The 255,951-nt window shown below is 41.5% G+C and overlaps 7 protein-coding genes and 1 non-coding gene across 9 annotated transcripts; 2 read left to right on the forward strand and 6 right to left on the reverse strand.

Moving 5' to 3' along the window:
- Positions 1-56,261: 56,261 nt before the first annotated feature.
- On the reverse strand, positions 56,262-56,963 carry LOC131934976 (galectin-3-like). Its single transcript, XM_059291252.1, has 2 exons — positions 56,937-56,963; positions 56,262-56,684 (listed from the first exon to the last, which is right to left on the reverse strand). The coding sequence occupies exons 1-2, from the start codon at positions 56,961-56,963 to the stop codon at positions 56,262-56,264; spliced, it is 450 nt and encodes a 149-aa protein (XP_059147235.1).
- Positions 56,964-76,018: 19,055 nt separating this feature from the next.
- Positions 76,019-80,540, reverse strand: LOC131934974 (soma ferritin). Its single transcript, XM_059291249.1, has 4 exons — positions 80,356-80,540; positions 78,883-79,029; positions 78,082-78,207; positions 76,019-76,494 (listed from the first exon to the last, which is right to left on the reverse strand). Exons 1-4 carry the CDS (start codon positions 80,458-80,460, stop codon positions 76,357-76,359), a joined length of 516 nt encoding a protein of 171 aa, XP_059147232.1. The 5' UTR covers positions 80,461-80,540; the 3' UTR covers positions 76,019-76,356.
- An 8,543-nt stretch (positions 80,541-89,083) lies between these two features.
- LOC131934977 (metabotropic glutamate receptor) lies at positions 89,084-173,079 on the forward strand. Its single transcript, XM_059291253.1, has 12 exons — positions 89,084-89,176; positions 123,667-123,837; positions 136,618-136,620; positions 136,753-136,897; positions 139,097-139,239; positions 142,444-142,563; positions 142,718-142,885; positions 143,106-143,211; positions 146,690-146,829; positions 150,303-150,463; positions 151,556-152,508; positions 172,916-173,079. Exons 1-12 carry the CDS (start codon positions 89,084-89,086, stop codon positions 173,077-173,079), a joined length of 2,367 nt encoding a protein of 788 aa, XP_059147236.1.
- Positions 173,080-180,073: 6,994 nt separating this feature from the next.
- On the reverse strand, positions 180,074-187,522 carry LOC131934973 (DNA ligase 1). Its single transcript, XM_059291248.1, has 7 exons — positions 187,392-187,522; positions 185,041-185,554; positions 184,372-184,491; positions 183,565-183,767; positions 182,481-182,628; positions 180,474-180,636; positions 180,074-180,226 (listed from the first exon to the last, which is right to left on the reverse strand). Exons 2-6 carry the CDS (start codon positions 185,542-185,544, stop codon positions 180,475-180,477), a joined length of 1,137 nt encoding a protein of 378 aa, XP_059147231.1. The 5' UTR covers positions 185,545-185,554; positions 187,392-187,522; the 3' UTR covers positions 180,074-180,226; position 180,474.
- A 4,281-nt stretch (positions 187,523-191,803) lies between these two features.
- On the reverse strand, positions 191,804-198,292 carry LOC131934971 (uncharacterized). Of its 2 annotated transcripts, none has more exons than XM_059291244.1 (7): positions 198,102-198,292; positions 195,563-196,746; positions 194,919-195,050; positions 194,390-194,592; positions 193,635-193,836; positions 192,857-193,028; positions 191,804-192,313 (listed from the first exon to the last, which is right to left on the reverse strand). In XM_059291244.1, the coding sequence occupies exons 2-6, from the start codon at positions 196,736-196,738 to the stop codon at positions 192,864-192,866; spliced, it is 1,878 nt and encodes a 625-aa protein (XP_059147227.1). In that variant the 5' UTR covers positions 196,739-196,746; positions 198,102-198,292; the 3' UTR covers positions 191,804-192,313; positions 192,857-192,863. The 2 variants fall into 2 exon arrangements, with proteins under 2 accessions (XP_059147227.1, XP_059147228.1); XM_059291245.1 differs by lacking the exon at positions 198,102-198,292 and adding an exon at positions 197,058-197,213.
- Positions 198,293-206,279: 7,987 nt separating this feature from the next.
- Positions 206,280-211,077, reverse strand: LOC131934972 (sarcoplasmic reticulum histidine-rich calcium-binding protein-like). Its single transcript, XM_059291247.1, has 7 exons — positions 210,866-211,077; positions 208,850-209,976; positions 208,534-208,665; positions 208,025-208,227; positions 207,482-207,674; positions 206,949-207,120; positions 206,280-206,730 (listed from the first exon to the last, which is right to left on the reverse strand). Exons 2-6 carry the CDS (start codon positions 209,966-209,968, stop codon positions 206,956-206,958), a joined length of 1,812 nt encoding a protein of 603 aa, XP_059147230.1. The 5' UTR covers positions 209,969-209,976; positions 210,866-211,077; the 3' UTR covers positions 206,280-206,730; positions 206,949-206,955.
- A 13,478-nt stretch (positions 211,078-224,555) lies between these two features.
- On the forward strand, positions 224,556-224,629 carry Trnai-aau (transfer RNA isoleucine (anticodon AAU)). Its single transcript has one exon. It is a non-coding gene; the product is annotated as a tRNA-Ile (tRNA).
- A 3,491-nt stretch (positions 224,630-228,120) lies between these two features.
- LOC131934970 (uncharacterized) lies at positions 228,121-229,760 on the reverse strand. The gene is made up of 5 exons (XM_059291243.1): positions 229,636-229,760; positions 229,106-229,302; positions 228,746-229,000; positions 228,484-228,646; positions 228,121-228,314 (listed from the first exon to the last, which is right to left on the reverse strand). Exons 3-5 carry the CDS (start codon positions 228,971-228,973, stop codon positions 228,289-228,291), a joined length of 417 nt encoding a protein of 138 aa, XP_059147226.1. The 5' UTR covers positions 228,974-229,000; positions 229,106-229,302; positions 229,636-229,760; the 3' UTR covers positions 228,121-228,288.
- Positions 229,761-255,951: the final 26,191 nt, after the last annotated feature.

Below are 255,951 nucleotides of genomic sequence, written 5' to 3' on the forward strand. Positions count from 1 at the left end.
GGGGTGAAAATGTCTTAGCATATAACAGCTGTGCGTGCCTGAATGACTCACACGGGGCCGAATACATGACGAGCAGATGTATCACCTATTTGTGGTGATGTTGTATTAACATTCTGTGGTGATGATGTACCAATATTTTGTGATGCTACTGTACCAACAGCAGTTCGATATGTTCTAAACCCCAGCTAATATCCCACCCCACCTGACAATGTACAATCATGATTTCTTGTTGTGTTTTTAAATTAGTTTAAAAGTGTGAAGTTCGATCTCCCAGCGTTCGATAAATCGATGTTCCCTCCTAGACGCCCAGCAGACGACGGAAGCCATTAGCAGACAATGAAAAACTGCCGTGTCCTTTCATCTAGAACCTGTCGTATGTGGCATGCACCTTTTAATTACTTAATTATGCAAAATCTTAACTAAATGCACATCTAAATTCGGTATCATACACTTCATGGTTAGTGAACAAATTTTAAAAAAATCGTTCAGTAAAAAGACATGTTTTAAAAAAACATGTAAAAGTGGAATATAATTAGATTTTGACAAAGGTAATTAGAAAAACAGGAAGGCGAACCCCGAACATTGATTTGTTTTTTCAAGGACTTTTCGTGAACTTACCGCCCTTGATGTCAAGAAATTCTACTCACACTCGCGACCACAGCCATAAAATGATTTTGTAAAGATCGTTGGTCCACTTACTGGAGACACGCTGACCTTGACCTAGTTCTACGAATCTTAAAGCTGCTCTACTTCTAAGCTCAGGAACCTGACAACAAGTTAAAAATTATCCAGGACTTCACCACGAATGCTAAACATTTAATCATATATTTTACTTTTTTTTTGTCGTCTTGGAACCCGATTCGATCGTGTAATGGGGGATAATGGCGCTATCGTTAACAACCTGCCGATCCATTTTACCGAACTTTTTTTCCGAATTTGTTCCAGTGTTGCACGTGAACTGAGAAGATGACGCCCCCTGGTGATTAAAATGTCGATTTGTTTTAATGACGTATTGCCTCAGTGCAGCACTGAGATGAATAATTAATGCAGAGATAGATATTCAAATCTTCAAGGCGCGGACACTACTAGGGAATCAAATTGAAACATCGGAGCTTTACATTACATTAAAATCTTCAAGGGCAACTAGATCTAGTGAATCAACATCGTAACTTTACTGTACATTAGAATTTTCTAGGGCAACTAGCTCTAGTCAACCAAAGCTTCACCTGACACACTGAACCAAAAATGACGCCAGCGACAAACTATTTTTAAACCTATTTTTTTGTACAATACACCTGCAGGAAGAAAATGAAAAGCTCAATAATCTGATAGACGATTGGATAACAATAATCTGATAGACGATTGGATAATTGCGGCTTGGAAATCAGGGCGTCAGACCCAGGCAGCAAGTGGAGAGGAGCCAGATGTCGCCTATGTATGAGAGCGCCCCCCACCCCACGCCTCCACACACACCCCCCCCCCCCTTCACACACACAAGCACACCCCACCCCTCAACACACACACACACACACCCCACCCTCGCCTCTTCACATAACTGATGGACACAGAAGAGAGGCAGTAAATGTCCACCCTCCATATGTTGTCAAAAAATTCACGAAAAAAAAACGTTTTAATAATAAGCTTTCATGTAATAATGCACACACAAAAATAGAAAATAAATTTTGTTTAAATATACAATAATACACTTCTATTTAAATAACTATAAAGAAAAGCGCGAGTCACTATATTATCTATTGGAAAATTGTACTAACATTTTGGAAGATGTTTGTTCCACCAATGCCTGCATCTACTGGAGATCACCACAACAGATAACCTCTCTGAAAAAAAAGATAGTTGTTGGTTTTCTGGGAAGGTTATCTACTCCTGTGAATCGGAAACGGAAGTTGACATTCTCCGAAGCAACTAATCTCTTGTGGGATATTTCTCCCTCCGGTCCTTGATTGTCATTATGGCTGCGAGCTTTGACGAGGATTTCCCAAGTTGTTAATTACCACTCGAGAGGCGAGCTGTGGGGGAATACCTACAACGTGCGGTATTTAGTCACGTGGGTAGACGTCATCACATTCACATTTTGGTATTTAACGACTGTCCTTCACAAATTCACACTTTGATATTTAACGACCGCCCTCCACAAATTCACACTTTTATATTTAGCTACTGCCATCTACAAATTCACACTTTGATACACACTTTGATCACACAGACACAAACATCCACACAGACCCAAACATTCCCACAGACACAAACATTCCCACAGACACAAACATTCCCACAGATATTCACATAGACCCAAACATTCCCACAGACACAAACATTCCCACAGATATTCACATAGACCCAAACATTCACACAGACCAAAACATTCCCACAGACACAAACATTCCCACAGATATTCACACAGACCCAAACATTGCCACTGAGCACGAGAGGCTGTTAATGAAGTTGCCACTCCAGTAAGAAGCTTAATTCACGGATCTGATCACATCTTGTGTCTGCAGCCCACAGGTAAGTAGTTTGTGCATATCGATCTCTGGGACAAGGTGTACAAACATGTGTGTGCATATCGATCTCTGGGACAAGGTGTACAGACATGAGCAGCAGACTCGACGCTCGCTGGTTCAATGGAGAGATAGTCTCATGTTGGATGGAGAGATAGTATTGTCTGATGTTGGATGGAGAGAGAGAAATGTCTGATGTTGGATGGAGAGAGAGAAATGTGTGAGTCTGAAGTTGTTAGAAGAGAAAGGAAAAGTCTGAACAATGGAGCGAGATATAGCGCCTGGTGAAACAGTGATTCTCAAATTTAAAAAGCAGCGGCGTATAACCCTACCCGGAGCAAAGCCGTAACGTAACCTGATTGGTTGTTCCAGATAATGACTGTACATATTCAGAAACCTGGTGTAAGATACTTCCACAAACCTTGCAGTAGAGAATGTGTAGACGTGATTTGACTCAATAAACCTGTTGTATATTTCACTAATTGGAGAACCAACTGGTTGATATATAAATGAGATGTTAGAAAAGTTGAGATGGAAGACGTAAAAAATAAAACAGGACAACACATTTGATGAACCCACACATTTGATGAACCCACACATTTGATGAACCCACACATTTGATGAACCCACACATTTGATGAACCCACACATTTGATGAACCCACACATTTTATAAACCGACACATTTTACGAACCCACACATTTGATGAACCCACACATTTGATGAACCCACACATTTGATGAACCCACACATTTGATGAACCCACACTTTTTATGAAACCACCCAGCAAGATTGTAACAATGAGCAAGAAACCACTGTGGGGACATGCGAGATAAAGCCGTGGGGATAAGGGTGGTTATTGTGTGGTGCTTGTGTGGTCATTGTGTAATCATTGTGTGGTCATTGCGTGGTCATTGCGTGGTCATTGTGTGGTCATTGTGTGGTCATTGTGTGGTCATTGTGTGGTCATGGTGTGGTTATTGTGTGGTTAGTGTGTGGTCATTGTGTGGTCATTGTGTGGTCATTGCGTGGTCATTGTGTGGTCATTGTGTGGTCATTGTGTGGTCATTGTGTGGTCATTGTGTGGTCATTGCGTGGTCATTGTGTCGTCATTGTGTGGTCATTGTGTCGTCATTGTGTGGTCATTGCGTGGTCATTGTGTCGTCATTGTGTGGTCATTGTGTCGTCATTGTGTGGTCATTGTGTGGTCATTGTGTGGTCATTGTGTGGTCATTGTGTGGTCATTGTGTGGTCATGGTGTGGTCATGGTGTGGTCATGGTGTGGTCATGGTGTGGTTATTGTGTGGTTATTGTGTGGTTAGTGTGTGGTCATGGTGCGGTCATGGTGTGGTTATTGTGTGGTTATTGTGGGGTTATTGTGTGGTTATTGTGTGGTCATGGTGTGGTCATGGTGTGGTTATTGTGTGGTTATTGTGTGGTTATTGTGTGGTTATTGTGTGGTTATTGTGTGGTCATGGTGCGGTTATTGTGTGGTCATTGTGTGGTCATTGTGTGGTTATTGTGTGGTATTTGGGTGGTGATTGTGTGGCCACAGATAAAGCTGTGGGGAAACACGTGGTCATTGTGTAGTCACAAGACTCCTCTAATACTACTGACTAGCCTGCAGCCGCCTATTGATCCTCCACATTGATTTCTCTCCCCTATTGTCTGACTACAGCTCTGGTGTTTGAAGATACCAGCGTCAGTACCAGACTGGCGGAGTCACGGTTTGGTGACTCTGACTTGAGGCAGCTTTTCAAGATTATTTAATTAACGTTGATAGTGAGCGCATTTCCGGTACGTTGATCAGGTCGATGTGTTTGTAAGCAAGGGAAACATAAAGCGATCCAAAAATATAACTGTTTTTTCTTCTAATGTTTAAATAAACCTCTGTGTACTGTGAGAGTAGATGGCGTTGGTTATGTATGTAGTTCTGTGTGGTTGTGACTTATTAGAAAAGTCAAAGAATAAAAAGGGAAGTTAAGTCAATGATGTTGTAGTACGTTGTCAGTAAGTCAATGATGTTGTAGTACGTTGTCAGTAAGTCAGTGATGTTGTAGTGCGTTGTCAGTAAGTCAGTGATGGTGTAGTGCGTTGTCAGTTAGTCAAAGATGTTGTAGTGCGTTTTCAGTAAGTCAGTGATGGTGTAGTACGTTGTCAGTAAGTCAGTGATGTTGTAGTGCGTTGTCAGTAAGTCAATGATGTTGTAGTGCGTTGTCAGTAAGTCAATGATGTTGTAGTACGTTGTCAGTAAGTCAGTGATGTTGTAGTGTGTTGTCAGTAAGTCAGTGATGGTGTAGTGCGTTGTCAGTAAGTCAAAGATGTTGTAGTGCGTTGTCAGTAAGTCAGTGATGGTGTAGTACGTTGTCAGTAAGTCAGTGATGTTGTAGTGCGTTGTCAGTAAGTCAATGATGTTGTAGTACGTTGTCAGTAAGTCAATGATGTGATAGTAGAGGAAAAGTCGACACCGTCGTTGATCGATCAAAAATGTATCCCTAGGACTTATGCCTGCTATACACCAGGACATTGTCCTGTCATCCACTACGACATATGTCTGCCGTTCCACCAACAAGTAGACTTGTCCTCTCACTAGGACATAGTCCTGTCATTTATAACGACACAGTCCTATATTTCCAGTAGGACATAGTCCTGCCACCCGACTAACCCATCTTTCTTTTATCGCTCTCAGGGGGGCGTCTATAAGATTTTCTAAACCTCAGAAGGTTCTAGAATCTAGATGAAACACTAGTGGACGGCTGGTTAGCGGGCGTGGTCAACCCGTCGTATTTTCATACATAAAATGTACTTGACCAATGTTGTGTAGTGTTTGTTTGATGAGCATTCCTGGTTTGTAGGTCAGCGATGTGTGTGACAAATGTCTATTTTTACAACAGTGTCTACTTCTAAGTCGATTTCGTGAACATCTAAGGGATAAGACGGGCATTGGCGTATGACTAAACATAGTTGATAGTATTTACATAAAACAGAATACAAATAATGCCACCTTACACACACATAAACATACATATATACGTATATATACGTATATGTATAAAAATTTATCAGTATATACATAAGTATGTTAGTGTGTACTTTGAAAACAATTAATATAAAGATGAGACCAAACTAAACAGAAAACAGCCTTCAATGATGACACTGTCATGGCCGACCATGAAGACGCTCATCCAATAGGTGGACGGACACATTGAAGCGTGTTTATAACGGCGCGCACGTGCGGAGCGTGAGTACTTCCTGCACATGAGCGATCTAACGGCTAATGCTGTAAGTAATCCGACTCACGCCTGGTCGATAGATTCGTCTTCTTGATGTCATATGTCAGTCAGTCAAACACATGCCATCTGTCAGTCAGTCAAACACATGTCATATGTCATTCAGTCAAACACTTTCTTAATTCATACAACACATGCCACATGTCAAATAAACACTTTCTACATATATATATATATATAATATATATATATATATATATATATATATATATATATATATATATATATATATATATATATATATAATATATATATGTTACCGAGTCTATTTACTTGTAGTGCCAAATGTTACCGATTTCACTGCTGACAGCGCCAAATGTTACCGAGTGTATTTACTCGTGCTACCTTTGACCAGCACACAACATCGACCACAATATAGATACTCAGAAATGCAGGTTTACATTGATCTCTTTATTACATGAATCAATAGAAATGCTCCACATAACAATGCATCAATGTTCCACAAGAATACAATGAACCAACTGACCCCCACTGTCCTCACTAGTCCTAACATAACAGAATGCACGTGTCCATCGTTCCTATTCTCACGAATCACACACGTCTACACCGTTCAGTAACCAACTGGGTTCTGCCTCTCTCTACCAGTCGCCTTCCCATCATCCCCTCGTATACGTAATAATTACCATTTGTTGCATCAGAACTATTAACTGCGCAGCGGCCTGGTGTTCGTTATCAGTCCTGCAACTGTTGCATCAGACTGTAATACGTTCTTACAATAGTATGGTAACTACCCTAGTTACATCCACCCCCGCCTTTTTTTGTGTGTTTTCAACCACAAACAACGCTTGGCAGGTGCACTCCTTCAATATCAAACGCAACACCGTAAAAAAAATTTAACTGTTCCACTCATTGTCAATGTCGTCACATTCGTATAAGATTGACAGTTATCCCTATTTCAACATATCAAATGTGTCTACATCATATTCCTCAGACACAAAGCAGTTCTAGAATTCACATCCTATTCCTCAGAAACAAAGCAGTTCTAGAATTCACATCCACCTTTTTTCGTTTGGTGTCTTCACCAGTTCAATTTTATAGCTTTTGAACAGTCTGTTCTCATCCCAGCGCGACCATGAAAGAATTGATGGTTGCTGACGAAAAATTTCGTATTCTTTCTGTTTCTCAAACTTCTCCGCGGACCACTTATCTGATGGTCTACTGTCTCTCTGCTTCTGGGAGGATCGGGATCCTCATTGTTGCCGTTATCCTCCACTTGTGTATCGCTGTTGTGCTGTTGATGGTGACATGGTTCCGGGATGGGTATGAGAATTTCCGTTGTAGTTTCCGGTTCCCTAATTGTCTTAGGTTTCTTTGTGTGTAAACGCTCTTCTTGACTATGCCAATATTTCTTTAATTGAGCAATATTCGCCCACCGATCCGGTTTGGTGTGATTGGTGGGTCTTATTTTAAAGGGGCCACCTGCTACTTTAGGCATCTCCACGACTTGCCATATCTCCTGTCCCCAGAGGTCGTGGATTTTGTTTCTGCCTAATGGGTGGCTACGCAGTAATACTTTGTCGTTTAGTTGGAGTGGCGGGTCTTTTGTCTGTACCGGCGGTTCTCTTCGCCGTGCTTCATGTTCTAGTCTTCCTTGTACCACCCTGTACATTTCTCTTATTCGTCTCATATGTTCATTCACATATTCCAGTGCGGTGTATGAGCCAGTCATACTTTCCTTTTTTCCTAGGAACAAGTCAAGAGGGAGTCGAGCCTCCCGTCCGAACAGTAACATGTGTGGCGAAAAGCCGGTTGTGGCATGGGGGGTGCAGTTGTATAGATATACCAACTCTGGGAGAAAATCAGGCCAACGTTTTTTCTGTTCAGGTTCTAGAGTACGCAGCAAATCATGCATGCTGCGGTTGAACCGCTCGCACTGTCCGTTTCCTTTAGGATTATATGTGGTTGTTCTAGATTTGTTGATCCCGTAGTGGCTGCACAGTTGGTTAATTACTTCTGACTCGAAGGCCCTTCCTTGGTCAGAGTGTAATTGTATTGGTATGCCATATTTGGTGAACCAGTGTTCTATTAAGACCTTTGCCACTGTTTCAGCCGTCTGATCTCGTGTGGGCACCGCGACAGTCCATTTGGTGAATACGTCAGTCATCACCAACACATGTTCCGTCCCATCCGATGATTGCTCCAACGACGTAAAGTCCATAGCCACAATATCTAGTGGTTTTGTCGCCAGTAGGTGTGCTGATGGCTGTCTCATTTTGACAACTGGCATTTTCGCATGCTGACACCTAACATAAGCCTCACAATGGCGTTTGACCTCCATCTCCATATTGGGCCAGTAGCACCGCCGTCGTAATATTTTGTGCGTCCTGTCCTGACCCTGGTGTCCCGCCCTGTCATGTGCCAACTTTAGCACTTCTTCTCGTAACTGTCCAGGCACCACCACCTGGTGTATTGTCCCGTCTATTTGGTCATGAATTCTCCGCATGAGAACACCATCCTTTATACTGAGACGGTCCCACTGACTCAGTAGTTTCTTTGTTTCCCGACCAAACTGTTCTCTTTCCCTTCTTCTTGGGAATTTTTGTTCCTGGACGTATTTCAACAGCGGCTGTAAGCCACTATCCGTTCTCTGGGCATCTCTTATCTCTTTGTGATTAAGGCAATTAAAATCACTGATGTCCATATGTCGGGGCTCTGTGGATATGTGTTCCACCCCGGTCTGCCCGTTCTGCATCACTTGCACCCCGTGAGGGATATCTGTTGACGCTCTGACCTCACATATTCCTGTCAGCGTTTCTTCCTCATCGCCCGGTCTCTCGTAAGGATTCCTTGATAAAGCGTCCGCATTGCCATTGGACCGCCCCGGGCGATATTTTATCTCCAGGTCAAAGAGTGCCAATTCTGCTGCCCATCGCTGTTCGATGGATCCCAACTTTGCTGTCTGTAGGTGACTCAGAGGGTTATTGTCAGTGTATACCACACATTTAGCACTTAATAGATAGTCCCTGAATTTTTCAATCACAGCCCATTTCAATGTCAAAAGTTCTAGTTTCATGGCGCTGTAATTTGTCATGTTCTTCTCTGATTCCTTCAGAGCTCGACTGGCATACGCAATAACCCTGAAACCTTGCTCCTGTTGTTGTGATAGTACAGCTCCCAGACCTTTAGAGCTGGCGTCAATTTCTAGCAGAAATGGTTTGTCAAGGTCTGCGTATCCTTATATCGGCGCCTCTGTCAAAGCCTTTTTCAGTAGCTTAAACGAGTTCAGGCATTCCTCAGTCCATAATTCACCTATCAGATGTGTTTTACCTTTCTTTTCTCCTTACTGTGTTTCTTTGTCATTTTGTTTACTAAGTCATGCAACGGTGCGGCAATTTTTGCAAAACCAGGTACAAATTTTCTATTTTCTTCTTCAGATAACAGACACTCTAAAGATGAACATTTCTCCCGTGCTTTTAATTTGCATGAACTTTCCCTATCCAGTTTCATGGTTAACCTTGAGATCTCATTATTAAGTCTACCAATTTCTTCCTTATCATCATTTTTCTCAGCCAACAAATTGTTCACTTGAAACTTTTCAACATTCAAGTTCATTTCACAGTTCATTTTTTCTATTATTAACAAGTCTTTTGAATTCTTAAGTTCTTCCACCAAGGCTATAGTATCTGTTAGCTTAGTTTCACAATTCTGAAGTTCAGAAAGCTTCAAATCTAATTTTTCTTGTGTAATTTGAAGTTCTTTTTCAATATCTGATAATTTCTCTTCAAGTCTTGTTTGAGACTCCTTCATTGTTTGTTTCTTAAGCCATAACCTCGCCCCTCTGTAGCCTTGACCTGCCTTACAGAGTGCGATCGTTTCACCGGACAGTACCGTGCCATATGTCCGGGTTGTGAGCAGGACAGGCAGATTGGTCGACCGTCAGCCGTCCACCGGAGCGATGGACCGGCAGGCCGCGGCTGTCTAACCTGTTTATGTTTTGTCCCGTTTTTGCCCTGATTCTCTGCTGTTGACCTGCTTTCTAACCTCTCCAATCGTTGGTCAACCTTATCCAGGTGGGCCAACAGTTGAGCCATCATGGTTTCCATCGTGCCGGTCCCTGTGGGTGGGCATTGTTTCTGTTCCGGCACAGAGACTTTGTCTACCGAACAGTTCGATTGGTCCTCATCCTCGGACCTGCGGATCGCTGAGTATCTGACCTGAAGGAAGGTCAACTGTGGGTCTTTGTAGACCTCTTTCCTCAAGTCTCTCCTTAAGATAGGGGTTGCTAGCCCCTCGATGAAATGGTCCCTCAGCAGGCGCACATCAATGTCGGGTATTTTGCCTTTTACGGCGTCAAAGGCCCTGTTCATTCGGTGTGAATATTCCATCACACTCTCCGCCATTCTCTGCTTTAAGCCTACGAAACCCGATAGCAGTTGCGATCCCGACCGTCTCTCCCCAAAGGTCTCCATAATTAGATCTAGCACCTTATCTGGATCTGTTTGGAGGGCTTTATCGTGGCATTTGACCTCTGCCCTAACCGTCTCTCCTATACTGCCCATCAACAATCTTAATCTTTCCTCTGGTGACATATATCTCGAGGCCCAGGCAGCCCTGACCTCTTCACTGAACCTGTTGGTTAAGGTTGGATCACCGTCCCCGTAAAATTTGTTGATGTGGGACTCTCTGGGCAGGACCACAATATGGGTCTGCTTTTCGTCCAGATTAGACATTCTAATTTTAATTCTTTGAGTAAAAAAAAAAGACCTTTCCTACCGTGTATGTAAGAATACTTTTCCCTGTTCCTGAATGTCCGAATTCACACACACGAAACACAGTTATTAACTAGGTTGATAATGGGTGCCTAAAGCGGCTGGTCTAGTTGAATTCTTCTGCTCGACGACGCCAAATGTTACCGAGTCTATTTACTTGTAGTGCCAAATGTTACCGATTTCACTGCTGACAGCGCCAAATGTTACCGAGTGTATTTACTCGTGCTACCTTTGACCAGCACACAACATCGACCACAATATAGATACTCGGAAATGCAGGTTTACATTGATCTCTTTATTACATGAATCAATAGAAATGCTCCACATAACAATGCACCAATGTTCCACAAGAATACAATGAACCAACTGACCCCCACTGTCCTCACTAGTCCTAACATAACAGAATGCACGTGTCCATCGTTCCTATTCTCACGAATCGCACACGTCTACACCGTTCAGTAACCAACTGGGTTCTGCCTCTCTCTACCAGTCGCCTTCCCATCATCCCCTCGTATACGTAATAATTACCATTTGTTGCATCAGAACTATTAACTGCGCAGCGGCCTGGTGTTCGTTATCAGTCCTGCAACTGTTGCATCATACTGTAATACGTTCTTACAATAGTATGGTAACTACCCTAGTTACATATATATATATATATATATATATATATATATATATATATATATATATATATATATATATATATATAAATGTGTATTTCATAATGTATATAACGATACATATGTACACTTAAATACGCACATTTCAAAGTCTTACCTACTTATCGAACTGTAGCTTTTATTAAATGTATCTTCCTATTGATCAGAGTTGTTGACGGTAAAATACCGGATACCGTCCCATACTCAGACAGACGGCAATCGTTCCCCCACCCTCGTCATGTCTTACGGCGATAAATGGACAGTTCCCATCATTCAAATCTTTGAAAAATGGCCGCCCGGGTCACGTGGGTCTGTACTGTTGTATCGTTTGACAGATTTACCGACGCTGGCTGAGTTAACTGTTGGTTTGTTTGTCTGTTGGTCCTTCTGTTGTTTATATCGAGGCTCTACCCACATTTTCCTTAACTGCCTCTTGAGATTTTAGAAGTTCCTTAGGTGAAGCTAGGGAAAATGTCTCATATACTTAATTAATGCTGAGAGCCAACGCATGAATTGTGAAGTGCTATTACTTATTATCTGTGTGGTTGCAGCCCTTTGCTCCCCAGGGGCCACAAATTAATGATAATGATGATTACTTATTTCACAAAATCTGGATTATAAATTTTTTTGTCACTGTGCTTAACCTGTGCAACACCATTTTCAAACAGTCACATCCTTAGATAATCAAACACATGTATCTAAACATATCACATTATATATGAGTGTATATACATATACATAATACATTTTATATATATATATATATATATATATATATATATATATATATATATATATATATATATATAGTATATAAATAGTATTTATATAGTATATATATAGTATATATATATGTATATATATATATATATATATATATATAACATTTTGTAGTCTGGTTCTGATGTTTTGACGGTGACCAGAAATGCACATCGGGGAAAAAGCGCAAACAGTAAAAAGCGCATCAATTGAAATTTGTGTACACAGAAAAATGAGCAAACAGAAAATTGCGCAAATTTATGTTTGCGCTTTTTCCCGTTGCGCATATTTTTGTGCGCATTTTTTCTGTTGCGCTTTTCATCGCGTTGCGCATCTTTCTGATCACCGTTCTGGCATGTACTTCAAGGACCAATCGTGTATTTAGCCATTTCTAGCCGGAAAGGTCGACTCAGCCATTGAAGTTGTATTCCGGAAGTAAGTCGTTATACCGGAAGTCCAGCAGTCTGGCATGAGACCGTCTGTTGACTGGCCACCTTCACTTGATGGACGAATGGACAATGTGCACTTAGAGTCGACCGTTTAATGGGGTGTGGTGTGATGGGGGAGGGACGGGCATTACATGGGTGTGGAGGTGTCAGCAGAGTTTCTTCCAGTCATCTCTCCCCCCCCCCCCCCCGAACGAAATGGAGTTAATATAGAAAATATATACTTTGAACAGTGTCCGCCCCCCCCCCCCTCCCTGAAATTTTTAATGACGTTTTGATACAGTTGGTCTAGACTTGCTACAACTCACTAGCTACACGAGAAGGTAACATTTGATGTACGCTGGACCCGAGGGCGGATGGAAACAAGGTGTGTGTTGTCACATGATAGATGTTTGTAGGTTCAAACTTTAGGGGAATAAGAACAAAGGAAAAAAAAATTTTATTCTGGGCCACAGCATCTCGTTCTGATGTCTCGCGTGCACAGAACAATTTTCCCAGTGAATTAAATTTTAGGTTTATTAAATATCTAATCTGTTGAGCTTTGATTCTTTATGCCACTCGCCCCTCCCTACACACCCCTACTCCGGCCCACCTACATAGAATGTGTGTCCCCCACCCCCGCCATACTTAGTTACTTTGTTTTACTTCCTTGACATAAATGTAGTGTTCCGCCACATTGCTAACAACAAAATAACAAACCAATCAATTAATTCACGATTACATCCAACACTCTAAAACAAATTCATCATCAGATCTATGTCCAACTAATGAATTTCTAAATACTTCAAGCACGATAAATCCGCTCTAGAAACGTTTCAAGTTTATTGTTATAGCGTCCATTGTATACGTTTATAGCATCTATTATATACGTTTATTGTTATAACATCCATTATATAGGTTTAATCACACAGCAGCTTAAATATCTGACAAGCTTGCAAATATATCATGTACTGTTCGTGAGAGATTTGTTGTTAAAAATGGACGGTTGAGAAGTGGATGCTGTTTACTGATACAACTGGAGGTTTATCTACCCTAGCTACCCTAGTCTCATGGGAGGTGGGGGGGGGAGCTGAGTTTATTCAGTGTAGCTAACAGACGGGGGTTTTACATCGGACCCCGGGGGTGCGACGAGGGTTTGGGTAAGGGAGGCTCCCCATTATGTGTCTATACGCACTGTCAAGGCAGAAATGTCCATTTTATTTCACTTTGTCTGATGACATCATCGATGTTTGAATGTTTTATAAGCCACTAGTGAACTAAGTTTTTTTATAAGCCACTAGTGAACTAAGTTTTTTATAAGCCACTAGTGAACTAAGTTTTTCTATAAGCCACTAGTGAACTAAGTTTTTCTATAAGCCACTAGTGAACTAAGTTTTTTCTATAAGCCACTAGTGAACTAAGTTTTTTATAAGCCACTAGTGAACTAAGTTTTTTTATAAGCCACTAGTGAGCTAAGTTTTTCTATAAGCCACTAGTGAACTAAGTTTTTTATAAGCCACTAGTGAACTAAGTTTTTTTATAAGCCACTAGTGAACTAAGTTTTTTTATAAGCCACTAGTGAACAAAGTTTTTTTATAAGCCACTAGTGAGCTAAGTTTTTTTATAAGCCACTAGTGAACTAAGTTTACAACTCATACATTTCAACTCCCTACCCGGAATAAGACAGGAGTTATTTATTTGTGAAGCGAGGAGTATGGTTGGGGTATAGTTTTAATAGATGTGGGGGGAGGGGAGAGTGGGTGGACTGAGGATATAAGATACATTTTTTAAAAATATAATAGTAGCCACACAGTTTTAAATATTACCAAAACTAATATTTTGAAAATAATTTTTTAAAATATACTTTCAGTAACTCGTAAATTAAAGTATTAAATTGTCCTATGCGTGATATTACAATTTTATTCTGAAAATTTTAGCCGTTTTAAAAAAAAACTGCTCTTCTCCACTCGGTTGGTAAGATGTGGTCTATACCGAGTACAGTGACACTCCCCAGCTCAGTGGTACTGACAACTTTAGTTAACATTTGTTAACAAGATCCTGGCTGTTATTAACATTAGAGATATTTGAAACACACGATGACATTATGATTTTACAAGCTTATTTAGCTTACTTCATCTGTTGTATTGTATCCTTCATGGATCAAAACTGGTGAGCACTTTTTTAAAACTTGGCACGTGGGCAAAATCATCCGATAACAATGCAATTTGACATAGAATTTGACTTAATTGTATGCATAATTATTTTTTAAAGAATTAATTAGTTTTCCATGAAATGTACTATCTTCGGCGATGTTATTCGCACATTTTTACTTTCTCGTATATACGAAGTAGGCTATAGAGAAAGTCTTGTAATCGTGCAAAAAAAAAAAAATCGAGATTTTTACAAATCTCGACGTTTTACACTTCACTGATACGGAAAAACATAATTTTGCAATCTTATCCGTATGTCTGTGTGTCTGTCTGTCTGTCTGTCTGTCTGTCCGTGTGTAAACACGATAACTTGAGTACCGTTACAGCTAGGTTGATGAAATTTCATATATAAGTATTTTATCAAAATCGTAGATCCGTATGAACTTTTGAGCGATTTCCGATAACCGGAAGTGGTACTTTTCCTACTTTGAATTTTTCAAAAGCCTTTAACTTGAGTACTATTTCAGATAGATAAATGAAATTTCACATGTAAGTAAAATATCTAATTCTCTACCTTCTGTTAAATTTTGAGTAATTTCCGTTGACCGGAAGTAGTAATTTACGCTACTTCCGATTTCTCAAAAAACTAATGTAAATTTTAAAAGTACTAATAATATTGCTCACTATTATGCGCTTTTTTTTATTTGGCGTTCACTTGGTGTGCAATTAATTTGTCTACGAGATTTTATTCTATTTTTAAAACTTTAAGTATTTAAAATGGATTAAAAATCATGTCTATAGCCCGAGTTCCCATCCCCTGTTATTTTATATAAGAATATGCGAGAAAGTTTAGGGGAGATCACTCCCGGTTTATTATGTTCAATAGTAATGCATTGCTTTAGTGATGCAAAAATCTAATGCATTTTAATTTTTGAAGGACTGAAAAATTTGTATAAAAAACACATTAATAATAAGTTTTTATATACTTATGCACTAAAAAGAAAAAATAAATGATGTTCTTTAAATATATAATAATGCAATATTATTAACTAACTACAAAGAAAAGCTATGGTCACACTATATTATCTACCGGTACAAAATTTAGGGAGCAACCCACGCTTTTATTTAGAGTTATTTAAATAGTAGTGCATAATTATACATGTAAAAAAAACATTTTTTGTCAGTTATATTTCCCTACTGTAAAGATGTTTTTCTGTGTCCGTGAAAGTGATGGATGATATTTAACGAGCTCTCTAATGACTAGAGAGTTAAGAGAATCACGTTAATTTCTTGCTAGAGGCTTTCTTTATTATAGGGCGGGGGTGGAGCCTAATGACGTCATTATTCAATGCCATAAAACTAAATTTTTGACATACGTTATAAGGGATAATTTATTAAGTTAACAGACTTTTTTTTAAAATGGGTCTAGAGAATCTAGAAGATGTAACATTTAGGGCATTTACGGAGAATACAGAATGTTAAAGCGGGGGGGGGGGGGGGGGGCCGCACGAGACAGGGCATATAGTGGGGAGGGGGCAGAGAGACAAGGCAGAGATAGAGACCATTTGATGAGACGTCTGTGATTAATTAAGTCGCCAATAGCGCTAATATGCGTGTAGAAGTAATTAAACTGTGTTTTATCTTGCCATCGCTAGCCTGGGTCCCTCTGTATGAGTCTTTAAACTCTGTCAATAATGTTAGCCTCTGCTATCTATGAATGTAAAATGGGTTGGCTCAATGAATGTCCCCATGGGTTGGCTCAATGTGTGTTTGTCAGCGTTTGCTTGCCGTGTGTGTGAGTATATGTGTTTGTATTTGTGTGTTTGTCAGCGTGTGTATGAGTATGTGTGTTGAAATAAATGACGAGAAGCTCTCGAGCACTGAAGTGGCACACCGTGTAACTGATGTGACGTGAGAAACACACGTGACACTGTATAACGTGACACTCTATAACGTGACACTATAACGTGACACTCTATGACGTGACACTATAACGTGACACTCTATGACGTGACACTATAACGTGACACTCTATGACGTGACACTATAACGTGACACTCTATGACGTGACACTATAACGTGACACTCTATGACGTGACTCTATAACGTGACACTATAACGTGACACTCTAATACCACAGTGACCCCATCTGTACTGAAGATCCCCCAAGCTGTGAAGAAAATGAAATTGTTCCGGGTTTATGGCCGTCCATTACAACTTCAGGGACACATTGCCGTCCATTACATCTGCGGGGGTAAATAGCCGACCGTTATTTCAGCGGGTGGGGGGGGGGAGGGTCTGATGAAAATTTCCGTCTACCGGACACACATGGTCATTTACCCGTTGGGTAGTAGCTTCATTTTCTCAGGGTAGATGGACACAAGTCTAGAGCTCAGGGTAGATGGACACAAGTCTAGAGCTCAGGGTAGATGGACACAAGTCTAGAGCTCAGGGTAGATGGACACAAGTCTAGAGCTCAGGGTAGATGGACACAAGTCTAGAGCTCAGGGTAGATGGACACAAGTCTAGACCTCAGGGTAGATTGTCACAAGTCTAGAGCTCACCGCTTTAAAGTAACCGTTGTTGTTTGTTGTCTACAAGATTGGCAGTCGACTAAAGACAACTGAAGGCAGACGACACTCGGTTGAGGACAACATGTCGGTACAGACGACACATAACTGGTTAAAACCTGATCAGTGGCGTGGCCAGAGAATATATATATATATATATATATATATATATATATATATATATATATATATATACATACATATATACATATATACACACATATATATATGTATATAATTTTATTTTATTTTTTATTTTATTTTTTATGACACTCAAAATGTTGAATGGAGTATTTTTGCTCCCCCCCCCCCCCTCCCAACCATTACTACAACTATTGCCTCCGCAACTAAAAACCGATGATGTCATTTGGCATATGAGTCTGTCTTCCAAACAAGATAGCCACACCCCATCCAAATACCAACCAACCTCATCCTATAATTTAACTCATCAGTTCAATGTAAGTAGTTCATCTTAAATTGTACACGGTACCAATCCCTGTTTGACCTTTGTGACTGACCCCTGTGTCTGACCCCTGTGTCTGACCCCTGTGTCTGTAGGGTCCTTAATGACGTGATCTGTTATTTTTTAACCACTGTTCTACACTCCAGTTATTAACACGTGACTAAAATAATGATGGCCTTAGCTGACCACCCGATTTAATATCCGCACATTATTCAAATTCACAGACATTGTTCTGTCACGACTGACGTAATACACGAATTTGTGAATTATCAAATAATTGCAGGCTTGTGTACGTAACTTGTACGTAATGGCCTCTGTGTTACTATGGGCCTCAGATATTGGTGTAAGGAAGGTTTACATTTATATACGCACACAGATACATTGGTCTTGATTGTCCGCGTACAAATAGGCCTCTGATGTTTGTGTACATGTCGGCCTATGGTGTACTTGTCGGCCTCTGGTTTATGTGTACATGTCTGCCTCTGGTTTCTGTGTACATGTCGGCCTTTGGTTTCTGTATACATGTCGGCCTCTGGTGTACATGTCGGCCTCTGGTGTACATGTCGGCCTCTGGTGTACATGTCGGCCTATGGTTTATGTGTACGGAATAATCTCGGCCTTTGATGCAATTCTCTCAAGTGAACAGCATTTTAAAAATATCCGACATTTGTGTCCCTTTGATCTATTTTAATGTAACCGGTTATTTTAGTTAGCCTTTTTTAAACTCCGGGTCCTAGATAATGGAAAAAAACATGAGTTTCTGACCTTGGGTGCGGAGATGCGGAATGAACTTGGAAAAAATGAAGATATGCAAATTTGAATGATGTATTATTTAAATTTTATAATTGCGTTATTTTTATTTTACTTTTAAAAAATGTCGCATATTTAATCCTTTGAGATATTTCCCGATTTATAGTTTGTGTGTCAATAGGTCAGGTCTAGTTAAGTTTATCTGTTAATGTAGTAACGTCAAGTTTTATTTAGAGCTGACGGGCTCAGTGATGACAGGAGAATGTCAGGTACCATTTAGAGCTGACGGGCTCAGTGATGACAGGTGAATGTCAGGTACCATTTAGAGCTGACGGGCTCAGTGATGACAGGAGAATGTCAGGTACCATTTAGAGCTGACGTGCTCAGTGATGTCAGGTACCATTTAGAGCTGAGTGGCTCAGTGATGTCAGGTACCATTTAGAGCTGACGGGCTCAGTGATGTCAGGTACCATTTAGAGCTGAGTGGCTCAGTGATGTCAGGTACCATTTAGAGCTGAGTGGCTAAAGTATGACCTCGGATACCCACTATCCCCAATTGTCTCAATTGTTATTCATTTGTTTTTAAAACTGAAGGCTAATCCAGTTCCTGTTGCTAGCTCCTGCTGCTAGGTCCTGTTGCTAGGTCCTGTTGCTAGGTCCTGTTGCTAGGTCCTGTTGCTAGGTCCTGTTGCTAGGTCCTGTTGCTAGGTCCTGTTGCTAGGTCCTGTTGCTAGGTCCTGTTCATAGGTCCTGTTCATAGGTCCTGTTGCTAGGTCCTGTTGCTAGGTCCTGTTGCTAGGTCCTGTTCATAGGTCCTGTTGCTAGGTCCTGTTGCTAGGTCCTGTTGCTAGGTCCTGTTCATAGGTCCTGTTGCTAGGTCCTGTTGCTAGGTCCTGTTGCTAGGTCCTGTTCATAGGTCCTGTTGCTAGGTCCTGTTGCTAGGTCAAGTTGCTAGGTCCTGTTGTTAGGTCCTGTTGTTAGGTCCTGTCGAGCTGAAACCTGGGCTAATTTCGCCCCTGCTGTAAGACAAAGATTTGATGACTGGCTTAAAAATGTGATCTCATTAATTAAATGTTACTCATTAACGCGTCCACCCTGACATATCCAATCTGGTTCATCTCAGCCAATCAAATTATCCCATTTGAAATACAATAATTTCATTCCAAACTTTTAGCGCAGGACTTCATTAACCGGATGTGGCCTTTGGCTTGGGGAATGTATTTTTAGAACAGCCCTGACGTCACGTGCCTGCATTAATGAAGTGTATGGTTAGGTTTTAATTTTTGGTTGTTTTTCTCCGGCTTAGCATGACAACTTAATGTATTCATATGAAAGCACCACCTATGTAAACCGTAAATGACTTTTAACCTAGACCGCTCTGATGTCACGTTTAGGCTACTACTTCTGGTACACTCTGGAATGTGATTGGTTTCTAAGTGTCTATGGATACAGCATGTCTGAATGTCACGTGATACCCGTATGGCCATGATACATACCACAGCTAGTCTAATGACGTTTGCCCAAAAAATGCCCGAATGTACGTTTATCCCAGCATACTGTCGCGCTAACAATAAAAACCCGTAATAAATAATACACCACAAAGCTTGGCTAATTATTTGAAACGAGAAAAATGGCCCGTTGAGGAAGGATACACCGGGCGCTAGCTTGATAGTGCTGTCTCTTTTCTCTAAACTAAAACCAACCCACCCCCCCCCCCACACACACACCACCCCCACCCCACCCCCACACACCACCCCCCCACCCCCACCCCCCACCCCCCACACACACCGCCCCCTCCACACACCGCCCCCCCCACACACACCACCCCCCCCCACCCCTCCACCCCCCCCCCCCCCCCCAAAAAAAAACATGCTTACCGTCCCATTCAACGAAATATAATTATATACTTTTTCCAGTGTCCGCCCCTTCCCCGAAAATTCTACCCCCGCCCCCGAAAATTTCAAGTACCCCCACCCCTCTCTGGGGAGGAAAAAGTCTAAACTAAAACCACCCCACCCCCCACACACACCACCCCCCACCCCCCCCACACACCACACCCCCCACCCCCCCCCCCCCCACCCCCACCCCCCACCCCCCCCCCCCAAAAAAAAACATGTCTACCGTCCCATTCAACGAAATATAATTATATACTTTTTCCAGTGTCCGCCCCCTCCCCGAGGGGGGGGGGGGTCTCAGACATTCTTACGCGGGGGGTGGGGCTTCGCCCCTACCCGAAGAATTGTATGCAAGAAACTCTTCACGCAAACCATTAAGATTAGACAACATTTCCTTTTTATTCAATGTTAACGCGAAAATCAATGACGTCATATAACTTTGAGCACTCTCTGGGTTTGAGATTATTTTCTACTCTGTGCGCTAAATGTGTCGACGTCATACTTCGTTTTTCGAATTACTGTGCATGTTTTTATTTTCCTTGTGTTTTCTCTAGAGCGTTCTTGTCAGATAGATAGATAGACAGACAGCGAAACTATTAGTATTAATGTGTTCAAGGTATCAAGTAGAATAGTTGGATCTATTTTTGTTAGCACAGAATGTTGGATGTTGTAGAATTACAAGCATGGAATGTTGGATGTTGTAGAATTACAAGCATGGAATGTTGGATGTTGTAGAATTACAAGCATGGAATGTTGGATGTTGTAGAGTTACAAGCAAGCATGGAATGTTGGATGTTGTAGAGTTACAAGCAAGCATGGAATGTTGGATGTTGTAGAATTTAAAGCATGAAATGTTGGATGTTGTAGAACTACAAGCATGGAATGTTGGATGTTGTAGAATTACAAGCAAGCATGGAATGTTGGATGTTGTAGAATTACAAGCATGGAATGTTGGATGTTGTAGAATTTCAAGCAAGCATTGAATGTTGGATGTTGTAGAATTACAAGCATGGAATGTTGGATGTTGTAGAATTACAAGCATGGAATGTTGGATGTTGTAGAGTTACAAGCAAGCATGGAATGTTGGATGTTGTAGAGTTACAAGCAAGCATGGAATGTTGGATGTTGTAGAATTTAAAGCATGAAATGTTGGATGTTGTAGAACTACAAGCATGGAATGTTGGATGTTGTAGAATTACAAGCAAGCATGGAATGTTGGATGTTGTAGAATTACAAGCATGGAATGTTGGATGTTGTAGAATTTCAAGCAGGCATTGAATGTTGGATGTTGTAGAATTACAAGCATGGAATGTTGGATGTTGTAGAATTACAAGCATGGAATGTTGGATGTTGTAGAGTTACAAGCAAGCATGGAATGTTGGATGTTGTAGAGTTACAAGCAAGCATTGAATGTTGGATGTTGTAGAATTACAAGCATGGAATGTTGGATGTTGTAGAGTTACAAGCAAGCATGGAATGTTGGATGTTGTAGAGTTACAAGCAAGCATGAAATGTTGGATGTTGTAGAGTTACAAGCAAGCATTGAATGTTGGATGTTGTAGAATTACAAGCATGGAATGTTGGATGTTGTAGGATTACAAACATGGAATGTTGGATGTTGTAGAGTTACAAGCAAGCATGGAATGTTGGATGTTGTAGAGTTACAAGCAAGCATGGAATGTTGGATGTTGTAGAGTTACAAGCAAGCATGGAATGTTGGATGTTGTAGAGTTACAAGCAAGCATGGAATGTTGGATGTTGTAGAATTACAAGCATGGAATGTTGGATGTTGTAGGATTACAAGCATGGAATGTTGGATGTTGTAGAATTACAAGCATGGAATGTTGGATGTTGTAGAATTACAAGCATGGAATGTTGGATGTTGTAGAATTACAAGCATGGAATGTTGGATGTTGTAGGATTACAAACATGGAATGTTGGAATGTGTGGAATCACGAAAGATCCGACAGAGACTAATTAACGTTGATGACTAATTACATACATTATGGAGCCAATTTGTCGTTTATCTGGATCATTATTCTAGTCGCCAAGGTTACGTTTTAAAGCAATTATAATGGAAACATCTTGCTTTTGTTTCGGAATTTGGCCAAAATCGATATTCTAGTACTGATTTTTTTTTCTGTGGAAGTGGGAGGGGTGGGGGGGGGGGTGACAATCAGTAGACAATGGCCGGCAGACAAGTGGCCGCAGTCTCTGGTCAAAGATTTGGTGTTTGTTTAGTGAGGTCTGGACGGTGCCCAGCTTGGGAGGGGCGGTCATTTCCTGTGGTCTGACCACCGAAAGGAAATAGTGTCTTTAACGCCACCTAGGAAAGGGGGGTAATGATGGTAAGTAGATATCAGGTTATTGTCGGTCCTAGGGCGGGGAATTCAATCTAATTTCGATGGCCCGTGTTGTTTTTGTCTGTCGCATCTATACATATTATATAAAAGATGATTCACATTACATTTATTTATACGTCGATATTTTTGCAGACAGTGAATTTGATATTAGCCATAAACACTAAATTAATTTAATATTTCTTTCTCTTCTAATTTTTTTTTCTTTCATCGAGAAGCATTCATATTTTTATCATTTCCTCCTAAAGCCTTTAGGCGGCTGGGATGGTTACTTGTAGGATTTTATAGGAGTTACCTTAATTATGTTTTGTTCGACTTATTGATCCGTCTTTCAGACTTGGTTGGGTTCCTTTGGGTTTTAAGGGGAAAAAGTTGGGGAATGAAAAATAGTCCTTGAATTAATAAAAGTTCTATTGGACTGGGGTGAAACTTGTACAAACCACGGGCTGAAACGTATCGCTGATGGAGAATTGTCATGTTGCTGTTTTGGTACACAGCGGGTGTATTGGCTTTTTTCTCTAAGGGATGCCGTGCCACAAATGGTGGGTTCCATGTGACATAAAACTGTAAGGAAGTCACATGACACGTAATACATACCCACCTCGTCATCTCCATATCAATAGGACATCATCGCATGCTAATGTCCCCAATCATATCAATAGGACATCATAGCCTGTTAATGTACGTCAAGGTACCAACATGGCGTCATAGCATGCTAAAGCACGTCAAGGTACCAACATGGCGTCATAGCATGCTAAAGCACGTCATGGTACCAACAGGACTATTCTCAAATCACCACCAATCAACCTAACTCTTCATGGACTAATTTTCATTGAAAATATTTCTTCCTTTTAGTATATTTCTCGTCAAAAAACTATCCATGAATTATTTACATTAAGGAAGATTAAACCCGGCAGTAAATTTGAAGGCAAAAAGCCCCAGCGTGAAAGATTAATGTCGGTAATGGAGCAGGATATATTTTCACGTCATTAAAGTTTTCTAGCTGAGCACTGAGGATTTAAAACGTATCCCAGTATTTCCCATCCCCTCCCCCCCTCCCCCTCCCCCTCCCTCGGGGACAGAACAGTTGACGTTTGGGTTGTCAAGTGCGTGTTGCAACTAAAACCGACTTGGCTAACTGACTTGAAGCCGCAATAAATTAGGGTTTCAAGTTTCAATTGTTTGGAGACCACATGGCCTAATTAAATATTAAACCTATAAAATATCTTAGCTCTAATAACGTCAGCGTTAAGTGAGGCAGGCGGGTATTCGTTTAACGTCTGCTGTAGTTAGTATGTAACGTTAACCTATCTATCAGCCAAATAGAAGGAGAACGTCCCCGGATTCTTTTTTCGGGGTCATATGCAAATGCCTTACGGCCTAAGTGGATGAACACTTAACACAACGCACCACTAGGGCTCGAATTTAATGTCTAGGGAAGCTAGTGATACTATTGTAATTAACACTCATCCAATCTACATACGACCTTTTAATCAGCGAACTCAGAAGTGGCAGAACACAAGGTTGAACTAAATAAAATATTTAATGTATAAAATATCAAAAACCAACTTACACAATGTAGGAAAAAACACTATCACAGATTTCTACACTGTCTAAAGAACAGCTACAGGCCACACAACACTGCTGTAGTTTCTAGAATTACTGAGCGACAAGTAATATTAAACTAGAAGACTAAACCACTTTAAGAAAGCAAGGCACACACAGGTCTTAAGTACTCTCACGTTCAAATGGTCAGAGTCTATAGCCGGACAATATGGACGGCTGCCTGACTAAGGTAAAACTGCCTCGTAGACTGCCAGGTCAAGATAAACTGCCTCGTGTTGCGAGTGTGCGGGGCAATTAAAGACTCCTGTGACAGGGGAGGTTATCCTCAACTCATGTCGCCATTGGTTGGGATAATCATCTGATCAGAATCATTCAATCAGATTTTAATGGAAAATTTCTATGTCTCAAACACCTTAATAAGTCAGTGGAAAAACCCCAGGTGTTACACCATCATTCCATATAAGGAATTATACAATGTCAAAATAAAAATGACTCGACCTAAGTAGGTCACATCCCCTCCCTTTTTGGAAGTGACAGATAGGTTCCACAAAAACATACATAGGGAACCAATCTGGCAATGAAATAACAAAAATGTTTTACAAATGTAGGCAATCAAAATCATAATACCAGATGAAAATATCCCTGAACATAAAAGGGAAGTAACTCCAACTTTTACAATTGGTGAAAGGGGAGTAACCCTTCAAAAGTAATTATACATCAAAATCCCTCAAAAAAGGGTATTACAATATTTCCATGTGGATATTAAAAGTGGTAAACCCGCCAGGGTAAGACCTTTATTTCAATGACTAGCTACAATATCAATAGAGTCATATGAGACATATTATTATAAAAGATTACATATAATCAAAAACCACCTTTAATTAAGGTTCACCTGAAAATAAACAAAATATTCAACAGGATTGGAATTTTGAAAAAATCAAAAATCATACCACTCATCTTCATGTTAAAACACAACACTTGTGTATGGTCTTAATGAACCACAAAACATGTCACATGATCAATGTGTACAATAAGATTCTACATCCTTGACAAACAATCAGCCACAACATTATCACTACCCTTAATGTGTGAAATTTCCAGATTAAAATTTTGGAAATATAAGCACCATCTCAATATTCTTTGATTTGTCTGCCCTAACTTAGAGGTAAATTTCAGGGGATCATGGTCAGAAAACACTCTGACTGGATTGGTTGAAGAAGAGACATAGACTTCAAAATGTTGTAATGATAAAACCAAAGCTAAAGCTTCTTTTTCAATAGTAGAATAATTCTTTTGGTTTTCATTTAACTTCCTGGAAAAAAAGGCAATGGGATGGTCAATTCCCATGTTGTCTTCTTGAAATAGGACTGAGCCAATGGCTAAGTTGCTAGCATCAATGGCAAGTTTAAAGGGCTTGCTAAAATTTGGTGCAGCCATAACAGGAGCATTTGATAAAAATGACTTAATGGTTAAAAAAGCTTCTTGACATTTATTGGACCATTCAAATTCAACACCCTTTCTCAATAATGCAGTAAGAGGTTCAGCAATAGCTGAAAAGTTTTGACAGAACCGCCTATAGTAACCAGCCATCCCAAGGAACTTTTTGATCTCTTTACAATTTTTGGGAGGTGGTAACCTTACAATAGCATCTACTTTAGCTTCAATGGGCCGAACTTGGTTCGTTCCCACTTGATAACCCAAATAGGTAATTGAAGCTTTACAGAAATCACTTTTATGTAAGTTTACAGTAAAATTCACTTCAGACAATTTCCTAAAAAGGTTAGTCAATTGAACAATATGTTCTTCAAAAGTATTAGAAAATACAACTATATCATCTATGTAGGCCTCACATTGGTCTATGTCAGCAATGACAGAGTTAATGACCCTCTGGAAAGTTTGACCAGCATTTCGCATACCAAAGGGCATACGTTTGTATCTATAAAAACCATTAGGGGTTACAAAAGCAGATATTTCTTTTGCACGGTCAGATAATGGGATTTGCCAGTATCCTGAAAGTAAATCAATTTTGGAAATTATCTTAGCCTGCCCAACTTTATCAATAACGTCTTCTATCCGAGGTAAGGGATAGGAATCAGCTTTGGTGAGCGCATTCACCTTCCTAAAGTCGGTCACAAACCTGAAAGATCCACCGTCTTTCGGGACTAGGAGACATGGGGAACTCCAGTTGCTGAAACTGGGCTCAATGATATCATTCTTGAGCATATAATCAATTTCATCTTTTATCAAAGCAGCTTTTTCCGGGTTAACTCTATAGGGGTGTTGTTTAATGGGTTTTGCGTCACCAACGTCTACATCATGAGGTGGTACTTTCGCTTCTTTGGGGACATCCCCAAAAATAGAGGGAAATGTCTCAAACAACTGAGACAACCTATGGCTTTCCTCTGTGGACAAATGCATAAGGTGGACATTCAAATTATCTAAAAAGGAAGAATTTACCAATTTTGGGGGTTTCAATTTATCATGTATCACATCATCAGAAACATTAGAACATACAGGTAAATTAATTTTAGCTGTGGATTGAAAATTGTTACAATTATCATAATACTTTTTCAGTGAGTTGACATGATACACTGTCTGTTTCTTTCTTCTGTCGGGCGTATTGACAACATAGTTCAAATCACTTAATTTTGAATGCACAGTGAAGGGTCCACAATATCTCAAGGATAACGCATTGTTCAGATTAGGCACTAGCACAAGAACTTTGTCGCCTGGATTGAATGTTCGTTTACAAGAACTCTTATCATACAGTCCTTTCATTCTCACTTGGGCCTTTCTTAAGTTCTTGTGAGCCATTTCGCACACGGCTTTCAGTCGAACGTGAAAATCGTCGAAGTTTTCCACTGGATGATCACTGGTACCTGTCCAACGTTCGTGTATCAGCTTCAGGGGACCACGGACAGAATGTCCAAACACAAGTTGAAAAGGCGAGTAGCCTAAAGAGTCCTGGACACAGTCCCTCGCGGCGAAAATAATCCAAGGAACAGACTCATCCCATTGGGTGTTACTGTTAGCGAATGTCCTTAGCATGGTTTTGAGGGTTTGGTGGAACCTCTCAAGTACGCCTTGAGACTGAGGGTGGTAGGCTGAGCTGGTGATGTGGGTAACGCCTAGCTTGGCTAGCGCTTCCTGAAAATGGTGACTGGTGAAGTTGCTGCCTTGATCTGTTTGCACGATTCTAGGTAATCCAAAGGTAGTGAAGAACCGGGTCATGGCTCTGACTACAGTCTTTGCCTTAATGTTCCGTAAGGGAATCGCCTCGGGAAAACGGGTACTTGAACACATAAAGGTAAGTAGGTACTCGTTGCCCGCCTTGGTTTTAGGCAAGGGACCTACACAGTCCATGACGATTTTAGAAAAAGGTTCTTCTAATACAGGAATCGGACTCAAAGGGGCCTTAGGAATTGTCTGGTTTGGCTTTCCGGCCAACTGACAGTTCGTGCAACTTCTACAGTAACGCGACACATCTTTTCTCATTTTGGGCCAAAAGAACAGTTCTTTGATCTTCGCCGTCGTTTTAGTGACACCTGGGTGCGCTGACATTGGATGGTCATGTGCCAGCTTAAGTATTTCATGCCGATAAGGTGGAGGGATCCACAGCTGGTTGTTACCCAACCATGGTTCGGCTGGTGAGGCAATCACTGGTATAGCGCGACGAAAGAAGAGGCCGTTCTCGGAGAAATATTCTCCATCGTCAGATGATAGAGATTTTTCGACCGTCGCTTTGAGTTCCGCGTCGACTTGTTGAGCTTTAATGATGTCTTCCTGAGATATCCTCAGGGGTAAGCCCAGGCTTGTGTTTTCTGGAAGCATAGACTCCAGTTTGGGAGTCGAATTTCTTGACGATGATGGTAGATGTGGTTCAGACGTTGTGTCAGCCAATTGTTTGGTCTGGCTTCTTGTCACCGCACATGCAGGATACAGTTCATAATCATTATCTGGAACTGTTGACAAAGGGTCTGAAACCGTACAGGGGTATACTTTGCTTCCCGCAAGGTCATTCCCTAGAAGTAGGTGTACTCCTGGGACAGGAATACTATCTATCACACCTAAAATGACCTCACCTTCGACGAGATGATGTTTCAGGGCAAACTTGTGTAGAGGGACGACAGTAGATTTTGTCCCCACTCCCTGGATAATGGAAATCCTTCCGGTGTTCGTCTCTGGTGTAATGTCCATTGAACTTTTCAAAAGGAGTGATTGTGACGCTCCTGTGTCTCTTAGAACGGTGATATTCTTCTGAGACAACGGATCACCTGGTTTGCTAATGATGGCTTCGGCAATAAAAGATGAAAAGTCAACTTTTCTCGATCTCTCGAGATCGGTAGACTCGGAAGAAACTGGATGGTGGCGAGAACAGTCAAAATGTGACTGCACATAATGTGTGGAGACTTGACTACCTTCTTGCGGACACTTAGGGTTAGAGTCCTTTTGAATTCTAGAGTTCATAGTTGAACTGGCTGTTTGAGGGGATAGAGCATAGTGCGCGGAAGTACGCACCACCTCTCTGTTATTCTGAAGACGTTTGTAACAGTCCTTGACAAGATGCCCAGGCCTTTTGCAGAACTGGCATACTGCTCGATGATTGAGAGTTGATCTTGGTTTCTCTCTGGACTGTGATGCCTTCAAATGTTGGCCAACAGGATGATTGCTGCCAAAAAGGGGAAGCACGGGGTTGAGGCGGTTTCCTGACACTGGTGGTTTCTTATGCACCAACATATATGTGTCAGCCGACTCAGCAGCCTTCTGGATGTCAGTTATCTTGTTATCCAGTATGTGTAGTCGTATCTCTTCAGGCAGGGACGATAGGAATTCTTCCCTTAGGATAAGTGACCTGAGTTTCTCAAACTCAGAAACTTCCTCAGAGTGTAGCCACCTTGAGAATATTTTCTCCTTTTCAAAGAGAAATTCCACATATGATTGTGTGGGTAACTTGCGGAGTGTTCGGAATTTTGTCCGATAGGCCTCGGGCGTCAGTGCGTAGGCCTTTAAAATGGCAGTCTTGACCAAACTATAGTTATTTTGAACGTCGTGAGAGAGTGCCTGGTATGTTTTTGCAGCTTTCCCAGTAAGAACAGAGCTCAATAAAGCAGTAATGGAAGATTCGGGCCATTCACATGTCTTCGCTAAACTCTCAAACGAGTTAAAGAAAACGACCAAATCTGTTTCATCAAATTTAGGAACTAATTTCCCAAATTTGGCAATCACTTGCCCCACCGACAACTTTTTTGGATCTACCAGAGAAGTAACATCACTAACTTGACCAAATTCTGATTCCAACCTCCTCCTATCTAAAGCAATTTTAACTTCCAACTCCTGTTCTTTTAATGCCTTCTCTAAAGCAACTTTCTCCTCACGAAGTAACACACCAGCCAACAAACTTTCATCAAATACCCCTTCATTAATGAAATGAACAACAATTTTATCTCTCAACACCTCTGACTTCTGCGTAACAGAATAATCCAATTTCAATTCCTTAACAACACTAACCAAAACTTTTCTACTCAACTTTTCTACATCTTCAACAGTAGGATTAGCCAAAAAAGACTCCATAACACTAACTTGAAAATCACAACAAGCCTAGATTCTTTAAATTAATACACAGCGTTGGGCCGTGTACTTGACCTCTAAATGTAGGACGTGACACGTCTGCTTATTTGACCTAGATACTCTAGCCTGAGCGCGCGTTGTAAGAACACTGCGCTACTGGATATAAAAACAACTAAATCCAACTAACCTTAGTATTCAACTGATATAACCAACAACTGGAACGACAGATTAAATCCCGGACGGGCCCCCACTTTGTAACGTTAACCTATCTATCAGCCAAATAGAAGGAGAACGTCCCCGGATTCTTTTTTCGGGGTCATATGCAAATGCCTTACGGCCTAAGTGGATGAACACTTAACACAACGCACCACTAGGGCTCGAATTTAATGTCTAGGGAAGCTAGTGATACTATTGTAATTAACACTCATCCAATCTACATACGACCTTTTAATCAGCGAACTCAGAAGTGGCAGAACACAAGGTTGAACTAAATAAAATATTTAATGTATAAAATATCAAAAACCAACTTACACAATGTAGGAAAAAACACTATCACAGATTTCTACACTGTCTAAAGAACAGCTACAGGCCACACAACACTGCTGTAGTTTCTAGAATTACTGAGCGACAAGTAATATTAAACTAGAAGACTAAACCACTTTAAGAAAGCAAGGCACACACAGGTCTTAAGTACTCTCACGTTCAAATGGTCAGAGTCTATAGCCGGACAATATGGACGGCTGCCTGACTAAGGTAAAACTGCCTCGTAGACTGCCAGGTCAAGATAAACTGCCTCGTGTTGCGAGTGTGCGGGGCAATTAAAGACTCCTGTGACAGGGGAGGTTATCCTCAACTCATGTCGCCATTGGTTGGGATAATCATCTGATCAGAATCATTCAATCAGATTTTAATGGAAAATTTCTATGTCTCAAACACCTTAATAAGTCAGTGGAAAAACCCCAGGTGTTACACCATCATTCCATATAAGGAATTATACAATGTCAAAATAAAAATGACTCGACCTAAGTAGGTCACAAGTACATCACGTGATATTGGTGATGTTTGGGGATTAATGTAGACGAGCCGACCCGCAGCGTATCATACGCCGCTATTTAGTTGTTTTATTTTCTACTTTTCAGTAATTCATAATTTGTAAATTCGACAGTACGAATGCTGCCACTGAAAATATTTGCTTTAAAACACTAACCCCCCCCCCCCCCTTTCCCCTAACCCCGATACTACACCCCCCCCCCCCCGTGAAAGCAGCCTCCTCTTAGTTATTTCTTAGTTACCTACTGTAAGTTTAAAATCGAACTCAATTATCTGCCCCTAATAGAAACCCGGCTCTACGGCTCTACGATTTGTAAACATTTAGCTTTGTAAACATTTAGAGTGAACACCGCTCACCAGACAATGTTGGGGTGGGGTGGGGGGTGGTAGTGATAGTGATAGAGAGAAAGAGAGGGGACTGCAAGGAGGCGCTTGCAGCTTGTTTTCTAACTGATCCCAGAAGAGAGTTATATATATAGATGCTTGTATTGTGATGGCGATATACTTAATTACGAGTCTAGTATTGTACTAGCATCGTGTGGTTTTCATGTGAAGGTGAAACTTTAAACTTAGACAAAAAATAAGTTTGTTACAAATTCGGATTGAATAGAATGTTCTAGCAAAAGTGCTATCCATTCCAAGGCAAATAAAAGTGTGATTGAACTATTTTTATCTATGACATAAACAGAAAACCTGACACCAAACCCCAGTGCGGGGACACGATTACCTCAAACACTGACTAGCACGTCAGAACTTAATTTCCTTGTGTTTCTAATTATCGTCTGGTCGCCAGCTAATTAAAACAAAACCGTTGGGCGTTTTATCACGGCCGGGTGGTGCACATCAATGATGACGTATTAGGCAGAGATCAATGCCCCCTGCAGCCGCCCCTGGTCAGGTGGTTTTACTGCCAACTTGGCTCTCTGATGTTGCTCGCTAGTTATGACTTTGCCAATAAGTCATAAAACACCTGTCTAGTTATGACTTTGCCAATAAGCATAAAACAGCTCTCTAATACTTTCTGGTGCTCGAAATAGACCTGCCCACTCGTAGTTTATAATGTGCGCTAGCAAGTGTTATAGTGGGGTAATGTATAAAATATAACACGTTATGATGGGTTATGTATAAAATATAACATGTTATAATGAGGTTATGTATAAAAAAATAACATGTTATAATAGGGTTGGAGGTGGTCACGGTGAGAATGTGGTCATGTGACCTAGTGTAACTAAGATAAAAGTTGGCGAAGTTTGTCTGTCTGAAACTCGTTATGACTAGGCTAGTAAGATACATAATAAGGTTTTCAATTTTACCAATAATAATTAATTTGGATGAATACTTAATTTATTTTGTTATTCCATGTTCCCCTGAAATTTTATCCTTCGGAGCTGACAAAGACGGAGTTCTAGTAAAATGTGTTATTCCTTTTTATGTTATGCCTCTCGTCCGATACATTTTGTAACTATTCGTAGACCGCTTCAAATTTGAAGGATAGACGGTAACAACTCTACACCACTTCTAACACCAGTGTAACACGTCATTGGTGTTGTGAAAACTAGTTTTGTTGTGAGTTCTTCTTTCTTTAAAGACAGAAAATAAACTGCTGGTTCATTTCACAACATTATTTACAACAGTTCATCTACAATGAATACAGTTAATTCAGTAATCAAACATCCACCGTTTGATATAACACTTAAACTTAAATTGCATGAATACACAAGGTAAGAATCACATGCATAATCACATTTAAAGTTCTAATAGTCAAAACACATAGCTTCCCCTTGCATTCATCTAGGTAGCCTCTCGAACATCTCATTTTCCCCGATTATATAGCCCTACATTCACTCCCTTAAGTCTGTGAGTGATCTCCAAAAAGCATTCAAAATACAGTGATAGATTGTTCAAGCAGTCAATTCCGTTGGCCAGGTATTCAACTCTCACACACGTTTCAGTCCAAATATAATTCACCATAATACAGTATGCTACACGTATTATATATATATATATATATATATATATATATATATATATATATATATATAATTTTATCTAAGGACATTAGAACTGGCATTATATAACCTGAGAACAAAAGAGTTAGCAGCAACTTTATCACGTGTGAATTATTTTTAATTTTTCCCGCCACAGATCATGTGACCTGAGTTATTTTAGATCTGCCCGGGGGTATCAGATGAGCAGGATCGTCAGCTAAACGTCTGATACGGTGTAGAGATTAAATGTTTTGAAAGAGCCGGGTCTCGGGCTAAAAAATTACGGATGAATGCAAGTATGACATAATTCTTTGACCGATCCGGTTTGAAGGGAGATAACAGCGTCTCCCACTCCACAGGAACTCGATATGATCCCAGAATTCAAAGGGTGGCTTCGTGGATCCCGGCTCTGGGCGGATAGAGCCCCTCCCCGGGGAAGCCAGAGTCCAAGAGATTTGACATGAACAGAAAATTTCGTGGAATCAGGGCTGGTCCTGTCGTACCCTAATACCCGACCGATTTTATAAAATCTTTCTTAAATATTTTCTCTCTTTTTGTGTCATTCGTATATATATATATATATATATATATATATATATATATATATATATATATATATATATATATATATATATATATATATATATATATATATATATATATATATATATATATATATTCTATTGTGTAATTGACGTCCCTATTTATTATAAATGCCGAATTTTTTATGTTTAAAAATTGCCGAAGTTTACATTTTCTTTAATCCGGACAAGTTAAATATATCTCCGTTTGATGGGGTGCAAAGTGTTCAGTAAAACGGAAATTTGGCTAATTTTATCTGTACTGATCGAGAAGTTTAGCATTGATAAGTCGGTTAGATCTATGGTCTCTACTACCTCAAGTTACCGTCGCCTTATTTTTTAAACAAATTACTTGTTTAACTACCTTTCACACACTTTCTAAAAAATATGAGACTTGTGATTTTCATTTCAGTTTGAGCATCATCAATTCCACCTGCCTCGCACTCCATGTTACTGCCTTATTCCAATAAAAAATACCCCCTTCCCACACACCAACTCCCCCCACACAAGCCCCCCCCCCCAACACACATACACTGCTCCCCCCTCCCACACACACATACACACACATGTCCATAATGTGACCAAAAACTGCTGGCCAAACGAAGCGCATATTTGTGAGTGTAAAAACGGAGCTTCCGTTTCGTTTCCTAGCTATCATTTACGTAGGCAACTATCATTACCGTTTGTTTTTGCACACCGGGTATTGTCAAGTAGTTTTTGGTGGTTGATGAACAAGCCGAGATCGTTAATTTTTAAGTAAACAATAGATGAGCGATGGAAATGAGCGGGATGAATTATGGACGTCTAAAAAAGATGGGTTTATGTCATGTTTTATATAAAAATAAGATTGCATTTCCTTATTTAGGTATTATCTTTTCACTAAAAATATTATCTTAAAATCTATTTTAACAAAAAAATTGGAAATTTCAAGACAGAATGTATTATTGAACATGCGCAACGACATGTAGGACTGACAAGATGGGACATATTTATACCTGCTCGTGGGGGGGGGGGTCTGGTGACGTCATGGATGTTCATTCGGTGAGGAAATGACGCAACAGTGGACACGATTTGATCGAACACGTTGAGGCAGAAGATACAACGTATTTAGACATGAGAAGAAAGTCAATTGTATAGGTGGACATACAGCCCCCCTCCCACACACACCTGCAATGTTGGACATACACCCCCCCACACACACACACCTGCAATGTTGGACATACAGCCCCCCTCCCACACACACCTGCAATGTTGGACATACACCCCCCCCCCCCACACACACACCTGCAATGTTGGACATACAGCCCCCCTCCCACACACACCTGCAATGTTGGACATACACCCCCCCCACACACACACCTGCATTGTTAGACATACAACCCCCCCCCACACACACACACACACCTGCAATGTTGGACATACAGCCCCCCCACACACACACCTGCAATGTTGGACATACACCCCCCCACACACACACCTGCATTGTTAGACATACAACCCCCCCCCCCCCCACACACACACACCTGCAATGTTGGACATACAGTCCCCCCACCACACACACACACCTGCAATGTTGGACATACAGCCCCCCCACACACACACACACCTGCAATGTTGGACATACAGCCCCCCCCCCCACACACACACACCTGCAATGTTGGAAATACAGCCCCCCCCCACACACACCTGCAATGTTGGACATACAGCCCCCCCCCCCCACACACACACACCTGCAATGTTGGAAATACAGCCCCCCACACACACACACCTGCAATGTTGGACATACAGCCCCCCCCCACACACACACCTGCAATGTTGGAAATACAGCCCCCCCCACACACACACCTGCAATGTTGGAAATACAGTCCCCCCACCACACACCCACCTGCAATGTTGGACATACAGCCCCCCCCCCACACACACACACCTGCAATGTTGGACATACAGCCCCCCCCACACACACACACACCTGCAATGTTGGACATACAGCCCCCCCACACACACACACACACCTGCAATGTTGGAAATACAGTCCCCCCACCACACACCCACCTGCAATGTTGGAAAAACAGTCCCCCCCCCCACCACACACCCACCTGCAATGTTGGACATACAGCCCCCCCCCCACCACACACACACCTGCAATGTTGGAAATACAGTCCCCCCCACCACACACCCACCTGCAATGTTGGACATACAGCCCCCCCCCCACACACACACACCTGCAATGTTGGACATACAGTCCCCCCACCACACACCCACCTGCAATGTTGGACATACAGCCCCCCCACACACACACCTGCAATGTTGGCTATACAGTCCCCCCACCACACACCCACCTGCAATGTTGGACATACAGCCCCCCCACACACACACCTGCAATGTTGGATATACAACACCCACACCTGCAAGATAACCATAACATGTTGCCACCAGCCGTATAAAACAGCTACTTGCAAGCTATATAATTCTGTGGCCCACCAGCTATATAATTCTGGGGCCCACCAGCCATATAATTCTGTAGCCCACCAGCCATATAATTCTGAAGCCCACCATCCATATAATTCTGTAGCCCACAGCTATATAATTCTGTAGCCCACCAGCTATATAATTCTGTAGCCCACCAGCCATATAATTCTGTAGCCCACCAGCTATATAATTCTGTAGCCCACCAGCTATATAATTCTGTAGCCCACCAGCCATATAATTCTGTAGCCCACCAGCTATATAATTCTGTAGCCCACCAGCCATATAATTCTGTAGCCCACCAGCCATATAATTCTATAGCCCACCAGCTATATAATTCTGTGGCCTACCAGCTATATAATTCTGTGGCCTACCAGCCATATAATTCTGTAGCCCACCAGCTATATAATTCTGTAGCCCACCAGCCATATAATTCTGTAGCCCACCAGCCATATAATTCTGTAGCCCACCAGCCATATAATTCTATAGCCCACCAGCTATATAATTCTGTGGCCTACCAGCTATATAATTCTGTGGCCTACCAACCATATAATTCTGTAGCCCACCAGCTATATAATTCTGTGGCCTACCAGCTATATAATTCTGTAGCCCACCAGCTATATAATTCTGTAGCCCACCAGCCATATAATTATGTAGCCCACCAGCCATATAATTCTGTGGCCCACCAGCCATATAATTCTGTAGCCCACCAGCCATATAATTCTGTGGCCCACCAGCTATATAATTCTGTAGCCCACCAGCCATATAATTGTGTAGCCCACCAGCCATGTAATTCTGTAGCCCACCAGCCATATAATTCTGTGGCCCACCAGCCATATAATTCTGTGGCCCACCAGCTATATAATTCTGTGGCCCACCAGCCATATAATTCTGTGGCCCACAGGTCCGATCAAACTGCCGTTGACTAGAAATAGTTGCGTGCCCGTTGACGTGGTCCCTTAGCTAACAATGCCAGTGAAGGGTGGCGTTTAGGGGAGATAACCCACAAGTAACAGCACAGTTAAAAGCCGGCTTTCAAATATGTCAACCGTCTCCATACAAAATGCAGCTTTACAGATCAAACCTGATTGGTTTTTAATTAAAAATAACCGCTGATAAATAACACAAGGATTCAACCCCTGCACGTAAAGGGCAGGAGCTGACACTTCTAAATTTAAAATCTAGCCACCACAGAAGAACAAATGTTTATGGAAAATAAAAACTTCGTTGTCTTTAATGTAGCAATTTTTTCAAATTAATGGAAACCAAATTCGACGTTTTTCATAAAAAATATTTTCGTCACATGGATTAGCCCTAGCGTAAAACAAAAATGGTTTAATATTCCCTTATCAATGCGGCGTCTAAAAGATGAACATGTCATTGACAGGAACCCTGAGCATAATTTTGGCGGTTTTTATGTAAGCTTCAACAAACGTGAGCATATTTGGTCGTCTGCTTTATGCTGGGGACATGAAACGCTCGAGGAAACGTCTAGACTTTTAGTATATTATTGTCAGTCACATGATGGGGACGGGGGGGGGGGGGGGGGAGGGGCGATACGCACCGGGTGACACCATTTCGAGGGTAAAATCAAATCTAAAGAACGTAAAATGTGCTGTCAAAAACAATGTTATACGCAGGTACAGTTACATGATAGGGTGGGAAAGGGTGACACCAAACAAAATACAAAATTGTTGATGACGGGTGGGGTGACACCCCCAGATTCCGCACCTAGTGACACCTGCACTAGTAACGCCACTGTCTCCAGTCATAAGTCATCTAGACAAAGAAAAGTGTCACGTGACAAATCTCCAGTCATAAGTCATTCGGACACAGCTCCATTAAAGTTGAAGACAACTCTACCCCATTGATCAACTAAAGAAATCGTTTAAGGCTAGGGTATTGACGAAATTTTGTTTTAATTTGCTATCCCAGACAGCTAGACAGGAAATAAACCGATGGAAATATCACGTGGTTATATCTCGGCTCCACCCCCACCTCTCGCCCCGCCCCCACTTCAAACCCTCAAACAAACACTCATAGACATGCTTTTTTCACATCATCATCTGTGCTAAAGGAGTGAGGGAGGGGTGGTGAGGGGTATGCTTTGTTTATCTAGAGAGATAGCCACTGCTCTGCTCCTCTCTAGCATGAAAAGTAATTTTTAAAAATTATTTTTTTTTTAAATTACGATTTTTGTAATATTGCTGCCGTTAAAATATGTGGGAAAGATTCAGTTGATGCAACATGAATTAGTTGCTTGAGTTAAAGAAATTCATTCACTCCAAAAGAGCGTGTAGTTTAATTTAATCTAATTTAATTAAAGAATTATAAGATTGCATTTTAGCTAACACTTTAATTATTGATCTCAATCCTAAAAGTAACAATTTTATTCTGGAAATTTTGAAGTTTTGTTTTCAATTTGCTAAGAGAATGGCATTAAAGGAGCCACAAATTGTATCGCACTCACAAATAGTATCTCACTCACAAATTGTATCTCACTGTCACCTCAAGTCGTGTCTACATCACGTGACTTACACCCTACTTGTCCGCACGTCAAACCTTTCCGTGCCCCACCACACGTCTCCACACGTCACCACACGTCACCACACGTCTCCACACGTTACCACACGTCACCACACGTCACCACACGTCTCCACACGTCACCACACGTCTCCACACGTTACCACACGTCACCACACGTCACCACACGTCACCACACGTCACCACACGTCACCACACGTCACGTCACCACACGTCACGTCACCACACGTCACCACACAACCCTGACACCATTGTCACAATATGTTGTCAGAAAGTCTAATGGCGTAGTGTGACGTCACCGTGTACTCTGAGGAGAAAGCCTCGAGCACCAACACCGACTAATGATTGTCTTGTCCTACTGTCCTACTGTCCATTGTCTTGTCCTACTGTCCATTGTCTTGTCCTACTGTCCATTGTCTTGTCCTACTGTCTTTTGTCTTGTCCTACTGCCCTACTGTCCATTGTCTTGTCCTACTGTCCCTTGTCTTGTCCTACTGTCCATTGTCTTGCCCTACTGTCCCTTGTCTTGTCCTACTGTCCTACTGTCCCTTGTCTTGTCCTACTGTCCTACTGTCCCTTGTCTTGTCCTACTGTCTTTTGTCTTGTCCTACTGTCTTTTGTCTTGTCCTACTGTCTTTTGTCTTGTCTTACTGTCCATTGTCTTGTCCTACTGTCCCTTGTCTTGTCCTACTGTCCACCGTCTTGTCCTACTGTCTTTTGTCTTGTCTTACTGTCCATTGTCTTGTCCTACTGTCCCTTGTCTTGTCCTACTGTCCATTGTCTTGTCCTACTGTCCCTTGTCTTGTCCTACTGTCCATTGTCTTGTCCTACTGTCCTACTGTCCCTTGTCTTGTCCTACTGTCCCTTGTCTTGTCCTACTGTCCCTTGTCTTGTCCTACTGTCCCTTGTCTTGTCCTACTGCTCTACTGTCCATTGTCTTGTCCTACTGTCCATTGTCTTGTCCTACTGTCCCTTGTCTTGTCCTACTGTCCCTTGTCTTGTCCTACTGTCTTTTGTCTTGTCCTACTGTCTTTTGTCTTGTCCTACTGTCCCTTGTCTTGTCCTACTGTCTTTTGTCTTGTCCTACTGTCTTTTGTCTTGTCCTACTGTCTTTTGTCTTGTCTTACTGTCCATTGTCTTGTCCTACTGTCCCTTGTCTTGTCCTACTGTCCCTTGTCTTGTCCTACTGTCCTACTGTCCCTTGTCTTGTCCTACTGTCCTACTGTCCCTTGTCTTGTCCTACTGTCTTTTGTCTTGTCCTACTGTCTTTTGTCTTGTCTTACTGTCCATTGTCTTGTCCTACTGTCCCTTGTCTTGTCCTACTGTCCACCGTCTTGTCCTACTGTCCTACTGCTCTACTGTCTTGTCCTAATGTCCTACTGTCCATTGTCTTGTCCTACTGTCCTACTGTCCCTTGTCTTGTCCTACTGTCCTACTGTCCCTTGTCTTGTCCTACTGTCCTACTGTCCATTGTCTTGTCCTACTGTCCATTGTCTTGTCCTACTGTCCATTGTCTTGTCCTACTGTCCATTGTCTTGTCCTACTGTCCTACTGTCCATTGTCTTGTCCTACTGTACACCGTATTGTCCTACTGTCCATTGTCTTGTCCTACTGTCCCTTGTCTTGTCCTACTGTACACCGTATTGTCCTACTGTCCCTTGTCTTGTCCTACTGTCCATTGTCTTGTCCTACTGTCCATTGTCTTGTCCTACTGTCCTACTGTCCATTGTCTTGTCCTACTGTCCTACTGTCCATTGTCTTGTCCTACTGTCCTACTGTCCATTGTCTTGTCCTACTGTCCTACTGTCCATTGTCTTGTCCTACTGTCCTACTGTCCATTGTCTTGTCCTACTGTCCTACTGTCCATTGTCTTGTCCTACTGTCCCTTGTCTTGTCCTACTGTCCATTGTCTTGTCCTACTGTCCCTTGTCTTGTCCTACTGTCCATTGTCTTGTCCTACTGTCTTTTGTCTTGTCCTACTGTCCTACTGTCCATTGTCTTGTCCTACTGTCCCTTGTCTTGTCCTACTGTCCATTGTCTTGTCCTACTGTCCATTGTCTTGTCCTACTGTCTTTTGTCTTGTCCTACTGTCCTACTGTCCATTGTCTTGTCCTACTGTCCATTGTCTTGTCCTACTGTACACCGTATTGTCCTACTGTCCCTTGTCTTGTCCTACTGTCCATTGTCTTGTCCTACTGTCTTTTGTCTTGTCCTACTGTCCTACTGTCCATTGTCTTGTCCTACTGTCTTTTGTCTTGTCCTACTGTCCTACTGTCCATTGTCTTGTCCTACTGTCCTACTGTCCATTGTCTTGTCCTACTGTCCATTGTCTTGTCCTACTGTCCTACTGTCCATTGTCTTGTCCTACTGTACACCGTATTGTCCTACTGTCCCTTGTCTTGTCCTACTGTCCCTTGTCTTGTCCTACTGTCCACCGTCATGTCCTACTGACCACGCCTCCAATGTATAACCCAGGCAGTGATGTACCTCGCCACGTGATGTACCTCACCACGTGATGTACCTCACCACGTGATGTACCTCACCACGTGATGTACCTCGCCACGTGATGTACCTCGCCACGTTATAATTGCTTGTCCCACCAGTGTGGGCTTCACGGCCTGGTGGAAGAAGGGCCCATTAATGTAAATATAAATTAAGGCCCGGCCGTTCATCAAGGTGCGGTCAACGTTTTATTGACGAGTTTGACAGCCCGGCTGATGCAGGCAGGCTTTACGGCCAAACATCGTTTCCGCTCCAGAAACTCCCGCGCCTGAAGACCATCTCCGGCCGGCTCCGGTGCGGGAGATTTTATTTTTCCCGGGGAAGTGTTTTGTTTGTCAAGTGCCCACATATTTTATTATGTTCCTGCGCAGCCTACAATTCGATAAATTATCGTCTGTTTGGGTAAAAATATTTTCTACTCCCATAAATTGTTTGTGCTGCAATATATTTGGGCTTTTTATTTACTAAATAAACTTTGTATTCATGCGTGCACGGGACACGGGCGAGCCAGGCTAGGGTGGGACGAAGTTTCAGGTAATTGAATGTTTTGGAGCTGGGAGATATTTATTTGCTAAAGGTTGGTACAATAACCCTGGGAGGGGGTGGGGGAGGGGGTGAGTTCGCCAGTAGGGATCTTTCTGAAAGGTTCTCCATTAAGCTCGGTTTTTGAAACTACGAAGTTGGGATCTATAGTGGAGATTGCTTTTGTTAAAAGGTATTTAAGTTAAGCTGTTGTAGAGCACTCGGTTTTGTAGAAAGGTATTTACAGGGAAAATAGCATTCCTCTATTTTGTTGTGTTGTTTGGTTGTATGATTTCAGTAATTTATAATTTGTTTTCAGATGGCTGATCTAAAACTTGTATTTACCCAGTAGACTAACTGAAATCGCTGCTAAATATTCAAACAAATATTTGATAGCTCTCCTTTTGTGAACTTATGGACGAAAAAATGTTTAGTAGACTCGATTGATTAGATAAGATTCTCTACGCTCACATCTAATAGATTGTAATTATCTTTGCTTCAAACAGGCTTAATATAAAACTTTAATAACGGGAATTTAAAAAGAAATTATTCAAATATTAACGGTCAACAGGAAATGGAAGGTTTTTTTTTAAAGTTGGGAATTCTCCATCTTTTAGATGCCATTAAAACCTTAGCCCTACATTTCTTAACTTAAAAAAAAGTTTTTGATAAAGTGCAAATTAAGATCGAGAGAAGGGGGAGATACGGTGATATTCTGTCACATCTCAGAAAGCTAGAGTAATTCTTTACTGAAAGCCTTGACGGCGCACTTTAAGATTCAACAGTTTAAAAATCTGACTAGAAGTTAGCCTGGGTTAGGGAGGGGAGGGGTGTATTCAAACATTGACAGACGACCAATTGCCATGGAGCTCTGTAAAGTCTCTCTATTGAAGGACAGCTGTACTATGGAGATCTGTAAAGTCTCTCTATTGAAGGACAGCTATACTATGGAGATCTGTTAAGTCTCTCTATTGAAGGACAGCTATACTATGGAGATCTGTTAAGTCTCTCTATTGAAGGACAGCTATACTATGGAGCTCTGTAAAGTCTCTCTATTGAAGGACAGCTATACTATGGAGATCTGTAAAGTCTCTCTATTGAAGGACAGCTATACTATGGAGATCTGTAAAGTCTCTCTATTAAAGGACAGCTATACTATAGAGATCTGTAAAGTCTCTCTATTGAAGGACAGCTATACTATGGAGATTTGTAAAGTCTCTCTATTGAAGGACAGCTGTACTATGGAGATCTGTTAAGTCTCTCTATTGAAGGACAGCTATACTATGGACCTCTGTAAAGTCTCTCTATTGAAGGACAGCTATACTATGGAGATCTGTTAAGTCTCTCTATTGAAGGACAGCTATACTATGGAGATCTGTAAAGTCTCTCTATTGAAGGACAGCTATACTATGGAGATCTGTTAAGTCTCTCTATTGAAGGACAGCTATACTATGGAGATCTGTAAAGTCTCTCTATTGAAGGACAGCTATACTATGGAGATCTGTTAAGTCTCTCTATTGAAGGACAGCTATACTATGGAGATCTGTAAAGTCTCTCTATTGAAGGACAGCTATACTATGGAGATCTGTAAAGTCTCTCTATTGAAGGACAGCTATACTATGGAGATCTGTAAAGTCTCTCTATTGAAGGACAGCTATACTATGGAGATCTGTAAAGTCTCTCTATTGAAGGACAGCTATACTATGGAGATCTGTTAAGTCTCTCTATTGAAGGACAGCTATACTATGGAGATCTGTAAAGTCTCTCTATTGAAGGACAGCTATACTATGGAGATCTGTTAAGTCTCTCTATTGAAGGACAGCTATACTATGGAGATCTGTAAAGTCTCTCTATTGAAGGACAGCTATACTATGGAGATCTGTAAAGTCTCTCTATTGAAGGACAGCTATACTATGGAGATCTGTAAAGTCTCTCTATTGAAGGACAGCTATACTATGGAGATCTGTAAAGTCTCTCTATTGAAGGACAGCTATACTATGGAGATCTGTAAAGTCTCTCTATTGAAGGACAGCTATACTATGGAGCTCTGTAAAGTCTCTCTATTGAAGGACAGCTATACTATGGAGATCTGTAAAGTCTCTCTATTGAAGGACAGCTATACTATGGAGATCTGTAAAGTCTCTCTATTGAAGGACAGCTATACTATGGAGATCTGTAAAGTCTCTCTATTGAAGGACAGCTATACTATGGAGATCTGTTAAGTCTCTCTATTGAAGGACAGCTATACTATGGAGATCTGTAAAGTCTCTCTATTGAAGGACAGCTATACTATGGAGATCTGTTAAGTCTCTCTATTGAAGGACAGCTATACTATGGAGATCTGTAAAGTCTCTCTATTGAAGGACAGCTATACTATGGAGATCTGTTAAGTCTCTCTATTGAAGGACAGCTATACTATGGAGATCTGTAAAGTCTCTCTATTGAAGGACAGCTATACTATGGAGATCTGTAAAGTCTCTCTATTGAAGGACAGCTATACTATGGAGATCTGTTAAGTCTCTCTATTGAAGGACAGCTATACTATGGAGATCTGTAAAGTCTCTCTATTGAAGGACAGCTATACTATGGAGATCTGTTAAGTCTCTCTATTGAAGGACAGCTATACTATGGAGATCTGTAAAGTCTCTCTATTGAAGGACAGCTATACTATGGAGATCTGTTAAGTCTCTCTATTGAAGGACAGCTATACTATGGAGATCTGTAAAGTCTCTCTATTGAAGGACAGCTATACTATGGAGATCTGTAAAGTCTCTCTATTGAAGGACAGCTATACTATGGAGATCTGTTAAGTCTCTCTATTGAAGGACAGCTATACTATGGAGATCTGTAAAGTCTCTCTATTGAAGGACAGCTATACTATGGAGATCTGTAAAGTCTCTCTATTGAAGGACAGCTATACTATGGAGATCTGTTAAGTCTCTCTATTGAAGGACAGCTATACTATGGAGATCTGTAAAGTCTCTCTATTGAAGGACAGCTATACTATGGAGATCTGTTAAGTCTCTCTATTGAAGGACAGCTATACTATGGAGATCTGTAAAGTCTCTCTATTGAAGGACAGCTATACTATGGAGATCTGTTAAGTCTCTCTATTGAAGGACAGCTATACTATGGAGATCTGTAAAGTCTCTCTATTGAAGGACAGCTATACTATGGAGATCTGTTAAGTCTCTCTATTGAAGGACAGCTATACTATGGAGATCTGTAAAGTCTCTCTATTGAAGGACAGCTATACTATGGAGATCTGTAAAGTCTCTCTATTGAAGGACAGCTATACTATGGAGATCTGTTAAGTCTCTCTATTGAAGGACAGCTATACTATGGAGATCTGTTAAGTCTCTCTATTGAAGGACAGCTATACTATGGAGATCTGTAAAGTCTCTCTATTGAAGGACAGCTATACTATGGAGATCTGTTAAGTCTCTCTATTGAAGGACAGCTATACTATGGAGATCTGTAAAGTCTCTCTATTGAAGGACAGCTATACTATGGAGATCTGTAAAGTCTCTCTATTGAAGGACAGCTATACTATGGAGATCTGTTAAGTCTCTCTATTGAAGGACAGCTATACTATGGAGATCTGTAAAGTCTCTCTATTGAAGGACAGCTATACTATGGAGATCTGTTAAGTCTCTCTATTGAAGGACAGCTATACTATGGAGATCTGTAAAGTCTCTCTATTGAAGGACAGCTATACTATGGAGATCTGTAAAGTCTCTCTATTGAAGGACAGCTATACTATGGAGATCTGTAAAGTCTCTCTATTGAAGGACAGCTATACTATGGAGATCTGTTAAGTCTCTCTATTGAAGGACAGCTATACTATGGAGATCTGTAAAGTCTCTCTATTGAAGGACAGCTATACTATGGAGATCTGTAAAGTCTCTCTATTGAAGGACAGCTATACTATGGAGATCTGTTAAGTCTCTCTATTGAAGGACAGCTATACTATGGAGATCTGTAAAGTCTCTCTATTGAAGGACAGCTATACTATGGAGATCTGTTAAGTCTCTCTATTGAAGGACAGCTATACTATGGAGATCTGTAAAGTCTCTCTATTGAAGGACAGCTATACTATGGAGATCTGTAAAGTCTCTCTATTGAAGGACAGCTATACTATGGAGATCTGTAAAGTCTCTCTATTGAAGGACAGCTATACTATGGAGATCTGTAAAGTCTCTCTATTGAAGGACAGCTATACTATGGAGATCTGTTAAGTCTCTCTATTGAAGGACAGATATACTATGGAGATCTGTTAAGTCTCTCTATTGAAGGACAGCTATACGGCAAGAGGATTTCACTCAAGGAAATGAATCACCATTAAGCTGGTCGTTCTTAGACGTGTTTGGTTTAACAAATCTGATAGTACCGTACTTTGATCACCATCTAGCAGGTGTTTGGTTTAACAAATCTGATAGTACCGTACTTTGATCACCATCATGCAGATGTTAAGTTGTAAAAAATCTGATGGCAGCGTACTTTGATTCTTTTTCACAAGCTTTTATTTAACTCCGCGACATATGACGTTCATTTTGCTCCTTGCTTACAGCTTCGTCATTGGTTGAAATTTTTTAGAGCATGTATAGATCTAATGGCTTGTTATTATAATTGTTTTTCTTGAAACAATAATTTTTTTAATGTTCAAAATAAACTCATATCTATAAGAGCGCTAGACCACTAAATCGAAAGCATCGAGTTCGAATCCGGGTTCAAATCGCAGATCGTCCCTGAGTCCACCCAGCTCCGATGGGTACCTAGCTCAGGTTAGGGAAAGTAAATTCGGCTGGCATAGTGCTGGACTTAATATACCGATTCACAGAAACAGGTGAACTCTACTTCACTTGCAACCGTAGGTTTGAAAAGGGATTTTTACTTTTATCATGAGTTATCTGTTGCCCTAAGGTAGGCCTACGCATGGCTTTCGAATAAGAGCAGAGAATTTCTAAAAACACCTAAAATAGTTTTTTTATGGAAGGGAATTGATGGGTAAACCTGACATTACGCTGAATTATGATGTAATAATTCTAGGAATGTGTGTCAAGTTGAGTAGTGTGACCTTCACTGACTGTGACCTTCAGGTCGTGGTGGAGGTTGGAAAAAAAACCGTCGTAAAGCATCGGAACTGTCTAAAGCCTTCACCCGAAACCCCGAATCAGAACCATTACTAAAGTCAAGTACACATTATTCCAGTCTCGCTACCACGGCTCACATTTTCAAACTTCCTGTTTTAAATTTCCGGTTGCTATTTCTAAATTTATGTTTCCGGCGGTCATTTCTTGTCGTGATTCTGGATTTATCTTTCCTGTTTCATCGCATAAGGTCTGTTTAAAAATAAATGGTGCTCTCTCGCCTCCGCTTCTCGAGAAAGCTATTTTTAGATCTAGTTTAAATAGCTATTTTTATTCTGTGAATCTCTCCACAAATACGACGGCTTTTATTTTAGATACTCCGCGAAAAACCCATAGAAAAACACATCGACTCCGTGAAGACATCTAAAAGGCATAGATAAGCTCAGGGCAACGCAAATATCCGTTTGATGAGAGTGATTGTAGGGCTATCTGTACAAGGTGTCCAGTGGAAGGCTATCTGTGTCAGGTGTCCAGTGGAAGGCTATCTGTGTCAGGTGTCCAGTGGAAGGCTATCTGTGTCAGGTGTCCAGTGGAAGGCTATCTGTGTCAGGTGTCCAGTGGAAGGCTATCTGTGTCAGGTGTCCATTGGAAGGCTATCTGTGTCAGGTGTCCAGTGGAAGGCTATCTGTGTCAGGTGTCCAGTGGAAGGCTATCTGTGTGTCCAGTGGAAGGCTATCTGTGTGTCCAGTGGAAGGCTATCTGTGTCAGGTGTCCAGTGGAAGGCTATCTGTGTGTCCAGTGGAAGGCTATCTGTGTCAGGTGTCCAGTGGAAGGCTATCTGTGTGTCCAGTGGAAGGCTATCTGTGTCAGGTGTCCAGTGGAAGGCTATCTGTGTGTCCAGTGGAAGGCTATCTGTGTGAGGTGTCCAGTGGAAGGCTATCTGTGTCAGGTGTCCAGTGGAAGGCTATCTGTGTCAGGTGTCCAGTGGAAGGCTATCTGTGTCAGGTGTCCAGTGGAAGGCTATCTGTGTGAGGTGTCCAGTGGAAGGCTATCTGTCCGAGGTGTCCAGTGGAAGGCTATCTGTGTCAGGTGTCCAGTGGAAGGCTATCTGTGTCAGGTGTCCAGTGGAAGGCTATCTGTGTCAGGTGTCCAGTGGAAGGCTATCTGTGTCAGGTGTCCAGTTGAAGGCTATCTGTGTGAGGTGTCCAGTGGAAGGCTATCTGTGTCAGGTGTGTAGTGGAAGGCTATCTGTGTGTCCAGTTGAAGGCTATCTGTGTGAGGTGTCCAGTGGAAGGCTATCTGTGTCAGGTGTCCAGTGGAAGGCTATCTGTGTGTCCAGTTGAAGGCTATCTGTGTGAGGTGTCCAGTGGAAGGCTATCTGTGTCAGGTGTCCAGTGGAAGGCTATCTGTCCGAGGTGTCCAGTGGAAGGCTATCTGTGTCAGGTGTCCAGTGGAAGGCTATCTGTGTGAGGTGTCCAGTGGAAGGCTATCTGTCCGAGGTGTCCAGTGGAAGGCTATCTGTCCGAGGTGTCCAGTGGAAGGCTATCTGTCCGAGGTGTCCAGTGGAAGGCTATCTGTGTGTCCAGTGGAAGACTATCTGTGTGAGGTGTCCAGTGGAAGGCTATCTGTGTCAGGTGTCCAGTGGAAGGCTATCTGTGTGAGGTGTCCAGTGGAAGGCTATCTGTGTGAGGTGTCCAGTGGAAGGCTATCTGTGTCAGGTGTCCAGTGGAAGGCTATCTGTGTCAGGTGTCCAGTGGAAGGCTATCTGTGTCAGGTGTCCAGTGGAAGGCTATCTGTGTGTCCAGTGGAAGGCTATCTGTGTCAGGTGTCCAGTGGAAGGCTATCTGTGTCAGGTGTCCAGTGGAAGGCTATCTGTGTCAGGTGTCCAGTGGAAGGCTATCTGTGTGTCCAGTGGAAGGCTATCTGTGTCAGGTGTCCAGTGGAAGGCTATCTGTGTCAGGTGTCCAGTGGAAGGCTATCTGTGTGAGGTGTCCAGTGGAAGGCTATCTGTCCGAGGTGTCCAGTGGAAGGCTATCTGTCCGAGGTGTCCAGTGGAAGGCTATCTGTGTGAGGTGTCCAGTGGAAGGCTATCTGTGTGAGGTGTCCAGTGGAAGACTATCTGTGTGTCCAGTGGAAGGCTATCTGTCCGAGGTGTCCAGTGGAAGGCTATCTGTGTGAGGTGTCCAGTGGAAGGCTATCTGTCCGAGGTGTCCAGTGGAAGGCTATCTGTCCGAGGTGTCCAGTGGAAGGCTATCTGTGTGAGGTGTCCAGTGGAAGGCTATCTGTCCGAGGTGTCCAGTGGAAGGCTATCTGTGTCAGGTGTCCAGTGGAAGGCTATCTGTCCGAGGTGTCCAGTGGAAGACTATCTGTGTGAGGTGTCCAGTGGAAGGCTATCTGTGTCAGGTGTCCAGTGGAAGGCTATCTGTGTGAGGTGTCCAGTGGAAGGCTATCTGTCCGAGGTGTCCAGTGGAAGGCTATCTGTGTCAGGTGTCCAGTGGAAGGCTATCTGTGTCAGGTGTCCAGTGGAAGGCTATCTGTGTGTCCAGTGGAAGGCTATCTGTGTCAGGTGTCCAGTGGAAGGCTATCTGTGTCAGGTGTCCAGTGGAAGGCTATCTGTTTGAGGTGTCCAGTGGAAGGCTATCTGTGTCAGGTGTCCAGTGGAAGGCTATCTGTGTGAGGTGTCCAGTGGAAGGCTATCTGTGTCAGGTGTCCAGTGGAAGGCTATCTGTGTCAGGTGTCCAGTGGAAGGCTATCTGTGTCAGGTGTCCAGTTGAAGGCTATCTGTGTGAGGTGTCCAGTGGAAGGCTATCTGTGTCAGGTGTCCAGTGGAAGGCTATCTGTGTCAGGTGTCCAGTGGAAGGCTATCTGTGTCAGGTGTCCAGTTGAAGGCTATCTGTGTGAGGTGTCCAGTGGAAGGCTATCTGTGTCAGGTGTGTAGTGGAAGGCTATCTGTGTGTCCAGTTGAAGGCTATCTGTGTCAGGTGTCCAGTGGAAGGCTATCTGTGTCAGGTGTGTAGTGGAAGGCTATCTGTGTGTCCAGTGGAAGGCTATCTGTGTCAGGTGTGTAGTGGAAGGCTATCTGTGTCAGGTGTCCAGTGGAAGGCTATCTGTTTGAGGTGTCCAGTGGAAGGCTATCTGTGTGTCCAGTGGAAGGCTATCTGTTTGAGGTGTCCAGTGGAAGGCTATCTGTGTCAGGTGTCCAGTGGAAGGCTATCTGTGTCAGGTGTGTAGTGGAAGGCTATCTGTGTCAGGTGTGTAGTGGAAGGCTATCTGTGTGTCCAGTGGAAGGCTATCTGTGTCAGGTGTCCAGTGGAAGGCTATCTGTGTCAGGTGTGTAGTGGAAGGCTATCTGTGTGTCCAGTGGAAGGCTATCTGTGTCAGGTGTCCAGTGGAAGGCTATCTGTGTCAGGTGTCCAGTGGAAGGCTATCTGTGTCAGGTGTCCAGTGGAAGGCTATCTGTGTCAGGTGTCCAGTGGAAGGCTATCTGTGTCAGGTGTGTAGTGGAAGGCTATCTGTGTCAGGTGTGTAGTGGAAGGCTATCTGTGTGTCCAGTGGAAGGCTATCTGTGTCAGGTGTCCAGTGGAAGGCTATCTGTGTCAGGTGTCCAGTGGAAGGCTATCTGTGTCAGGTGTCCAGTGGAAGGCTATCTGTGTCAGGTGTCCAGTGGAAGGCTATCTGTGTCAGGTGTGTAGTGGAAGGCTATCTGTGTCAGGTGTGTAGTGGAAGGCTATCTGTGTGTCCAGTGGAAGGCTATCTGTGTCAGGTGTCCAGTGGAAGGCTATCTGTGTCAGGTGTCCAGTGGAAGGCTATCTGTGTCAGGTGTCCAGTGGAAGGCTATCTGTGTCAGGTGTGTAGTGGAAGGCTATCTGTGTGTCCAGTGGAAGGCTATCTGTGTCAGGTGTCCAGTGGAAGGCTATCTGTTTGAGGTGTCCAGTGGAAGGCTATCTGTGTCAGGTGTCCAGTGGAAGGCTATCTGTGTGTCCAGTGGAAGGCTATCTGTGTCAGGTGTCCAGTGGAAGGCTATCTGTGTCAGGTGTCCAGTGGAAGGCTATCTGTGTCAGGTGTCCAGTGGAAGGCTATCTGTGTCAGGTGTGTAGTGGAAGGATATCTGTGTGTCCAGTGGAAGGCTATCTGTGTCAGGTGTCCAGTGGAAGGCTATCTGTGTCAGGTGTGTAGTGGAAGGCTATCTGTGTGTCCAGTGGAAGGCTATCTGTGTCAGGTGTCCAGTGGAAGGCTATCTGTTTGAGGTGTCCAGTGGAAGGCTATCTGTGTCAGGTGTCCAGTGGAAGGCTATCTGTGTCAGGTGTCCAGTTGAAGGCTATCTGTGTGAGGTGTCCAGTGGAAGGCTATCTGTGTCAGGTGTCCAGTGGAAGGCTATCTGTGTCAGGTGTGTAGTGGAAGGCTATCTGTGTGTCCAGTGGAAGGCTATCTGTGTCAGGTGTGTAGTGGAAGGCTATCTGTGTCAGGTGTCCAGTGGAAGGCTATCTGTTTGAGGTGTCCAGTGGAAGGCTATCTGTGTCAGGTGTCCAGTGGAAGGCTATCTGTGTCAGGTGTCCAGTGGAAGGCTATCTGTTTGAGGTGTCCAGTGGAAGGCTATCTGTGTCAGGTGTCCAGTGATTGGAAGGCTATCTGTGTCAGGTGTCCAGTGGAAGGCTATCTGTGTCAGGTGTCCAGTGGAAGGCTATCTGTGTGAGGTGTCCAGTGGAAGGCTATCTGTGTCAGGTGTCCAGTGGAAGGCTATCTGTGTCAGGTGTCCAGTGGAAGGCTATCTGTCCGAGGTGTCCAGTGGAAGGCTATCTGTGTCAGGTGTCCAGTGGAAGGCTATCTGTGTCAGGTGTGTAGTGGAAGGCTATCTGTGTCAGGTGTGTAGTGGAAGGCTATCTGTGTGTCCAGTGGAAGGCTATCTGTGTCAGGTGTCCAGTGGAAGGCTATCTGTGTCAGGTGTGTAGTGGAAGGCTATCTGTGTGTCCAGTGGAAGGCTATCTGTGTCAGGTGTCCAGTGGAAGGCTATCTGTGTCAGGTGTGTAGTGGAAGGCTATCTGTGTCAGGTGTGTAGTGGAAGGCTATCTGTGTGTCCAGTGGAAGGCTATCTGTGTCAGGTGTCCAGTGGAAGGCTATCTGTGTCAGGTGTGTAGTGGAAGGCTATCTGTGTGTCCAGTGGAAGGCTATCTGTGTCAGGTGTCCAGTGGAAGGCTATCTGTGTCAGGTGTCCAGTGGAAGGCTATCTGTGTCAGGTGTCCAGTGGAAGGCTATCTGTGTCAGGTGTCCAGTGGAAGGCTATCTGTGTCAGGTGTGTAGTGGAAGGCTATCTGTGTCAGGTGTGTAGTGGAAGGCTATCTGTGTGTCCAGTGGAAGGCTATCTGTGTCAGGTGTCCAGTGGAAGGCTATCTGTGTCAGGTGTCCAGTGGAAGGCTATCTGTGTCAGGTGTCCAGTGGAAGGCTATCTGTCCGAGGTGTCCAGTGGAAGGCTATCTGTGTCAGGTGTCCAGTGGAAGGCTATCTGTGTCAGGTGTCCAGTGGAAGGCTATCTGTGTCAGGTGTCCAGTGGAAGGCTATCTGTGTCAGGTGTCCAGTGGAAGGCTATCTGTGTCAGGTGTCCAGTGGAAGGCTATCTGTGTGAGGTGTCCAGTGGAAGGCTATCTGTCCGAGGTGTCCAGTGGAAGGCTATCTGTGTCAGGTGTCCAGTGGAAGGCTATCTGTGTGAGGTGTCCAGTGGAAGGCTATCTGTGTCAGGTGTCCAGTGGAAGGCTATCTGTGTCAGGTGTCCAGTTGAAGGCTATCTGTGTGAGGTGTCCAGTGGAAGGCTATCTGTGTCAGGTGTCCAGTGGAAGGCTATCTGTGTCAGGTGTCCAGTGGAAGGCTATCTGTATCAGGTGTCCAGTTGAAGGCTATCTGTGTGAGGTGTCCAGTGGAAGGCTATCTGTGTCAGGTGTGTAGTGGAAGGCTATCTGTGTGTCCAGTTGAAGGCTATCTGTGTCAGGTGTCCAGTGGAAGGCTATCTGTGTCAGGTGTGTAGTGGAAGGCTATCTGTGTGTCCAGTGGAAGGCTATCTGTGTCAGGTGTGTAGTGGAAGGCTATCTGTGTCAGGTGTCCAGTGGAAGGCTATCTGTTTGAGGTGTCCAGTGGAAGGCTATCTGTGTCAGGTGTCCAGTGGAAGGCTATCTGTGTCAGGTGTCCAGTGGAAGGCTATCTGTGTGTCCAGTGGAAGGCTATCTGTTTGAGGTGTCCAGTGGAAGGCTATCTGTGTCAGGTGTCCAGTGGAAGGCTATCTGTGTCAGGTGTGTAGTGGAAGGCTATCTGTGTCAGGTGTGTAGTGGAAGGCTATCTGTGTGTCCAGTGGAAGGCTATCTGTGTCAGGTGTCCAGTGGAAGGCTATCTGTGTCAGGTGTGTAGTGGAAGGCTATCTGTGTGTCCAGTGGAAGGCTATCTGTGTCAGGTGTCCAGTGGAAGGCTATCTGTGTCAGGTGTCCAGTGGAAGGCTATCTGTGTCAGGTGTCCAGTGGAAGGCTATCTGTGTCAGGTGTCCAGTGGAAGGCTATCTGTGTCAGGTGTGTAGTGGAAGGCTATCTGTGTCAGGTGTGTAGTGGAAGGCTATCTGTGTGTCCAGTGGAAGGCTATCTGTGTCAGGTGTCCAGTGGAAGGCTATCTGTGTCAGGTGTCCAGTGGAAGGCTATCTGTGTCAGGTGTCCAGTGGAAGGCTATCTGTGTCAGGTGTGTAGTGGAAGGCTATCTGTGTGTCCAGTGGAAGGCTATCTGTGTCAGGTGTCCAGTGGAAGGCTATCTGTTTGAGGTGTCCAGTGGAAGGCTATCTGTGTCAGGTGTCCAGTGGAAGGCTATCTGTGTCAGGTGTCCAGTGGAAGGCTATCTGTGTCAGGTGTCCAGTGGAAGGCTATCTGTTTGAGGTGTCCAGTGGAAGGCTATCTGTGTCAGGTGTCCAGTGGAAGGCTATCTGTGTCAGGTGTCCAGTGGAAGGCTATCTGTGTCAGGTGTGTAGTGGAAGGCTATCTGTGTGTCCAGTGGAAGGCTATCTGTGTCAGGTGTGTAGTGGAAGGCTATCTGTGTCAGGTGTCCAGTGGAAGGCTATCTGTTTGAGGTGTCCAGTGGAAGGCTATCTGTGTCAGGTGTCCAGTGGAAGGCTATCTGTGTCAGGTGTCCAGTGGAAGGCTATCTGTTTGAGGTGTCCAGTGGAAGGCTATCTGTGTCAGGTGTCCAGTGATTGGAAGGCTATCTGTGTCAGGTGTCCAGTGGAAGGCTATCTGTGTCAGGTGTCCAGTGGAAGGCTATCTGTGTGAGGTGTCCAGTGGAAGGCTATCTGTGTCAGGTGTCCAGTGGAAGGCTATCTGTGTCAGGTGTCCAGTGGAAGGCTATCTGTCCGAGGTGTCCAGTGGAAGGCTATCTGTGTCAGGTGTCCAGTGGAAGGCTATCTGTGTCAGGTGTCCAGTGGAAGGCTATCTGTTTGAGGTGTCCAGTGGAAGGCTATCTGTGTCAGGTGTCCAGTGGAGGGCTATCTGTGTCAGGTGTCCAGTGGAAGGCTATCTGTGTGAGGTGTCCAGTGGAAGGCTATCTGTCCGAGGTGTCCAGTGGAAGGCTATCTGTGTCAGGTGTCCAGTGGAAGGCTATCTGTGTCAGGTGTCCAGTGGAAGGCTATCTGTGTCAGGTGTCCAGTGGAAGGCTATCTGTGTCAGGTGTCCAGTGGAAGGCTATCTGTCCGAGGTGTCCAGTGGAAGGCTATCTGTGTCAGGTGTCCAGTGGAAGGCTATCTGTGTCAGGTGTCCAGTGGAAGGCTATCTGTGTCAGGTGTCCAGTGGAAGGCTATCTGTGTCAGGTGTCCAGTGGAAGGCTATCTGTGTCAGGTGTCCAGTGGAAGGCTATCTGTGTCAGGTGTCCAGTGGAAGGCTATCTGTGTCAGGTGTCCAGTGGAAGGCTATCTGTGTCAGGTGTCCAGTGGAAGGCTATCTGTGCCAGGTGTCCAGTGGAAGACTATCTGTAGGAGGTGGTGTCCAGTGATTAGAGCACGGGTTCCCAACCTGGGGGTCGCGACCCCCCTGGGGGTCGCGAAGGTCTTTCTGGGGGGTCGCCAACTGGTATACTGAACCTTAGTAATTTGAAACAAAACATAAATATTTAAAAGAATTTTTGAAATTCGGCTTCATTAACATCACTTGAAATGTAATAGAGAAGAAACAAAGCGCACTGTACAAAGTTGTTCTCAGTCACGAATCTATGAAATCTTCAAAACTAAAACGTCATTTGAGACGAGTCATTCGGAGCACACCAAAAAATATATGGAGTTCTTTCGTCGGTAAGAAGCTTGTTGCAAACGTCAGAGACTTGATCGAACAGGAAGTTTTCACCAGCATTAGTGCAAGCATCAAATGAAGTCGCGATAGAAAATGCCAAGCAAAAAAAAAACAATAGGAGAAAATCTCATCAAACGCTGCATGTACGTAAATGTTAAATAACACATTTTTATTGAAATTAAGCTTTCACCATTGTTTGCTTTTCAAGTTGATAAATCAACAGACGTGAGTTCGTGTTCGCAGTTGCTGGTCTGTGTATATATTCATGCGGATGATAGTAAAGAAGAGTTGCTCTTTTTGTGAAGATAGCACGGAGAAAATAAATACCTTTTTTGAAACTGGATGATTAAAATGGGTTAGAACGGCTGTGGGGGTTTGTACCGATGGTGCGCCATCTATTTTTAGCTCAAAATCGGGCTTTCAGAAAAGATTTAGCTGCCTAACCACTGCCCTAACCAATCGACATCAAGAGTCCATTGCTAGTATAAGTCGTAAATTATATAAAATCTGGAGCCTTCAAAGAACTGAGCAAAAACATTAATATAGATCACGAGGTTCTGCTCTTCTACACTTCAGTACGCTGGCTGTCAAACGAAATGTTGTAAATTGTGTTTTTGAATTGAAATCAGAAATCCAATTGTTCTTGGAAGTGCATAGGAAACAAGATTTGTTGGTATACTTAAAACGACATAGAGTGGTTGGAGAGAGTATCATACCTAGCAGATGTATTCGAACATCAAGATAAGCTTAACATGAAACTTCAGAGAAAATGAACGAATATTATAACTTTCCATGATAATCTCGGGGCATTTTTATCAAAGCTGCAAAATCAGTAAAGAAAATAAATCTTGGAAATATTGTAAATTTGAGAAACTCTGCGGTGTGGTAGATGAATCTGATTGTGAGATAATTACAATTTTGAAAGAAGCGATTTCTGGGCATCTTGAATCTCTTGAAAACGAACTGCATCGCTATTTCTCTGAGCTGATAAAAGAAGAATCTGCATTGACGCATTACCCATTCTCTTCTTCCCTTGATGTCGCCAGCATTCCCGATGAATTACAAGATGAATTTTTTGATTTGCAGAATGATTCCGAGTAAGCTGAAAAACTGCAGACACAATTTTGGTGTGGTATTCACCATTCATACCCAAACGTAAAATTGATTGACTTTTCGAGAATATATTTTCAACACTATTCTTCGATTAAATACAAAATTAAGATAATTATAATGACATAGGTTGGCGTTAACAAAATTTTTTAAAAATTAAAAACTTAACCACGAATAGTATGCAATTTTACTCATGCTATTAAAACAGTTATCAAGAGTAGTTCATATTGAAAGTCTACTAGAAAATCTTATTTTATTGCTTATTAATTTCCATACTAATTTCGGGTTTTTAATTCTATGGGGGTCGCGGGTCACTTACTTTTTATAAAAGGGGGTCGCCACTCGAAAAAGGTTGGGAACCACTGGATTAGAGGGTAGCCTCCAAACTACTTGTGTAGCCTCTAGCTTACTTGGGTAGCCTCCAATTTACTGGCTACTTGAGTAGCCTCCAGCCTCCAGCCTACTTGGGTAGCCTCCAGCCTCCAGCCTACTTGGGTAGCCTCCAGCCTCCAGCCTACTTGGGTAGCCTCCAGCCTCCAGCCTACTTGGGTAGCCTCCAGCCTCCAGCCTACTTGGGTAGCCTCCAGCCTACTTGGGTAGCCTCCAGCCTCCAGCCTACTTGGGTAGCCTCCAGCCTCCAGCCTACTTGGGTAGCCTCCAGCCTCCAGCCTACTTGGGTAGCCTCCAGCCTCCAGCCTACTTGGGTAGCCTCCAGCCTCCAGCCTACTTGGGTAGCCTCCAGCCTCCAGCCTACTTGGGTAGCCTCCAGCCTCCAGCCTACTTGGGTAGCCTCCAGCCTCCAGCCTACTTGGGTAGCCTCCAGCCTACTTGGGTAGCCTCCAGCCTCCAGCCTACTTGGGTAGCCTCCAGCCTCCAGCCTACTTGGGTAGCCTCCAGCCTCCAGCCTACTTGGGTAGCCTCCAGCCTCCAGCCTACTTGGGTAGCCTCCAGCCTACTTGGGTAGTCACCAGCCTACTTGGGTAGTCACCAGCCTACTTGGGTAGCCACCAGCCTACTTGGGTAGCCACCAGCCTACTTGGGTAGCCTCCAGCCTACTTGGGTAGCCACCAGCCTACTTGGGTAGCCACCAGCCTCCTCGCCATCTAAATGCTAATTTAAATATCCCTTTCTCCGGCTTCAATTGACCGGATTTAATCGAGCGTGTAAGGCAGCGGTCGGTTCAAGGTCAAAGTTCACCGCCACTTCTCAGGCGTGTCACGTCATCGCGTTACCCCATCTTACACGCCTCGACATAATGTCGTCATAGCCCGGTCATAATGTCGTCATAATCGAGTCCACAAAAACCTTGTCATCGTAACGTCGTCATAATGTCGTCGTAACTTCCTCCAAGTGTCGTCATAATGTCCTCATAATGATGTCAGAACGTTCTCATAATGTAATAAAATCGTGGAGAATTAAATGAAAGCCATCTATTTCTTTAGCCAATGCTTAAGCTCTCATAAACTGGGCTAAGAATCAACTATCAAAGACGTTTTTGTTTTCTTGTTTCTTTCATCTCTATAAAAGTCGAAGGCCTACAATTTTGTTTAAGATTTCTATGTATTAAATGGGATTTTTCCGTTCTACATGTGTAAAATAAACGGTACTTTTTTTTTTATTCACGTGCATTTAATGGTATCATGTTGTACATTTCTATTTACAAAATTTATTTTTTATATGCCTCTGACGTGTCTTATAAAAAGTATCCTTTTCATTGGCTAGCTCAGGGTTTTCCGAACCCTTCCAGTAAAAAGTAATGTAAAGGTCAAGGTCGTGCTTCAAACATCCAACTAAAATATTCACCACTTTAAGCATTATTCCATCTACTGTCTAGCCATTTTAAAAACTTGATATGAACCAGATTTTTTGTGTGTGCATACAATGTTTAAATATCTCATTTAGTGCCGTTTCAATAAAGCGATCACAATTCCAATCGCTTTTGTCAGAATTCCTTTGAGACGAATGTCCCTACAACAATGTGAATGTTGGTCTCCTAAAGTCTACTAGCGAAAGTTGTATTCGTTGTGCCAACACATCCCCGAGTGAAGTTTGTTTGAAAAGAAAGATGGAGTAAAGGGCAATAACTCCGTCGATAAGCTGTTCATATTACATGTGGGGCGTATCAAATTGCCCTTTCATCTTGCACAGGCTTTCATCCGCTGCTTATCGTAAAAAGGTTGGGGTATGGTTAAGCCATTCAGTGATCGGATGCTTGTTCGTTTGAATGTGTTTGATTTCACATAAAGACGTGTTGGATTGATTGTTTGGCTTACACTTTGCAGGAGATTCTTTTAACCGTGGGCCGTTTGAGTGCTGTTGTCCGGCATTGTCCGGCATTGTCCGGTTTGTTTGACTGATGTAGTCCGGCATTGTCCGGTTTGTTTGAGTGATGTTGTCCGCATTGTCCGGTCTGTTTGAGTGATGTTGTCCGGCATTGTCCGGTTTGTTTGAGTGATGTAGTCCGGCATTGTCCGGTTTGTTTGAGTGATGTTGTCCAGCATTGTCCGACATTGTCCGGCATTGTCCGGTTTGTTTGAGTGATGTTGTCCGGCATTTTCCGTTTTGTTTGAGTGATGTTGTCCAGCATTGTCCGACATTGTCCGGCATTGTCCGGTTTGTTTGAGTGATGTTGTCCGGCATTTTCCGTTTTGTTTGAGTGATGTTGTCCAGCATTGTCCGACATTGTCCGGCATTGTCCGGTTTGTTTGAGTGATGTTGTCCGGCATTGTCCGGTTTGTTTGAGTGATGTAGTCCGGCATTGTCCGGTTTGTTTGAGTGATGTTGTCCAGCATTGTCCGACATTGTCCGGCATTGTCCGGTTTGTTTGAGTGATGTAGTCCGGCATTGTCCGGTTTGTTTGAGTGATGTAGTCCGGCATTGTCCGGTTTGTTTGAGTGATGTTGTCCGGCATTTTCCGTTTTGTTTGAGTGATGTTGTCCAGCATTGTCCGACATTGTCCGGCATTGTCCGGTTTGTTTGAGTGATGTAGTCCGGCATTGTCCGGTTTGTTTGAGTGATGTTGTCCAGCATTGTCCGACATTGTCCGGCATTGTCCGGTTTGTTTGAGTGATGTTGTCCGGCATTGTCCGGCATTGTCCGGTTTGTTTGAGTGATGTAGTCCGGCATTGTCCGGTTTGTTTGAGTGATGTTGTCCAGCATTGTCCGACATTGTCCGGCATTGTCCGGTTTGTTTGAGTGATGTAGTCCGGCATTGTCCGGTTTGTTTGAGTGATGTAGTCCGGCATTGTCCGGTTTGTTTGAGTGATGTAGTCCGGCATTGTCCGGTTTGTTTGAGTGATGTTGTCCGGCATTGTACGGTTTATTTGAGTGATGTTGTCTGGCATTGTCCGGTTTGTTTGAGTGATGTTGTCCGGCATTGTCCGGCGTTGTTTGAGTGATGTTGTCCGGCATTGTCCGGCGTTGTTTGAGTGATGTTGTCCGGCATTGTCCGGTTTGTTTGAGTGATGTTGTCCGGCATTGTCCGGCGTTGTTTGAGTGATGTTGTCCGGCATTGTCCGGTTTGTTTGAGTGATGTTGTCCAGCATTGTCCGACATTGTCCGGTTTGTTTGAGTGATGTTGTCCGGCATTGTCCGGCATTGTCCGGTTTGTTTGAGTGATGTTGTCCAGCATTGTCCGGCATTGTCCGGTTTGTTTGAGTGATGTTGTCCGGCATTGTCCGGCATTGTCCGGTTTGTTTGAGTGATGTTGTCCGGCATTGTCCGGTTTGTTTGAGTGATGTTGTCCGGCATTGTCCGGTTTGTTTGAGTGATGTTGTCCGACTTTGCCCGGTCTGTTTGAGTGATGTTGTCCGACATTGTCCGGTTTGTTTGAGTGATGTTGTCCGACATTGTCCGGTTTGTTTGAGTGATGTTGTCCAGCATTGTCCGACATTGTCCGGCATTGTCCGACGTTGTTTGAGTGATGTAGTCCGGCATTGTCCGGTTTGTTTGAGTGATGTTGTCCGACATTGTCCGGTTTGTTTGAGTGATGTTGTCCGGCATTGTCCGGTTGTTTGAGTGATGTTGTCCGGCATTGTCCGGTTTGTTTGAGTGATGTTGTCCGGCATTGTCCGGTTTGTTTGAGTGATGTAGTCCGGCATTGTCCGGTTTGTTTGAGTGATGTAGTCCGGCATTGTCCGGTTTGTTTGAGTGATGTTGTCCGCATTGTCCGGTTTGTTTGCGTGATGTTGTCCGGCATTGTCCGGTTTGTTTGAGTGATGTTGTCCGGCATTGTCCGGTTTGTTTGAGTGATGTTGTCCGACATTGTCCGATTTGTTTGAGTGATGTTGTCCGGCATTGTCCGGTTTGTTTGAGTGATGTTGTCTGGCATTTTCCGTTTTGTTTGAGTGATGTTGTCCGGCATTGTCCGGTTTGTTTGAGTGATGTTGTCTGACGTTGTCCGGTTTGTTTGAGTGATGAAGTTCAGCATTGTCCGGTTTGTTTGAGTGATGTTGTCCGGAATTGTCCGGTTTGTTTGAGTGATGTAGTCCGGCTTTGCCCGGTCTGTTTGAGTGATGTTGTCCGACATTGTCCGGTTTGTTTGAGTGATGTTGTCTGGCATTGTCCGTTTTGTTTGAGTGATGTAGTCCGGCTTTGCCCGGTCTGTTTGAGTGATGTTGTCCGACATTGTCCGGTTTGTTTGAGTGATGTTGTCCGACATTGTCCGGTCTGTTTGAGTGATGTTGTCCGACATTGTCCGATTTGTTTGAGTGATGTTGTCCGGCATTGTCCGGTTTGTTTGAGTGATGTTGTCCGACATTGTCCGGTCTGTTTGAGTGATGTTGTCCGACATTGTCCGATTTGTTTGAGTGATGTTGTCCGGCATTGTCCGGTTTGTTTGAGTGATGTTGTCTGGCATTTTCCGTTTTGTTTGAGTGATGTTGTCCGGCATTGTCCGGTTGTTTGAGTGATGTTGTCCGGCATTTTCCGGCATTGTCCGGTTTGTTTGAGTGATGTTGTCCGGCATTGTCCGGTTGTTTGAGTGATGTTGTCCGGCATTGTCCGGCATTGTCCGGTTTGTTTGAGTGATGTTGTCTGGCATTTTCCGTTTTGTTTGAGTGATGTTGTCCGGCATTGTCCGGTTTGTTTGAGTGATGTTGTCCAGCATTGTCCGGCATTGTCCGGTTTGTTTGAGTGATGTTGTCCGGCATTGTCCGGCATTGTCCGGTTTGTTTGAGTGATGTTGTCCAGCATTGTCCGACATTGTCCGGCATTGCCCGACGTTGTTTGAGTGATGTAGTCCGGCATTGTCCGGTTTGTTTGAGTGATGTTGTCCGACATTGTCCGGTTTGTTTGAGTGATGTTGTCCGGCATTGTCCGGTTGTTTGAGTGATGTTGTCCGGCATTGTCCGGTTTGTTTGAGTGATGTTGTCTGGCATTTTCCGGTTTGTTTGAGTGATGTAGTCCGGCATTGTCCGGTTTGTTTGAGTGATGTAGTCCGGCATTGTCCGGTTTGTTTGAGTGATGTAGTCCGGCATTGTCCGGTTTGTTTGAGTGATGTTGTCCGCATTGTCCGGTTTGTTTGCGTGATGTTGTCCGGCATTGTCCGGTTTGTTTGAGTGATGTTGTCCGGCATTGTCCGGTTTGTTTGCGTGATGTTGTCCGGCATTGTCCGGTTTGTTTGAGTGCTGTTGTCCAGCATTGTCCGACATTGTCCGGCATTGTCCGGTTTGTTTGAGTGATGTTGTCCAGCATTGTCCGGCATTGTCCGGTTTGTTTGAGTGATGTAGTCCAGCATTGTCCGGTTTGTTTGAGTGATGTTGTCCGGCATTGTCCGGTTTGTTTGAGTGATGTTGTCCGACATTGTCCGATTTGTTTGAGTGATGTTGTCCGGCATTGTCCGGTTTGTTTGAGTGATGTTGTCTGGCATTTTCCGTTTTGTTTGAGTGATGTAGTCCGGCTTTGCCCGGTCTGTTTGAGTGATGTTGTCCGACATTGTCCGGTTTGTTTGAGTGATGTTGTCCGACATTGTCCGGTCTGTTTGAGTGATGTTGTCTGGCATTTTCCGTTTTGTTTGAGTGATGTAGTCCGGCTTTGCCCGGTCTGTTTGAGTGATGTTGTCCGGTATTGTCCGGTTTGTTTGAGTGATGTTGTCCGACATTGTCCGGTTTGTTTGAGTGATGTTGTCCGTTAAAATAGTGGCACCCTCTATGAGGCCCATCGACTCTTAGCAATGATAATTGTATCTGTACCCACTAACCTTTTCCCACAACATCCTGCCCTATGGCCAGACTGGTCAGACCCCCCCACACACACACCACAACACTCTGTCCTATGAACAGACACCCCCCCCCCCCACACACACACACACACACTTTAGCCTCTTAATGCGGGCCTAACTGTTAGTTTGAATTTTAAATTTTTGCCTTAGACAGTTTAAACGATTATCTCTTTGCTGCAGGGATAGAGGTGCGCAAAAAACATTTTAGAGAGATCTTCACGATAATCCCTCCTGGTCCAAATATTTTAAGAACTAAAAATAGACGTCTTAAATGTCGCATGAATTGACCCAACGGCTAGAAAACTTTCTGTATTGTTTTTGTAGTAACAAAACCAAATGACCCGAAGGTCGTCGACCATTGACCCCACTGTAGCAGCAACAGTTACATACAAATACACGATCACCATCTTGTATTCCCTGTCCCACCCCCCGGTACAGACAGGTGAAGCAGAGTAGACGAGTTGATTCGACTCTACCTCTGCGGGGCAGACAACCACATGACAACCAACCCAACTCAGCACCGCAACAATCTTTAGGACACAGCCACACTGCAGCTACGTCTATTTTTGGAAAGCACTTAAATTCCATCAATATTCTCCCAATTTTTAAGGCATCACGGGGCTATTTCTCTAGACCAAATTTTTTACGCACTAGAAAAAAAAATTGTTTCAGAATTCACAGGAACAGCAACTCGGAAACTCGCTGTTGATGAAATACGTTTGTTATTCTTAGGGACGTGCATCAATATCTATCCTGTCTAAATGACAACTTATATGAATGACATTTAATGTAAATGACATTAAACCTAAACGACATGTTACCTAAATGACATCTAACGTAATGGCATCTAACATAATAACATATAATCTAAATGAATTATTATCTAAATGCCATCTCACCTAAATGACATCTTACCTAAATGTCATCTCATCTAAATGACATCTTACCTAAATGTCATCTCATCTAAATGACATTCTCCCCAGGTTCCATCTCCAACATTGACGGCCCGACCTTCAAGTGCTCGGACGGGTCAGTACCAGCAAACGAGGTCAAGGTCATTGCTGGAGTTCTGGGAGCGCCGTCCAGCCAGACGTCGATCCAGGTGGCCAACCTGCTCAAGCTGTTCCGTATACCACAGGTGAGTGGAACTCGTGGCTCTCACTGCTCACCTGTCTCACTATATACACCTGTCTCACTACTCACTTGTCTCACTACACACCTGTCTCACTACACACCTGTCTCTCTACACACCTGTCCCACTATACACTTGTCTCACTACACACCTGTCTCACTACACACCTGTCTCACTACTCACCTGTCTCACTACTCACCTGTCTCACTACACACCTGTCTCACTACACACATGTCTCACTACTCACCTGTCTCACTGTACACCTGTCTCACTATACACACCTGTTTCACTACACACCTGTCTCTATAAACACCTGTCTCACTGTACACCTGTCTCACTACACACCTGTCTCACTACACACCTGTTTCACTACACACCTGTCTCACTATACACACTTGTCTCACTTTACGTACCTTTTTACAATATCACTTGACCCTATCGCCCTTAACACCATCTCTAAAAATAGAACCGGAAACTGCTTTCATTACTTCCAAGCTACCTTGAACCGAACGTAAAAGTTTGTTGTTTTCATCACTCCAGCTACTGTCCAACTTGAAAACCTAAGCTATTTGTGACGTCGTTTATTATCCAACCCACTTGCCTTTAGGGTGTAGAACTGAAGATCGGGATTTCCCGACACTCAAGTTTCACTTGTTTGTTTTTAACGGGATTCCCCGTGGAAGTCTTAGAGTAATGGTATAAAAATCTCGTCTCGACTAACCCATCATGGGTCATCCGGTGCTTCGTTGTTGCTGCTGGTGGTGCTGAGGTTAACTGTGTTGGCCATTTAACTGGACAACAGCAGACAACAGACAACAGACACTTTTATATGTACACCTAATAACATTCGTACATTTTCTCGATTTTTGTCTTATCAAAATTAAATAAGTCAACATCTTATTAGTCAAAATGACTAAGTGAAAATTGAAATCACTGAAACATTGATTGATTTCCTGGTTATTGAATGTACTTAAAAAATAAGCGAATGTTAAACAAGCTTTTTTTTCTACTATGTTGTTGCTGTTGACTGATTTCTTCAATATAGATGAGACGGCTAACAGACCCTAGGTCTAGGTGAGACTGACCTACCAGATCCTAGGTGTAGGTGAGACTGACCTAACAGACCCTAGGTCTAGGTGAGACTGACCTAACAGACTTGCTTGTAGAGTCCTAGGTCTACCACCTAAAACTATGGTCGTCAAATCTTTTTTCCATTCAGATTTTGCAGGAGACGAATGAAATACCCGGAGGGAGACACTGGTATGTTAATAGGGGGAGGGGAGAGGGGGGGGGGGGAGGGAGAGGTGGGCTCACCCCCACGACCCCGGGGACGCTTTCATTTCCTCCCAACATTTGGGTGTTTTCTCTCTTTAATCCTTTGATCGCTTCTACGATTTCCATCCTCTTGTTTAACACACTCGATACCCCACGCACACTCCGAACACACACACACCACACCCCTACACACACACCGACACACACCAACACCACACACACACACACACACACAGTAGGTTCGCACGTTATTCTAGAAAATGTATAGAGCAAAGAGAAATTTAAATATGACATTTCTAGATGACAGTTCCAAATGACATTTCTAGATGACATTTCTACATATTTCTACATGCCATTTCAATAGGACATTTCCAAATGACATATTTTGATGATATTAAAGATTACATTTCTTGATGACTTTTCTGCAAGACAATTTTAGATGACATTTCTACATGGCATTTCTAGATGACATTTCTACACTCCAGACGGACAAGATCCACAAGTTTAATCAACAGTAGTAGAGGCCTCGTCTTCCACATTCTAAAATAAGTTGGTAGTGGCTTATCCATTACGTGAAAGTTGTGGCACATATCCATTATGTGAAAGTGGTTGTGGCACTTATCCATTATGTGAAAGTTGTTGTGGCACATATCCATTATGTGAATGTGGTTGTGGCACTTATCCATTATGTGAAAGTTGTTGTGGCACATATCCATTATGTGAATGTGGTTGTGGCACTTATCCATTATGTGAAAGTTGTTGTGGCACATATCCATTATGTGAAAGTTGTTGTGGCACTTATCCATTATGTGAAAGTTGTTGTGGCACATATCCATTATGTGAAAGTTGTTGTGGCACATATCCATTATGTGAATGTTGAGATAGTGGCTTACATCCATCTGGTGAGGCACTTGTGGCATGCCACATCTAGTGGGAGTTGGTGAGGCACTTGTGGCATTCCACATCTAGTGGGAGTTGGTGTGGCACTTGTGGCATTCCACATCTAATGGGAGTTGGTGTGGCACTTGTGGCATGGCATTCCACATCTAGTGTGGGTTGGTGTGGAACTTGTGGCATGCCACTTCTAGTGGAAGTCAGGTTTGGTTACATAAAACAACTTTAAACTCTTTTTTTCGCAAGCCTCGACGGTTTCCATTTGCCGGTTATTTCCGGCCAGGTCCGGCCACTAAAACACCCAACTAGTCCTTAGATGACGCGTCACTCGCCCAACTCAGATAGGCGAGCCGGACTCGATCAGGCGTGCTATTGGTGATCGATCTTCGTCGTCAAGTGATTGGTTGGTGTGTTCACGTGTGTGTTTGTGTGTGTTTGTGTGTGGGGATGTGTGGGTGTGAAAGGGTGTAGAGATATGTTTGAAAGTGTAACAAATTGTCAAGTTAAAATGTGTGAAACTATGTGGACATCCAACACGGTTGTTTTTTTTTATATCAGAAAAGTGTTTTAGTCAAAATAATACTTTGACTACATCATGCAAGTATAACGAACAGCATTTATTACCAACTCGTTTTGTCCAAACACTCTTTAAAAACCTGTGAAGAGTGTCATGTCTTGTCCACTTTGAAAGCACACCGTCTTGTTTTAGATACTGACCTCACCCCCCCCCCTCTCCCCACATACATCAGCAATGCCTAGCCGTCTCAATTAGAGTAATTAAATTAAGAGCAAAAATAATGTAATATTAATTAAGTTATTACGGAGAACCCTTAAACCAAACTTCTTCAGCTGGATGCTACATTTAATAAATGAACATAATAATAAATAAAAAACAAATGAACGAATCTGTAGAAAGATGCATTGGGTAAAAAATAGATTGCATATTTAATGGCGGAACCGTTTCTTTCCTCGAATTGATTCGCTGATTACATGTGTATTGAGCAACATGCAAGAATTAGAGTTTATCTTTTTATTTCGTCCACTGCCTAAAGGGTGATGTTTGGACGGAACATTTTTCTCAGAATCTTTATAAATTAATTAGACCGAGATAGGAATCTGTGCATGTGGCCACCGACAGGATGGCCGAGGTAGGAGTGGATGCATGTGGCCATTAGAGTTTCTTCCAGGCATCTCTTTGGGGAGGGGGGGGGGGCAGAGCCCCCCCCCCCCCCCCCCCGAAGAAAGTCTACCGCCCCCCGAACAAAATTGAATTTTTATAGAAATTATATACTTTTAAGAGTGTCCGCCAGACCCCCCCCCCCCCGCCGAAAATTTCAAGTGCGCCCCCCCCCCCCCCGGAGAAGTTAGATTTTGTTTCTACTTTGCAGGTATCGCATTGTCACTCCCGCCCCAGCCCAAAACACAAAAACAAACAAACACACATACACACACACACAACTCACATACAAAGAATGACGTCAAAAATCATCCTACCCAAAATATCGATTTATTAACGATTTGCCTTTTTTTTACTATTTACAAATATTTTTAAAATGTGAAATAGTTGTTGAAACAAGTTTAAAAAAAAAGAAAAACGTTCAATCCACCATCAGTTTAAGTTAGTGTTAAGTGATGTTACAGTCATGATAAAGTCATGATAAAGTCATGTTAAAGTCACAACACTACCATTTATCACTGACACAATCACAGACAATCACTGGTACAATCCCCGATACACACTTTTAAAGGGTGAAATGTATAAACGGACACCCTGAAGCTACATCCCTGCTCCCCGCCTGCCCCCGCTCCCTCTTACCCCCCCCCCCCCCCCCCCCCCCACCTTCCAGTGATGATGAGACGAATCCTAGGATCGAGCTAATCCAATTGTAGAAAATGTCTTTCCTCTCTAGAACTCACTCGTGTGCGCTGGCAACTCGATAATCCGACTCAGCTTTAGGGTGAGTAAATACCGCACACGCAGGGGCGTAGAGAGGTTCAGTGTTCTCTTCATTGTCAGGGGCGTAGAGAGGTTCAGTGTTCATTGTCAGGGGCGTAGAGAGGTTCAGTGTTCTCTACATTGTCCCACACATCCCAAAATATGATGGCGTTCAGTAAAATACGTCTAGGGTCGGGCTGTAACTGATTGAAACTCTACCAGGTCGATACAGGCATACAGAAGTATCAGATCGATATATACTTACATTATACTTACAGAATGGCTAGAAACGGAATTTAAATATATCGCATGTATACATGTCCATAAATATCAGTTTAGAGTGGGTAGAATCTTATTTAAAATGCATTCAATCGATACAGGCGTACAAAAAAATATTAGCTTTTTCTTGATGATATTTTAAGACAATGATACTTTTCTAAGACAATGATGCTATTCTAAAAAAGATATTGATGCTATTCTAAGCCATAATCAGACACTGTTGGGGGAAGTGGAAAATGGGGGGGGGGGGGAATGTCATGCTTCAGTTAAAGGAGTTTACAGTGGGAAAATACATGTTATTTACATCAGCAAGCGAGGTTTTTAGGCAAGTGTCGACGGCATGCGGCACAGTTTAGGCAAGTGGCGAGGGCTGTCTGCAAGATTTTGTGTTGAGGGCTCATCTTGCAGATTTAAGAAAAACTTTTCGAGCGGAACAAAACAATACACGCACACATGAAAAGAGGTTTTTGTTGTATTGATTTGCTTCACATTTCTTTTCACATTCTTGGCCATCACAAACATCGCTGTCTCCTGGTAATAAAAACAGATTCATTAAACTAATTGTAGGCATGTGTATATATATATATATATATATATATATATATATATACGTGCGGCGTCAATTCGGCCAATGACGAAACGGCCCCGTCAAAACGACCCCGACAAAACGACCCCGTCAAAACGACCCCGTCAAATCGGCCCCCGTCAAAAGGGCCAGCGACATATGGACCCCGTCATATAGGCTCCCGACAAATAGACTCCCGTCATTTAGACTACCGACAAATAGGCTCCCGTTATATAGGCTCCCGACAAAAGGGCTCCGGTCAATAAGGCTCCTGACAAATAGGCTCCCGTCATTTTGGCTCCCGACATATAGTCTCCCGTCATTTAGTTTTTTCCACAAAACGGCCCCCGTCATTACGACTCCCGACAAATAGGCTCCCGCCATTTAGTTTCTCCACAAAACGGCCCCCGTCATTACGACTCCCGACAAATAGGCTAGCGTCATTTTGGCTCCCGACAAAAAGGCTCCTGTCAATTTGGCTCCAGACAAAAGGACCACTGGCACAGTGGCGTAGCTACCGTAAAGCTAGCGTAAGCAAAGCATGGGGGCCCAAGGCACATAGCGGCCCTTTTCCCTCATAAAAAATTAAAACTTTTACAATGGAATTTTAATATTTGTTACATATAAATAATTTTAAAAAAGAAAAAGGTTAAAAGTTCCAAAAAGCCCCCCCCCCCCCCCGCACCGTTTCGGCAGTGGGATTCAGTGTTTGTGGGTCAAACAGAGCCCAATCGTTATAATAACACTACAGGCTATATCACTTTGTCGTGCAAGACATTGAGAGAATCAGCCTATAAATAAACTTTCTAGCAGTAGTAGGCAAGCATAATAATATAGTATAAATACAAAATCAGGACATATAGGGCCTACAATACAAAATGTTGCCTTCAGAATATTTATATATTAAAAAATATCCATCGTAAGTAGAAGTTGATCTCTTCGTTTAACTCCTCTGTAGCCTAACGCAGAGGCGTAGCGAAGGCGAGGCGGGGGGTGCGGACCGCAACGGGTGACACCATTTAGGGGGGGGGGGGGTGACACCAAAGGCAAAAAATTGTAACATTTATAGAATGAAATGCCATTTTCCAGATCCATTAGTTAAAGTTAAATAGTCTTCTAAGTACAAATCGAAAATTATATCAAGAGGGGGGGGGGGGGGTGTGACACCACGACGTAAACGTAAACTATAAAGAAAACAATGCTACATCCAACTGTATTATAAACAGACTGTAGATAAACATCGTTACTATTAAGTCAGCAGTGATTAAAGCTTAAACACGTACGTGTACCAGTATGTGGCATATATATAAATTTTAGGCCTATGTAGGCCGACACACACACACACATATATATATATATATATATATATATATATATATATATATATATATATATATATATATATATATATATATATATATATATATATATATATGTATATATATATATATATATATATATATATATATATATATATATATATATATATATATATATATATATATATATATATATATATATATATATATATATATATATATATGCTTTGTTTCCTGGGAGGGGGGTGACAATACGAAGTGCCGCACCGGGTGAGACCCGACCTAGCGACGCCACTGGCCTAACGGCTGACGAAGGGGCCCACTGATAATTTTTGCATAGGGGCCCAAAAATCCTAGCTACGCCACTGCACTGACAAAACCGTTTCTGTAGAGACTAAGTCTCCCGGCAAAGCGGTCTCATTGAATATGACATCTGCCAGTGGGACCCCTTCATCAATATTCTTTAGAGTTAGCTTATCCGACACTCTTATGTAATACAACGTATGCATCTCTTGTTCGGCAGGCCTTATTTTTATATTAGTTTATCTATTATAAAATATAGTATGTTTTAATTTAAGGATCATCTATCTATGACATCCATAATTGAGTCGGTTATAGGCTGTTCCAACTCATTGTGTGGGGAGAAGGGTCCCCGCTGTACCTTCCTAACTGCAATATGCTTGTACAGGGGCGTAGCGAGGGGAGGGGCGGGGGGTGCGGACCGCACCGGGTGACACCATTGAGGGGGGTGACACAAAGGCAAAAAATAGCAAAATATATAGAGAAAAAGTTGAGGGGGTGGGGGTGCAAATCGAAAGTTTGGGGGGGGGGGTTGCAAATCGAAAACTTGAAAGTTTGTCCCCGGGAAGGGTCGCAACGCCTCTGGGGGGGGGGGGGGGGTGACACCATTAAGTGCCGCACCGGGTGACACCCGACCTCGCTACGCCACTGTGCTTGTAGGTTATCAAAACAAAATGCTGTTATCATGTTAACATCATGTATATCATACATTTACACTTCTGTGCTCGCTTTTAAGCAACAGATCTTTTCTGTTGTAAATTAAACATTATCAAAACTTTAGAATTGGTGGAATTTAGCTGTTAAGGGCTCGATTTGTTTGTGAATTAATGTTGGTTCATGAAAAAATAATTTCATTCGGGCATTAAAAAGAGGTTATGGTGGTATTGGAGGTAGGACACAATGGTTACTTTTATGCCAATAGTGGTCATATCATTCATTTTTCTGGAGCCAATATGTCGGGAGTCATTTTGTCAAAAGCCAATATGTCGGGAGCCCAATTGCCGGGAGCCAATATGTCGGGAGCCCATTTGTCGGTAGCCAAAATGTCGTGAGCCCATTTGCCGGGAGCCCATTTGTCTTGAGCCCTTATGTCGGGAGCCAATATGTCGGGAGCCGCTTTGTCGGGAGCCAATATGTCCTGAGCCTATTTGTCAGGGGTTAATATGTCGGGAGTCCATTTGTCGGGAGCCTATATGTCGCAAGTCAATATGACGGGAGCCCATTTGACGGGAGCCAATAAGTCGGGGCCCTTTTGACGGGGCTATTTTGACGGGATCGGTTTGTCGGGAGTCGATTTGACGGGGTCGTATTAACGGGGCCGTTTTGACGGGGCCGATTTGTCCCGGGCCGTTTTGACAGGGCACCATATATATATATATATATATATATATATATATATATATATATATATATATATATATATATATATATATATATATAATATATATATATATATATATATATATATATATATATATATATATATATATATATATATATATATATATATATATATATATATATATATATATATATATATATATATATATATATATATATATATATATATATATATATATATATATATATATATATATAATGTAATGTCAAACATAAAAACAGTAAAGCTGTACTATATCGAGTGGCTACAGGACATTACCCCCCTGGATATTTCCCCCCCCCCCCCCGGACATTCCCCCCCCCCGTATTTACCCCCCCCCCCCCCCCGGAGCAATTACCCCCTGTCAATTACCCCCTGTCAATTACCCCCCCCCCCCCCCCCGGGGAATTACCCCCCCTCTCAAGTTAAAATCCTAACTCTAACTAGAATTGTATACCTATATACTACTTTAATCCAAACCTTAAGAAAAAGACCAAAACCTAAGCATCCACCTTAGCCTAAAACTTCACACAAAACCAAAACCAAAGCTAGACACAACCCTAACCCTAACACTAGCTCTAACCCTAACCCTAATCTTAACCCTAACCCTAACCCTAACCCTAACCCTAACCCTAGCCCTAGCCCTAACCCATCCACAACTCTGTTGTACCTAACAAATTTACAACTCTCGCTTAAGTTCAATGACAAAGTGGTCAATGACAAAAACTGATTGCGTAAATTCATGACGTCACGTGACAAGTAACTTCCGGTAAAAAAAAATTGACCACAGAGATAGTTCTCATTTGTGAGCAGCCGAGTGGAACGCTGGTCACTGATTGGAACGTGAACTCACGTGATTGGGTGGCCGGCTGGTCGGTGTCAACAGGGGGGGGGTGACCGCTACTACACCGGGGGGGGGGGGGGGTAACTGATGTACGAGGCAGGGGCGGTAACTTGTATGTGTGACAAGGGAAGTAACTAACATAAGGGAAGTAACTAACATGTGTGACAAGGGAAGTAACTAACATGTGTGACAGGGGAAGTAACTAACATGTGTGACAAGGGAAGTAACTGACACAAGGGAAGTAACTAACGTATGTGACAAGGGAAGTAACTAAGATGTGTGACAAGGGAAGTAACTAACGTATGTGACAAGGGAAGTAACTAACATGTGTGACAAGGGAAGTAACTGACATGTGTGACAGGACACAAGGTTGACCGAGCAAGACGATTTCGCAGATTACCCACCTGAAACTGTATTGCCCTCTTACATCCAGCACTTATAGCCATAGATCCGCTCCTTTAAAAAACGGACAACTTTCAACGTGAAGCAAAAAACAAAATTCGTTTTCTCGGCGAAATTTAACTCCCCTCCAATCGTGGGTTTTTTGTCCCGACGAATCTGATTGGCCAAATTGATTTCCACGGCTGCCTGGGTTTGACCGGATTGGTCGTTAGAGGCTACTATTTTTAGACATTCAGCGACTCTGCTTAATTTGGCAGATACCAAGACCCGTCCAAATCCACTTGTGTTGGCCAATTGTTGCTTGTATTTGTTCCTAATGGCTTTCTCTGTGTGGCTGTGGATTTTTTGTCATGGGGGGGGGGGGGGGGGTGGATCGCTGGGAGGGGAGCGTGCAAACCTGCAATAGAATATGTTGAGCTACAATCGAGCAAGCTGGCCTACAGCTAGTTGGCCTAACGTAGAGCAAGTTTGCTGACAGCAGGAAAATACTGTAGGTAAAAGAACAGCGGTGTCTGTCAACTGTTTTATACTGCTCTAAACAGACACAGAGGATTAAAAGTTTATTACGTGAGGACACATACACTAAGTTTAGACCAAGGTCCTTTAGATTTGGTCTTGTTTTCATCCTAAGGAGAAAATAAATTGTTTCAGAGTTGTAGCTAAGGTTTTACAGTCTGGGTTGTATCGACTGGGGTTGTATCGCAGGGGTTATATTTTCTGGTGTTGTAAGGGCTGGGGTTGTTGACGCGGGTGTTGTTGACGTGGGTACTAATGTTCCATACTTGACAACCCACATGTTCATTACTTCACAACCACCGTTCCTTACTTGATAACCCATTGTTCCTTACTTGACAACCCTTTGTTCCCTACTTGACAACCCATTGTTCCTTACTTGACAACCCATTGTTCCCTACTTGACAACCCCATGTTCCCTACTTGACAACCCACATTCCTTACTTGACAAACCCATATTCCCTACTTGACAACCCCTTGTTCCCTACTTGACAACCCCTTGTTCCCTACTTGACAACCCCATATTCCCTACTTGACAACCCCATATTCCCTACTTGACAACCCCATATTCCCTACTTGACAACCCCTTGTTCCCTACTTGACAACCCCTTGTTCCCTACTTGACAACCCCATATTCCCTACTTGACAACCCCATATTCCCTACTTGACAACCCCATATTCCCTGCTTGACAACCCCATATTCCCTACTTAACAACCCCTTGTTCCCTACTTGACAACCCCATATTCCCTACTTGACAACCCCATATTCCCTACTTGACAACCCCTTGTTAAATTGTCCTGAGCACATACAAACTAGACTTATTGCACTGGTCCCTGACAGCTCATGTAAACACTGACTCAGCTTTAATTCGTTTCTGGCATTACGTGTGATGAGATCTAAGTAAACTCAATCACCCGATTTGAGATGTCCCTTTAAGTCAGGGGTTTCCAAACTTTTCAGTCCGAGGGCCGCATTAACTATCAAATTTCACTTCGGGGGCCAGTTTCTTCCAGGCATGTCTTTGACTTTTTCTGCGCAAAGTTCTTCAGTCATCACCAACAAACGATTTTTCCTTAGACAAAAAGATCTCTGCGGGCCGGATTAGAGGACTTCGCGGACCGCATTCGGCCCGCGGGCCGTAGTTTGGAGACCCCTGCTTTAAGTGATGGTATGTGTGTGTAGGTGTGTGTGTGTTTGTGTGTGTGTGTGTGTTGATAATTTGTATTTGTGATGTGTGTTGATGTCCTGGTATGTGTGTGTTGATACCTTGTATTTGTGACGTACCTTCAAGTATTGGTATGTGTGTGTGTTGATAATTTGTATACGAGCTATGTGTCGATGTGCTTATATATGTTGAAACGTTGTATTTGAGATATGTGTTGTTGATGTCCTGGTATATGTATGTTGATACGTTGTATTTGAGATATGTGTTGATGTCCTGGTGTGTGTGTGTTGATACGTTGTATCTGAGATGTGTGTTGATGTCCTGGTGTGTGTGTGTGTTGATACGTTATATTTGATACGTGTGTTGATACCTTGTCCAGTTATTCCTGAATGCCCCAGCAGTTGGCAGTGACTGATGACACAAACCTCTGGTATTTAGCCGAGCCGGTCATTGAGGCGCCATTACTGGACCAGGTAGTCAACTCTGCCATTGTTGGGGGATAGACCCAATCAGGTGTGAGCCGGACTATTTTAGGGCTTTTGTCAGGGTGTTAGGAAATTGTGTGGCGTGTGTGGGTGGCTAGTGGTGTGGGGTGTGTGGGGTGTGAGCCGGACTATTTTAGGGCTTTTGTCAGGGTGTTAGGAAATTGTGTGGCGTGTGTGGGTGGCTAGTGGTGTGGGGTGTGTGGGGTGTGAGCCGGACTATTTTAGGGCTTTTGTCCGGGTGTTAGGAAATTGTGTGGCGTGTGTGGATGGCTAGTGGTGTGGGGTGTGTGGACGGGGTAAACCTACGTCTCATACAATAAGTGGAAGATTACCAAGTCACGTGGGACGTCTTGTGTGGGTGACAGCTGGGAGAAGATGAGCTGTGAGGTTATTGAGGTTATTTTTTTTTCTGCCGTGTTCGCTGTGTGCCCTGTGGCAGTGTGGTTGTTGTAGCCGTGTGGCAGTGTGGTTGTTGTTGCCGTGTGGCAGTGTGGTTGTTGTAGCCGTGTGACAGTGTGGTTGTTGTAGCCGTGTGGTTGTTGTAGCCGTGTGGCAGTGTGGTTGTTGTAGCCGTGTGGTTGTTGTAGCCTTGTGGCAGTGTGGTTGTTGTAGCTGTGTGGCAGTGTGGTTGTTGTAGCCGTGTGGCAGTGTGGTTTTTGTAGCCGTGTGGCAGTGTGGTTGTTGTAGCCGTGTGGCAGTGTGGTTGTTGTAGCCGTGTGGCAGTGTGGTTGTTGTAGCCGTGTGTGGCAGTGTGGTTGTTGTAGCCGTGTGTGGCAGTGTGGTTGTTGTAGCCGTGTGGCAGTGTGGTTGTTATAGCCGTGTGGCTTACTTCAGTTGACTATCTAGATTCGCGTTTATGTGGACACATTCCTCGACCTCTCTTTCGTCCACCCAACCCTCTGTCCTCCCCACCCCCGACCCCCGTCTTTCCCCGACCCCCCCCCCCCCCCCCACCTTCCTACAACCGACATCTCAACATCGCCCCTGTATACCGGATTTACCGGCATCTGACTTTGATGAGACGACCGTTGATAGACCCGACAAACGTCACGTCCCCGGGGAGGGTCGGGGAGAGGGGAGGGGTGGGTCAGCTCACCAAGTGCCAGACAATTAGAGACGACGTTTGGGAGATTAAACCCAATCAACGCTAACAGTCGAGAATGTTCTGAGAAGAACCTAATTAAACCGCACAGAAACTTGAACTAGTTAGTTAGTTCTGGAACCTACACACTTTTACAACAGTTGTGTAGTTCTGTCTGTCTTGCTCATCACCGAGTCCTAACTTGAACCTTGCTAACTCCTTAAGGCCTTACGATTTCAGTTGATAGCTCTAAAACATAGTGACTGCTTTACATACATAAGACTAACTCGATTGTTTTTTTTAGAGCTACGCCTTGGCCACTAAACTAACAACAAGTTGTGGAAAAAGAAAGTTGCAAAACAAACAAAAGTTTTAATAATTTTATTAACACTTTGACCCTTGTTACAATAACAACATATAAATAGAAACAACAACGTTGTAAAAAATATAAATATATACAGCGTTTTTATACAACTATATTTTGGAATATTGAAAAATGCGGCTTTAAAATCCGTGGAATATTAAAACTACGTTGAATGGGTGTAAGTTCTAGGCCACTGGTCTTGCAGGTAATTTCAGGTCACGTGACTAGTGTGGCAGGTGAAACGATTTTGTTTTGTCCGTTATTTCACTAGAGAGAACATGGAACAATGTCTAGCTACAGGCACAGGTCAAGGGTCAATAGGTCAAGGCTGACGACGGCCTTAGCTGAGCGATTCCTTGTCGAACATGTACTCGCCAAGACCCGACCCCACGCGCTTCAGGTTGGTGATGTGGTCACTCAGCTCCTTGATGGACTCGACCTGCTCGCCCAGGTATTCGGACTCCAGGAAGTCGGCCATCTGTCATACAGCAAACATATGTCAGATTTCATACAACAAACATATGTCAGATGTCATACAGCAAACATATGTCAGATGTCATACAGCAAACATATGTCAGATGTCATACAACAAACATATGTCAGATGTCATACAGCAAACATATGTCAGATGTGGCATCTGTCATACATCAGTTATATGTGTCACAAAATTCTAATACTAGCACAACGTTAGTTAATTTAGATATCCTTTAATCATAACCTTAGACTTTACAAACCGTAATTATAAACATCTGGGCGTTAGCTTTTCAAAGTATCGATACCCGTGTTAGCCAACTGTTAATGTCAACTATCAAAGTTACGATACCTGTAGTAGCTAATTGTCGCATTAACCGAGAAAAACGACGACAATATTTCCAATAACCTGGGACCCCCGAGTACATCCTTGAACTTAATTAAACTTAATTAAAATGTGTCCTCTTGATCTGAGCCCAATGGATCGTCTGCCCCAGTCACCGTCTTGACGACAAACATCAGACCTTAAGTCTGGGGTCGTCAGGTAAATTGGCGCGTTCACTGCTGCCGTTTAACTACTCGAGAAAAATCAATGGGCTGTTATAGTCCCGCACTGCCACGGTAAACTAATTGAGCAGATCTTGGAGACAAGATAATCGGTGATGTTGTGTTTTCATGTTTAGATCGATACGTCAAATTTAAGTGAGATTAGACACGTGAGATTCACACAGGTGGGATTTAGACAGGTGGAATAGGGACAGGGGGCATTTGGACGGGGGCATTTGGACGGGGGCATTTGGACAGGGGGCATTTTAACAGGGCATTTGGACATAAGGCATTTGGATATGGGGCATTTGAACAGGATGGCATTTGAACAAGGGGCATTTGGACAAAGGGTTATTTGGACAGGGGCCATTTGGACAGGGGGGCATTTCCGACAGGGGGCATTTGGACAGGGGCATTTGGACAGGGGGGGGGGCATTTCCGACAGGGGCATTTGGACAGGGGGACATTTTCGAACGGGAGCATTTGGACAGTTGAAAACTGGAGAACCAAACCCAGACAGGTGAAGCAGGGACCAATTTAAAACAGATAAACTTCAGGCTGGGAAAAATATTTTAACCTAAACTTTGGACTTTTGATATATGGACACGACCGTGCTGAACACACCCACCTGGGCGTCCCCGTGTCAACAAACCCACCTGGGCGTCCCCGTGTCAACAAACCCACCTGGGCGTCCCCGTGTCAACAAACCCACCTGAGCGTCCCCGTGTCAACAAACCCACCTGGGCGTCCCCGTGTCAACAAACCCACCTGGGCGTCCCCGTGTCAACAAACCCACCTGGGCGTCCCCGTGTCAACAAACCCACCTGGGCGTCCCCGTGTCAACAAACCCACCTGGGCGTCCCCGTGTCAACAAACCCACCTGGGCGTCCCCGTGTCAACAAGCCCACCTGGGCGTCCCCGTGTCAACAAACCCACCTGGGCGTCCCCGTGTCAACAAACCCACCTGGGCGTCCCCGTGTCAACAAACCCACCTGGGCGTCCCCGTGTCAACAAACCCACCTGGGCGTCCCCGTGTCAACAAACCCACCTGGGCGTCCCCATGTCCGAGACAAATCTTGTGCAGGTCCAGCAGGGATTGGTTCACGCTCTTCTCCAGCTGTAGGGCGACATGCATGGCTTCTAGACCACTTCCCCACTCGTCACGCTCCGGTTTCTGGAAGCAAAGTCAATTTTAATGGGTACCTACCCCACCATTTTAGTGGGTACCTACCCCAAAAATTTTAGTGGGTACCTACCCCATCATTTTAGTTGGTGCCTACCCCATCATTTTAGTGGGTGCCTACCCCATCATTTTAGTGGGTGCCTACCCCATCATTTTAGTGGGTACCTACCCCATAATTTTAGTGGGTACCCACCCCATAATTTTAGTGGGTACCTACCCCATCATTTTTGTTGGTACCTACCCCATCATTTTAGTGGGTAACTACCCCATCATTTTAGTGGGTAACTACGCCATACTTTTAGTGGGTACCTACCCCAAAAAAATTTGGAACCTACGCCATACCAGATTTTAGTGGGTACCTACGCCATAATTTTGGTGGGTACCTACCTCATTATTTTAGTGGGTACCTACTCCTTAATTTTAGTTGGTACCTACCCCATCATTTTATTTGGTACCTACCCCATAATTTTAGTGGGTCATTAATTCGTCATGGTCTGGCTTATACTATTAGGTTGTTAGCCCTTTGATTTGGACTGCTATGTTTACTTAGCTTTTCATGAGCGAGTGACCTGCCCTTTGAATGAGTTACATCCCATTAGATGGCTGAACCATGAACGGTTATCTGTCGTTTGTTACACAAGGGAACTAATTTCATGAACTGGTTACCTTGATGTCCTGCAGGACAATTCGTCCTCCCCGCTTCACCTGGTAGGACATGAACTTCTGCGCATGCTCTCTCTCCTCTCCCGAGAGTTTCTTGAAGTACTTGGCGAACCCTGGCAGCGCCACGTCGTCACGATCAAAGTACGAACCCTGTTAGACACGATCAAAGTACGAACCCTGTTAGACACGATCAAAGTACAAACCCTGTTAATGTACGAACCCTGTTGATATATATATATATATATATATATATATATATATATATATATATATATATATATATATATATATATATATATATAATTCTCTTCTGGGAGAAGCTAGAAAACAAGCTGTAAACGCGCTCCCTACCACCCCAAACCCCTACATGGTCTGGTGAGCTGTGGTTCACGCTTAATGTTTACAAGCAGAGCCGGGTTTAGTGACGACTATTAGGGGCATATAATTTAGTATGAAACGATTTTAAACGTAGGTGGGAGGGGGGGGGGAACTAAATGGAGTTTACTTTAACTGAGGGGGGGAAGGGGGGGGGGTTATCGTCCTTAACGAGCTACTTATAGTGTTTTAAAGAAATATTTTCAGTGGTAGCGTTGGTACTGTCGAATTCACAAATTATGAATTACTGAAAAGTAGAAAAAACAACAACTATATAGCGGCGTATGTTATGCCGCGGGCCGGCTCGTATATATATATATATATATATATATATATATATATATATATATATATATATATATATATATATATATATATATATATATAATGCTTAATACGCTAATAAATTTATAATCAATAACAATGTTGATCTGCAACAAAGATAATGGGCCAGAAAAAATCTTTGACAGATTGTAAACACGCAGTGAATGCGACCATGACCTAACGACGCATGTAGGTCATCACTCGCTGCTCAACAGACCTTTGCGCATGTCCGTCCGGACGTTTATAGTTTATAAATAGCACACCGGTATGATCGAAATGTAAACAAAGTCACGTGAGCGATCAACGGGAAAACCCTAAAGCTTGTTTTCGTTTTGATCAGATTTAGTTGCGGAGTTATATGAGTAGTGTTCTCTTTGTTTACAGCTTCAGCCCCCCCCCCCCCCCCAAGTTTGTAGCGTGTCTAGATCTACATCTCATCTTATTTAACGACATTAAAGGACAAGTGAGATGAGGGGGTATAGCGTTGCTTGTATAACAGGTTTCGATTTAGCCTTTAGTATGTGTGGGGCTGGTTTTTTTAATAAATGCGTAGTGTTCAAACTAACAAGTAGTAGCCTACTATAACTAACGCGTGCTCTAACTAACGAGTGCTCTGACTAACGAGTGCTCTAACTAACGAGTGCTCTAACTAACGAGTGCTCTAACCAACGGGTGCTCTAACTAACGGGTGCTCTAACTAACGGGTGCTCTAACTAACGGGTGCTCTAATTAACGGGTGCTCTAATTAACGAGTGCTCTAATTAAAGGGTGACTTACCATGGACATGTAGCAGTAGCTGGCGTAGAGTTCCATGTTGATCTGGCGGTTGATGCCAGCCTCGTTGTCTTGGTGGAAGTTCTGGCGGCACTGGCTGACAGACATGTTGCTAGTTGGATGCTGTTGTCGGACGTTAGACACGGATGTTGGATGCTGGATACGGTTGTCGGACGTTAGACAAAAATGTTGGATGCTGGATGCTGGTGTTGGATGATTGCCTGTACGTACCCTGACGCAGCGAGACAATAGATTGAAGCGCAGTTGTCTTTCCCTTGTTTTTATACTCTGCCCCGGCCGGTCATTGGAAACTAGGTCACGCGAGGGTCACGTGATTCGGGCGCGCACAGGGGAGATAACTTTGTTGACAAGTAGGCAACAAGCACATCTAATCACGTGACGATGCTATGGAATGTTTTCCTTTTCCTATCATCTCTCTCAAGCCCACATTTACTCAGACACACACACACACAAACACACACAACTCACATAGAAACACATACACGCACTTAAATACAAGTCATATTCACAGTTACTCTCAGATACATACATATAAACGTACATATATACATTAACATACTGAAGCTACTAAAATAAACACTCATAGAAACGAATATACATGTACGCACATACACACGTACTCGTATACCCTGATACACCATAAAAAATTGAGTAAATAGTGTCACGAAAATTTCCATTAGCTACCTATGTGAAATACCTTGTATATGTATCAACACCCCCTCATCCCCACCACCAGCTAGGTTGAAAATCAAAAGCTGTGAGCTAGCTGGTCAGCTGATATTTCTGCTGGCTAACACTTTATCATCAAGGGGAGTTAGCTCCCTGTAATAACACGACGGCATAGATTGGAGTTAGCTCCCCGTCATAACACGACACTATAGAGGGGAGCTAACTCCTGTCTAAGGTATAGAACCACTGAATGAGCCTGTCATGTTGTTGTCTTATCCCCTTTCTTGGTGGTCGATTTCGTTCGATCTGTTGATGTAGGTCACGGTGGGTGGGGTTTCTGGTGTCACATAAAGGGTTCACGTGACGTCTTGTGTTTTCCTAAGTTTTTTTTTATGACGTGATGTTGTTACGGTTTCATATTGGTTTTTTTTAAAGGGGTGGTTACCATGTCATAATTAAGCATAGCTTTTTTTAAACCTTATAAAAGCTGGTCAAAATACAAACTCAATGAATCAGCTCAGCATAAACACGTACCCATCATAGATTGTTGAATTAACTCTAAGAGTTTGTAAACCAATTGTTTCACATAGTTCAGATAACTAAATTATGCACAAATTAAGTCTATGACGCATCCCTTAATGCTCTCCCCCCCCCCCCCACTCACACACTATCAAATGAATCACATGCTGATTAAATTGACATCCATCCTTACACCCCCCCCCCAACCCCCTTGTTAAACCTGTTTACGATCCGCGACATCACCAGGTAAACAAACACACAACGGTTGATGGACAAATCAAACGTTAATTGCTGGCCGCTCATTAGTTCACCTGTAATTAATATCTTGTCTCAATGCTCAACTAGTTTAAATCTAGTTTACAACAATACCGGTTGCATGTCAGCTGTATGCCGGCATTATACCGGCAATGAACCGGTTGTATCCCGGCTATGGACCGGCTGAGTACCGACAATGAACCGGCTGTATCTCGGCTATGGACCGGCTAAGTGCCACGCCTACGGTAGACGCCTACCACGACACCTAACACCCTGTCTCTGTGAACGGGTAGATGAAAAAAAACAGCCAAAGGATGAAATTTTAAACTACGGATCATGTGACCAGCTGATTTTGCTGTCACTTGTGAAAACGACGCGAGTGTTGAGAGGCTGTGTTTATGGCATGACGTCATGCAGCCCACTAAAGTACAAATACAACATGGAACTTTCTAGAACCAGAGATCAATTGATTACTTAGTAAAAAAAAACTTGTTGAAAACCTTTTAGAATTTGTCGTCATTATAGAATTGAAAGTTTTAATTGTAATTATTATTCATTGTGGCTTAATCATTTTGACATATTAGGTGGGCGTCATGAGTTCTATAAATTAAATTAATTTAACGAATCTTTCCTCCCCGTCCCTCTGATTGTTGGACGTAACACCACCCCCAACACCACCCCAACACCACACCATAACACCAGCCAGCATCACACCCCAACACTACCCCATAACACCACCTCAACACCACCCCATAACACCAGCCAGCATCACACCATAACACCACACCATAACACCACCTGCAAATTGTGTACAAAACAGTACCAAAATGTTAACGTGTGTACAATCCAGTAGGCTACCACTCAAGTTTAGAGAATGTGTTCCATTCAATCACCGGGTTACTTCCAGTCACCTTTGACCTTCCCGTGACTGACCTGGGGTCAATGTTTGTTGACGTTGAAACTGCTGTATCACGCTGATGATCACGAGCTTTGTGTTTAGGTCAAAGGTCAGATGTGTCACCCATGTAAACAAAACTTGTATTAAGGTGGACAGATCAGTTAAAAACAAAAATAATAATCTCCTAATGGTCTAGAATTAGATTTAGATCAGAAATCAAAGTAGCTTTGAACTGTGCTTATTAGTGGTCATTTTTTGGGTCTTGTGTTTAGTTGCCAATGTGACACCTTTTGGTTTGGTGTTTGGTGGCCAATGTGACACCATTTGGGCCATTAGTTTAGTGGTCAGTTAGCGTGAACACTCACGGCAAGATGAAATTATGCAGAAAACACATAGGAACAATTTTTTTCTCGGGATTTTTCTATTCAGTTACGTTTGTCCTTAAAAGACGGAACGTGTAGCACATGTAACTTCTCAAATTTTCAGTTTGTAACAATTAAAATGCAAGCACTTGCTTGTACTACCAGTTACAAACCCACGCATGTTAAAAAAAAGTTTTAATTAAGTTCCCATTGATAAAACCAATTAAGTTCCCATTGATAAAGCCACGAAAACGAATTCCAGGTTGTCAGTTTTCTTTAGCAAGACGAAAGCAAAAACTATCTGTGATGACGTCATATAGTATTTGCTTTTGGCCAGCTAAACAAGACGGTCCTATCTGACACTCGGCCATCCTGGACTGGGTCGACCAATCAGGAACGGCGCACACAGTCGACCAATCGGGACAGGGTGTGTACAAGTGTGCAGGAATCTCCTCCCGTCTACCGACATCTTGTATACAGCCCGGGTGTCCAGACAACAGACGTGGCAGTGTCCGAGTGGAACCCTCCACCCTCCGATTCCTCGTGTTAATCCAGATGTTGTCTATCTGGACTTATGCACCGTGTACATGGGCCGACTCAATGACATTCCGGTTGCACGATATGAATGTGTCGCATTCGATTATTTGGACGCCTCCAATAGTTTTCGGGACCGACTCCAAAGCGGGCCGCGCCAAAGACTTCTTGAGCCGCATCAACGTTCCCCTTGGTTCTTGTTTTAAGTCCTCTGAGTTCTCATGTAGCCCGCGGCCCGGAGAGCGGTGATGTCCAAATAACGCACGCAGAGAGCGGAGAAAATGCTAATTAGTGACTCAAGAAACCCCTAATGAAACATTGTCACGGACCGCATACGTCATTTTTAAAGCGAGTTAATTACCGAGCTAACCTTGACCTGGATTCAACAACCTGGCAGTGTGACATCTGCGCATGTGGCCAGGTCAAACTGTGGCGATTGACATGCCACGCAGGAGACGTGAGAATTTTTTTTTTAAGTTTGGTCTTAGTTTTTGGCGGCAAATAATGTACAGGCTTTTAAATCAGTGGCAGAAACAGCTCAGTGTCGTCTGACACAATCAATACAAGACGCTCTAGAGCCCGTTTTGTTTTCAAAGTTTTCTGTCAAGTTTTCCCCTTGAGAATTGATGTCCATTGTAGGTTGTTTCTTGTGACAAATTTGGTGTTTCTGCCAGGATTGAGTCAATTAACTATACCGGAAGTGTCGTGTTTGTTTTCTAAAAGAAATTTTAAAATGTATTATGTTTTTAACCCCCCCCCCAAACCCTTACCCCAAACCCTTATCCAAACCCCTACCCCCACCTCTCCCCCCCACCCACCCCCCCCCCCTCCCCCACCTCCTCAAATTCTGAGAGAGAAAAAAATTGTATTGTCTGCCGCAAGACGTGAAGCCCGAGATCCGAACAGGTGTGCTCTACCGTCCAACGAAGGCCGTCAAGTTATGGACTGAATGTACATAATATTCTCCTCACTACTTCACATTTTGACAGTTGCCTACCGACACATTAAACAGTTCTGCTAGACACAGATCGTGTATTAAATATCCCACATACAACCCATAATGTATCCAATGAGCACTGCTTGTCATACCGTTCACGTATGACATTCACGTGATGCTTGTCACTGTTCACGTGACATTCACGGGATTCGTGTGACTCTGATGTCATATGATTGGTGCTTGTTTCATTTAACCACTAATTAGTGCAACACAATTCATTATTTTCTAATTACCATTGAGGTACAATTTGTACCCTCATTAAGGAACAAAAGACTGACATAAAAAGCGAAGACAATTTTCCTTCGTTGTTTGAAAAACCCTCAAGTCGAATTGATGGTGGTCTTCATAGCCGAGTCGGTGGAAAAACTCGGGCGGATTAGTTCTCATGCACGATATTTTTACTCACACAAAAATGGCGGGGTAATTAACTCGGCACTGTCCTTCACGTGAGCTCATGGTAAGGGAGGGGTGTGGGTGGTGGTAGGAATGGTTGGGGTAGAGGGAGGGGTTTGTTGCACGTAAACAGGGTGGCTTGTATCCATTTAGTGCCTCTCCCCCTCCCTCCGTGCCCCCCACATATGTGATGTGTAGGTTGTAGCAGATAAAACATCAAGACAAAAACAAGGATGATGTTCCTGTAACCACACCTGAGCAGAACTCAGCAAGTTTTGTCTGGAATTATCTTCTATGTCGGTAAATTTGTGGGCGCTTGTTTGTTTACACCAAATATCTCTCACGTGTCTTACCTTCCCTCCCTGCGATCACGCCCATCTCGGAAGTTCAATGATATTCATATCATGGCGCCAATTCAATGTTGTTTTTTATATAAATACTAGCGTACCCGACCCCCGCGCGTTGCCGCGGGGATAGAAGAAAGTTTGACGAAATATATTAGAATTTCACCAACGCGTGATTAATTATAATTATATGTTCTTCGACGCGTGACCTTCTTTTCTAAAAATGAGTTATTTAAATGTAAACAATGCCTGTTCTTATATCATAAATATCAGGACACGGGTTTACCTACACTACCGCATGAAAACCTTGAGTGTACATTAATCACTCACCGAAATAATATGGTAGAACACACTTCGGTGACCGCCTCTGTGTCAGAGAGAGTGGCGCTCTCGGGCCCCCACCCCCCGATTACACTACCGCATAGGCGCGGCGTACGACCCCTGGCTCCTTAAAACTAACAGGCGCCATCGGCCAAATAGCATCATGTTAATAATGATGCAGATTTCGTCATTCGCTAAAGTGACACAAATGAACAGGATTTTTTTCTTTAACATGAGTAGTATATTAGGTCACTTTTGGAGCGTATTTGGGTGGCGCAAAGGTTATATAGCAAAATACTCGGATCGGGATGGACAATGAGATATAGTAAAATACTCCCTAGGGTGGCGCAAAGACATATAGCAAAATACTCGCAGGGTGAAGGGTGAGGCGCAGGGTGAACAGGGTGGCGCAGGGTGGCGCAGCAGCCTGGGACAATGAGATATAGTAAAATACGCGCAGGGTGAAGGGTGAGTGGCGCAGGGTGAACAGGGTGGCGCAGGGTGGCGCACCCTGGATGGACAATGAGATATAGTAAAATACTCACCCACCCTAGGGTGGGTGAGCAGGTGGGGGAGTAGGTCAGTAGGTCACCACCGGTGACCTTGTGACGTAATCAGTGACCTAGTGACGTAATCAGGGACAATATGACGTAATCATTGACCTAGTTACGTAATTTTAATGAGTTTTTAATTAGTTTGAATTTAATTTTTAAATTTTAATTAGTTTTTAATTAGTTACGTAATTTAATTACTTTGATTGTATTTTTATTTTGTTTAATTTGTTTGTTTACTTGTTGTTTAATTTAATTACTTTGTTTATATTGTGTAATTTTTATTAACGAGTTACGTAATTTGATTATTTGTTTACTTTTTAATTATTTTTATTTTGTTTATTTTTAATTTTATTTTATAATTAGTTTGAATTCAATTTAATTACTTTGTTTATATTGTGTAATTTTTTATTGACTAGTTACGTAATTGGATTTTAATTTTTTAAATTTTTAAATTTAAATTTTAAATTTTAATTGATTTTAATTACTTTGTATTTTGTTTGTTTATTTTGTTTGTTTACTTGTTATTTAATTTGATTACTTTGTTTATATTGTGTAATTTTTATTAACGAGTTACGTAATTTGATTATTTGTTTACTTTTTAATTATTTTTATTTTGTTTATTTTTAATTTTATTTTATTTTATAATTAGTAATTATTTTAATTTGATTATTAGTTTGAATTTAATTTTATTTCTTTGATTTTACATTTTTTAAATTTGTTTATTTCTTTTCTTTGTTGTTTAATTTGTTGGTTTGTTTATTTACTTGTATGTATGTTTAATAGTAAACGGATAGGGGTGTTGGTGGATGAGAGGGGGAGTAATGATGGGGTTTGAGGGTAGGGGTGCGTTAGCGTGTACTTTGTGAATAACATACATTAACAACACCTGTTACTCGCTAATGGCACCCGGCACGTATCGATTCACCAGCAAAGTTTTTCTTTTTGTGAGGGACCGTACACTGTCCGAGTTAATTTTGGTCACACCCACTGGACCATCATCAACTTGATAGCCCACCTAATTAAATTTTTTGACACCCGTCATTGATTTATGTGGGTTCGCGAAGCGATCCCACCGGGAGGTATGGTAATTAACGCGAAGCCAGCGTTAAGTGTGGGAACATCTGTTACCACGTTAATCGATTTTACCGAACGCTTTGTTAGCTCCGGGAAGTACATAGGTCATTATGCAACAGCTGTTGTGCGACAGCTGGTGGTGTAATTAGGTTGAGCAACCGGACATTACCTTGTTGGTTTTCTAGTACGCGTATGCTACACACACACACACACACACACACACACACACACACACACACACACACACACACACTAAATTAGAACAAAAGTCTTCTTATATTTTATTTGTTTATTAACGTTTTTCCAATTCATCAAAGGCTTTTAAAATTTCATCCTGTAAACTCAACAGGCGCTCAAAGCAGACGCGACTCATACTAACACCAGAATTTGTAGGAAAATTAAGATCGGTCCCATCTATAAGCTCTCTAAGATTTAAAGTGTTTTTGTTCATGAATTGACTAACAATCGCCCCGTGTGTTCACCCGCAAAGACGGTTTGACAAGACATCACGACTCTGTTCACCGCCGACAAGGACATCTCTGTACAACATGCGGGAATCTATTTACACGACTTGACAATTTAACAAGACATTGTAAAACAACACACACCAACCAAACATCACCGACCGACACCCCATCAGCAACCGATAGACAAACTCCACAACCACTATACGTGACCGACAGACAAACCATGCAACCCCTAGCAGCGATCCAAACAACTCGTACCATGACCAACACTATTCCATTAAAGCGACATACGATGTATGACGACATAGCAAACAACAAACGCGTAAAGACTATCAACGACAGTAACGTTAATTCACACACCACTATTTTTCCTGTAGACGACCTACCCATGATACGTTATACATGTGACATATGTGAGCATGCATTCACCTGCAAACATGGTTTGAAACGACATCACGATACGGCACACAGACGACGAAGACATACATGTAGAGAATGTTTGCAAGAATTTACAAGAAAATATAATTTAACGAACCACTATAAAATACCACACAACATCAAAACATTACCAGATGACACATCAGCGACCGACACGAATATCCCATAGGATGACTTCTCACACACATCTCCTTACACCCAACACAGAAACTCACTTTCTTACTTTTATATTAAAAGACAAGTAGACACAATGTGACATCTCCCCTAGACTGTAGACCGATGGGGTTGTTTTTATTCAATAAAAATTTATTATATATGGCCTTTTGTGATTTTTTAATGTGTTATTGTTTTGTTACTTGTCCCTGAAAGTTATGTAACTCGGTATCCTGTATAAGAGGTATGACTGGAATCAAAATCACGGGAGAGAACGTGACGTACATCGCGATATTTGAAAACAGGGCGATGTTTAACCTCAACCAAAAAAGACAATGAACCTAGAAGGAAGACGAATATATATCTTAGTCTTGCAGCAGATTACCTTCCCATGTTCACTTTAGTATTACAGTTTTCATCAAACTTCTTTTTGACTTGAACTTCGTTAATTTTTAAGAAAGTTTACCTAGGGTGGGTGAGTATTTTACTATATCTCATTGTCCATCCAGGGTGCGCCACCCTGCGCCACCCTGTTCACCCTGCGCCTCACCCTTCACCCTGCGAGTATTTTACTATATCTCATTGTCCATCCAGGGTGCGCCACCCTGCGCCACCCTGTTCACCCTGCGCCTCACCCTTCACCCTGCGAGTATTTTACTATATCTCATTGTCCCAGGCTGCTGCGCCACCCTGCGCCACTCACCCTTCACCCTGCGCTACTCACCCTTCACCATGCGAGTATTTTACTATATCTCATTGTCCATCCAGGGTGCGCCACCCTGCGCCACCCTGTTCACCCTGCGCCACTCACCCTTCACCCTGCGAGTATTTTACTATATCTCATTGTCCCAGGCTGCTGCGCCACCCTGCGCCACCCTGTTCACCCTGCGCCTCACCCTTCACCCTGCGAGTATTTTGCTATATGTCTTTGCGCCACCCTAGGGAGTATTTTACTATATCTCATTGTCCATCCCGATCCGAGTATTTTGCTATATAACCTTTGCGCCACCCAAATACGCTCCAAAAGTGACCTAATATACTACTAACATGTAAAAAAATTATTTGACGTGTTTTAAATATCAGTGGGACTGATGCTATATGCTAGCGTTACTAATGGTCTATTATTAGATGCTTGATCTCAATTTCTGACTGGATTGTCTAATAATAGATGCTTATTGCATCATTCGCAAAGTGACGAAACTCTACAGTAGGCTCCTCATATTCAAAAAGTTATTTTTTCATCTTTGGCAAGGTGACGAAACTGTACAGAAGGATTTCCTCTCGTTACAAAGTTATTTTAAGAAGCCTGTTTTAGTTTTACCGCTGAATATAGTAGTACCCCTTACTCGCTATGCAGGACGCTCGATTAACGGTGCCAAGTGCCAACATCGTCGCTCTAAAACTCTGGGCGCCAAACCGTGTATTGACGAAAGTTGTACCCTGTATGGCGCTGCCCATAAGAAACTTTAGTTTTCTTTTTCGCAGGAATATTCTCGAGAGTGTTCTCATCTACTCCCTAAAGTTTCATGTCACTCGGATGAACCGCATCCGAGTTTTTTTTTTATTATAGAGAAAAAAAATCGCCCCCCCCCCCCCCGCGGGCGCCGCCCTTGCAATATTAAACAATATTTTTTTTTTGCAGAACCCTACCATTGAGTGATATAATCATCTCAACAAAGTTTCATGGTACACGGATGAACGATGTGAAACCGAAATAGACTTTTATTTTTATAAACCGTATAAAGAGAAAAATCGCAGCCTCCCGTGGCGCCGCCCTTGCGAAATGAAAAAAGGATTTTTTTTTTACAGAACCCTTCCCTGTATTGTTCTAATCAACTCCCCCGAAGTCTTATGGCTATCGGATAACGGTGTCACACCAAAATCGACTTTTATTTTTATATACCGTATATAGAGAAAAATCGCACCCTCCCGTGGCGCCGCCCTTGCGAAATTAAAAGTTATTTTTTTACAGAACCCTTTCCTAGAGTGGTATAATGAACTCCCCAAAGTCTCATGGCTAACGGATGAACGATGCCAAACCAAAATCGACTTTTATTTTTATATACCGTATATAAAAAAAAACAAATCGCGCCCCGTCGGGGCGCCACCCCTGCGAATTTGAAATTTTTTTTTTCGCAGAAACCTCCCCAGGAATATTTTCAACAACTTCCCAAAGTTTCACGGCGATGTGATGAGAGGTGTAGTAATGCATAAAGGACACACAGACACACACACAGACATACATTGCTTTTTATATATATAGATGGGCAGTTTTTTGGAAAGATAACTTCTCTAAAAGTCCGTATATTTTGAACTAGATGGTGTAAAATTGTGTGAGGTTTAGGGGTGGATAGAAATGCCCGGATGCAAGGGTGGGCAGAAATGACAGGGCATTGTCCAGGGCACACAATGCCACTAGCAGCTGCCTCATCTGCCCGATTCATCACCAGGGTACTCACGCTGGGAAAAAAATCAGGGGCTATTCAGCTGTGCCAGGCAAAAAGAAATTAAATTAATTTGGAGTTGGCCTTGACCTTTGTTGGCTCACACTTGTCGCGTGTACTCCTCATCACGTGATCTCTGGCCGCGAGCATTGTGTTCACGTGACACTGTGACGTGGCGTGTAGGGTGGCAACACGGGCAGGGCTGGGGGCGGTGGTCTGAACAGTACTGGAACCTGGAGCCTCTAGGCTGACATATCATGGGATGTTGACACCTGATGCTCTGGTGCATCTACAGATACCAGGTACATATAAAGGTACCAGGTACATCTAAAGATACCAGGTGCATCTAAAGATACCAGGTACATCTAAATATACCAGGTGCATCTAAAGATATACCAGGTACATCTAAAGATACCAGGTACATCAAAAGATACCAGGTGCATCAAAGTATAACAGGTACATCTAAAGATACCAGGTACATCTAAACATACCAGGTACATCTAAACATACCAGGTACATCTAAACATACCAGGTACATCTAAAGGTGTACAGGTACATGTAACGACATCAAGATAGAACAGTGTCGCCCATCCCTATGACTTATTTCACTTAGACCCCGACCCCCCACGCAGTCATGTGCCACCATTGATCACGACTTCTGATTTGTTGATAGATTTTGTTTGCTCAGTAAAGCAGCTCAGTGCACAAGACCACATTTTCGCTTGACAAATTATTCCATTCATACATCGTAATGACGTCTCTTTACACGGACTGAAAACACAGGATTGCACAAAATTCTTCCATTTCATGTGATTTTGACGTCAGCTGTAAATTTTTCATCAATCGCTTTGTTTATTAAATGTCAAAGTGAATACTCAACACAGGTCGATATTTGCTTTGAACTTTACGACCTGTGAGTTCCTTCTGTCATACGCTAGTATCTGACGATCAGAGATTGTTATGTGTTTCAAACGATAGCTTCTATTACGTCCGGTCCGTTGTTTGTTGCCGCAGTTAGGCGCGACTCATGTCAATAAAAGTTCTGGTCAATCAGTGTCAAGTCAACAAATGTTCTAGTCAATGAATGTCCGTTGGCGAAGTTAGAGAAGAAATCGAACATTTTACCATTAGAGTTTTACGTATGTTGACTGATAGTTGTGATGATTGGTGTGTGCAGAGGCGTAGCGAGGGGGGGGGAGAACCGCACCGGGTGACACCATTTAGGGGGGGGGGGTGCATTAAAAAGTCAGAGAAGCAAGGATGGTCTCAACAATGGTGTTTAAAAGAAATTGGCAAGTTGACAAAAATATCCGCGCATAATTAGCATAATTAGCACTGCCTGTGGCGGTTGTCGACAGCAAACACAATTAATGAGGAGGGTAAAAAGATTGTGTTGTTTTCAAACTAGAATAGAGGAACTGCCCGTCAACTCTATAATAGAGGGACGGACAGTCAACTTAACAGTAGAAAATATGATGACGACATTTATTATCTGTCCGATAAACAGCTTTCCAATGTGAATTGTCGCTGACATACATCTACCTCACATTAAAAACCTGAAACCAATCTTCTAAACCTTCTCACCTCCTCACAACGGCCACAAATTGTGCCCCTACCCGACTAACGGCCACGATTTGTACCCCCACCCAACCCAATGGCCATGAATTGTAAGTTTAGGTTTAGGGTAACTCCCCCCCCCCCCCGCCGTCAGTGGCCACGAACTATGCCCCCCCCACCCAAAGGCCACAAATGGTGCCGCATCCCCCCCTCCCCCCCCTCCCCGACTCAATGTGAACGAATTGTGTCTCCCCCCCCCCCCCCTACGGCCCTAGGACCACAAATTGTGCCTCCCCCCGCCCACCCAAGGGCCACAAATTGTGCCACCCCCCCCCCCACCCACCCCCACCCCTCCTGGGCCAAGGGCCACAAATTATGCCCCTAATGTTAAGAGCGTGACACGTGTCATATGGCCAGGATTTTCTGGGGCCGGCAACATGGCGATCATCCAATGGCCATACAGCTAATCCGTTCAACTCAAATTTGATCGAAATTCATTTTTTTAGCTCACCCCTAGCTTGCTTCATCCCAGGCAAAAAAAAAGGACTTGGGATAATTATTAGATGGGATAATTACTGGCTAATGACCTCTGTCAGGTATTTGGCTACTTCCTAATTACAACGTTAGCAACGCATAGTCACTCCATCTAGCCAATTGAAACTGTTTGCAATTAGCTAATTACTTATCTCGATAAATACACAATACAAACTGACAGTCAAAAAGTTGCCAACCATTCGTCGTCTGCTACTGTTAACACCGTTTCCCTTTCTTCAACCAATTCCCAGCAAGTCCAGATTATAGCTGCAGCAATATAGTAGGTGGCCGTTTAACGGAATTGTGTCGAAACCTCCAAAGGCTGTGTATGTGGCAATAGACGAAAGTCTATCCGGGTCCTTAACCCTTCCAACGCCGCTGTGAAATGGAGAGTAATTTGGCTAATTTGTTCAACTCAGGGGACACTACTAGCGTGGACACTAACTAGGTACTCGTGGTGGGAACCTACTTGAAACAGGTCCGTCCAGTTCTGCTAGTTCTTTCAGGTCGAAGGTCATCATTTTAAATTGTATGTCAGTCTGGCTAAGTATATAGTAAAAAAAAAAGTTTAATTACGCTTCAAAACTCTTTCTAATCATTTTTATTTTCTTAAAGATTTCAGGGTTTGAAGTGTTTTGGAATGGACATTTTTAAAATGTAATTAATGAAACAAGGGCAGGATATTTGGAATATTTGGGCCAATTTTAATGTATAAAAATGTTCAGTTTAGTTCTCAAGTGGTAAATGGGCATGATGTTTTATGATCTCATGGACGGTGTAATAGCCACATCTATCCCAAGCAGGCGGTCACGTGATGTGAAACGTTTGAAGATGTATAACTTCCTGGACACATCGGTGGCGACAAAGTAACAGTTTTGGTGTATGCGTGCGGGACGCCAACACATCGGTGGCGACAAAGTAACAGTTTTGGTGTATGCGTGCGCACGCGTTGCTTGCATTTATCCTAGACTTTAGTGTCAATCACAGGGCTTACACCCCCCTCTCCCAAGTCAGGCTTCCTGTGGCTCCACCCCCACCCCGTCAGCCTTCCTTCAGATCCATCCCCCCTCCCCCCCCCCCCCACATCACCACCCCAGGCACTCAAACAATGGCTAGAGTGTAGAACCCAATTGATTTTTTTTGCAAAAAATAAATTCGTGTTTGGGGTAAAGATTGTTTGTGAACACAGTAACAATAAAAGCAGAAACAAATATCGTTCGTGTTTGATGTTAGAGAATAATTATCGATTCAAATGTAAACTGTATTGGACAAATACATGAAGGCTAAATAGACTGATGTTGCTAGTGGGGGTGTTATGTTGATCAAGCTTGACTCGAGTTAACAGGAATTCTAAATTACTAATTGCGAACATCGTTGTACGTGTTTGGATGTTCATGGCTGACTTCGCTGTTCTAGAGTCACACGATAGTCGTTTGACAGCTGTCGACAGTTTGACGTCAGGCGATGGTGTGGTCTCGTGTCACGTGACAGTTTTATGGAGTTTACGTCACATCGTTTTCACGCTGGTGTTAGTTACGTCACATCACTGTCACGCTGGTGCTAGATACGTCACATCCTTGTCACGCTGGTGTTAGTTACGTCACATCCTTGTCACGCTGGTCTTAGAAAAACAAATAACACATGATTGTGTCCATGACATTAATTTACAGGCCAATTTTCAAATCCTAACCTATTAAATTTCTTCAAATCAAAGAAAATCTCCAACAAAAATTCATTCATAGACAAAATGACAACACAAACAACAAACGCTTTAAACAATCAAATTCTACAAATGAGAAAATTAACATCAATGGGACATTCAAACATTTGAATCACAAGCCAAGAAAATCACATAATTTTGTGACACAATTGCAGGAAATCTTTACAAATTAATGCAAACAATAAGGAATACCACCAATGAGAAAATTCCACCACTACCAAAACCCCACCTATGAGAAAATTCCACCATTACTGAAATCCCACCTATGAGAAAATTCCACCACTACCAAAACCCCCCATATGAGAAAATTCCACCATTACCGAAATCCCAGCAATGCCGCCCGATTAAAACCGCTGTGGTCAAGATGTTTCCAAGGTGTTTGTTTACCTTAAGGTCAATGACCTGATGTGTCCACACGTCATCGCTCGGACATTGGCTGGACCAGACCAAAAGCTAATCGGGTTGAAAGGTCATCAGGGTGGACAATACAAGCTCGTCTGACCAGTAGTGGTCGCTGGTCAATGTGCCGTGGGGTCACTTCCGGTTGTTTGACCACAAATATTGGTCAAGGGGGGATGGTGATGGTGAGATAGGTAGATGGTGATGGGTAGATGATGCTGGGGGATGGTGATAGGGAGCAGGTGATGGGGAGATGGTGATGGGGGGATGGTGATTTGTAGACGGATAAAGGAGTAGATTACATGTGTTTACATGTTTCAAGTCACAGAGATGACAGCTAAGGCTGACGGTGTTGGTGTAGTGGTCTACGTCTAAGATATACACCCAACTCTATTCCGCTACATACAAAATAAAAGTTCCGCCTCTGGACCTAACGATCATTAAGGTAGATGAAGTAGAGTTCATCTGTTTCTTGACTACGGCATACGGAGGGATGTTGTGCTCATCACATAATCAGTCGTTCTTTAACTTGAGTCAGGTATTACGATCACTATTCTGACAGCCGCAGATCTAGCGAACGCCCCGGGTTCGTTTTGATGTAGTTATGACAGAGGTCTACTAAAGAGGGTGAGAACACAACAAATTTCAACGTGGGCTGGTTAATAAGATCTAGGGGTATAAACACGCTAAACTCATGTGACTCACAACTAGGAGAAACTGTCAAAAACCGTTTAATTTGTGTACAGGAATTAAAATGGCACTTGGTCTATACCAAAATAATATAAAAACTAAGAGTAAATAATAATGCAACAGAAAACTGACAGCCAACTTACAGTTAATGAAATAAATCACTAGACTAGATTACAAATATCACAGGTGTGTCATTGGTGAGAGAATACAACTTAAGGAAAAATATTGGAAACACTGAATGGCACGAGAAACACCTATAATAGGAGAAAAACTGCCGCTACAAACTATGTAACACAAAATGGCGTCACACACACATGACACTCTCTCTCAAGATGTCTCATAAAAGGCTGGCACGAGCCTCTGCGTTAAGGGTTTTTAAATCCTTGAGAAACCAGGGGAGGTCACTCCAATGTCGTAAGACCAATGGTTGGAATTTTACTAAAGTTCAAAATAACCATTTAAAACTTCATCACATGACGTGATGGAAAAGTACTAGTGATTGTACAACTCTCCCAAAGGTCGATTACACGAACCAAAACTAAATTATAAAAAAAAAAAAATAAGACCTAAGTAGGTCACACAGGTATAAGTCAGGTATTCATCGGAGTTGATCATGTTCCGCTTCAAAATCCTAAATCTTTCAAAGATTTAATTCGCGAACAACCCTTTTACTAAGCAAAAGTGTTTTATTTTGTTTTATTACTTTAAGCTATTATTATTATAAAGATATGTTGTAGTTATAGTAATAAATAAACCGGGAGTGATCTCCCCTAAACTTTCTCGAATATTCTTATATAAAATAACAGGGGATGGGAACTCGGGCTATAGACATGATTTTTAATCTATTTTAAATACTTAAAGTTTTAAAAATAAAATAAAATCTCGTAGACAAATTAATTGCACACCAAGTGAACGCCAAATAAAAAAGCGCATAATGGTGCGCAATATTATTAGTACTTTTAAAATTTACATTAGTTTTTTGAGAAATCGGAAGTAGCGTAAAGTACTACTTCCAGTCAACGGAAATTACTCAAAATTTAACAGAAGGTAGAGAATTAGATCTTTTACTTACATGTGAAATTTCATTTATCTATCTGAAATAGTACTCAAGTTATAGGCTTTTGAAAAATTCAAAGTAGGAAAAGTAACACTTCCGGTTATCGGAAATCGCTCAAAAGTTGATACGGATCTACGATTTTGATTAAATACTTATATATGAAATTTCATCAACCTAGCTGTAACGGTACTCAAGTTATCGTGTTTACACACGGACAGACACACACACAGACACACACACACACAGACATACGGACAGAATTGCAAAGCCCAATTTTTCAGACTGGATTACGCATAAAACCTCTTAATTTTGATAAATCTGGATTGATAATTTTTGCCCGATTAAAATAAGTCCTCTTTACTTCGGATGTGATGAAGGACTGAGGTGTAATACGGTGAAAATTGTTAAAATTTCAATTGATTTTTGTGCACGATTACAATCCTAATAAATAAAAAGCCATGTGCGCTCTTCTCTCTCTCTCTCTCTCTCTGTCTGTCCGCAAAATATTTTCGCCGGACATCACGTCAGAATCGGCAGTGATATATGGATACCTTTATACGGACTTTTGTTGAAAATAATATGTTAGATGTTTTAAATGTATAACCACAATTTTAGTTAAAGAAGAAAAATAAAAAATAAAGGCGTATTCGAATGTAGAGAAACAGTATTATTTATGCAACCGGAAAAGCATTAATAAATGTGAAAAAGAACGCATATAACTGTGACGTCACTATTGCTTATACATTAACTAATGACGTCATCTGCCGTGTTTTGAATAAAAAGAAATGAACTATTTCATTCAAATCTGATTTAGATCTACGTACACTATGAAATGTATACAATACAATTTTTCCGGCCTAAACTCATAAAATTTATTTTATGTATTTGGATTCTAGATCTAGAGATTCTAGATCTAGACTAAATCTAATTCTAAATCTACGCAATAACTAGATCTAGACGTAGACGCTAAGATCTAGATTTAGACTCTAACTTCTCTAAAATCAATTCCAAAAATAAATTTCTATATTAGGACTAAACTATTTCAAGACTTATTTATTTTATACAAAATCTTTGTTTGGAACTGGCTAATTAGGGATAAAAAATTTAATTTGAAAGAATATGCATATTCGCGTAAGTTAAGATTTTAAAATACGTGTTTCATTCTCCGTATTTTATAAGGTGCCTAAATAGCGGAGATGTTAGTGTACTATAAACCACGCAGGTGGTGCGGGTTCGAGACACACCAAGTCAACTTGGTTAAGGTATTTTTTTTTATTATGCTCGGGCATAACTTAAAAAAAAAATTCTTTTAGGAATCTAGATCTAGATTGTCGGGTGTCCGATAGGGCACTTCCCGGCGCCGCAGGCGCTTCAAATTTGGCAGGATCTTGCCTTGGGGCGACAGAACACGGGGGCCGGTTGGCCGAAAAGTCTACGATGAGGGGGTCAAAACTGACCTCGACTGACCGGTACCTTATATGAGCTATAAATCGAAAAAAAATGTCCACGGAGGAACCTCTTCATAACTCTTGAGGTCGTAGACCGACCCTCGGGCGAATTAATTAAGCATGCAAATTCTCAATGTTTTCGAAAGCCTAAGCGAAGCTGGGCAGCATGCCTAGTACTTTCTCTATACTTCGTATATACGAGAAAGTAAAAATTAAACAATAAAATACTGAATCAATATTTTAGATATTAAAACAGTGTTTACTTACAATTGTTAGAAGAGCCGCGTTCACTAAATCAGACATACAATGGTTTTTAGAGCTGCCTAGTAACATCAGTGAGTAGCACTCCCCCCCCCCCCCCTCTGACCTCCACAATGTGAAATGGTTTTGTCACTTTGGGTGGTATTTCAAGAAGTATTTCAACTAGTACATATGCATTAAGCAGAAATATTTTAGGTTTGTTCTACCTATTTGTAGCAAAACCATAAAATAGTAGGCAAACATCTGACACCAGTTTATAACTCTACTTCCGCTTTAGTTGCCCAGCATCCTGGTTGAGACATGCGCAGAACGATTGCTTTGATTCGCCCTCCTATAGCCCCGGGTTGAAATACAAAATTTAATTTACTTTTTTTTTTTCAATTTACCCCTCACCCACCCACATCATCCTGCCCCCCCCCCCCCCTCAATTTAAAAGTGTATATGAGACGTGTTTCTCGACTCACCCCCCCCCCCCTCACCCCCTCCCAAAACAGACCCAAACAGATTTCCTGTTACTGAGGGAGACCCGGCAGTATAACGGCGACATGGTAGTAATGGTACTGGTAGTGGGGTGGGGTGGGGTAGAATTGGATGGAGGGTGGGGTGGAGGGTTGTTTGTACTGGATAAACTGTCCAACGATCTCAGGCTGTTTGTAAGCATGTTTGTAGACATGTTTGTAGACATGTTTGTAGACATGTTTGTAGACATGTTTGTAGACATGTTTGTAGACTTGTTTGTCTGTAGGAAATTTTGTGATTTCAAAAAGTTTAGTAACGTCAATATCTCTGAATTTGAAAGTTAAGTCCAAAGTTTATTCACATGCGAGCTTCTATCAGTTGTGTAGGTGGGTCTATCAACCGATTAGCTGACAATCACCCGACACAACTAATTAGCGAATCAGCACAACATAACTATTAGCCTAGAAATGTAAAATTTGCTAGTAATGATACTAATTTATATTGATAAGTTCACAGAAACTGATTAAGTCTACTTCATCAGCCGCTATAAAATGTCATGTTTGAAATAGTCCTTCACTTTTTCAAGTTAAAAAAAATGTATTATACCTCCAAGTCTAATCAACGTGTGCGATATCGACAAATCTATACATACATGATTTCAAGTGTTCAACTCCACAATTTAATTTCATTTCTCCGTCCCCTGCCACTTTTCACAGAGGAAATTCAAAATCCACTCAGCGGTGGAGGGCTATCGATTATTTTATTGTGACTTTAATTAATCAAACTAAAAATTCAACTTGGAACAAATCTGCCCCTTGCCTATTGACTTTGTTGGCCGTCTTCAATTGAAACAAACCATCAGTAGAATGGGACGGTGGAGGGCCTATAATGGGACGGTGGGGGGCCGGGGAGGACGGTGGGGGGCCAGGGGAGGAGGATGGAGGGCCAGGGGAGGGACAGGGAGGACGGGAAATGGGCCACTTGCCATGTCAATCAGTTCTGCCCTCCTTACTTCCGGTTTTGTTTAATCTTTCTTGACGTGGTAATTGTTGACTCGTTTCTAGACGCCATTGTCCACGTGACGTCTTGGTTGTATCGGCCTAACCCTCGACTTCCGGGTTGGTCCGCCATTTTTTAGCTAGGCCCACCTTACATCTACCCCCCCCCCCCCCCAGCAGGTGAGTAAAGTTGTGTCATCCATCAGTTGGTCTTGATTTAGGGCAGGGTCGAGGGTGTGGTTTGTGTCGCATGGCCCGACATCTCTAATGTGGCTACGTGTGGCCGGGTCAGTCTTTCGAGAATCTTCTACACCACGTGATCATCTCTAGTGTTGTCTGGTGGAGGGGGGGGGGTGGAACCATGGCAACACGAGAACCGGGGAAGAGAAAATCGTCAAGAAATATTTTTTGTGTGCCCCATTGGTACACATGTACCCCTCCATGGCTGAACCAATTTAGACTCACCCCTACACACACACCCACACACACACACACACACACACACACACACACACACACACACACACACTTACACCCACAGGCACACACACACACACCGTACATCCAATTTTCTTCAAGCTCCCTTAAATAACCGTCCCAGGCAGATTTAAAATATACGTAGAAAAAAAATGGCGGAATTGGGGAATGAAATTTTCTCGCGCGCAGATTAAAATTGGCGCGCATCCTGTCGTCTGCGTGATGGATGGGTGCCCGGACAGCAGTGGCACTCAATTAGGCGGGCATCATGTTCCCGCCACGTCAGCCCAGGTGTGGCTCACGTCTGCTGGACGCTGATCAAATCACGTGACGACACGTCACACCCGGCATAAGCCGCCATGACAGCAGATGACGATAAATCCCAGAGTTCATTGCGGTGCGTCCGTTGACAAAATGTGCAGTGAAATCTGCGCTGATTAAAGTTGTTTTTTTTTCGCATTACCCGTTTAATGGCTTGATTCTGTTAATTTATCACTTATTTTACATCAGTCAATTATTCTATAACTTTTAAAAACATATTTAGTTAGCAAGCTTTAGTTTAACATTATTAAATATATTTTCCATTAATTTTGCTCATTATCTCGAATTTGTTTTACCATTTTGCCTTTAACAAAAGCTAAATTTTCAAACTTCAAACATTTCGAAAATAAATTTTAAAATAAAACTATGAATTATAAAATGTATTTCTGTATTTTTATCGATGCTGCAAATCGATGATCTAAATCGTCGAAATGTAAGATTACATCATTTTCTGATCGTGTCTATTTATAATCTGCCAAAAAAAATGTGTTAGATGGTTTCTGTCAATACGGAAGCTGAGCCCAACATTGGCATACAAAAAATTTCAATTCTATTCAGATTGTTCCTTCAGAAAAGCAAATGGATTGATTTTTTTTTCTCAGAATAGATTTTAAACTGCGTATTCCGCCTAGTTCAAATTTATTTTAATTTTCTTATCAAATTGTGTCTGTTGTTAGCGTGTTTTATAAACTTGGGTGATTTACGGTTATTAGTGTGTTTTATAAAGTTGGGCAATTTACGGTTGTTGGCGTGTTTTATAAAGTTGGGCAATTTACGGTTGTTGGCGTGTTTTATAAAGTTGGGCAATTTACGGTTGTTAGCGTGTTTTATAAAGTTGGGCAATTTACGGTTGTTGGCGTGTTTCATAAAGTTGGTTAATTTACGGTTATTAGCGCGTTTTATAAAGTTGGATAATTTACGGTTGTTGGCGTGTTTTATAAAGTTGGGTTATTTACTATTGTTGTTGTGTTTTATAAAGTTAGGTAATTTACGATTGTTGGTGTGTTTTATAAAGTTAGGTGATTTACGGTTATTAGCGTGAACCAAACGATACAAATGTACAGCAAAACCAAATGTTAATCTGGTTGTAGAGTGAATAAATAAAATGTTTGGTGTGTGCCTAAAAACTAATGCTAATTAGAAGAAAGATGTTGGTTTTCTATTCCGTCCTTTCAGCTGACAGAATAGAACAATTTTGTTGTGTGGTGAAGTGTTCCATTAAATTTACCTGCCCTTATAGGGCGACGTTGTCTGCAATTTGTCTGCAATATACCTGGGTTTCATGATCTCTAAATAAAAATGTCCTCTTGAGCATGACATCGAAATTAATGGAGTCTTTAAAGTATGACCTAAATGTATGTATTGCCGTTAAATTTAATTATCTTTAAAAATTTGGCCTCTAATATGACCTCTAATTGACTGTGACTCTACCAGTATGACCTCTAAATGAATCAGTCCCATTTGTCGTGAGCTCTGAGTCCACCTGTGGCCAGAGTTCATGTGGCCAGGTACTAGTTGTGAGGACCAGGTTATCATATGCCAGCCGACCTGTAGGTTGTCCACCTGTCATGGTGTTAGGTTGTCAGCGGTCAGCGGTCACCAGACATCCCTCACCTTGACTCTAAAGTTAACGAGTTTTTGGTTTGGTCAGGCTGACCTTGGTTCATCACGACCTTGACCTGGTTACGTTTTCTCTAGCATTGATCTGATTGGTTGGTGTGAATAACCTGGCAAACCCATGGCTGGTCCGGCTTTTCTCTGACGGTTTTTGACGTGATGTTCCGGCTTTATCTGCAGTTTTGTAGGGTTAAATATGAGTGCACGAAGGGCAGAGAAAGGGCATAAAAACCCGCACAAAAATAAACAACACAAACAACATCATTCGATACAATTAACATTTTACAGGGGGAATTATCTTCTCAACAACAAAACAAAAAGCCCTTGTTAAATGACGCCAGATTGTAAAAATAAAGTCTAAGCCTCTTTTAAAAAGAGGGTTTGATCAGAACACTGAAATTATGGGATGTATTGATGAAGCTGTTGTATTTGTTTGACGTTCTGTATCAAAGCTCAGGCCGTGTTATAAAATACAGCTCAGATATTCGTAAAATTTTAGTTTTCCCACAATCATACACACACATATATAGTATTATATATATATATATATATATATATATATATATATATATATATATATATATATATATATATATATATATATATATATGTGTGTGTGTGTGTGTCAGAGTGTGTGTGCGTATGTAGGTCTGTGTGTTTTACATTTTATTTGTTACAAGAATGGAAATATGAAAATAGCCTGCCAATACTTCCTGTTTGCTAAAGCGCAGACGCCAGCATATCGCCAGCTTTCCATTACCTCCTCTGGGCTAGAAAATAGCCCAGTTATGACGTCATTCGAGCAGACAGGCCAATAACACCCGACGTTTCAGTTTCCGCTCGTGTAGCCAAACATAAACAAATGCAAGATGGGCGGGAAAAAATCTGGCATCGATAGTTGTGACAACGGCTCGCTGATGTGACGTCACGATATTTGTGACAGGCTCTCTGATGTGACGTCACTATATTTGTGACAACGGTTCCATGATGTGACGTCACGATATTGTGACAGGCTTGCTACTGTGACGTCACTATATTTGAGACAGGCTCGCTAATCCGATGTAAGCTTTGTCGTACAATAAAGCACATAAAAACAGAATCACGGTGGTGGCCCCTCATGGCGGGCTGGGTGTGAGGTTTCCTTCATTATCAGCTGACACGGCTAGCAGCAGACAAAGGAAGATCACCCAGCATTATATGGCATCGTTTCTGTAGACCTATTAGGCTAATTGTTGGACCCGTATGACAGCACCCATGTCAGTTGTCAGTAATGATCATGGGCCACTGACAACTGACAAGAACCATTCTAAAAAGAAAATTTAGAGTCTGCGGTACAGTGCAAGGAAATTAGATGTTCTAAAAGATGAGAGGGGATTTTCTGACGTTGTTTGATTGGATGAGTTTGTCACGTGGTTTGATTGGATGAGTTTGTGTCAATTGGTTTGATTGGATGAGTTTGTGACGTTGTTTGATTGGATGAGTTTGTGTCACGTGGTTTGATTGGATGAGTTTGTGTCACGTGGTTTGATTGGATGAGTTTGTGTCACGTGGTTTGATTGGATAAATTTTTCACGTGGTTTAATTGGATGAGTTTGTGTGACTTGGTTTGATTGCATGTTCCAGAAAAATCTACCCCGAGGTGCCGACACTAATTAGGGCTGATGATGAGATGTGATTGTGTTTAATGAGGCGTGAAGTTTAGCCGTCTGCACCTGGGTTTAACGTTCAGCTCTGATAAATTTAATTACGGTCTAAACTTTGACCTCACTCGCTGTACACCTACTGACGTCATAGCTGATTTACCCTCGTTGTTAACTTAATTGCGTCACATTTTGTCAACTTTCTGGCGTCACATGCTGTTCCTGACGTCACATGTTTTAAGCCTGCTGACGTCACTGAAGCTACCCTGACATTGGCGATGCACTGTTGTCGGCAGAAAGTTTCTGGTCGCTTTTTTTTTGGGGGGGGGGGGGGGGGGGGGAAGGGGGGGAATCAGGTCGCGGTGACCTGCCAATATTTGCACCTGAGGCTTGGCCGTAGGGTCGGGTCAGACAGGGCGAGGCTAATTAAAGCTAATCAGACCTGAAGACAATGAATCAAATCCCTTCAATGTAGGAGGAGGGAGGGGAAGGAGTGGGGAGCCAGGGTGGGGGGGGGGGGGTTCAGTGATAGGGTTAAAGAGAGAGAAGATTAGCCAGTAGCCGAGATGTCTTAAAGAAACGATTGAGGAGACTTTGGCTTCTACACAAACTGTTGTGGGGTGGGGTGAGGGATGGGCGATGGAGGACTTTTGACACAGTTTTAAAGAGGGGGGGGTGGTGATACACTCACGTCGTCCCACACACACTCCCACCCCTGGTCTAATTCATGCATTTCTAAGTATCAGAAACATCCAGAGTTCAAGTTATGTTTGACCAATAGCTATGACGTTTTGTTAAACCCCCAACAGATGTGTTTATTGTACATGATAGTCATATTCACCCCCCCCCCCCCCACCTGATCCGTCCGCTGACGTCACACAAAACCTGCACGTTCATAAACTGAGCTACACTTAGATCTAATAACGTTGCTGAAGTCACAGTTAAATTGGATTGTGTTGGCGTCGTGTGTTGCTGCTGTATAAGGAATGTAATCTTACTTATAATCAAAAGATGAGTACCGCATGAAACACTTTCCGTCAGGTTTAATCTTTGATACCTCAATCGTTTACCTGTAAGTTGCAGACGTTAAACGTACGTTACCTATCAACTCACGTGATCACCGTACGGCACCTATCAACTCACGTGATCACCGTACGGCACCTATCAACTTACGTGATCACCGTACGTCACCTATCAACTCACGTGATCACCGTACGTCAACAATGATCGTAATAAAAAGTATGTCAGTAATAGCCTCAGGGACTGATGCTAGAAATATTTAATTATAGTAGTCAACCGTATAATTAAAATGTCAATTATTAATGTCGATAAGTAATGCGTTTTTAGCACTCGAATAAAACAAACTAAAGCTATACAGCTACCATTAATATTTTGTTTACCTTTTTAGAGTAATTTAAAATATATATGTTTTCTAGTCAATTTATTTCAATTTCTACTCCGAACAAAATCGAAACATCATGAGGTTTTCATGTTCTCATTTTTTATACGTCGTGGTTCTAAAACTTGCTAGATGTCAACTATTTATGGTTCTAAAACTTGCTAGATGTCAACTATTTGTGGTTCTAAAACTTGCTAGATGTCAACTATTTGTGGTTCTAAAACTTGCTAGATGTCAACTATTTATGGTTCTAAAACTTGCTAGATGTCAACTATTTGTGGTTCTAAAACTTGCTAGATGTCAACTAGTTGTGGTTCTAAAACTTGCTAGATGTCAAATAGTTGTGGTCCTAAAACTTGCTAGATGTCAACTATTTGTGGTTCTAAAACTTGCTAGATGTCAACTATTTGTGGTTCTAAAACTTGCTAGATGTCAACTATTTGGGGTTCTAAACATTGCTATAAGTCAACTATTCGTGGTTCTAAAACTTGCTAGATGTCAACTATTTGGGGTTCTAAAACTTTCTAGATGTCAACTATTTGTGGTTCTAAAAAATGTTAGATGTCAACTATTTGTGGTTCTAAAACTGTTACGTCGGTTAGAAATTTTAAAACTCCCATCGTTTTCATATCCAAGTTCTCAATACGTGCTGAGTGATCCCTAGCTCGCTAAGCGAAATGTCACGTGATTGTGCTAGTCGTCCCTGGTTTGGTACAGTCAGGTGTTGTGTGTCTAGAGACAGACGCCTTGTCTAGTGTCGGTAGGTGTAGGTCTAGAAGCTTCCATACCTTGTAGCCTATAAGTCTAGAAGCTTCCATACCTTGTAGCCTATAAGTCTAGAAGCTTCCATACCTTGTGCCCTATAAGTCTAGAAGCTTCCATACCTTGTAGCCTATAAGTCTAGAAGCTTCCATACCTTGTAGCCTATAAGTCTAGAAGCGTCCATACCTTGTGCCCTATAAGTCTAGAAGCTTCCATACCTTGTAGCCTATAAGTCTAGAAGCTTCCATACCTTGTAGCCTATAAGTCTAGAAGCTTCCATACCTTGTAGCCTATAAGTCTAGAAGCTTCCATACCTTGTAGCCTATAAGTCTAGAAGCTTCCATACCTTGTAGCCTATAAGTCTAGAAGCTTCCATACCTTGTGCCCTAAACTTTGTGTTCGGGCCTTGCAGTGTTTCTTCCAGACTTTTTTCTCCGGGGGGGGGGGGGGCACTTGAAATTTTCGGGGGGGGGGGGGCGGTAGACTTTCTTCGGGGGGGCGGACACTGTTAAAAGTATATATTTTCTATATAAATTATATAAATTTCATTTCGTTCGGGGGGGGGGGGCGGTAAAAAATTTTCGGGGGGGGGGGGGGGGGCTTTGCCCCCCCCCCCCCCCCCCCCCGAAGAGATGCCTGGAAGAAACTCTGGGGCCTTGAAGATTGATGCTGACGGATATATTCCTACTCCATTAAGTAGATACACTTTGACAGAACACTTTGACAGAACACTTTGACAGAACATTGGTCCTTGTAGTGGGTGCTAAAACCATTCAGCGTTTAAAATAGAGGCGGGTTTGGCGGCACTATTTTACCCAGATATAAAAGGTGATACTGGTGGCAAGCTTAAGTGTTAACAGTCGGGTAGGACAGAGGTCTCTGTTAACAGTCGGGTAGGACAGAGGTCTCTGTTAACAGTCGGGTAGGACAGAGGTCTCTGTTAACAGTCGGGTAGGGCAGAGGTCTCTGTTAACAGTCGGGTAGGACAGAGGTCTCTGTTAACAGTCGGGTAGGACAGAGGTCTCTGAAAGTGTTAACAGTCGGGTAGGACAGAGGTCTCTGTTAACAGTCGGGTAGGACAGAGGTCTCTGTTAACAGTCGGGTAGGGCAGAGGTCTCTGACATCTTGGTTCACTCACCTGAACAAACACAAAACATTTTGATTAGCTCATCTCCCCCATTCCCCCCACCCCCACCCTCTCCCTAAAGATTGACAAAAACAGCTACTTTTGACGAACGACAAAAATAGACGCTCCAGTTCTTGGAGCTAACAAGTTGTGAGCTTTTCAAAGTTGGTGGTCTGCTAAAGGTGGTCTGCTACTGGTGGTCTGCTATTGGTGGTCTGCTACTGGTGGTCTGCTATTGGTGGTCTGCTACTGGTGGTCTGCTATTGGTGGTCTGCTATTGGTGGTCTGCTATAGGTGGTCTGCTACTGGTGGTCTGCTACTGGTGGTCTGCTATTGGTGGTCTTGGCGGACTTCTATGTGGTCTGTTGTGGGATGTCTTAAAACAAGGCTGGCTGGGTGTTTTATAGACAGAAACGTTTTATTACAAGACAGGAACGTTTTATAACGAGACATTAACGTTTTATAACGAGGCAGGAACGTTTTATAACGAGACATGACCGTTTTATAACGAGGCAGGAACGTTTTATAACGAGACAGGAATGTTTTATAACGAGACAGGAATGTTTTATAACGAGACAGGAACGTTTTATAACGAGACAGGAACGTTTTATAACGAGGCAGGCTAAATGTATTATGACGAGGCAGGCTGAATGTTTTATAACGAGACAGGAACGTTTTATAACGAGATAGGAACGTTTTATAACGAGATAGGAACGTTTTATAACGAGACAGGAACGTTTTATAACGAGGCAGTAACGTTTTATAACGAGACAGAAACGTTTTATAACGAGGCAGGCTAAATGTATTATGACGAGGCAGGCTGAACGTTTTATAACGAGACAGGAACGTTTTATAACGAGGCAGGAATGTTTTATAACGAGACAGGAACGTTTTATAACTAGACAGGAACGTTTTATAACGAGGCAGGCTAAATGTATTATGACGAGGCAGGCTGAATGTTTTATAACGAGACAGGAACGTTTTATAACGAGATAGGAACGTTTTATAACGAGACAGGAACGTTTTATAACGAGGCAGGCTAAATGTATTATGACGAGGCAGGCTGAATGTTTTATAACGAGACAGGAACGTTTTATAACGAGATAGGAACGTTTTATAGCGAGATAGGAACGTTTTATAACGAGACAGGAACGTTTTATAACGAGGCAGGCTAAATGTATTATGACGAGGCAGGCTGAACGTTTTATAACGAGACAGGAACGTTTTATAACGAGACAGTAACGTTTTATAACGAGACAGGAACGTTTTATAACGAGGCGGGCTAAATGTTTTATAACAAGACAGGAATGTTTTATAACGAGACAGGAACGTTTTATAACAAGACAGGAGTGTTTTATAACGAGACAGGAACGTTTTATAACGATACAGGAAAGTTTTATAACGAGGCAGCTATAATTTCCAATCAGCCAACTTTCCCCTGGTCTCTTGTTACTGAGCAGCGATAGATGAGAGAATGCAGCCAAATCTGGAGCGCTAAAATCAACAATTTAGCAAAAAATTAGCAATACTATTGATTGGAAATCAGAAACACGAAACGGCCATCTTTATAAATTTTATTACATAAATGCTTTATTTTACTGTGGACTGACTTGATTTATGTTACAAAATTTAATTTTAGCTTTAAAATATCTACTCATGGATTTAAGGATTACATTTTTTTCAAAGTGATTTAAAACTATTTTAATTATTAAATGCAGTTGTTTTTTAAGCATAAACCTCTTAGTAAAAACGGCAAAACATTTTCACATTAATTACAGTCTTCTGTATCTTCATCCAATGTCTTAAAGCACTTTTGATGTAGTAAAATAAAAATGTTTTCCTTTTTCTCGTGACGGTCCTGTTCTCGTGTTGGATGCGGCTGTTCTATAGCAGGACCGCGGTTAAGCGAGTGTGGATAATATCATCAAAGACGCGCGATTCTCCAGAACTTTCCACGGTTCTTTAATTATGATTATCACTACTCTCGGTAAATTAGCTGTATGACCCCACCCCCCGGGCCCCACCCCCGGGCCTTGTGACTTGAAGGAACAAATCCCAACATCGTCCCCTACTTGAGAAATTAAAGAGCTCGTGTCGACAATATCTAAGGTTCGATCATTTCTTGAAACCACGCCCCCATTTTTTGTGATCGCACTTTTGCTCCATCATCTGGTGACGTCAGGTTGTAATACCGGTCGTCACGTGCACGAATCTGATTGGCTAGTTTAGTCAGGGTATCCAGATCACAAGCACATTGTGAGATTTGTTCTTGAACAGTGTCCTACTTGAATAGGCGTCATCATGACATGATCTAGGACAGTCCTACTGATCAGATCTTCTAAATGACAGGATCACATGTGTACCCACACAGTGGTCAGTAAGTAGTGTTACCCCCTCCCCCCATCCACACACACACACTCACACACAACATGGTCAGCAGCCCACCATACATGACATAACATTCTCCTTATATTTTGACTTCTGTATCCTATGTTGTTTTCACACCATAAGGTCAACTCTACTCCAACTACCCCTACTGTTGGTCCATTTCTCGAGGTAGCCTATGATAAACTTTACCCCTTTACGTCATAGTTAAAATATTTTAAATTGATTTAAATACCATCCAAGTCCTGCTGCATGAATTACACCCAACCAACTTATAATCTGTCAAGAACACTTTCATCTTCGCCCACATCTGTATGTACATCAGCTTTAGAGAATGATATAAATATTATCGTGTGACACAGAAATAATCTAATGAGGACAGTTTTGAGAAATTCCACTGTAGGCGTCACCTAAGCCCATTACGAGATTAAAGTAGTTTTCTTGTGCCCCGTGGGCGGGCAGGGGAGTCGGTGGGTGCTGGGGAGGGGAGGGGATGAAGAGATCTGTCGTTGATACTGGCAACATGTCTCTGCCATCTACCGCTGATGACGACAGGGATACTAGTGACACCAATGGTTGATCTACAGGACATAAGAAGAAGGTCTGTTTGATCTACACTAGAGGACATAAGAAGAATGTCCAAGGTTTAGGTCAGCAAACGTCTGCTCTCTACCCCACGTACCTCAGGTAATCTCCTGGCCGAGCAGACATACTGCTCGTGTTGCCAACGTCTGGGTTCGAATCTGAGAGAACTTTGAGAAGAACAAGTTGCTAAAGTCGCTGTACCCACACCAGTTATCACCGATACACGCACGCAGTCATTTAGGGGTGGGAGGAGAAGGAGGATGATGATGATTAATGAAAACCAATAAACCAACAACTGATCGTACCGTCCCAAATACCGTTCACCCCTCCTCCCCCCCCCCCCCCCCACCTTCCCGTTATTGATGAGTCTTGTAACAAAACGTTTCTCCTAACCTCTTCAAACTTACTGGAACTTCCAACCAGCCACTTCCGGTTGATCGAGCCGGCAGATTATAACCGGTTGAGACCAAAGGAAGGTCAGGGGTCAAGTAGCCGGTTATTCCAATACACCGTCCTATCTAGTCTGGCAGTGTATCGATGTCTTGAAACCCAGGGCAGCGGTTCTCAACCCGCAGGTATTGGCCCGACCCCAGGATTTTAGTCGATGGTTCTAGAAGTTTGGGTCTGGTCTGAGCCTCTTCAAACCCTTCAGACAGAAACAGTTAGTCCCTGACCTGACCTGACGTACTCAGCCGTCTGTGTGAGACTAGGGACACATCAAAGACATCTTCCAATGGTCTATTACTCCCCCAATATATCTGTGATAGCTGATTAAGCCTGACGGCTAGACCAGGGTTCGAATCCCGACAAGACAGGTCTAGTCTTGGTGGTCATCGAACAAGGCACGTTTAGTCACGTGATACAAACCAAGGTCACATCTCTATCACCCCGGGTTGGAGTGGAGGGTAGGGGGGATAGGGGTTGTATGTATCTCTGCACCCAATGACAAATTCAGAACAAGTAAGATGATCGATACAAGGTGTGTAGATAGTGTGTAGCGGGTGTGTAGATGGTTTGTGGCTGATAAATAGATGGTGTGTACATGGTGTGTAGATGGTGTGTAGATGGTGTGTAGATGGTGTGTAGATGGTGTGTAGTTGGTGTGACGCAACACCCAGACTGATGTGTACTTTATGACTAGACACACGATACCACACAAAGTTGCTTATAATTCTCCACAGGGATCCGAAATAATCAAACAGCCTCAGTTAGTTCCAGATCAAATAGAAAAGTATTCACCCCAACCCAACCCTCCGACCCCACCCCTATCCAAACCCCCCGACCCCCTCGACCACATCTCATATAATGTTCACTCTCCGCTCTGGTAATAGAAAACCGCCCTAGTTGTTTTTTTTTTCAGGCTTGTATTTAGTTCACAATGTTTGTGTGTGGGTTGGTGGCAAATCTTCAACTCAATTTTCTCCCACCTTCTAATGCAGCTTTTTCGTTATGACTTTACAGATACGTTTGTCTTTGACGACAATGCACGAATATCTATTTTTAATCTAATTAGATAGATAATTAGTCATTAAAATTTAATGTTGTAAAGCGTTTACCCAATCAGCCAGTTGACAACGGTGAACTGTTTGGTCACGGTTGGCTGATTTCTTACATCTCCGTCAACCACGAACAACGGAGGGGCAGATAACTGTTTTTTTAAAGATCTAAGGTTACTGGTCAGGTTACAGCTAATATTTTTAGTTGTAGCATGTTACTGTCCACCTCATTTAGAACCTATAAACACAAAGTGGAAAATGAAACAAATATTTAAAAACCTTCATAACAACAGGCTTTTAAATGAACTGAAATGCACATAAAACTGATTTATTTTCTATAATAAAAGGATTCGTTTGTAAAATATATAAGAACTATCTTCAGCGATGAATAATTTTATTAAAGAGAGCAAATTAGTTGAGTTTTCTCATTTTAGTGCATTTAAAAGCTTATCATACATTTTTTAATATTTGTTTTATTGTGTCGTGTCAACGATAACAAACTGACTAAACGACAGAAACCTTGACCGTTACATAGTTTCATATGACTGCTTCCTACTTGACATACCAAACCCACATTTTGATCTTAGACTTGACACACCACGCCCACATTTTGATCTTAGACTTGACACACCACGCCCACATTTTGATCTTAGACTTGACACACCACGCCCACATTTTGATCTTAGACTTAACACACCACGCCCACATTTTGATCTTAGACTTGACACACCACGCCCACATTTTGATCTTAGACTTGACACACCACGCCCACATTTTGATCTTAGACTTGACACACCACGCCCACATTTTGATCTTAGACTTGACACACCACGCCCACATTTTGATCTTAGACTTGACATACCACGCCCACATTTTGATCTTAGACTTGACACACCACGCCCACATTTTGATCTTAGACTTGACACACCACGCCCACATTTTGATCTTAGACTTGACACACCACGCCTATCTGTCTCTGTCAGCACACACCACGCCCATCTCTCTGTCAGTGCCATGACCTAGATTCACGTAACAGTTACCCGTATGTTGGCTCACGAAATGAACTTCCGTTATTTACTGAGACAACGCAGACCGGATATCCGCACACAGCCCTATTGGGACTAAACTCGAGGTAAGCAATTTGAGATCAGTTCCAGAGTGGAGTTTGTGTTTAGTCTACAAATGTGACGGTTCTCAAACTGTCAACACGGTCCTCAAACAGTGTCCTCAAACTGTCAAACGGTCACCACGGCTTGTTCCTCCAGTCAAATAGTTGGTCATTACGATTCTAGAACAAACTCGACCTTGTTCTTTCTTTTTGTACTCTTCTTGGGAAAGTTATGTCCTCCTTGGTAGGTAGATTTTGTATGTTGATAGTTGATTTTCGTTCAGTGTATGTTGGTGTTGGTATGTTGATATTTGTTCCATATATGTTGGGGTTGATGATCGTTCTGTGTATGTTGGTGGTGGTATGTTGATATTTTTCTCATGTATGTTGGTGTTGGTATGTTGATATTTGTTTCATGTATGTTGGGGTTGGTATGTTGATATTTTTCTCATGTATGTTGGGGTTGGTATGTTGATATTTGTCTCATGTATGTTGGTGTTGGTATGTTGATATTTGTTTCATGTATGTTGGGGTTGGTATGTTGATATTTGTCTCATGTATGTTGGGGTTGGTATGTTGATATTCGTCTCATGTATGTTGAGGTTGATGATCGTACTGTGTATGTTGGTGTTGATATGTTGAAATTTGTCTCATGTATGTTGGGGTTGGTATGTTGATATTCGTCTCATGTATGTTGAGGTTAATGATCGTACTGTGTATGTTGGTGTTGGTATGTTGATATTTGTCTCACGTATGTTGGTGTTGGTATGTTGATATTCGTCTCATGTATGTTGAGGTTGGTATGTTGATATTCGTCTCATGTATGTTGAGGTTGATGATCGTACTGTGTATGTTGGGGTTGGTATGTTGAAATTTGTCTCATGTATGTTGGGGTTGGTATGTTGATATTCGTCTCATGTATGTTGAGGTTGATGATCGTTCTGTGTATGTTGATATTTGTTTAATGTAAGTTGGTGTTGGTATGTTGATATTTGTTTCGTGTATGTTGGTGTTGGTATGTTGATATTTGTTTCGTGTATGTTGGTGTTGATATGTTGATATTTGTCCTATGTATGTTCGAGATGATGATCGTTCTGTTAAATTTTCTTGGGATTACTTAAACCCACGTCATCGTTTTAAATTTTTAGATTTTTTTTTTCATATCGCTAATAAATAAAAACCGCCATCAAATTTCACAAGTTTAAAAATGTCATCCAAAACCGGGATGTATTGAAGTAAAAAAAAAAAATACCGCTTTTTGGCAGCCTTCCCCCAACCCTCTTTACCATCCCCTCAAACGTTTCTATAATTGAGCGCCAAATTTCTTATAAAATCCCCCAACGGCGATTCTGTTTTCAACTCAGTCATCTGCCTCCCATCATTGAGAAATATACGACACTTTTTCAGTTCAGCCTCGAAAATTTGTTTTTTACATTTCATAAAGTGCTCAGGTTGGCGAGGGTTTAAAAACTGCTACCGCGAGAGTTTGCTTTTACTTCCGGCCGCCTGCTAAATTTAACCCAAGTCTCCCCGAATCTTAGGGGAGTGCCCCAAGTTCCCGGACAAATTGGAAGTTACTCAAAACTACCGCGCTGCTAATCCAGCGTTGGAAAAACTGGAATTGAAGTTTTTTTTATTATTTAAAAAAACCAATCTCATTTAAAAGGAAATAAAACTAAACCAAATTTAAACAAGGATGAATTATATTTCAGAAATTTATTTTTAAAAAATGTATTTCAGTTTGATGGGTAGGAGAGCATCAAATATGTATAAAACTTGACACGTCTACAATCGTATAGACGATTAAAGGCGTAGCGGGTGGTAAAATTGGTGGACTCATGTAAATAACGTGTGGTGGATTGAAGATAAGAGACCATCTCTATAGTTAATTAGGTCATTAAACTAATTAAGTTATTTCCACATCAGATAAATTTTAATATTTGAAACAGACTGCTGGCTTTTGATAAATAGGTGTCTTGTTACTTTGGTTGTTACTGGGGTGTAGGGGGGGTTTGTTGGATTAACCTTAGAGCCGTCATTGAGTCTGGTGATTTTAGAATTCTAGAACTATCCTCAAATCACACGGGCGAGTGGAATAAATTGTTAACAAAGTTGTAGTCCCTCTATTCTAAAGGCTTAACTTTCGACAAAATCTATTTATAGATCGTATCTGCAGTTACCAGAGTACAATTTGGATGTGTCCATTAAAGGACAACGTTCTGATAGAAATTACTCCAGTGTGGGACTCATTCTTTATTGCAGTCAGTTTCGCCATTATCTTTTTTTATGTTGGTGTTGGACGGTTGGGGGTGGTGGGGGAGGGTGGTGGGGGGAGTACTTGTAAAATGTTTTCATCTAATTGTGGCCAGTGACGTCACGAAGAGGTTTATAATTACCGATCTTTGTCCGATCTTTGTCCGTGTCGCCACGTAAGACCGGATGAAGAGAAACCCCAGGGGCATGAGGGGAGAAAATTGAAACACAACATCCGGGGAGTTTCCAGTCGGTTCACTCCCCCTACTCGGTACAGTTGGCTCAAAGTATGCCGGGTAATGAGTTATTTTTAGCTTCTTATTACCCCGACCGCGAGTCGACTTTATTTCCTGTAATTAAAACTTTTTGTTATTTGGCACCACCGAAATGGTGGGGAAGATTTGCACTGTCTCCTGAAGTCGAAACATTTTTGGTGCAGTTGAGCATCATTTTGGTGGAGGAGAATGTGCACTTGTTTACCCCACCCTTACCACCTCATAGAGACAGCTACTTCAAGACGGGCGGAATTATTCCCCTGTTGTAAATGTATTGCTACCAGAGTTTCTTCCAGGTATCTAAGAAAGTCTACCCCCCTCCCGAACGAGATGGAATTTATATAGTAAAAATATACTTTTACTAGGTCCGCCCCCCCCCCCCCCGAGAAAAAAGTCTGGAAGAAACACTGATTGCTACTACCGAGCATATATATATATATATATATATATATATATATATATATATATATATATATATATATATATATATATATATATATATATATATATATATATGGACATGAGCTGTACATCTGACCACTTCAGATAACCCATAAGCACAGACGACTGAAGATGGACACAGCGGCCATTGATCGGCCTTAGGACGTAACCTAATCATACTCGGATTGACCTTTCCTCATAATCTATCATAGAGATCGATGTCTCGTAATTCATTCATAGCGATAGACCGGACATGATCAAACGCTAAGCTCCAGATTAGCTCCGTCTGTTAGCTCTTTATTTTTGCCTGCGATATTTGTACGACCCGAACCTGTTGACTTGTGGTGATGTGGCGATGTGGTGGTGTGGTGATGCTGTATTTGGTAAGAGTCCCACGAGTTTCAATGCCGAACTTTTCATCTGAGCAGATAATCATCAGCTAATTTTACTTCTTTCGACACTGAAATAGCCGAAAATCTTGGTGCACACGGGTAGGTATTTTATCACAAGAAAAAAGGAAATAAATTCAGAAAAAAAGTCACCGGAATTAAAGTCAGAAAATAGCTATCGAAACAAAGCCAATACAAAAAAAACATAAATATAATCTAGAGTAGCGGATAAACTAGCCATTTTTCGTATGTCCGAAGATTCTAGATCTAGTATCTAGATTCTAGATCTGGAATCTAGACAAATAATGAGTTTCTTTACTAAACTATTTCAGGCCTTAATCTATCTATCTATCTATATATATAAAAAGCAATGTATGTCTGTGTGTTTGTGTGTCCTTTATGCATTACTACACCTCTCATCACATCGCCGTGAAACTTTGGGAAGTTGTTGTGAATATTCCTGGGGAGGTTTCTGTGAAAAAAAAAATTCAAATTCGCAAGGGCGGCGCCACGGGTGGGTGCGACATTTCTCTATATACGGTATATAAAAATAATAAAAAGGAACTGCAGTGACACCATTCTCACGATCGCCATGAAACTTTGGTAAGATGTTGAGAATACTCCTGTGGAGGTTTTTGCGCAAAAACATACATTTTCAAATTCGTAGGGGTGGCGCCCCGGTAGGGCGCGATTTTTTTTTCTCTATATACCGTATATAAAAATAAAAGTCGATTTTGTTTTGGCATCGTTCATCCGATAGCCATGAGACTTTGGGGAGTTCATTATACCACTCTAGGAAAGAGTTCTGTAAAATAAATGTTAATTTCGCAAGGGCGGCGCAACGGGAGGGTCCGATTTTTCTCTATTTACGGTTTATAAAAATAATAAAAGTTAAGTGCAGTGACACCGTTTATCCGATAGGCATGAAACTTTGGGGAGTTCATTATAAAACTCTAGGGAAGGGTTCTGTAAAAAAAACATTTTTAATTTCGCAAGGGCGGCGCCACGGGAAGGTGCGATTTTTCTTTATATACGGTTTATAAAAATAAGTCGATTTTGGTGTGACACCGTTATCCGATAGCCAAGAAACTTCGGGGGAGTTGATTAGAACAATTCAGGGAAGGGTTATGTAAAAAAAAACTTTTTTTTTAATTTCGCAAGGGCGGCGCCACGGGCGGCTGCGATTTTTCTTTATATACGGTTTATAAAATTTCGGTTTCACACCGTTCATCCGTGTACCATGAAACTTTTGGGAGATGATTAGATCACTCAATGGTAGGGTTCTGCAAAAAATATTGTTTAATATTGCAAGGGCGGCGCCCCCCGGGGGGAGCGATTTTTTTTCTCTATACACGGTATATAAAAAATAAAAACTCGGATGCGGTTCATCCGAGTGCCATGAAACTTTAGGGAGTAGATGAGAATACCCCCGAGAATATTTCTGCGAAAAAGAAAACTAAGTTTCTTACGGGCGGCACCATATAGGGTACAACTTTCGTCAATACATAGTTTGGCGCCCAGAGTTTTAGAGCAACTAAGTTGGCACTTGGCATCCGTTAATCGAGCGTCCTGCATAGCGAGTAAGGGGTACTACTATATTCAGCGGTAAAACTACAACAGGCTTCTAAAAATAACTTTGTAACGCGAGGAAATCCTTCTGTACAGTTTCGTCACCTTGCGAAAGATGAAAAAATTTACTTTTTGAATATGAGGAGCTTACTGTAGAGTTTCGTCAAATTGCGAATGATGCAATAAGCATCTATTATTAGACAATTCTGTCAGAAATTGAGATCGAGCATCTAATAATAGACCATTAAAAAACGCCAGCATATTGCATCAGTCACACTGATATTTAAAACACGTCAAATAATTTTTTAAGTGTTAAAGAAAAAAATCCTGTTCATTTGTGTCACTTTAGCGAATGACGAAATCTGCATCATTGTTAACAGGATGCTATTCGGCACGATGGCGCCTGTTAGTTTTACGGAACCAGAGGTCGTACGCCGCGCCTATGCGGTAGTGTAATCGGGGGGTGGGGGCCGTGAGAGCGCCCCTCTACGTCTCTGACACAGACGCGGTCACCGAAGTGTGTTCTACAATATTATTTCGGTGAGTGATTAATGTACACTCAATGTTTTCATGCGGTAGTGTAGGTAAACCCGTGTCCTGATATTTATGATCCAAGAACAGGCATCGTTTACATTTAAATAACTCATTTTTAGAAAAGAATGTCACGCGTCTAAGAACATTAATTATAATTGATAACGCGTTGGTGAAATCCTAATATATTTTGTCAGACTTTCTTCTATCCCCGCGGCAACGCGCGGGGGTCGGGTACGCTAGTATATATATAAAAAGCAATGTGTGTTTGTTTGTCCTTTATGCATTACTTCGACTCTCATCACAGCGCCGTGAAACTTTGGGAAGTTGTTGTGAATATTCCTGGGGAGGTTTCTGCGAAAAAAATAATTTCAAATTCGCACGGGTGGCACCCCGGCAGGGCGCGATTTGTTTTTCTCTATATACAGTATATAAAAATAAAAGTCGATTTTTTATTTTGACACCATTCAATAAAAGTCGATTTCGGTTTCACACCGTTCATTCGTGTACAATGAAACTTCGGGGAGATGATTAGATCACTCAATGGTTCTGCAAAAAAAAAAAAAATTAATATTGCAAGGGCGGTGCCTCCGGTGGGAACGATTTTTTTCTCTATACACGGTATATAAAAAATAAAACTCGGATGCGGTTCATCGGAAGGCCATGAAACTTTAAGGAGTAGATGAGAATAATCCCGAGAATATTTCTGCGAAAAAGAAAACTAAAGTTTCTTATGGGCGGCGCCATGTAGGGTACAATTTTCGTCAATACACGGTTTGGCGCCCAGAGTTTTAGAGCGCCTATGTTGGCACTTGGCATCCGTAAATCGAGCGTCCTGCATAGCGAGTAAGGGGTACTACTATATTCAGCGGTAAAACAACAACAGGCTTCTAAAAATAACTTTGTAACGCGAGGAAATCCTGTACAGTTTCGTCACCTTGCGAAAGATGAATAATAATCATTAAAAAAGTTTTAAAAAACCCACGTTTTCTGATTGAACTAAAAAGTAGAAAATAAATACTATACATCACAATAATGCAAGCGATCACTCTACTATAAGCGATGAAAAACGTGGGGCGCCGAAGTAAAAGTTATATTACTATTGATTAGATAATACTATTGACTTTTATTAGGGAGCTTGTAGAGAGTCAACAGTATTAGAAACTGTAAGAAAATCACGGCGCCCCACGTTTTTCATCGCTTATAGTAGAGTGATCGCTTGCATTATTGTGATGTATAGTATTTATTTTCTACTTTTTAGTTCAATCAGAAAACGTGGGTTTTTTAAAACTTTTTTAATGATTATTATTTTCTACTTTTTAGTCTTTGTCTGTTTGTTTGCATTGAAATCTTGCTATCGATTTTATCTTTTCACTTTTTTTTTGGTAAACGAAGACAACTCGTAAAAAGACAACTCGTAAAAAACGAGAGACCCTTTCTTCTTCGGTCTCAATCGCAAGTGAATGATTGTCAGAGGTTAGTTGATAGCGGTTAGGACGAGGGCTGGTTACTGACTAGAACACATAGATTTGAACCCGTGTCGAGTGGGATAGCAATCGTGTGCCCAACCACTCGACCATATCGTCTCCCCCAAACTGGCCACCAGTGGTAATAGTTACCTCCTGTAAGTTTAAAGTCGGTTCAAACTAAATTATCTGCCCCTAAGCCTGTCGCGACGTGGGATCGTTCGCTTCACTGCGCGCGGCAAGAGAGAGGCGAGCTACGCGTCGCTCGTTTTTTTTCTAATGGCACGCAGAGGAGAATTATATATATAGATTATATAGCGGTCTAAAATGCTCAATAAAATGTTTCCATTGATCAATTTAGTAATAAAAACAATTGAATATTCTATGGTCATCCAAAAGAAAGCTTCCCTGAAAATTTCAGCGCGCTAGCTAACTGGGAAGTGCCAGAAATTTCGATCGCAAGATTTGATTGGAAAAACAAACAGAGAAAGCAAGTTAAAGAAAACGTGGGAAAAAATAACTTTTTGAATATGAGTAGCTTACTGTAGAGTTTCGTCACCTTGCGAATGATGCAATAAGCATCTATTATTAGACGATCCAGTCAGAAATTGAGATCGAGCGTCTAATAATAGACCATTAGTAACGCTAGCATATTGCATCAGTCACACTGATGTTTAAAACTCGTCAAATAATTTTTTTACGATTTAAGAAAAAATCCTGTTCATTTGTGTCACTTTAGCGAATGACGAAATCTGCATCATTATTAACAGGATGCTATCTGGCATGCTGAGTTATCCTATGAGCACGATGGCGCCTGTTAGTTTTAAGGAGCCAGGGCCGAACGCTGCGCCTATGCGGTAGTGTAATCGGGGGGGGGGGGGGGTGGGGGGCTCCTGAGAGCGCCCCTCTACGTCCCTGACACATGGGCGGTCACCGAAGTGTGTTCTACCTCATAATTTCGGTGAGTAATTAATGTACACTCAATGTTTTCATGCGGTAGTGTAGGTAAACCCGTGTCCCGATAATTATTATCCAAGCGCAAGTATTGCTTACATTTATATAACACAGTTTTAGAAAACAAGGTGACGCGTCTAAGAACATATGATTGGTAATGCATTGGTGATATCCTTCTAATATATTTGGTCAGACTTCCTTCTATCCCCGCGGCAACGCGCGAGGGGCGGGTACGCTAGTTATTTTATAAAAATCTTTGTTTAGCAATGGAATTCGCTATAGGATATAATTTAACTTAAAATAATATTCGCGTAATTTAACTTTCTTATGCCAGCTCCAAGTGCGAAAGTGCGCAGTGCGAAATCGCAAAACACATGATTGGTTCTAATTTATTATTATTAGTTTGACATTAGTTTTAATAATTTATTCATTTATTATTTAAATGAGGTTCGATCTCAGAAAATATTATAGAAAGAAATAGATGTTTTTAATAGACAGAAACATGTAACTATTATAAACAATAAAGTTACTTTTCGGGATGAAGAGGAACACTGGGCAGATGAAGTAGAGTTAACCAGTTTTGTGACCCCAGCATATGGAGGGATAGTGCGGTCAGACCCATGCGCAGCCGAAATCAGTGTTTTAAAAAACAAAAACAATTTAAGGCGTGACGTATTTTTAAATATGTGGTCTGGCATTTTTTAAGATGTGCTACAGTGGCGAGGGGAAAGATAAAAATCGTCAAACAAACGTGATGTCATTTATGAATGATCCCCCAACCCCTTTCGAAAACCAGGGTTATCCAATGATAACGGGAAGGCTAGTATTATTTATTTCCGCCTGCCGTTTGCGGTCTGCTGCATATAAATTAACCCCACTTAAAATATTGCATAATTAATGAAGCTAGTGTTTATGTCACATCCGTCTTGACTCGCTCTGTTAAAAGTTTGAACATTTACAACAAAGGTCTGTCTCATCTGGGAGTTTGGTACAGTTATGGGTTATGGGAGTTTGGTACAGTTATGGTTTATGGAAGTTTGGTACAGTTATGGGAGTTTGGTACAGTTATGGGTTATGGGAGTTTGGTACAGTTATGGGAGTTTGGTACAGTTATGGGTTATGGGAGTTTGGTACAGTTATGGATTATGGGAGTTTGGTACAGTTATGGGTTATGGGAGTTTAGTACAGTTATGGGTTATGGGAGTTTGGTACAGTTATGAGTTATGGGAGTTTGGTACAGTTATGAGTTATGGGAGTTTGGTACAGTTATGGGTTATGGGATTTTAGTACAGTTATGGGTTATGGGAGTTTGGTACAGTTACGAGTTATGGGAGTTTGGTACAGTTATGAGTTATGGGAGTTTGGTACAGTTATGGGTTATGGGAGTACGCTACTGCTGATAGCTAAAACTGCTTGTTATCTTATAATATAGCATCGCTCGTTACATTTTAATCAAGGGGTGACTAATTAAACCTAATTACGTTCCAAATCACATGATTTTCTTTCAATCTAAATATGTTGCTTTTAATTTTTTGTTAACTTTAAGACTTTTCTTGGAAAAGTTCAAAATCTTTACGTTTATTAAGGGTTTTTTTTTTTCTTATTGCTTCTGCTGGTGAACGTACGTGTTTATACTTATAGAACTGAAACCTTAAAGGTTTGTTGCTGAAAACCTTAACACGATTTGTTCTGTTGACTCTAAACCTCAGAGGTTGGTATCTGACAGTCTCCGCGCCTTAATATTAAGGGTAAACAAAATCGTTTTCGTACACTTACACAACTTACACCTACATGATTTGTCTCTAAACCTACACGATTCGCCACAAAACCTACATCAGTTTTCACTAAACCTACATGATTTGTCATAAAACCTACAAGATGTGACCTTAAAAACTACATGATGTGCCCCTAAACCTCCACGACTTACCACTAAACCTCCATGACTTACCATTAAACCTCCATGATTTACCACTAAACCTCCCTGACTTACAACTAAACCTCCATGACTTACCATGAAACCTCCCTGACTTACCACTAAACCTCCCTGACTTACCACTAAACCTCCATGACTTACCACTAAACCTCCATGACTTACCACTAAACCTCCATGACTTACCACTAAACCTCCATGATTTACCACTAAACCTCCAGATTTGTCCCTAAACCTCAACGACTTACCACAAAACCTCCCTGACTTACCACTAAACCTCCATGATTTGACCCTAAACCTCATGACTTACCACTAAACCTCCCTGACTTACCACTAAACCTCCCTGACTTACCACTAAACCTCCATTACTTACCACTAAACCTCCAGATTTGTCCCTAAACCTCAACGACTTACCACAAAACCTCCCTGACTTACCACTAAACCTCCATGATTTGACCCTAAACCTCCATGACTTACCACTAAACCTCCCTGACTTACCACTAAACCTCCATGATTTGACCCTAAACCTCCATGACTTACCACTAAACCTCCATGACTTACCACTAAACCTCCATGACTTACCACTAAACCTCCATGACTTACCACTAAACCTCCCTGACTTACCACTAAACCTCCCTGACTTACCACTAAACCTCCATGATTTACCACTAAACCTCCCTGACTTACCACTAAACCACCATGACTTACCACTAAACCTCCATGACTTACCACTAAACCTCCATGCTAAACCTCCATGACTTACTACTAAACCTCCCTGATTTACCACCAAACCTCCATGACTTACCACTAAACCTCCCTGACTTACCACTAAACCTCCATGACTTACCACCAAACCTGCCTGACTTACCACAAAACCTACATGATTTGCCCCTAAACCTCCAGGTTTGTGCCTAAACCTCCACGACTTACAACGAAACCTCCCTGACTTACCACTAACCCTCCATGACTTATCACTAAACCTCCATGACTGACCACTAAACCTCCAGGTTTGTGCCTTCCCCAGATCAGCTTCTTCTCAACGAGCCCCGTGTTGAGCAACAGAGAGAGGTTCCCGTATTTCTTCCGGACCATCCCTAGTGACGTGTACCAGGCGGAGGCCATCGTCTCGCTGGTCAAGCACTTCCAGTGGAAGTACGTCAGCATTGTGTATGAGGAGTCCAGCTACGGCATGTTGGTAAGTGGACCGGTGTCTGACCCCTGTTTCACCAATGTTTGACCACAGTCTGACCCCTGTTTGACCCCTGTCTGACCCCTGTTTGACCCCTGTTTGACCCCTATTTGACCCCTGTTTAACCCCTGTTTGACCACAATCTGACCACAGTCTGACCCCTGTCTGACCCCTGTTTGACCCCTGTTAGTCCAATGTCTTATCACTGTCTGATACCCTCTCTACCCGCTATCTTACACCTGTCTCATCCCTGTTATACCGTGTTACATCTTTGTCTGACCATTGTCCAGTTATGGGACGCTGTATGTGCCCCCTGTTTGTAATACCAAGTTAGGCACATTGTTAAATACATTAAAATCCACACCAAGACTCAGAAAGTCATAGACATCGATTCTACTTGTTACAGCTACACCATCAAAATATTTATTAAACATACAGTGTTTTTAATTAATGATTCTCCAACTTGAGAAGTTCAAGAAACTGTATGTGTTAGAATGTTGGCAGCCATTGCTCCAGGATTTCTAAGACTGTGAATGTCAGAGTTTCTGGAACCGTTAAAAGACATCACGTGGTCTTTAGACTGACAGCAATAATACTGGTCACGTCTGGTGGGGAGAGGGGGGTGGGAGGGTGGAGTTTTGTGACCCAGTGATCTCCCGTATCCCCCCCCCTCCTCACCCTCTTGTCTGTCTTGAGCGGAAGTTGTCAGCAGAGTGCTAGAAAAACTCAAGGTCGTGTCAAAGGTCATGTTTGATTTTACTACATTCACACAGAACAGGATCAGTGCGTTGATCTGTGGGTCCCGCTAATGAGCAGGTGGGTACCCCAGACATTATATGGGTCCCGCTAGTTAGCTAGTGGGTACCCCAGACATTGTATGGGTCCCGCTAGTTAGCTAGTGGGTACCCTAGACATTGTATGGGCCCCGCTAGTTAGCTAGTGGGTACCACAGACATTGTATGGGTCCCGTTAGTTAGCTAGTGGGTACCCCATACATTGTATGGGCCCCGCTAGTTATCTAGTGGGTACCACAGACATTGTATGGGTCCCGTTAGTTAGCTAGTGGGTACCCCATACATTGTATGGGCCCCGCTAGTTATCTAGTGGGTACCACAGACATTGTATGGGTCCCGTTAGTTAGCTAGTGGGTACCCCATACATTGTGTGGATACCGCTAGTTAGCTAGTGGGTACCACAGACATTATATGGGTCCCGCTAGTAAGCACTGAATCAACTGTGATCTAGCAATGCGATATCTGATCTTTTCAATGATAAAATTATTTTTATATTTTAGTCTTATGTTTTCATAAAGTATTTATACATTCTAGATGTATTGCCCTACATGCATGATCAAACTTTCAAAGGTTTGAAAAACGTGTATTTTGTGAAATATAAAATGTGCTCTACAAAAAAAAATATTAATTGTTTTTTTCTTTAAGTCGTTTGATTTAGAAGTGTTACAGCGTATCAAAATAAATGTTACTTTAATGCATATATCCACTTAGAACACTAACGTCACATCAAACATAGAGATATAACAAAAGATTTTAAAAATATTAGTTTCGGTCGCGAATAGTTGAAGGGGGTCAATGGGGGTAAATGTTGTTTGTACTCTGTACCTGTCCCTGTTCAATCTTCGCAGAGGCGTAGCGAGGGGGGGGGGGCGGATCGCACCGGGTGACACCATTTAGGGGGTGTCACCAAAGCAAAAATAGCAAAATATATAGATAAAAATGATGATTCGGCTTATTTAAGTGATTAATTCGAGTGTAAAATAGTGTTTTAAGAGGTGCAAATCGAAAGTTTGAGGGGGGGGGGGGGTTGGGGGGTGCAAATTGAAAGATTGAGGGGGGTGCAAATCTAAAATTGAAAGTTTGTCCCCGTTAAGGCCCGCTACGCCTCTGGGGGTGACACCATTAATTGCCGTACCGGGTGACACACGCCCTCGCTACGCCACTGAATCTTCGTGTGGTGAGTTGTACCATTCGGGTTGGTCCCTGTGTTCTGTACGGGTATATAAGGTGTGTGAGAGCGTGTATGATTGCCTCAGTCCTGTACGTTACGACTACAAGCAGTGTTTCTTCCAGACTTTTTTCCCGGGGGGGGGGGGGGCACTTGAAATTTTCGGGGGGTGGCGGTAGACTTTCTTCGGGGGGGGGGAGGCGGACACTGTTAAAAGTATATATTTTCTATTTAAATTATATAAATTTCATTTCGTTCGGGGGGGGGGGGTGGTAAAAAAATTTCGGAGAGATGCCTGGAAGAAACTCTGACTACATGGTTAGCGTAGGTTAGTGTAGGTTAGTGTGGGTGAGTACTTTAGCTTGTGAACTAGTTTGTGGTAGTATTTAGAATAGCCTGTTTTTGTGTAGATAGTATTAAACTCTTTTTAGTTTTTTTTTAGACTTTGTTTTATATAAAAAAATTTCAACACTTCGCGATGGGGTGGCAGATTGTCACGTGATTAAAGCTAGCAGATGTAGAAAAACAAGAAGTAACTGGTCAATCCGATGGACAGACTGCAGACGATTGGTGGTAGACTGCAGACTATTGGTGGTAGACTGCAGACTATTGGTGGTAGATTGCAGACTATTGGTGGTAGATTGCAGACTATTGGTGGTAGATTGCAGACGTTTGGTGGTAGATTGCAGACGTTTGGTGGTAGATTGCAGACGTTTGGTGGTAGATTGCAGACGATCGCTGACTTCCGGCCAGACGACCCAGACGCCCCTCTACACGCTAACCTGTGGCCCCCGCGTCAGGCGCCCCACTGTGGGTCACCCAGTCTGGGCCGGCGCCCGTTTTAATATTTAATGCGCTTGTTTGGTCTTTCGCGTGGCGTTTTTCTACAGGAGCAGAAAATGTTAAGAGCGGTTATTGAACGAGGTCGTTAGTCGCCGGGTCAGTAGAAGGTCATCTTAGGTCATGTCGTGACCTTACTGAGTACACGACATAGCTGTCTGCGACTGTCTTCCCAACCTGTCTCACGTAGTGTCTTTATCATAGACAGACTATATCGTTGTCTTTTTACATGTCTTCAGTGTGTGATCTAAGAACAAAAATTGTGCTATCATTTTAACTGGTAAAATATTTAAAAAATCATCCTCTATTCGGCAATGATTCCAAAAATCTATTCCTTGATCAAATTCTTCTTCTTCGTTCTTAATTTTAATGTTGGAAGGGATCCCCTCCAACACAGTGTACGTGTCAACTGGTTATGCGCCATTAAGGCCATTGACATAAGCGCCACGTGTACTGGTGTCTGATGTTAAAAGTCTCTATCGGTAGATCTACCAACCCGGAAGTAGGGCTATTCATCTTCTGTAAGATGACCGGAAGTAGGGCTAGTCATCGCCTGTGAGATGGTGTCAAAGTCTTCTGCTTCAGGATCCGCTGAGAATAATGCTTGTATATGACTGGTGGTGCAGTTGATGTGGGGTATACTTGGGGTATCTGCATCAGGTTGCAAGACTGTGTGTGTGTGTGTGTGTGTAGTGTAGTGTGTGTGTCAGACGATGATGGATGCACGTCACTTCCGCTCGTCTGGTGCATGCTGGAGCACGCCATTCCCCCACCCCCAACCCCAAGTGGTTTTAGGGGCGATGACTTGGGGTACAAATAGAGGATAAAAGCGATTCGATGATTGGCTCTGCTTCTCTCAATGAGTGCGCATGTCAGAGCAAGAGAAATGAGCCGGTGTCGCCTACATCGTTTGCTAGTTATTTTCGGGGATTTAAAAGAACAAAATGGCTTCGGTTGACGCATATATTTATTGTTTCATTTTTTAACGAGTGGCATGGCGTCTTCCTTTGTTGGGAGACCGGGGGTGGGGGTGATGGGGGAATGGGGCCGGGGAGGAAAGACATCTACAGAAATGGGCCATTTGTAGAAATCGCATCCCAAAGGTTCGCGCGGATGAATACGAAGAATCGATTACAAACTATTACTTGATTACCCCGTAGCTGGTGTGGAAACATTGGGCGGCTGGTGCTGGCTCCAAATGTGTTCCATTCAATTCACAGCCGTGAAGTACTTGACAAATGTGTTCCATTCAATTCACAGCCGTGAAGTATTTAAGTACCTGGCTCCAAATGTGTTCAATTCACAGCTGTGAAGTACTTGAGTACGTGGCTCCAACACCGAGAAAAACGAATGAACTGAATCACCAACAACGTATTAAAGAAACAACTCGAGTTACAACTGACTCCCACAAGTAGCCCCCCCCCCCCCCACTAGACAACTCCGGATTGGCTAATACACTTAAGCAGACCCCCCCCCCCCCACGTCCCAGTCTGTACCACCCCACACCCAAGTCTGTACCGCCCCACACCCAAGTCTACACCCCCCACACCCCAGTCTACACCACCCCACACCCCAGTCTACACCCCCCACACCCAAGTCTACACCCCCCACACCCAAGTCTACACCCCCCACACCCCAGTCTGTACCGCCCCACACCCAAGTCTACACCCCCCACACCCCAGTCTACACCACCCCACACCCCAGTCTACACCCCCCACACCCAAGTCTACCCCCCCACACCCCAGTCTGTACCGCCCCACACCCAAGTCTACACCCCCCCACACCCAAGTCTACACCCCCCACACCCCAGTCTGTACCGCCCCACACCCAAGTCTGTACCACCCCACACCCAAGTCTACACCCCCCACACCCCAGTCTGTACCGCCCCACACCCAAGTCTGTACCGCCCCACACCCAAGTCTACACCCCCCACACCCCAGTCTGTACCGCCCCACCCCACACCCCAGTCTGTAGGTGCCAACCAGCTAAACGAGTTACTCCCAGAACAACCAAATCCCGCAAATCCTCCCCGCTTCTCTTCTCATTCCGTTGAGCTGACTCAGTCATTCCAGTTTCTGGAAACTTCAGACAAGAACCACAGGATGATCCCACGGCTTAAAGAGCTGCAACTGCTTCATGACCAGACGACAACACACCTTCGGTGAGGTTTTCTCGTACTCTCGCTTCAAGTAACAGTAGAAAAACAAACTTACAATCAAACTTAGTTCAGCTGTTTTTATGTTTTCATAACCTAGCATTCGAGACAACTAAAAAATGACGTATCATTGTATATAACAATTTGATGTCTTCATCTTCGCCCTTGCCCTCAAACTAAACCACGCCTTCTGCCTTGTCCTTTAACTAAACCACGCCTTCTGCCTTGTCTTTTAACTAAACCACGCCCTGTTTATTGTCCGTTAACTAAACCACGCCCTGCTCGCTGTCCGACAGAAAAATCTAATTTTAATTAAACTGGTCTGACTCTCAAATATAATTATTTACTCAAGGGGGACGATGAACTTTAACCTAATTAAAATCGATTCTTGTACTTGACCTTAATTAAATGTTTACATTGATTAAAGTACATCGTCGATACAGCGGCGGACGGGTACAATTAATTAATTAAACCCCAATCTTGATTTTGTCATACAACTGTTTTAATCAACCCCTGCATCGCGATCCCTTCCCAACGACCCCTTCCCAACGACCCCTTCCCAACGACCCCTTCCCAACGACCCCTCCCCAACGACCCCTTCCTAACAACCCCTCCCCAACGCCCCCTTCCTAACGACCCCTCCCCAACGACCCCTTCCCAACGACCCCTCCCCAACGACCCCTCCCCAACGACCCCTCCATCTCTGATATCAATCAGCAGGTTGGATCCACCGGCTTCAGTAACCGGAAGTGGAAACAATATAGACACTCGGGATCTCAAACAGAGCTAGTGTTTGACAGGGTCCAAATTGGTCCGAACTTGGTCCATTTCTGGTCGACTACACGGCGGCTATTAGCGCTTTAGACTTGCTTCAAAATGTTCTTAGCTTGGTGTAATCAGGGTTTGTCGTGAACCAATTGTACAACGTTTGAACATCCAAACGCCCCAACAATATTGTACCAGTGTATGTAACCCCTTAACGTCCATCCATTGGGTACCAGCTTATTTAACCCCTTAACACCCAACCATTGGGTACCAGCTTATTTAACCCCTTAACGCCCAACCATTGGGTACCAGCTTATTTAACCCCTTAACGCCCGACCATTGGGTACCAGCTTATTTAACCCCTTAACGCCCAACCATTGGGTACCAGCTTATTTAACCCCTTAACGCCCAACCATTAGGTACCAGCTTATTTAACCCCTTAACGCCCAACCATTGGGTACCAGCTTATTTAACCCCTTAACGCCCGACCTTTGGGTACCAGCTTATTTAACCCCTTAACGCCCAACCATTGGGTACCAGCTTATTTAACCCCTTAACGCCCGATTATTGGGTACCAGCTTATTTAACCCCTTAACGCCCAACCATTGGGTACCAACTTATTTAACCCCTTAACGCCCAACCATTGGGTACCAGCTTATTTAACCCCTTAACGCCCGACCTTTGGGTACCAGCTTATTTAACCCCTTAACGCCCGACCTTTGGGTACCAGCTTATTTAACCCCTTAACGCCCAACCATTGGGTACCAGCTTATTTAACCCCTTAACGCCCGATTATTGGGTACCAGCTTATTTAACCCCTTAACGCCCAACCATTGGGTACCAGCTTATTTAACCCCTTAACGCCCAACCATTGGGTACCAGCTTATTTAACCCCTTAACGCCCAACCATTAGGTACCAGCTTATTTAACCCCTTAACGCCCAACCATTGGGTACCAGCTTATTTAACCCCTTAACACCCAACCATTGGGTACCAGCTTATTTAACCCCTTAACCATTGGGTACCAGCTTATTTAACCCCTTAACGCCCGACCATTGGGTACCAGCTTATTTAACCCCTTAACGCCCGACCATTGGGTACCAGCTTATTTAACCCCTTAACGCCCATGCTCAGCTAAGACGTAAATAAAATGCTGACAAAAATCAGGACCGATAACCCGTGGCGAGAAGTCCGGCAGACGACACGACTTTTCGATAAACCTCGGTTGTCGTAGTTACCTACCCTGAGTTGATGAATGAGCGGGTGTAGTAGGCTATAAATAGAACAGAGACGCTATCAGTATCATACATCTCGCTCGTGACCGGCTCTTCCTTTTCCCTCCTCCGTATTTTGTTATCTATTTTTTATCTCATGTGTTGGTTAAATATTTTCTGCTCCTTGGTTGATTTATTGCAAGTCAATATGTTGTTAGATAAATGTATAGATCGATCGATACACACACACACACATATATGCATATATATATATATATATATATATATATATATATATATATATATATATATATATATATATATATATTTATATATTTATTTATTTATTTATATTTATGTGTGTGTGTGTGTGTGTGCGTGTGTGCGTGTGAGTGTGTGGCCTTTAAAGTCAAATATATAAAATAAAGGTAGTTGTGTTAGCGTACCTACACAGACAGTATAAGATTGGTTGGCCTGGGGAAATACGTTACATTTGAATATTTCAATTGTTTTGGTGGGATTGCTAAGATGTAAATAAAACTTGAAAAGTTTTTATGTGTCATAATACTGAAGACGCCATTTGTTTAGATGGCCTAATACCGAAGAGGCCATTGTTTAGATGGCCAAAGACCGAAGATGCCATATGTTTAGATGGCCTTATACTGAAGACAATATTTGTTTAGATGGCCTACTACTGAAGACAATATTTGTTTAGATGGCCTAATGCAGAAGACGCCATTTGTTTAAATGGCCTAATACCAAAGATGCCATTTATTTAGATGGCCTAATACTGAAGACGATATTTGTTTAGATGGCCTAATACAGAAGACGCCATTTGTTTATACGGATGTATCAACGTCTCTCCTTGTCCCATTCATCCCAAAACCCAGACTGAAAGTAAACAAAAGATTTGAATCTTGGTTTGATACACAGATGAAAGTAAACAAAAGATTTGAATCTTGGTTTGATACACAGATGAAAGTAAACAAAAGATTTGAATCTTGGTTTGATACACAGATGAAAGTAAACAAAAGATTTGAATCTTGGTTTGATACACAGATGAAACTCCCCTAAAAATGTTGGGCTGTGTTGCCCTCCAGCTTTAGTCAGCTTACTTTTTCTTGGGGCAGTTCCCGAAATGTTAGCTGGGCGTGTCTTGGTGTGTCTTGGTCCTGATTGGTCAGGTGTCTTGGTGTGTCTTGGTCCTGATTGGTCAGGTGTCTTGGTGTGTCTTGGTCCTGATTGGTCAGGAAGCCACAACAGTAAGATACCATACAACCTAATCGTTGTTTAGCCAGTTGTACATTCGGTGCTTCGGTCTTTCGTGAAGTCCACAGAGGTCGTGTATTGTTCACAAACGTCATCAACGTCCAGTCCAATGACCGCTACATTAAGGTGATGGTCATCGCTCTCAGAGCCGTCTGAGGGGGTGTTTTAAATCACTTTCTTTTTACTCTGAAACAGGGGTCTCCAAACTTTTCAGCCCGAGGGCCGCATTAACTATCAAATATAAGTTCGGGGGCCAGAGTTTCTTCCAGGCATCTCTTCGGGGTGGCGGAGCCCCCCCCCCCCTAACGGAATTTAATTTATATATATATATATATATATATATATATATATATATATATATATATATATATATATATATATATATATATATATATATATAGTTTGGAGACCCCTGCTCTAAAACGATGAAATGTGATAACAAAGCATTGGATGACAATTTTTATAAATGTGATACGACTTTCATCCTCCGTAGTATTTTGCCCATCCTCCCCTACACACCACCTCTGTCCACCTCAACTGCCCACCACCACTGCCCACCACCACTGCCCACCCTCCCCTGACTCCTCCCACCAGTACTCCCCCATGGTCAGCGATGACGTGATATATTCACCAGTGTTGACCCCCTATCTTTATGACTTGTGTTCAACTGACTGGGGTCAGGACTGACGAATGCTGGGGTCGGCGACCCCTGTCACTGCCGTTTTATCACTTTACACTCCCGCTGGGGTCTGATCTATGCGCGGCCCGGGGCTACTAGCACTCTGCAGCAGTCATTTTATGACTTGGCCTCCAGTCATTAAAACCTTCTACGAAGTCTGTACTTTCAGTCACCAGTACTTGACTGGGTCAAGAGTGAACGGGAAGACACGGGCTGACCTACAGCTGTACTTTAAGTCCATCTTTTCTAACGCATTCCACTGGACATCGTTTCGATACGAGATAGCTAGCGTGCAGGTGCAGTAGAGTTGAGCTGTTAACTTTGGTGAGAAAGACGAAATGATTGAGTGACAGTAACATTTATACGAGATAATTTAACTCCATAGCGTGAATGTGAGGTCCACTTTATGATGTGTGGTTTAGACAGTGCGGTACGCATGGTGTGTGTTTGAAACCACATTACTGTTAAGCACACATAATTGAGTGAGAATGATTGAGTGAGAATGATTGAGTGGCTACCAATGCTAACGACTGTCACCTGTTGCTCTAGTAAAACCTCTGCCAGCTAAAAATGAGCCAACTCAACCCTTTTGACGTCTGATCATGAAATCTCAACGGGTCTTATTTCACGTGATGAGATTTTATTTCAGGAATTCATTAGGCTGATGAAATTGTTCCAGCAGGCCGTTAGGACTTTTATCTTAATGGTGACCTCTATTAGATGTACAACACCAACATCACATCAGTCAACACCGACCAAACACACTACACATAGACTAAACACACAACACACCGACCAAACTCACAACGCAAACACCGACTTAACACTACGCAAATACCTACCTAAACACACTACACACCGACCAAACACCGATCAATCATACAACACAACACACCGACTAAACACACTACACAACACCGAGAAATCATACTACACAAACACCTACCTAATACATTGCAACATAAAAATTGGAAATATCAATACCAACACAAATATGTGACGTATTCAAGTATTGTTAACATAAAAACTGGAAATATCACTAACAACACAAACATGTGAATTATTCAAGTATTTTTAACTGAAAAACGATAAGGGGAAATAATTTTTAAGGCATTTTATTTTGAAGGATGACCTCGCTTGAATGCTATTTTTAGTATTTGAAAAAAAGCAATATCTATAAAGTGCACTTTAATTTATCCAAATTTTGAAAACCTGTTTTACGATTAATCATAAAAGATATTGTTGTAATCAATCGTAACATTTGCGGTTAAAGCTAGGTGGCTAGGTGATAGGTTTAAGGTTAACCAAAAGTGTTGCGGTGCTCAGTCAAGTGTCGGTAATAAATCAGCACGCTTTAAAATGTATTTCTCACTGGATGAAATGTACTGGACAGCAAACTATACAGAGAACACTCCACACAAAAGACACACATAAACCAAACACACAACAAGGAAACAACCCGCACAACAGACAAACAACACAACGAACAACACAACAAACAACACACACAACAGACAAACAACCCACACAACAGACACAATCCGCACAAACCCGCACAACATCCCCACAGACTACACATCTTGATCAAATACACACAGGCACCAAGCACACCACACATACGACCCCAACCCCACCCACCTTAGCTTATCACACACACACACACACACACACACATACATACAGTCACCTACTAAAACGGACACACCACACCAACCTAACAAACGATTACATTTTACATTATTAATATTTGACCTCGCCATTTTTATCTAAATAGAGTTGTTGCCCAGACCAAAAAAGTCCTCGCTTTATTTCAAACACCACGTGATGTTTTTACTGTACACTCTCCATTTAATCTGCCCCACAAAATGCCCACTTCTCTTACACTTAGCTACAACTCTAATGCCCTGCATATTTGCGTGTGGAACACCTCCCAACCCCTCCACTCCACACCCCCCCCCCCCCACTTTAAAAAAAATTACATCAGGCTTTCAGTAGTTTTATTTTTTTCACGGAAATCATTGAAACTTTTTTTTATCTCACCTATTTTTATCGAATCCATTTTAAACTCGAAACCCTTTTCCCAACCTTCCGAGCAAAAACTAGCGCCCCAAAACTGAATCAGCTAGATAAAAGATTCCAATAGCATTTGACGAATGACAATCAGGGGCAACAAGCGAGGAGGAAACTGGCTTTTATGTCACTAGACAAGAAATTTGTTCAGGGCGTTTCAAGGACGTCACACTACAATACATGGTGTCATGGTTTTAAATGTCACCCGTAAAATACATGGTGTCATGGTTTTAAATGTCACCCGTAAAATACATGGTGTCATGGTTTTAAATGTCACCCGTAAAATACATGGTGTCATGGTTTTAAATGTCACCCGTAAAATACATGGTGTCATGGTTTTAAATGTCACCCGTAAAATACATGGTGTCATGGTTTTAAATGTCACCCGTAAAATACATGGTGTCATGGTTTTAAATGTCACCCTACAATACATGGTGTCATAGTTTTAAATGTCACCCTACAATACATGGTGTCATGGTTTTAAATGTCACCCGTACAATACATGGTGTCATGGTTTTAAATGTCACCCGTAAAATACATGGTGTCATGGTTTTAAATGTCACCCTATAATACATCGTGTCATGGTTTTAAATGTCACATCACAATATATGGTGTCATGGTTTTAAATGTCACCCTATAATACATCGTGTCATGGTTTTAAATGTCACCCGTACAATACATGGTGTCGTTGTTTTAAATGTCACCCTACATACATGGTGTCATGGTTTTAAATGCCACCCTATAATACATGGTGTCATGGTTTTAAATGTCACCCTACAATACATGGTGTCATGGTTTTAAATGCCACCCTATAATACATGGTGTCATGGTTTTAAATGTCACCCTACAATACATGGTGTCATGGTTTTAAATGTCACCCGTACATTACATTGTGTCGTTGTTTTAAATGTCACACTACAATACATGGTGTCGTTGTTTGAAATGTCACCCTATAATACATCTTGTCATGGTTTTAAATGTCACCCGTGCAATACATGGTGTCATGATTTTAAATGTCACCCCACAATACATCGTGTCATCGTTTTAAATGTCACCCGTACAATACATGGTGTCATGGTTTTAAATGCCACCCTATAATACATGGTGTCATGGTTTTAAATGTCACCCCACAATACATGGTGTCGTTGTTTTAAATGTCACCCTATAATACATGGTGTCATGGTTTTAAATGCCACCCTATAATACATGGTGTCATGGTTTTAAATGTCACCCCACAATACATGGTGTCGTTGTTTTAAATGTCACCCTATAATACATGGTGTCATGGTTTTAAATGTCACCCTACAATACATGGTGTCATGGTTTTAAATGTCACCCTACAATACATGGTGTTCTGTTTCAAAAACACCATAACAATACATGGTGCCCTTATTTCTACAAAAAACACCATAACAAATACATGGTGCCCTTATTTCTACAAAAAACACCATAACAAATACATGGTGTCCTTATTTCTACAAAAAACACCATAACAAATACACGGTGTCCTTGTTTCTACAAAAAAAACACCCTTATTAAACACTGTTTCCTGGTCTAAAAAAAACAAAACGGGAAGGGATTTCATTGCCCTCTGGTTGTAAACCACGTCAATAATTTTTTAATAGAGCAATAATTATTTTAATAGCACGAGCCCGAAAAACAAATATTGTACGAATATTAAAAATTATTTTTAAAAACTGTTAAAATAAATATTAGAAAAGATTTTTTTTTTAAAATTGATGGATGTAATCTTACAAAAGTGCAGCTGGGATATATTTTTTTAAATCATTGGTTTAATAAAACCTATTTGGTTTTTGTTTCGTTTTGTTCAAGGATGTAAGTTCATTCAGAAAGGTTTTAACAATATATATATATATATATATATATATATATATATATATATATATATATATATATATATATGACTTGGATTGACTTTGATGGTCTGTGATTGACTGTGTCCATCAGGGATTTAACGAAGTTGACCAGCAACTGAACAGGCACGGGATCTGTATCGCCCTCAGAGAGCAGCTACTCAAAGACTCGGGAGTGCCTAAAGACGAGGACTACGACAAGATCGTTCAACGTCTGCTGGAGAAAAAGTTGGCTCGAGGTGGGTCTTTCATGGGTCTGGTGTCTTAAGTCATGGGTCTGGTGTCTTAACCCATGGGTCTTAAGTCATGTGTCTGGTGTCTTAAGTCATGTGTCTTAAGTCATTTGTCTGGTGTCTTAAGTCATGGGTCTGGTGTCTTAAGTCATGTGTCTTAAGTCATGTATCTGGTGTCTTAAGTCATGTGTCTTAAGTCATTTGTCTGGTGTCTTAAGTCATGGGTCTGGTGTCTTAAGCCATGGGTCTAATGTTTTAAGTCATGTGTTTATTTTCTTGTCAACTAATCTGGTTAAGTCATGTGAATGCCTGCTGTCGTGCGTCTAAATGTAACAACTACCTGCATGATATCCATACGTGTTTAATCCGGCCAGGGAATGAAATCGGTAGGTGTGTAAGAGAATGTTCTGGCAACTTCTAGACTAGCCAGTCCAGTAGATTCGGGCTGGATGAAACTCTATCCTTACAGCTCGTATGTCCAGATCATAGGTCAACTGCCCTAAGAACTTTACATTTCAATGGTCAACTGCACTCACAGCACCAAGACAGATCAGCCTACAACACTCGCTGTCGTGTCACATTAATAAAAAAAATATTGATCTGGGATCAAACCGTAACATATCAGTTGAACAAAGAATTCTTACATCTGACCTTTTGGTATCACGTGACCAAGTGAAAAATAAATTGTTTTAGAGAAATGCGGTGTAGAGCAGTCTTTGTCAAATACCAACGGTCATTGTTGATCCGGTTAGCTTAGCACCAGAGTCTAGAGGTGACCTGTTAATCTCTCGTGGATAAAGGGAAATAATACCAAGTTCCAGAAAAGTCTGGTTCTACACAGGTGTTATAAAAATAATGTGTATCCCCCATTTTTTAAATGTCATTTTGTATGTCATAAATGTCATTTTTTATCAGAATCCCTAAGACAAGCGATGCTGTTACTGACATTTGAGATTGAAATGCGAGTCATAAATAAGCCTGACATAACGATACTGTCTCGCATAGCGCCAATAAAGCCTTCATTTGTTTATGTTTTAGTTTCATGTTTTCTGGGGATGTATGTAGAACACTCGTATAGATCTCTACATACAGGTTTGATAGGTTAGCTCTAGCAGGTCGGTCGTGGGATACATATGAATGTGATGTGTCTTTGATTAAACTAGGGTAGTAGGTTAGGTCAGGGGCCTGCAACCTTTTGAGACGGAAGAGCCAATAGTTACAATCTACAAAATTTCCCAATGTTTTAAGAGCCACAACATATTTTTGTGCACTTCGCTTAGTGGAAAGCAAGGAACTATTGCCACGGGGCTGGGGAAGCACAGCTGTGGGGCTGGGACTAATACCCAGCGGCTCTCAGCTCTCTATATACGCTCTACTCCACCTATAATCATTGATTTTTATTTTTTTTCAAGTTGTTTTTGTTTTTATAGTATAATATTTTTTGAGTTTTGAAAATAAAATAAACCGGTAGTGATCTCCCCTAAACTTTCTCGAATATTCTTATATAAAACAACAGGGGATGGTAACTGGGGATATAGTTATGATCGTTAATCCATTTTAAATACTGAAACTTTTAAAAATAGAATAGAATCTCAGTAAAAAACAATTGCGCACCAAGCGAACGCCTAATAAAGGTGTGTATAATAGTGCGCAATAGTATTAGTACTTTATAAATTTACATTAGTTTTTTGAGAAATCGGAAGTAGCGTAAAGTACTACTTCCGGTCAACGGAAATTACTCAAAATTTAACAGAAGGTAGAGAATTAGATCTTTTACTTACATGTGAAATTTCATTTATCTATCTGAAATAGTACTCAAGTTATAGGCTTTTGAAAAATTCAAAGTAGAAAAAGTACCACTTCCGGTTATCCGAAATCGCTCAAAAGTTGATACGGATCTACGATTTTGATATAATACTTGTATATGAAATTTCATCAACCTAGCTGTAACGGTACTCAAGTTATCGTGTTTACACACGGACACACAGACACACAGACACACACACAGACATACGGACAAGATTACAAAATTATGTTTTTCCGTATCAGTGAGATGTAAAACGTCGAGATTTGCAAAAATCTCGATTTTTTTTTTTTGCACGATTACAAGACTTTCTCTATACTTCGTATATACGAGAAAGTAATAATATAATTATTATGGAACTGGAGAGCCTAAACAGGTGCTATTTTTCCCCACCTCCCCAGGTGTGATTATATTCGGCTCCGACCAGGAGGTTGCTGGGCTCATGAGGGCCGTCAGAAGGGCCGGGGAGACGGGGACGTTTGCCTGGATTGGCTCTGACGGCTGGGGAGGCAGAGGTCTGGCTTACATGGGCAATGAGGAGGAGGTGAGTTTACCTGTAGGGGGAGGTGAGTGTTTACCTGTAGGAGTTGTTTACCTGTCGGAGGTGTATACCTGTAGGGGGAGGTGTTTACCTGTAGGAGGAGGTGAGTGTTCACCTGTTGGAGGTGAGTTTACCTGTAGGGGGAGGTGAGTTTACGTGTAGGAGGTGAGTGATTACCTGTAGGGGGAGGTGAGTGTTTACCTGTTGGAGGTGTTTACCTGTAGGAGGGGAGTGTTTACCTGTAGGAGGTGAGTGTTTACCTGTAGGAGGTGAGTGATTACCTGTAGGAGGTGGTGAGTGATTACCTGTAGGAGGTGGTGAGTGATTACCTGTAGGAGGTGAGTGTTTACCTGTAGGAGGTGAGTGTTTACCTGTAGGAGGTGAGTGATTACCTGTAGGAGGTGGTGAGTGATTACCTGTAGGAGGTGAGTGTTTACCTGTAGGAGGTGAGTGTTTACCTGTAGGAGGTGGTGAGTGATTACCTGTAGGAGGTGAGTGTTCACCTGTTGGAGGTGAGTGTTCACCTGTTGGAGGTGAGTGTTTACCTGTAGGAGGTGATTATTTACCTGTAGGAGGTGAGTGTTCACCTGTTGGAGGTGAGTGTTTACCTGTAGGAGGTGAGTTTACCTGTAGGAGGAGGTGAGTGTTTACCTGTAGGAGGTGAGTGTTTACCTGTAGGAGGTGAGTGTTTACCTGTAGGAGGTGAGTTTACCTGTAGGAGGTGAGTGTTTACCTGTAGGAGGTGAGTGTTTACCTGTAGGAGGTGAGTGTTTACCTGTAGGAGGTGAGTGTTTACCTGTAGGAGGTGAGTTTACCTGTAGGAGGTGAGTGTTTACCTGTAGGAGGTGAGTGTTTACCTGTAGGAGGTGAGTGTTTACCTGTAGGAGGTGAGTGTTTACCTGTAGGAGGTGAGTGTTTACCTGTAGGAGGTGAGTGATTACCTGTAGGAGGTGGTGAGTGATTACCTGTAGGAGGTGGTGAGTGATTACCTGTGGGAGGTGAGTGTTCACCTGTTGGAGGTGAGTGTTTACCTGTTGGAGGTGAGTGTTTACCTGTAGGAGGAGGTGAGTGTTTACCTGTAGGAGGTGAGTGTTTACCTGTAGGAGGTGAGTGTTTACCTGTAGGAGGTGAGTGTTTACCTGTAGGAGGTGAGTGTTTACCTGTAGGAGGTGAGTGTTTACCTGTAGGAGGAGGTGAGTGTTTACCTGTAGGAGGTGAGTTTACCTGTAGGAGGTGAGTGTTTACCTGTAGGAGGTGAGTGATTACCTGTAGGAGGTGGTGAGTGTTTACCTGTAGGAGGTGAGTGTTTACCTGTAGGAGGTGAGTGTTTACCTGTAGGAGGTGAGTGTTTACCTGTAGGAGGTGAGTGTTCACCTGTTGGAGGTGAGTGTTCACCTGTTGGAGGTGAGTGTTTACCTGTAGGAGGTGATTATTTACCTGTAGGAGGTGAGTGTTCACCTGTTGGAGGTGAGTGTTTACCTGTAGGAGGTGAGTTTACCTGTAGGAGGAGGTGAGTGTTTACCTGTAGGAGGTGAGTGTTTACCTGTAGGAGGTGAGTTTACCTGTAGGAGGTGAGTGTTTACCTGTAGGAGGTGAGTGTTTACCTGTAGGAGGTGAGTGTTTACCTGTAGGAGGTGAGTTTACCTGTAGGAGGTGAGTGTTTACCTGTAGGAGGTGAGTGTTTACCTGTAGGAGGTGAGTGTTTACCTGTAGGAGGTGAGTGTTTACCTGTAGGAGGTGAGTGTTTACCTGTAGGAGGTGAGTGATTACCTGTAGGAGGTGGTGAGTGATTACCTGTAGGAGGTGGTGAGTGATTACCTGTGGGAGGTGAGTGTTCACCTGTTGGAGGTGAGTGTTTACCTGTTGGAGGTGAGTGTTTACCTGTAGGAGGAGGTGAGTGTTTACCTGTAGGAGGTGAGTGTTTACCTGTAGGAGGTGAGTGTTTACCTGTAGGAGGTGAGTGTTTACCTGTAGGAGGTGAGTGTTTACCTGTAGGAGGTGAGTGTTTACCTGTAGGAGGAGGTGAGTGTTTACCTGTAGGAGGTGAGTTTACCTGTAGGAGGTGAGTGTTTACCTGTAGGAGGTGAGTGATTACCTGTAGGAGGTGGTGAGTGTTTACCTGTAGGAGGTGAGTGTTTACCTGTAGGAGGTGAGTGTTTACCTGTAGGAGGTGAGTGTTTACCTGTAGGAGGTGAGTGTTCACCTGTTGGAGGTGAGTGTTCACCTGTTGGAGGTGAGTGTTTACCTGTAGGAGGTGATTATTTACCTGTAGGAGGTGAGTGTTCACCTGTTGGAGGTGAGTGTTTACCTGTAGGAGGTGAGTTTACCTGTAGGAGGAGGTGAGTGTTTACCTGTAGGAGGTGAGTGTTTACCTGTAGGAGGTGAGTGTTTACCTGTAGGAGGTGAGTGTTTACCTGTAGGAGGTGAGTGATTACCTGTAGGAGGTGAGTTTACCTGTAGGAGGTGAGTGTTTACCTGTAGGAGGTGAGTGTTTACCTGTAGGAGGAGGTGAGTGTTTACCTGTAGGAGGTGAGTGTTTACCTGTAGGAGGTGAGTGTTTACCTGTAGGAGGTGAGTGTTTACCTGTAGGAGGAGGTGAGTGTTCACCTGTAGGAGGTGATTATTTACCTGTTGGATGTGAGTGTTTATATATTCTAGGATGGGGTAAATGGATACCGCAGTATTTGGATCAAAGATTACAATGGACAAAAGCCCTTTAAAAGGCAACAGATAATTTTTGTCTGTAGGTCTCCTCTGTTAAATATTTAACAGAGAGTTGACCGATGGGGTCAAGAGGTCAACGACCTGACGTTGATTGGGTTATCACCTGCATGTAAGACGTCAGACTGATCTAAGATCCATTGATCATGTTACATTTTTTTACCCCTGACCTGGAAACATGCTGCCAGGTTTACTACTGACGTAATCAGTGACGCAATGCTGCACGTGATAGTAGAGGTTAATTGTGACAGAGTTGATTAATTAATGGTCGGTTAATGTTGTCCAGAGCTTACAATAATTAACCTTCCATTAAATAGAACTGACCATGGAAATTGTCTCAACATAGCCACTATACGTCTGGCTCTTTTTCATATCCACCCATGTGCTCAACGTTTGGTGTTTAGACTGTCAGAATGTCACCAAATGTCACCACTGTGTTTAGATTGTACAAATCTCACTAAATGCTAACTCCCCGTGCCCACAAAGGTCGAGGGTGCCGTGACCGTCCAGCCACTGGCAGAAGAGGTCCAAGGATTTAAAGACTATTTCCTGAAGCTTCGACCGTCGTCCAACACACGGAACCCCTGGTTCCCCGAGTACTGGGAGGTAATCAAGCTCGTCATGCTAATTAGGATAATTGTGCTAATTCATCTTATCATATAAACTATAAGTACACAACTTATATTTATTTCAAAGAAATGTGAAATAAGGATTTGTATTTCTTCCAACCCCCCCCCCCTAACCCCCCCCCCCCCCACAGGACGTGTTCCAGTGCCGCCATGAAAAAGCCCCCCGCACCCCAAATAACAAATATTACAACAGGACATGCCAGGAGGACATGAGCATCGAGGAGGACCACCCCTTCATGATGGAGGCCCAGCTACAGTTCGTGTCAGACTCCGTCATGGCCTTCGCTTACGCCTTCAAGGTAACTCATAAGTCATCTCACGGCGACTTAAGGTCAAAGTCATATGCCATCTCAAGTCATCATGTTCGTACAGTCATGATCATAGGCCAAATAAAGTCATAGCGTTCTTTTAAGTCCTGATCATAACTTCATCATTTCTCTTGCGTATCTCCAATTTCATATCATTTGGTCAAAGATTTGATTCCATGTCTTCTCCCCCCCCCCACCCCCCGCACCCCAGGAGATCCACGGCAACTTCTGTCTCGGGGTCCCAGGTGTATGTGAGGCCATGAAAAAGGTACCGGGGGAGGTCATCAAAGACGCTCTCCAAAAAGTCAAGTTTACAGGTAGGTGGTCAAGTGGGTTGTCACATGTTTACAGGTAGAGGGTCATGTGGGTTGTCACATGTTTACAGGTAGAGGGTCGTGTGGGTTGTCACATGTTTACAGGTAGAGGGTCATGTGGGTTGTCACATGTTTACAGGTAGAGGGTCATGTGGGTTGTCACATGTTTACAGGTAGAGGGTCATGTGGGTTGTCACATTTTACAGGTAGAGGGTCATGTGGGTTGTCACATGTTTACAGGTAGGTGGTCAAGTGGGTTGTCACATGTTCACAGGTGGGTTGGTAAATTCTGGGTTGTCCCATGTGTAAACTACACACGTACTTAGAAACATGGCGCTCACTGTCCAATACAAAACGTTGGACCAGCTCCATCCTAGAATCTCATACTACGTCATAGACCGGTCGTTGAATGAACTCTTCACTATAAGGGTTTACATTTCTTGATAGCCGGGTAGGTTTGATCTCTGGTCACAGGCAGAGGTCGTCGGTCTTGTCGCACTGAACACTTTGATATATTACTCTGTTTTTCGTCAATAGCTGGCATCCCATTAAACATCTCTAGTGACGTCACATTAGGCACCTGACCTCACAATTGACGTCACATTAGGCATCTGACCTCACAATTTACGTCACAATAGACACCTTAAAACTTCACTTAACACCCGGATCTCCTAGAACTGTGTCATCGTGACCCAAAAATCTTGACCCAATAATCTTCTCACTAGGAATCCCATTAGAAACGAACAACACTTTATTCAAATCTTGAAGGTCGAACAACACTTTATTCAAATCTTAAAGGTCGAACAACACTTTATTCAAATCTTAAAGGTCGAACAACACTTTATTCAAATCTTAAAGGTCGAACAACACTTTATTCAAATCTTAAAGGTCGAACAGTTCGATTAGATTGACAGTGGTAGAACCACATTGATATCTACATCATTCAATATTTAAACTTTTATAAACCGTGATCAGTTTTTATTCAATCAAACCTTGCACGTAATTAAGTTAGCAATAAATCTATAACAATGCAACATTTTTTACCATTTGCACTTCTGTACTCCTCCCATCCCTTCCTCCCTCCCCCCTCCCCCTCCCCCTCCCCAACTGCCATCCTCGGCAAGTAAGAATTTTTTTTTTAACACAGCCAGCCAAAAAATGGAATTTTTAAAAACGTAATGGAATAAAAGTTGTGAAAAACTTTTTGTTTGAATGTGTTGATTTAATTTAATTGTACACATCAGTGATTGTGTATTTCAACAAACTGTGTTCAACTTATGTGGGGGTCAGTGATCTGGCTATATGGGGGTCAGTGATCTGGCTATGTGGGGGTCAGTGGTCTGGCTTTGGTATCTTTTAATTAGGACAGGACGTGATACGTTACCTGGGGCTTTATTCACTTGGCTACCCTCACACACATATATACCCTCACACAAATATAGTTAACCTCACACACATATAGCTAATCTCCCATACATATAGCTACCCTCACACACATATAGCTACCCTCACACACATATAGCTACCCTCATACACATATGGCTACCTTCACACATATATGGCTACTCTCACACATATGGCTACCCTCCCACATATAGCTGCCCTCCCACACATATAGCTACCCTCCCACATATAGCTACTTTCACACACATATAGCTACCCTCACACTCATATAGCTACCCTCACACATATAACTACCCTCACAAACATATAGCTACCACGGTGTGTCACATACTGCCCCGACCTGTCACATAATGTTACAATATGTCACATACCCTGACATCCTACAGACACAAACCCACCCCAGGCTTAACCTCACCCTCCCCTACACATACATCACCCCCATAACCCCTCAAACACACACACACACACACACAACCAAGTGAATAATTAATGAGCCTATCAAATTTCAAGTGCTTATCCCGGAGAGTTTGTGTCTGAGAGCCGTCTGCTCTGACATAGAACGTCTTTGTTGGCATAAAACCTCCTCATCCAACTTTGATCAGATCCCCCTATACCTAGGGCGGCTGGTACTCGTTTATTAAAGGCCGACAACAAAGCCTGGATAGGACAATGATTGACTTTTTTTAGAGCAGGGTTTTCTTGTTTTAATACCTCGGGCTTCTAGTTTGTGTGTTTTAATTTAAAGGTAGTTGATGTAGTTTGCGGGTTGTATGAAGAAAGCTGGTTCAAGTTTGTGTTTGACCGGGTTTAAAGCTAGGTAAAAATGTGGAGCTGGATTCGTGGCTACCGGAAGTCATTATGAGCCCGGAATGTTGGGATACCACAAGCACGCTGTAGATGACAAGGTGAAGGCTCAAGGTTTACTCTACTTCACCTTCACAAATTAGAAGTAATAACATCTTTCAGGGTGTAACGAACTACGCGTAGATTACTTCTGTTCCAAAACCTGTAGCTGTCGTAGTGGAAGACGATCTGGGTTCTAGACGCTTCTGCTGATACGGACGTGGGGTCAGGGTTGGTGCTAGCCATCGTCTGCTCCACTACCACCAAATACAACTAGCAGTTCTCAACTTTAAACATATTTAACATATATTTTTAAAATATGACCGAAATTATTATTTATAGCTGTTCTATCCATATATGTCCTCTGTACATCAAAGAGCTTCGGCCAAAGTCCCACATGAAAAATTCTAAGTCTCATCTCTCTAGCACTGAAACACAACACACAAAAGTGCAACTCCTAAAACTCCAAAATTCCAGTTCTCTCCTACAAGTCCACAAAGATCACAAAGTCCGCCCCACCCCCCATCACCCCACCTCCCAGCGGTCCAGCCTTCATTAGCGGTGATTAGGTTAACAAGCTATCTCCCTCATGTTTAACAGTCCTCCTATGTTTAAGTTCGTCACGTGACCCATGACGTCATGTGACTGTCTGACCTCTCATGACAGAACGACGGGCGAGATTTCAGTCCTAAAATGTATAGCTACTCTTTGGTTAAACGTACCCTTATAATGGGTTAGGTGTTTGTGTGTGACACGATAAGTCAGTTCCCGTGTGTTGATTGGTCCAACTCAATGTAGAAAAGATAAATATTGAAAAATCTCAGGTTTTCGGTTTCAGTGACTTCAAATTCTTCCACGGTCACCTCGTAACACACCCCCTAGCCCACCCCCACACCTCTCAACATCCCACACATCCCACACATCACACAATTCACACACATCTGCACCTCCCGTTAGCTCCTTACATCCCACATCCTCCTTACATCCCACATCCCACTACCTCCCTCAAGTGTCTACCCCCCACACCCCATAACATCCCTCCCACCTCTAAACCCCACACCCCATAACATCCCTCCTACCTCTAAACCCCACACCCCATAACATTCCTCCCACCTCTAAACCCCACACCCCATAACATCCCTCCCACCTCTACACCCCTCTACCCCCATACCCCCTGTTGGGGAGTACCCCCTTTACCACCGTGAGCTAATGAATGATGTTAATGTATCCCCAGGTCTATCTGGCCAAGAGTTCGAGTTCCTGTCCAATGGGGACGGGCCATCTCGGTACAGGATCCTCAACTTTAGGAAGACGGAGTCAGGGGGCTACGAGTGGGCGACGGTTGGATTTTATAAGAACAGCACGTTAAATATCGTGAGTTGATGGCACACTGTGTGGGGGACTGTGTCACGGTGTGGGGGTGGGGGTGGGGGACTGTGTGTCACGTTGTGGGGGTTGGGGACTGTGTGTCACGGTGTGGGGGTGGGGGAGGGGGACTGTGTGTCACGTTGTGGGGGTGGGGGACTGTTTCACGGTGTGGGGGTGGGGGACTTTGTGTCACGGTGTGGGGGTGGGGGACTGTGTGTCATGTTGTGGGGTTGGGGGACTGTGTGTCATGTTATGGGGTTGGGGGACTGTGTGTCATGTTGTTGGGGGGGGGGACTGTCACGTTTTGTAAAGGGGGTGAACTGTGTCACGTCTAGTGGGGTGGAGGTGACGAATGATTCATTTTGTGTGAGGTAAGTCACGTTTTCACATAGCATGTGTGTGGAAGTGGGTGTCATTTTGTGTGGGGATTGTGTGTGTCTGGAGTGTGGGTTGGCTGACATGTATCTTAAATATTAGCATGCCACGAGAGTCTAGTTCAAGAAGCATGGGATAGTTTTTGTGTTAACTAAATGAATGTCTCTTAGAGTCCTAGTTGTAAGACCTATGTTGATAATGTTAGAGCGCCAGTCACTTGATACAAAGAATGTTTTGGTTAGCTGAAATAGTCATACGTTGGTTCAGTTTTACTGACCAGTCTAAACTGACCAGTCTAAACTAAGTTAGAGATCATCTTAAGATGTCCATGGTCAATCTAGCAGTGGCACTGTCGTCGGCTGGTGCTACTGTCGTCTTCTGGTGCTACTGTCGTCTGCTACTGTCGTCTGCTACTGTCGTCTGCTGGTGCTACTGTCGTCTGTTACTGTCGTCTGCTACTGTCGTCTGCTACTGTCGTCTGCTACTGTCGTCTGCTGGTGCTACTGTCGTCTGCTGGTGCTACTGTCGTCTGCTACTGTCGTCTGCTGGTGCTACTGTCGTCTGCTGGTGCTACTGTCGTCTGCTGGTGCTACTGTCGTCTGCTGGTGCTACTGTCGTCTGCTACTGTCGTCTGGTGGTGCTACTGTCGTCTGCTGGTGCTACTGTCGTCTGCTGGTGCTACTGTCGTCTGCTGGTGCTACTGTCGTCTGCTGGTGCTACTGTCGTCTGCTGGTGCTACTGTTATAAACACGTCAATACAAGCGTCTTCAAAACAAGCAGGACACGTGACCTCCCCCCCCCCCCCCCCCACAAGATGGGGTCAGGACGGCTAGGGTCAGACACATAATTGCCCAACTTGAAGAAAGCCGGCTCACGGTCAGCCGGAAACGGAACTCTTCCATGCATAAGTTATTGTTAAATAACCGGAAGTAACACGTGTTTCAACAAATCGAAGGCATTCTTTGTCGTCTGCTGGTCTGTTTCGTTTGCACGCTACGTCTGCTGAGGACACGATGGATGGGGAGGTGGTGGTGGGGCTAGGGGTTGGAGTGGGTAATATGGGTTGTGGGATATTGGGTGGGGGATATATATTGCAGGGGTAATAAAGGGTTTTGGGGTGGAAGTGGTGGTGGGTGTGGTTGGGGGTGGAAGTAGTGGAGGGTGTGGTTGGAGGTGGGGTTGATGCGAGGACGAAACAAACACAACTATTAAAAATAATGACGCCAATAAAAGGGTGATAAATACAATAATATTAATAGAAATTATCATTATTATTTAGAAGAATGAGAAAGGAAATTTAGCAGTTCACAAAATTGAAAATTCTCCCAATCCACATAACAGGAAATGCAGGCTTTTAAAATAATTTTTGGCCCGAAAATTAAAGTTTTTACCATCTTTTGTCTTGATCTCATTTTTGTATTCAATTCTCAGAAGAATTTCCTGAAAGTTTATGGGAGGAATTTTTAGGATTTATCCCAAAAGTACCCAGGGATAAGCCGAGGATACAACAGATCTCGCGGCTTTGCTTAATTGCTGTGACATTTTTTGTGGATGGGGGGTGGAGGGGACTCAGAACAAAAGTAAATAGTTCTACACTTTACCGCCAAAATAATTGGGTCAAGATTTGTGGGTCTGAGCTCATTTGTTCGAGTTAAGCTCAGATGATGAGCTAAATCATACAGAGATGACTTTAGGAGGAAGCGAAGAATGACGGTGAAATAAGTTCTTCAGGGGACGTCAAACACGAGGTCATGTGGCTGTGTTGTAGCAGTTAATTAAGTCGGGGGAGAAAGGGGAAAACAATGTGTTTTAGGTATAATCTAGATTTTGGTTTAGGTTAGGTTGCGTTCGGTTGGGTTAGGTTAGGTGGTGTTTGGATTGTGCTTTAAGTACTACGAAAGACACCAAGAATGTTCGCTATGAAGATGAAAACCATAAAGTTGAACACCATAAAACATTATTTTAAATTATAATGATTATACAAATGACAAGTATTTTTATCTTTATTTTGTTTTGTTGTCTCCCCGTCCATTCAATCCACGCTCACCCCTGCCTGTAATGCAGGTAAACAATTATTGGGACTTTTTTCTGTCATTTTAAATACAATTCCTCATCAAGTAGACGATGTTTCTTTGTCAAGAATTATTTGGCTTGAACATGTACACAATTTAATGAATGATAAAGTCTTTAACAGAAAATAACAAAATAAAATAGAAACATGTTGCAGACTGAGAATATGTTCCATACAGGATATATGGTTAGTTCTAGTCTTCACATAATCTCAACAGTCTTTTAGACAATAACAAACTTGTCTGCCCAAACTGAACAGTCTAAGGCTGTCTATAAAAAACTGGACATTGATTTGTTGTAACCAGTTTTTGATAGAGGTAGCGAAATTTGAGAAAATACTTGATAACGAGGCCAACGACACAACGTAAAAAAACAGAAGAAAGGATGGAAAAAATCGAAATATTTTCAAAGTTGGCGGAATAAGGAAAAAAATTGTGAGCGGAAGTTGTGCGAGGAAAGGGGAGAGGGGGTTCTATCAGGAAGTGTGGGGGGGGGGGGGAGAAAAAACAATACCAGAACATTTCAGACCTAAATGTTGACTAGAACTTTCTCAACTTGACTCAGACTTGACGTACTTCCCCCACCCATCTCTCATACATTGTTTTCGTTACCTCGTCTCTCTACTTCTCTTTCTCGACCTCTTGTATTGTGTTTTTGTATTGTGTTTTTGTATTTTGTTTTTGTAATTTGTTTTTGTATTGTGTTTATGTATTGTGTTTTTGTATTGCGATTTTGTATTGCGATTTTGTATTGTGATTTTGTTTTCATTGTACGTTTTTGTGATCTTTGTGTATTTTTTATGATTGTGTATTTATGGGGTATGTGTGCTTTTTGTATATGTGGTTTAGTGATGTGTGTGTTCATGTTATGTGTGTTTTTTTGTACGTGGGACTTGATAGTATGGGGCGTGGCGGGGGGGGATTATGTTTCTAACAACGTAACACGGATATCTTACCTTTCTGTGACAGTGTTTCAAAAAACAAAATTGACCTTGACCCTGCAGTGATTGCGACGTAATACACCTCTCATTGCAGACGGACCCGATCATCTTCCGGACGACAGAGCCGGACCACCCCCCGTCCGTGTGCAGCTCCAAGTGTAGCCGTGTCCAGTACATGGAGCCTATCCCCGGGGACCCGTGCTGTTGGTACTGTAAGGACTGTCTCACATACCAGTACCGTCCTGATGAGACCAAGTGAGGGCAGGGGTCATGTGACTCGTTCTAAATGTTGTAGATCTATGCAGGGGTCATGTGACTCGTTCTAAATGTTGTAGATCTAGGCAGGGGTCATGTGACTCGTTCAACTCTTGTAGATCTAGGCAGGGGTCATGTGACTCGTTCTAAATGTTGTAGATCTAGGCAGGGGTCATGTGACTCGTTCTAAATGTTGTAGATCTAGGCAGGGGTCATGTGACTCGTTCTAAATGTTGTAGATCTAGGCAGGGGTCTTGTGACTCGTTCTAAATTAAATGTTGTAGATCTAGGCAGGGGTCATGTGACTCGTTCTAAATGTTGTAGATCTAGGCAGGGGTCATGTGACTCGTTCTAAATGTTGTAGATCTAGGCAACACTCATGTCACTCATTCAACTCTAGATCTAGGCAACACTCATGTCAGTTGTTGAACTCTTGTAGATCTAGGCAACACTCGTGTATTTTGTTGAACTCAATCTAGTACAGATCGTGTAATATGTGTGCAGTTATTATCTTAAAATTCTATTCAATATTGTAGTTTCTTGAAGTATGTTATAACTACATAAATAGGTGAATGTATTTAAGACCATGTAAATACGTCAAACACACTTAACAAAAAATGTTTAAAAAGACGTCTTCCAACATGTGATCTACGTGGCTTATGAAGCAGTGTTTTTTGGCCTTTTCTAAACTCATGCGGCTAAAATGTTTCCATCCAAATAAACACATCATCTAGAAGTACAGAAATTTTTCTAATTAAAATGAAAATAGATTTCCGTGATTCTAGATTTTATTTTTAACAAATTATTCGCACCTTTTCACCCATCAGCTTATTAAAAAAAATTGATTGAACGGAAACAATCAGGTGAGGAAGGCAGACAGACAGGAAGTTGAGATCAAATTATTCATGAAAATCAATTTTTTAAAACTGTTTCATGTTCGAAAATAATTGTAAGGCATTTAACTAAATCTTAATTAAAATTTAATTAAAAATAAATTAAAACTTAATTAAAACTAAATTAAAACTTAATTAAAATTTAATTAAAACTTGATTAAAACTTGCTTCCAATTTGAGACTTTAACTATTCCTGCAGGTGTGTTGAGTGTCCTGACGGCACCCTCCCCAGCTACAACATGACGTCATGTATCGAGATCCCACCCATCTACCTCCGCTACACCGACGCCATCGCCCTCGCCGCCATGGCCGTGGCCACCCTCGGCATCCTGGCCACCCTAGTCACCGCCGCCATCTTCCTGAAGCACAACAACACGCCCGTGGTCAAGGCCTCGGGCCGAGAGCTCAGCTTCGTCTTGCTGCTGGGCATATTCCTGTGTTACACCATGACCTTCCTGCTCGTCTCCAAACCAACCAAGTACGTCTGCGGCGCTCAGACCATCGGCATCGGCTTCTGCTTCTCCGTCTGCTACTCCGCCATCTTGACCAAAACAAACCGGATATCCCGGATATTTAGAGCCGGAAAACGAACCGTAAAACGTCCGAAATTCATAAGTCCTGAGTCGCAGCTGGTGATCTGCGCGAGCCTGGTGGCGTGTCAGATCATCGTCAGCCTGATCTGGCTACTGACCAGCCCGCCCAACGCCCGGTCGTTCTACGCCCGGCGGGACGACCACCAACTGGTATGCGAGGCGGCCATCGGGTTCGCCTACATGATAGGGTTCTCGTACCCCATCTTCCTGGTGCTAGTCTGCACGGTGTACGCCGTCATCACGCGGAAGATTCCAGAAGCTTTCAACGAATCCAAGTACATCGGATTTACCATGTACACGACGTGTATAATATGGGCGGCGTTTGTCGTGATCTATTTGAGCACCTCCCACAACATACAGATCCGTATAGCGACAATGTGTTTCTCCATCAGCCTGAGCGCCACTGTGGCGCTTATCTGCATGTTCACGCCAAAGTTGTACATCATCATCATGCGGCCAGAGAGGAACGTGCGTCAGAGCATGATGGCTAAAAATATGCACGTCAAGCTCAACAATAGCTCGCCCGGGGGTCGGGTCGACTCGGGTACCCAGAGTGACGGTAGGTTATGTCTTTTTTTATGTGAAGTATGTCTTGTTTTACAAGTGGTGACCACAGTATGTCTTGTTTTTATATATGTCAGGGGCATCAGCACATACACACGTACACATGGCCACACGTACATACACACACTTGCACATACACACACATGTAACAAACACTCTCGTGCACATATACACGTGCACATACACATACACACACACACGTTTACCTGTACACGTACACATAACACATTTATGTACACGGACACATATGTACATAGTTGACATTTGTACACGCGTACCGTACATATTTTTCCTCTAGCATAATTAACCTGATTTAACAAGTGTTAAACTTAAGTGACCTTGTAATCAGGTAATTAATCTCAGATCTATTGGAGCTAATCCGCCAATTTGTGCATCACGTGATCAAGGGATCCACTGACAAGATCCACAACATTAAGTCCTTTTGGTCACATGATACCCGTGCTGCAGATAAAAAGAATTTATCCTTAAATATCTCATCCCAGCTTAACGAAAATTTGAAATCATCAAACGACTCTAGGCGGCCACCCGAGAAGTTCTCTCAGCAAAAATCTTTTTATTTTGTTAATCAACCTCTGACGTCATTTGTATTTTAGCTCAGCTGGTTAAATTGCTAAATAAATGACACAATTTTATATCTGCGAGGAAAGTGCTTTGAAAACAAAATCTCATTGTTCGTAGAAGCAATTATTTAAATGTAATGCTTTCATTTGCGACAATTTTACCGGTTACGCTCCGTACTGGAGTAGATGCCGCCATAATGGGCTGACGTGTTGTAAGCCGACCCCCACCTCCACCCACAAACACAAATTACCACATGTCCTCATAAAAATACAACCCTTCCCGTCAACCATCCTACCATCAACCCACGCTACCATCCTACCATCAACCCTCGCTACCATTCTCCCAACCCACTCACCAGTCCTAGAAAAAAAACGAAACAAGTATCTGAAATCATTCGATTCGGGACACCAAAAATATGTTTTCAAGTCTTACCCATTTTTCTGCTGCTAGTTTCCGTTTTCTATTCTATTCGTCAGACATTTTTTGTTTTTATACGCATGTGTCTAACTATACCAGGAATTGGATGTTTTTGTTACATTTTTTTACTATGGTGCGTTGGGTGATGTTCGTCTGGCCATATTCCTGCCGGTTCATAAAATGTAGACCAAAAATAAAAATCGGTTTTATGATTCTTTTTTGTTCCGTCTTAATTGTAATGTGGGCAGGGATTTCCTCCATCACAATTAAGCATTACGTGTCAACTTGTTATGCTCCTTATAGGACATTGACTCTGATTTCAGCCTGCTTTTCTTTCTGGATTAGCTTCCAAAGCGATACTTCATCTAAGAACAAACTACAAGACAGCAGTTGTTTGATTTTGGAGGTTTCTCTCCTTCATTATTGTTGTACCGAGATATCAAGTCTTATCTTATGTATACCAAAATAAAAATGGTGTGTTAATTAACCTTAGAAATATCTGAGAAATGATTTTACAATATTTTTTTTTAATTTGGGTGTTGAAAGTCATGAAGACTATGTATTTTTTTTATTTAATGGAGAATGTTTTTTTTTTAAATAGATTCATCAGGAGGGGGAAGAAATAAATGAAGCGATTGTTTCTTTAAAGGTCGATATTTGCATCAAGTGAGGACTAGATCAATCGTTTAATGCCAACGGATTCAAACGAGGGAGATTTGTTTGGGAAAAGTTGAATTTTTCAAACAAAAGATTTAAAATAACATTGAGAAAGTACTTTAAGAAATATTGGCATTAGAAGGAATTTATTTCGGAGAACTTAAAATTTCCGAACAAAAGATTAAAGATATTTTTTTTTTGTATACAGTAAGTACTTTAATAAATATGGGCATTAAAAGGAATCTTCCTAGAACTTTACCACTTTTAACCAAATGTATTTAAAAAAAACATTCTTATATCTTTATCTTGTAAAAGAACCATATATAGCCGTATAACCTTATTATATCTGTATGTGGTAAAAGAACCATATGTAGCCATATAACCTTATATATGTACGGCGTGAGAGAACCGTATATAGCCATATAACCATATATCTGTATGGGGTGAGAGAACCGTATATAGCCATATAACCTTATATATGTACGGCGTGAGAGAACCGTATATAGCCATATAACCATATATCTGTATGGGGTGAGAGAACCGTATATAGCCATATAACCTTATATCTGTATGGGGTGAGAGAACCGTATAAAGCTATATAGCCATGTATCATGACAACACGTGTAAAAGTGTGACGTCTGATTTCCACTGGAACAGCTTGTCGGACATTTTATGCACACATTTGTTCCACAGTGTACCTGCCCCTAATCAGGAGATGGTTTAATTAAGTTGGTACTCATTAGTACTGGTACGAACTACCCAGTGGTCATTATGACTTTGATCATGTGTCATTATGACTTTGATCACGTGTCATTATGACTTTGATCATGTGTCATTATGACTTTGATCACATGTCATAATGACTTGACATTACGCTTCATTATGACTAAAACCACATGAATTGCATTAAGCGCCATGGATTATGCACGACAAGTAAAAAATAACACTAACTAGAATCATATTCCTTTGTGTGGTCATGTTTTATGACGACATGAGTGAGAGGGGGGGATGGAGGTATTAATTTACCTAAGTAAATGATAATTAATTATTTACCTGATCCACTTATCATTATCACCATGAAATATGACCGTGAAAAAGCCGGCAGTTAACCGGAACAAAATATCCTTTCATCGATTCCGTACTTTTAAAATGTTCCAGTTTTGGTTTAATTGAAACAACAATGAACTCAATCCATTAACATAGTCTAGTGCAGTATCCGATACACTTCAATCATACCCGTACATACGTGGAACATCTACCTATCTGGTTATGGTGCAAGTGCGGGTATTAATTTTCTTACAGCTAAGTTTTTATAATTAATAAAAGTACATTCATTCAAGCAGTGACGTAGCGAGGTCGGGTATCACCCGGTGCGGCACTTAATGGTGTCACCCCCCCCCCCCCCCCGAGAGGTGTAGCGACTCTTCCCGGGTACAAACTTTCAATTTTTGATTTGCAACCCCCCACCCTGACATTTTTCTCTATATATTTTACTATTTTTTGCCTTGGTGTCACCCCCCTAAATGGTGTCACCCGGTGCGGTCCGCACCCCCCGCCCCCCCCCCCTTCGTTACGCCTCTGCATTCAAGTACTATGGCTTTTAAATGTTTGGTCTAATTAAAGGAGTTAATAAACATCATTTCGAAGCTTTAGTTGTCGCTACCAAATCTTAAGAGAGTATATTTTTAATTTAAACCAGCCTAATTAGTTGACTTAATTAAAAACAAAAATAATTCATTGTAAGACCAAGAAATATATTTCTAAAGTTTATGGGCAGGCTAGCAATAAAGGTGTGTGTTTGATTGATTTTTTTATAGATCGCTTATAGTTGAGACACCACGTACCAGACTAGTGAATAGAAATATCTGGTCTTGTTTTTTAAAACATTGGGACAATATGTTTAGGGCTGACAATGATATAGTACTAATGCTGCTGTACATTCTACGTCTAGTCGCTTCTCTTGATGTTGCTACAGAGGTGTCTTTCCTGTAGATAGCGCTAATATAGTTAATGGGTTAAACCTTTACCCAGTAGTCGCCCTTGTTAAAGAACACTAATAGAATTGTACTTTGAGTTGCCGCCTTTAACAGTTTAACTTTCAGTGAGTCTTTCTTCTCTCTCTCTCTCTCTCTCTCTCTCTCTCTCTCTCTCTCTCTCTCTCACTCCCCTTCACAGAACAATGCTGATAACGCCAACACAGTTTTAAAGCTTGCTAATTGTAGTTTCATTGAGTTATGACCCCTGCTTGTTGAAAATTCAATGAGTTGTCACCCCTGAATCTTGCACTTAAAGTGAGTTGTCGCCCCTGCTAGTTGTACTTTCGGTGAGTTGTCGCCCCTACTAGTTATACTTTCGGTGAGTTATTGTCCCTGCTAGTTGTACTTTGAGTTGTTGCCCCTGCTAGTTTTACTTTGAGTTGTCGCCCCTGCTAGTTGTACTTTCGGTGAGTTGTCGCCCCTGCTAGTTGTACTTTGAGTTGTCGCCCCTGCTAGTTGTACTTTGAGTTGTTGCCCCTGCTAGTTGTACTTTCAGTGAGTTGTCGCCCCTGCCAGCTTTGCTATCACTCTGGTCCTACTGGTGCCTTGTGTCTACAAGAAAAGGGAGACGACTGTGTCTTTAACCCCAGCCCCATCTTTGTTTTACGCTGATTAAACTCGGGATCAACACGGGCTGGACGTGATGGTCAACATTGGGTGACAGGCCGTAGGGGTGGGGCTCTACCCTGGGGGGGGGGGGGGGGGTCAGCCCAGGGTGTGGGGCTTGTGGTGGTCAGCTCAGTGTGGGGTGTGGGGGTGATCCATCTCAGCCGAAAAAAATCGAGCTCGTGTTTATTTGATGTCGTAATGTTGCTCTGTAAACTCACTCGCAAAGTACAAACTAGCCCGCCCCTCCCCATCCGTGAGTATGTAGGGGTGGGGGGGGGGTCAGGGTATGGTGGGTGGGTGGGTCTTTTCCCACTGCTGCACTAAAGGTTTTCTATTTTGTTGATTCATTTATTGGGGGCAGGGGTTAATATCGCATGTACTATCTTCCACTGTGTGGGACGGGGGTGGGCGGGGCTGAGGGTGGGGCTGAGGGATGTCCATTTGTCTGGGTGGATGTTGAATTCCTGCCCAAAAGTTACACACGATCATCAGGTGATCCACAGCGTTCAAATGTTGGGTCAAGAGAAACAATGAGTTCACTCACATCAACACATAGAGAAGTCCCACATAGTAGCATACACAACAGAATCCACACTCACCAACAGAACCACACACACCAACAAAACCACACACCAACACAACCACACACCAACAAAACCACACACACCAACACAACCACACACCAACAAAACCACACACACCAACACAACCACACACCAACAAAACCACACACACCAACACAACCACACACCAACAAAACCACACACACCAACACAACCACACACCAACAAAACCACACACACCAACACAACCACACACCAACAAAACCACACACACCAACACAACCACACACCAACAAAACCACACACACCAACACAACCACACACCAACAAAACCACACACACCAACACAACCACACACCAACAAAACCACACACACCAACACAACCACACACCAACAAAACCACACACACCAACACAACCACACACCAACAAAACCACACACACCAACACAACCACACACCAACAAAATCACACACATCAAATTCAAGTTATAACCCACCAACAACAGGGGGGGGGTGTGCCGTAGATTTTCTTATCCCCGTCAAGTCCAGATCAGACCTTACAATGTGTAGACTCACGTTATTTACATGGATTTACAATTTTAAACCAACACAAGTTTAGATCATGTTGGAGATTAAGATAATAGTTCCGTTGACTTAGCAGACGTAGAGAAGACGAGTCCAATGTAAGAACCAAGGTTTGTTTACTTGTGGTGGAATGAAAAGTTTGAGACCCGCTGAGTCCATATCCACCAACCTCAAGTTTTGTTTGACCGTGTTTCACAGAGTCATCCTCGGGCAGCGCTATCTCCGCGGTCTCCGCGCAGCTTGTGTACCTACACGGAGGCTACCGGCAGAGCTTCTAGCCAGAGCTCGTGTCGTGAGCAAACACCATCTCCCATTGGTGGGCTCCCAGGCCGGACGATAGACGTGGACATTGCTTTTGTCGCTGGCTAAGTTAGTTAACTCCTACCCTTAGGGATATAATAAAAGAGTTATTGCCCTTCGATAAGACCCGCGCCATTTTTCTCGAGACGGCTAAAGCATATTTTCTCCATTAGGTCTTAGCGTGGCTGTAACTCTATTTATAGTAACACTGACCGGATATTTCTGTAATCGATAAAAGCGGTTCTGTCTCTGGTCATTCATCTTATATTGATTTTTCTGATTTACTTTCAAAACTGTTCATTTCCTTTCTGTACCGCACTGTAAGTCTGATCAATGACATTGTCCAAATCGTGATTGTGAACTGATATTGTTGAAATGAATGAACTATTGCAAGTTCTGCAAGACACCCTTCAGTCAACTGTCCTGATTGTTGACCACGATATTTCAACCAGGCCCAGACATTGGTATCTATCTTCTCTCTAAATGTTCTCCTAGAAACTTCTAGATGTGTCACGGTTTGATCTGCCCACTGTACATTGTAGCCTCTACACCAACTTCTCTTTACAGTAAATATTGTAGGGCCAACTTCTCTCTACAGTAAATATTGTAGGGCCAACTTCTCTCTACAGAAAATATTGTAGGGCCAACTTCTCTCTACAGTAAATATTGTAGGGCCAACTTCTCTCTACAGTAAATATTGTAGGGCCAACTTCTCTTTACGGTAAATATTGTAGCCTCTAGACCAACTTCTCTCTACAGTAAATACTGTAGCCTCTAGACCAACTTAGCTCTACAGTAAATATTGCTGTCTGCGAGAAGTTGTCCTGTGTGTCCAAATAAAGCCAGTTAGGGCTTCAGTTAGATCAAATCCTAGGCCTGGATCTTTTGTTTTAAGCTGTACAGTTTGGGTGACTGAAAGTCAGGGGTCAGTGACCGGCCCTCATTAGCAGATGCTCATTAGCAAGCACTCATTGTGTTTTCAACCACAATGTACCTATAATTCCACCCTAGTTATAGTCTCCCCCCCCCCCCCAACTTTTCCATCTGACTTTCTAACCCTGATGGACGTGTGGATTAAGCTGGACCACTGGCCACTTCCATTAATCAGGTGGACCACTGGCCACTTCCCTTAATCAGGTGGACCACTGGCCACTTCCCTTAATCAGTTGGACCACTGGCGACCTTTGACTTATGACAACACACTCAATAAACCTTGATCTCAGTACATAATGGGAGCATACAGAACAAAACTTGTCTAAGTTCATTTCATGCAGCGTTGTAGGTTAACTTTTTCCTTATAAAGTTAAGTTAACCTTTCGAAACTGACAGTCCTTGAGACAGGTGAAGTACAGTTTACATGTTTCTGTGACCAAGGAATAAAAAGAAATAGTGTGCTAATAACTATCGCCCAGCCACTATCCCCTAACGTTAGCCAGGTACCCGTCAGAGCTGGATGAACTCAGCAACACCCTAGGACCTATGCCTGGGATGGGAACTCGAGAATTGGGACTAGGCAGTCGTCTGCTCTACCAGCCGCGTCTAACCTCCGACACTGGTCGTGTGACCCCTGACCTGTGAGGGTCTCTAAGCACCGGTCTCACATAAACCCGAGACCTCTGGGCTCCGCTGAAACCAATTAGGTTTGATGACCTTGGCCTTGTCTCGACATCACACAGTCAGTCTCAGGGGAGGTCATTTGACTTCCGCATGCCGCCATGCGCCACTTTAATGGGCTATCTTGGGCCATTACTTGGGTCGGCCATCTTGGGCCATTACTTGGGTCGGCCATCTAAAGATTGAAACTTGGGTCGGCCATCTAAACTTGGGTCGGCCATCTAAACTTGGGTCGGCCATCTAAAGACTGAAACTTAGGGTCCACAAACCCGCTGACTTAATGACAAAACATGCGAGAAAAAAGACGTTCGATAACGTCAGGACGTGTTAGGTCTATGACATGACGTCAACACGTGTTGTGTATGTTGGGACGTCAAGACGTCTGGTGTCAGTGGTAAGACGTTCAATAGAATCTGGTTAGAAACACGTCTTAGATGTGTTTGCACCTGGTACGCGAATAAAGCTGTAACATCTTTGACTGATCACGTTGTGCGTCACGTTGCGCAGTTTTCTGATTGCGCAGTTTTCTGATTGCGCCGTTTTCTGGTTGCGCAGTTTTCTGATTGCGCAGTTTTCTGATTGCGCAGTTTTCTGATTGCGCAGTTTTCTGATTGCGCAGTTTTCTGATTGCGCAGTTTTCCGATTGCGCAGTTTTCTGATTGCGCAGTTTTCCGATTGCGCAGTTTTCCGATTGCGCAGTTTTCCGATTGCGCAGTTTTCTGGGAACCGTGAACAACAACCGTCTCAGTACACGTCGTCTGATGTTAAAACTGTTTTTGTCAGACTTGTCAACCCCCTCCCTCCTCTCTCCACCCCACCCTCCATGTCAACCCCCTCCCTCCTCTCTCCACCCCACCTTCCATCACCAGCTGAAACGAGAGTATTCCAGAGACATAGATTAGCCGCCGGATTAGTCCCAGGATTAGCCGCAGGATTAGCCAGAAAAGAATACCATAACCCCCGTCTGATTGTCCAAGTAAAGTTCACACAACGAGGTGTAAAGGGAGAGTAATCAAAAAATTTAAAAAATCACTTTTTTCTTTCTGTTCTTTCGTCTACCTGATGTTTTGTCTCGACGATTTTCACATTTCACATTTGTAAAAGTTTGTTAAAATACACATTTCGAACATTCCATTGAACATTAGAATCTTGTGTATAGAACACATGACGCTCTTGACGAAAACCCTAAGATATTTCACATCACACAACATGATAGTGATACAGTAGGTCAGTGTTGTATTGTCTGATAGAATATTTATGTGTCGGAGCATCAATAAATAAACAGACTGTATAATCTTTCGTATCTTCTAATTAATCATTAATTGAAATTAATATTTTATACATAGAAGTAAACCTATCCCCATGCCTAACAGAACCGGCCAGTGTTGTAATTCAATTTTAAAAATTTTCAATAATACTTTTACAGAGCCGAGATTTCAAGTCAGAAAACTTTGGCAGCGTATATTTTCCTTGATGCCATCCAACCCACCCACCCATGTCACAGACACACACACAGACACAGACACAGACACACACACACACAGACACACCACCTCACACACCACCTCACACCCACTCATGCCCCACTCAACTACAAACATCACACACGCACTCACCATTACACCCTACTCTGACTCCAATGAAAAAACGCGAGCGCCCAAGTAAATAACACACCGAAATTAAAACTTGAGAGAACGCGAGGGAAAAAATAATCTGTGCTATCTATGACGTGGGGACATAAAGGTTTCTCCCAGACCGTTTCTCTGTCCCTACAAGCCGGACCGGAATGAGCCATTTGGACAGACCTGCCCCTCCTCCATCTCACGTGCAATCACGCCTCGCTCAACTTTCGCTAGGTTTACTCACACTAGAAGGAGAAGAAATTGAGACAATATTGGTCGTGATATCAGTCTTCTGACATTTTTTATGGCACCCAGCAGAATCAGGGAAACAGATATAGTAGAACTGGGAATATCACGAAAATAGATTTTTGCAGAACTAGGAACATTTCAAAAATAGATTTTGTAGAACTAGGGGCATTTCAAAAATAGATTTTGTAGAACTCTAACAATCAAGAAATAGATAGCGTAGTATTCTTTAAAAAGATTTTTTAGAACTCTGGACTTGAGGAAAATAGAAATAGACCTTTGGAAGTCTCGAAAATAGGAGTGGTAGAATTGTGAAAATCACGGAAATATCGTCAAATATTTTTCACTGCGCCAGGTTAACTCTAGGTTAACTCTAACTCTAGGTTAACTGTAGGTTAGCTCCTGGATTAATGCGGAATTTCTTTAACTTCCAAAGGGTTACGGTTATTGAAAGGTTACTCAAATGGTGGTTTAGTTGAAAGTTAACTCAGAGACATTTAGCCTGGGACGACAACAACGTGCACTCGTCAGCAATACTCAGTGGTCACTAGCACTGACCAGCACTGACCAGCACTGACCAGCACTATGTCAGCACTGACCAGCACTGACCAGCACTATGTCAGCACTGACCAGCACTATGTCAGCACTGACCAGCACTATGTCAGCACTGACCAGCACTATGTCAGCACTGACCAGCACTATGTCAGCACTGACCAGCACTATGTCAGCACTGACCAGCACTATGTCAGCACTGACCAGCACTATGTCAGCACTGACCAGCACTGACCAGCACTGACCAGCACTGACCAGCACTATGTCAGCACTGACCAGCACTGACCAGCACTATGTCAGCACTGACCAGCACTATGTCAGCACTGACCAGCACTATGTCAGCACTGACCAGCACTATGTCAGCACTGACCAGCACTATGTCAGCACTGACCAGCACTATGTCAGCACTGACCAGCACTGACCAGCACTGACCAGCACTATGTCAGCACTGACCAGCACTGACCAGCACTGACCAGCACTGACCAGCACTATGTCAGCACTGACCAGCACTGACCAGCACTATGTCAGCACTGACCAGCACTATGTCAGCACTGACCGGCACTGACCAGCACTATGTCAGCACTGACCAGCACTATGTCAGCACTGACCAGCACTGACCAGCACTGACCAGCACTATGTCAGCACTGACCAGCACTATGTCAGCACTGACCAGCACTGACCAGCACTGACCAGCACTATGTCAGCACTGACCAGCACTGACCAGCACTATGTCAGCACTGACCAGCACTATGTCAGCACTGACCAGCACTATGTCAGCACTGACCAGCACTGACCAGCACTGACCAGCACTATGTCAGCACTGACCAGCACTGACCAGCACTGACCAGCACTGACCAGCACTATGTCAGCACTGACCAGCACTGACCAGCACTATGTCAGCACTGACCAGCACTATGTCAGCACTGACCGGCACTGACCAGCACTGACCAGCACTGACCAGCACTGACCAGCACTATGTCAGCACTGACCAGCACTATGTCAGCACTGACCAGCACTGACCAGCACTGACCAGCACTATGTCAGCACTGACCAGCACTGACCAGCACTATGTCAGCACTGACCAGCACTGACCAGCACTATGTCAGCACTGACCAGCACTATGTCAGCACTGACCAGCACTATGTCAGCACTGACCAGCACTGACCAGCACTGACCAGCACTATGTCAGCACTGACCAGCACTATGTCAGCACTGACCAGCACTGACCAGCACTATGTCAGCACTGACCAGCACTATGTCAGCACTGACCAGCACTATGTCAGCACTGACCAGCACTATGTCAGCACTGACCAGCACTATGTCAGCACTGACCAGCACTATGTCAGCACTGACCAGCACTGACCAGCACTATGTCAGCACTGACCAGCACTATGTCAGCACTGACCAGCACTGACCAGCACTGACCAGCACTATGTCAGCACTGACCAGCACTGACCAGCACTATGTCAGCACTGACCAGCACTATGTCAGCACTGACCAGCACTGACCAGCACTATGTCAGCACTGACCAGCACTGACCAGCACTGACCAGCACTGACCAGCACTATGTCAGCACTGACCAGCACTGACCAGCACTATGTCAGCACTGACCAGCACTATGTCAGCACTGACCAGCACTGACCAGCACTGACCAGCACTGACCAGCACTGACCAGCACTGACCAGCACTATGTCAGCACTGACCAGCACTGACCAGCACTGACCAGCACTGACCAGCACTATGTCAGCACTGACCAGCACTGACCAGCACTATGTCAGCACTGACCAGCACTATGTCAGCACTGACCAGCACTGACCAGCACTATGTCAGCACTGACCAGCACTGACCAGCACTGACCAGCACTGACCAGCACTATGTCAGCACTGACCAGCACTATGTCAGCACTGACCAGCACTGACCAGCACTGACCAGCACTGACCAGCACTATGTCAGCACTGACCAGCACTGACCAGCACTATGTCAGCACTGACCAGCACTATGTCAGCACTGACCAGCACTGACCAGCACTATGTCAGCACTGACCAGCACTATGTCAGCACTGACCGGCACTGACCAGCACTATGTCAGCACTGACCGGCACTGACCAGCACTGACCAGCACTGACCAGCACTGACCAGCACTATGTCAGCACTGACCAGCACTGACCAGCACTATGTCAGCACTGACCAGCACTGACCAGCACTGACCAGCACTGACCAGCACTATGTCAGCACTGACCAGCACTGACCAGCACTATGTCAGCACTGACCAGCACTATGTCAGCACTGACCGGCACTGACCAGCACTATGTCAGCACTGACCGGCACTGACCAGCACTATGTCAGCACTGACCAGCACTATGTCAGCACTGACCAGCACTATGTCAGCACTGACCGGCACTGACCAGCACTATGTCAGCACTGACCGGCACTGACCAGCACTATGTCAGCACTGACCAGCACTATCCAATGCTACCTAGCACTAATCAGCACACCGGATGACATACACGGCTGTCTAGACTAGCACTGTGTCTGCAAGTACTACCAATAACTGTGTCTACAAATACCACACAACAAAACTAAATTATTCCAAATAAGATATCTAGGTTTTTAGACACAATTTTTTTTTTTAAACAAGTGAAATAAAATAAGGTCAGGGTGAGGGTGGGGGTGGAATCAGACGGAGGGACGTTAGTGGGGAAACATAATTCAGCGATTGTTACAAGAATTGATTGGTGAGGGTAGTGGAGGCCCGGGAGGGGGGGGGGGGGGGTGATAATATGTCAGGAAGTTGGGTGCCCCGGGCAAATTATTTTTTGTTTCCTCCCCATCTTTTCCTGGCGTGCTAGTTGCCGCTGTTCTTTTCCCACACATCATCACATAAGCTATAACACGTCATCACATCCGCTACAGCACATCAACATCATCACATCTGCTACAATACATCAACAACAACACATCCACTACAAAACATCAACATCATCACATCTGCTACAATACATCAACAACAACACATCCACTACAAAACATCAACATCATCACATCTGCTACAATACATCAACAACAACACATCCACTACAAAACATCAACATCATCACATCTGCTACAATACATCAACAACAACACATCCACTACAAAACATCAACATCAACACATCCTGTACAGCACACCAACATCATCACATCCACTACATTTGATCAACATCATCACTATTTTTACAACATATTATCCCAAAATCAGTATATATGTATGTGTGTGTATGTATGTGTGATGTTTGTATGAGAGTTTGTGTGGTTACAGAAGACTGTGAGTGAATCAATTAATCAGAGCGTGTGGTTGTATGTGTATGTGTGATTGTATGTGTATGTGTGGTTATATTCCGACATACGGTATTCATCTAAAAGTGCCGATCCCGAATTCCGACATACGGTATTCGTCTAAAAGTGCCGATCCCGAATTCCGACATACGTTATTTGTCTAAAAGTGCCGGTCCCGAATTCCGACATAAGTTATTCGTCTAAAAGTGCCAATCCCGAATTCCGACATAAGTTATTCGTCTAAAAGTGCCGATCCCGAATTCCGACATACGGTATTCGCCTAAAAGTGCTGATCAATCTCCGGAATCTTGAACCAAACTAAGCAAAAAATAAATTCCAATTTTTAATAGCATGAGTGGGTGTGGCCTATTTTAACATAAGCTCAGTTTTCTTCAAAATGGAAGCTACGTCAAGCTTTTTTTTTTAACTTCTGCAGCGCTGTGTATATGTGTGTGTGTGTATTTGTGTGTGAGAGTGTGTTTATTAAAGGAATATCTCCCAGACCTGTTGTTTACGATTTGGGTAAAATGAGAAAACTCTAATTGTCGTCTGCCGGTCAGCTGATTCAAGGAACGAAACGAGCGCCCTCTAGTGACCGGGAACCTAATTCCTGCTGTCTGTGTTTCTTTTGTCCGTGTTCGCATGCTTGTATGCTGGTGTGGTCGCGCGGCTGGATAGTTTTCTTTAATTAGTTTTGACCAGGTGTATAGCAACAAATTACAGTGTTGATATGGAAGCTCTTTGGTTGCCATGGAGACTAGTCACGTGTTTTTTTACATCACGTGGTATTGTGATATAAATTTTGATATGTATGTGGTAGTGATATGCATGTGATCTGATATGGATGTGATGTGATGTGGATGTGATGTGATATGGATGTGATGTGATATGGATGTGATGTGATATGGATGTGATATGGATGTGATGTGATATGGATGTGATGTGATATGGATGTGATATGGATGTGATGTGATGTGATGTGATGTGATATGGATGTGATGTGATATGGATGTCCTATGGATGCAATATGGATGTGGTATGGATGCGGTATGTGTACGGTATGTGTACGGTGTGTGTACGGTATGTGTACGGTATGTGTACGGTGTGTGTACGGTATGTGTACAGTATGTGTACGGTATGTGTACGGTATGTGTACGGTGTGTGTACGGTATGTGTACGGTATGTGTACGGTGTGTGTACGGTATGTGTACAGTATGTGTACAGTATGTGTACGGTATGTGTACGGTATGTGTACGGTGTGTGTACGGTATGTGTACGGTATGTGTACGGTATGTGTACAGTATGTGTACGGTATGTGTACGGTATGTGTACAGTATGTGTACGGTATGTGTACGGTATGTGTACGGTGTGTGTACAGTATGTGTACGGTATGTGTACAGTATGTGTACGGTGTGTGTACGGTATGTGTACGGTATGTGTACGGTATGTGTACAGTATGTGTGCGGTATGTGTACGGTATATGTACGGTGAATGTGTTCAGTGAAGAACGAAGCATCTTAAGTCTGAAGCTGAGCACCTAATGTGTGCCAAAAACTTCACGTGCCAACTCTAGGTCGGCTAAAAATAGCTGCACTTTTGTCAACATTGCTGTCACATGACTCAATAGATTCAAACAGTTTCATTCACCGCATCAGCTCTGGTCTAGCATTGGGGTGGGCCTCGACAGGGGAGAGAAATGATTTCCTAATGGGATTAACAGACTGTGTAGGGCTAATGGAGTCAGCACATTGTCTCCCTTGTCTGAAGAAAACTCCGGCAGGGGCAGCACGTTTCTTGACATTTTACTTCAACAGTATAACAAGTTTCTTGACATTTTACTGTACCTGTATAACAAGTTTCTTGACATTTTACTGTACCTGTATAACAAGTTTCTTGACATTTTACTGTACCTGTATAACAAGTTTCTTGACACTTTACTGTACCTGTATAACAAATTTCTTGACATTTTACTGTACCTGTATAACAAGTTTCTTGACAATTTACTTCAAATAACAAGTTTCTTGACAATTTACTTCACCTGTATAATAAGTTTCTTGACATTTTACTGTACCTGTATAACAAGTTTCTTGACATTTTACTGTACCTGTATAACAAGTTTCTTGACATTTTACTGTACCTGTATAACAAGTTTCTTGACATTTTACTGTACCTGTATAACACGTTTCTTGACAATTTACTTCACCTGTATAATAAGTTTCTTGACATTTTACTGTACCTGTATAACAAGTTTCTTGACATTTTACTGTACCTGTATAACAAGTTTCTTGACAATTTACTTCACCTGTATAATAAGTTTCTTGACATTTTACTGTACCTGTATAACAAGTTTCTTGACAATTTACTTCACCTGTATAATAAGTTTCTTGACATTTTACTGTACCTGTATAACAAGTTTCTTGACATTTTACTGTACCTGTATAATAAGTTTCTTGACATTTTACTGTACCTGTATAACAAGTTCCTTGACATTTTACTGTACCTGTATAACAAGTTTCTTGACAATTTACTTCACCTGTATAATAAGTTTCTTGACATTTTACTGTACCTGTATAACAAGTTTCTTGACAATTTACTTCACCTGTATAATAAGTTTCTTGACATTTTACTGTACCTGTATAACAAGTTTCTTGACATTTTACTGTACCTGTATAACAAGTTTCTTGACATTTTACTGTACCTGTATAACAAGTTTCTTGACACTTTACTGTACCTGTATAACAAATTTCTTGACATTTTACTGTACCTGTATAACAAGTTTCTTGACAATTTACTTCAAATAACAAGTTTCTTGACAATTTACTTCACCTGTATAATAAGTTTCTTGACATTTTACGGTACCTGTATAACAAGTTTCTTGACATTTTACTGTACCTGTATAACAAGTTTCTTGACATTTTACTGTACCTGTATAACAAGTTTCTTGACATTTTACTGTACCTGTATAACACGTTTCTTGACAATTTACTTCACCTGTATAATAAGTTTCTTGACATTTTACTGTACCTGTATAACAAGTTTCTTGACATTTTACTGTACCTGTATAACAAGTTTCTTGACATTTTACTGTACCTGTATAACACGTTTCTTGACAATTTACTTCACCTGTATAATAAGTTTCTTGACATTTTACTGTACCTGTATAACAAGTTTCTTGACATTTTACTGTACCTGTATAATAAGTTTCTTGACATTTTACTGTACCTGTATAACAAGTTTCTTGACATTTTACTGTACCTGTATAACAAGTTTCTTGACAATTTACTTCACCTGTATAATAAGTTTCTTGACATTTTACTCTACCTGTATAACAAGTTTCTTGACAATTTACTTCACCTGTATAATACGTTTCTTGACATTTTACTGTACCTGTATAACAAGTTTCTTGACATTTTACTGTACCTGTATAACAAGTTTCTTGACATTTTACTGTACCTGTATAACAAGTTTCTTGACACTTTACTGTACCTGTATAACAAATTTCTTGACATTTTACTGTACCTGTATAACAAGTTTCTTGACAATTTACTTCAAATAACAAGTTTCTTGACAATTTACTTCACCTGTATAATAAGTTTCTTGACATTTTACTCTACCTGTATAACAAGTTTCTTGACAATTTACTTCACCTGTATAATACGTTTCTTGACATTTTACTGTACCTGTATAACAAGTTTCTTGACACTTTACTGTACCTGTATAACAAATTTCTTGACATTTTACTGTACCTGTATAACAAGTTTCTTGACAATTTACTTCAAATAACAAGTTTCTTGACAATTTACTTCACCTGTATAATAAGTTTCTTGACATTTTACGGTACCTGTATAACAAGTTTCTTGACATTTTACTGTACCTGTATAACAAGTTTCTTGACATTTTACTGTACCTGTATAACAAGTTTCTTGACATTTTACTGTACCTGTATAACAAGTTTCTTGACATTTTACTTCACCTGTATAACAAGTTTCTTGACAATTTACTTCACCTGTATAGCAAGTTTCTTGACATTTTACTTCACCTGTATAATAAGTTTCTTGACAATTTACTTCACCTGTATAGCAAGTTTCTTGACATTTTACTTCAAGTAACAAGTTTCTTGACATTTTACTTCACCTGTATAGCAAGTTAACTATCAAGTCACTTTAGTTTTGTCAATAAAGAGTTTCCCGAATATTCACTAGAAAACTAACAAGTTTATCAATATTTGCCTAAAATTTAACATACAGTAGATAAAAGTGGAATTTTAATAAAAGTCGAATTCTGTGTCCTTTTTTTTTATTACACCGGTTGCCATGGCGACGGAACATCTGTGCCCGTAATAAAGGATAGCCGCCATGTTGTTAACTTGGGTGAGATGGGATATGGGGTGATCAGTCTTGTCAGTCTGAGACTTGTATCTTAAAGTGATATATTCTACAAGTTCATTAGTCTTGTGATCTATCGCTGACTGAGAGAAAGTTTTTATTGACACGAATTCTAAAGATAGAACAGCGGGGACCTGAAGCAAAATGTGAATGTGGCGATAATTAGACGAACATTGCAATACACAATCGTGATTTTATACCGGTATCGTCGCTACTGTTCCAACTGGGATGGGTGTATCGATACTAGCTTGTAAACGCCGGGTTAAGTCTGGCGATACTAGTGCGATACCTCCCCGTGTTAACTATTCTCTGGCTCTAGACAACCAAATTTTATACCATCCCATTACCTACTCCAATATCCCCATGTCCTAATGCCCAAATGCCCCTCCTTGCACTAATGCCCTGATGCCCTTATGCCCAAATCTTTGAATATCTGCCCTCTAAGCTCTCAGATCCGCCCGTTGTTTAACTAACTCTCCTGTCATCCTGGTCCTACTTAACAGCCAGACCTCTCTGTTGCCATAGCAACATACTATTTCTGTCACCGATTGTTACTGAACTAATTAGCCACTTGTAACACAGCTAATTAGCCGCTTGTAACTAAACTAATTAGCCAGGAACACCCATAAGAAAGATAGATATTTTAAAAATACAAACGGGCGAAGAAGCCTTTCAATATCTGCTGCAGTTTGGGTAAGGTTTCAGATCTATTTTTGTTTTACATTTTTTGGTCCTTTTTTTTTAGCAATGTTTTATCTTGCAGACTTTTGCTCAATCTCGGCCGTTGGCTTCTAGCTAAGTCAGATGGCAGACACCTTGCTCACCATACGTCATAAGACAGACACATATTGCACACCATACGTCATAAGACAGACACATATTGCACACCATACGTCACATGACAGAAACATATTGCACACCATGCTCAGAAGACATGTGACATCATTTTGCGTTCTTTTCAAAAGCTCATTCTCAGAAAGAAATTGTGAAAGAAAGTAAAAATAAATGTAACTAAAACTCAAGACAATATAAACAGTTTAGCTTATTTCTAAATATTCATACTGCACCTACCTTTTGTCCTACAACTGACAACTTGTCAAACAAACAAAAAAATGTTTTTTTTTAAAAATAGTTCTAGAGATTTGTTTACATTATACCAACCACCCCCCCCCCCCCCCCCACAGACACACGACTGATTCCAAAACCTGATTCCCAACCCCCATCCCACCCCCAAGGAAACACGACTGATTCCAGAACCCAACCCACCCACCCCCACACACACACGACTGATTCCAGAACCCAACCCCCCCCCCCCCCACACACATACACACGACTTATTCCAGAACCCATCCCACCCCCCCCCCCACAAACACACGACTTATTCCAGAACCCAACCACTCCCCACCCCCACACACACACGACTTATTCCAGAACCCAACCACTCCCCACCCCCACACACACACGACTTATTCCAGAACCCAACCACTCCTCACCCCCCAGCCCATCTTGCCTCTCATGTTTAACACCACCTGTTTGAGTGCCATCTTTGATGCTGGGTGCCGGAAATGACGTGCATCCTGCTGACCCATAGTGGGGGGAGGGGGCGGTAACAGCTGTCTACCCTGAGGCTCGCTGTTGTTACCGGGGGACGTGGCTGATCCTGTGCTAGTATTATTTCGTCCTAAAATCTTAGCTAACCCAAGGAGAGGCGTCAGTTCTTTAACCCCCCTCCCCCCACTCCTCCAACACCGTACCCCTCTAGACTCTAGACAACCAAATAATGAACTGTGATCTCATTTCGACGCTTTAATGTCAGAATCTGGGGGGAAATTTTCATGGGCCAAAAATGTCAAGTTTAAATTAAAACAATACTGTTAGGCTGGGGGGGGGGGGGGTGGTATAGGGGGTCAAGATGATGATAGGAGCTAAAACAACATGGGAGTAAGATGATAGGAGCTAAAACAACATGGAAGTAAGATAATATGAGCTAAAACAACATGGAAGTAAGATAATAGGAGCTAAAACAACATGGAAGTAAGATGATAGGAGCTAAAACAACATGGAAGTAAGATAATAGGAGCTAAAACAACATGGAAGTAAGATAATAGGAGCTAAAACAACATGGAAGTAAGATAATAGGAGCTAAAACAACATGGAAGTAAGATAATAGGAGCTAAAACAACATGGAAGTAAGATAATAGGAGCTAAAAAATATGGGGAGGAAAGAACTTTTGGAGCACAAAATCAGGTTCAATAACGATGTGATAGAATTAATTTAGAGAAAGATGATTTTTTTTTCTTTACACCTAGAGTGAAGTTTAGTTTCTTGAGAATTTTTTTCTTTGAACCTACCCTGAAGTTTTTTGTGTTATGTTTACACCAAGACCGATACTTCATTTTTTAAATTTCTCTCTTTGCCGTTTGGTCATGGTCTAATCCTGATTGGTCGACCGTCGACGGTTTAATCTCGGTTAGATTTGGTCGATGGTCGCTCAACGATGATCAATGCCGGCTCTCATTGGTACCGGCTCAAAGATATCCTTGCCGGCAGTCTCCTGACCGGCAGACTCCTGACCGGCAGACTCCTGACGGAAGAATCTTGCAGGAGTAATCCCTCTTGATACCCAAGTTATCATCCCTTGTAAGCTGTCCAACAAACAGATCGGTGGGGTGTGAGGTGGTGGGTGGGATGGGTGGGTGGGTGAGATGGTACGTGGGTGGGTGGGGTGGGTGGGGTGTGAGGTGGTGGGTTGGGGTGGTACCTGGGTGAGTGGGGTGGGTGTGGTGGGTGTTTTAGGTTGGTGAAATGGGGTGGGATGGTGGTTGGGTGGGATGGTGGTTGGGTGGATGGTGGTTGGGTGGGATGGTAGTTGGGATGGTGCCACTCAATAAATATGTCTCACCTTTTTGTTCCAGATTTTGAAATGTCCCGTCACCTACGCAGCTCCGGTTCATTCAGCAGCGCGTACAGCCGGTCCACCAACGCCACCCAGACCTACAGCAACGGTCACAGCATCAGCACCCAGACCCTGGACAGTGTGGGCGACCCAAGGTTCGATGACGATGACGTGGAGTTATGATGGGAACTGGTGCTTAACGGTTTTAGTGTCTGGTTATGACTGCTCTTCCCCGTGACGTCATGGCCACGTCAGAACATGACGTCATGGCAGCGTCAAACATGACGTCATTGGATCATGGAAAATGTGTGTAGAAAGGATGCGCTTTAAAAATGTGAAACACAATTCGAATTTTTAACTTTGTAGTTTTTTTTTAGTCTTCATGTTTGGAACTACTTTCTTACAGCGTAAGAACAGAAGGGCGAGGTGCTCGTCTAAGTGAGATGAATGCGCGCGTGTGTTCACTTCATGCGTGGTGCACCATGAACTTCACGTGACGTCATTAACCCGGATGAAACATGTGAATTTCTGACATGTGATTTGGACTACAACCAGATCTGTGTTTTAGTGTAGTGAATGTTTCCACTTCATATCATTGTGGGGTATCCAAAAGTTTGTAAGGTGTGTGGGGTGGTAGGGTGTCAAGTAGGGTGTGTTGGTTAGGGCTTGTATAATAGAATTTTGTGTATTTCAATGGTGTGTAATTATTGGAGATACTAATTATAGAATTTGACTAGATGTGTATGATAATTAGTAGCCGCCTATAGAGGTCTGATTGTTCGGTCTATGATACAAGGCTTCATGTCGTCTTAACTCAGACTGTGACCAAAGTATGAAAATTTCATTGAAATGGATTTGTAAACTATTTGCCTTGTAAAATTGTAAAAGTAGTTTCTGGAAATTAGAAATGTCTGGTAAGACAGTCGCTGGGGATCAAGTGAGACTAGTAGCACGTAGTGATGGAACTATATGAACAGGACATAGGACAACAGGACATGGGGCCACTGGACATAGGACAACATGACATAGGACAACTGGACATGGGGTCACTAGGACATAGGACAGCTGGACATAGGACAGCTGGACATAGGACAACATGACATAGGACAACAGGACATAGGACAACAGGACATAGGACAACAGGACATAGGACAGCTGGACATAGGACAGCTGGACATAGGACAACATGACATAGGACAACAGGACATAGGACAACAGGACATAGGACAACAGGACATAGGACAGCTGGACATAGGATAGCTGGACATAGGACAACAGGACATAGGACACCTGGACATAGGACAACAGGACATAGGATAGCTGGACCAGTAAAACAGAATCAGTAGGACAAAAGCTGAACTTATTCTTATGTGTGAACTGGACGTACAAATTGGTGTCATACAAATTGGTGTCAAACAAATTGGTGGCACACAAATTGGTGTCACACAAATTGGTGACACAAATTGGTGGCACACAAATTGGTGACACAAATTGGTGGCACACAAATTGGTGACACACAAATTGGTGACACAAATTGGTGACACACAAATTGGTGTCACACAAATCGGTGACATAAAAAGGTGAGCTTCCCTCCAGCGACGTTTAAGCAAAGTAAATTGATTGAATTCTTCAAACATCATCTTTTTAATCGGCCTTGAATTCTTCAAACATCATCTTTTTAATCAGCCTGAAGGGGAGCAGCCTTTTAATATAAACACAAATAATTACTGGGGGATTTATTATATCTGTTGACTTAGCTTATGTATTCTATAGCCGCAGCAATGGATAGCACATTAAAACGATATCTTCTATCACTGCAGCTAGTTAGTGGCTGGGTTAGAGTTAGCGGAGGGGTTAACATTCACTAGGTAGAGGGAAACATTCACTGGGGTAGGTTTGTTTCACAATAGCATGCTCTCGTTCTGTTACATCATAGGCTCGGGGTGGGGATTGGGGGTGGAGCGAAATGACCTTGTATTGAGTGACCTGGGGCATATCCTGCTCTGGTTTTGTTGTTGTTTTTTGGGAACATTATTTGTTTAAAGATTTCTAACTCTTAAATAAATATAGGAATTTTAATTGGTAGATACTTTCAAATTGAAATAAAAAATTACGAGAAATAAATTCTCACAGCTCTGCTGTTATTAAACGGAAGGAAGTGGGGGGAGGTAAGGGGAATGGAATTACGAGAATAATTTAATTCAACTTTAATTTGACGGGGACGGTAAACCAAACTCCACCAAGTGGGTCGATAAATTGTGCGGGAAATAAAATTGGACGTGTTCTAAAGTTGGCACGCCGCGCCTAAAAAATCTGGCCAGTTTATCAGATGAATATGTCAGGATTCTGAACCCTCAATCGTCCCCGGTTTTTTATCAGGCAAACATTCACCAGGCATGTCTTCAAGCTGAGAAAATTAATAACGCCAAACCTGGGCTAATCCTAGATGATGGCCCATTTTTTGTGAATTAAATCCGGCAATATCGCAATGGTTGTGAATTTAGATTACATCGAAATTTACGGTAGATCAGATCAGCATCTCACTCGATTTATATTTTCGTTGCAAGGGAGGCGAGCAGGGCTGATGAATCGATAGATTAATAGAAGGGAGACAACACTTTGAAATCCTTTCAGAAAAATCAAATGAATTATATATATATATATATATATATATATATATATATATATATATATATATATATATATATATATATATATATATATATATATATGTATATGTATATATATATGTATATATATATATATATATATATATATATATATATATATATATATATATATATATATATATATATATATATATGTATATATGTATATATGTATATATATGTATATATGTATATATGTATATATATATATATATGTATATATGTATATATATATGTTTATATATATATATCCTCATTAGGGTTGATTAAGATGAAGGACAGCCGCCACCCACTACTAATGTAAAATCTATTCTAGTCGGGACTTATTTACAGAAGGGGGGGGGGGGCACTCGGGTTAGCCTCCCCTTACCCTGGGCAAGGGAGGTAATGACTACGTCAGTAGTGGTGTCACAGCAGGATTATAACAGCAGCTGGCTTTGGCAGTGATCATTATCTCCCCTAGATTGTAACAAGAGACGAAATGTAATTGGTTACTTCCCTTGGTCGACATATGTGATTTTGGATGAGACCAACATTGGGACCTTGATAATATTTCCGACATCAGCTGTTGTATTTAGTGGGGAATAAATTAGATCGAGGGTTCTACACTAATTTGAGGGGTTTATTTTTGTATTCACCGCAAAAACTGGTGGGTGACAATTTGATTAGATTTGACCGTTGGTGTTAATTGATTGGATGTGTCTTGTTCTTGTCAACACTTCACCACACACAGTAGGTCCTCACACAGTAGGTCCTAAGACTAGACGATTGAGTACATGAAATAGTGTTGGCTTACTCGACAACACGTGACTTGAACTTGTACAGTGACCTTTGACATTTGGACTTAATCAAAACAGGGGTTTGAGCAATGTGACATATTTACAACAGCATGCTTGTAAGGGTGTATGATATGTTGATTTCATGGTTTAGATTAGAGAGTTGTACATTGATGAACTATTTGGTGTATACGTGTATATGTGGATATTGGTGTGTTTATGTGTATATTGGAGTGTACACAGTTTATCGTTTGTAAAATATTTTCATAATAATCAATTGGAGCACTGTATAGATAACTTATGTACCGGACTTTTTCATGTATGTATATATATATATATATATATATATATATATATATATATATATATATATATATATGAGTGTGTGTGTGACTGTGTGCGTATGTGTGTGTGACTGTGTGTGTGGTGTGGTGCGTATATGTGTGTGCTGTTTGGGTGTGCGTGCGTGTGTGTATGTTTAATCAATTAAAAGACTTGAATGCAGCTCCATTCATATCACCGTGATAAGGTCAGTGAGGGGTGGTCAGTGTGTCCACTCTGTTGATCCTTATGTTGTTTCAATTTTTTCCTAATACGTCTGGTGTGTTTTTATATTTTAATAAATTTTGTGTCAATAATTGTTAGCAAATGTAACTGAATTGGTGTGCACAATTTTTGTATCTTCCATCTCAAAGATTTCCTATGCTAAAAACGAATTTTAGATTTGCCATCGATTTCACTATGTTTGTGTTTATAATAAAGGAAATGTATGCATGAATATCTGCAAGAGATGTTTATCTTAATATCTGCACTGACGATCTGCATGTTCACTTTTGGATGTGTTGTAAAAAAAGTTATTTATTTGACGTCAGTACGTAACCTTCACTCTTAGACTAGCTCAAGGTGAAGGTCACCGGCTTCCAAATTACTGTCACGTGGTTGTGACGTCTGACTCTACCGTCTGTCATCTGACGTCATAGAGCCGGTGTCACGTCTGCCGTGTCATACACGTCTGAGAAAAGATCCGCCGCGTCACAGATGCGTCGTTTAGATGACTTGTGATGTCATTTGGGGACATGTGATGACATTGTGTGACCTTATGTGCTGTAATATGACATTATGACACAGTTTGTGATATTATGTGACATTAGATGCCATGTGATGACATTTAGTAAGTGCGTGTGTTTGAAAGCGATAAATGTCATTTTAAAAGATAAAGGCACGTTCCGACTTCTTGTCCAATAGCTAATTCACTTAAGCCAATAGCTGATCAACTTCATCCAATAGATAATCCACTTAAGCCAATGGCTAATCCACTTAAGCCAATAGCTAATTCACTTAAGCCAATGGCTAATCCACTTAAGCCAATAGCTAATTCACTTAAGCCAATGGCTAATCCACTTAAGCCAATAGCTAATTCACTTAAGCCAATAGCTAATCCACTTAAGCCAATAGCTAATCTACTTAAGCCAATAGCTAATCCACTTAAGCCAATAGCTAATCCACTTAAGCCAATAGCTAATCCACTTAAGCCAATGGCTAATCCACTTCAGCCAATAGCTAATCTACTTTAGCCACTATCCAACAGTATTGCTACTGAGAACTTGCCCTAATGCTACCATTGGCTACATTAGCCTTCATGTATAACAAAACTTGAGGCTACCTAACACCAATGCTACCTAATACAAAATCATGTATGCTACATCGTGCTATGTGAGTATGTTCCAATGAAAGGAGCACGTGTAAAAATTATGCCTGATTAGGTTGACCCAATTATTTATAATTAACTTGCATTTTAGACTTATTTCACATCATTTTATAATGAGAACTATCTCGAAAATCATTAAACATTTTAGTCTGATTTTTTTCCACACGTTTTGGCTTGCTTTGTTTGGCTTCAATCTGTTGTTCAATGTGTTGTTCAATGTGTTGTTCAATGTGTTGTTCAATGTGTTGTTCAATGTGTTGTTCAATGTGTTGTTCAATGTGTTGTTCAATGTGTTGTTCAGTGTGTTGCTCAATGTGTTGTTCAATGTGTTGTTCAGTGTGTTGTTCAATGTGTTGTTCAATGTGTTGTTCAATGTGTTGCTCAATGTGTTGTTCAATCTGTTGTTCAGTGTGTTGCTCAATGTGTTGTTCAATGTGTTGTTCAATGTGTTGTTCAATGTGTTGTTCAATGTGTTGTTCAATGTGTTGTTCAATGTGTTGTTCAATCTGTTGTTCAATGTGTTGTTCAATGTGTTGTTCAATGTGTTGTTCAATCTGTTGTTCAATGTGTTGTTCAATGTGTTGTTCAATGTGTTGTTCAATGTGTTGTTCAGTGTGTTGTTCAATGTGATGTTCAATGTGTTGTTCAATGTGTTGTTCAATGTGTTGTTCAATGTGTTGTTCAATGTGTTGTTCAATGTGATGTTCAATGTGTTGTTCAATGTGTTGTTCAATGTGTTGTTCAATGTGTTGTTCAATGTGATGTTCAATGTGTTGTTCAATGTGATGTTCAATGTGTTGTTCAATGTGTTGTTCAATGTGTTGTTCAATGTGTTGTTCAATGTGTTGTTCAATGTGTTGTTCAATGTGTTGTTCAATGTGTTGTTCAATGTGTTGTTCAATGTGTTGTTCAATGTGTTGTTCAATGTGTTGTTCAATGTGTTGTTCAATGTGTTGTTCAATGTGTTGTTCAATGTGTTGTTCAATGTGTTGTTCAATGTGTTGTTCAATGTGTTGTTCAATCTGTTGTTCAATGTGTTGTTCAATGTGTTGTTCAGTGTGTTGTTCAGTGTGTTGTTCAATGTGTTGTTCAATGTGTTGTTCAATGTGTTGTTCAATCTGTTGTTCAGTGTGTTGTTCAATGTGTTGTTCAATGTGTTGTTCAATGTGTTGTTCAATGTGTTGTTCAATGTGTTGTTCAATGTGTTGTTCAATGTGTTGTTCAATGTGTTGTTCAATGTGTTGTTCAATGTGTTGTTCAATGCGTTGTTCAATGTGTTGTTCAATGTGTTGTTCAATGCGTTGTTCAATGTGTTGTTCAATGTGTTGTTCAATGTGTTGTTCAATGTGTTGTTCAATGTGATGTTCAATGTGTTGTTCAATGTAATGTTCAATGTGTTGTTCAATGTGTTGTTCAATGTGTTGTTCAATGTGTTGTTCAATGTGTTGTTCAATGTGTTGTTCAATGTGTTGTTCAATGTGTTGTTCAATGTGTTGTTCAATGTGTTGTTCAACGTGTTGTTCAACGTGTTGTTCAATGTGTTGTTCAATGTGTTGTTCAATGTGTTGTTCAATGTGTTGTTCAATGTGTTGTTCAATGTGTTGTTCAATGTGTTGTTCAATGTGTTGTTCAATGTGTTGTTCAATGTGTTGTTCAATGTGTTGTTCAATGTGTTGTTCAATGTGTTGTTCAATGTGTTCAATGTGATGTTCAATGTGTTGTTCAATGTGTTGTTCAATGTGTTGTTCAATGTGTTGTTCAATGTGTTGTTCAATGTGTTGTTCAATGTGATGTTCAATGTGTTGTTCAATGTGTTGTTCAATGTGTTGTATCTGGGTGGGGTGGATGGTGTAGCTACATTTTGTGGTGGTGATTTGCATACACCATTTGTGTGGTGTTGTAATAGATACACCATTTGTGTGGTTCTCGTTTGTTAACAAAACATTTTTGTTGTGTTGTGTTCAGTCAGCGAGGTTAAGAATCGTGTGTGATAAAAATGTAACAAAATTAAAATCGAAGCAAAATTAATAAATAATACATTTATTTATCAAATTTATGAAAAGATGAAAACATTATGGCATAGGTTTAAAAGTTACCAAATTAATTTCTTAGGATAAAAAAATTCTGCTAATCCACTTTTTGAGATTGTTCTTTTTTTTAATCGACCGTTCAGAAACCTGTTGAAATATAAATGTTTAATCTAAGGGGAATGACTCTGTATAAACCTTCCATACAAGATTATCGACGTTACTTCCCTTTCAAAAGTTAATAAGAAATAAAGAAACAAAATTTCGTTAGTTGATAGTTTATCTTCTGAAGGTAAGGTTTTAAGTCCTTCTGCAGATAAATACTTATAAAATATAAAATATATTGTCAAAAGTTTTTAAAAAATGGAGTTTAAATGTGCAGGTGCTAAAAGATGACCTTAGAACTGGTGGTTCCTCCTGTACTGGGCCAACTCTGGCTCGGCTCGCACCAACATGCTGGTGAACTGCTTGGCCCCGCTACACATGACGTTGATGTACTCATTCAACACGAACTTGAACTGCTCCTGAAGTTCAAGGTCAGCGAACCACTTGATCCTCTCCTGCAAATACGTCACAACATGTCACAAATATGTCACAACATGACACAAATACATTACAGATGTGACACAAATACGTCACAACATGACACAAATACGTCACAACATGACACAAATACATCACTTGTGTGACATAAATACGTCACAACATGTCACAAATACATCATAAATGTGACATAAATACATTACATACGTGTCACAAATACGTCACAGACATGACACAAATACGTCACGGATGTGACACAAATACGTCACAACATGTCACAAATACATCATAAATGTGACATAAATACATTACATACATGTTACAAATACGTCACAGACATGTCACAAAAATGTCCGATAGTTGAGGGTTATTAAAGTGGTAGGAGTTGGATGGTACCTTGACCGAGATGGTGTTGGTGTTACAACTGTCGCTGAGAGCACGGGTGACCGTGTGTACAACTCGTGTAGTGAACTCTGGTCAAACACACAACAAACTCACAGCACGGGGAAGTACTGGACACACATGACCCGGGCCACGCTTCATGACACACACGAACTGGGTGGGTCTTGCTTGTGTTGTTTGTTTTCTGGATTGTGTAGTTGATGGATGTGTGGTTTTGTGATGTCAATTGTAAACTTGGTCATTCCATCATCATGTTGTGGTGTAGGGTTGTGTTAATGATGACTTTTCATTGTTTGGATTACTGGCTGTAGAAGTCTCTTCCTCAAAAGGTAGGATCATTTCTTTTGATGTATCCGTGGGTGGGGTGGGTGTGTCCGTGGGTGGAGTCAGTGGAGTGGGTGTGTGGAGTGGGTGTGTCCGTGGGTGGGGTGGGTGTGTCCGTGGGTGGAGTGGGTGTGTCCGTGGGTGGAGTGGGTGTGTCCGTGGGTGGGGTGGGTGTGTCCGTGGGTGGAGTGGGTGTGTCGATGGACACAGTTGGAGTGTCTTTCATGTTCTCTCTCATTATACCTCAAGCTTTTTGACCTTCGACCTTTAGCCTCTAATAAATCTCAAGGTAAATTACAATTCTTCTAAAGTCAACTTAGAAAACTGGATATGCAAATCCTAAAGCAAACAGTTCCTTAAGCTAACTTTTATAAGACCGAGTTTTTCTTTCTTTACATGAAAGAAAATATGTCAAATAGAATAAATTAAATTATGTCAAGGGGGGATAGGGGGAGTAGATGGGGGTGGGGGGGGGGCTTGCTCAGTGGGTGAGATGTCCTAATTAGTTGTTATAATTAGCCCTCCCCTCGAGACGACTCTATCCACACACAGTACACTTAGTCCACCCTCCCCACCCCACACTTACCCCTCCTCCCTCACCCCACGGTACACTTAGCCCCCCCCCCACACACACACACCCACGGTACACTTAGCCCCCCCTCCCCCCACCCACCGGTACACTTACCCCACCCCACCCCACACCCCCACCTACCCCCCCCCCCCCCCAACACACACCCCACGGAACAGTTAGCCACGCCCTGTCTGCTACCTGTCTCGGCCAATATTTATTTGAGTGTCATCCTTACCTCGTGAGGAAACAGAACTGCTTCAACTCTACCGTGACACGGCAGGTCTAATATTTGCTCGTCATAGGGGTCTAATTACTGTCTTAAGTTGATGGTCTACATCTTGGGTCTAGGAGGGTCTAAATGTGATGGTCTACATCTTGGGTCTAATTACGGTCTAACTGTTACCTGTTTCTTTGAGGGGTCGCTCAGGTAGGCAGCGATGCTAATGTTACCTGTTTCTTTGAGGGGTCACTCAGGTAGGCAGCGATGCTAGAGTTGGCTAATGTTACCTGTTTCTTTGAGGGGTCGCTCAGGTAGGCAGCGATGCTAGAGTTGGCTAATGTTACCTGTTTCTTTGAGGGGTCGCTCAGGTAGGCAGCGATGCTAGAGTTGGCTAGACTGGAGAAGTTGCCGTCGACGCTGTAGTAGTCGACTGTAGGGTACTGGTTGCCGTCGTCTATCATGTCCACGCTGCCGTACGTGCCGTCGTGGACTCTGTCAACAAAACATTGACCAGTTGACGTGTCAACAAAACATTGACCAGTTGACGTGTCAACAAAAACATTGACCAGTTGACGTATGTGTCTACATGGAATATGTCAACAAAAACATTGACCAGTTGACGTGTCTACATTTTGGCACGTCAGCCTATAAACAGTTCCCATTATGGACACTTAAACCAAACAGGTTGGGTAACTCCAAAGTTTTACATCAACAAAGAGAGACCACTCTAGCGGTCATCATTGAGGTCAGGGGGTGGGGTTAAAGTGGACACTGGTGCTATTTGAGACCAGACTATGGAAAGGAATTGCCCAGTTACGTCATCATTGGACCGGAGCCTAAATGTGACCTTGACCCAGACCTTCTCACCAGAGCCAGACAGACATGCAACTTGATGCAGCGAGTGTCAACAGTGTGCAGGAAATTAACGTGCAACAACTGTTGACTTTATGAAACCCGACGCCCTGATCAAACACACAGTCCACATGTATCTAAAAACTTTTCACACTTCTAGAGGCGTTGGGGGGGGGGGGGGGAGAGGTTAAATCATGGATCTTTTTATGTGATAATTCTATCTCTGACTTTATATGATGATTCTATCACTGATTTTAGCCTCGATTGTAAACCAACAAAATAGCGCACTCATAAATACCCCGACCCCTGGACACTAGTGCATAGGGACAGACCCACCACTTGACCCTTGGGACAGACCCACCACTTGACCCTTGGGACAGACCCACCACTTGACCCTTGGGACAGACCCACCACTTGACCCTTGGGACAGACCCACCACTTGACCCTTGGGACAGACCCACCACTTGACCCTTAGTGTGACAGTTTGACCCCACCTTTTTCTTTCATCGTATAACCCTACGAAAGAACTGACCCTCCTGTCCTATGCTAGAACTGACCCCTCCTGTCCTGACCCACCTTTGTAGAATGTCCTTAGAGCTGTCACACTTGCAGAACTCGAGGAAGTGACCAGTGATGGCGTACATGAAGCTCAGCTTCTGGTACATGTACTCGTGAGAGAGGGATGAGAGCTTCTCTGTCAACATCTTCTTCATGTGGACCTTTTCCATCTGCTTGTAGATGGCCATCTTAGCGTCTCTCTCTTGCTTCTCTCTCATCTCCTGGTGTACGGGATGGTGGTGATGATGGTGGTGGTAGCGGTGGGGGTGGTGGTGGGGGTGGTGGTGGTGGTGATAATGATGATGATGGTGATGGTGATGGTGGTGATGGTGATTATGGTGATGGTGATGGTGATGGTGATGGTGATGGTGGTGGTGGTGATAGTGATGGTGATGGTGGTGGTTATGGTGATGGTGATAGTGATGATGATGATGGATATGGCGGTGCTGATGGTGATGGTGATGGGTATGGTGATGTTTATTGTGATGGTGATGGTGGTGATGGTGATGATGATGCGGATGGTGATGATGGTGATGGTAATGGTAATGGTGGTAATGGTGAGTATTGTGATGATGATGGTGATTGGTAGAATAAGCGATATTTACATAACACAAACGACGTACAGGATACAAAAGACAAAATGGTTGTTAGATGGAACCCAGACTTAGAATGTGGAGGGGTTTGTTCATGACTAGAGTTTCTGATAATAAGACTCAACTGGTAAACCTTAGCCCTAACTAGTGCTGATAGAGCACTCATCCAGTTGATAACTATAAACTTGCCCCAATGATGACGTAATAATTCCAAACTGACGTCGTGACATACCTTAGCCCTAACATATTCTTTGAACTTGAAGACGTTTCTCTGCATGTAATCTTTGAATTCACCGTTGTCTTCTCTGTCGCCGCCGCTGATCCAAGATTTGAACTGTTCGAAGGCGGATTTCTACATGTGGGAGACAAGAATCAAGGGTCTATATTTGTATTTCACATAACCAATTCATTCATGTGAATTTTCGTACCTACAGTTGCATAATAATAGTAAATTATGTATATTCTAATATACTAGACGACCGCGTTATCCCTTGGATAACTTATACTTCGGCAAAGAAAATAAAACTATTAAAAGTACATCTCTAAAAAAACTGTCTTAATATTTAAGTAGATTAACATTCTTATTATATTTATTAAATAATTTTGCACATAAATCTATTTCTTCTTTCTTTTACTCTAAATTATCTCGGTTTGACCTATTTTTGTTTTACAGACATTACAAAGTAGTTCAGCTTATTTTTTTGCGTGCTGTGAATTTATTTGTGCTTTACTTTTAGCCATATTTCAGGTTTTCTTTTTTGCCTTTTGCGTAAACGTGTATTCTATGTCATTTTTGTCATTTCAAACAAAACGAGGCAATCTTTTTTAACTGCTAACGATTTAGTTCGTGAACTTCTTGGAAATGTTTTAGTTTGTTGGATGTTATCTTTTTATAACTCACGTGATCGTCATCGTCTCTTCTTCTTCTGTGTTCGTCATCATCATCATCATCGTGTCGCCTTCTTCTGTGTTCATCATCATCATTCTTTCTGCCTTTACGGTCGTCATCACCCCATCCTTTAGATTTTTTGTCTCCCCAACCTTTCTTTTCATCGTCTTTCTCCCCCCAACCTTTCTTTTCATCGTCTTTCTCCCCCCAACCTTTCTTTTCATCGTCTTTCTCCCCCCAACCTTTCTTTTCATCGTCTTTCTCCCCCCAACCTTTCTTTTCATCGTCTTTCTCCCCCCATCCTTTCTTTTCGTCCTGCTCCCCCCAACCTTTAACCTCTTTGTCCCCCCACTTCTTATCTTGATCGTTCCCTTGGCCAAACTTGTGACCCAGATCCTTCCTGTCCTCCTCCCCCCACCCCTTACTCTTGAGTTTCTCCTCCATCTCAGACCACATCTTGGCGAAATCCCCGGCCAAAACCATCGGGACCACCAGCAAGACAAACAGCAGCTTCATGGTGAGTACACTGAAACACACACGTCAATATAATCACAACATTCATGGTGGGTACAATAAAACACACACGTCAATACAATCAAAACCTTCATGGTGAGTACACTGAAACACACACGTCAATAAAAAAACAACCTTCATGGTGAGTACACTTAAACACACACGTCAATATAATAACAACATTCATGGTGAGTACACTGAAACACACACGTCAATATAATCACAACCTTCATGGTGAGTACACTGAAACACACACGTCAATATAATCACAACCTTCATGGTGAGTACAAACACACACGTCAATATAATCACAACCTTCATGGTGAGTACAATGAAACACACACGTCAATATAATCACAACCTACATGGTGAGTACAATGAAACACATGACAATATTATCACAAGATCGACAATGAGGGTCTCGCCAAAAGTGAGTCTAAAGATCATTAGGCCGACCGCAGTGTCGGTCAAGCATTGAACGCAACAGTTGGTCAACCAATGGACGCAACAGTTGGCCAACCAATGGACGAACCACTTGGTTAACCAATGGACGAACCACTTGGTCAACCAATGGACGAACCACTTGGTCAACCAATGGACGAACCATTTGGTCAACCAATGGACGAACCACTTGGTCAACCAATGGACGAACCATTTGGTCAACCAATGGACGAACCATTTGGTCAACCAATGGACGAACCATTTGGTCAACCAATGGACGAACCATTTGCTCAACCAATGGACGAACCATTTAGTCAACCAATGGACGAACCACTTGGTCAACCAAAGGACGAACCATTTGGTCAAACCAGTTTGTATACCTAAGTAAAGATAGTCTGTAGTTCAGATTTTAAAATTAAATTAAAATACTTTATAATGCACTAAAAATAATAAACTAAAACTAATTTACTTCCTTAAACGAAAGCATTGGTCGCTCATGGAAACTCTTGCTCATTTTGACCAATGATTTCATTAAAGAAAGCAAATCTGCCTATCTATATATATAATTCTCTACGTGGGGACCATGTGGGACACCACCACGTAAGCACGACTAGCAGTCCCCTCCCTTCCTCTCGAGGTATAATCCTACCACCCCCTCCCCCACATGGTCTGGTGAGCTTGTGGTTAACGCCAAATGTTTACAATCGTAGAGCCGGCTCGAATTTGTGACGGATATTAGGGACAGATAATTTAGTTTTTAAACGATTTGAAACTTAGGGAGGTACCTAAAAGGAATTTGCATTCAGGGGGGGGGGCGGATGGGGTGGGGGTATCGTCATTCACGAGCTACTGAAAGTGTTTTAAAGCAAATATTTTCAGTCGCCGCATTGGTAGAGTCGAATTCCTAAATTATGAATTACTAAAAAGCAGAAAATAAAACCGCTAAATAGTGGCGTATACTACGCCTTGGGTCGACTCGATTGTTTTATTTTCTCATTTTGTAGTCCACTCAAAGGCATAAAACCAATCATCCGTGACTGACGGTTAATCGCTGTCTTCTAGTACTTGGTCCTGCTACCCTCTCTATGTTTATTGAATTCGGTAATACGTTAATTATTTTTAATGTCTATTTAATATTTAATTAGATTAAAAATAAGATATTCTTGCGTTGTCATCAGAGATTAATGTATATTGAAAATTTGAACGAATTAAATTGAACTTCATTAAAAGTAGTCGAAATGGAGTTACAAGTTGTGTCACTAACCCACAAGCAAGCAAGCAAACTAAGTAACAAACCAATAAAATAACTAAATAAAAACATATTTAAAAAATATTCCATGCCTAAGATAAACCTGGCTTACTGCAGGCCTAATATCCAAACAGAAACTTACAAAAGGATCGAGACTTACCTCCGCTAGACAGCTAGACAAGACGGAACTCCGGTAAAACAACAGCGCTACTGGGTCCCTAGAGAGCACCGTTAATTTATACCTGAAGAAATCAAAAGTTGTTTGCTCAAAACTGTCTCCCACACGCCAATTCTGACTCTTTAAACATACATCACGAGAAGTTTGTTTTTAGGGGTGGGGGACGAAGACTGAGGGGGAGGGGGGTCAAAGGGTGGGGTGGGAGAACTTGTACTTACTTTAACTGCTCCTGACGATACTTCAGCTGTATGTAGATGGGTTTTAAACAACTGGCAACATGAGAACTCTGTCAATAAATCTAGACGCATCCCTGCTTACACTAGACCGTCCATGCTTACACTAGACGCATCCCTGCTTACACACTGCTTACACTATGCCCGTCTTCACGACAACCACCTCAGCACCCTCGAAATACCACTGATTATAATTGCGCGCCTAATTAGCATTTGAAGGCGCAGATTCACCTCATCAAATAAGGTGCCATTTGAAAAGTTTGACATACCAAGTTTTACCCCAGCCTGCCCCCACCCTACCCCACCCCAGCCTGTTAAAAATGACCAGTTCGTGTTTCACGTGACACCCTGCCCCACCCTGCCCCACCCCGCCCCACCCTGCTAAACGATGACTCCAGCTAAAACTGCGGTTGAAGTGTTTGATGGGCCCAGCCCTAAAATGAATCTAGAAAATTCCAAGCTAAAATAACATTAGCAGCTCCCAAATATAGGTCACGAGCACAAGTTGTTTTTGTATCACCTACAAATGTTTGAGGCTCTATTCAGGTGGTGCTCTTTGAACCCAGCTCATTTGCATAGGTCATAGTTGATTGATTACATCATCAGTACGTCATGATATCAACGCCTCATATTTCAACATCAACTTCTGACGTATTTCCTAAGGACCCCACATCTACCTCAACACCTCGCATCTACCTCAGCACCTCATGGCATACACATCACCACTTCACGACATCTAACTCAGCACCTCACGACATCTACCTCAGCACTTGACATCTACCTCAGCACCTCACCACATCTACCTCAGCACCTCACGACATCTACCTCAGCACATGACATCTACCTCAGCACCTCATGACATCTACCTCAGCACCTCACGACATCTACCTCAGCACCTCACATCTAGCTCAGCACCTCGAACCTACCTCAGCACCTCATGACATCTACCTCAGCACTTGACATCTACCTCAGCACCTCATGACATCTACCTCAGCACATGACATCTACCTCAGCACCTCATGACATCTACCTCAGCACCTCATGACATCTACCTCAGCACATGACATCTACCTCAGCACCTCATGACATCTACCTCAGCACCTCACGACATCTACCTCAGCACCTCACATCTAGCTCAGCACCTCGAACCTACCTCAGCACCTCACGACATCTACCTCAGCACTTGACATCTACCTCAGCACCTCATGACATCTACCTCAGCACTTGACATCTACCTCAGCACCTCGAACCTACCTCAGCACCTGATGACATCTACCTCAGCACTTGACATTTACCTCAGCACTTGACATCTACCTCAGCACCTCATGACATATATCTCAGCACCTCACACCTATCTCAGCACCTCACGACATCTATCTCAGCACCTCACATCTACCTCAGCACCTCACAACATCTACCTCAGCACCTCACATCTACCTAAGCACCTCACAACATCTACCTCAGCACCTCGCATCTACCTCAGCACCTCATGACATCTACCTCAGCACTTGACATCTACCTCAGCACCTCATGACATCTACCTCAGCACCTCACATCTACCTCAGCACCTCACAACATCTACCTCAGCACCTCACGACATCTACCTCAGCCCCTCAGCACCTCACGACATCTACCTCAGCACCTCACATCTACCTCAGCACCTCACGACGTCTACCTCAGCACCTCACATCTACCTCAGCACCTCACAACATCTACCTCAGCACCTCACGACATCTACCTCAGCACCTCACATCTACCTCAGCACCTCACATCTACCTCAGCACCTCACCACATCTACCTCAGCACCTCGCGACATCTACCTCAGCACCTCACAACATCTACCTCAGCACCTCTCTTTGGACCTATAAACTATTAAAATTATATTTTAGGCTCGTCGCTCATCCTTTAATTGAAGGGCAGATAACAGTGAGATATAAATATTTCATCTGTTAGGGAGAGAATTGGGTTGTTTCCCTTTGACAAGTTTAAAAACCACATATTTAGTGATTCAATAAAAAGACTCATAAAAAGTTGACTTATTATATAAAAATTTTGGTTTCCATTTTGATTTTCCGTTGTTTTTTTTCAATACTGCAAATGTAAAACAAATAAAATAATTAATTCAGTAGCATTAATAGTTTGTGCTAACTTTAATACCTAGGTGTGTGCCTTTGATCCTGTATATCAGGGGGCTTTATATAAAATATTATATAATATTAAATGGGGTAGGTTGTAATCAGAAGGGTAATATATGTAACAATCGGTAGCAGCGTCATGGTTTGTGACTGGACTTAAGGAGGTTTAGTTTGACCAAAGCAGAATTTGTAGGTCCTTCAGTCAAAGCTATAGATTTTGAAACCATAAAAGTAGACATACCACAAGTAGTGCTTTTTACTTGCATCACCGTGTCTTAATAGATAGGGGAAGTTGGGGTTTATTTATATACCGACTAAAAACGTTTGTATAGTCGGCACTGTTTTTGATCTTTCGCACAAGGTGAATGAAATATTAAATACACGCACATTGCTAAAAGATATTAAACGGTTCAATGTCAAAAAATATTTTCGCTTAGATTATAAGAAAAAATAGATAAAAATTTTAATAACAGTAGGGTCGAAAAAACTAAATCAAAATATTTAATGATTTAGCCAGGAGAAGTAATTTAAAAAGAAATTTAACTCAGGCTAAAAAAATATGAATACAAATTCCGCGGACGTGCAAGAGGAGAATATTGTTAGATTGATATTTGAGTTATGTTATGCGTTTGGGTTAGCGTTTTTATTTGTGTTTTTTGTGTTTGCATTTGTGTTTGCGTTTGCATTGTTTTTGTGTTTGCGATTTTGTCCGTATTGTGTTTGCGCTATCTTTTGTGTTTGTGTTTGCGTTTGTTCTTTCTTTTGTGTTTGTGTTTGCGTGTTGCGTTTTCTTTTGTGATTGCGTTTTGCTTGAGTTTGTGTTTCCGTTTGTGTTTAGCTTTCTTCTGTTACCAAGTTGGTACATTTTAAAAAGATTTACCGTGGCGGAGTATGCAGCTAGTATATATATATAATATATATATATATATATATATATATATATATATATATATATATATATATATATATATATATATATATATATATATATATATATATATATATATATATATATATATATATATATATATATATATATATATATATATAAAGCAAAGTAGTCGGGTGCCCGCGTTTTTTCCCTAAGGGTTCAAGTCCTCTTTCTTTCCCTTGAGGGTTCCAGTCCTCTTTTTTTTTCCTGAGGGTCCCAGTCCTTCTCCTTTCCCCTGAGGGTTCCAGACAAATGCTGATATTCTCATGGTGTGGGCTGGAATGTTGTAGTATGTTTGTGGGCTTGCTCTCATGTCCCAGTATGTGGGATGTGATGGGCTGTGGTGGGATGTGGTGGGATGTGGTGGGATGTGGGGCTGTTGCCACATGTGGTCGTGTGATATTTTTTTCTGGCAATCTTCAGGATTCGTCGTGGCCATGCAAAAGACTGTTGCCTGTTATTTGATTATGTAATCCTCCAGGTCTGAGGGCATTTTAGCAGTGATGTCGTGTGTTTAAAGATTCTTATCTTTGTCTGATAAGCAATACATCTTAACAAACGTTAGAGGCTCGTAGTGAATTAAAATAATAATAAGATGATGTTCGTGGTAAAAGTGTTACGTCACCTGTTTCAGTTATATCAAATGTGACACAAACACCCCAGACAGGTGTGACAACTTCCTGTCACATGTCTACATTGTCGGCCAAATTTTAAAAAGGCGACTTGAGTATTTATTTACCTGCATCTACAATCTGATTTTTTTTTAAGTATTTTTCTCTGAGCTTTTTGACTGAACACACCATCTCTTTGTTTAGCAGCTGTACCAATTGTTTAGTTATGCTGATGTTTTGTCAGTAAATGACACTAAGTGTTGCCTCTCCCCCCCCCTCCCCCCATAGTGACGTCACTGAATTCTGTGTACATGTTTGTTTATAAATTTATTTTTGAACATTTTCTCTATTGAAACGTTCGCCTCAATCCAACAATACCTGTGAAGATTTTAACGTGGATAAAGTCCACTATTTCACCAGAGCCAAAATTCCTTATCTATGATTACAATGGATGGTGATGACAATCTAAAATGAGGAGAAGACCTTATAGAAATGTTAAGTGGTTTATTAAATCTTTTGATTTCCAATATCAATAAGTTTAATAATTAATTAATTAATTAATACAAAAGTAACAAGTGAAACAATATGAACATTGAGTGAGCAAAGACCGGTGTATCACGTGACAGCACTAGCTATGTTAGCTGGTTTTTACATTAGACGAGATGTGAAATCATTAGACACCAGATTTTAATGAAATGTAAATCTATAATACACAATACAAGGTACACAAAATATATTTTTATTCTTCGTATTTTACGTTTATTGAGATCTAATTTTTAAAGTTATAAAGTACATTTGTTTAAAAAAATATATTTAAAATCTTTTATTTATCGAAATAGAGATATTTGAAACAAGAAATATCACAATAAAAAATATTTTAGAGAAAATTTTTAAATGTGGATGAAAATCGTCAAGCGATACTTTTTTCAGTGGTCGACTTGACATGAGACGTGAAACTTGACAATTGATCACCTACGTGAAACCGAAATGTGATCTGAAATAGATGAATTGGAAATATGTGGTTTTATTCAATTGGAATTATGTGGTTTCATTCACTTTGAAGTCATTCAAGTGCTTACACGGATGTGTTTTTAATTAAGTATTTTTTTTTAAATGTGTTATTAGTTTTTGTGGACATTGACATAACAAGTCTTTTCTGAGATTGGCCCAACAAAAGTGTTGCTGAAGGTGGAGCTAAGAAAAGACTTACCCAGCCTCTACCAGTGGTTGTTGAAACTGGAGCTAAGAAAAGTGTTGCTGAAGTTGGAGCTAAGAAAATACTTACCCAGCCTCTACCAGTGGTTGCTGAAGGTGGAGCTAAGAAAAGTGTTGCTGAAGGTGGAGCTAAGAAAAGTGTTGCTGAAGTTGGAGCTAAGAAAAGACTTACCCAGCCTCTACCAGTGGTTGCTGAAGGTGGAGCTAAGAAAAGTGTTGCTGAAGTTGGAGCTAAGAAAAGACTTACCCAGCCTCTACCAGTGGTTGTTGAAACTGGAGCTAAGAAAAGTATTGCTGAAGTTGGAGCTAAGAAAAGACTTACCCAGTCTCTACCAGTGGTTGCCGTTCCTCCTGTACTCGTTGACGCTCTGCTCGAGGTCAGCCATCATGTCCGTGTACTGTTTGGCCGCCCGGCACATGATGGTCACAAGGTCCTCCAGGGCGCTCTTCAGCTGGTCGTGTTGGTCCAGGGCGGAGAACTCTTCAGCTTTTCTCTGTGGGGGGAGACAGGTCATATGAGGGTCAGGTGGGTGGGGGGGAGACAGGTCATATGAGAGTCAGGTGGGTGGGGGGAGACAGGTCATATGAGGGTCAGGTGGGTGGTGGGGGGAGACAGGTCATATGAGGTCAGGTCAGGTGGTTGGAGCAGGGGCGTTGGTGTGGGAGTCAGTTGAAGTAGGGGGAAATTGGTGGGGGGGGGGTCAGTTGGGAGGTGTGGCACAGGTGTGAGGGTCAGTTGAGAAATGAGGGTCATTTGATGTGGGGGGCATCGGTGTGAGTGTCAGATGGGAGGTGTGGGAGATATGTGTGTAAGGGTCAGTTGAGGTGGAAGGTACGTAAGTGTGGGGCGACATAAGTGTGAGGGTGGACATTGGTGTGAGGGTCAGAAGGTTTGAGTCAGTTGGGGGTACGGGCAACATTAGTTTAAGGGTAACGTGAGGTCGGGGGAAATTTTTTAGTTTAGTTATCGAAAAACTCTAATTATGTATTAGACAATTTATATCCCCACCCGTGTAATAGATGAATGATTATTCCCACCCCGTGTACTAAATGAATGATTATTCCCACACCCCCCCCCCCCATGACTCTATAAAACCCACCTTCATGTCTTCTGGGCTGAAAGTGTCCATATCATCCATCTCGCTGTCGGTGCTGTTGTCGTAGTTTGTCACTGAGGTGTCGTTGTTGTCGTAGCCGTAGGAGTCCTCGTCGGTGGTGTCGTTTCTTGCACCATCAACCATGTCTCCTTCATCGTCGTCATCATCAGCGGCATCGCCGTTAGCGAATTTGCCATCAGCGATCCTGCAGAGATAAAGCGGTTTTTTTTTAACTTGTTCAACTCTTTTAGCCTGGGTTTTATATTTGTTTGGTTAATATGGAGTTATATGTGGAGTTATGATCTAAATCATTTCATACAATATTTAATCACATATATTGATAAATGCTAATTCATGCCTCTTGGTATGTGTTCAATATTATTTCTGTATGGCGTCTCTATTACCTTAACCTCACCTATATTTGACTTCATAACTCTTCGTGATTACATTTCTATAGGGCTCTCATGAGACCCTATGACACTCCCTTGACATTCATATGGCTATGTATGACTTTGTGTGACTTTTTGGGACATTTTACTCTTTTGTATAACTGTGTTGGACCTTTGTGTGACTATGACTAAATGTGACTGCATGACTTAATGTGACTGCATGACTAAATGTGACTGCATGACTTTAGTGTGACTGCATGACTTTAGTGTGACTGCATGACTTTAGTGTGACTGCATGACTTTAGTGTGACTGCATGACTTTAGTGTGACTGCATGACTTAAGTGTGACAGCATGACTTGATGACTTACTTTTGCAGGAGTTTCTTGGACCTGGAACATGGGCAGTCGTCCAGCAGGTGCTCGATGATTGAGTGGGTGAAGCTGAGTTTCTGCTCCTCGTATTCCTCGGTCAGATTCTGGAGCTTCTGGGTCAGCATCTTCTTGATCTGGACACGCTCCATCTCCCGTCTGATGGCGTCCTTGGCTTCACGCTCTTCGCGCTCTTTAATTTCCTGGTTCATTAGTGAATAATTAATGAGTTACACGCTCGCGTGAGGATTGAGACGATTGACCGGATTCTAAGCTGAGTCCTCCAACTGACCTTCGTCTTGACCCCACCATCTGACCCCACACAAAGTGGCCTTCACATTGACCCCAGTATCTGACCCCACGAGCTGACCCCACCATCTGACCCCACCATCTTACCTTCACCTTGACCCCCCTCCCACAAACTGACCTTCACCTTGTCCCCACCATCTGACCCCACCAACTGACCTTCACCTTGTCCCCACCATCTGACCCCCACAAACTGACCTTCGCCTTGACCCCATCAACTGACCTTCATCCTGACAAACTCCTTAAACTGCAGGACGTGTCCACGAACGTAGTCCTCATATTCCTCATCCTCGTCCCTGTCCCTCCTGTCCTGTCTCTTGAGCCACTCCTTGAACTGTGAGAACATCCTCCTCTTCTGTTACACACAATCAAGATATCAGTCACCATTTATCTTCATTTTGTTGTTAAGCTATACAGTCTTACCGTAATTAATGTAATAACCCGTGTTACTAAACTTATCTACCAAATGACTGAAAGACGAATTTATGCCCAGAACACACCACCTAAACAAAACACAACACCTAGACACAACAAAGCAGGACCTAAACGCCAAATTAAGACACAAATTAACTACCACGCCTGTGGTCCGCGAGTTTGATCCGTCTAGAATACTCTAGATCAATATTGTCTCGCTTCTGGATTTTTAAAAAAAACAGGACCGCGGAACAGGACCGCGGCTCTGCCACTTTCATACCCAATTGACCGGAAGTTCGCCTAGAAAACTTCCGATTTTTAAAAGACCGATTGACAAAATTAAGATAAAGAAATCATTTCAGCTGCTTACAAATTAACTTAGGAAATGAGATAAGATTTAGAGATTGCTAGATTGATAAATGATTGACGGAGACAGGTGACGGACTGACTCACCTTATCATCATCGTCGTCCCTCTCCTCACTGTCGTCCCTTGACCTGTGTCTTGAACCTCTCCTGTCGGAGACTTCATCATCTTGAGACTGGTCGGGCTGGTCATTTTGGTCATCGCCGGTCTGGCCATCGTCGGTCTGATCATCTTCGTTCTGGGCATCGTCGGTTGGGGCATCGTCGGTCTGGTCCTTGTCATCATCGCGCTTGCCACCTCGGCCTTGACCCCTCTTTCCCCAGCCCATGGGCTTGTCGTCACCCCAGCGTTTGTCGCCAGATTTGCCTCCCCTGCGTGGGTGTCTTCTGTCGTCGTCGCCAGACTCGTCATCATCAGAGCCTCGGGACCGTCTGCCGCCTCGTCTGCCTCTCCTGTCGTCATCAGAATCATCTTCCTCGGAATCTCTGGAACCTCGGCCACCTCTCCTGGAGCCGCCTCTTCTTCCACTTCCGGTGTTTCCGTTGTCATCTTGGCTGTCGTCTTGAGAAGTCTGACCTTGAGATCCGCCCTTGGTTGAGTTTTGGCGTGGTGGTGATGGGGTTGTGTCCATGGAGCCATCATTGTTGTCTGCTGGCTCGTCTGTTGTGTCATCTTGACCAGTGCTTGGGGATTGGTCCTCGTTGTCGTCATCCTGCTGCCACCTCTTGCCACGCCCACCACTTGATCGTCTTCCTGAGCCCCGCTTCTTGTCTCCCCATCCGTTGGATTCCTCTTTATCTCCCCAACCGTTGGATTCTTGCTTGTCCCCCCATCCATTGGATTCTTCACGGTCTCCCCATCCTACAGCCTTGCTGTCTCCCCATCCTTTGGAGTCTTTCTTATCTCCCCATCCTTTGGAGTCTTTCTTATCTCCCCATCCTTTGGAGTCTTTCTTATCTCCCCATCCTTTGGATTCTTCCTTATCTCCCCAACCTTTGGATTCTTCTTTACCTCCCCATCCTTTGGATTCTTCCTTATCTCCCCATCCTTTGGATTCTTCCTTATCTCCCCATCCTTTGGAGCCTTGCTTCTCTCCCCAACCTTTTCCGTTGTTTCCTTTCTCGGAGGAATCATCGTCCTCACCAAATCCGAGGTCTTTACCCCATCCTTTCTCTTTGATCTCCTTCTCTACCTCATCCCACATGCGGTGGAAGTCCCCAGCCAACACCATTGGCACCACCAACAGAACGAAGAGCAGCTTCATCGTAATGTCTGGAATCAAGAAATTAATTCGTCAGTGGGGAATTTGACATTGATAGAGTAGGCTGGTGACGTTAAGATAGAAATGTTTTCAGATTTTTCAGTAAACTTAACTCGTTACAATGACAAAAATCTCTCACAGTACGCCTGTTAGGTTCTAACAAGCAAATGAGAAATGACATTTTTAAAACGAGCAAATGAAAAAGTACATTTTAAAAACGAGCAAATGAGAAAGGACATTTTTAAACGAGCAAATGGGAAAGTATATTTTTTAAAACAAGCAAATGAGAAAGGACAATTAATTTGCCAAGGCAAGTGCTTACCTTTTTATAAGAAGGTCTGAATTGTATAACTAAAACAATTATTTGAATTCCAACTTGGAGAATTTTTAAAAGGAGCAAAACAAATGTATTTTATCAGAACAATGTATTTTAAAGGAGTTGAAACTACTACTTCAGAATGTAAAGACATGGGGAGATTTTGTTTAAACCCGGCTGTACAAATACCTTTATTGGTCTAGTATCAAATGGCAAGCCAGGACTCAATGTGATCTTGAGAAACCAAATACAGATCCTGTTTGCTTAGGGACCATCAAGAAGCAGACGTTAGATCAAGGGAGGCCATGCACCAGCAGACGTAAGAAAGATTTAACTGCACCCACTTCTAGAAGACTCATAAAAAAATCTCCACACACAAAAGTTTAATAACTGCCACCATCTTAAGGCCTGCCAGTCGTCTGCTACTGGTGTGTCTGTGACAGTGTCAAGGATCCTCAAACGGTTTACAGCAACAAGTTCAACTTTCTCTTTTAGCTAGTCCAACACGCTGACCAATACTTACATCCGATTTTAAACTTGACCATTACATGTTGATTATTGCAGCGCTTTAAATACGCTTCGGTTTCGATATGTGAATTTTCTTAATTAATGAGTGATTTGTAATTTAAGAACCTTCGCTCATGAAGGTCGGTGTTACAAGGTGTGTCTGATGTATTTTATCTCTTACCTATGTAAACATCTATTTTAAAACCAGCTGGCTTAGTGGGGTTTTTTTAATGTGTTCTTTTTCGGACCGGCATATTCGACGTTTTACTTTATTGAAAACTCTATGATATATATATATATATATATATATATATATATATATATATATATATATATATATATATATATATATATATATATATATATATATAATATATAATATATAATATATATATATAATATATAATATATATATTATATATATATATATATATATATATATATATATATATATATATATATATATATATATATATATATATATATATATATATATATATATATATATATATATATCCTAGATGTTATCTAATAAATTCTTACCTGCTGTCTTCTCGTACTTTATCCACTAATTGAGGCAATCAAAGAATCAAGACCGATGAAATAGCTCAGCTCCAGCCTGTGATTCCTGGTTTTATAGCTCGGGCTGCTTCAGTTCCAAAAGCTCCAGGACCGGCACAAAAGGCCCCTCCCACCTACAGACCGAGAGGTTTTAAGACATTGAATACACCCCTGCGGCCATGTTTGGAGGGCAATGATTTACGTCGTTCCTGTTTTTAATGTGAATGGAGCAGCGGTCTAAAGGTTTTTTAATGCGCTTGGCTAAGTGTGAATACATTTCGTGATGGGCCTTTTGAAAAGGTTTCAATGGTGCGCGGGGTGTCTAACAGTAAGTTGCGGCACTGCCGATTAGTGCTTCATTTAACACTGCAGCGTGGGATGTATATCTTAAGATTGTAAAGATTGTGATTGCATATTGGAGGTTTGGGATTGTGTGAGGTGATGGGCTGAGTTTGGTGGGTTTGGTCCGTTAGCGATAAAGTAAAACTTTTTTCAATTATTTTGTTTTTAATTTCAAGGGGCCCGTGTCGCAAGAACAGCTTGTTGCGCAACCCTGTACCGTACAATCCCTTCTAGACTAGAACACTAGATGGTTGTACAACCCCCTCTAGAACACTAGATGGTTGTACAACCCCCTCTAGACTAGAACACTACATGAATGTACAACTCCCTCTAGACTAGAACACTAGATGGTTGTACAACCCCCTCTAGACTAGAACACTAGATGGTTGTACAACCCCCTCTAGAACACTACATGAATGTACAACCCCCTCTAGACTAGAACACTAGATGGTTGTACAACCCCCTCTAGACTAGAACACTAGATGGTTGTACAACGCCCTCTAGACTAGAACACTAGATGGTTGTACAACCCCCTCTAGACTAGAACACTATATGGTTTTACAACCCCCTCTAGAACACTACATGGTTGTACATCCCCCTCTAGACTAGAACACTAGATGGTTGTACAACCCCCTCTAGAACACTACATGAATGTACAACCCCCTCTAGACTAGAACACTACATGAATGTACAACCCCCAATAGAACACTAGATTGTTGGATGAGTCAGTGGATTCACGTGTGAACACAAAAGGGCGTGGCACCAGAAAACGGCTGACTATAACGCGATGCATTTCTCAATCCTGCCACCCTAGGTTGTCTTTGATAATCTGACTATTACCCGACTAATATCTTGGATACTTTATCTTAACAAGACCAATATCTTGGATACCTTATCTTAACATGACCAATATCTTTGATGGCCTGCGATTTTGGATGTCCTCTTTCAGAAACAAATGGTTTCACATTAGGTCTATCTATCTACTTAGCTCCCAACTCGTTAAATTCTACCGTAAATATTTCCCAAATCGTCAAATTGTACCGTAAATATTTCCCAACTCGTCAAGTTGTGCCGTAAATTTTTTTCAAACACATGTCAAATTTTACCGTAAGTATTTGTGACACTTTGGTCATGAGCATGGGCTGTAGTAAACGCACCTGTGATGAAGTGATATATCACATCCACCCATCACATCAATTCAACACATCCACCCATCACATCCACCCATCACATACACCCATCACATCCACCCATCACATCCACCCAACACATCAACCCATCACATCCACCCATCACATCTACCCATCACATCCACACATCACATACACCCATCACATCCACCCATCACATCCACCATCACATCCACCCATCACATCCACCCATCACATCCACCCATCACATCCACCCATCACATCCACCCATCACATCCACCCATCACATCCACCCAACACATCCACACATCTCATCCACCCATCACATCAAGATATATCACATCCACCCATCACATCCACTCATCACATCCACCCATCACATCCACCATCACATCCACCCATCACATCCACCCATCACATCCACCCACACATCCCCACATCCACCCATCACATCCACCCACACATCCACCCATCCACACCACCCATCACATCCACCCATCACATCCACCCATCACATCCACCCATCACATCCACCCATCACATCAACCCATCACATCCACCCATCACATCCACCCATCACATCCACCCATCACATCCACCCATCACATCCACCCATCACATCCACCCATCACATCCACCCAACACATCCACCCAACACATCCACCCATCTCATCCACCCATCACATCCACCCATCACATCCACCCATCACATCAACCCATCACATCCACCCATCACATCCACCCATCCACCCAACACATCCACCTATCACATCCACCCATCACATCCACCCTTCACATCCACCCATCAAATCCACCCATCACATCCACCCATCACATCCACCCATCACATCCACCCATCACATCCACCCATCACATCCACCCATCACATCCATCCATCCATCCATCCATCACATCCATCCATCACATCCACCCATCACATCCACCCATCACATCCACCCATCACATCCACCCATCACATCCACCAATCACATCCACCCATCATATCCACCCATCATATCCACCCATCACATCCACCCTTCACATCCACCCATCACATCCACCCATCACATCCACCCATCACATCCATCCATCACATCCATCCATCCATCGATCCATCACATCCATCCATCACATCCACCCATCACATCCACCCATCACATCCACCCATCACATCCACCCATCACATCCACCCATCACATCCACCCATCACATCCACCCATCACATCCACCCATCACATCCACCCATCACATCCACCCATCACATCCACCCATCACATCCACCCATCACATCCACCCATCACATCCACCCATCACATCCACCCATCACATCCACCCATCACATCCACCCATCACATCCACCCATCACATCCACCCATCACATCCACCCATCACATCCACCATCACATCCACCCATCACATCCACCCATCACATCCACCCATCACATCCACCCATCACATCCACCCAACACATCCACCATCACATCCACCCATCACATCCACCCATCACATCCACCCATCACATCCACCCATCACATCCACCCATCACATCCACCCATCACATCCACCCATCACATCCACCCATCACATCCACCCATCACATCCACCCATCACATCCACCCATCACATCCACCCGTCACATCTACCCGTCACATCCACCATCACATCCACCCAACACATCCACCATCACATCCACCCATCACATCCACCCATCACATCCACCATCACATCCTCCCATCACATCCACCCATCACATCCACCCATCCACCCAACACATCCACCATCACATCCAGCCATCACATCCACCCATCACATCCACCCATCACATCCACCCATCACATCCACCCATCACATCCACCCATCACAACTACCCATCACATCCACCCATCACATCCACCCATCACATCCACCCATCACATCCACCCATCACATCCACCCATCACATCCACCAATCACATCCACCAATCACATCCACCTATCCACCCATCACATCCACCCATCACATCCACCCATCACATCCACCCAACACATCCACCCATCACATCCACCCATCACATCCACCCATCACATCCACCCATCACATCCACCCATCACATCCACTCATCATATCTACCCATCACATCCACCCATCACATCCACCCATCACATCCACCCATCACATCCACCCATCACATCCACCCATCACATCCACCCATCACATCCACCCATCACATCCACCCATCACATCCACCCTTCACATCCACCCATCACATCCACCCATCACATCCACCCATCACATCCACCCATCACATCCACCCATCACATCCAACCATCACATCCATCCATCACATCCACCCAACACATACACCCATCACATCCACCCATCACATACACCCATCATATCCACCCATCACATCCACCCATCACATCCACCCATCACATACACCCATCACATCCACCCATCACATCCACCCAACACATCCACCCATCACATCCACCCAACACATCCACCCATCCACCCATTACATCCACCCATCACATCCAACCATCACATCCACGCAACACATCCACCCATCACATCCACCATCACATCCACCCATCACATCCACCCATCACATCCACCCATCACATCCACCCATCACATCCACCCAACACATCCACCATCACATCCAGCCATCACTTCCACCCATCACATCCACCCATCACATCCACCCATCACATCCACCCATCACATCCACCCATCATATCCACCCATCATATCCACCCATCACATCCACCCATCATATCCACCCATCACATCCACCCATCACATCCACCATCACATCCACCCGTCACATCCACCCATAACATCCACCATCACATCCACCCATCACATCCACCCATCACATCCACCATCACATCCACCCATCACATCCACCCATCCACCCAACACATCCACCCATCACATCCACCCATCACATCCAGCCATCACATCCACCCATCACATCCACCCATCACATTCACCCATCACATCCACCCTTCACATCCACCCATCACATCCACCCATCACATCCACCCATCACATCCACCCATCACATCCACCCATCACATCCAACCATCACATCCATCCATCACATCCACCCAACACATACACCCATCACATCCACCCATCACATACACCCATCATATCCACCCATCACATCCACCCATCACATCCACCCATCACATACACCCATCACATCCACCCATCACATCCACCCAACACATCCACCCCTCACATCCACCCAACACATCCACCCATTACATCCACCCATCACATCCAACCATCACATCCACGCAACACATCCACCCATCACATCCACCATCACATCCACCCATCACATCCACCCATCACATCCACCCATCACATCCACCCATCACATCCACCCATCACATCCACCCAACACATCCACCATCACATCCAGCCATCACATCCACCCATCACATCCACCCATCACATCCACCCATCACATCCACCCATCACATCCACCCATCACATCCACCCATCATATCCACCCATCACACCCACCCATCATATCCACCCATCACATCCACCCATCACATCCACCATCACATCCACCCGTCACATCCACCCATAACATCCACCATCACATCCACCCATCACATCCACCCATCACATCCACCATCACATCCACCCATCACATCCACCCATCCACCCAACACATCCACCCATCACATCCACCCATCACATCCACCATCACATCCACCCATCACATCCACCCATTACATCCACCCAACACATCCACCCATCACATCCACCATCACATCCACCCATCACATCCACCCATCACATCCACCCATCACATCCACCCAATACATCCACCATTACATCCAGCCATCACATCCACCCATCACATCCACCCATCACATCCACCCATCACATCCACCCATCACATCCACTCATCACATCCACCCATCACATCCACCCATCACATCCACCATCACATCCACCCAACACATCCACCATCACATCCACCCATCACATCCACCCATCACATCCACCCATCACATCCACCATCACATCCACCCATCACATCCACCCATCCACCCAACACATCCACCCATTACATCCACCCAACACATCCAACCATCACATCCACCCATCACATCCACCCATCACATCCACCCATTACATCCACCCAACACATCCACCCAACACATCCACCCATCACATCCACCCAATACATCCATCCAACACATCCACCCATCAGATCCACTTCAGTGGACGTAGGCCTACGCTTTTATTACAAGCAAGGTTTCGGCTGGCTGCACGTATATTTGTATGACTTCATACGTGTGTATGCTCTACGTCCATCAACGAGAACAGCACATCTAGCCTGACTAATAAGCCCATCAAACCAGAGCTGGGCGAACTTTGTGTGTCAATAGATCTGTATAATGGTGGATGGTTTTTGTTTTCCGTTTAAAAATCCGCCCTCCCATTGATGTTATCAAGCTTCTAGCTCAGCCAAGCGAAGATTGAGTCTCGAGCTTCACCAGATTTTTTTCCACATGGACAAACAAATATTTTTGTCACTGGGGGGAGATGTAAGCATTAGGCTCGCTGGGGAACAACTAGAATTCTGGGGAACCACGGGGAACACTGGGATCTATTGAAAATGTAGGAAAAATGAGCGGAAAATATTTTAAAAGTTAAAAATATTTCAAAACATGTGTGAGTTATTGGAATTAATTTGGCATTTTTGAAGTACTAGCAATGACTTATGCTCGTTATAAAAGCGTTTTTTTTTATCTTGAAATAAAGGGCCAATAGATAGAGGGCCAATAGACAGGGGCAAATAAACATGGGCCAATAGTATTAGTAATAGAACAAATTTCCATAAATGTGGGACTAAGCATAACTTTAATACGATAGAAATTAATTAAATTATTCAATTAAAATACACATAATACATAAGCCCCAGGGGAGCAAAAGGCTTCAGATACACCTCTCCAGTAGACTCTCTTTAGCCCATGTTTGCCCCCAGCCATAGCCTCCCCTTCCCCAGTCTTCCTTTCCCCTGAGGGTTCCAGACAAATGCTGATATTCTCATTGTGTGGGCTGGAATGTTCCAGTATGTTTGTGGACTTGCTGTCATGTCCCAGTATGTGGGCTGTGGTGGGCTGTGGTGGGCTGTGATGGGCTGTTGCAACATGTGGTCGTGTGATCTTTTTTCTGGCAATCTTCAGGACTAGTCGTGGCCATGCGAAAGGCTGTTGTCTGTTGTTTGATTATGTAATCCTCCAGATCTCGAGGCAACGGAGTGATCTAACCCGTAAGTCTCGAGTTCGAATCCAGGTTCAAGTCAGTAGACCGTCCCCAAGTCCACCCAACTCTGATCGGTACCTAACTCACGTTAGCGAAAGTAAAGGCGGCTGGGCATCGTGCTGACCACACTATCTCTTCATACGCCGAGGTCACAGAAACAAGTGAACTCTATTTCACTTGACCTATAGACCGTCAGGTTTGAAAAGGGAACTTTACTTTTACTATTTTAATGTGTTTAAAATGCGTAACCTGCATTGGGGGAGGGGGTGAGAAGGCTATGAAGTATAAGAAGTTAAAATCCATACATGACCATACGCGATTCGGGTTTCATTCCATATTTACAAACTGTTCAATTTGTCTGATGACAATAATAAGATGATGTTCATCGTAAAAATTGTTACGTCACCTGTTTCAGTGATATCAAATGTGACACAAACACCCCAGACAGATGTGACAACTTTCTGTCACAGGTTCACTATACATTGTTCATCGTCATCATCATTCCTTTGTTGCCTACGTCCACTGAAATGGATCTGATGGGTGGATGTGTTGGGTGGATGTGATGGGTGGATGTGATGGGTGGATGTGTTGGCTGCAACCACACATCTCCATCGGACTCGGTTTTGGGCTGCCCCCTTTATCTGTGCCCATGTGTGCCCAGCTGTCCTGCCTCTTCTTCAACCGTTCTTCTCCATGTCTTTCTTGGCCGGCCCACCCTCCTTTTTCCCTGGGGATTCCAGTCCAAAGCATGTTTTGAGATGTCTTTATTTTCTTAATGTGTGTGTCCGATCCATCCCCATTTACGGGCCTTGATATCTTTCTCTATTGGCTGTTGCTTTAAAATTTGCCACAGCTCTTTGTTTGATATTTTCTAAACATTGTTGGTGAATTAAAATTATTTTCATGCTGTTTAGCGAAGTATTTATTTCGCTTTTGAAACAAAGCAAAGATTATTTTGATCTAGTTTTCCCTGAGAATGAAACTTTTGATTTAACTCCCCATCTCTTTGTTTAGCCGCTGTACGATGTTTTTGTAATGCCGAAGTCATGTTCAGCGTGTTAGCAAACGACTCCATGTCTAAACCAATCTTATGACGGCACTAGATACAGCAAGGCGACACCCCACATAGTGACGTCATTTAATTCTATGTACAGCTGTTTATAAATATTTTTGGGGCCATTTTCTCTATTGATACTCTGCCCCATCCCCAGAAATACTTGTGTAGATTTTCACGTGGATACCCCTCACTATTTACATTGAATTCTTCATATATGATTACAATGGTGAATTGAAGGTGTTGGTACTCTAAAATGAGGAGAAGACCTTCTACAAATGTTAATTAGTTTATTACATCTTTGATTTCCTAAATCAATAAGTTTAATAATTAATTAATTAATTAATACAACAGTAACAAGTGAAACAATATGAACATTGAGTGAGCAAAGACCGGTGTATCACGTGACAACACTAGCTATGTTAACTGGTTTTTACATTAGACGATATGTGAAATCATTAGACACCAGATTTTAATGAAATGTTAATCTATAATACACAATACAACATACACCAAATATGTTTTTATTCTTCTTATTTTACGTTTATTGAGCTTTAATTTTTAAAGTTATAAAGAACATTTGTTTAAAATATATATTTTAAATCTTTTATTTATCGAAATAGAGATATTTGAAACAAGTAATATCACAATAAAAAAAATATTTTAGAGAAAAATGTTTAATGTGGATGAAAATCGTCAAGCGATATTTTTTTCAGTGGTCGACTTGACATGAGACGTGAAACTTGACACTTGATCACCTACGTGAAACCGAAATGTGATCTGAAATAGATTAATTGGAAATATTTGGTTTTATTCAATTGGAATTATGTTGTTTCATTCAGTTTGAAGTCATTCAAGTGCTTACACGGATATGGTTTTAATTAAGTAATTATTTATTTTAATTTGTTTTTAGTTTTTGTGGACACTGACATAACACGTCTTGTCTGAGATTGGCCTAACAAAAGTGTTGCTGATGTTGGAGCTAAGAAAAGACTTACCCAGTCTCTACCAGTGGTTGCCGTTCCTCCTGTACTCGTTGACGCTCTGCTCGAGGTCAGCCATCATGTCCGTGTACTGTTTGGCCGCCCGGCACATGATGGTCACAAGGTCCTCCAGGGCGCTCTTCAGCTGGTCGTGTTGGTCCAGGGCGGAGAACTCTTCGGCCTTTTTCTGTGGGGGGAGACAGATCATATGAGGGTCAGTTGAGGGGGGGGGGATTGGTGTGAGGGTCAGTTGGTATGTTGGGGGACATAGGTGTGAGGGTCAGTTGGTCGGTGGAGGGGCATTTGTGTTGGGGTCATATGGGAGATGGGGGACAGGTCTGGTGGCGGGGGACATTGGTTAGGGGGTCAGTTGAGCTGGAGGGTACAGGTCGGTGTGAGGGTCAGTTCAGGTGGGGGACAGGATAGTGTGAGGGTAAACGGAGGATGAGGGGTAATATTCGTTTTTTTTAATTGCCCGACCATGTTTCATTCTCCCTCCGTGTACTAAATGAATGATTATACCTACTCCATGACTCTTTAAAACTCACCTTCATCTCTTCAGGGCAGAAGCTAACCATATCATCCATCTCGCTGTCTGTGCTGTTGTCGTAGTTTGTCACTGAGGTGTCGTTGTTGTCGTTGTCGTCGGTGGTGTCGTTTCTTGCACCATCAACCATGTCTCCTTCATCGTCGTCATCATCAGCGTCATCGCATCCAGTACCAAATTTGCCATCAGCGATCCTGTAAAGATAATTTTTTTTTAACTTTTTGCGTTTTGTTTAGTTGTTCAACTACTTACCCAGTTTCTTGATCCGTTTAACTAATTTGGAGTTTCATCTGCAGTTATGATCTAAATCGTTTCATTATATTATCAGAAGTGACATACAGTGATTAATACAGCCAAAAAAAATGTTTCTTGATATGGCTTCTGTGTGACCTATAAAATAACTTCATGATGATGACTTTTGTGGTGACTTAAATTCCTTTGTATGACTTACTTGACTTTAGTGTGACTGCATGACTTTAGTGTGACTGCATGACTTTAGTGTGACTGCATGACTTAAGTGTGACAGCATGACTTGATAACTTACTTTTGCAGGAGTTTCTTGGACCTGGAACATGGGCAGTCGTCCAGCAGGTGCTCGATGATTGAGTGGGTGAAGCTGAGTTTCTGCTCCTCGTATTCCTCGGTCAGAGACTGGAGCTTCTGGGTCAGCATCTTCTTGACCTGGGCACGCTCCATCTCACGTCTGATGGCGTCCTTGGCTTCACGCTCTTCGCGCTCTTTAATTTCCTGGTTCATTAGTGAATAATTAATGAGTTACACGCTCGCGTGAGGATTAAGACGATTGACCGTATTTTGAGCTTTAAGTTTTGGTAAATAAATCACTAACTGACCGTCATTATTATCTTATGCACTGACCTCAGTTCCGAGATCACCAACTGACCCACAATCTGACCCCACCATCTGACCCCACCAACTGACCTTCACCCTGACCCCACCATCTAACCCTATCAACAGACCTTTACCCTGACCCAACCATCTGACTGCACCATCTGACCTTCACATTGACCCCACCAACTGACCCCATCAACTGACCTTCATCCTGACGAACTCCTTATACTGCAGGACGTGTCCACGAACGTAGTCGTCATATTCCTCATCCTCACCCCTGTCCCTCCTGTCCTGTCTCTGGAGCCACTCTTTGAACTCTGCGAATGTCTTTCTCTTCTGTAACACATTTCAATTCAGTATTAATTTTATAATTTTATTGATTACGTGTCCATTGTGTTTTAAATCAAAACTTTCTTTTTTTTTCATAGTAAATATAATCATGGACGCTATATATGTTACCAACTGCGCTTAACAACTGAATACATCAGTGGATTGAGACACTGACAACTGACAGACTCACCTTATCGTTGTCGTCATCCCTCTCCTCTCCCTCCTCCCTGTTTGACCCGCGTCTTGAGCCTCGCCCATCGTCTTTGGACTTCTGCCTTCGCTGGTCGTTTTGGTCATCGGCAGTTGAGTCATCGTCGTCTTTTTCCTGGCTTTTCTTGCTTCCGCGGCCTTCGCCCCTCTTTCCCCAGCCCAGGGGCTTATCGTCACCCCATCGATTGTCGGGACGGTCGTCACTACTGTCGTCGTCGTCTGTGTCTACGGAGGGTGTGTTGTGGTCGTCAGATTCCTGGGAGTCTGGAACCTTCTGCTGCTGTCTCCTGCCACGCCCCTTCCTGTCACCCCATCCATTGGATTCTTCACGATCTCCCCATCCTTTGGATTCTTCCTTATCTCCCCATCCTTTGGATTCTTCCTTATCTCCCCATCCTTTGGATTCTTCCTTATCTCCCCAGCCTTTGGAGCCTTGCTTATCTCCCCATCCTTTGGATTCTTCCTTATCTCCCCAGCCTTTGGAGCCTTGCTTATCTCCCCAGCCTTTGGAGCCTTGCTTATCTGCCCAGCCTTTGGAGCCTTGCTTATCTCCCCAGCCTTTGGATTCTTCCTTATCTCCCAATCCTTTGGAGCCTTGCTTATCTCCCCATCCTTTTGATTCTTCCTTATCTCCCCATCCTTTGGAGTCTTCCTTATCTCCCCAGCCTTTGGATTCTTCCTTATCTCCCCATCCTTTGGATTTTTCCTTATCTCCCCATCCTTTGGAGCCTTGCTTATCTCCCCAGCCTTTGGATTCTTCCTTATCTCCCCATCCTTTGGATTCTTCCTTATCTCCCCATCCTTTTGATTCTTCCTTATCTCCCCATCCTTTGGAGTCTTCCTTATCTCCCCAGCCTTTGGATTCTTCCTTATCTCCCCATCCTTTGGATTCTTCCTTATCTCCCCAACCTTTGGAGCCTTGCTTCTCTCCCCAACCTTTTCCGTTGTTTCCTTTCTCGGAGGAATCATCGTCCTCACCAAAGCCGAGGTCTTTACCCCATCCTTTCTCTTTGATCTCCTTCTCTACCTCATCCCACATGCGGTGGAAGTCCCCAGCCAACACCATTGGCACCACCAACAGAACGAAGAGCAGCTTCATCGTAATGTCTGGAATCAAGAAATTAATTCGTCAGTGGAGAATTCGCCATTGATAGAATAAGCTGGCAAAGTTTTGAAGTAAATAATAATTCCTCTTTAACTTTATCAATAACAACAGCAACTTCCCACAGCTTGTGTCGCGGTTGAGCTGAGCCATCAGCACCATAAAGGACATGTCGTTTCGCCACTTCTAGGGCTTACACGTTTACTATTGGTTCTAAATTGCAAAACTAAAAACCACTATTTAAATTCCGAAAAGGAGAACTTTTTAACGGATCAAACCAAATTAATTTAAACGGCTTTACTCGACTTAAAAATACATGAAAATATCTCTGTATGACGGGAAGGTTTATGTCTAATGTCTTCTGTACCCATGCCTTTAGTTGTCTAATGTCTTCTGTACCCATGCCTTTAGTTGTCTAATGTCTTCTGTACCCATGTCTTTAGTTATCTTGTATCAAATGACAAGACATGTTTCAATGGGATCTTGAGGAACCAAATACTTGACACATCTCGTTTGTTTATCACTACATATGTGATCTATTTTTATCACCTACATATGTGATCTATTTTTATCACCTACATATGTGATCTATTTTTATCACCTACATATGTGATCTATTTTTATCGCCTACATATGTCATCTATTGTATCAACTACATACGAAAACGTTTATTTTAACACCAGGTAACATAGGTTTATATGGGTTTATATATGGGTTGTTTACGACAGATATTTTCCTCGAGAGCTTTTTCTTTATTACAAACTCTAAACAATAGCTGAACATATATATATATATATATATATATATATATATATATATATATATATATATATATATATATATATATATATATATATATATATATATCCTAGATAATATCTGATAAATTCTTACCTGCTGTCTTCTCGTACTTTATCCACTAATTGAGGCAATCAAAGAATGACGATCGATGGAATGGCTCTAGCCTGTGGTATCTAGTTTTATAGTTCAGCCTGCTCCATTTCCTACAGCTCAGGCCCGGCTTCTTAACGCGCTCTGGTAAGTTTGCATAGATTTGTTGATGCGCATGTAGAGAATATTCAAGTGTGGCGATCAGTTTTTGCTTAAGCATGCAGTGTGGGGTGTGGGGTGTATAACATTAGACGAAAAGATTGTGATTGCTTATTGGAGGTTTGCTTGGGATTGTGTGGGGAGATGGGGTGGGTTGGTGGGTTTCGTCCGTTAGAGACGAAGAAAAATGTTGCAAGAGAAGCGTGCTAAGTAACCTGGAGCCGTAGAACTTAAGCGTGCTAAGTAACCTGGAGCCGTAGAACTCCTTCGAGGCTAGAACACTACAGGCATGGCTGAGCCAATGGCTCCACCTGTGAAGATGGCTGAGTAGTTGTATGGCGGGGAAAAAAGACATGGTTGAGGACATCAAAGGTTGGACTGACCTGCCTGATGCAGAACAACCCAGAGCATCAGAGGACCGAGACAGAAGGCAGAAAATTATGAGAAAATCAAATGTGGTTACAAACGATCTGAGAGAATCAAATGTGGTGACAAACGACCCCAACAAGGACGGTTGATAGATTGAGATGTTTGGCAAGATGCAGTTCTTATTCTAGAAAGATCTTTTAGGACATGTCTAAACACAACCTAACCATCTCTGATTGCCTATCTAAACATGACCTATCTTAACATGACCTAAACATCTTTAATGACCTGTCTAAACATGACCTAACCATCTTTGATGACGTGTCTAAACATAACCTAACTATCTTCAATAACCAGATTAACAACGTTTTCGCCATTTTTATGACCTACTTAACCATTACTTTCTTTGATGACCTACTTAACCATTGCCTTCTTTGTTGACCTGCCCTACTTCGAGCGGTTGGTCAACAGAACTATTTAACTACTTATTTCTTCCTTGTCAAATATCATAACACTTGTGATCATTTAATTTTTAAATCGTCCATGATCATTACAAGACCCATCTGTGTGTTATTTTATTATCTATTACGTATCAGATCCACTTTAGTTGATGTACACTTTTTTCATAACTTTCGTTTCGCGTGGCTGCACGTACATGTTTCATCACGTAAGAAATTTGTTCTGCTCTACATCTTTGAATAAGAAAGCACATAAAACCAGTTTGGTCTGTTCAAAGATCACCCTAGCTAGCAAGAGCTGGGGCTAGCTTTGTATGCCAAGAGATCTGTATAATGGAGGATGTTTTTTGTTTTCCGTTTAAAAATCCGCCCTGCCATTGATGTTATCAAGCTCCTAGCTCAGCCAAGCGAAGACACTTGAAGATTGAACGTCGAGCTTCACCAGACTTTTTCCACTGGGACAAACAAATATTTTTGTCACTGGGGGAAGATGTAAGCATTAGGCTCGCTGGGGAACAACTAGAATTCTGGGGAACCACTGGGAACACTGGGATCTATTGAAAATGAGTGGAAATTATTAGGGATGTCAAAAATATTTCAAAAAGTTTTTGATTGATTGGGATTAATTTGGTATTTTGTAAGATTAATTGATATCTTTTAAGAACTATGACAATTACTTATGCGCGATAAGAAGTGGTTCATGATCATCGGGAAATACAGGGGCCAATAGACAGGGGCCAATAGACAAGGGTCAATAGACAGGGGTCAATAGAAGGGGACCCATAGACTGGCTCAAAGACAGGGGCCAATAGACAGGGACCAATAGACCCAATATACAGTGGCTCATAGACAGGGGCCCATAAACAGTGGCCCATAGACAGTGGCCGATTGACAGGGGCCAACAGACAGGGACCAATAGACAGAGGCCAATAGACAAGGAACGATAGATAGGGCCAATAAAAAGGTTTTATTAGATAGGCAATTTAGTTTCAAAATTTTTAATAAAATGGGAGATAACAAGATAAATTACTAGCGATCGCTTGATCAAATGATCGTCACGGGTGAACTGTTTACACGTTGGCTGATTTCCTGCCCTGTTGTCGCCCACCAACAAAATCAGGACAGACAACTGCATCTTAGATCACAAGCTACTCACCGATTGTAAGGCAAATATTCTCAGTCGTGGCCCATGTCGTGCCAACTTCATGACTAAAAAGTGTTAGAAAAAATTATTTTAATTTTAACATTTAAAAAAATATTTTGAACGTGAAAGGAAAAAAAATAAAAAAAAATAAAAAAATCACAAATGAAAAAAAAATGCTAAAACGTAAAACACATAAAGTTAGTTTGCCTACAAACAAATTTATTTGCCTACAAAATACTCATTCTAATAAATTGTGTCCAAATTTATTATAATTTCACTTTCTCTTTCTGCGTGTTCTTTATTGTGAACTAAAGCTGTTTGCTGTCATGACTTAAAATAAAAGCATTGGTGCTCACTTATGGAGACTCTTCCCTTTCGTAGGGAGGTCGTTGATAGGTTCACGTTCTATAACATAAGATCTATGTTCAAATTTCACCATTGAGCTTCCAGATTTTTATTTTGTTTTGTTTTTCATACAGCTTTAGCAAGGGTATTTATTTCTACAAGCTTTTATTTAACTTGCCTCCTCTGTCGTCAGTCTGCCGACAGTTTGTCAATCTGTCATCATAGATCGAAACGGCCGAGCTAAATTTCCGGCACTTCTAACTAACAGATTCGTTTCAAAGTTGGCACGTGGGTCAAGACTTAAAGTTAATGCAATTTAACATTAAATTTGACTTTATTGGATGACTCGTTATTTTTTTATGAATTAATTACAATTTTCTGTAATTAGTGGGCAGTCTTATCCAACTTTTCCGCACTATTATACGCGCGTTAGCATGTTCATCAGGTGCGCAATAGTTTTTAGTCATGCAAGTCTATTGTATTAAAAATATGTAAATAGGCCTACTTCCTAAATATTAGTAAAGGTATCCAATAGATAATAAAGTGACCCACGCTTTTCTCTATAATAATTTAAATAGTAGTGTATTATTATATTTTTAATTAAAGAACAATTTATTTTCTATTTTTTAGTGCATCTATATATATAAAGCAAAGTGGTCAGGTGCCCGATAGGGCACTTCCCGGCGCCGCACGCACGTCTAATTTGGCACGATGGTGCCTCGGGGCGATAGAACACGAGGGCCGGTGACAGTTGGCCGAAAAGTCTACGGAGAGGGGGTCAAAACTGACCTCGACTGACCGGCGCCTTATATGGGCTATATTACGAAAAAAAAGTGACCGCGAGTGAAATTCTCTTTATATGAGCTCTATTACGAAAAAAAAATTTCCTCCGACGACCCCCCTTGAAATTTTGTGAGGTGGTAGGAGAACGCCTTGGGGTGTCACAAAAAACTCGCCATGTCAGGGAAAATTCGTTAAATGGGTCAAAACTGACCAGTCGTATTTCCCTATATAATCTTTGTATTTTATGGGGAAAACAGGGTAATTTCAACACAATTTTTAGGTTACTTAACCTCTGTACATCATGCAAATGTTTTGCGTACACTTCTATGGATGACTAGGCCGTTTGGAAAAACTGTTGGGCAGACTCAAAGCCCTCTACCAGGGCTAAAAGATGACCGCGAGTGACATTCTCCTTATACGAGATATATATAAATAAATTGACGAACGAACCCCTTATTATTATTTAAGGTCGTAGACCTACCCTGGAGGGTAACAAAAAACTTTATTCCCGTCGGGAAAGGCCATTGTAGTCGTTAAATATGTTCATATATTGTATTTTCTAATATAAGCATATCAACTGTTTGTAAAAAAAAAAAAAGTAAACAAAGACATACGTGATTCGGGCCATTTTCAAGGGAGCTAACCTTTTTAAGTAATTATTTTTCAAATAATTGTATACTATTTTAAACAGAAACAGAAAATGACAAAGTGTAGCATTTGTTTTAGTAAAACATTAAAATGTTAATTAAGCTACGTATAATAAATAAGAAAAAAAATAATTTTAAAAGTCAACATAATATAAATTATGAGATTTACTGTTCATGGAACCTCTGTAGTTCTAATTCATTTTAGTCATACATTGCGTACTTTCAGTTATTTTTCTCAGAAAACGGATCGTAAACAACATACAACAACATCTTCTCTAAAATTAGCATTACTGTTTACTTTTAAGCACTCCACACCTCATCCATCAATAAATAATTAGTATTCAAATTATTAAATGTTTTTGAAAACCTAAGCGAAGCTAGGCAGTATGCCTAGTTATTACATAAAAGCGTATTATTAAAACGTTTCTTTTGCATTTTTTTTTACTTTTTTTACTTTTGATTTGTTGGAGGGGGGGGGCAGTGTGTGCTCTTTGGCCGTCACAGCAGAATTAAGCAACGTGGAGGTGCCAAGATATGTAAATGTTTTGTTGATAAAGAATAAGATGAACTAGTTCATTTAGTCTGACACATTTATTTGTTCATTTTTTTCTTCAATCAATTCAGCCCAGGGTGGTAACTGTGAGCCAACATAACGTTCTGGTGGGGGGGGGGGGGCGCAGATGGGTGTGTGACACTGTTCTACTTTGTCAACAAATGTTTTAGTTGTGTATGTCCAAAAAGATCCTACTTTAATCCGAATAAAGTCCTGTTGATTATATTTACCAAAGTCCTGGCTGTCCCCAAAATAGAACTTTTGTCCTGCATTACGTCATTCAAGTGTTAAGTTCTCTACGCATGCGCAAGTCGTTTCACTTGGCTTTCTACCAGACTGTTACATGTTATGCAGAAAGTACACCTCGGCTCATTAAATTGCACACATTTAGTGGACTAGTTGATGTACAGGGTACACGCCAGACTTTTACGTGTGTAACTGTGTACGTGTGCATGTTTGTACGTTTCTACGTGTACCTATTAACTAATAGGTAATATCTTGATGAGCCTGCAGAGTTTCTTCCAGGCACCTCTTCGGAGCCCCCCCCCCCCCCCCCCCGAAGAAAGTCTACCCCTCCCCCCCCCCCCCTGAACGAGATGGAGTTTATATAGAAAATATATACCTTTAACAGTGTCCGCCCCCCCCCCCCGAAAATTTCAAGTGCGCCCCATCCCCCCCGAAAATTTCAAGTGCCCCCCCTCTCCCGGAGAAAAAGGTCTAGGAAAAACACTGTGAGCCTGTAAGATTTGTTGAGTGGATGTGTTGGTTTGTAAAGTTGGTGTTTGGTGTGAGTCATGAGGTTGTAGTTCCAGAGTTTTTAAATTATACTCTAGCCGTCCCTTCACTTCCCCCCCCCTCCCCCACCGCCCCTGGGCCGTTACCCATACATCAGCATGGATCATGAGTGCCGCGTTTCTTGCTTGATGCATGCGCTACTTTTTTGTCCACTTTGACGACACTATCTACATGCTACATAAGGTACCCTAGCTGAAATTCTTCCACTAGAATCTAGAACATTTTTTTATCGTCTGCTTGCCTTTTCACAGTACGACACGATCGGCCCCCCCACCCCCACCCCCTGGTAATGGAGGTGTTACATAAACCTGTATTTAATGTAGCGGGGTGAGGTGGGGGAATGACGTGACCACTTTTTTTTTTGCCTGACTGAATGGTTGACCTAGATACGGTCCAGTGAACTCCACACGATTTCTATTTGGTGATTGCTAACCAAACAAGCAAGATAGGAGATCGTGTCTTCGTCGGTCCTCACCGGTCCTACTTTCTGAACCCACTGGACACTAGGTCCTACAAACTCTAGTCCCAGATTTTGACCCCACTGGGCACTACTTTCTTCTAGATTCGGTTATTGAAAGAACAGGACAAGCACGAAACTTTTCACCCGCTAACGGCAGACGTCATCTAGTCAACAGAAATGGTTTCAATTACATTGAGTATTACAATTTTACACCCCCCCCCCCCCCCGCCATGAAAGCTGTCAGCAAAGAAATCATGGAGAGTCACACGTACCAAACAAAATGACATTAGATCAACACGGTGGTATCACATGTAAACAATTTCGTCAACAACTTGTTAGATCAGACAAGAGAAATGTAAAAAACAGATCTGTTTTTTTACATTTCCCTTGTCTGGTCTGTTTTTTACATTTCTCGTGTCTTATCTGTTTTTCACATTTCTCGTGTCTGATTTGTTTTTTTACATTTCTCGTGTCTGATTTGTTTTTGTTTTACATTTCTCGTGTCTGATTTGTTTTTTACATTTCTCGTGTCTGATCTGTTTTTAGCGCAATTTCCATTCTGGAGAATTGCGTTTATTAACGCGTCATTTCTGGGAATGGATGGATGGATGGATGAATGAATGTATGGATGAATGTGTGTCCGGGCTTTAAGTCGTATCTCCTCCTCAACGAAGCAATATCGATGACTAGTTCCAAAAGCAATTATGTTAAGCAAGTTACGAGAATGAGCATAGGCCATAAAAATTCCGGGTTTCTTTCATGTATTTCCCGGAAAATCCAAAAAACCTCGAAAAAATGCAGTTTTTTGCCCATATCTCGGCAACCAGACGACTTAGCGACTTGAAACATGTACCAATCGATTCCTGCCGTAATTTAGAACAATATTGCCGAAGAAAGTTTTCAAAAATATCCTCTCGTTTAGTCACAAATTTTAAAATTACATTAACACCTACAAACCGATCGTTCTTCTAGCTTGAACGCATCCCAGCATTATACGTCAGAGCTATTTTTAGATAACATAAGGAAATTGCGCATAAATGTCACTAGACTTTTTAATTAACTTGTTTTACATTTCTCGTGTCTGATCTGTTTTTTACATTTCTCTTGTCTGATCTGTTTTTTACATTTCTCTTGTCTGATCTGTTTTTGTTTTACATTTCTCGTGTCTGATCTGTTTTTTACATTTCTCGTGTCTGATCTGTTTTTTACATTTCTCTTGTCTGATGTGTTTTTGTTTTACATTTCTCGTGTCTGATCTGTTTTTTACATTTCTCGTGTCTGATCTGTTTTTTACATTTCTCTTGTCTGATCTGTTTTTGTTTTACATTTCTCTTGTCTGATCTGTTTTTTACATTTCTCTTGTCTGATCTGTTTTTGTTTAACATTTCTCGTGTCTGATCTGTTTTTTACATTTCTCGTGTCTGATCTGTTTTTTACATTTCTCGTGTCTGATCTGTTTTTTACATTTCTCGTGTCTGATCTGTTTTTTACATTTCTCTTGTCTGATGTGTTTTTTTACATTTCTCTTGTCTGATGTGTTTTTTTTACATTTCTCGTGTCTGATCTGTTTTTTACATTTCTCTTGTCTTGCGTGGTCACATTGAGTTATGTATTTCTATGATGTCTATTTTTACATGCTTTTTACTAAGTTCACGATGTCCGTTTGTTTGTTTGTTGTTTTCTGGCAAATCTTATATCTCAATTTTGAGCCAATTCAAATGCAGCAATACCGTTTAAACTTACCATATACATTCTTCTTTGGTGACATTGCAAGAATATCTAATTTTTTTTATCTAATTCAAGAATCAAAATAATATAAAAATTAGAATTTCAATAATAAGAAAAATCTTTATAAAAAGCAAAGTTTTAAATGCACTGAAAATAATAAATAAAAGTAATTGGATTACTTTAATAAAAGATTTAGTAGCTAAAATATGCAACAGATCTCATGAGCGACCAAACAAAAAATAAAAGCTTTATAACAAGAAGCGTTTAAATGCACTGGAAATAGGAATATGAAACGAATTTGCTTAATTTAGTAAAATCTTTGGCACTAGACCTACCTAGCCGTATCTGTTTAGAGCCGCTAGTGTCTAGTGGACAAGACTACGCTCGCTGGTATGACAGAATGACAGAGATTACAATGTAACTAGAATGGGCTGACGCACCGAACGATTACATTGTAGTTTCTAATCCCCAGGCAAGATACTTCAAGTCAGCCATCTGACAAGAACTGTAGGAGGGTTATCGTATTTCACTTCTAGCCCCGTCCTCATCTCCCCACCCCTATCGCTCCCCTAGTGCAAATCTTTAGAACAAAACTACATCAGAATCTCCAGAGGTGCAACATAACATACTGACGACAGGGATTATGTGGGGGAGGTTTGTTAGACGGATGACAGGGATTATATGGGGGAGGTTTGTTAGACTGACGACGGATGTGGCGAGGGAGGTTGATCTGACTAACGAAGGCCATAAAATGTATTGGATGAATGAGCTAGGGTGAGAGAGTTATTACATGAAGTAGGAATGAGAGTAATCGAGAAAGAATCGAGTTTTTGCCCTTTACTCTGCAAAAAAACAACTGAATTCGCCTTGATATGATCTCACTCTAGCCTATGTCAGAGAAATAGATAAACTCTACTTCTTCTAACGTAAAAAACATCAGGGCAATATTCACTTTAGTAACATGTTAAAACATCTGGCGGCCAATAAATGTTGGGAACCTAGTTTAGCTGATTGAGCTTTCAAATAGTAGTAAAACAGAGTTCGAGAATTTCTTGAGTACGTCGTATCAAGACGGTGTACGCCCAGCGAAAAGACCGGCATGATTGGGCATTTCACATTCACTTTGTCATGCTGTCACTATTTTGTAGTATTTGACACGTTAGCACCTGTACGGCACTCCACACCCCACTCCACACCCCACTCCACACTCCACTCCCCTATCCCCTCTCCACACCCTACTCCACACCCCACTCCACACTCCACTCCCCTATCCCCTCTCCACACACCACTCCCCCTCCCCACTGCCCCTCCCCTCTCTGTGAATAGTTAGCATTGATGCTGCAATACGACAACACCCCACCCCCTCCCCTCTCCCACTCCCCCCTCCCCTCTCCCCCTGCCCACTCCACACCTCTGTGAATAGTTAGCACTGATGCTGCAATACGAGCGAACGTGGGATGGTGGTCCGTCTATTTTTAGTAACTTGCTAATGTCGTTGGTGGAAGTTTATACTCAAACGGATACATAAACTATATATAAGTATACGTTGTGCGTATATATATATATATATATATATATATATATATATATATATATATATATATATATATATATATATATATATATATATATATATATATATATATATATATATATATCACAAATCATCACCACACACACACACAAAGACCATCACCACACACTGCACCCTCCCTACCTACACCCAACTACAACACAGTCCGATATTTTCTGAAGTCTCGAACCTTCGGTACTGAAAAAGTCATCCTTATGTTCAGGAGTTCGAACCGTTCCTGTCCTTTAGTTCGCTTGCTGAGACTTTATTTCCATAAGAATCTGGAATTGAAAGACCCACTATGTCGCAATAAATTACGTTGTTGGTGAATTGAAAGGTTGAATGTGGTTTTCCTAAGTTCAGCTCAGTGCGTACATCGTATCTTTATGAAGTACGTACATCGTATGTTTACATAACTCGTCAGATGTAAGAACAATTTTTGATTGCACTTCCCGCTCTCTCTTTATTAATTGATCTCAATCCATGTGTTTAGGGTTCGTGTTAAGTCATGTGTTTAGGGTTCGTGTTAGGTCATGCGTTTAGGGTTCGTGTTAGGTCATGTGTTTAGGGAAGTCATGTGTTTAGGGTTCGTGTTAGACCATGTGTTTAGAGTTCGTGTTAAACCATGTGTTTAGGGTTCGTGTTAAGTCATGTGTTTAGGGAAGTCATGTGTTTAGGGTTCGTGTTAAACCATGTGTTAAGGCTTCTTGTTAAGTCAAGCGTTAAGGGTTGGTGGTAAACCATGCATCGTGCCAATATTAAAAACATGTAAGTGTGACATTTAATTCCACCCCCCCCCCCCCCCACACACATATCATTTGAAATGTCCATAGACCGTCAGCCATGATAGATATTATACACTTGTCTAGGAACAGCGTTATTAGAAATCAAAATTTGTTATGTAACGTTGCTCTGTTTACACAGTGGTATGATGTTATGATGTTGTGATGACATGATGTTGTCTTGATGTTGTGATGTTGTGAATTTATAATTTTGTGATGTTGCGATGGGTTGTCACTGTTGATGGGAAAACAGCAATGATAGTTTGTCAATTATCATTTAGCGGTTGGGACCATTTGAATTTGATGTAGCATTTTTGTAAAGTGTGTATTAGATGATGGGTACGACATTTAGATAGCAGATACATATCTGTACAGATACTAGGAGTCTAGACAGTTGACATTTGACATTTGGAACACAACAGATGACAATAGTGGTATAACAATGTTATATTTATCATTTGCCATCAATCATTAAGCAGATGTCACTAATTAAACTGTCATTGAAGCATTTGACAGCATTAAAAAGTATGTTGTAGACTGTTTAATTTAACCCAAAAAAAAAACATCAGTTTGAATTTTTCATTTTCAATGTTGTAAACCTGAGCTATAAATAAACCACTTCAATGATCAGGTAACGCGAATTGCGCAGCCTTTAGAGTGCTTGCCCTTACGTTATGTGGCTGAACTAGACGGGCAACTTTACGTTCCCTCCCCTGTGTCCTGTGTATGGGGGCTCTCGACTAGCGAGCTTATTAACTGTCGGTCTATAGGACGTCATTAGGGCGTGTTGCTACGCTCTGGTGATTTTTCTAAAAGACTTGCAGACGTGGCAGCCCTTGGTCTTTTGCCTGCTACTAAGATCTGCTACCTTATGTTGAAAGTGTCGTAAGGATCGCTTGGTGTAATTGTGTGTGTGTATATATATATATATATATATATATATATATATATATATATATATATATATATATATATATATATATATATATATATATATATATATATATATATATATATATATATATATATATATATATATATATATATATATATATATATATATATATATATATATATATATATATATATATATATATATATATATATATATATATATATAATCAAACAAGATAAAGCCTCCTATTATGTTGATTTATTTACTTCACTAGCCGTGTGTCCGTAATTTAATCGCTATAACCATATCTGCATTTGGTAAAACGTCTTTTGTTCAGTGACATTGAAAATATTTCAACTACTCGACGCCATTGTGTATACGGGGCCACTCAAATATACACCCACTCACCTGTATTTCCCCCACCCACCTGTGCCCCCTTCCACCCGTGTATCAAAACCACACCCTTTAAAATCTAGATCTAAAATATCATGTTGGTGTCCTCTATGTGGGTCATGTAACCCTCAACCCTCGCGTATATTCTAGTTAACGAAATCTTCCAAAATAAACCAACACACAGCCGCATTCAGGCATTCAAGTAAACAGATGGGGAGTTAGTTCCCCGCCTCCCCCCCCCCCCCCCCCCCCGGATCCCTACCCCCACTAACAGGGGCGTCGATAGCTATAGATTTATGAAAGTGACAGAAATGTGTCGTCTAGCAAAAATTGTGAGTCCTGCATTCATTTTCTAAGATTGTAATTTATTATTAGAGTTTTGTGCATGTAGAATAAAAGTAAAAATATCTCTAGGCCCTAACCCAACAACACACCCACTTTAAAACCCATCAGAAATCATGAACAGCATATGTTCATGTAACTATCAGTGTCTGCATGACTCGATGTGTCGAGGGTCTCAGACGGTCTCATTAGGCTTCTGAGACACATTCGTTGACTCAATGTGTCTTGTTCGACACGTCAGTGTGTCCTGTTTGACACATCTGCACAGGTGTGATGTTGATGCGGTGGGTGTGACACATCTGCCCAGGTGTGATGTTGATAGTTCAATAGTTTGGTTACATTTATATTCTTGGAGATTTTATTAACTTTGAATCTAAGTGCCCAAAATGTAATCTACCATTTGCTGATTCCATAATTTTGTGTATATAAACCCTCCACCCCCCAGCCCGAAAATTTCAAGTGCCCCCCCCCCCCTATTGAAAAGTTTCTACATTAGTTTCCTCTCAAGTTCCCATTCCGCTGTAGGAGATGTAAGGCCCCTGCACTTGTGAACATGAAATTAAAAAATGTATTGATCTCAGCAGACGTGTCCACGTTTCAATGACTTGTTTACACCACACGATTTCACATGTGACTCAGCAGACGGCAAGTTTTTGGTAGCCTCAAAAGCTGTCAACCGCCAGAAAAATAGAATCTAGAAATAGTTATTTCATAAAGGCCTTTCTAGAGCAGTCAGGCGAAACAGAAGTCTAACCGATCTTTCAGATTTAATAAAGTTTCAAGAAGAAAAGAATTTTTTTAAAGTTTACTTAGAGTTGAGTTCTAGAATTTACGTTAAAATTAAATTTAAAATATAAAATTAAATACTAGAATAATTAAATGAATCAGGTTTGCATCTGTCACCGATGTATTTATTTTGTTCCAAGGATTTAACTTTATATATTTGATACCAGTCGTACCAGTCGTACCAGCCGTACCGCTTAGGTTTTAAGGGACGTGGTCAGATAGTAGACCGCACGATTGCTGAACTATAATTTTCAAGTTCGAATCCCGGGCTCGATACTGTGAGACATACCTTAGTCCACCCAGACTAGCGCTGACCACACTATCCCTACAACCAACTCAATGTTACGTTGTAATTATTAAACCGCCTTTTCAATTTTCACTTCACTCCATTGACCACGCGAATCGAGAACCTTTTTTCACTCGACATTCGAGCTGTAAATTTGTTACACAAAGTTACAGAATTAGCCAAAATCTCACAATCTCGGCGCCGATCGTGGGGGTGCTGCAACCTTTGACCCACTTCCCAGGGGCCAACGCTCGGTATGAAATGGGCAATGCTCTACCGATAGGTCTAAGAATAGCAGCCAATTAAAAAAGGTTTTACTTCGCCCACTACCACCCCCTGAAGTGAATAGCACCTTGGGGTGGGGGTGGGTGTTTGCTAACCAACTCTGTTCTAGAACACCTAGGGCACTAGGTTCTAGTTTTTTCCCGTGTCTTTAAAGGCGTAATCAGGTTAAGAATTTCTTGATGAAATGAATGCTTAGACTTTGAAAGGGTGTGTTCTGTATGGCCAAATAAATTGGTAGCTACACCCTGTTGAGAGTCATGTTTGACTTGGTCAGTATTACTCACTGTAATTAAGGAGTCAGTGTCATGGGGTAGGCCATCTTGAGTTTTTTCTGTGACTCTTTGAGTCAATGCATTACAAAGCTTGATTGGATTTAGCGTAGCAATCAAGATGAAAAATGTTTTATTCAGCACCCTCTCACTAGTTTTTCTCATCAAATATTTGGGGGAGACGGGACTAAAACAGGAATTTATGTCGCTGATTATATCATAGTAAGCTCAACTTTTGTAACATTTAGGGATTTTACATTCATAAAACAAATGACGTATTAGCGACAAAGCCACAACAGACCAAATAATTTCTAGTCAACACATCCATATTTCTTTCAACCCGCTCTTGGCAAACCTCTTCGTGTAAAGGGAGTTAACAGAAAATAATAACCAAAACTATTAATTACCCAGTTATCTACCTTATATTTAAAGCCAATATACTTTATTTTATGGCCAAAAACTGTATAACAGACGCCTAGATCAAAACTGAAACCGCATGATTAGCATTAGATCTAAATTATAAAAGCGACAAAAATAACTATAGCAAAGGGAAAAAATTCTGATACTATTGTTGATGTTGGTAGGATTCTACCGCGCGGACAGGTGATGAGATAATCACTTTATGTTTAGCAATGCGGAGCATGGGCCGGTTAGCTCAGTTGGTTAGAGCGTCGTGCTAATAACGCGAATGTCGTGGGTTCGATCCCCATACTGGCCATACATTTTTGCCGCTATATTGTTAACCCTTTCGCTGCCATTATAGTTGACTGTTCCCGCCAAGTGAGTGTGACCCATTAACTATCTCGTAAATTGGTTTCCCTTTTCATTGAGGGCATGGAAGTGAATATATATTAAACGCAATAAATGAGCTAAACTGTGGGACAAATGCACTATTTTTTAGTGGCTCTGGAATGTATATACTTAGTATCAGACGATACTGGTAGGTGGGTGTTCTACAGCCTGTGATGTTGTTGAGCCCACAACAAAAACTTTGCCACTTGAATAAAAGCGTCCGAGGGATATTTTTGCTAGCTTGTTGTAAACAATATTTTAGTAATATTGAGTTTTCAGTATGTGTTGCATTGTTGTGTATGTTTGTTGTTGAAAGTAGTCAGAACTGCTGTATAAATGATCGCTATATTGTAGTGTTGGAAATAGTGGCCATGAAAATCAATAGAGAGTCGGAATTCCCAGATGTTTTCCTTCCGTGGGTGTTGATGGTGTGGATAGCGTCCACTGTATGTTGTTGATTGAGTCGGCGTGTGATTAGTCGGCGGGTAAATGTTTCCGAATGATGCCTTCTGCCAGAGGCGTAGCGACCCTTCCCGGCGCCCGGGGACAAACTTTTCGATTTGCACCCCCCCTCAACCTTTCAATATATTTTTCCAACCCATTTTGGCTCCCCTAAGGTCGGCGCCCGGGGACATATGTCCCCCCCCCCCCACCCTTCGAGACGCTACTGCCTTCTGCTCCAACAATCTTCCACGAAATTAAGATCACACGATTAACTTACACGCCGACACTGACGGAGTGTCTGTGTTATGTTGAACTTGTTTGATGTGCTTCTATTTTGTCAGACATACCTCTCCACTTTCTGTCCTTTGTGGCTGTGCGTGTTGGCGTTGGCCGTGTAGGGATCTGGATAGTATCCGTTTCAATAATGTGTTCAAGGAAAAATAAAAATTTGTCCAGGTAATAATAGACCTGAAAAGCTGGTTCCAAACGGCTGTTGCCAGAAAGCATATTTTTTCTAGACTTGTAAATTGATAACATTATTTTACTATTGGCCTAATCAATCCAGATCGGAAAGTTTTGACCAAGACTACAGGGTCATCCATCAAATCTGTCAAGTTTTTGGGAACAGGGCATTACCCCCCCCCCCCCCCAGTACTAATTAGGGGCTTAAAAATATAACTTACTACATGTCCTAGGACCCCCCCCCCCCCCCCCCACAGTTTTGTTTTTCTTATTGGCAAACTATGCATTAAATAATGCAACTGAACTCATTTCGTCATATCATTTGTTAAAATTTTTCCTAGTCCAAAACCATGTGTTTCCTTATATACAAGGTGAAATCTTCAGTATCATTTTTTTTTACAGGAAATTAATTGGGTTGGTAGTGATTATTAATTTTTGCATACACAAGAACACCTATAGTGCTAAAGAAAAACACACACACACACAACAGTTTTAATTGTTTTAATTTCAGAACTGATAAAAATAAATCTGTTCAATATGAACCACTTTTCATCCAACATGTGGAGGCAAATTTCTGTCAAATCTGACCTCTGTTGAACAAGGTTGTTAAGTCAGGACTTTCTGTATGCAGTCTGTATCCAGAACACCTAAAAATTTAATAAAAAGATAATGTTAATCTATTATTTAGGCTAATCTGACTTTGTAGGCGAAACAGATGTTAACTGCCATACTACTAATATGCCTGCTATATAAATAAGCTATAATATAATAAGCCTACTACTAAACTATAATAACACTCTACATCTGCCAAACATGACAACTGTAACAATTAGCAAACTTTTTTTTACTAAGAAGGCTATAAGCTTAGCATATCTGAGTTATTAGCCTAGGCCTACCGCTAGTAAATATAGATATATGAATTAAATTATGACATATTCATATATCCATATCTATATTTACTAGCGGTAGGCCTAGGCTAATAACTCAGATATGCTAAGCTTATAGCCTTCTCATACTTATTATAGTTGCTAGGTGTATTGGATAAATCTACTCCCACATACTTTATCAATCAGAAACTTTGCTTCCATTAACACCAATGATATAAGGCATGTACAAGCCTGATTCAGAACGTTGCTGAATCGAAAATGCCGCCTACAAAACTGGCCGAACGCAGGCAAACACGACTTACCAAAAACCTTACCTGCTTGCTGGGGTTTGAATGTTCTCGTTCTCCGGGATCTGACCACATTGGCCCACCTGATCAAGTCTCCTGGGGTGGCACCGAAGACATGGCAGCCAGGGCCCATAGCCCCATTGAGCGGACTCGGGTGCCCGCCAAGAGTGTGTCAACTGGTCTGGCAACTGGAGGAGACCCCAGGATGGTGTGTGATGTGCTTGTACAGCCCCTGGAGCTGCCTTTCCACCCAGACCTGGTAGTGGTACCAGGCCTAACATCCTGCCGTGACAGATTCTTCTCGGTGCAAGCAGACGGACCAACCCTCAGGGTGGCTAGCACACAAATCAGGAAGTATCTTCCACTAACACCCAACCAACGCCTTTACTGAAACCAATTATGACTTGTCCATGTTTACATCCGCTGCCATGTGGATGCCCGCCGGCCTTAACTGGTGTATATTCCCGGTATATAAAAGCGCTAGACTAGTTGTGTTCAGCGTATGAGCCTCGCACCGACCGAGCAAGAACAATACATTAAAAAACTTGAACTATTTATGCATTGAAGATCCGTATGTTCTTAGTGATCAGCGTCAACTTGTGTGTCAAACTGCCGTAAAAAACGCTTTTTTCGCAGGCGTCGCCCAAATGTAGTATCTATTCAGGTCATTGTTTCTAGAATAAAAAAGGGGCTTGTGGAGTAGTAATACGTTTGTGTAATATCAACAACCATAAAAATTACGCAGAATTGAAGAGCTTAAAATTTACTTTTCAATGACCAACGAGAGTGTTTTTCAACGGCAGTCGCGCAACAGATTTTGACCCCCCTCCCAAACTCCCGAACCTTTTTTGACCATGCAACGCATTTCTTTACATTTAAATTGTGCACAATTGAATAGTCTTTAGTGTGAATTATAGGCCTTTATTTTTCTCAAACAAGTACATTTTAAAATATAATGTATGACATTGGTAGTGAAACTCGGCATGATGTTGGCGCAATGTTGGCACAATAATGGCTATATCCCGGCTACATCTGGGGCTCATCCTATGATTTTTTACATAAAAAAAGCTCCATAAATTTTGATTAAAGTTTCTTTCACATTTTGAAATTAAGCAGCAAATACATTCACAAAAAACTGTTCATCTATTAAAATATGTAAGAAAACTATAACTATATTATAAAGTACTGATAGAAAATGAAAGCTACTACACTACTATTTACATATTCATGTTGACTTAATTTTATACAAAATAAATACATTATGAAAATTTTGTATAACAGATGTTAAGTACAGTTGAAATTAAATGAATGTAAAAACTTAATTTACTGTACAAGAATACAGAAGCTGTCATGTACTATGGTAAGTAAAAATAACATTCAAACAAAAACTTACTTTTACCCCAGTTATTTAAATGTATAAATTATTTGTTAAAAAATTTCAGCATTTTCACATATTTACATGCCATTCACTTGTCCCCTTTTCCAGTTCTTTTATAGTAGAATTTTTAAAAGATCTTAGGGGGTATGGGATCTGAAAAAAAAAAGTCAAACTTATCAGCATCTTGCCTTGTCAATTCTTCTGTCCATATATCTGTCATTTCATCTTTGTCTTTCTGTATAGGCAGACAGCTTTAGATATATACAAATAGGCCTACATAATTTTAAGTTATTGGAAGCAAAGAAGCCATTTTCATTTTTACCAAAAATTGTCATCTTGAGGTTCCGGAGGTCATTAAATTTCAGTTTTCCTTTTTTGCCTTCAAATGAGTAAAGAGTCGACAACTGAGGACATATTAATTCTTTTACAACCCTGAAGAGACCATGCCGAGCATTTTTACCTCCATAGTTGGTGAGGTAAAGACTCTGTATTAACTGAATACTTTTGTTCAACAAAGTATTGAAAGAAATATAACAAAATTACTGTTAAATTACAAACTAGAGTGTATTTATAACATTGCTTACCATCCTCTTCTGTACTGCAGTGTCATTAAGACAACTATCCAGGCTGACCATTTGCTCCACTGTCTCTAAAGGAAAGGTGTACCCTTCTGGCAAGCTCTGGATAGTTTCTGGGATATCCTCTCCCATACCATTTAATTTTGCCTCAAGCCTATCGACTTTTCTATGCAGGCGCCGGATGTCTTCAAGCAGCTCTGCGTTGTTTTCCAGAATCTTTTTAAAAAACGGCATTCAGCTGATCTGTATTTTGCTGGGTGACTAGAAAATAAATAATTTATGTCAAATCTTTACTAATTTTTTTACAAACAAAAGCAATAATGCTAACAAAGTAATGATTTATTTTAAAAAATACAATACACTTACAGCCAGAAAAACTCGGGGACGCTGAAAACTGTGCATATGATGCAGGTGGTTTTGAAACAGCTTTGGAAGCTTCAGGTGGTTGTGGCAAATATTTTATGGAAGGTATAGGTGACCTTGACCTCCGCCTCACCACGACTCTGCACTGCTTCTTCCTGGCAGGTGATGATTCTGATGATTCAGAATAATCATTGGGACTCCTAATGCAAAATTTTTATTTTCATTATTTATACAAACATAACAAACTTAAATAAGGCTATATATTAAGCTCAAGATCTGAGTTAGAGATTGTAATATATACCATCTAATTGTTAGCCGTGACTGCGATGTGGCTCTGATCCTGAGCTCTCAACATCACTCTTATCTAGAGCCTTTCTCTCGAGTGATTTTATTTTTTCATAGGAAACTAACATTTAGACATTTTTATCACATTACAATTACATTATATTGTTTTTTAATGTTTTATTATATTATATTTTTAAATATTAAAAGTAACATATACTTAATTCTTACCATTGCTAACAATTACTTACGTTAAAAATTTTAAATGGCTCCTTTGCATTGCGCACCCATGCATCTCCAGCAGTTGGTGTGCTTGGCCAGTAACATTGATTTTTGCCAGCCAGCAGCCACACATCTGGCACCACCATCCTTACATTATCCTCAACAGTTTCCAGAAGGTGGTACATTCTTTAATACACAGTATTTACATAAAAATTAAAGTTAAAGACTTAAATGGATTAGATAAAACAAATTCTAATATTTTTGTTCTTTGTGATTCAGAGGAAGCAGCACATCTCTTTTTGTATGGTAAGAGAACACATTTCTGTTCAATTTTTGATACATTGAATGTCTCTAATTTACCAGAAAGATTTGACACCTCAAAAATGCTCAATTTTGAGGACAATAATGTATATTGAAAAAAATCATAACATGTTAGAAATCGCTCAACAACAAGTACTGGTTCAGAAGACAAATCCATAATGAGAATGTTTCTAAGCAAAAAGAAAGTGTCTTCAATTTTAACACAGTTGTCTCCATTTTCTATGGGAAAAAAGATACCTTTAAAATTAATTTGAGCAAATTGTCTTGGGCCATTGATCACATCTAACTCCATTTGGCAATGTTTTTTTTTTTGGAAAAGGATAAGGCTTGTCAGTTACAAAATCTTGAGATGAAAATAATCCTTTATCGGAGACTGCTCTTTCCGATAACCTCTTGACAACTTGTTCTAGTGGTGTCTGTTTGTGGTTTACGAAATTTTCGAATGGAAAAGCACTGAAAGAATCTAGTGGTCCAAAATTCTTAACATCTGCTGCCAAATGTGTGAGCCCATGCACATTATAAACCAGAAATTCTTTACCATAAAGTTCTTTAGCTTCTTCTACAAACATACACAACAGTTCATGTGCATAATCAACATGACTGTAACAGAAAGTAGGACTAGTAAGGCAATAAATACCAACAAAGAATAAAAGGTAATGACTATAATGTACTTTGGTATAGTTGCATTGAAAGGAAATATAGACACTGTATAACAAAAACTGCCTAAACTCTGCTGTTCTCTGCATGATAAAGCTACATTTTCTAGAGAATTCACGTGGAATATATTCTTTGAAGAGTAGTAGACAGCCTGATCCTATTCTAAGGCCTTTTGAAACTGGACTCTTAAGCCAGAGTAAAAGAATTCTTCTTGTCACCCCTAAGCACACTAAATGCATGTAATCTAAAGGAAACTGAGTGACCATGCCAACTGACAAACTAGTCAAGGGAGATAATTGAATATGAAAATCATCAATTTCATGGATTAAATCGAAAGCTTCATCTGAACGTAATGTTGCATTTATTTCAGGAAAGATAACTTTTTCAGCCCACTCCCATTTTTGACATTTATCACAGCCCCAGTAACCTGAATGCCCTTTTGTTTTCTTAACAAAAGACCGCGCTGGAGCATCACATATAAAACAAGATATACACAGTCTAATTGGAAAAATAGAATCTTCGTTGTCTTCAAATCTGAGTGAAGTGGCACCTTTCTCGAGTACAACATGCATTTCATTCACAAAATCCGTTAAATATTCTTCAATGTTAACTGGTTTGCTATCTCCATAATACAAACCAATAAGGAATGGATCAGATTCAAATGGTTTACAAATTCTTCCAAGAATTGGCCAAAATTGACTGCATGAGGATTTAAATAAAGGCAAACCATCAAAATTAATTTGCAAATGGATAACTGGAGTCTCATTTGGATGCGAATGTAGAAATTTAAATAAATGTTTCGATTTTGTTAAGCAATTTTCAATTCCAAAATGGTAGTATGCACCCCCTGTAATAGCTTTAACATTTATTTTTCTAGGAGTTTTCCTCAAAGTTCTTGAATCCTTTGGTAATGAAGGGTGGTAGGTGCACAATAAGCACAGTAAGGCACTAAGTGCATCATTTTTTATTTGAAAATCAATAGCCCACTTTCTGACTTCCTCTTGTAAATTATTTTCATAGTTGTCTTCTGGCGATGAGTCTGCATCTGTCTCACAATCTACATCCGACAGAATATCATTTAAATCTGTATAATCATAATTGCTAGTATTATCATACTTGTGTTGCTAAGCGCCAGTCTGTTGATGGTGAGCTTCGTTTCTAACTTCTGAATAACATTCATCAACACCAGTCACAGTAACTGGTCACCAAGCATAATTTACACTGTCAAACTCATTGAGAATATGCCTCTGATTACTACTTTTATCAATAGGCCTATCATACTCATAATCATAATTCCTGGGCCTGCCTCTGACAGTCAGCTAAATCATTACTAACCCTTTTTCGGGTAGCTCTCCAAATAGGCTAGGTGATTGTTTTAAATAATTATGTTTTAGATGGTTCTTTCGTTGAAAAGTTCTGTTACTGTAATGCCTAACTATGTGAATAGACTTCCTCTTATATTATGACAGAAAGTGTTTTCTACACCGCAATATGAATTTATGTACATTATACTCCTCACTGTTGAAAAAAAAGTCAATAATTGGTGCAATACCTGTTGATGTCGACAAGCTCACCGGTTGTCGGATAATCTGTTATCTATAAAAATGGACGATGTTACCTGTTGATTAAGTGGTTTAAAGGATTTTCAAAAGAATCCAAACGTCGATTAAGCGATGATAAAGACGAGGTCTTAGTGTCGCTGGCTTGATACAACAAAGGCTCTGTTGGCGAGCAAAGAATGGCAAGTAAAGACCTGGTGGGATGCTGGCTTGAAAACAATAGAAAGGAATGTGGACATAGATATCAAGGTATCAAGGGAAGCTATTCAAAACAAAGGGATGCAAGCACGTACAAATCTTGGCCGTATCCTGGCATAAGCATGGCGGGACCTTGGCCAATTTATCGCCAAGATAGCGATCTTGGAACGACATTGGGTCTTTTATGCATTTCTTTTGTTTAGTATCCCACTAAATGTTTAAAATATTAAAAAATCGAAGAAAATTAATGTGATTTCGCCACCCTATAAATTCGTAATTAGCATTTTCAGAATGGTGGTCCTTTTTCTATTAAAACACGAAAATTGTGTATGATTTCTGAGCATGGTTAAAAAAGGCCGAGTGCGAGAATAAACTCTCGGCCAGTTCTTGAAAACGTGAATTATAGGTCTTTTAAAATGTACTTGTTTGAGAAAAATAATGTATGAAATAGTTATTGGTCAAAACGCAATGTGCTTAACTTATGTTTTACTTTTAGGAATGTAATCAAGATTGAACATATATTTTCAGCTCGAAACTTGGTTTACGAAAATAAAGAAATGTACCAGTTTTAAAGTTCAAAATCATGTGAATAAAAGGTATAGAATTATCCAATGAAGAAAGATAAGTCCTATTCTGTCATCTTTTGGAATTAATAAAGATCAAGCTGGATCTCTACAGGAACTGTTCTAAATTTTAAACGAAGACACCCGGTGGGTTTTAAAAACTTCTTAGAAAAGAATATACCATTGTCTTATGAACTAGATGAACTTAACTTTAAAACATTTTGAAACTTAGACAATGCACTTTCATTTAGTTAAAAGAGTTCAAGAGCTAGAAATTATGAAAACAGATTTTTTAGCTCTGTTAGACCAGCATAGATTAAAGTTGGTACAATTTTGTTTTTTTATTATTGGAATAAAGGACCCTTTGTATAACTGTTACTCCACCCCTATTAGACAAACTGTCAGCTGATAATCCAATATCTGAAATCAAACTCAGAACTAAGCTTCTCATTGTATAAATATTATAACTATGAATGTATTGGTGGAAGAAGCACACAAGTTGGAAATGGATCAGAAAGTGTCAGAATTAAAAGACAACTAACATTTTACCAGCTCAAAGCAGAGGCAATATTAAATGCAAATATATCATTATCGCGCGACTGTGAAAAATCAGCTGTCATTCACCCGCCTTAAGGCAAACAGTGATTAGTTTAATGGCGGATATAGGGGTATCTGCACATAATGTTCCCAAATGCATAAACATTATTGCGGCTAACCTGTTTCGAAAAACGTTTGACCAGCTGCCAAGTCTTCAAACATAAATATATGAACGGAGGCTGGTGTTATAAATCAGGTGCAGGTTGTTGAAGGCATCCTGTAAGTGTAAGAACATGACTGTTCATGCTGATGGCACTTCCAGAGATCACAACAAAATTGTGGGCCATCCTGACTCTTGATAATGGAATGACATTTCATTTAGGATTCAATCCAGTAGCAACAGAAGATGCTAATACTTTGATTTAAAAAGGCTCATAGTGACATGTAACAATGTCAGATTTATTCTGGTTAGTTACAGTAACGGTCTGTGTTAATTTTTTGCAACAGACGCTTTAAAATTAACAGCTAGGTTATGAAAACCATGTGCAACTCCAGATCAAATGGCAAATGGCTATAAACCAAGATAAACGGCATACAAAAGGAGGTTAAAAAGATTACCAGCAACTCAGCACTGTAAACAAAAGTGAAAACTCATGGAGGTCCATGTACCTGTGCAGATGATGTCACTTCTCTATGTGACAAGATAAATGGTAAGCTATTGTTGGAGGCTTTAAAAAATGAAATTTAATTAGGCTACAGAAACTAATAAGTAAATCAGGTAGTTTGAGGCAATTTCTGAAGCAAAGTTTAGATTCACATGTTGATGTTACTAATACATATTAATTATGGACATGTTATGATCAAACAATCAAAGAGCATATATCTTGTGTATTGAATTCTTTTTGATTAGTTGAGGTTTTTTTTAAATTGACTTTGTGGTCACTCATTTTTGCGTAATACTATAGATGTTTTTATATTTAGAACCCTATATATAAATTAAATCTGTTCTAGGGTGGTTATAGTACTTTGTTTGACATATGTGAAAGCATTTGTGACTTTTTTTTATTTTTTGTAAATTTTCGCAAGTGATGTAAAAAGTTTTAATAAAATCACAGAAAATCAGATGATTTTTGTGTTTTAAAACCATTGCTGTACGATTGGTTTGAAAAAATGGTTTGAAGGATCTATTATAAGTGAGAATTTATTTAATCATTCTTTTGAAAAACTTCCTGGTAGAGTCACTTGCTTAAATATTGTTGATGAGTCTCATGTAATAAGTCAAATGCAAACAGCAGAAAATTTGTTACAGTGCATACTGATGGTCTTTGGCTAACTTGTATTCAGAATATTCAAGGGAATCATCTGATTATATTTTGAAGACTTTTTTAAGAAAAATTAACAGCACATTAAGTGATAGAGCATCTTCAATGAAATTTTATCAGTCTAAATTTAGTGCTTTTATTTCACAAGAACTGGGTGAACAAGTACAAGTTTATTTCCTGCATTGGAACGCCCACTTTCTCTTGGGTTTAAGTAGTAGTGCATGCGAAAAAGCATTTGTATTGAGTATAAACTTTCACAAGAATTAGGGCATTCTCTTTGTGATGACGCAAGGTTGAGTCGGAGAGGTCAGGTAGATAGCAGAAACAGGCTATAGCGAGTTGGTCGGAGAGAGACCAATAAAAATACGGGAAATGACCGGTCACGTGGGACGGTCATCTGACCACTGAGTTGATAGAGCTAGCGAAGAGTAGAGAAGGTTTAGGAAGCGGTCAGAGACGGTCGAGATATGTAGGGCTAGGTAACTGTTGATAACTAGTGAAGAGAACTGTCAGATAGGTAGATCTAGGAAACGGCAGGCAGTAGTAGTAGAGAGTATAGAATAGGCTAGTTAATTAGGTAGAACTTTGATTTTATAATTTCAATAAAGAGAATTTTATATTGGAACTTGAACTTGTGTTATTGGATTCGTTACGCCTCTTTAAAATTCCTTCCCCTCACAATCTTGTTTGTGATAAAGAATCTATGTTTAAGTCTTTTTATTTTTTTTTTTATTTTTTTTTTTTTTTTATTATTTTTTTTTTTTTTATTTTTTTTATTTTTATTTTTTTTTTTTTTTTTATTTTTTTTTTATTTTATTTTATTTTTTTTTTTTATTTTTTATTTTTTTTTTTTTATTTTTTTTTTTTTTTTTTTTTTTATTTTTATTTTTTTTGAGCTAAAAATTATAATATAAAATAATTAAATACAATAAACAAATAGCCTCAATAACAACTACACAAAGAAAGTTAAAGTCATAATAACTTTTTATAAAGGTATCTTGAATTTCAACTGGAGGTTGTTTTGATAACTATTAGTTTTCTAAACATATTTAGAAATTGGTTTTAAATTTTTGTGTGTTAGGATTGAGGTGATAACTAGTTGAGGATTAGATATGAAATTCATTGTGTTGTTGTAATTTCTCTTTTACAGGTTCACCCAAAAAAAGGAAGATCTGATTTTACCAGTAATAAGACTACAGCATACTAAATGACACAAGATATTCTTTCTCTGTTATCACTTACATTTGACATAAAAGTAGGAAAAGGTATGACAATTATTAGTAAGCTGCTTTAAATTTTATAATTTGTTTTTTGTACCACTTTTATTTCCAATGATGATAAATATAATTTAGTGTCATTTATATTTTTAAATAATTATATTATACTAGATATAATTTACCTCTATAATATTACTATCCAGGTTTAACAGTCTATGCCTACAACATAGATCTCCAGGACTAAAAGTGCAAAAAATTGCAATCAGTATATCACAAGTATTATAACACAAGCATCTAATCTGCTTCAGTGGCCAGAACTGGGTGAATCCTCTCAAACTTGAATCAGGTAAGTTATCACAAGTTTACTTTGGTTTATTTTGAACATGTTAATTGAGATTATTTATAAAAATACATATTGTATCTTTTTAAATATTTGTTTTGCAAAATATGATAAAATGTGCAGGCAGGGTGTTTGATTTGTACTAATGTACATAATACATCTTAAATTATCATAGTGGTTTGTCTTACAAATTTGAATTATTTACTTAATTTGTCTTAACTGCTCAACAGGAACTAGGCATACTTAATGAGCGTCAAGCTGATACAGTAGATGTACAGAAGAATTTATACACAAGGTAAATATTGATAAATTTTTAAGTCTGGTTTCTTTGTTTAAGGATATATGTAGTGTTTTGGGGAAAGGAATTACATTATTTAAATTAGGACTAATAGTTTTCTCTAGCTTATGATTCACTTAAAAGAACTTAAATTTTTCGCCTTTATCACTAAAGCAAAATTTTATGGACATCTATTCGGTCCTAGGTACTTTGACCACAGCGGGGCTTTGACCACAATGGGGCTTTAACCCCCCCCCCCCTTCTGTGGTCAATCATAATATATAGATTTTAAAAATATAAATTATTAACTGTTATTTGATTTAAATATATGATACAATTAATACGATTTTATGCATGTTAATTTCTATTAACGTACTCTCAGGAAACATAAAAGCTGGTGCTAGGCCTCAGATTTATTTTAAATATAAATGGAACCTAAATATGGCGACATATAACAAGTTTCACAAATAATGTAGATGTACTTTAAAATACATAGCATATATAAAGTATAAAAAATGATAAAAAAACTTGCCAACAATATAGTCAAAGAAGAAATACTTAAAAATGGTTAACTAAATGACAGATGTGCTATAGCACGCAAATATGTCAGTACATCTGTTTGACCATATGTCTGGACAGTACGTTGTACTTTTTTGTGCAGCATCTTGTATCGCTTCTCAGCTGGGTAGCTTACTCCAGTGACACCTTGTCATCTAAACCACTCTATGTCAAAACCATGGAGAATCTTGGAGAGTATAGCACGTCAAAAAAAGCTAAAAGAACTTTGTGAAACCAAAATTCATGGCCACGATAAACAGAGAACGCTAGGACAGGTCACGCATTTGTCGGTGTACGAATGTATACATGATGATTTAACATAATATTACATCATGTCGCAATTTAAAGTATAATTTAACAACTTTTAAAATAAATCCTTACCGTATGTGGACAGCATTGGACAAAACCTCACCAGTGATCAAACCGCCTGTGATCAAAGACCCTCAGCTAAGAAAACACCAGTGGTCAAACCCCCTATGGTCAAAGGTCCGCGCACCATCTATTCCATGATTCATTCCATTCAGTCACTTTTTTCTTGTTTTGTTTTGATGTATTTTTTTTTGCTTATGTTATTATTTCAGATGGATTTTTAAGAAAATCATTTTGTTTTTTTTCAGGAAGTGGAAAGTGATTTGAAAGACAAACTAATACTTCCATCTACCATAAGTTAAACAAGAACTGAAATACATTTTTGGCATTATATGCAATTGTAAGGATTGATAAATAAATTATTTCTCAAAATTTGATGTATTTGGTTTTCTTACTGTATACAAAAGTTGTAAGTGATTGAAAGTTGAAAAGTGTTGTATGTAGTTATAGTATTCCCAGCACCAATTGACATTAAAACAGCTGAAGCCATGTAAAAAAAATAAAAAAATACTAAAAATAAAACAATCTAGGAATGCTGTTTCTCTTAGCTGAGCACATATTTGGAAAAGAACATTTTTTGGAAGAGCTATTAAAAATAAGCTGTTATGATCCCAGGGGATCTCTACCTGAGTTAACCCTATTAAAGGGGTAGGGGTGATGATAATTGTGTTAGATTCTAATTACTGGTGACAGCCTTATTGACCTATGTGACCTTAGGGGAGACAGTATGGCGGGCGGATTGGAGGAAAATCTAGGAAGTTATCAGTAGGGTCTGACCTTTTAATTAGGTACCACAGAACTGTGGGGACTTACGAATTAGGTTAGGCTGGATGGAGAAGACAAAGAAAGGAGACAGTTATTTAAGGAGGGGTAGACTGGGGACAGACGGTCAGAACTCAGACACACACGGAGACGGGGATAGCTAGGTTTAGACATGGGTCGTCTCTGTGAGCTAGTGGAAAGCCACGACATGTATTAGACCTAGGCTAAGCTAGACAGTTAGGGACAAGTAGGGTAGTCGGACTAAGGACTTTAGTTGTTGTAGCTAGTTGTATATTTTTCTTATTGTGTTCCATGTAGTGGCGGGTTAATGTTAGGTGTTGTATTTTGTGGCAATAAATAGAGATCACTGAAGTTGGCGTTTATTTTTATTTTCTTCTTCTTGTTTACGATTCCCTGACTAATTCGAAAGGATTAGAGAAAGGGGTCGTAACACTGTGCATCAGCTATTCTATCAATACTCCCTAAACACACACATTCAGAGCTTTACAGAATACTACCTGCTCTGCTCACATCATTATTTGACCCAAAACACACAAATTTAAGTTACACTCTCAGTGGCAGTGGGGAATTCTTTACACTGGGAATATTTCAATCAGAGTTCTCGGCAGGCTATTGAAGCTACAACTAGAGATCAATCACATTCAAAGGAATGGTTTCGTCTAAGAGCTGAGCACATTACTGCATCCAGAATGCAAGCCTGTTGCAACACCAACTTAGCATTTCTGCAATATGCACAAACCTGGGGGCACAGTATATTAATTTTAAAATTACAAAAAGTGGACTAGTAATTCATCCTGAAATGCACTACATAGGAGCCTCTCCAGATGGTAATGTTACCTGTGACTGGTGTGGACAAGGTGTGGTTGAGATAGTGTCCTTCATGCACTAAAGAAAAAATGTTGAGTGACATATCCAATAAGGAGGCCAAAAAGCTTGGTCTAGGACCAAATAAACAATTAAGTAGCACACACCGCTACTACTCCAGACCCAAATGGCAGCTACCAAGTCTTCATATGCTCAATTTGTCATATGGACAACAAAAGATAACATCACTCAATCGCGGACAGGCATTCAACAAAAGAAATGTCAACCTGTTCTATAATCTGGAGAAAGTTATGGAAAAACAACAGTTTCTGGCAAGATTGCATTTGGAACATTGACAAAACTGGATGTTCCATTGTACAAACACCTCAGTGACAACTAACAAAGGACGAAAATGTGTGGGCTCCATCGTGTCACATGAGAAAGGGACACCGTCACAATATGCAGAGCGGTAAATGCCATAGAAAATAGCATGCTACCATTCGCGTGGATGACATTTGAGAACTTCATTTTGCCCATAATGTAAAACCATCAAAAGACAATCCAATGATGATTTGGGACAATCATGCGTCCCAATGTTGTGAAGCTGCAATTACCTTTTGTAGAGAAAACCACATTATATATATTATTAATGTTTGGAGGGAGGATCAGTTTGTTAAAAACAGTTCATCCTGTTCCAATGTTGTATGTCATACCCTTCAAAAGTCAGATATGAATGGTATTGACTGTGTATGCCTTGTGTCTGATGCTTTTGGTGGGCAGAAATAGCGCCATCATTCAGATTAGGAAAGAAAATAAAGAAAGATTTATTACCCAGGAGAATACCTGGACATTTAATACAGTGAAATTGGCAGGAGGACTGGGATGTATTTGATTTAAAGCGTTATCTGATCAGAACATGATGAAACTTCCAATAATAGTTCAAGAAAATATAAGGTTCATAATTTCTGTTATGGTTCAAGCAGAACCCAACTGCAGAAATTTGTTAAACAAAGAGTTTGTTAATAAAAAAGGAAAATCCTTTACAGTATAAACAATGATTAGTAATAGTAGAATAACTAATTTACTAACAATAAAGTAGTAAATTAGTAGATCTAGAATTAAAATTAAATTGAATCTAGAGAACTAGTTACTAGTAGGCCTACATGAATAGTACATATTCTTAAATACTAGTATTCTGACCTCTCTAGATCTATAAAACATACTACTTTATTTCTACTGTAGTAGTTTTACTATTTTAGCAAGTTGTTTCTTTTTAATAAATTCTACCAATACTAAAATTCACATGGGTAGGCTTAATAAATAATCTATTAATTAGGGACTAATTATTATTAATTGTTATTAGCTTATGTAAACATTTCATTATCAACTTGTAGAATGGTGTCTGAATTCTTAAATATATTAAATGGTAGTTAAAATCTAAATTGTTATCTAAAATGTTTTGTTTGTATATTTCAGTGTCACAAGCAAAAGCCAAAATGTACGAGACACCTTTAGGAAAGAGCACACAAAGAACATCAAAAACATAACTGGAAGTGCAGCAGCTAACAATAAAGTACCATGGAAATATATAAATCAATTAGCATTTTTAAATGATGTTTTTGCTTCAAGGCAAATGATAAGCAGTATTCTTTCTGCTTCAAATTCTGAATGGAGTGAAGAAAGTATTGTTGCTGAAATAAATGTTTTCAATGACTCACTGGATCAAGCTACTGCTCAAGACTCAGTTCTACTTCTACCAATTGAAAAACCAAGGCTTCAAGGCAAAAGAAAGACAGATAAGCTGATACCATTAATCAGCTGATAACATTAGAGAAATAGAAAAACTTAACAACAAACAGGAGATCAAGAATGATGATAACTACCATTTCTTGATGAGTTTATTACCTTATTTTAAGGATATGTCTAAAAAAGTGAACTTGTTAACAAGGATGAATATACAGCAGGTTATATTTGACACAATTGTTGGTGCAGACAGTGAATGAGTAATGTGTAATGATTAAGAACTTCGTAAGTTGTCTGTTGTTACATAGTCTACTCTATTCATAACTAATGTTAATTATTTGTTTTATTTCAAGTCAATCATCAGTGTTGCTTCAAAACAATGCATTTGATCATGTGATTTTGTTATACAGGTATTGTTAGAAACTATTATTTTTATTCATTGACTTGTTTTTGCTATTATTGATCACTTTGAAATTATTACTCTCAAGTTTGTTTATGGTGAATTATTAAATTGGTGATACTACTGATACCCAGTTTTTCATATAAATCACTAGATTGTAGTAAAATAAACCATTTCTATGTGTTTATATGTAGACTATAATGATGTACCTCCAATAAAGAAACCATCAAAAGAAAGACACTGACAAAGGCAATAGGCACTGACTAATAGAAGAACTGAAAATCCACAATAGAAAGATGAATGGATCAAAGTTATTCTCACAAATCTAATTCTGTTCACTCAGTTTATTTTCAGCTATTCAGACCTCAAACTGTCACTTAAATAAAGCAAATATTTGATGAAATAAAGAATTGAAAAAAAAAATGTCTCTGCTCTTATTTTCATCTGTGGTCACACATTATTTTCATTTTTTTTAAATCTCAAACAGAATGTCAGGATAATACTATACTGTAGGACTAATTTTCACCATGCTAGCAGCGGTAATAAGTTGTAGATCTGTTCTTACTTAGATTGTTATAACTATTGTCCATTCAAAACATGAATATAGCATGGATATGCTAAAATACAACTTTTCTTTGACTAGGCAAGAGATGTATGTTGTATGTTCATTGAGCAGCTCATGGATATGCAGACGTACAACTTTTCTTTGACTAGGCAAGAGATGTATGTTGTATGCTTATTGAGCAGCTTCTAATGATCAATACTTGACCAGCCTTGACTCAATAATGCAGACATACAACTTTTCTTTGACTAGGCAAGAGATGTATGTTGTATGCTTATTGAGCAGCTTCTAATGATCAATACTTGACCAGTCTCGGCTCAATAATGCAGACATACAACTTTTCTTTGACTAGGCAAGAGATAGTATATTGTATGTGCCAACAATTTTTTTATATTTTATTGCTGCTCTTGTACAAAATCAATTCATTTTGTCAGTTGTCCTACAGCTTATCTCTGAAAACATCCTTGTTTGGATGAAATATAGAAAGTGATTTGTAAGGGTTTGGTGCTGTCAGCACTCATTAAAATCTGTGAAACCCACAGGGGTGAAGAAAAGAATACTCTCACAAATATGCTTTAACAAAAGATCTTTACTGGGTGAAGTGAAGAATACACTCACAAATATGCTTTAACAAAAGATCTTTACTGGGTGAAGTGAAGAATACACTCACAAATATGCTTTAACAATAGATCTTTACTGGGTGAAGTGAAGAATACACTCACAAATATGCTTTAACAAAAGATCTTTACTGGGTGAAGTGAAGAATACACTCACAAATATGCTTTAACAATAGATCTTTACTGGGTGAAGTGAAGAATACTCTCACAAATATGCTTTAACAAAAGATCTTTACTGGGTGAAGTGAAGAATACTCTCACAAATATGCTTTAACAAAAGATCTTTACTGGGTGAAGTGAAGAATACTCTCACAAATATGCTTTAACAAAAGATCTTTACCAGGTGGCAGTGGACTTTAATAAAGCCCACACTCACAGAAAGGGCACCCATCAATCAGTGATTTTAATTTGATCAGAACTTTGATCAGAACCTTCTGGAATTAAACTGTAATGTTCATTTCTTAGAAGGATTAGCGACGGGTGCTAGAAGAGCGCTCGAGGTTGATATGGATTGTACGACATTAAACTATTTTGAGCATATCAAAGCTTAGGTAATAGACTACCATCAATGTTTATTACAATTCAACATTATTTCATTTACAGAAAAACATGCAAAATCATATTGTGATGGTTTGCACACAAATCAAGCAAGTCTATAATCAGCATTATGATACAGGCCAAGAAAAAGCTGGATATTTGGAAGGGTGGTACAAAAAAGATGGGTTATCACTAGGGATAAAAAGTTATAGTGAGATTTACCAAGGACCCAGAAGACACGGGGCCATCAACATCCACTAACATGTTGGACAACAACCATACTCCCTGAAAACACTTCAGAGTAGTTAAGTCTTATTATAAAAGACTTTGTCTTGTTATTGAAAGAAAGAGCTCTCAAAGAGCACACTTTGCCCGTCCCAGAGAAGTGGACATTGAGAACTTTAAAAAAATTTTAAGGTCCCTGATAAAAACAGGTGAAATAACCGAAACAGCTCCCAGCCCCAAACAAAGATGTCTATTACAGTTGATATACTTATGTATGCTATAACGATGTCATGTTAGATCGGGGTTAGGGTTGAAATACCCAAGGAATATATGGGAAAAGGTGGGCTTGTCAAACCTGTGGATTGCGGTAAAGCAAAAAGTCACTTGTCCTTGAAGAAGATGATAGTATACTGCTTTTCACAAGATATGCCGCAAAATTTAGGCAGACATGATGCACAAATCAAAGACTGATATTGATTGGTTTAACTTTTGTCGGGAAGATGCAGCAAGATATTTGCAGCGGCGGTCAACTTAAAATGGGGGCTTGACCGACAATGGTGACCCAATCATTGTAGACATTGACCAATCATTATTTTCATATAAAATATCAGTGCCTTGACATACGGGGCACTGGGTTTTTGGAGGTGTGGAGCGAGGATTGGGGAAGTGTTTTTTTTATTAGAGTTTCGGACAACGGCAACTCTGGAGCCCATTATATTAGATCATAATCACTGATGGTTGGGCCTCCTACAATAATATTAGCCATTTGGGGAACGGTATCTATACACATGTGAGCTGGTGAATGGATTATTTTGTATTATTTTATTTGGTGCGAATCTGCGAGTGGATGATCCAATTGGGAGCGGCCACGGGGTCTCCCTTCCGCCCGAAGCGGTCAGTATATAAACTGACCACTCGGATAATTTTCTTTCTTTTGACCCGAGGCAAGATATAGATAGGGTCGGTTTCTGCGTGGGCGCGTGGCGCACCTCACGCGTGAAGGTATTTGTTTTTATGTTACTTTTTTATGAGTGATTTGTATGAATGCGACTGCCGATGTTTCTCGTTTTCTTTCATTTTCGTCTAAAACGAGATAGTGAGCATCGGCATGTCTGGTATGCACGTGGTGTGTTATTTTAAAAGATTTTAAATGTATTTTTGTATTTTCTAAACCCTTGGCGTGTGTTTTCGGGCCACGTGGTTTAGGTCAGTGTGTTTAGGAATGTTTCCTAAACTGGTGCAAATGCGTGTGTGCATTTACTTGTTTTACTTTATTATGATGTGTTGTTATTGTGGGTTCCCCACGATGACTAGGATTGGCTTAGTCAATAGTCGGTTGTTTTAGACAGTAATGAGTATATTTTAGTTGCCTCGAGTTTTAGGTTGTTTAAAATTAATGTGTGTGTTGTTTCGTGCAACGTCATGTTGAGTATCGCTTGCTTGGTGTCTGCCTTCATTGGGACCCTAGCGGAGTGTGTTAACTTCAATGTTAGCAATATGGATGTTGTATAGGTAGACCAAAGGCTTCGGGCTGCTCCTTGTGTAGGAAAGATTGGTTCTACACTGAATTTGTTTTACACGTTATTTTTAAGTTGCTAGTTCTTGGTTAGACAGTGGTTAGTTGTGCTTTTGACAATTGCTTTTAGAAGCAGAAGTTAGTATTTAAACATGTATATATTGATGTATATATTTTTCCATGCATTTTTCTTATGTTTTCCTTTTCTTTTTCTCTCCCCCCCCCCCCCCCCCCCTTCCAGTGAGGTTGCTTGTGCAACTTGGCTGGGTGTTTTGTTTGGTGTAAAAAGTTTGATATATATTGCTTTGTACGTAATGTTTTCTACGTTATGTCTTTTGTGTGTGCTGAAGCGATGAGGTGAGGACGAAGGCGTTCCTCTTTCCATCAAGTATAAAGTACATCATCTAGCCCTTATTATTTTGTGTATGTGTTCGTTACAAACCTGTCTGTTTAGTTTGGTGTAAAAAGTTTGTTTTGTTTAGACGTGTTTTGTGTATTCTGTAGTTTATCATCTTTCTTATTTTGATTGGTTCCATTAATTAATTGTTAAAAGCTTTTTGTTTTTATTATTTAGATTAAGGTTAGGTTATTAACCAGTCTGGGTTTAGCCGGGCTTGCACTGACCGGACGGTAATAGATAAGCCTAGGGAAGGGTAGATAGATTTTTAAGGTATCCCCCCCCCCCCCTTAGAAGGGCTTACACACATTCAGTGGTGATTCTTGAGTGCCTATTGTGGACTCCGACGATGCTGACATCCACACTCAAAATATTGAAAATCTATGGATGAGGGCCAAACCGAACCTGAAACAACAATTCTGAACCAGCCGAAATCTCCATCTTACTTGAAAGAATTTTAATTTTGGTGTTCTGTTGTAGCTTATTACTATTGGTGCTGGCTGAACAATGTAACAAAAAGTAGTCAAATTTTACTCTTCCTTTAAATGTCATGGTCACTATCAACATACACATAATAAATTTGTGTATCAAAAGATTCCTTGTTCAATATACATTCACAAAATGTATACATGAAAGGGTTTCTGATTTCATTTAATACACAATTTTGACTATTTTATCAAGCATACAAAAAACACCTCAACCCCGTTAAAAACATGTCTAGACTAACTAGGATGATGGCTGCTGACTACTTTGGTAAGTGCTCTGTTGTTTGTAAAAAGATGGATTAGCAGTTACACACCTACTGAAAGATGTCAAGCTGTTGAGAAGGAGGACAACTCAGCACTGGGAGCCCATCATAGACACAGTGAATGCACAGTTTCCCTTTCAACCATTAGAAGAAGAGGACTCTACAACCCGTGACCTATCACTGAGTGAGAGCTGAATGCACAGTTTCCCTTTCAACCTTTAGAAGAAGAGGACTCTACAACCCATGACCTATCACTGAGTGAGAGCTGAATGCACAGTTTCCCTTTCAACCATTAGAAGAAGAGGACTCTACAACCCATGACCTATCACTGAGTGAGAGCTGAATGCACAGTTTCCCTTTCAACCATTAGAAGAAGAGGACTCTACAACCCATGACCTATCACTGAGTGATAGCTGAATGCACAGTTTCCCTTTCAACCATTAGAAGAAGACTCTACAGCCCGTGACCTATCACTGAGTGAGAGAGTGGTTGTTGGGAGTGAGGATGTAAGTATTTTAGATGTTTCCACCTGAGTGAGAGAGTGGTTGTTGGGAGTGAGGATGTAAGTATTTTAGATGTTTCCACCTGATGTGATTGAGTTCAACATTGCCATGGTATGTGATGTGGATGCTAGTTTATCAGATGTTCCAGGTACTTTGATAGACGCAACTGTTCTTGTCAACATAGAGATGACTGAAGCTGACACTAAGGTTGAGACTGCAGCTGGCTACTTGTTATGTTAAGATAGGTGTCCCAAGTGTGAGGTAAGAAATAAGTCTATTTTGAGTTTACAGAGTAAGTTAAGAGCTTTTAGAAGAGAATGTAGAGCTCTAAAACCATGTAAAAGTTTTGCAGCAGTCACCGAGAAGGAGAGTGAAAGCATAACCTGAACCATCACAAGGTGAACAACTGCGAGTGATTAAAATCAGGCATACAAAAATTGCAAACTTCATGAAACCGCAGCTAGAAACCATGAGATTGTTTGAAGTTTGATAAGCAGGATCAAGTTAGCAGCTGAGTCACCCCAGCGTGAGACAGACTTGTGGCAGAGAAGGACACTGCTGTGGCTGGGATACAGAATCTTATCACAGAGCTGAGAAAGGTTGAGAGTTAGAATAGCAAGCTTTTGGAAGACAACCTGCAACTTACTGATCAGTTGGATTGTTTGACTGCAGCAGATATGGAGGAGCCTGCCAGACATGCCTACAGTTTGTCAAAGCTAACTTACAGGTCAGTGATTTAGAATGTTCCTGTCAAGGAGGAAAGTCGTCTTCTCCAGTATTATTCGCAAGTGTTTTTCCCAGGTAAGCAGACAAGAATGCCTCAACCCTTCAAGTACTGCAAGGATGAGTGTTCGTCCTCATACAGGTTGGCAAGGCTGTTCAGCGTTGTATGTCAGCTGCAGCTACAAAGGTTGAAAAACACTTGAACACTTTTTCTATCTCTACAGAACCCTATAAGAAGATTTATATTGTGTCAACTGCAAGAGTTGGTGGTGGTAAAACAGAGGATTACTCGGGACATATCATTGCTTCATTAAAGGAGTTGGTATCAGTCGATGGTGACTTCATGCAGTTACCACCAGTAGAGGTAATTTCTATTTTTCAGGAGAAGTGCAAAGCCAGCTTAAGTGACAGGGACAAGGTCAACGCCTGTGTAGTGGAGGCATTGCAAAACAAACTGGAGATGCAGATTATCCAGCTAAATTGATTATGTACACCAGTTGGACACTGGGATTTAAATGCAGATTAACTGCAAGAGTTCTGTGCATCATGTAGAACCAATCAATAGTATTTCCATTGATTTTAAATATATCAAAAATATCTTTTATTATTGTTACTAAACCAAATTTGTTATATTAGATACAGCCACAAAGGAGAGCCTGCTTCTTTCAAGTCCTTTTTAAGAGATCATCAAGTGCCAAGAGGAACTTTTGTGAGATACGTTTGGAATAGAATGCAGAACCTCTTCCATATAGCTGGAATTATTGTCCTTAGGAACTTTTTTTGCTAAGTAATTATAAAAATTGTTTTTTTTACTTTAAAATAAAATGTAACATTTTAAAATATACTTAATTAAATTAATAACAATTGTTTAGTAAATTATAGCAAGGAGATAATCGTGTGCAAGACTTTGTTGTGTGACCTCTCCAAACATGAAGCAATGGTGCAGCTACAAGCGCTCGGCCTGATAGGGAAGCTCATCAAAGGACACTGGATGAAACCTGTCTATAAGAATGTTGCCCAGAGGTCAAACCTTGAGTTTGTAAGTATTTGTTCAGCTGAATTCTTTTTATTAATTCTTAAGTTTAAGATCTTTATTAACCTCTCAATCTTTTTTGGCAGGCTTCATTGTTCCAGTCTGCTATGGATGGGATTCAGACTTTGAGAAACGTGAGGGTGTAATATCTGCAAAGCTTGATGTATTTGGCCAGCCTTTGTTGGAATCTGACCCAGTCTTCAGGAGACGAGGGATGAACTTCCCTGTGATGAAGCTGTTACTGGGTTCTACGAAGGAGGTTCTTCTGCGCCAGCTTGAGCGTTACCTGCTGGGTGACCTTTTGAAGCCCACCGCTGAGCAATTGGATGCCACATGGTATGTTACGCCCCACAATATGTTTGCTGAAAGGTGTCTCAGCATTGCTGACTACCTTATTAGGCGTGCCCCCAATGTATTGATTGGTTTCTTGGATTCAAAGTCGAAGGTTACCAATACTCTTGACTGGCTGGAAAAGAAACCTTTGGACATGCAAGAGCACTTGGTAACCTTTGCCATGCAAAAGTGTGCCCAAATAAGGGAAGCCTGCACGCTATTGCAGCATGAAATAGACTGACATAATTAGGCTACAGAGGAAAAAGGAAAGTGAAGCTCAGGTGCGCAAAGTTATGGCAGAAGGGGGTGCTGCTGTTGATAGCAAGCAGAGGCCCTTTTTGCAAAGAATTTTGGGGAAGGAAGACCTAGTTGGTGTTCTTCTGACTCACAAGTGGGAGTCAGATGTTACAGATGTTGTATATAATGGTAGAGTAGTGAACAGGGTAGATGCCACAAAGACCAAGTCAGAATGTTACAGTCAGCTACTGGAAAGGTAATGAAGATGATGCTGAGGACTTTGCTGACTTGCTGGGAGACCTCTGCTTTGATAACTGAATCCTCTGCTTAGCACCCTGCCTCATTTGTATTAAACTATAAAAGAGAAGTGTCATTTTTATTTTTTCTACAATTATTTCCAATCAAGCTTTAAACTTTTGATTCATCCAATTGAATTGTAAAATTTAAACTTTGATGTATTATTCCTACTTTTCATTATTATTTCTTAGTAAAACTGTTATATTATTTAGCTGCGCAATTTTATTACACGTAGTGCTTTATTATTGTATAATACAATTTTTTCCACGTCACATTAGTCAAGGTGAAAAACTGGTTACAGACTACAAGGAAAAAACTCAGTGTTGTTACAACAAAAAATCCAGCAGGTACTATGGACGTTCAGACTTGAAGGAGGGGCCTTCCACAATGTGGAGATGGGCAGGTCCTACAAAAAACCATAGACTGTTCTAGAATATAATAAATATATATGTGGAGTGGACCAGACCGACATGATGCTGTACTTCTACCTGGATGAGAGGAGAACCATCAAGTACTGGAAAAAAGGAGCATTCAACATTTAGTCGCGGATGCTTCTCAACGCATACAATTTGGACAAAGAGCATACAACAGGCAGAGCTATGGATAGATACAAGTTCAACACCTTGGTTGTAGAAGCTCTTGCTAAGGACCAGCTAAATAAAGAAAATGTAGAAGTTGCTACAGGTGCAGGAGTGTGCCCAGTGCCAAACAATGGAGAAAAGGATGCTCAGTTTGTAGTAAAAGGAAAATACCCGGGGGAAGGAAAAGAAGTAGAACCTTGTGCCAGAGGTGTTTGAAAGGTCTCCAAGGGCCTTGCTTCACTAAACACAAGTGTTAGGTCCCATTAAGGCCTCCTGTAGATACATAATCTAGCTCAGCAGTTTCAGGGCACTGGAACCCAGAAAGGAAGTAACTCGATTTGATAAGAAACAAAAAAAAACATTCAAGTTCAGTGTCCCTCGGTTATTTCGCTCTATAACAAATTTATGGGAGGTGTGGATCTGTTAGACCCATTGGTGGCTCTTTATAGAAATCCCATCAGGTCTATAAAAAAATGGTACCTGAGAATTGCATATTTTTGACCTGGCCATTGTTCAGTCCTGGCTGATTTATGTACAGGATTGTAATGCAGCAAAAGTTGCAAAGTCAGCGCAACATTCACTACTCGATGTTAAACAAGAAGTATCTACTACCAGTTGCAGATAAAGGGTGTTGCAAATATCCTGCCTGCAAAGGTTTTGCCAGAATTAAATGTGAAAAATGTGATGTCCACCTTTTAAAAATTTTCATCAGCCATAGATTTTTATATATTTTTTATACTTCGCTGTTAAATAAATGTATATTTTCCATATAAAATAGGGTTAAGGCACCCAGTGATGGTGATGCTGGGGATTACCCACAGCCAGAATGACCGACCAGCCTACAGTAACCACAGGCAGAGGCAAGCAGGAGAGACAAACATTAGCTATAGGCCAGTCACTGAACTAGCCATAGGCAACCTGGTTCTGTTGAGACAACACCCCCTTGGCAGACACAGTGGAAGACCTGTACAGTCCAACCATACATGTGGTGGTTGAAGTGCCCCCGATCACTGGCGGGTGCTATTCCATCAAGAAGAGGGATGGACCCTCCGGCACCCGCACGGTGACTAGCACCCAACTAAAGAGATATGTGCCTCCCAGGGCTCAACCACCCTTCCCCAAGGCCTGTAAAATTCTGATCACCAGCAGCTACAAGCTACATGGAGGAGTTAGCTGAACCAGAGCCAAGTGAAGGGTGAGACTAGACCTGGTTATATTTTAAGGAAAGAAAGGTATGCAAGCTGCATTGTTAGACACAAGACCATTCTCGGCTTACAAAAAAAAGGTAAAAATTTTGAAAAATGAACGTAAAACTTTTTAGGTATCAAATCTTTAGAGCTGTCCTTAAAGAGAAAAGATGCCCAGCTGTGTCAGATCAAAGCATTGCAGGATGAGACGTCAAAGGAGCTAAAGCGAATGACAAAGAGACATTGTAGCATGGAGACTTATGCAGATAGTAAGCAGCAAGAAATGGTCAAAGATTTGATCAAGAGGAGACAGTCTGATGCTGAGCTATTTCAACAGGAGATCAACAGACTTGGGGACATAAATGACAAGGTAAGTGCTGAAATGATAAAACTTTAATTTTCAGATTGACAAGATGGTGGCAGAAAACAACAGACAAGCTGGCTGAAGAATTAGATGGACTGTCTACTGCAATGGAGAAGGATGAGGAGCCCATAAGGCGCGTGTATGGGTTGAGAGTGAGGAAGTTGACCTATAGGTCAGTGCTGTGCAATGTTTCGGTAAGGGAAGTTCAGGGTCTTGGTGAGTATTATGCTAAAGTTATTTCCTCAGAACACACCTTAAAGATGCCTCATCCCTCCAGTATTACCAGGATGGCTTTTAAGCCAGGAGTGTTGGCGTTGTTCCAGGTTGGCGAGGCGCTTCACTGTTGCACTTCTGCATCCATTGCCTTTGATGCCGCAAGTAAAAGAGACAAGCACCAGAACACCTTTTCCTTGAATACAGAGCCGGACATCAGGTCGTATGCTATCTCCACAGCACGAGTCACCGGTGGAAGAACAGAAGACAATGAGAGAATTGGCTGCAGTTTACGGAGACTATGTGCAGTTGCCTCATGTGGATGTCCTGTGCATGTTTCAAGAGAAGTGTAAGACGAGTTTGACTGACAGGGCAAGAGTGAACCGATGTGTTGTGGATGTGTTAAAGGATGAGTTGGATATGCAGTTTATCCAGCTAAACTGTAATGTGCACCCGCTGGACACTGTGGCAACAAAGGCAAGAGAATGTCTGGCAACCTTAGACCAGCACTGGACACTGTGGCAACAAAGGCAAGAGAATGTCTGGCAACCTTAGACCAGCAGCTGAATGTGAAAGCTGCTTCTGGAAAGGCCAACGCCATTGCAATAGACATTATTGTTAATGTCTCTAAACTGAGGTAAACTATTTGTGCCTCACTATTCTTAATCTTTATTTTTAAGTGTTTTGGCAAACATCTGTGTGTATACTTTGTATTGTATACTACATCTTTTGGCTTGTTAAATTTCAGATACAGCCACAAAGGAGAACCTGCTGCCTTTTAAGTTTTTTTAAAGCAGCACGGAATACCAGCAGGCACATTCGTCAGATATGTGGGAAACAGGATGCATGTCCTATTCCACATGGCGGGAATTATTGTGCAGCATGCTGAACTTCTAATTTTGTTTCTGACAGGGTAAATATATAGCTTAAATTATTAGATTGTGTTAGCGTTTCATTATCTTGAATAAGTAAATAAATTTAATATAAACAAATAATTTGCAGAAAAACCATTGCTGTGTGTCAACACTTACTGAAGGACCTTATGAGGAAAGAAGCAATGGTGCAGCTTCAAGCTCTGGGCCTGATAGGCAAATCACAGGTCCCTGGATGAGGATGATCTATCAAAATGCCGCAAAGAGGTCAAACCTTGAGTTTGTGAGTAAATTGCTTTATTTTGTTAATCTTCTTATTTCTAGTTGCATTTAATTTTATTTTCAAACATATTTTCATATATTTTTGCAGGCATCATTTCAGCTGCTAAGAGGGGGATAGAGGCCATGATTGAAATCCTGAACTTGTGACAACTGCAGATAAGGATATGTTTGGACAACCCTTGAAAGAGTTTAACACAGAGTCTACAGGAGACCAGGGATAAAGAGCTTTTCACTCAAGTGATGACTGATTTGTTGACATCAACCAGGGATGTACTTGTGCGCCAGCTGGAGAGGTATTTGGTAGGAGACCTCTCTAATCCCAAACAGGAGCAGTTAGATTCCACGAAGTCAGCTCCACCCCACAACATGTTTGCTGAAAGATGGCTCAGGATTGCAGACTATCTGATTTGGCAAACCCCTAACGTATCCATTGGATTCCTGGATTCCAAGTCTAAGGCAAAAGTGAACAGAACTCTTTGATTGGCTTGAAAATAAATCTGAGGCTGAGCAACAGCATTTGGTTAACTTTGCCATGCGAAGGGGTGCCCGCATAAGGATGGCCTGCAAGCTGTTGCAAGAGGAGATTGACCGTGACATCCTACAGCGCATGTTGGAGATGCAGAGGAAGAAGCAGTCACAGGAAGGTAAGAATCTTGAGGTTAAGGTACGTGATGCTCTAAAGAAAAGTGTCTCTGTTAACAATAGTTTTATTTTAGGGCATCAACAGGAAGCGGGTGTCTTATCTGGAAAAGATTCTGAGAAATGATGACTTGGAAGGGATCTTGCTGACACACAAGTGGGAGTCTGAAGGAACAGATGTCATAAACAATGGAAGGATTGTTAACAAAGCAGAGCCAACCAAGACCAGGTCTGCAGTCTTCACAGTCAGCTACTGGATTGATGACGAAGATGACGCTGAGAACTTTGACCTCTCTACTGAATCACTTATTGTGGACTTAGTACACGGTGACCTCTGCTTTGATCTTTAAGACCAGTAAGTCCTTATCTTACCACCAAGAAATTTAAACAACAGTTTAGTAAGTACTAAGAAATTATCTTTTCTGGTATAATAAAATCTATCAAATGTTTTTTTTTATTTTTCAGGCTTAGTGTTTAGTGGGGTTTTTTTTAATTTATTAATTAAATTAAAGTTTAATCCAAGATTCTTAAAGTTGTTTTTTTTTTGTCAATTGATGTTAATATTTTCCTATTTTTTAGTTTAAGACTTTGGTGTGTTCATTTTCATATAATGGTTGAAATAGTATGTAGAGCTTGTAATGTATTGTATTTTCTTTACCAACTTAATTTAATAAATAAATGGTTATATTATTATCAAGTTGTTTTGGTTTTTTTTGGTTAGTGGAATAGCCTATGTTGACATTATTACCATGACAGCATGTTAAAAATAGGGACCACAGATAAACATAAATGTACTACTTCATGTTATGCCGGCTAGGGGGCAAGAACGTGGTTATGGCTTTCATTTTCCATTCTAGGATTATTTTAAAACTCTCTTTTCTCAGCAACTGAGTAAGCTAGATATTTAAATGTAATGTCAAATGTTCTCTTAAGGAGTAAGGAACTTATTAGTGTATTTGAAATAATTCAAACTATATAATATGATTATTACTACAAAAATATTACATAGTATACAATAGGTACTAGGATTACGCTCGCTGTGGATACGCTGCGACGAGATTTTTCTCCAGTGACCAAGTTGTTGCGTGTCCAGCGATCGTGCGAGTGAAGTCAGGGGTCCTACACCAAAGTGAACTTGAAATTCCAGGAGAAAAACCAAAATTCCAGGACACAATTTAACCAAAAAGCAACGACTTAACCCCGTGCTGAATGGAAGGGGGTTTGACATTTCTTAAATAGGAAGTGGTCTTTATAAAATGCTATGTAGCATAACATTTGTAATTTTTAAAAGTAACTGTTTAGTTTAAAGTAGATTCAATTTTGCACCCCACCCCTCCCATTTATAAATTGTTATTTATAAAATTGCTATCTCTCCTTTCTCTTCCCCCCCCCCCCCTTTGGAAAATTTGGTGGCACTTTTTACCAGTCACTATCCTGTAAAAATTTTTATCTTTGTACTTAAATATATAAATGTGACACTTTTCTTAAACTACTCACTGTCCATAAATTAAGCCTGTTTATAAACCCCCCTCCCCAGCACCAGTTCTAAGGCCTGTTGTCACAAATTCTTCTCTAAAATTTGCCACCCTCAACCCCTCACCAATGCCATCATCCCTACTAACAATGTCAATTATAAACAAACAGAACAGCTGAAACCTCATTCTAATCTTTTAAAAATTGACATGGCTTTGTCATTTAAATGGAAGTCTTCAACAGTAAATAGCCTAACTGTAATTTTAAACTTTTTATCATTTGATGAACAAGTAGATCAACCTGAGTAGCTTAGATATGTCCTACTAGAAATAAACTGTATTTTGGAAATAAGGGGTCATCCATAAATGATGTCCCGCTTTTTTTGACGATTTTTAACCCCCCCCCCCCCCCCCATCACACGTCGTCACAAAAAGCCAGACCCCCCATAAAATGACGTCACACCTCAGCCTACAACCCCTCTCAAAATTGCTGTTGATTTTTTCTTAAAACATCGATATTTTTCCAAAAATCTTGTCAGAACGCCCTCAACAGTGTATTTTGATACATTCCTAATACAATTTATTAAAACGCGAAATAATGGCTAAAATTCGTTTTCTAACATTGCTTTTTTATGATGCAAAAGTGTGACGTAACACCATCTGACCCCACACCCCCCCAAATTACAGACCCCCTCCCCCCTACAAATGTGACGTCATTTATGGACAAACCCTAATACTTTAAAAATTTTTAATATTTCAGCCAGTTTGAATTCATCTAAGCTTACAGTTGGCCTGTAGTATACTGCTGATGACATCACTAGCGGGTCACACAGAGTTCACTTCATATATTATATACCCAACCAGTGCTTTCCCCACCCCCTCCATGCCATGGGAAAGAAACTGAGATGCGGGATAGGAGGGTGGTAGTATTACCACACGAATGTAAAAATAGAAAGTAGATCTAGGGCCTATCGGACTGTGGATTCAAATTAGCTGGGCAAAACTAGATTTCGGCCTAGGCCTTCTTGAAATTTCCAATAAAAAAAGTCAGGCCTATTAAACAGAGCCGCACACATAGAAAGACGTGAGGAAAAAAAATTAAACCAAACCCACATGTTAAAGACAGCTTTAGGTCTATATTTTAAAAATGTGTGCCTTGTAATGCGCAGAATTGAAAAGGCAGAATATTTTTTACTGGGGGTTCAGATCTGCAGTGATTACCTAGAAATCTAATGCGCGAAAAAAATATTCGCTAAAAATTATCGATGCGAGTCAAATTTCAGGACATAATACAAAATTTCAGGAGAAATGTTAAAATTCCAGGAGAATTCCAGGAGTTAGGGTCCTAAAAAAGGTGTT

This window comes from Physella acuta, unplaced genomic scaffold (assembly GCF_028476545.2).
Source record: "Physella acuta isolate Inbredline_101_S28 unplaced genomic scaffold, ASM2847654v3 ptg000125l, whole genome shotgun sequence".
NCBI lineage: Eukaryota > Metazoa > Mollusca > Gastropoda > Physidae > Physella > Physella acuta.

Bases quoted from the DNA above. Each gene is read 5' to 3' on its own strand.
- LOC131934976 (XM_059291252.1), bottom strand. From the start codon at position 56,963: ATGGCGAGGAGGCTGGTGGCTACCCAA. The intron at 56,685-56,936 runs GTAGGCTGGTGG...CTACCCAAGTAG, and splicing joins GGAGGCTGGTGGCTACCCAA to GCTGGAGGCTACCCAAGTAG.
- LOC131934974 (XM_059291249.1), bottom strand. From the start codon at position 80,460: ATGTCTGTCAGCCAGTGCCGCCAGAACTTCCACCAAGACAACGAGGCT. The intron at 79,030-80,355 runs GTAAGTCACCCT...CGTGTCTAACAG, and splicing joins GCTACTGCTACATGTCCATG to GGTTCGTACTTTGATCGTGA. The intron at 78,208-78,882 runs GTAACCAGTTCA...CTTTGCTTCCAG, and splicing joins TTGTCCTGCAGGACATCAAG to AAACCGGAGCGTGACGAGTG.
- LOC131934977 (XM_059291253.1), top strand. From the start codon at position 89,084: ATGCGAGTATTTTACTATATCTCATTGTCCATCCAGGGTGCGCCACCC. The intron at 136,898-139,096 runs GTGGGTCTTTCA...CCACCTCCCCAG, and splicing joins GGAGAAAAAGTTGGCTCGAG to GTGTGATTATATTCGGCTCC. The intron at 142,886-143,105 runs GTAACTCATAAG...CCCGCACCCCAG, and splicing joins CCTTCGCTTACGCCTTCAAG to GAGATCCACGGCAACTTCTG.
- LOC131934973 (XM_059291248.1), bottom strand. From the start codon at position 185,544: ATGAAGCTGCTGTTTGTCTTGCTGGTGGTCCCGATGGTTTTGGCCGGG. The intron at 183,768-184,371 runs GTATGTCACGAC...CCCGTACACCAG, and splicing joins AAGAATATGTTAGGGCTAAG to GAGATGAGAGAGAAGCAAGA. The intron at 182,629-183,564 runs GTGGGTCAGGAC...TTTTGTTGACAG, and splicing joins TCTAAGGACATTCTACAAAG to AGTCCACGACGGCACGTACG.
- LOC131934971 (XM_059291244.1), bottom strand. From the start codon at position 196,738: ATGAAGCTGCTCTTCGTTCTGTTGGTGGTGCCAATGGTGTTGGCTGGG. The intron at 194,593-194,918 runs GTCAGTTGATGG...CTAATGAACCAG, and splicing joins AGGAGTTTGTCAGGATGAAG to GAAATTAAAGAGCGCGAAGA. The intron at 193,029-193,634 runs GTGGGTTTTATA...CTCCCCCCACAG, and splicing joins TCAGCCCAGAAGACATGAAG to AGAAAAGCTGAAGAGTTCTC.
- LOC131934972 (XM_059291247.1), bottom strand. From the start codon at position 209,968: ATGAAGCTGCTCTTCGTTCTGTTGGTGGTGCCAATGGTGTTGGCTGGG. The intron at 208,228-208,533 runs GTCAGTTGATGG...CTAATGAACCAG, and splicing joins AGGAGTTCGTCAGGATGAAG to GAAATTAAAGAGCGCGAAGA. The intron at 207,121-207,481 runs GTGAGTTTTAAA...CTCCCCCCACAG, and splicing joins TCTGCCCTGAAGAGATGAAG to AAAAAGGCCGAAGAGTTCTC.
- LOC131934970 (XM_059291243.1), bottom strand. From the start codon at position 228,973: ATGCCGTTTTTTAAAAAGATTCTGGAAAACAACGCAGAGCTGCTTGAA. The intron at 228,647-228,745 runs GTAAGCAATGTT...CAGTTAATACAG, and splicing joins CTGCAGTACAGAAGAGGATG to AGTCTTTACCTCACCAACTA. The intron at 228,315-228,483 runs GTAAAAATGAAA...TTTTTTTTTCAG, and splicing joins CCTCAAGATGACAATTTTTG to ATCCCATACCCCCTAAGATC.